A 288358-nucleotide genomic window follows, 5' to 3' on the forward strand; every position below is an offset into this window, starting at 1 on the left:
GATCTTAAAAACATTTTTAAAATAATGCTAATCTGAACTGCTTTGGGGGGTGTGAACAGAGCCCCTCAGGACTCCGCTTCCAGTGCATAATTAACACCCCCCTTCCTGCCTCACTTTCGATATGCCAATCGCTCCATCCAGTCCATCTTCTGTTGCCGACGTCACTCTAGTCAGTTCCTGCAACTGGGCAGTCCACCCGGCACTTTTATCAGTCTGGAACCTTCCATATTCAAAGGACATTGTAGAAGAAGCTGTGCAAGTTGACTGTGCAAACGGAGTGGGGGGGGGGGGGGGGCATATATGAAGTGTGGGGGAACGCATTGATTATTCCCTTGAACCAGAGCCGTAGCATATTTTAAAAAAAAATCCCTACTATCAGGGGCAAGAATAATAAAGATATGGCTGGCTTAGTGCGTAGGAAATGTTTTTCTATTCTTTTAGAGTGGCAAGCGGCTTCTTTAGGGGCAGGGAGTGTGTCACATGGGCCATAAGGAGTGCTGCAGTGGTGAACCAATCTGCTTAACGTGTGGCATCTGTGCAATCCAATCCATTTAAACCCACCAATGTTATCACTAAGTGCCTTTCATTGTCTTTTCTGGCTCACTAGCTTGTCTGGCTTTCTAGCTTACTACTTTTGATTACTTATACATTGGCCTGTCCCTTGTGCATTATCTGTCTTGCCTACTGTGTTGTTTGTCCTTGTTTCGTGTTTGTCTTCATCACTTTGCTTAGCAATAATATCTAGTATAGGGACCACCGCCCTATACTAGACGGGAAGGACAGATGTTTTAAAAAATTTTAGGACTCACAACCTTGTTTTGATTGCATGTACATGTTTTTTTATAATAATGACTTGAAGGCCATGGCAAATGTATTCATACATGTATTGAGTTCCTCCCCATGCCCCATACTCAGAATGTCATAGAACCAACCTATAAGGGTATAAGTATATTCATCATACTAAATATCAATAGATCCTGAACCCTGACCGGGTATGTGGACTCACAAGGACTTTGCTGTTTGAACCTTCATTGCAAAACTGGGCCAAACTAAGCCCAATAAGAGATATGAGGCCCTTTCCTATGTCTCTCCAACTTCGTCCTTCAGCCTAATGTTTGTGTGGTTGACCCTATTTAAAATTTTATTTAAAATTTCAATAAATACAATTAAAGAAAGTTATCACTTAGAGAACCTCAGTCCAAGATTATCAAGACATAATTACCTGTATCCAACAGAATTCCAAACTTCTGCTGTGTGTAGCCTTTAAGGGAAATCTACTGTCAAAATCAAGTATGGGCACTTCCTCATAGATCCAAGCACTATCACTGTGGTCATTTTTCACGGGTGTCCCCGCGACCCACATCTCGGTTCGGGTACACCTGTGCCTCGCTCTGGTCCCCGGCTCCTCCGCAGGATAACAACAAGGCCATGGATAACAAATATAATAAGATTACCACAGTCACTGGGCCTGTATCTATAATTAAGTGTCCCTGGATTATAATGCCTGATTTTGATGGCAGACTTTCTTTAACCTCTGATGCCCTTTTCCATTTTGGGGTTTTCATTATTTACTTCCCACCTACAAAAAGCTATAACTGTATTATTTTTCTATTTACAGAGCCACACCTGGACTTGTTTTCTGTGGAGTTACATTTTTCGAGAAGGGAATATTTTTAGCTTAGGAGGTGTATGAAATTTTCAGTTATACAAATCAGTGACTCATGAGTGTATATGGTGTTAATAGATGGATATTTATGCCAGAAAATCATTACTGCGCGCTTCCTGTGCTTAAATAGCCAGTTTAAGCAATTCTAGTAATCTTGCATCATGTATGAAATAAGGGATGTCCAGCCTTTTTACACTACTTCAGAAATTTCGATCTTAGATCAGACAATAACCATTGCCACAACCCCCCAGATCTGACTACGACTGGCACTCACGGGCGTAACTAGGAGAGGCTGGGCCACATAGATTTCTGCAAGGGACCCCCTCTTCTCTAAAAAAAAATATATATATTTGTAAAATCACTCATTTATATACTTATATACACACATAAAGTTCTACACACGCACATTAATACACTCTTACACATACATACGTACATACATACATGTAAAATCGCATACGCACACATTTATGTACTCATGTATATATTTATACACACATACATACATACATTATTTACAAACACAGTGAGGCTTATTTACTAAGGGTCCCGCGGCCGCATTTTCCTGACTTTTCGTGGATCGTGCTGGGGATTGTGCCGCACAAGATCAGATTTTGGCGAATCGGCGTCGGCTTTCACGCGACAGAAATCATGGTCGGGCCGTCAGAGGATCCGACGGAATCGGACTAAGCACGGGATTTAACAATTACATTTTTGTCACAAGCCAAGCACTTAGATGCACCAGGAAGAAGAAGGTGAACTCCGGCGGACCTGTTCGGGGAAGTGACATAAGCAGGAAATTGTACTATTGTGAAGGAGCAGTTTGCACAGCATAAGCAGGAAATTGGGCGCAGGATCTTCTTGAATCGCGGCAGATGTGCATTCCGGCAGACATTCCGGATCGCACAGGACGGGTAAGTAAATGTGCCCCAGTGTATATACACAGTGACCCAGATTTATAAAACTGGCTGCAAAAATAAAGACAGAGGCTCCTCAGGCCTCAGGGTGCGTTCACACGTTGCAGTTAAAACTGCAATGCAATTATCTTTGAGGTGGTTTTAGGTGCAGTTTTGTCAATTGAACAGGTGAAAGACATTAACTGAACGAGTGAATTTGATTTTGAAGGGGAAACCTGCTCCACAAATGTCATTCACTCGTTCAGTTCAGATCTTTCACCTGTTCAATTGACAAAACTGCACCTAAAACCACCTCAAAGCTGATTGCATTGCAACCTCTTTTAGCAGATCTGTTTGCACAGGAAAGGGGTGACTGGTTTGGCAGGGGGTCAGTGATGGTGTGGGATGGCATTTCTTTGGAGGGCCACACAGCTGTTAATGTGCTTGCCAGAGGTAGCCCGACTACCATTAGTTACCGCGATGAAATACTCAGACCCCTTGTGAAACCACATGCTGATGTAGTTGGCCCTGGGTTCCTACTAATGCAGGACAATGCTAGACTTCATGTGGCTGGAGTGTGTCTGCAGTTCCTGCAAGATGAAGGCATTGAAGCTATGGATTGGCCTGCTCGTTCCCCAGACCTGAATCAGATTGAGCACATCTGGGACATCATGTCTCGCTCCATCCCCTAATGTCACATTGCACCACAGACTGTCCAGGAGTTGGTGAATGCTTTAATCCAGGGTCAACATCTGCAAAAAGTTTGTATGTTCTCCCTGTGTTTACATGGGTTTCCAACAGGTCCTCCAGTTTCCTCCCACACTCCAAAACATACTGGTAGGTTGATTAGATTGTGAGCTCCATTAAGGCAGGGACTGATTTGGCAAACTGTGTGCATCGCTGCGAATCTGTGTGCGAAATATAAAGGAATTATTATTATTATTATAATCCAGGTCTGGTAGGAGATCCCTTGGTAGACGCAACTTCATCAGGAGCTTCTCCAGACTCACGTCTTTCACATCTTCATGGAGTTGGTTTCTAACCATCTATGCAGATACATGCACATTTGTGGCCTGCTGGAGGTCAAATAGCAGGGCACTGGCAATGCACCTTGCACAAAGGCATAGTTAGCGGTCCTGCTGTTGAGTTGTTACCCAAGCTTACAAAAGAATTTCTGTAGCACTTAGAGTTCCTAAGAGCACTGTGGCCCCCATAATCCTTAAATGGAAAAGGTTTGGGACAACCACAACTTTTCCTGAACCTGGCTGTCCAGCAAAACTAAGCAATCATGGGAGAAGAGCCTTGGTGAGAGAGGGCCTGGAGCCCTGCCAGTATGGGTGCTGGGGACCACTGGGTCTTGGTCCCTGCTGGTGCTGTGCTGCAGCGGCGGTAGATGCCATGTGATGCCGCATGCAATAGTGTAGGGGTCCACTACAACAAGGTCACCGCGAAGTGGTTAGTGGGCTTATACAATTTGATCGAAGTGTAAGTAAGAACCTCAAGTTTGTTTTGAAAATGTAGCCTAGTGGCAATATATCATTGTATGATGTGTGGATGTGTGGCCAGTTCTTTTTTCTCTCCCCATCTTGGTTTAGTATATGCTATCCCTTCATTTATTTAGTTTTTTGTCTGGTACTAGCACTCCGTCCCATTTGACCCAGGTGCTCTTAAATTAGCAGAAGACTGCATATAGTGGCCGCCTACTTCTACTCCGCTAGTGTCTGAGACCACATGGAACAGTGAGTATTCAAGACCGGTTCACACATGGTGAGCATTTAAGTCCAGTTGTAACACAGAGCCATAGCAATGCACAAAAAATGGCCAACATCAATTGTAACACAAAGCCAAAGCAATGCACAAAAAAGTCCAATTCACGTGGTACGGTACTGGTGGGGACCCTGGACCCAGAGCCAAGGTGGCTAAGCCTGCCAGATTTGTTGCAGGGGGGGGGGAGCAACTGGTGCTGCATTTCTGTTTTTTTCTGTAAAGATGGGGTGCATAGTGTACATTAATAAGCAAAAAAAAAAAACTATTTTGCAGAGTTAGATAGTCAGCCTTATTCATAGATTGTAAGTTATTGTGGACAGTACCGTTGTTTCATATGTCTATGTTTTTACACTGAAATCTCTTATTTTGTTTGTATATGTACCCCATGATTTGTAAAGGGCTGTGGATCCTTTATGCTGGATAATGATTCCGACTTAGTATAAGAAGGAACCGGGATTCATAGCACAGGGGACATGCTGAGGTCATGGGTAATATAAACACTTACTTCTGATACACACATGACATCATTAATTGGAAAATTTCCCTTTCATTTTTTTCTTCTACCTGGCAGCCATGTCAGCTTCTTCCAGCCATAACTCAGCTCTGCAGAACCTAATACTGTTCTCTTGCTCCCCTGAAGATTATTATTATACCACCACAGTAGTCAATACAATATCAGTACCCACATAGTTGGCAAAAATCACAGGAACCCCACAGTAGCTAATATAATGACAGTGCCTGCCACACAGAAGCCAAAATAGTAACAGTTTCCCCACAATAGCCAAGATAGTCACAGGGTCCCCCAATAGGCCATATTCACAGTGCCCTACAGTAGGCAAAATAGTATCAGTGCCCCCACATAGGTCAATATAGTCATGGTGTGCCCCCCAGTAGCCCATAGTCACAGGGCCTTACAGAAACCGATAGTCTCTGTAGAATTTAATTTATGTTATTACCAAACATTTACATAAAAGGCAGGCACGACCAATTTCCAAAAGTGGGCAAATGGTCATTCCAAAGTTTAGTTATATCTACATATTCACCCTGTGACCAATGCTGGCCTTGGCATCATGCAGATGCAATAACATTATTAGGCCTGCTACTTGAAGCCACAGTGTGCATAGATGGGAGAAGACATGCTGCACCCGGAAACTGGCTAGGTGGGGATTTTTTTTAATTAAATGTATGCGTTCTGTGTGGAGGCCACTAAGGGAACACTATACTATGTGAAGAAAGAAAGACACTATTACTTATTTATTGTCAACCTTACAAGAACTCAGTTTAAATGAGTGTTTCTAACGATATAGGAGAACACATATAAGAGATGTCATGTATGAACTATTCCTCACATGACCTCTTTGCACTTCAGACCCATTCAAATGAATGAGAATGAGTAACAATATCAAGCACTATGGTCTATTGTATGTTTCTGTACTTGGTGCAGTGTTAATGCTCCGGTCACATAAGACTGCTTATCCGTAGAGAGTGTTGGAAGTTAGACCCTTGTTGATCAAATATTGATCACCTTTTTAAGGATAAATGATCCAAAAAAATCCTGGAAATCCCTTTAACACATCATATACTGCTAAGTCTGTTACTTTTAAGAAATAAAAAAAATTGCAACCCCTTTGAAGATGCTGCATTGATCATTTACTTTAACCAAACCATTTATGATCCAAAGAAATGGTATTATCTATGGTAAGACTCTGCGATTTTCAAATGTTTTTATTGCAAATGTTTTTAAAACCACAAGCTGCGGCTTTGCTCTTTTCCACGTCTAATAGAAACATTAAAGTGGGATAGAGATAAAGGGGCCTTGTAGAACTGACTATCCATGGTAAGTCCGAATGAGTTTCCTTCAAAGGTTTTTCACATATGACATCCTAGATCAACAATGTGGACAAGCTCACTGTTGAACGGGTAGCTGCAGGAGGATTGTCCTGCTAGGTCAAGGATGCCACAGTGTGAAGAAAGTGGTAGGAAAGTAACAAAGGAGGGTGTAAAAAGGTTTATGTATGTGAGGAAACAGACCAAAATCACCTCAATAATCCAGAAGAGCCAGATCAAACAAAAAAAGGCTGTTCCTGGAAACTGATGCTATGGTAAAAGGCATTCAGCCAGTCCATGCACAGTAAGAAGACCATGTTTTCCAAAGATGAGAAGCAGATAAGTCTCTTGTAGTACTGGGGAAGTGGCATTGAGTATCCTAGTCTACATGGAGAAGAAAGTGTTAAACTGGCATTTTCTTATCAGGTTCTGTCAGGGTAACAAGGAGTGTTGGGTAACCCCAAGTGTTGTCACTGTTCTCTTCCCCGGGAGATGTTAAGTAAAACAATCTTACCATAGGATTTTTTTGAATGGCTGTGAGAGTATAGTTAGAAGAGCTAAATAGAAAATCCCAAAGAATGTGACTGCTAATAGCAATATTGTGAAGTCTTATATCCATGAACTTATATACAGAAAAGATATGCAATGCAATCCAAGGCCTTACAGAAAATGTATTCATGTTCATCTTTGGGACATAAATGTAAAGATAACATTTGGAAGAGTGAGAGAAGCCTTGAGATCAAAGGGATCTGACCTGCCTAGGATGGAAAGGGCAAATGGCTGCCTAAAGTGTATAGCACAAAAAACCATTACATATACATTATAAGTGCCATTTACAAAGCTAAAATTTTCACTTGCAACTATTTAGCATATGTGTAGTTATTTACATCCTTGTCATGAAACTGTACTGTTTATTGTTCTCTTTTTGTTGATCTGTAATTTTTATTCTTTTTTATAATATTTAGTAATAACAATTAATAATAATAATTCCTTTATTTATATAGCGCACGCAGATAACACAGAACTAATTAATAATAAGATGCAAGCATGTCTCCATCTGAATATGATCCCAGATCTCTTCTGCACATTCCCAATGTTGGTACATAATACAGTTTTTTTTCTCCCCACAAGTGTTCGTAGGGGTTAATGCAGCAACTCTACTACATTTTAATTGAACCATTTTTTTTGCCACTCCCCAAGTATCTTCCAGCTTGGTGTCCTTCTGGAACATTATGTTGTTCTTTTAATACCCATAGTATTTTAGTGTATGAACTAACTCATCTTGTAAGATACGTACATATACACTCACCGGCCACTTTATTAGGTACACCATGCTAGTAACGGGTTGGACCCCCTTTTGCCTTCAGAACTGCCTCAATTCTTTGTGGCATAGATACAACAAGGTGCTGGAAGCATTCCTCAGAGATTTTGGTCCATATTGACATGATGGCATCACACAGTTGCCGCAGATTTGTCGGCTGCACATCCATGATGCGAATCTCCCATTCCACCACATCCCAAAGATGCTCTATTGGATTGAGATCTGGTGACTGTGGAGGCCATTTGAGTACAGTGAACTCATTGTCATGTTCAAGAAACCAGTCTGAGAGGATTCCAGCTTTATGACATGGCGCATTATCCTGCTGAAAGTAGCCATCAAATGTTGGGTACATTGTGGTCATAAAGGGATGGACATGGTCAGCAACAATACTCAGGTAGGCCGTGGCATTGCAACGATGCTCAATTGGTACCAAGGGGCCCAAAGAGTGCCAAGAAAATATTCCCCACACCATGACACCACCACCACCAGCCTGAACCGTTGATACAAGGCAGGATGGATCCATGCTTTCATGTTGTTGACGCCAAATTCTGACCCTACCATCCGAATGTCGCAGCAGAAATTGAGACTCATCAGACCAGGCAACGTTTTTCCAATCTTCTACTGTCCAATTTCGATAAGCTTGTGCAAATTGTAGCCTCAGTTTCCTGTTCTTAGCTGAAAGGAGTGGCACCCGGTGTGGTCTTCTGCTGCTGTAGCCCATCTGCCTCAAAGTTCGACGTACTGTGCGTTCAGAGATGCTCTTCTGCCTACCTTGGTTGTAACGGGTGGAGATTTGAGTCACTGTTGCCTTTCTATCAGCTCAAACCAGTCTGCCCATTCTCCTCTGACCTCTGGCATCAACAAGGCATTTCCGCCCACAGAACTGCCGCTCACTGGATGTTTTTTCTTTTTTGGACCATTCTCTGTAAACCCTAGAGATGGTTGTGCATGAAAATCCCAGTAGTTCAGCAGTTTCTGAAAAACTCAGACCAGCCCTTCTGGCACCAACAACCATGCCACGTTCAAAGGCACTCAAATCACCTTTCTTCCCCATACTGATGCTCGGTTTGAACTGCAGGAGATTGTCTTGACCATGTCTACATGCCTAAATGCACTGAGTTGCCACCATGTGATTGGCTGATTAGAAATGAAGTGTTAACGAGCAGTTGGACAGGTGTACCTAATAAAGTGGCCGGTGAGTGTAGCTCTCAATACTGGTCCATTAATTTCCACCCTTTTCCTTGATTCTTCCAGTCCCATTTGCATCCATCAGATTAGAAATCCCATTGAAGGCCTTGCAAAGAGTGGAAGCTTTTTTTACCTATCAAAGGTGGATCAACCCACCATTTAATAATGTTAATGGATTTAGAATGTAATTATATGCAATAATGAAAGCATCACAAAAACATTTGTCTATATAGTTTATACTTGGACTTCAGATCATTTGTAACAGTAGTTGGTATATACTAATATATAACAAAACTGTTTTATATTAGTATAAAGACACAAATGTGTAAATCTGAATATGCAGTAGCCTGATGTAGCCACAAGATGGCAACATAGAATCACTGAATCCAATTATTGCTTCATGTCAAGCTACAGCCATTTTACATTTCTAAGCAAGAAAAGGAAATGAGAATACTGCGATATTTCATAGAATTGTCTAAATAATTCATTACTCTGACAATTTTTAGTCTCATAGTCACATTGTCTTGTTTTATATAAGACAAAGTAAACTTGATTGATATATAAAGATTGTTGCATTGAACATTGTACTTATTCCCTTTTCCTCCACGGATGCAGTTGATTTAGTTATTAAGAGGCATGCGCATCTCATATTCCAGAATGGAAAAATCAGTAAGTTAGGGACTAGCATGGTTTTAGCTATAACCCCCTCAGTTATAGAAAGTCTGTTGGCCTGAGGCATCCCCGGCAGGGGTGAACCTAAACTCTCTACTGCCTGAAGTGAGCTATAGAATGGCGCCCCATTTGTCCCATCCAGTAGTGATATATGAGGTATAGTTAAAGTTAGTTATATATCTCACACTGATGCTGACATAAGGTATGAAGAGACACTATTTTTACATGGCAGGTCCTGCTATGTAGCTGATACCTGTGTCCCTGATGCTCCCCTATCTTGCTGCAGGTGGTGCTGCCTGAGGCAAGAGGCTCAACCCACTTCATGGCTTAGCCCGCTCTACCTTGATCATGACCAAAAGTTCCCAGCAGGGTCAAAAATTACCTAATTGTGATTTTCTATCACTGTCCTTTCTTGCTAGGAAGGAATAATGCATTTTAGCACTCTCTGTCATTTTAGGATTGCCATTTCCCAACATCTCACCATGTTCTTCCATTTTACCTTCAGGTCATATAGGCTAGAGATTCTTAATGTTTGCCTCCAGTACTGACAGATATCTTATTCTAACTTTTTTGAACTTTATTAAAATGGTTTCTCCCAGAATTAATTCATTCATATCATAGGCTCCACTACTCAGACCAGTGCTGTATTTGTCATTAGGCACTCAAAGGCCTGTGCCTAGGGTGCCACGATACAGAGGGGTGTCTTCTGGAGCAAGCTTCTTTCCCATTTTTCTTTATATTCATCCTTTACTTTAGAAGAGGTGGTCCACCGATGCAGAGAGTCCACTTATACAGGCGTTAAGGAATTGGGTTAATAATATATAGGTGTGTAGAGGGGTATCATGATGTATAGGGTTGGGGGTGAAAGTATAAAATAGTGTGACACAAGGTACGTAAGTCTACAGAAGTTGGGGCATAGAAGCATAAAAAGGGTTAAAGTCTACAGGAATGGGGGCTAATCTTTTATTATCTGCATAATTTTGTATATACATACTCCTCTGTGCTCCCCAGGACCCCTGCTTGCTCACTCACTCACCTCACCTTGATCCAGTGCTGGCTCCGGTAGCCCAGCACACGCTTCCACGGCCTCTAGGGTGCGCGTCCACGGCGGCATCCAGAGATTTAAAGGGCCGCCGCGCTGGCTTGCTGCCCGCCTTTTCTGTTTAAATTTCAGCCCCTTCCTGTGTCACTTGATGGATCTTCGTGCCTTGTATCCTAGAGAAAGCTTTGTTCCTATGCCTTGTGCAGTTATTGTTATTTTTTTGTTGTGACCCCTGTTCTGTTGACCTTGGCTGCCCCCACTACAAGTCCAACCCACTTTTCGTCGGGCTCTGGGGAAAAATGGGTGCCACTTAGACCCGCTCCCAGGTGTCAGCTTATGTCATCGTCCACGGTGGTCCAGTGGGTCCACCCTGACAATACAGCATAATATCATAATATTTAGTAAATAATTAGCAAATCATGATAGTTGTGGCATAGAAAAGGGCCTTAAATGGGGTTTGTTCAGGTGTGTGCCTAGGGCAATGTGAGCTGTCAATACAGCCATGACACTGAGCTATCACTAGAATAGGGGTCTCCACCAAATCCCTTATAGACCTTGTAGACATAAGTAGGTTTCCCAGAAATCAGCTAACCTCATGATTAAGGAACAAACCCTTTATTTATTGTATCCACAAGACAAGTGGTCTGTAATACTTTACTTATTACCATGTATCTCTGGGATCAGTCATTCAACATCCCGGGTGATCAAATCACGGTGAAACAGTCACTTATTGGTGCGGTATGTATTGGTGTAAGTATAACCCTCTAGCAAACTACCAAGGTCTTCTTACAAAATGTTATGCTTTTTGATGTATTAATTCACTATGGAGCAAGTTCTAGATTGTATTTATGTGTTCTAGATGTTTTCTAGCATCTTTCCAGTAGATTTCCTTATAGGACCTATAAAATCCCAGAGAAAAATAAATGTGTTAAAGTACAAAACAACACCAAAATGCTTGTATAAAAACTGCATTAAAATGCTTGAAATACATGATGTTGCAGCTGAAACCATGTGTACATGAAGAAAGCCAGACAGTGTTAAGGATCGCGTAATTTCAGACACTGTTTAACAGCAAAGCCCTGGCATTCTTCCAGGAATCTAGACACTCAAGCTCCTTACCTCATAGGGAGGAGTGGATTTAAGTAATATTTGCATATTGAAACCAGTTCCTCTTCCTGGTTCTAAACTCACGTCTGATATACGCAACATATTTCTTCAGATATCTATATATATCAAAGGTAAGGGAATTGGTTATATACAGTACGATAATGTATTATCTGTGTTTATATATTATATGTGTCCACTAAGAATCACTTAGCAAAGTGAAAGTGATTCAGTTGTGTATTTAGGGACAGCCAAGCAGGGGTTACACACGAGCCAAGGGACAGTACTCTAAATGCTTGTAAATGCTAAGTCATTTAATGACATTCGGTCTTATGTACCAATTGTTGTAAGTACGGTCCTAAAAGGGGATTATGTAGTGAGACCATGAAGATCTTGAGCTTATACATTCACAGCCATGACAGTGCTCAATGATCTACTGCTGTCACCACTGTCACTAAAAGTTTGCTAGTTCTGTGAAAACAGGAAAGAGTAGCCAATTCTGCCTCCACAGCAATATATGCATCCTCAGTCATAATTACATTTACATTTAAATTTACATTTTCATTTTTGGTCAAGAAAAGTGGGTTTGGTGTATTTTGGACATAAACTAATTTAGTACATTAAAAAGAGAAATAAAAAGCTATAAAATTACTAGCTGCAACATGGCAAAAGTTTGGGAAATTGATAACAATTATATTCCACTTTGGTGAAAAGCGAATAGAGTAAAGATAGTGATACATTAACTGACAACAAAGATTTTCTTTTTTCTTCCCAAACCAGGAAAACTTATTTTGTGTTTTCTTTACACCCCCAAAGGCAGCTTCACAACACTGAAAAACGGAGCACACACGACCACTCTAAGTGCAAATTAACCATTAAAAACTACTTTAGACAGCAGTCTTAGCTACTTTTCTCTCTTTTTATCCACATTTATAAGTATTTATGCCAACTGTACATGACAGTTGTCAATTTGACCATGAAAAATAGACATTAACATCCGTCTTCAGTGCGTTTAAAAAAAGCACCAAGAATGGAGCAACGCACCGTGTGTTAGCAGCCTCAAAATTATGGACATGTGCCTGAAACCATTAAAAAATATTGCATTTAATCCAGCCATGTGCCATCAGTTACAAAATTTAAGGTACGCATCTGTTTTTTACTGTTGTGCAATTTTAAGTTTTCTTTAGTATACCTGTCTGATATAAATATGAATTATACATACATTAAGTCATTAAAAAGAGGTCCTGAATTCCCAGAAAGGGGGCATAGATGTTATAATATTGTTTTGGCGAGTCCAAAGTAGCACACAAATTATCATCCAGCATCTGCCACTCTGATAAGTCTAGCCTAATTTTAGATGCGAAAATCTGCTCTAATGTATTTGATCCAGGCATTTAGGATCCACTACATTGATTGTCAAGCTTCCATCATGATCCCCAAAACATGACACATGAATTAGACAATGTTGATCATTTTCTAAATCACCTGCAAATCTCCATAGAAGAGAGAGAAAGGAAGAGGTCTTTTATGGTAACTGTAAGTGAACTGTAAGTGAAGCATTTAACGGTTAGAAAACAATAATTTGGAAGTCAGTTGTGTTGCTGTAGTTTACGCTGATGCTTTTGATGCTTTCAAAAATGACAACTAAATAAAGCATAATGTTTTATTCATACATCCAGTGCAAAGATGATCAGAAGTATACCAGAAGAGAATGATGAACCATTGGATCCACAAGAGGTTCACCAATTACACCCGGGAGGAATATCAGAGGCCAGCTTGGGAAGTATAGCTAGCGGGCACAGTCTGTATCCCAGTAACTCAGCTCAAGCATGGCAGTCACAATTCAGCAAGGACTATAACTGTAGCAACAGTATATCACATTTACTTGGAGCAGATGGTCTGGAAAGACCTCATACTCTTGTATCATATGGCAATCCTGGAGATCACAGGCATGCAGCATACAGGGAAATGGATCATGGTGAGTAGGAATATTCTTATTAGACAACCAATTGACAAGAACATTCAGTTACTTTTCTGTTTATCAATTGTCCCACACTGGGTTTGTCACTTGCTATTAGAATCAATGGAAAGTTCAAAACTAACACACATGCAGATATTTGGGATACTGTACCCGTGATTTCACACTGAAAACTAGCCAATGACTCCTATAAATTGGATTTGGCTCTAGATCAGTGGTTCTCAACCTTTCTAATGCTGTGGCCCCGCAATACAGTTCCTCATGTTGCGGTGACCCCAAACCATGTACAAGAATATTGTATTCGTGCCAAAAAATGCAATAAAATCGTGGCTCCCATGGCTTTAGGCGACCCCTGTGTTTTGGTCGTTCGACCCCCGCCGGGGTCACGACCCACAGGTTGGGAACCACTGCTCTAGATGAACTCTAGAGAGCGTTTATTTACAGTAAATGTACTTTTCTAACCACGCCATGATCTTCCTCTCCTTATCCTTAATGACCAAGACATTTTACAGACTTTCAAAACCTGACTTGGCATGGTTGACACATTTTTGCAAATTAACAAACTGAAAAGTATGCCATTCATGTATCCAGGTTGTCAATACTTTGCACAAGCACCTTTAAATGCAATAAAATAAGCAAGTTTGTTGGGATATGTCTCTACCAGCTTTGCCCATCTAGAGGCTTTGTTGATTCTTTTTGGCAAAATACTGGACTGGACTTTTTCTTAAATAATTATGTATTGATTTAAGACATTTTATTGTATCTTTGGCTGCATGTTTAGGGTCCTGTCCTGATGCATCTGAACCTACACCCCACTCTCAAGTCTTTCACAGCCTCTGACTGGTCTAGGATTGCCCTGTATTTAGATCCTCCTATATTCCCATCAAAGCATCTCCACAGCATGATACTAAAACCACCACATGGTGTGGATGCTGTGTTCAGGGTGACACGCACCATAGGTTTTTCTCCACAAACCGTAATGCATTTAGGCCCAACACTTCAATTTTTATCTTATCTGGCCACAGCACCTTCTTCCATATGCTTTCTATGTCCACTGCATAGCTGTAGATGTCCTGTGGACAGATTCCCCCACCCAAGCTGTGAATCTTTGCTGCTCCTCTAGAGAGACCAGGCTTTTACTCTAATAAGCATTCTCCTGTCAGTTTAGGTAGATGGGCAGATCTTGATAAGAACAACAAAAAAAACATTTTTAATGCACTTTTCTTGAGTTGACTCAAAAACAGTAGGTAGGTTGGTGAGATACTAGTAGTATTATAATCATTTAATAAATATAATTAAAATATAACCCTGCAATATGTTTTGACACAACTTTAATCCTGCACTTGTTTTTCCATATTTACTATTTATTTAATTCACTATCCACTTTCCTGAGTATTCTATTTCAATAAAACAAAATCCTTTATTGTAAAAAATAAGAATATAATTCCAATTACTATGATTATAGATAGAAGATCTTTTCTGTATTGTCATCCCCCTGCGCCACCAATGCATCAGGTTCCTCGTCTGTGCCAACCAGTTATGCAACCAAATTATCGGTAGGTAAAAAAAACGTTCTTAATGGTATATTCACATGTGCTAGTTTTGTTGCATGCTTGAAAAACAAGAAATGTATACCATGAAGCATTTTTTAAACTCCTTTACATGAAGAAAAAATATGGAGGAATCCCGCATCTTTACTTCAAGCTTTATTAATCCAAAGTAGGTTCCTTTATAAAATATTCACATGGCCAATACAAAGGGTAAAAAACACACTTAATGATAAATGTCCCACTGTCGAGTCTATGAGCCCTTAGGACAGTGGTGGCGAACCTATGGCACAGGTGCCAGAGGTGGCACTCAGAGCCCTTTCTGTGGGCACTCAGGCCATTGATCCCAAGACAGAGCTCACCAAACAGGACCAAATTCACCAAATCTTCCTGCAGACCCAGGCAATTTAATAGATTCTACAATCAGCGCTATTTTAGAACGACACTTCATTGGCTGTTGGGAACTGCGGTAAAAGTGAGAAAGTGTTGATAGAACTGCAGTATCTTTGTAGGTCATCCTACTGGACCCTTCATTCTTACTGTACAGAGAGACCCTGGTGAGAAGCTACAATGATAGTCTGAATGTGCCCTCCTTCTTTCAACTGTATTAGTGGCCTTAAGGGGCCGATACGATTGATAGATGTTGAAGAGCAGGTAGCAATAAGTTACTGCTTAAAATTCAATGTTGGCACTTTGTGGTAAATAAGTAGATTTTGGTTGTAGTTTGGGCACTCGGTCTCTAAAAGGTTCGCCATCACTGCCTTAGGAGAACAGGGGATTGAATAGCTTGCACTGAATAAGAAGCCTTGCAGAAAGTACTGTAGGCAAGTAAAAGGTTAAATGAAGCCGCGTTGGAGAAATATTTTGACCAAAATGAACATGAGACAATCATTTAAAAATATGCCAATGATAGGCCAGTAATTTTAGGGACCCTGACCCAGTCAGTTAATAGATTGTTTTATAGACTATATTGACCATATTGCACCACTGGAACGTATCTCCCAATCACTGGAATGAGGAATGAGCAGCAATAGTGAAACTGGACGACTGCAGAGTTTCGGATACCTCAACAGCAGATCCCGTTTTAGTCTGAAGGAGGGCAATTGTGGTGCCTATGACCAAATTAACTAGAGGATCAATATTTGAGCATAATAAGGTGTGATCACAATTGGTAGGGAATGTCTATAAATCCAGTTTATTAGACTACATGGTATTTGTTAGGATACCTCCTTGTTTAGTTTTGTATTGGAGTAACACTAATGTTGAAAAAGTTTATCTATGTTTTTGTGTATATAATAATTATAATAAAACAAGCATTAGCTTCTATGTACACTATAGATTGTTTCTATGCCTTGAATGGCCATAATACAAAGTTTGTGTAATATTTCTGCCTTGTAGTGAACCACAGAATGATTTTGCGGTACATACAAATGCATCCCCATACAATATGCCGCAGCCAGATATATATTCCTATCGTCAGCAGCCTCAAATTAGAAATAGCCCTGTACGGTTTCCACCTCAAGAAGAGCCTGGTACAGGTCTGAAGATGAGCAACTTGCCATCAGAGCAAAGTAAGTGCAACCTGCTATTTGACAAGTAATGTATTTTTTAAAAAATGTGCCCAATCTTTCATATGATTCTGGTAATCTTTGAGCAGCTGATTCTAAAAATACCATCCATTTCTTTCTAGCAGCTCTAGTAGATGAGATGGTGCTGCTATGAGTACCTTATTATTTTGACCATGGCCCTTAGGGCTCTTATGGTGCGAGTGTCCAAGAACACCTCATCATAAGAAATCACGGAAACAAAGGTTTTCGCGATCTGATGGAAAATCTCTAGTTCACAGCCACAAAATATGACAGTTTCAAAATTTCTTTAGCACAATATTGAGTGAAGACTAGATTTAGCAGTAATATAACATTATTAATTAGTTGACAATTATTTACCGCATCTCTTAGGTACATTATTGAGTGACCATTAGTTTCAGCATCCTATGTATTAGTTTCAGCATCTTTGTAAGGTGGTGATGCCAGATCTCCAAAAGTATTGTTGATCTGGGAAAAAGGGTGTCATTTTTACATAATCAGGGCCCAAAACATACTTATCACCAATTTTTCTTAAAACCAAATAAACATTTTTTTCCAATTTTTTTTAAAAACCTGTTAACTTGCCATTTTGCACCTTTCAAATCTGACATATGACACTTTTTGTGGTTATAACCTTGGAACCCTTAAATATATAGTGAAACCCCATAAATTACCTCAGTATAGAAACCAAAGTATGTAAAACTATGTTTAAGTAATTTGTTAACCCTTTATGTGTTTCACATGGGTTAAAACAGAAAGGAGGTGTGATATTGAAATTGTCATTTTTTTGCCTACATTAATGTATTTTTTATAAAATGTATACATTCACAGAGAATAAAATGCCAAAATGCCCCATAACATTTAATACCCAATTTCTCCTGGGCATGCCGATACCCATATGTGGTGTTAACCTACTATGTGGGCACAGGCCAGGACATTGAAGGGAAGGAACACCATTGATAGCCGATTTTCTTTGTCACATTGTACATGCTGTAACATGTTTATTTTTTAGGTAGTGTGGACATATTAGGGTTTATTTTTTGTGGGATGAGATGCACTTTACAGATCTTTCACTTTGTGGTGTTTATATTTTATTGATCAGATTTGTATTACGGTAACTCTTTCTGAGTATAGGAAAAGAAAATCATTGATTCTTGTTTTTGATAGTTTTTTGGGCTTTTCACCATACCATGAAAAATAATTGTTCTTTACAGTTGTGTCATTTTGGGCCACATGACTTTCACTTATTGGAACATTTTTTGTGAAGGAATTTGATGTAAAATCACCTTTTTTGGCAAGTGTTTATTTTTTTTTTTACAGCGTTCACCATGTGGGTCCACTTATGTTTCATATTTGTTATACAGATTGTTAAGGAATGCTGCAATACTAAATGTGGGGCTTTATGTGTTATTTTTATACTTTATTATGTATTTCTATGAAAGGGAGGTGTTTCAGGGCCTCTCACTTTATTATAAAAATGTTCCCTTGGCAGGGATTCCAGGAGAAGGGAGGATGGGATCCCCCAGTAAGTCACTTGAGGATCCGATCCAGAGGGTTTGTGTCTGCATTCCCCTTGCATTCCAGTTATCTCCAATCAAGGGTGTTACAGGAGGGTTTCAGATTCAGAAGCATAGCATAATAACATAATGCACAGGTTGGAATGTCACCTTAACACATGCAGTGCTATTAAGTCTTGCATTGCAAAGGAGTTAATGGGGCTCATTTACTAAAGGTCACGCTGCTCACTTTCGTCGGACTGTGCACCTTTATCGGGGCTAACACGGCTTGCACAGGTATTTAAGAAGTGTCTGTGCTGGCATTTTGGCGCACACAATCCTTTTGTGGCGCAGCTGCTCTGGCTTTCCATGCGGCACAAATTAGGGGAAATGCCGTCGTACTGTCCGACTGATTCGGACTGAGTGCAGGGTTTAACTTTTAAATTGTGTCGCAATTACAGTAGCCTCATGGCCTTAGACAAAAATTGCCTGGAGTTGGTTCAGTTATGTTTATGTTGATTAAATCGCGTTGTGGTCTATGTCGAGCACATTTGTTTGCAAACTAAATATGTGGAGAAAAAAGGCATCCAAACTAATTATCTCCTTATCTATTGACCTCCATTGGTCAAATGTAGTGCAAATTAGAAACTTCTTTTATGTCTCTATACTGAATTTTTGAAGGGCAAAATAGAAAAGTCTATTGCGTTTTCTTAATAAGTGTCACGTCAGAGTTTGATCTGTGTCTCAGTTTTTCACACGCATTTTCAATGCAATTTCAATGTGTTTGTCACGCACAGATAACGTGCATGAAAAGGACCCAGGGCTGAGGTCTATCTTTTCTATGGCAATTGATGTGTGCCAAATGCGTTTTTGATGGATCTCCATAGACTTGTGTGGTGCTTTTTTCACACGCGTGACTTGCAAAATTAGAGCATGCCGATATTTAAACATGCGTTTAAAAAAAAACGCTTGTGTGCGTGAAAAAAATGTCTGAAAAAAACATTATAATGGTGCAATGCAAGTTCTGCACGTCAAAAGAACGCAAGTGTGGAAGGGGCCTAATACTTTGCAATTAAGATTTTTTCTGGACAACTCATTTAGGGTATGATTTATATACTGATGCCTAAGCTTGATGGCTGGCTGGTTGTTGTAGCTGATATTCTAGTCGAAAGCAGTACAGAATTAACACAGTGAATTCACGCTATGCATCTGCTGTGTCTTGCAGGAAGAGTCTTCATAACGTATTCCTTAGATGCTGCAAACTCTGTTATACAACTGGGAAATCTTTTGTGCTCCAATGGATTCAAGACCACAGTAAGTCATGTTACAATTAGTCCTCAACAGGTAACGACATGGACTGAAGCTCAGAAGCACCATATTATGTACGTATCAGGTGGTTTTTATACCAAGTCTTGTTTTTAATAGAGGAGGAGAAGTTAAAATATCTGCCTTTATCTTATACTTTATGAAGTCACATTATATAACCCACATTGGCAGATTTTTATATTTGTAGTGTATAGAATTAGTCATAGAATGGTACTCTTATACCAGAAATATGTTCACCTCTTCCTCAAACACAGACATACCTTCCTATTTCTTTTTTACTCTGTTGTGTTTTTCTACTTTTCAGCTTTTTAGTGATTTACCTGATCCAACATGTACTGAAACATTGTGACTTAGATTGACATTCACATGAATGAAAGTCATGGTTGTTGACCCTCCAGAATCACTGTGCGACCATATTCAGACACTAGATGTGAAGTAACAGATTAAGGGTCCCAGCGGTGTGGAGCACCTCATTTAGTTACCAAAATGTGTGCTGAAAACCCTAACTCAGCTAATACTCGAGTCTATAAAAAAAAATTAAAAATCACCTTTCCGACGTGCCCCCCCCCCCCCCCATAGGTCCTCTTCTTGCTTCCGGTGCTCCAGTGCCTCTTCGGGTTCTTCCGTCCCTCGTGATGCCGGCAGCTCACAAACAATGACATTGTGTGTGTCTGTCGAGCGCAATGACCCAAAGAGGATCCAAGAAGAGAACCTACAGGGGGCGTCGGAAGGGTGAGTACAGTGTTAATTTTTTTTTACTATATGGGGGCACGCTTGCTATATACTATGGGGCTGGCCGGCTATATACTACAGGGGGCTGGCAGGCTATATACTAGGGGGGTGGCAGGCTATATACTACAGGAGCTGGCAGGCTATATGCTACAGGAGCTGTCAGGCTATATGCTAAAGGGGCTGGCAGGCTATATACTACAGGGGCTTGCTATATACTACAGGGACTGGCAGGCTATAGACTACAGGGGCTGGCAGCCTATATACTGGAGGGACTGTGACCAATGCATTACCCTCGGCTTATACTCGAGTCAATAGTTTTCCCCAGTTTTTTGGTGGTAAAATTAGGTACCTCGGCTTATACTCAGGTCAGCTTATACTCGAGTATATATGGTATCCATTAACATTACAATTGCATAGAGGCAAGATAGATTTGTACCGATCCTGGGTGTTAGCAGTGGGTCTTTGCTGCATATGCAGCAAAACCAATGTCTGTATGACAAGAGCTCACTCTGTGAGTCCTCTTCATACATGCTTGACAGCTCCATGCCGTAAGCGTACAGCGTAGAGCGTTGACAGGTTAATATACTGAGCCACATCATGTATTATATATACTGGGCCCCAATTAATTTTATATACTGACCCCCCTTAATTATTTAATATATCGAGCTCCAAATAATTTAGAGCCTGGTCACACATGTGATTGTTCTTTGGAAACGCAAATGCATTTGGGCCAGGTTACGACCCCCTCCGCTAGCGCAGTGCTTGAAAACGCATGTGACCATACCCTAAATATACTGGATCCCCCTCAATTAATTATTTAATATACTGCCCCACCATGAACTATTTTATATATTGGCCCTCAATAAATTATTAAATATACTGGGCCCCTCTCAATTAATTATTTCATATATTGTACCACTAATTAATTATTTATTATACTGCCCCCTCACAATTAATTATTCAATATGCTGCCCCCCCCCAATTGATTAATATGCTGCCCCCACCACAAGTAATCATTTATTATGCTTCCCCCCACAATTAATTATTTAACATACTGCCCCCACAATTAATTAATATGCTGCCCCCACAATAAATTATTTAATATGCTGCCCCCCCCCCAGTTAATTATTTTATATATTTTGCCCCAACCATCTTTTTACTTCTGTTACATTTTTAAAAATCATGTACTGTTTTTACCTCACGCTTCCACTGCTAATGAACCTGAGGTGCTCTGGGGGATGTTTCCCCCTGCCCCTGCTCTCTCCCTCCTCCCTCTGTCTGTGTAATCTAGCAAAAGCAGAGACCTTCTCTGCTCATTGTAACAGCGAGTGAAAAGACATCACTAAGGGGTTCTGGAAAAAAACTGAGTCCCTTGGGTTCATTAGCATAATTTTAAATTTTGATTTTAGAAGGATAACACATATAAATAGAATACTACAGTCACAGTGCCTGGCTCTATGAGTAAGTGTCCCTGGTTTATTCCTCATGCTTGAGTTTGATGGTAGATTTTCTTTAAATAGGATTTCCATGACCACTACATCTCATCACTGTGCTGCTAATATGCTGCTGTCACAGGGGAACATTCAGGCAGCCAGTTAATTTTCTTCTTATTTTGTCATATTTTCGCTTAGATTGACCTGTTTGAGGGATCAATTCGAGGAATGGACATCATCAGATGGATGGAGAGATATCTCAGTGATGTAAGTATGGAAATTTACTTAAAGAGAACCCGTCAGGCAAAATAACCCCCCTAAACTAAATATATTTTCATAAACTGTCATTAGAGAGCATTGCCTCTATCCCTTCATTGTCCCATTACATGCTCCAGGCAGCCATGTTATAGCAGAACATGTCAGATACTTGTGTAGCTGATGTCTATGTTTCTGTGAATTCTGTCAAGTCAGCAGATAAAGCACAGACACTAGCAATGCTTTACTATACATTACACATATACATGAGCAGGGAGAGGAGAGGGGAGGGGTAACAGGGGTGACATCACTGCCTCTGACCATGTGACCAGCCTCATTTACATGATAAAAAATAGATGATTTTACAATGAATAATGTATGAATTGACTAGATAAAGGCTGGGACAGAATCCTTGTGAGCTGCTCCAACAGGTAGTAGTGGCAGGACTAGTGACAGAGACCTGATGACAGGGGTCCTTTGATAAAGGGAACCTCTGACATTGCCCTTTCCCCACTATTCCCCAAGTAGTATTTTATCTGCTGTTTAATGGTGTCCAATGTAAAATATTTTCATTGTAAAAATCCACTTTTATTCCTTATATCTCAACAATGGAAACATAAAGTCAAGGAGGCAGGGAACTCAACTATGCAGTGCTGCAGGTGCGGCTATCCTACACTGAAAACCCCAGCCCTTCAATTTGACATAATTTAACCTGGCTTTGGAATATTCATGCATGTGTGATGCTCCTTTCAGTATTTGCCCATGCACCACCTCATAGTGCAGAAGTTAGAGTATCTGCTAGTAGGCCATGCTCAAACGTACTTGCTCATCATTCAGGAACATTGGACTGGCTAGCAGAAGACCGCACCCGCGCTGGGCATTGTAGTGGTGTATACACATTGCGCTGTGAAGCCGGCTGCTTACAAGTGTCGGGAATTAAATCAGAGCATAGCATGTCTGAGTATTCAAAAGCCAGGGTGAATGCTGTTACACTGAAGGTTGGTACTTTCAGTGCAGAGCGGCAGCATGGAGGCTGAGGAAGCTTGACCATTTGTATATTTTTTATCCGTTAAGGTGTTTACCCTATAGGATAACTATTGTTATAAGGCAAACACAACTGTGAACTTAGATGAACTTTGTTTTGTTTTGTCTGTGTATTAAAATCAAGTCTCACGAAATACAAATCTTCCTTTTTTGTTATTGAATAGACAAGTGTGATGATCATCATAGCAATCAGCCCCCAGTACAAAAAGGACGTTGAAATGGACTTGATTCATGTTAGTGATGATCATGGCCTACACACACGATACATCCATAGAATGGTAAGTAATAGCCAACCAGTCATATGTATTCATTTATAAGTACTGTATATACTTGAGTATTAGCCGACCCATATATAAGCCGAGGCCCCTATTATTACCACAAATAACTGGAAAAACATATTGACTCAAGTATAAGACTAGGGTAGGAAATGCATTGGCCAAAGCCACCCCTATTGATGAAATGTCCCCTATAGCTCTCCCCCAGTAAAGAAATGCTCCAGTCTCCCACCCTATAATGAAATGCCCTGCAGCATCCCCCCAAGTAATGAAGTGTCTTGCAGCAACCCCCCTAAGGGTGAAATGCCCTACAGCAGCCCCCTAGTGAAATGCTCTGCAGCCCCCCGGTGTAAAAAACAATAAACTTATAGTGGGAGCGGGAGGGGGGGCAGTGTAGCTACAGGGGAGCGGGGCAGTGTAGCAGGAGGGGGAGATGGGGCAGTGTAGCTACAGAGGAGGAGGGGCAGTGTAGCTGGAGGGGGAGGGGGCAGTGTAGCTACATGGGAGGGGGCAGTGTGGCTACAGGGGGAGGGTGATGGGGAGGGGTCCAGTGTGGCTATAGGGGGAGGGGGCAGTGTGGCTACAGGGGGAGGGTGATGGGGAGGGGTCCAGTGTGGCTACAGGGGGAGGGGGCAGTGTGGCTACAGGGGGAGGGAAGGCAGTGTGGCTACAGGGGGAGGGAGGGCAGTGTGGCTACAGGGGGAGGAGGGCAGTGTGGCAACAGGGGGAGGGCAGTGTGGCTACAGGGGGAGGGGGGCAGTGTGGCAACAGGGGGAAGGGAGACAGTGTAGCTGGAGGGGGAGGGGTAGCTACAGGGAAGAGGGGCAGTGTGGCTACAGTGGGAGGGGGATGGGGAGGGGGCAGTGTGGCTACAGGGGGGAATGGGGGCAGTGTGGCTACAGGGGAGAATGGGGGCAGTGTAGCTACAGGGGAGGGGGGCAGTGTGGCTACAGGGGGAAGGGGGCAGTGTAGCTACAGGGGAGGGGGCAGTGTGGCTACAGGGGGAGGGGGAAGTGTGGCTACATGGGGGGGCAGTGTAGCTGGAGGGGGACAGTGTGGCTACAGGGGGTGGGGGGCAATGTGGCTACAGGAGGATGGGGAGCGGGCAATGTGGCTACAGGGGGAAGGGGATGGGGAGGGAGGTCAGTGTGGCTACAGGGGGAGGGGGCTGGGGAGGGGTCAGTGTGGCTACAGGGGGAGGGGGATGTGGAGGGGGGGCAGTGTGGCTATTGGGGGAGGGAGATGGTGAGGGGAGGCAGTGTGGCTACAGGGGGAGGGGGATGTGGAGGGGGGCAGTGTGGCTATAGGAGGAGGGAGATGGAGAGGGGGGCAGTGTGGCTACAGGGGGAAGGGGATGGAGAGGGGGGCAGTGTGGCTACAGGGGGAAGGGGATGGGGAGGGGGGCAGTGTTGCTACAGGGGGAGGGGGATGGGGGGCAGTTTGGCTACAGGGGGAGGCAGCAGTGTGGCTACATTGGGAGGGTGGCAGTGTGGCTACATTGGGAGGGGGCAGTGTGGCTACGCTGGGTAGGACATTGTGGCTATGTAGGGTGGTCCCACTAAGGTTCTGTCACCCAGGGGTTTACTAAAACCTGGAGCCGGCCCTGGTGCCAGGTTAACTTCACTTGTGAATATTACAACTATATATCACTATGAACCGCTGGTGGTGGTTGGATCTGGTCCTTGACAGGTTTGGGTTTTAGGGCTCGTTTCGCACTTTAGTCAATGCCCTATATACTGATCCTAGGGCGGAGATCCTAATGTCTGGCTTTAAGTCTAGGGTTATACATCTGCATAGTGGAACGAGGCAGGGGTGCCCTTTATCACCCCTGCTGTTTGACCTAGCCCTTGAACCGTTAGCGTTGGCATTACGCTTCCCTGCCATTAACAAAGGGAATAGAGTGGGAGACAGCGGGGTAAAAACCGCTTTCTTTGCGGATGATATTTTGCTGTTTGTATCAGACCCATTGTGCGCATTGCCTCGGATCTTGACACATATCGCAGAATTTATGCAACTGTCGGGTTTCAAGATGAACCTGAGTAAAAGTGACCTTCTTCCTCTGGACCCCTCCTCTTTGGGGAGAAAAGAGCAATAAAATCAATGGGAGTGGGACTTGCCACTAAAAGCATAAAATACTTGGGATTGCAAATAGGCAACACATCCTCATTGCTATATAGCAGGGGTCTCAAACTCGCGGCCCGCGGGCCAACTGCGGCCCGCGGGACAACATTTTGCGGCCCCCACCTGGATGGAGAGGGCTCACGGGCTGAGCCCTCTCCATAGCCGGTAAGTCTTTGCTGCATATTGCAGCAAAGGCTTACTGGTAACACCCGCGATCGGTGCTAGCACCGATCGCGGGTGTTTTTACAGCGTGGGCTGCCGGCAAAGCTGCCGGCAGCCTCAAACAGATAGCGGCGCATGGGCGCCGCCATCTTACCTGGGATCGCCGCTCCCCGTGACGTCATCGGGGGGCGGCGATCCGTCTCCATGGTAGCCTCGGGTCTTCCCGAGGCTATTTCGTTTTAACCCCTTCATTACAATGTGCTGATAGCACATTGTAATGAATGAGGAGGAAAATCCCCTTATACTGCCATACTGTAGTATGGCAGTATATGGTAGGATCGATCAGACAACCTAGGGTTAAAGAACCCTAGGGAGTCTGAAAAATAGTATAAATAAAAATAAAAAAAAGTTTTTTAAAAAAAAATTAGAATAAAAAAAAATTAAATTTCAAATCACCCCCCTTTCCCTAGAACTGACATAAATATAAATAAACAGTAAAAATCATAAACACATTAGGTATCGACGCGTCCGAAAATGCCCGATCTATCAAAATATAATAACGTTTTTTACAATGCGTTTTACCCCGTTACGGAAAATAGCGCCCAAAGTCGAAAATGGCCATTTTGAAAAATATAAAAAAATCTATAAAAAGTGATCAAAAGGTCGTACAGTCCTAAAAATGATATCATTGAACATATTATCAAATTTCGCACTGAGCCCCTGACTGGGCTCAGTGCGGTAGGAGCTTGGGACCCCTCGGTGCACAGGACGCGTTCATAGAGAAAACACGTCTCCCAGCTCGGGGCTTTCCTTGCGCTGGGAGACGCCATGACATTTGAATCTGAATAATGATATTTTGTAAGCGCATTTTGTGTGGAAAACTTGATGCGGCCCAGCCTTACCCAGAATCTACCTCCAGCGGCCCCCAGGTAAATTGAGTTTGAGACCCCTGCTATATAGGCTCAACTACCCGCCGGTATTTCAGAAAATTAAAGCAGATGGGAACCCCTACCATTAAATATTTTAGGTAGAATACACTTATTCAAAATGATTCGTTTTGTATGGCTGTTATATCCCCTACAGACGCTACCCCTGTTGTTGAAAACTATGGACATCAGAGACCTGAACAAGGCTTTTACTAGGTTCATATGGCAGGGAAAGAGGCATAGGATCTCCCTAAATTGTCTGACACACACCAAACTTTCAGGGGGGGATGAACTTTCCTCACATTAGAAAGTACAATCATGCAGCATTATTGAAAAACATCATCGACTGGATACATGCAACAAATTGCTTTTCCAATGTCAGAGTAGAACAGAAATGCGGACTGGTAGCAGCCAAGCCAACCAAGGATAGCAAAGCAGTCGGTACTCTTAAAAGACACTATAGCAACATGGAAGAGGCTTCGGAAACAATTTGGGCTGTCATTCCAGCTCTCTAAACACCTCACCTTATGGGACAACCCAGACTTTGAAGCAGGCAGAAAAAGTAGGCTGTTTATACCGTGGAAGCTTGGATCACTCAGATGCAACATTTAATACATCAAACTGAGCCAAGGCTTAAGTCGCTGAGAGAACTCTTGGAAGAGTATTCTTTACCAGATATACAAGAATTCTCCTATGTGGGCCTAGAGGGAGGACGGTCAATAGCGATACTGTATGTCATACTAGGCAGGAAGGGGGAGTCTGTAGAACAACTGCTTAATTTTCCGTATTGGGAAAAAACGGCTAAACGCGACTCAGGTATCATCTCGCATGTTACATAGTTGGGTTGGGGTGCGCAGACATATTTTGAGTGCACGCTGGCGAGAGACCTTCTACAAACTGATGCACACAGCAATATATGCCTTCAACCTTCCAGTGTCCGAGTCCTGCCCTAACAGGATAACTAAGTGCCCGAAATGTGAGGCACCACTGGTAGACCTCTATCATGCTATCTAGACCTGTCCTAACCTACAGCCATACTGATCAAATAGACAGGGCATACTCAACTATGCTCCCACTTAATGCATTAGGTATCTTATTTCATTCTGTGATCACGGAAGGGTAGAAAGGGGACAGGGGAGACCCGCTACCACCAATTATACACATAACACTTTTGGTAGCCAAAAGATGCTTACTGAACCACTGGCTGGAGAGCTCCATACCTGACTAGGCGGAGGTGCTGGCCCAAATGAAAATTTACTTAGAGGTGGACAGAATAGAAACAGAGCACTTAGGGAATAAACGCACCAAATCATTTTTCCGCAAGTGGCGGACATTCAATGTATCATATCTTACATCTGACGAAATTAAGCATCTAATGGCAAAGCTATGCCGAACTGAATGGTATCATACAGAAAACCTTAAAGGGACCGGGGGGCATCTGCAAATGACACTTAATACTCATTGAAATGCATGTGACATAACCAACTGCACCTACTGCAATCACTTCCAGACATATAGCGCATACAGTACATACAAAAGATCTCATTGTCTTCTGATGTTAAATGTTTAAGTGTTTTATGATATTTTTGTTCTAAATAAATCATACTTTGGCCTGATTAGGTGCCGCTGTAAACATTCTACTAAATGTACTAGTACATGGTTGTAAAAATTGTACACAGTTCGCGAATTGTATGTAAAACCTGTTACCACATTTTGACCCAATAAAGCTTTTTTTTTTAAAAAATTTAAATTTGCTTTGGAATGAGGCTTGTCAACATTTAAAGCTTTATCAGAAAACTCCAAATGGGATGGGAAAAAATGAAAAACAGCATGTGGAAAATCTGCTTGAAAACATTTCCACAACATTTGCAGATAGCCTAACACACAGGCATTTGTTTTACCTATGTTTTAAAACAAAAAAAGTGTGTTTTTTTGGTCATCTATGCCTCTTCTGTAAACAAGTAATCTTGAAACTTTTTTAAGACAATTTAAAAAAGTCGCATATTATAAATTAGGAAAAACATCTGTATTCCTAAGTTAAATAAGGCATACTTGGCTAAAATTCATGCACCGTTTACATTTGAAAAGTCTCTAAAATGTCTGAAAAAAAAGTTGCAAATATGGAATGAACACATAGATACTGTATATAGATAGTTATATGGAAAGATAGATAGATAGATAGATAGATAGATAGATAGATAGATAGATAGATAGATGCTCCGTGAAAAATGGGATTGTGTTTTTAGAATAAACTCTACCCCATTTTTCACCATTTTGGATTTGAAGTCCTGCTCCATTTTGGAATTGGATATTTATAGGAGTTCCTTACCTGGACTCTGGAGCTTCTTGTACCCTCCACCATTAGGGGTTGTCAATGACATTTTACTGCTGTGGATTTTCTGATTGTAGATAAATAGATTGACAGACATACAGATAGCTAGACATACAGATAGATGGATAGACATGTACAGATATAGATATATAGACAGATAGACATACAGATAGATAGACATACAGACAGATAGATATACAGATAAATAGATAGAGATACAGGCAGATAGATAGACATACTGATAGATAGAAATAGAGAAATACATATACATAGAAAGATAGATAGAAATAAATACAGATATATTGATAAAAAGATAGAAATAAATAGATATGGATAGTTTAAAGGACAATGCCTCCACTGATTTGTATAAGAATTGGCTAGTGATAGCCACGGGGTGTTAAGCTTTTATTCTCATACAGACACAACTCTAGAGAAAATAAAAGGTTACCACTCCCTTGGTTATAATGAGTTAAGTCACATATAAACTTCAGGGGACCATATCATATGATTCGGCGGATGTGATAGACTATGCAGTTGCTCTTGCTGTATTTATATGCATGTCATAGATCCTCTTACAGTATCACTCAACCACTGTTCACTCAGATATATAAGAGCATGTTATAAACACTACCTTTTTATTTCAGCTTTAATATGATTTTTACTTTTGTCTTGTAGATGCAGATGGAGTTCATAAATCAAGGAAGCATTAACTTCAGATTCATTCCAGTACTTTTTCCAAACGCAACAGAGGTCAGTAACAAATACAGATGATGGGGAAACGGCAAATGTTTGAAAGTATTAGCACGTTATTCTGAATACACAATCTTAAAACTTATGAGGCTCGTAGTTATAGATTTGCATTAGCTACAAAGCATAGTGCAACTTTTACTTTACTATAGGAGTGATTCTATGCCATAAATCTTTAACTCTAGTATTATATAGTAATACACCTGAATATCTGTTAAAGTACAACAAACCTTTTTTTTGGAAGGCCACAGAGGTAAAGTCTGGAATATAGCTTACGAGATGGTTCTAACTTCACCCATGATAGTGATCGGGTTCTGCCGTCTGGCCAAGACAATCTGTGTTTAGCTGCCAATCTGGCAAATTGACATGCCTAGCAACTAGCTGTGGCTATGACTGCCCACGGGGAGTAACTACATTTATTTAGTTAATCGGAAAGTTGTATGAGAATGATTAACATCCAGTAGTTGTTTTCAAAACACACATTTCTGCTAAAGAACAATGTGCATTGTCTTAATAGAAGTGGATCCTCTAAGATCAGTTTGGTTCTGGCTTAATGAGGGTGTAGAGTGTAAGTAATCTCCCTAATGTTCATTGTCTTAATAGAAGTGGATCCTCTAAGGTCAGTTTGGTTCTGGCTTAATGAGGGTGTAGAGTGTAAGTAATCTCCCTAATGTTCATTGGTCTTGCGAAAGACAAAGTATGGAGTCAATCAAGGGTCATTAACATACCATCTAAAATAGGGTCTATAATAACATAGTTTGCCAATGTAATTAATTAGCCATGAGATCCTCCATGGGAGCAGGGAACAGCAGGGGTGTAACTAGGAGCACCTGACCACCATAGCTGAATTCTGAATGGAGTCCCCCTTCCTCTTTGAAAAATATAAATATTTGTACATGCACAAGTTTATACAATAAGGCGACATTCACACTGCCGTTGCCCGCCGTACCATAGCACGCCGCTCACCCCCCGTCCCTCTCCATCGGAATATATGGCGCTTGGCTCCGTATTCCAGAGAAAGATAGGACGTGTCCTATCTTTCTAAGGGGTACGGATCGGTACGGTGCCAAACGTGTGCGGCACCGTACCGCTCCCGTTGGGCGCTGCGCCCCCATTGCCGTGTATGGGGGATGTATAAAGGCTGTATATATATGTCGGCCGTATATACGTCCCCCATACAGCAGAGTGAATGTAGCCTAACACAAATTTATACACTTACATATGCACACATTTACATACTTACACACATATAGTTGTACATAGGATGCATCCATCCAGGCACACATGCACTCATATATACATTTAAACTGTTATACATAGGGGGAGATTTATTACTGTTTCTACACCAGTATTCTGGTGTAGAATCAGTACAATGATTGTAAATTCTTGCGCAGTGCAAGAATTTTCACTTAAAATAGCAAATACGCCACCTGTATGCCAGCGGGGTGTATTAGGGCATGTGCCTGTGTTCTTTTGTAACCAGCATGCAAAATAGTTTTGCTCACCGGCCGTGCCACCCGTTAGGTACAGCAAGGGACCTATGCCTCTTGATGTATCCAGCGGGACAAAGGGGGGTTTGGCAGCTATCAAATCTCCCTCATAGAGAATGTACACATCGTATAGACACACACAGTATGTACACATGTATAAACACATCATATACACACATAACCATACACAGAGATACAGCATACACACACAAACAGTCTATACACATGATACACCATCTACATACAAAATATACATTTACAGCATATAATGGTGCACTCCATTGTTTAGTGTAGCAGGTTGGACGCCCAGGCCACCCGACACTGTGGCTGCTACCCTGGTAGTTTTCCCCTGGTAAGGTAACTACGATTTTATATGCATAGTTATATCACCTCATGTTTATTCTGTGTTTAACAAATGCACCAGGTTTCACTGAATGTTCTTATTGGGTCATATCCATGAAACCTATTATATTGTTTTTTCAATATGCTTGGTTCTTCAGGAGCATGTGCCTAACTGGCTGAAAAACACCCACATTTATCGATGGCCGTACGACACAAGGAGACTGTTCCTGCGCCTACTACGAGAAGAGGAATACATAATTCCCCCAGTTGGACAACTACCAGTACTTGAAGTTCGAACTATATAAATAGGCAATCTCTATTAGATGCTAGTGCAGTATTCTATAGGTTTGCAGAATGATGAATAATTACATTTTGAAAAGGGGTTTTCAGTAGAGATGAGCGAACATGCTCGTCCGAGCTTGATGCTCGTTCGAGCATTAAGGTACTCGAGACGGCTCGTTGCTCGGACGAGTATTTCCCCTGCTCGAGATCGAGCATTTAATTAAAAAAACACAGTGAAGAACAATGAAGAATAGAATAAAAACAGTGAACACAGTGAACACAGGATCATTTAAGTGAAAAACACAGTGAAGAACACAGTGAAGAATAGATTACAGATGTTCGGCACATCTGCTTACTTGTCGGGAGATACGCGCGGAACGGCGCGAACAAAATAGTATGTGAAGAACAATATATATGTGTGAAGAAGACATTGCAGAACACGGTGAGCAGGACGGAGACACCGGGGAGCAGCACAGAGACACCGGGGAGCAGCACAGAGACATCGGGCAGCGGCACGGAGACATCGGGGAGCGGCACGGAGACATCGGGGCACGGAGACATCGGGGCACGGAGACATATGGGCACGGAGACATATGGGCACGGAGACATATGGGCACGGAGACATCGGGGCACGGAGACATCGGGGCACGGAGACATCGGGGCACGGAGACATCGGGGCACGGAGACATATGGGCACGGAGACATCGGGGCACGGAGACATATGGGCACGGAGACATAGGGGCACGGAGACATATGGGCACGGAGACATCGGGGCACGGAGACATATGGGCACGGAGACATCGGGGCACGGAGACATATGGGCACGGAGACATATGGGCACGGAGACATCGGGGCACGGAGACATCGGGGCACGGAGACATATGGGCACGGAGACATCGGGGCACGGAGACATCGGGGCACGGAGACATATGGGCACGGAGACATCGGGGCACGGAGACATATGGGCACGGAGACATATGGGCACGGAGACATATGGGCACGGAGACATCGGGGCACGGAGACATATGGGCACGGAGACATAGGGGCACGGAGACATATGGGCACGGAGACATCGGGGCACGGAGACATCGGGGCACGGAGACATCGGGGCACGGAGACATATGGGCACGGAGACATATGGGCACGGAGACATCGGGGCACGGAGACATCGGGGCACGGAGACATATGGGCACGGAGACATCGGGGCACGGAGACATCGGGGCACGGAGACATCGGGGCACGGAGACATATGGGCACGGAGACATCGGGGCACGGAGACATATGGGCACGGAGACATCGGGGCACGGAGACATATGGGCACGGAGACATCGGGGCACGGAGACATATGGGCACGGAGACATCGGGGCACGGAGACATATGGGCACGGAGACATCGGGGCACGGAGACATATGGGCACGGAGACATATGGGCACGGAGACATCGGGGCACGGAGACATATGGGCACGGAGACATATGGGCACGGAGACATATGGGCACGGAGACATAGGGGCACGGAGACATCGGGGCACGGAGACATCGGGGAGACTTCAGTGGAAGAAGAGCAGCGGATCCCGGGACAGCGTATCTCCCGACAAGTAAGCAGATGTGCAGAACATCTGCAATCTATTCTTCACTGTGTTTTTCACTTAAATGATCATGTGGTCACTGTTTTTATTCTATTCTTCACTGTTCTTCACATCTGCTAACTTGTCGGGAGATAATATACGCGCGGAACAGTGAAGAATAGATTGCAGATGTTTGCATACATCTGATAACTTATCAGAAGACATTCTTTTTCAATTAATTAACACATTTTATTCCCGAACCATGGTCCCTTTGAAAAATGCTCGAGTCTCCCATTGACTTCAATGGGGCTCGTTATTCGAGACGAGCACTCGAGCATCTGGAAAAGTTCGTCTCGAATAACGAGCACTCGAGCATTTTAGTGCTCGCTCATCTCTAGTTTTCAGGGTATGGTAAATTTCATTAAATAATTAAAAATGAAGTACTAGTAAACACCATTTCAATACTGCTGCTCCATTAACCATCTCCATTTATGTCCATTTAAAGAGAACATTTCAGGACAATTAGGGACAGTAAACTAACTACAGGTCCTCGAGGAGCTTTGGTTTAGTAAACCCTGTAAGCCCTGTAACTTTTTGTCCATGGTCGCTATAAAAAAAAAAAAAAGACCTGACAAAATAAATGAAAAAATTCAGGGTTGATTTGTGCAAAAAAAACCTGGCAAATATGCTTTGCCTCAAGTTTTTTTTTTTGCATATCACTCAAATAAGGGTAAAGGTTGAAAGAAAACTACCATCATACCGTAATTAAGAACGATAAACCAGGGGACACTTACTCATAGATCTAGACACTATGACTGTGGAAATCATCTTATATTTGTTATCCAAGGCCTCCTTTCTTCTAAAATAAACTTGTAAAATTATGCTAATTAACCAGGAGAGCTCTGGAGGTGTTAGCAGAGTCCTTCCATTCTCTGACTTCATAGGCTGTTATGTTACACTGTGTAGTGAACACTTCCCACTGTGTGCTACTACCGTGAGATTGCAGCAGGCAGAGAGAGGAAGCTGAGGAAGCAGGGTGACACAGTGTAGCAGCCTGTGAAGCTACAACACAGAGGGTTTCTGGTAATTCCCTTATCATAATTTTGAAAGTTGACATACTGTATAAGAAGATTACTAAAGTGACAGTGCCTGGATCTATAATTAAGTGCACCTGATTTATCATGCTTGATTTTAACAGTAGATTTCCTTAAAATGATAAAGGAGCTATGCTTAAACTTCACAAAATTTGGCCAATTAGGCCCCTTTCATACACATGTATGCTACACCCGGGGCGGGACCCAAGCGTGGCAATACGTTTGACTGGAGAGGTGGAAGCCATGCAGTCGGGTCCTGCATACCGCAATAGATAGAGCAATACAGAATGCACTTTGTGGCCGTATGCTAGCTGCCGTTCATACGACTAGCATATGGCCTCCTTATACAGTAGTGTGAAAGGCGCCATAGGTGCTTTTCACACGAATGTATGCTTTTTTTAGTCATATATTTCTGTGCTGTATTTGGCCCTATTTACGTGATGTTTTTAAACTAAACCGTATGTGCACATAGCTCACCATATCCATTCCGTATCTATAAAACATGGATGTGAGCAAATACCAGCAATAGCTTGTTCAGCCCCAAAATCCTTGGATACTACACATATATACAGCAATACAAAGTTCACAACACATATATTAAACATTCCCATATGTTGTTATGCACAGTCATTTACCTTTGTATTAGTGAAACCAGGCTTATAGACATGGTTTTAGAAAATGTATATGTTATCCCAATACTATGCTCCCTCGCTTTATGTCCTCCAATATAGATTGTGAGCCCTTACGGACAGGATCCTACTTTCACTGTTCTAGTTTAATGTGTTTTTCTATCCTTTGTATAGCACTTCCATTTGTTTTTGTTTTCTGTTATGTATGTGAATATAAATATAAAAAAATAAGATTTTTTTAGGCAGAATAAAATGTATTTATCAGGTCAATGAATGTATTGCATTCTGCTCCTATTGTGATGCTTCTCCATCCCCTGTCAGTCTGTTTCTCTCAGGAATTGACAACTCAGATAAACCAGAAGTTGAAATTGCCAAAGGATATGGAAGCACTAAAATAGAAGTGTCATGTAATCTGTGGACGATTATTGCTTTTTTTACTCACAATGTATAGTTGGAATGTCCCCAGTAGAGGGCACAACCTGTCAACTTTTACAGCAATTTGATCGAATTTATAGTGAGAATATTTCCATGGTGATCTGTAGCTCTAAATTATCCTGTGTGGAATGCGTTTGATCCAACTATTGCTCTATAATTGGCTCTCTGTTTGATTACAGATTTTATAATCCATGCTACATAGAGATGATAACCAATAGCCTTAATATTGAAGCCATATATTTGAAATATAATAAAAATTGCTGAAAATAATCCATTGTGGAATAAGTAATTATGTTGTCAAGGTCACATTCTTATAAGATGGAATGAAGTGGTGTTGAACAAAGCAGAAATGTAGTGCGTAATAGTTTGTTATCTCTATTTTGTGTGTAACATATTTCCTTAAAAGGCTCTTTCGCTTTATACACAAGCTATTGAGGCAGCCGGCACGCAGCACCACATTTGGTGTTGACAGTCCCACTAGCACATCTGGAAGACACTGCACACGTGACTACATAACAGTGTTTTGGGGCCCAGCCAGAACCACTATTGAGCAGTAGAGGAATCCCAAACCCAGCTGTTCCACACATAAAAGGCATTTTAAGGAGACAGGAAGTAAAACCTCCCTGACAATCTATCAGCACAATCTTTCTGTAGAATGTATTATCCAGCAAAAGTGTTCAGGGCTGACATCAGGTGTTTCAGAGACTCAAACAGGTAAATTTCACCCTAAAATAATAATAATAATAATAATATATAAACGTTGACACCCCATTTAATTTATATAAAGCGTCCCTACTGAATTATAAAAAGTGTTCCACCTAATTCATTTACCGTATATTCCGGCGTATAAGACGACTTTTGAAGACAGAAAAAATCTTCTGTCTTCTCTGGGGTTGTCTTATACGCCGGTAATCCCGACCGCCCGCCGTGTATTCACGGCGGCGGTCGGGTCCCGGTGCATGGAGAGGGCTCTCGGGCTGAGCCCTCTCCATAGCCGGTAAGTCTATGCTGCATATTGCAGCAAAGGCTTACCGGTAACACCCGCAATCGGTGCTAGCACCGATCGCGGGTGTTTTCACAGCGATGGCTGCCGGCAGCCTCAAAAAGCTACCGGCAGCCTCAAAAAGACATCGGGGCGCATACTCAACCTCCGTTGACCCCGATGTCTGCGCGGCTCGTCTTCAGTCTTCCGCGCCGTCTTCTTTCTTCTGCTGGGCACCGCCATGTTTTTCCCAGCAGCGGCGCGTCATACTAGGCGCCTGCCGGGGAAGACCAATGGCGGCGCCCAGCAGAAGAAAGAAGACGGCGCGGAACACTGAAGACGAGCCGCGCGGACATCGGGGGAGCAGCGCAGCACATCGGGGCCACCGGAGGGTGAGTATATAAGTTTTTTTTTTTTTAATGCTGGGCTGGGCTGTGCTGTATACTACTGGGGGCTGTGCTGTATACTACTGGGGGCAGTGCTGTATACTACTGGGGGGCTGTGCTGTATACTACTGGGGGCAGTGCTGTATACTACTGGGGGCTGTGCTGTATACTACTGGGGGCTGTGCTGTAATGGTAATGTTGTTGTTGTATGCCTTATGTTTATGAGCGACAGTTTTCCTGCTATATACCTGCATGTCATAAGAATTTAAATTAAAAAAAGGACCATGTTAAATTCAAATCAGTTTTTTAAAAAATTTTTACCGGTGTTTTGTATGCGTTGGAAAAGGGGTAGTCTTATACGGCGAATATATCTTAAACTCTATATTTTAAACAGGAAAGTAGGGGGGTCATCTTATACACCAGGTCGTCTTATACGGTACATACCTTATTTTTATACACCTTTATTTATATACAGGGGCCCTAAAATATTACTCTATAAATGGCACTTCCTATTAATTTATAAACACTGCCCATTAACTTTCACATGGGTGTGGTCACATGTTCCATTTGTATTGCATTTTGAAGTGCAATGCACCCAGAACAGGGAAGGGCTTGTGCAAATCTCATAATCGTTCCCACTGAATCGCATGCAATTGGTAGTGCAACACCCGTGCCAATGCATAGGCAGGCTGGTAGTTGTGAATAGTGCCCTCTCCAAATCAGGAGCTGTTAGGGGGGGAGTCATGAACCCTCTGGGAAGTTTCTAGAACGGAGTATTGTGTAATTGCAGCTGTAGATACTGCATGGAAATGCAACAGTTAATTGGTGTATGTAATTATCCAATGATCTGTCTGTTATGAAAGCTGAACTCTGATTGGAGAAGCGCTACCACCTAACCAGGTGGAGTATAAACACCCCTGCTGGGTGGAAGCACATGGTCCACCACTTGGATGTAGTTCCACCTGAAAAAGCCCAGCCTGCATCTACTATCAGGCGGCATGTACCTTTCCTGCAGACCAACTCTCCATAACCACACCAGCATTGTAAAGAAACTGCTTTCATTGTGTTTGGCCATTGCCTGCTGTTCAATAAAGAACTGTAAGAGCCGTCTGATCCCTGGACACGGCTGCTTACCACCACAGGCTTTCCCATCCATGACCCAGGGACTCATCCTACAGACAATCAGGGGTTGACCCAGGGAGAGACCAGTACATCAGCCTCTCCCTCCATATTTCTTCACCACTGCTGCAGACCTGCCAGGCTGTAGGTCACCCCTCTGGTCCCCATACCAAGTGTCACACACCCGTGCCCCTCTCCGTGGCATGGCCCCCCCTGGCCCTCACTTACCTGTCCACAATCCTGCTCCCATCCAGGCTAGGCCGTGCCTGCTCCCTAGGGCGCATACTCGCCGGCACTCGGAAATTCGAATCATTCCCTGCCGGATCTTTAAGCTACCTAGCCATAGAGAAAGCTTCCCTGCATTGTTCCTGTGACCTTCCTGTTTGACCTTCTGTGTCTACCTACTGTTGTGACCTCGGACCTTACCTCTGCATCTCTGCCACCTGCCCTGACTGCCAGCCTGCTCCTGACCACAAGCCTTGACAACGATTCTGTACCGCTACCTTGGCTGCCAACGCGGGCTAGTCACACCTGTGGAAAGACCTAGTGGCAACCTGCCACAGCAAGACCATCCCGCTGTGAGGCAGGCTCTGTTGAAGACCAGGTGCCACTTAGATTCTGGTCCCAGGTGTCGGCTAGTACCATTTCCCGTGGTGGTCCAGTGGGTCCACTGACCCCGAACCCTGACACCAAGCATGGTGACCACGACGTGCCCAAGGCCGCACTAGCCAGCCAATCCGGTATTTTGGGCCCCGGGTCCCTTTAGGCCATCAGGAAAAGGCTAGGCCCCGGTGGGATATGTTGCAGTAACAAGCAACACATGTTTGCATTGTTTACAGTTTTGTGTTGCAAAACAAAGGTCACAATGGATAATTACAGAGCTGTGTCCAGCGTGACACAATGCTTTCCCTCTATAGGGGCGTTCCGCTGCCAATTGCATTTTGGGTGTGACAGATTATGGATGACCGTGCACCAGTTTTCAATAATTTGGCACACTCTGCACATTAGTGAGGCAAGTGCAGTTTGCGTCACTTTTGTTAAATGTGGCCCATGGTGTTAGTTACAGACCAAGTGCATTTCAGCGACAATGCAGATGCTGTCGACAGAAGTCCCTTCTCGTTCTAAATTATTTTATTCAAATACAGCACAAGCAGCAGCCCCCTAATTTATTTAAATAGGGGCTTAATTTATTTCTAATGCCACCTAGTATATAATCAGCCCATGCCCCATAGTATGTAGCCTGCCACACCCAGGCCGACTAGTATGTAGCCAGCCCATGCCCCTTAGTATATAGCAAGTAGCCCCTACCCCCAGTATATTGCAAACCAGCCTATGCCCCCTAGTATAGAGCCATCATCCCCTGCCCCCAGTATATAGCCAGCCCAGGCCCCTAATATATAGCGAGCTGCCCCTGCCCTGAGTATGCCCAGCCTATTTAAAAAAAAAACTCAGCTTTCTGGCGCCCCCCACAGGTCCCCTTCTTTATACCAATACTCCGTCTGTTGGCGCACACATCATGACTTCAGGAAGCGCCTGACGTTATAAATTGCATATGTCGGCAGCACGCAGGGACCCGGGGACAGAGACAGAGCACCAGAAGAAAGAAGAGGACCGATGGGGGCATCAGAACAGAGTTTAATTTTTTTATGGACCTGAGTATAATACAAGTTTTTTTTGTGCTGAACTTTTTTTCCACTCATGGTTAGTTGTCAGATGAAGCCATTTATCACCAAACTATTGTGTTTTGGCTTTTTAAATTCTAATTAAAACAATAACAGCCAAATGACCCTTATTAAAAGTTCAAATTCACCAGTTATTAACACTGTGTATTGCCCCCTCAAACACCAGTGATAGCTTGAAGTTTTTTTGTGGTAGTTATGGATGAGGCTCTTTAAATTTCTCAGATGGTAAAGCTGACCATTCTTCTTGACACAAAGCCTCCAGTTCCTGTAAATTCCTGAGCTGTCTTGCATGAACTCCATACTTGAGAAATCCCCAGAGTGGCTCAATGAGACTGAGATGGCCTTCAGTTTGTATTGCTGTAGCCAATGACAGGTCGACTTGGCCTTGTGTTTTGGGTCCAAGCAGCTTCTTGGCTGATAAGTGCAAATTTGCCTCCAGTATTTGCTGATAATGAGTGTTGCATTCATCTTTCAACTTTGACCAAGTTTCCTGTGACTTTGTTGTTCACACATCCCCACATCTTCAGCGATTCACCTCCATTCTTTACAGTAAGCAGGACCACAATTGCCATGAGGCGGGATGAAATTCCCGCCTCAGGCGGCAGATCCTTCCTTTAAATTTAATCACATTGGCACCTCTAAGGAATTGACAGGGAGAGCGATGGAGCACAGCTCCGCCTGTGTGCACTGCTCTGCAGGAAACAGGCCGGCGTGTTTAATGACATCATCATGCACGCTGGCCTGTGTCCCTTTCCAGACTATGCGGCAGCTGGGAGAAAAGGATGAGAGGGAGTGGCGGGAGAGCACTGGGGCTGAAGCCCAAAAGTAAGTATTATGTTTTTGTTTTTTTTTCTTGGGGGTGTAATGGCTGTAAACAATGTCTACATAGGATATGTGTATAATGCTACTGGGAGGGCTGTGTATAATGCTACTAGGGAAACTGTTTATAATTTAAACAGTTGGGCAACATATTGCCCAATTCTATATAAGCCTGCCTCTTCCTGCAAGCCCTGCCAGATCTTTGTGCCTTACAGCCTAAGAGAAAGCTTTACTGCGATTAGCCTCCGTTCCCGTGTCTCCTGCGTTCCTGTGTCTCCTGCGTTCCTGTGTCTCCTGCGTTCCTGTGTCCCTCAGTGTTCCTGTGTTACCTGAGCTCCTCTGTGTTTCCGTGTACCAGTGATCCTCCGTGCTGCTGTCCTGTGTGCTGTGTTCCCGTACCCCTCTGCTTGGGGGATTAAACCCTGACGTTGCATCTCTGCCGCCTGCCCTGACCCTGTGCCTGGACTTCGACGAGATTGTCTGCTGTCTCTGTACTTCTACCTTGGCCGCCACTGCAGACAAGTCACGCCTGAGGAACGACCTGGGGGTACCACGCCGCAGCTTGTCTAACCCACTTTGAGGCGGGCTCTGGTGAAAACCGGGTACCACTTAGACTCCAGTCCCAGTCATGAGTCATCGTCTGCAGTGGTCCAGTGGATCCACAACCCGCAAGCCTGACAGTGCTGTAGTACAGGGGGTGTGGAATAGAATTGTGGGTGCTGTACGTGCCATAATTGATTTGTGGGACCAGGGGCGTTGCTAGGGTGGTAAAAGATCAGGGGAACGGGCCCTAATGCATGTGTATCACACTTTCAGTAATGCCCACTCCTGTACATAGCCCCTTCCCATTTGGTTGTGCCAATAACAACTTTACTGAGGGTATATACAGCTACAGAAACCACAGGAGAAATCCCTTGTTACAGCCAGTGACTGCAGGTGATGTGTCCACTTCACTATGAGGGCGCGTTCACATGATGCGTTGCATCATGTTTTTAACCCAATCGAAAGGCTTCAGCCTTGATCACATGCTGCGGTTAAATTGCTTTTTAGCAGATGCAGTGGAAATGCAATGTAACCTTAGCATGTGATCAAGGCTGAAGCCTTAGAAATGGGTCAAAAACACATCAAAAACGCATTGTGTGAACATGCCCTTAGGCCCGCCATCACCACTTTTTGAGGTGGTTTTAGGTGCAGTTTTGTTATTTTAACAAGTGAACAACATTTGTGGAACAGATTTCCCCTTCAAATTCACCTGTTCAGTTCATGACTTTCACTTGTTAAATTAACAAAACTGCACCTAAAACCACCTCAAAACTGCAGTTGTAAATGCAATGAGGCCTGTCCTACTACCACATGAGAACACACCCCAAGAAATGTCCCCACAGCCCCCCTGTAATGTCCCCCACAAATACCCCCAGTAATGTCCCCCACACAGCCCCCAGTAATGTCCCCCACAAAGCCGCCTGTAATTTCCCCCAAGTTTTTCCCCCCCACACAGCCCCCCTGTAATGTCCCTCTGCAGTTCCTCCACTTGATCCCTGCCTGCCGGCAGCGCCAGTTCACAGACTAGCGGTACACAGATTAGGACGTTGGTAAGCGGCTGACATCATAGTGTGTGTGCTGCCAGCATGCATGGACCTCTCACAGTCATCAGTACTGGATCAAGAAGAGGACCTGCAGGGGGGCGTCGGAAAGGTGAGTACAGAGTTTATTATTTTATATGTGCTGGGCAGGGAGCTGGCTGGCTATATACTAGGGCTGGCTATATACTTGGACTGGCAATATACTGGGGGCTTGCTATATAATGGGGTTGCCTGGCTAGCTATATACTGGGGCTTGCTGGTTATAAATTGGTGGCTCACAAATGTTATACTTGGGGGTGGCAGGCTATATACTGGAGGCTGGGGGTGGTTGGCTATATACTGGGGGCAGAGGTCTGACTAGCTATTTACTGCTGGGAAGGGAGCTGTCAAGCTATATACCCGGGGGAGGCTGTAACCAATGTATTTCCCACCCTAGGTTTATACTGGAGTGTATAGATTTTCCCAGTTTTTTGTGGAAAAATTAGAGGCCTCAGGTTATATTCGGGTCGGCTTATACTCAAGTATATTCGGTAAGCAATACAAATCAGAATGAGGCCAAATTGAGGAAAATTGAAATACAGTTAAAGACAGATATGAATGCATAAATAAATTGGATTCTGATGGGCCCAAGTGTTTATAATGGATACTCCAGGTTTACAGCATCATATGGGACTTTGTGCGGAAATCTGTAATCCAGGATTCTAATTGAAATTCCAATGAAGATGTTAATGCATCCTTATGATAAATAATGCTTTTGAATATAAAAAGATATTTCGATGGCTGTCTTGGGGAAAAGTTTGGATCAGATCGTACCTTATTTTGTGGGCATCAAAATCCTTGTGTCTTTAACACATTATCGCATGAAAGCGGAGCATGTGATGCTAACTATTTGCAAACCAGGGCAGACCACCTACGTAACTTCTTCAGATGTATAGGGGCCCACTTTCACTCAAAGGCAGCTTCCTACTATCTTTAAGATTGTTCTTGTAGAGGGCCTCTCTCTTCTCTGTGTTCACCACTTTGGCAAACTGTATGGGGAAAAATAATCCTACCCACAAATATTCACGACCATACAGTACGATGCACTATTCACATTTGACATGCAAAAATCGTTCTATGGCTGCTACAGGCAGGAAGAGCGAATACAAAGGCACTTTCAGTTAAATTTGTAGAACTTGCCACATTTTTTTCTTTTTAATTCTGAGTGTACAAATTCTGCCTCCTTTCTCTGTACAACCCCTTATATAGCACAGCTAGCATATTTCCTTCTATTGCCCTTGATGAAATAGCATGACCCTTGCATTGTCAATATTTCTATTACCGTACCATCACTGAAGCTTGACGGCTTATGAATTCTTGTTCGTTCACCAATGCATTTTCAGAACAGACATTTCTGCTGTCATTTACAGCCATTATGCAAGGACACGGAGAGAACCGCAGTTAATTACAAACAGGTTGCTCCAATAGGATTGCCTTGTGCACGCAGACATTTCAGGTGGGAATCACATGAAAAGCCTGATCTGCATGAAAATTCAGCAATACAAAATAATCTCTGTTCTATGCGTCTCACAGGAGAATTCACCTATCACAAGAGGCAAGCTCCTGCTGCCTAGCTGTTCATACAAAGGCATGTGACCACCCACCTAGTCTTCTAAAGTCCCTTTCACTTTTTTACCTATGATCATGCATCTGTCAATAACTAAATCTATATTTATTTTATTGTCTATTCAGTAAGAAATAAAATAGCTCATTGCACTGAAGCCATACTGTTTTATCTGACCAATACTGTATCTGAATGTTATGTGTTTTAAATTAAATTCTACAATTACGGTATCTTCCACACATAGTGAAATCATTATGGAATGGCTGCAGGGAATCTGAATGTTGACTGAACCGGGATCTTATTTCTGCAGCTGTTTTCAGCCATGATTTGCCTCTGGGCAGGATTCAACTTACCGTATGTATTGCAGACTGGAGCCATACTTCCCAAAATCACCATCCGTTAATAGCATCAAAATCATCTTGGGATACCAATGTGGTACGGTAGCTGTATAGTGGATTGGATCTGTTTAAATTCAGTACACTGCTGCTAATATTTTATATGCAGTAAAATAATATCCTGGTTAACAATAATTGCTGTGAATTCTGGCACAGCTTTCATCCTTTGTTACATGGCAGCCTTTTCCATGGCTGTTGTTAATCTGGTGCACTAGAGTAGGATTCTGTTTTGTACCTTGGACCCGAATAGGAGAATATATCAATATACCTGAAAGGCCATATATACAGGAGAGGTTGTTTCCACCTCATTCCATATACTTGACTGTATATATATATATGACTGTAATACAGGGTTTATCCCTAATTCAGGACCTCATTTCATTGCAAGAATTAGGTTCCTGTACAGATTTCCATTTCCTCTCATACAGGCTGATTTTATTGGATTCTGTCCAATTCTTATTTTGGCAGAGTGATGATATATCTCCAATAGTTTTCCTGGGGCAATTCCATTTCATTAAACACTTTGCTTGTGACTGTATCATCCCATATACCTACATGATTATCATTAGTTTGCTCCTCTGAGGAAAACAACCCAAATTTGACCATGTGCTCTCCGGTGAGTGAACATATAACACATGGACAAATGCTTTGCTATGGGATCAAACACAGCTTCGGGCCCGAGTTTCACATTTTAGAGCAGGTCCTATTCCAGTCCAAGTTTGTGCCTTGAGCAATCTTTAATACTGCCATGAGCATGTGTGCAGATCTGACACGCCAATAACACAAGGGTTGGAAACAGTGAACCATGGTTTAGTTGCTTACGGCCTGAGAATGCTCAGGTAGGCTTGAACAGACGGACATGTTACACGCAGCCAGGAACAGTGTCCAGGAAGCTTTTAATTTAATCTGATTTAACACTTTCAAAGGAAATCTAAGCCAGAAGGGCTACTGGGGGTATTATAGTGTTCAGGAGCATGTCCCACTCCCAATGTGTCAGATTACAGCAGGGGAAGGTGAGGGGTCAGGGTAGGAGGAGACCGTGTAACAGCTTGTAGAGCTACAGGAGGAGCTCTGCCATGATGATAAAAGTTGATTTTAGATGGAAGGCGGCCATGGATAACAAATAAAAGAGAATAACCACAGTCACAGTGCCTGCATTTATGAGCAATTGCCCCTGGTTAATCTCGCTTCATTTTGATGTTAGATTTCCTTTAAAGGAAACTTAACATCAGGAATCTACCTAGTAAGGTACATCCAATGGTAGGTTCTTACTTCCGTCCTTGTATATTAGCAAACAATATACACTTTATCTTACTAATATGCTAATTATTGGCAAAAGCTTCTGGGGTGTGGAGTAGTCTGGGAGCAAAGGCTACTCCAAACCCCAGGAGCCTCTGCTGTCCAGACTACCTGCTTATCCTAGTTGCACTCATTACTTTGCTTGCACACAAGCTGTAAACAAACAGGGGCACGGCTCTGACGGACCGCAGCATGGAACACCGAGAGCTTTCCCCAGCTCACCTGCTAGATTTTTCTTATATTCGGATAACCCCCTTTAACTTTTATATTTCTGGTAGCAGGATTCCTTTAAGAAGAAAGAACATAGGCAGAGGGAGGTTGATGTGCTGATGGAGCAGGAGGAGGGGAGACAGTGCAAAGTTGTAAGGCTACAGCATGGAGGAGCTACGGTAACACCCCCTAGAGCCCTTAAGAAGAAGGATCATAATTTTGATTTGCGCTTACCATTTTAGAACACAAAGGGTCCATATTTTTATTTGAGGTGCTCATCTGTGAACACTTCTTGCATTACCAGAATGCATATACTGAAAATATTTTATTGTGCTATGATTCCTTGAATAATGTTATAATGTTAGCTTCTGCAGAAGTGTTAGCATCTCTTATATTAAACGGTTACCCATTTTAAGGAATTTGTGTTCCAAGTTCTTGTAAATGGCAGAGAAACAGTAAAGAATACTTAGCATATTCTGATCAATCTAGAATATACATAATTTGCAGACACAGGGTACAGTACTGTGATAAATGGAGGAGGAGGTAGAGTAAAAGCTGCACAGCCTTCATGTGTAATGAATTTGCCATGGCAACAGACAGAAATTAGAGCGATTGATGCTGCAAGTCCTCACTGCTGATCTGATGTTCATTGGCTGGAGGAAGCAAGGCTGTACATTATCTAACTAAATAAACACACTGTCATTACTCTGTCCCAGTCATGTCACAGTACACTAGGTAAATGATTTACAGACATTTGTGTTATACTCAAGTCACATAGAATATTTTTGCAAACATGGAGAGTATAAGAACCATTACATAAGAACATTTTCGGGGGACAAAAAAGCAGCTTGGATAGAACAGCAAATCCTGCATGTGTAACAACATGTGTAATCATGCTATCCCATATGTTAACAACATGTGTAATCATGCTATCCCATATGTTACCTGTAACCCGTGCACCAAGTAATAGTGATATGTACACCAGAGCTTTTTTGGGGAATACAGTATAAAAATATATTATTGAATAAAACATTTCTTGAGCATTTCCTAGAACAGTTTCGTACCACCGCCTACATGATGGAAGAAAATAAAAAAAATCAAGTTGTGGTTGTATTAACTACTTCCACTACTTCCAGCATTAGAAAGTGCTGCATTACTTCTCATCTCTGTTTTTTGAGAGTAAGCTAGTGACTGTGTGCTGCTCGCTAGGAGATGAGTGGGCAGGCCGATTTACAGGTTACAGAGTGATGGTCAGCATGAATTTCCTTACAGAAGACAACTTTAGAAGACACTACTGAATGTTTTACGATGTATGTAAGACACCCCTGGATGATCATAGAGCAACAGATCTGGTATGGCCCTCAGTACATATGGACACCAAATACAACCCATCTTTAAAGCTTCCTGAATGTAGCAAGGGGGACGGGTCATATGATAGGTTTCCATGTACTTCCTACAGAGAACAGCATCTTCCCTCCCAGTTTCAACTTATTGAAATCCATAGGGAGTCTGGCTTCAAGGGCTGAATTTTCACACCTTGGCAGATCATTTGAAACAAAAGAATCTCTGGGACATAACACCATAAGGAAGCTCCAAAGTTATTGTGTGTCCTAGCCAGATAAAAGATACTTTTCCAGGATCTGGGAAGCACAACATACATTTTCCTCATTGTGTTCTGGAGCCCTCGGATGAGGAAATAAGTAGAATTTGTCAGTGAAATCGTAGAAGATGGGAAAGACTGTAAGCTTGTCATCAGGGCCCTCATTTCTATTGTTTTATCTGATTATGGTAATACTCTGTAATGTCTTGTAATGTCTTGTTTGTATATTTGTATATGTACTCCATCTGTACAGCATTGACGGTGCTATATAAATAAAGCTTTATTATTGTTATATTTGGTATTAAAACAAACTGGAGGCTCAGTTGGATCTAATGTTACTGTTACTCTATGATCTTCCATTGAGGAGTTCTGGCACCCTCCTAGGTGCGGGTGTGCAAAGCCTGACATAGCAATTAAAAGACCTTAAGCCTTTTGTGTGTTGTTGTCTTCTAGGGGAGAACTTATGCCAAACATGGCAAGCAGAGTAGGAACCTATAAGTTGTCCTGCCGATGACTCTCCTAGTGGGGCAGCACAAGGCAACTAGCTTTCCTTTGTTCACTGATATCTTGCACTCTGTCCATTGTACATATATATTGCTAATGCATATTGGGAGTCATTTACTAAGGGCCCGAATTGCTATGTTTCGTCGGGTTTCCCGAAAATTACCGATTTGCGCCGAATTGCCATGGGTTTTTGGCACACGCGATCGGATTGTGGTGCATCGGCGCCGGCATGCATGCGAAGAAAATCGCCGGACGGAAACCAACGGATTAGGAAAAACCGCGGAATTTTTTTAAAAAAATGTGTCGCTTGACACGCACTTACCTGCACCCAAGATACTCGTGAACTCCAGCGAACTCCGACGGACTTCAGCACAGCAGCGACACCTGGTGGACATCGGGCGCACTAGCTTAGTGAATCGCCGGACGACCCGAATCCTCGACCGCTGGAGCGCGACAGGACCAGGTAAGTAAATCTGCCCCATTGTGTTTTTTTCTCGTGTGACCATATGGCAATTAGAATATCTAAATTTAACCCGAGTTCTTCTTACATCTTGATCTAACTCATCCATTTCTCAGTCTAAAATATATACGCTACCAGGGCTGGTTTCTGGTCCAATAAAATGAGAGACTGGTGTCAGGTTTACCAACTGTAGGAGTGAAAAAGGGTTTCTTAGTCTTTGAGGGTTGTGAGTGAGTGTGGTCCTGTCATGTGACCAGCCTCTCTCATTTCCTGTGCCTCCTGGAACCCATGTGTCTGTGAAAACTAAAGCTAATTGTACCCCAAGAGGGTGCGAAAAATCACACTTCCATTGAGAGTTCAACATATATTATCATATAAAGGTTTTAGAAAGAACTGAGGCTTAGGAAGGCGATTTTCCTACCATAATGTACCCATTATCTGGCTAGGATGTACCTAAACTTCATAATCCCCTTATGAATTATATCCGAGAGATTTCCTTTAAAGCTTTGGCCATTTGTGTCCTAAAAATGTTTGCAGACCAACATCCTGGGTAGCCAGCTTGAATATAATACAAAAATAGGGGAAGGGGGGGGGGGTTGTCCTCTATGTGATGCACATGAAAAACTTTACATGTGACCATTTATACTCCAGAATGACATTTAGTGTGCTTAATAAGTATTTAATGCACTGCAGATTTTGCAAGTTTTCCCATCTACAAACAATGGAGAGGTCTGTAATTTTATTTGTAGGGACACTTTTACTAGAGAAAATCTAAAAAAATCCATAAATTCCAAGTGCATGATTTTCGAATAATTAACTTGCATCGTATTGTATGAAATAAGCATTTGCTACAAAATAATAAATTAACTTAATGGTATAGAAAACTTTGTGTGCAATTACAGAAATAAACATAATAAGCACTAAATACTGGAGAGTATTAGGGCAGACGGCAAATACTGGTTACCTCCAGATCAAACACATACTGGAGAATCCTAAATCAGACATATTCTGGAGACCCCCAGATCAGACACATGCTGGAAGATAATCCAATGGTCCAGGCAAACTCCAAAATAACTTCAAGTTTATTGGGTCATATCTTCATAATCCACAGTGCACTCCCACAGAAACCAACGCGTTTCAAATGGCTAAACCGTTCTTAATCATGGTCTACATTGCTACACCCATGCATGGAAATTTATTACACCATAAATCATGCCCCCACTATGGAGGAGGAGCGATAAATTCCAGGTGTATAAATAGCATGCATGGGTGTATAGACGTAGATCAAGAATGGTTTAGCTGTTTGAAACATGTTGGTTTGCGTGGGATTGCACTGTGGATTATGAAGATATGACCCAATAAACTTGAAGTTATTTTGGAGTTTGGCTGGACCATTGGATTATTTTTGTGCTACAAGTCTGCCTTCACAGCAAGGTTGGTGCCGGTACATATCCATTTCTCAATGTGGCGGAAGGTGAGCTGGATTCTAGCTTTCCTACAGGGCAGGCTCCAGGTTTCAGTGGGCCCCTGGGCGAAAGAGCCTCAGTGGGCCCCTTAACAGTGAAATCTATTGCCTCTATCAATTATTAGGCCCAGGCTGCAGCCTTTATTAATTATAAGGCCCAGGCTGCAGCCTCTATTAATTATAAGGCCCAGGCAGGCTGCAGCCTCTATTAATTATTATGCCCTCCAGGCTCCATTGCCCAGCCCCACCCAGGACAGGTATCATTATGCAGTTGGGCAGCCCCCGTGGATTAATGTAGAACCTCCTCGGTCCTTGGCCAGTAAAAAAAATAAACTGTAAACTTACCACGAGAACGCAGGTCCAGCGATGATCAATCCACCAGCTCCAGTCTTCTGCCACAATCTTCTCTGACTTCAGCGTCCCGCTGAGCGCTAAGGCTCAGCAATGCGCTGCCGCTGAGGATATTTCTTCCACGATGATCTCCCCTGGCGCCGCCCCCTGTCAAGCCCTGTCGGACCCACATGCAGACACAGTAAGATCGCGGCAGTGTATCTTTCAATTACATCAGCGACAAGGATGCCGTTGCTGATGTAATTAAATTCTTTTGTCCATGGTCGTGTTGGGCCCCTGTGGAGCTCTGGGGCCCCGGCACTTGCCCGGGGCAGTCGGGTGCTGACACCGGCTCTGCTTTCCTACATACTAAAAGATACCCAGATCAGACACAAAGTAGGAAAGCTCAAATCATTCTTCTGCACTTCCGGGCTCTGCACTCTGGCAATATGAGCTGGAGAGGACCCAGGAGCAGTACAGTACAGCTGAAAAGTGCTTAGCACTGCCAAGTCCTCTACTCCTCCAGTGCTGCTTTGTTCTGGGCCCTGATGCCAACAGCAAGAAAGAGCAGAGCAGCAGGAGAGTACCACAGAAATTGAGAGTACTTGTCAGTTGCACTAACCGCCATCCTAGCTCCTGCACTCATGATTGATCAGTACTGGAAGTGCTCACTGGTTTGCTGGGCAGCAGGGGTGCGGACCAAGGATTGAGGCTCTGTGGCCCGCAGGTTGTGTACCCCTGACTAACCAGTAATTCAGTTTCCATAATTCCACCAGGATGGCTCCCCGAACCAGGAAGGATGGCAGGAAAAACTTGTTTTATTCACACACAACAATCCAATAGAAAAAGTAATAGAAAGGGTTGGAATATCTGGCCATAATGGTGGAGATACAGAAACAAAATTACCAGTCTAATTTTTTATTTCCATTTTGTTCCCCATAGTGGACCCCTGGAAATATAACCAATATATATAAGCAATTTTAGGGAGGGGCCACAGCCTGGAGGAGCTTTCTGCCAAAGTCCAGATTCCCAAAAGAAATGTCCAGTCTGTAATAGTTGGCCTTTAAATGTTAGACTGCTGGACCAGATAGCGTCACTGCAAATCTGATCAAACAATGCCCCACCTCTTTCTGCCACTCTGGTAGAGTGTGCTTTTAGATTTTATTGTTAATCTACATTTTCTTGAATGTAACTCTCCTTGATAGCAGTAATAATACATCTGATGATGGTGGCTTTGGAGGCTTTGTCCTTTGTTTTTTTCCCTGTGAATTGAAGAAAAGGGTTAGAATCTATCCTCAGGACTATTCTTCTTAAAAAATAGATTTCAATCTTTTTACTTTGGATTTTCAAGGAAGGAAAATAAAACTATCTCCTGATACAATTTTCAGAAAAAGTTTGGAATAAGTCTCCATGTTAACCAATCATCTGAAACCTTTAAGTAGGGAGCCATGGTAGATATTTACCCAATCTTTTGGCAGATATGATAGCCACCAGGAAGGTAACTCAAAGGATTAATTTGTAAGAGTGTTAAGCTGGTTAAAACTACTGTCTTGCAGTGCTGGGGTCCTGGGTTCAAGTTCATCCAGTGAATAGTGTCCAAAAGCAAAACTGACCACACAAGTTTTCTGAATAAAATCTTTCTTTTACTTCATAATTTCTCGTAAAACATTCACATTTTTTGATATATTGACCATATATTCACTATGATAAAGTTCAAAGAGCTTGCATTCTCAGACCATGAAGTAACGTGAGTACGTTAACATATTTGTAAACTTATTTGTAAACTCAGACAGGAAGGGGGCGTGACCCCCGAAACGTCACAGAGCAGGAAGGGGGCGTGACCCCCGAAACGTCACAGCACAGTGCTCACAGCACTTTCGTGAGGCGTCTGCTTGAGTTAGGGTCTCCGTCCATGCACCAGGATACGCGAGTTGTTTTAAAGGACATTCAAAGGATGGACTGTGTTTATGCTTATGCAAGCTTACAAATAAGTTTACAAATGTGTTAACATACTCACGCTACCTTGTGGTCTGAAAATGCAAGCTCTTTGAACTTTATCATAGTGAATATATGGTCAGCACAAGGATACGTGAGTTGTTTTAAAGGACATTCAAAGGATGGACTGTGATTATGCTAATGCAGGTTTACAAATAAGTTTATTGTTTTACGAGAGATTATGAAGTAAAAGGAAGATTTTATTCAGAAAACTTGTGTGGTCAGTTTTGCTTTTGGACACTATTCATTTGATGCGTTTGGGGAATGAAGGAGAGCTCCTAGTCCTAGACCACATCACAGATTAATATTAGCTCCACTGTTTACGTATTTGTTATGTGATTCAAGTCCATCCAGGTCAACATCTACAGGGAGTTTGTATGTTCTCTCTGTTTCCGTGGGTTTCCTCCGTGTCCTCCAGTTTCCTCCCACACTCCAAAACATACTGGTCGTAGTGAGCATTTTAAAAATCATTATGCGGGTTCTCGGCAATACCCCATTTGTGGAAATAATCTATAGGCTGGGCACATGGCAGGGCTCAGTACGGAAAAAACTGGCATTTGAGGCAAAGACATTTTGCTTTTTTTTTTTTTTTCGACAGCATGAAGCATTTGTGGAAACTCCTGAGAACTGACCCTATTTTGGAAACTAGACCAATCAATGAATTAATCTACTGTTACAGGAAGTATTTTTACAGCACAAGTGGTGACCCAAAGATAATGCATAATGGATAGAGCATAGTAAATATTAGCATTTTCTTCCTAAATACTGCATTTTACTAACAAATATCTTTTGCCCAGCTCATGCCATTGGAGACACCCCAAAAATCATTATGCAAGTTCTCCCCCGTATGGAAATACCCCATATGTAACAATAATCTACAGTCTATGTACATAGCAGGTCTCAAAAGGGAAGATGTGGCATGCATTATGTATAAGCTGTGCAAAATCAAAATATCATGGGAAGTGTGATAAATACTAAAACATTCCTTGAGATTCCTTACATAGGTAAATTATGTCTTTCCTAATGCCCCTTTATTACACACCTTTTTTCAGTCTATATCACAGGTCGCAGGCTCACCTGTGCCCCTCATGCCATGCCAGCGCAGCGCTCGCACCACTCACCTGTCCCCGCTCCTGTTAAAAGTCAATAGATTAAAGGTGGCATCTCCCAGCATTCCCTTCTGGATCTTTGTGCTCTATGGCGTCGAGAAAGCTAGTGTCCCTGCCTTGCACCTGTGTACTGACTTCCTGTTGTCACCCCGGTTCTGTACATTATACTTTGATCCTGTTCCGCCTGCCCTGACCTGTTGCTTTGTCTCCGACTCTGATCCCAAGCTGCCCATCCTGACCTCCTGTCTGTCCCTGACTATGATCCTGCTTAACCACTGTGTACCATGCCATTGAACCTAGGCTGAGACTCTCCATGCCTTCAAAGTATGATGGGGACCCCAAGTTGTGCAGGGGCTTTATCACCCAGTGCTCCCTGAACATTGATCTTATGCAGACTCAATTCATCACAGAATGCTCTAAGGTGACATTCATATTCAGCCTCCCCTCCAGGAAGGCCCTGGCATGGGCTACTCCTCTCTGGGACAGAAAAGACCTGGTTACAGCTGACATCACCTCCTTATTCGCTGGGTTCCAGTCTGTCTGAGGAAACAGCATGGGCATCTTCAGCTTAGACTGCACTGTTGAACCTGCATCAAGGGGACTCATCTGTTGGTTCAATTCCGTACCCTGGCCTCTGAGCTAACTTAGAATGATGCGTAAATCCTCTTCTCCAGCTGGTGCAGGCTTCTTCTTTGTGACCAAAAAGGATCGACTACCGTGGTCTTAACAAGGTCACCGTTAAGAACCACTATCCTTTGCCATTGATCACTGAGCTGTTTTACCGCCTACATGGAGCCAAGGTCTTCCCCAAACTGGACCTTCATGGGGCTTACAACCGCATCCATATCGCAAGGGTGACGAGTGGAAGACCGCCTTTAAGATTTGTTAACGTTCGGACTTTGTAACGTTCAAGCCATCTTTCTCCTGCATTCCTGGAACCCGTGGAACGACCTGGTGGTACCCTGCTGCAGCAAGTCCAACCAGCATTGAGGAGGGCTCCGGTAAAGACCAGGTGCCACTTAGACTCCGGTCCCAGGTGTTGGCTAGTACCACCTCCCTCTTTTGTCCAGTGGATCCACGCATCCCGAACTCTGACACAGGAGTTTGTCAATGAGATCTTCAGGACTTGCTATACAACTGTGTTGTGGTTTATGAAGATGATATACTGGTGTTTTATGCGGACCTTGAATCCCTTCGGTCCCAGGCGAGTCAAGTCCTCAGTCGTCTAAGAGACGATCACCTCTATGGCAAACTTGAAAAGTGCCAGTTCCATCAGAAGAATCTACCCTTCCTTCGCTACATTATCTCTGACATGGGTCTACAGATGGATCCTGCTAAGTTGTCTGTGGTTCTTCAATGGCCACGCCCAGTAGGACTACATGCAATACAGAGATCCCTGGGCTTTGCAAACTATTACTGGCAGTTTATCCCGCACTTCTCTCTTATTTCTCCTATTGTGGCGCTCAACAAGAAGGTCGCCAACCCCCATCTCTGGCCTCTGGCAGCTTAAGAAGCCTTCTCAAGTTTAAAATCTGCCTTTACCTCAGTCCCAGTTCTCAATTGGCCGGTTACAGAGAAACCTTTTCATCTGGAGGTTGATGCCTCCGCAGTAGGAGCTGGGGTGGTGGCCAAAGGCCGAACTCTCACTTGCGGGTTTTTCTCTAAGACTTTTTCCTCCGCAGAGAGGAATTACTCCACAGAGATAGAGAACTACTGTCATCAAACTTGCTCTGGAAGAATGGCATTTTCTTCCGGCTCACCATCCGGTCTAGGTGTATACAGATCATAAGAATCCCCTTTGTCTCCAGGCTGCTCAACGCCTCAACCCATGGCAAGCTCACTGGTCTCTCTTAACTTTTCACGTTTTAACCTCTTGATTCACTTCTGTCCTGCTGAGAAGAATGTCAAGGCTGATGCCCTCCCTTGTGCCTCTGATGTCATTGGGGAACAACCGGCTCCTCAGCATATTATTTCTCCTGAGTAACTAGTTATTGCTGCTCCAGTGGATCTTTAGCAGCTTCCTCCTGGCAAGACTTTTGTCCGACCTGCAGTTTGAAAGAGAATATTGACTTGGGAACATAGCTCTCATGTGGCTGGGCACCCTGGAGTGCAACGCTCTGTAGCCCTCATTTCCCGGTTCTATTGGTGGCCTGATCTGGCCAAAGGTGTACAGGATTTTGTGGGTTCCTGCACTTCCTGTGCTTGTTACCAATACCCAGCCTTTGTCTCCATCTTCCTCTGGGAATACTGGCATCTGGGTGTTAACCAACCGATTCTCCAAGGTGTTCCGTTTTGTGCCTCTGCCTGATCTGCTGTCTACCCCTCAACTTGCTTGCCAGTTCTTCACCCACATCTTCCGGCTACATGAACTTCCTGAGCACATCGTCTATGACCTGGGGTCCAGTTGGTTTCCCGCTTCTGGCTTTCTCTCCGCAGTTAACTTTATAAAGCTGGATTTCTCCACTGCTTACCACTGTCAGTCCAATGGACAAGTAGAGAGCGTTAACCAGACTGTGGCTTGCTATCTCTGTCATTTTGTTTCTGCCCGTCAGGACGACTGGTCCACCCTGGGCGGAGTTTTCTTATAACTCTCTGGATTCAGCATCTGCCGGCTCTGCTCCATTTTTTAACAACTATGGATTGCCTGTGTCCTCAGACGTCCCTGCTGTTAAGGAGTTGATACAGGATCTGAAGTCTATTTGGGAACAGACTTGCCTTTCCGTGTTACAGGCTTCTGCCCGGACCATGCTCAGGATGACAAGAAACGTAGGCCTCCTAGCTTCTCTCCAGGTGACAAAGTCTGGTTGTCCGCCAGGTATGTCTGGCTAAAGATCACTGGCTACAAACTTGGTCCGCAACTCCTGGGTCCTTTCGAGGTTCTCTGCCGCATCAATCCTGTGGCCTATAAGCTGTGCCTTCCTCCCACCATTGTATCCCAAACTCCTTCCACGTATCTCTACTCAAGCCGGTCATCCTGAACCGTTTCTCTAGGCATGTTTCTCCTCCTGCTCCTGACTCCGCTGATGTCTTCAAGGTAAAGGAAATCCTAGACATCAAGGTGGTGAAATGTAAGTGGTTCTTCTTGGTAGACTGGAAGGGGTTCGGACCTGAGGAGAGATCTTCCGAGCCCAAGGAAAATATTCTGGGCCATGATCTCTTGCAGAGATTTCTCCGGCCCAAGAAAAGGGGGAGGCGGGGTACTGTCACAGATCCTCCCGCGACTCATATCGTGGGTTGTGAGCTCACCCGTGCCCCTCATGCCCGCCCGCCAGCGCAGCACCATTCACCTGTCCCCGTTCCTGTTCCAGCTCTCGCGGCTGTGTGTGCGCTTCCCCGACTCCTTGGGCGTGCACATGCCGGCTCGCAAATATTTAAAGCGCCAGTACACAGCTGATTGGTGCTGGCCATTCTAGGAAATAGTTAAAAGCCGGCCTCTCCCAGCATTCCCATCCAGATCTTTGTGCTCTATGCCATTTAAAAAGCTAGTGTCCCTGCCTTGCACTTGTGTATTGACTTCCCGTTGTGATCCCGGTTCTTGACTTTGATCCTGTTCCACCTGCCCTGACCTGTTGCTTAATCTCCGCCACAGCAAGGCCAACCCGCTTTGTGGCGGGATCTTAGATTCTGGTCCCGATGTCGGCTTATGTCATTGTGAGTGGTGGTCCAGTAGGTCCATTGCCCCTGGAGCCTGACATTGCCCTTGCTACCAGTTTGGGGAACCTCTCCTGAAAAGTGTTGCCCTAGTACAATATGTCTGCAGGTTCCGTGCAGACAGCGCATCTTTGATACGACTAGCCAATCCTTTCTTAAAGGTGGCGACCAAGGCCACTTCCTTTTAAGAGAGCTTGGAGGCAATAGTGCAAAATTGAACCGCGTAGTCGCCAACTGACAAGACCCCTTGACATAAATTCATCAGGGCGGTCTCAGCAGAAGACGCCCGAGCTGGTTCCTTCAAGACAGACCAAAATTCTCCAAGGAACGCGATGATGTTGGCAGTGACCGGGAAATTCCTGTCCCAGAGAGGGCTAGCTCATGCAAGGGCTTTCCCGGAGAGTAGGCTGACCACGAATGCCGAGTGCATATTGCAGCAAAGGCTTACTGGTAACACCTGCGATTGGTGCCAGCACTGATCGCGGGTGTTTCCCCGCTGCTCGCCGCCATCTTTCCGAGGATCGTTGCTCCCCGTGACGTCATCGGGGAGTGGCGATCCGTCACCATGGCAGCCTCGGGTCTTACGAAGACCCAAGGCTGACTCGGGTTAACCTATTCATTACAATGTGCTATCAGCATATTGTAATGAATGAGGAGTAAAACCTGTAGTATTGCAGTATATGATAGGATCGTACAGAAAACCTAGGGTTAAAGTACGCTAGGGAGTCTGAAAAATAGTAAAAATAAAAAAAAGTTAAATTATAATTAAAGAACATAAAAATTCAAATCACCCCCCCCCCCTTTTCCCTAGAACTGATATAAACAGTAAAAATCATAAACAAATTAGATATCGCCGCTTCCAAAAATGCCCGATCTATCAAAATATAATAACGTTTTTTCACTGCATTTAACCCCATAATGGAAAGTCGCGCCCAAAGTTGAAAATGGCACTCTTTTGTCATTTAAAAAAAAAATTAAAAATTTCTATAAAAAGTGATCAAAAGGTTGTACATGTCACAGTCTATGGCAGTGATGGCGAACCTTTTAGAGACCGAGTGCCCAAACTGCAATCCAAACCCACTTATTTATTGCAAAGTGCCAACACAGCAATTAAGACAGTAACTTATTGCAATCTTTTTGCTCCATGCTATACCACAGCTTTCAACGTTACTAAGGAAACCAATATTGTTGACAGAAAGAGGGAAAATTCGGATCGCCTTTGGAGCTTCCCTTGACAACCAAGAGCAGGAGCTTCAACGATAATCTGACCCGTCTATACCTTCTCTCCCTGCAGTCTCAGGTAAACCCCTTCACTTTAAAATAATGCTCAGCGTGTCACTTCCTGGGCTACCTGGGCCTGCAGGAGTATCCCTTAATATCCTATCTGGTGAATTCTGTCCTGGGGCAACAGTCTGAGTGCCCACTGAGAGGGCTCAGAGTGCCACCTTTGGCACCCGTGCCATAGGTTCGCCACCACTGGTCTATGGGAATAGTTCCTTGGGACTAAAGTCAGTGGACTCCCTGGACCACCGCGGGGGATAACGATGCCAGCCGCAACCCGGGAGCGGAGTCTAAGTGGACTCCTGGTCTTCGCCAGAGTCTGCCGCAAAGCGGGATGGTCTTGCTGCGGTGGGGAGCCACCAGGTCGCTCCACGGGTGCGACTAGGCCCGCGGTGGCAGGGCAGGCAGGACCACGGGAAGGCGGGACCTTGGGAAGGCAGGACCTTGGGATGGCAGGACCTCGGCTGGACGGCTGGTAGGACCTCTGATGGACGGCTGGCAGGACCTCCGAAGACCACTAGGATACCGGACCGCCACAGGATAACTGGACTGCCACAGGATTACAGGACCGCCACAGGATTACAGGACCGCCACAGGATTACAGGACTGCCACAGGATAGGAACACGGGGACACCACAGGAACACCATAGGAACACGGGAATACCACAGGAACACAGGAATACCACAGGAACACGGAGGCGTCTGGAAACGCTCAGGAATCACGGAGGCGTCTGGAAACGCTCAGGGAAGCTTTCTCTTCGGTAGAATGACCTGAAGATCTGGCAGGGGATGCTGGGAGTCGCCAGGCTATATAGCAGAGCCAGGATGCCAGCGCTATAAAAAGGAAGGTGCTGGCCCTTTAAATTCTTGAAGAGTCAGCATCCGGAGAGGCCTCGGCAGGAAGCAGGAGCGTGGCCTTGTAGGAAGTCGGCGTGGGACCAGGACAGGATCACCGTGGAGTCCGGAGCCAGGTGAGGTGAGTATGGACCTGGGGGAGTGGGGACCGCGGCAGCAGGTACAGTAGAGTCCTAAAAATGATAACATTGTAAACATCATCAAAAGCCACAAAAAAACTACACCTCCCAGAGCTACATACAAAACCTATACGAATTTGGTATCCTCGTAATTGTACCGACCCAAAGAATAAAGTAGACATGTAATTTGGGGAATACAGTGAAATCCGTAAAAATCCAAGCCCACAAGAATATGGCACATTTTTTTACCAATTTCACTGCATTTGGAATTTTTTTCCCACTTCTCAGTACATGGCATGGAATATTAAATACCACCATTTGAAGTGTAATTTGTTACGCAGAAAATAAGCCATAACACAGCTCTGTATATGGGAAAATAAAAAAAGTTATAGATATTGGAAGGTGGGGAGTGAAAAATGAAAACGCAAAAACGAAAAAGGTCTGCGGCATTAAGGGGTTAATCTGTGCTGGACAATATATACAATGTATAAAATGAGCTTAAAATACTGATATTTTACACTTTAGGGTGTATTCACATAGGACTGCACGATAACCTATTTAGGAGATTGTGTGTTGATCCCTAATTTTGATCTCCAGTGTATAAACCCATATATAATACAGTGTGCTATTCTGAAGATGGCCACCTATGGGTGATCATAGGAGATTATACTACAGATGTTTTCTGTAAATGACACAATGGGTAAAATGGCAGCTAATAGTCCCTGTGTGGAGAGGTATTGGCAAGCCAGCCAAGGTAACACCTATTCTCTTTCCCGCCTGTTCCGTACTACACAAGCTGCACACAAGGCTCGTCTAGCCGGATCAAACTCCGCCGGCTCTCACACCACTGCGCCTGCGCGAACTCCTCATTGATCTCTTCTGACAGCCGGAGACCCACCATGGTACCGTCCTGATGTATGACTAGGTGTGGCTGCACTACGTGTATGTGAAATCCAGCCCCGGTCATTGGTGAGGCAAAGCCCCAGGCCGCGCTACTTCCGCTGACTGTCTCCCATTGTGTACATCTCTCGGTACCCAAAGGGTTACTACTACTACAACAACGAGCGTACGGCAGGAGGCGTGACCGACGCTTCCACTCCTCCCACACAGCGTACGGTGGTCACGCCCACGATCACCCCCTCCACCTTGTCACTCTCCCTCCCCGTGACGTCACCATCATGGCAACAACAGCTGCGGCGGCCGCAGCGAGAGCCGTGATCGGAAGACTGGTGAGCCCGGCTCGGCGGGAGAGTGCTCTGCGGCTGGAGGAGCGGTGCAGGGGCGAGCTCACAGCATGAGGCTCCCGTGCCCTGCACGTGACACTGAGCGCTGCTGAGGCACGTCTAGCGGGAGAGGAGGGCCCGGCGGAATACGGATCTGTCCTGTACTGTATACGTGACATGGCTAGCTGTGACCGGTGTGGACCGTGCCCATAGGCTGGCGCTCTCTATTGGGACAGTGAGAACAGCTAGAGGGCTCTGCTGCCTGGCACAGCAAGATGTTCTCCCTGCGCCTGGTGACTGCGGATTACTATTTGGCTGCCCCTGTGGCTGGATTGGATGTAACCAGATCCCACTTCAGAGACTGCCCTGTGCGAAGAGTGCCAGTGGTCAGAGTGTTCGGGGCCACCCCTGCAGGTAAGGAGGGCACTGCTGTGTGGGGTGATCAGGGGCAGGCAGGTGACATTGCAGGGCACTATATAAGGACATGTGTGGGCATTGCGGTGGTCCTCCTTGTAGAGATTGGGACCAGTCTTCCGGGATGGAGGCAGACACAATGATATGCTAATCTCCCAGACATGCAGCATGTGACTTGTCAGACCCACCGCAGGAGGCTCGTCCCCTCCATCACACAGTCTGTGTAGTCATGAAGATGACTGTAACTTGTGGCAGAGGATGTCCTGCTCATTGTTAGACATGGTGTCAGCCACATCCTGTCTGTGATGGTGACTGGGAATCCTCCATTATGACGGCGCACAACAGGAAGAAAGCATCTTTTGTATAGTTTGGTCAGGACAGAATGGGCTGGGGGGAACCTCACATGACCTGCTGGGGAATGAGACAGGAGCGCTTGCATAGACGTGTTACCCAAAGGACAAGCAGTGTTGCGCCTCCCACACAGTCATCACGCTGCTAATGATGGTGGTGTATGCCTGCGCTCACCTGCAAGCGCTGCTGTCTTCCCTCAATGCCTGTATTGTGTGCCATGGGATTGAGCTGTGGGGGCTGTCTTTTTCAGCATTTACACATTGTTTTTCTATCAAAACCCATTGAAAAAAAAATGGCAGAAATACCATCGTCCCCGTATTCTCTCCATTATATGATCGACGCTTCACAGATGTGTAAATGTACCCTTTGGAGGTCTGAACCTCAAAATGATCCATGCCATAATGATATGCTACAGATATAAATGACATCTATATTAAAATTGGACTGGAAACGCACCATAAAACGACACCCTCCTGCACACATTGCGGCCTGTCATCTGCTTCTGCCTGGCCGTCCTGACAATGCTAGTCACATGCATCAGTTGCTTTCTGCTTGATAAGCATTGGGCCACTCATTTTTTGGCTCACTGCCGAGCAAAATTTGTGAGAGAAATTCTCCTTTGGGCCAATGCGTGTAGTGCACAGACCACAACCGATCGATCCACGGTCCATTGTTTGCGGGCTGTATGTCATCATTGTGTGAAGTTTCACTGGCTTATGACAGCAAAAAATGCCGTCCAAGCCGCAAACAGGACAGCAATATCACCTACTTTGTGCTTTGCGTCTTTAGCAGTGGACTCGTACATGTGTCTATGAAAACAGCAACCTTGTGTACGAGGGCATAGAAATCTAAGATGGCACAGAGATAATAAGAACATTTATGTGCAGGGAGCCCCAGTGGTAAAGCTGCACCCACAGAGGTTTATCCCATGGACCTGAAGGCGTTCCATGTGCGGTTCCCATTGAGGCACCACTTTTCCTTCTATAGGACGGTACCTCTAGAATACAGAATGCCTTAGAAAATAATGTGATTAATATCAAAGTAGTATTTTAATAATCAGCTTCCAATTTCCAGTATATCTTTTAATTACAGGAAATACACCTTTCTATTTTATTAGTTGTCCTTCCAGTTTTTTTCTACAAACATTACTGTATAACAAAGCCTCTATAGCACAAGCATGATGGAAGGAATCCTTTTGTGATTGAGGATAGTAGTGCTCGGTCTGCATGGCTGCAAACTTGATGTTCGTCAGGCTAGGGTGGTACAGTATATACAAAAAGTATGTTGGTGCTGTGTGTAGTGCAATATTACACTCATGGGAATGCCCATAATTTGTAATTGATGGTAAACATGAGGGTTCCATTAGTCTTGTGTTAACCTTATTCTATTCTCTTCCCTAATAGAAGAACTTAGTATTTGATGTCAGCTTGGGTGACATTCCTCATATTTATATGTCCAGTATTAAGCTGCAGTGGGCACACAATGTGGCATCACTACTTCAAGCATCTAGGCACTTTTGTTGTTTTGTAGCCCATCCTGGTAAGGCTCAGTTCACATCTGCACTGGGGGCTCCATTGTAGATCTCATTTAAAACACTGGGTAAAAAAGTTCTGCACTCAAGATTTTTACATTGGCCAAACTGTCAGGCATCCTTATAGTAGCCCTATAGTTAATTGGAAGCTTTGGGCTCCATTACACATCTTCTAACATAGAAGAATAAAGAAATGAACTCCCAGAAAAGTGAACTGAGGCTACCTGCACACAAACATGTGCTTTTCATTGGCTGCAAAAACTGACCCATGGTCCATTGTTTGCAGCCAATGTCTTTTTGATGAAGTCCATTCACATGCCAATGATGGCAATAAAGACCGTCCAAGTCGCATACTCCAGCAGAAATATAACTTCACTGAGTTTTGTAACTCCGGCAGTTGGCTCACACACAGGGCTCTGGAAACCATAGCAATACATATGGACAGATGCTAAAGGCCTGATTCCTGATAATTTGGATTATGCATTGGATTTAGTGTTGAAGTGACACTTGTATACTGGATACTGTTGAAAGTAAATTCTTGTGGTTCAATATTACAATGCCTCACCAAGACATAACATGATCAGTGAAGGTCCAACCTCCAGTACGCCCATTGCACCTTCAATTGATTCCAGGGTTGTGATGTATAGCATAGTACCTTCTAACAATAGTGCCTGCATTACAACCAGGAGAACTTTGCCGCCTGTATACTCGGCATGGTATGTGCATTGATTCACATGAGCTGACTCTATTCTACCCTTGCGGATTAGGAAATTTCATTGTTGTTTGTTGTCCATCCGTTCCACCATTCATGTGCCTGTAAGAAAAATATCATGGCATGCTTTTAGGATAGAATATGGTGCCTCATAGTGAAACTTTATGCAAACCATACAGATCAGCGGGATGTCCCAGCTGTCAAGCCCTTAAGTTGTGATCCTGCAGAGGAACAACCCATTTAAGGGTGCTAATTCTGTGCAGAATTGACCACTGGGTAAATTCTGCAGTCATTCTGCTATGTGTGCAGATCAGGGACTCGCAAACAATTTCTACTGCCTATGTGTTTTTCTATTTTTATGATTTCAGCTTCAGACATGTCAGGTGATCTCCATAAACATTAAATGGGGCTCATCTGTTATTTATTTATTTATTCTTTTCTGTGCAGAATTAACAGAGGGGGCGCTGCCTCTTCCCAGGACCGCCCCACATGCTCCATAAGCTGGCGATTACTGCCACGTGTCATGGGGCAGTCACCGCCCCTAAACCTGCCCACAATCCCGCCGCTCATGAATACACCGGACCGCTTTGAGAGTGGTCCGGGGTTTACATCGCACTCCGCCGCAGTGTTAGATAGCACTATCGGAGGTTTCAGATAACACTATCATTCTAACACTGCAGCGTTTGTTTTAGCACTTTAGTAAGCAGCTCCTAGTGCCAGATTTCTGGTTGACAGGTATACCTAGTGCTGGCGTCTGCCCTGGTGTGCCAAGGTCCACATTCAGCCAGGCTACATCCATTACAGTCCTACTTGAGCCTCTAGAAGATATCCATAAAGTGTTAATCTAGAAGTCTGGCAGAATCTTCCACACTTCACATATTTTCCAGTGAGGAACACAAGCTTAAACTTGAATAAAAGTAAATTGGGCCTTTCATTTGTATTTTCTATTGAAATATCTTGTTATACTGTAAATCTAAAATCACAGCAGGGCCCTGGTGGAGCTGTTCCATCAGATTTCCTTTTTTTCTAGTGTTCTGTGGAAAATGAAAACTGCTTGGTGGTTGGAAGAATCAGGCGACTTATACCAAAAAATAAAAAATAAAAAAAAGCTCAAGGCTCCTCATAGGGCTGTTTCACTTATAATAAAGAAAAATACTGAATGGTGGTGTACGGTAAGTCTGAAACCTCCAGAAAAAGATTCCAAGTGATATATATTCATAGAAAGTACACTGCCAATTTTCTTTGCTGTAAGTCCATGCAGAAAATGTGCCGCTTATTACTACCAGCAAAGTCTATCGTCACACCGTGGTCCCAGTTTGATACCTGCAGCATGTCAATTTTAGGCTGGGTTCACACCTTGTTTAGTGCCTCCATTGTAGAGATACTTTGGGGGGATTACCTTACATATGCAGCGGATCTGAAACATGTCATCTATCTGCTGCAGATTAGGGTGTAGAACTCAATCTTTGCAAAGATGCTGCAGCAAATTGGCTAAACCAAATCGCACCAGAATCCAGCCAGTATCAGCAAGCGCCTGATTCTTGCTGGACTGCTGCAGAATTACCATTCAGTTCTTTATACCATTATACTCAAAATTCTGTTTATTGAGGAAGATTTATTATGCATGCCAATGCATGCCAGATTTTCCGACATGCCCACCACTTTAGGCGTGTCTGGAGCGGGTCGCGAAATCAGTGGAGACTATTGCAGAAATCTCTTCGATGTCATACCTGTTCTAAACAAGTGTGACATTGCTGGAGATCACATCCACATCTACTGAGCGGATGGTGCCTCTTTCACCCATTGTGTTGAATTCATATATATATTTTTTACTTTTTTTGTACCCTTGTACCATTACATGTGTGACATTTACAAGAACAGTTGGGAAAGTGGCCAACACACCTACCTGGTAACTATGGTGGCATTCGATTGTGAAAATATACCTCATGGGCGAGGCTCCCACCTCATGAGTGATGCACCCGACATGGTATGGCATACTGAGGTCACATGACCCTGTTTTCCTGATAAGTAAACGTCTTGTGGCCATGTCTTAAAATTGCCGCTGGAAATACCAGTTTACAGTGGTGTTGTGTCATTTCTTCAGTATTGGGCATTGTGTTCTGCAGTACTGTACCGCTACTGATGAAAGAGAATGGAAATTACTTCTCTATTGTTTGTTTCCTAGTAAATTATTTTTCTCAGCTGGACATTGTCATGTGTATTTGGTACTTAGATTGCATGTACCTTTTTAAAATATAGATCAAAAACTCTTTTTAACTACTGCTTTTAATATTGCCATGGTAACCTTCCTGGGAAGATCTTGGTTACGTACACCTTAAGAATGGTTACGAAACCTTAAGATTTTATTGGATCACAAAGAAAACGGCAATACAGCAAAAGAAATATTATAAGTCCTGCATGTTTTACCTGAATACTCCATGAACCTTCACCTGAGAAATAGCCATCCACTCTGTAGGAAGTTGATTATTTTGTTTTTGTAGGTGAAATCTCTTCCAGTTGCTTCCTTTGTTTAGACCCTTTTTTTTTTTGCTCAGTTTTTGGATCTTCCAAGGTAAAAATTGTGCATCACTAAAGCTCCCACTGTTTAGACCTCATCTGCAGATCAGTAGTGTCCATTCATGGTCATGTCCTTGGGATCAGGTTTAGAAAGTCTACAACCATTCTGCAAGCAGCGGTAACTAGCTGAGGTCGGTTGGTTTCTGATGTGTTTGATGCCACAATTTTGCCATAGACCAGGGATGGAGCTCAACCCTTGCGTTTCAAAGGTTGATTTCTGTCAAATGATCTTCAGCAATTAGTTGCATATTTTTCCGTAATGAGTATATGTGATTTTCATCAATCCCTTATAATAGAAATATACCGCAGCGCTTTACAAACCATATCCCATACTCTACAATGCTACTGTATTAGGCCTCTTTCACAAGAAGTATATGATGAGTGTATGCTAGCCATACAAACATCAGGTAGCGCATGATCGCCATATAAGTGCATGGCATGGTATGGTGAGCACACACGTGTCACCATACCCTGCCTTCGCTGGGTGTAAAATGCCATGCATACAGCCCGTCACCACACCTCAATATAGAGTGAGAAGTGCTCACCTCATCCAGCCAAATGTATTCTACACCCAGGTCCCAGCCTACGCTTGTGTGAAAAAAGCCTTAGGCTATATTCACACTGCAGCTTGGGGGACATATAAACGGCCGACATGCCAATATACGTCCCCCATAGATAGCAATGGGCGCACGGAGCCCTACGGGAGCGGTACTGTGCAGCACACATGCAGCACCGTACCACTCCGCACCCCGTGAAAAGATAGGACATGTCCTATCTTTTCACGGCATACGGTGCCGTGAGCCATATGTTTTCATGGAGAGCGGCGGGGGTGAGCAGCGCTCACCTCCTCCTTCTCTCCCCGCGAGCTGCAGTGTGCCCACCGTGCTACGGTACGGCGCGAAACGGCAGTGTGAATCTAGCCTTATACTGTGGATTGTTTGCACGGAAAAGGCAAATGGTAAATTTGAACATATGCTTGCAGGAAAACACTTCCCTCTCTCTGAAACGACTGCAGAACCTTTTCACTCCCTAAGGGTCCGGTCACACATGCACGTAGTGCAAGGGGCCGTGCCTCATTAGCATTTCCAGTGAAAAAATCGCATGCATTTTACTGCAAATACAAATGCATTTGGGCCAAGGCACCCCCCCCATTGTGCTACCACTGTGCTTGTAAGCGCAGCGCTAGCGGTACTTATGGCCGTATCCTAAGTAGTCGCAGAAGGATCAGAACTTACTTTTTTTGTCCCATGATCAAGGGTTTTGCAGGACCCAGCACATGCTTATGATGGTAGGAAGCCTGATGTCAGCTTTTGCCTCTTAAATTTCTGCTTGCCTAGATCAACGCAGAACTGTCACTTTGTGCATGTTGAATAGTCTTTTAGTTTTTGGGTTACTTATGTCCATCAAAACTACAAATGTTTACAACATATATGGTAAACTATCAACAGATGATGTGGCTTTTATATTACCATTAAATGCTATTTTTGGATATGTCCATAGCTGCAAAATCTTCCTGATGGCTGCAAAATCATTTGTTTTGGTGAAGTGCATTTTGAAACCCACCAGATGTTTTTGAACTACAACTACCAACATGCTCTAATTTCCAATGGTTGCATGTTGGACAAATTGGGAGTTAAGTTTCCCAATAGTTGAAAGCTAGTGAATTAATACTGCATTTCACTTACATGCAAAAAAGTAGTAGTAAGTAATCTGCTTTATGTTTGAAAACTTTTTTTTTTTTTTTACATATCTCTTGATTTGCTATCACTCTTATAGACACCCAGTAATTTTAGACAGAAATCAAGATAGGTGTCAATAAATGAGAGCCCCTTCCTCTGGGCTCTGCTCTTACATGTAGGAATGTGCATATAGCTAGCATGTACTGGTGATAGATGTGTAATGGCATGTGGCTATTACCCTTGGGTAGAACACATGAAGCTCATGCTATTCCTGTGCTAACACTGAAGTCAATCCCTTATAAATCTTCTTCAAAACAAACGACTTTGTCTATTTGATCATTGTAATGCTCTGTAGTGCCTATAATTGTGAATTTCCCACTGTGGGGATTATCTTATCTTAATGCTTTAATTTTTGTCTGCTCTGGAGGGTCTCCAGTCTTTGTCATCTACTCTGGGGTCTTCCCACTATATCTGCTTTGTAGTTGCCAATTTTTTTTGTCTTCTCTGGGGTCTCCACTATTATTGCCTATGCTGAATGCAGTATTTGTTTGTTGGGGTCGTATTCATTGCTGCACTGTAGTCTTTATAATTTCTGGGGTACTGGTTACTATTGCAGCCCCTTGTGCGGTGTGACAATGCAGTTGTTGAAGGAATAAAGGTTGTTCACCCCTGGCCAAAATCCTTAGATCAGGAATAGAACCGACATTTAAAGGACATTTCCGAATTTTCACAAATTCCTTTAAAAAATGAATTGGCTATACTGCATTGATCAAATTGTACCAGTTCTCAGAACTACCATGTATCTACTCTCTCATGTACATAGTTCATTTGAGTAATGTATACATTAGTTCTGAAACCAAAATCTTAATGATGCTGCAAGTTCAATTCAGACAAGAGTTTTTGAGCCAGGTTCACCAGACCAAATATGACCATCTGAATGGGCCCTAAAAGGGTCTTTGGTGCATTAGACGGACACCTGTCATCAGGTCTCTGTAACTAATGCTGTTACCACTAGTTGTAAGAGCAGCTCACAGGGATTCTATCACATAGAGGAGCAAGCACCAGGAGTGTCACATCATTATACAGGCTGTCGGTAATGTGTATTGGAGTATCTATATCACACAAAGGCTGCAGGGGGCGCCAGCACCAGGAGTATCACAACATTATACAGGTTGACAGACAAGCACTGGGGGCTGTGGCTGTACCTCCCACTCAAAAGTAAGCTGGACAGCTAAATATGAAAATGGCTCATTGGACCAATCTCAGTCCATTTGCATAAAGCTTTAGGATCAAAGCTTTTTTGATTAAGTTTATAGTCATGTAGAGGGACAATGTAGATATTGGTACAATTCTTTCTAGTGGCAATTTATGAAAATATGTTTAGTTTTGGGGGTTAATTTGCCTATCATTGTGTAATGGCTAAACTGTGCCATTGACGCTTGGCTCCCATTTAAATCAATACAAGCTAATCTGCAGTAACCTGTCCCAACCACTACACCGAGATCAAAGCTTTCTGCTTACTGTTATATCCTAAAATGTATAGGCTCCTGACTTGAGACTCACACAACTGAGATTATGAACTTATTCTATAGATAATTTTTCCTTTTCATTATCTTGCCTCATTTACTTGTAAACAATTTTCACTGAAATATCTGCTGAATTCCATCTTGCTAGCAAGAATGACAGAAGAAGATAGTGTCATTACATGCAAACTCTATACATATAAATACTATAACAAAAAAAGGGGGGAAAGAGGCAAAACAAGAGGACGGCACCTCGTGTATTATCGTAGGATAAATGGGAAAACTAAATTTAAAATAAAATGAAAATATCCGAGGGATATGTATGGAAAGGGAGGGTATAGGCAATACACCCCCTGAAATGTTATGTTATGTACCTTGGTGCTCCAGCACAGAATGGATCCAGCGCACAACGGCTACCTTTTTCCATTTGTACTTGAAGAAGGGCGTTCCGCCCGAAACGCGTTTACAGTTTTTGGAATAAACAATTAAAACTTACCAGAGGACCCTCTCCATAATAGCGCCGTGCCAGCTTTCTTCTTCGTTTTCTAACCCCATTTTATGCTTTAAACTCTATACATAATATATACAATGTATATAATATGTATACAGTGAAGACTAGAAGTCACCTAGTGACCAGAAATGGTTACACTTACACATAATGGACTAATTATTTCTTTAAAGTTTGTTAAAAGATTAGTTACATTTTGAATTTTTATTATTTTCTTGAGACCATTATCACCCTCCTATATATTGTCTATTAAATGTCTATTTGTGATGACTATTAATGATTCAATAGAATTATTTTTTAAAAAAAAAAAAAAAAAAAGGGAAAAAGCACACAATTGAACAAAAAAAAGAACACGAAGCCCACATGATGGGTCAGGTGTTTGGGTCACAGCCCCATCATGAAGTATGGATGGAAAATAAAACTCAATCAAGCATCCAGCTCAAGTGAAGAACAGAACAAAGAACTATAAACAGAGAGCAAAATAAACAAAATACGGGGGACAAAACTGGACAGGGGGACGAAAGGGGAGAGAAAGAAGGAGAGAGTAAGTTGTTCCTCACCATAGCAAAGGGAAGTTAACCAAGACCATAGTTAATGAGCAAGGCTCAAGTGACACAGCCGGGGATTAAGGAGCCGCTTGCAGCCAGTTGGAGAAGAAAGGTTCCTAAACATAGTCCATTTGGGCCATGTGTTATCGTATGTATCCAACAGATGACTGTCTAAAACCCTGAGTTTCTACATGCAGCGTTAACTCTGTAGGTGGAGACGTAGATTTCCAAATCCTGGGGATCACCAGTCTCATAGCCACCAGGAAATGTTGAAGCAGACCTTTCTTGATGTCTCGAAGATGAACAATAATACAATGGCTGAAGACAAGTTCCCAATTGCTCCGCAAATCTCTCTCTAGAGATTCCAGATAGATAGTCCAAATAGAGGCAGCCACCTTGCAGTCCCACCAAACAGTAAGCATAGAACCCTGGGCCAGCAGCCATCTCCAACAAATGGGGGAAGCAGTGGGAAATATATGATGGAGCCAGAAGGGTCCTATAGTTTCTTGGATCTTACTGGCATTTTAAGGGTTAAGATAAGGGTTTTCTCCCAGAGCTCTTTTGTAAAATTCTCTCCTAATTCCTACTCCAATTCCTTCCTATATGGTAATGATAGACTCTCCCCATCATACTCCAAGAGCATTCTATAAAGAAGAGACGCCATGAGGTGGAACCTGTCGCTGAAGACAGAGGGTCTCAAATTGGGTAGGTTTGGTGTGAATATACTCCCCTGCGGCTAGTGATGTCAGAAAGCTCCGCAATTGTAAATGGTGTAACCAGGAGCTTGGATAAACTCCCCTAGCAAATTGTTTTAGGGATGAATCCCTGAATCTGTAATACAGTCTCCAAACCTCCTGCATTGACTGTCATCAGTGTATATAAGGGGGCAGCTCTTTAGGTCCAGGGGAACTCCAGGGTAATCTTAGGTTGGAGAAAGTGGACCTTTTTGGTGAAAAGATGCTACTCCCATATGATAAACCCATACAAACTGTGTTCATAGTTGCTGCATGCTAGGGGGCACATTGTTGGCTTGACCACTTCAGAGGTTATTTGCATCCAGTCCTGGCATTCTAAGGCTACAGCCGGCATTGTGCACATTGCAGCCTGACAACCTGCCATCTATGCCATGTGGTTTACGTTCCAGACTCTACTGTCAAAATAACAGTTGGATTATTTAGGTAAACTGTGTGCTACTTTTAGTAGCTGTCCTGTTGTGCAGCAATCTGCAGACTTGTATTTGCATGATACCTTTCCATTTGTTCTTTGGAGAACATTTTGGTTATCGTTTGGCTGTGCCTGCTGCCAAATCCTCTGTTTGAATTAAAATATGTGTGAATGAGCTTTCTTTTCAGATTATAGAATCATACTCTAAGATTAAACTACATTTTGTAACCATCAGCTTGGTACAGGCAGTCACCTGTTCTTGTTCTTAAGTTCAATTTGTATGTAACTCTGAACTGTATATTTTAGAATTGTAACCGGTTTTGGTCTCTGTGACAATTGGATTTTTAAAATGTTGGGTTGTCATAAGGATTAACAGTAAAGCTTAAAGGGGTATTCCCAGTTCGACAAATTAATGTTATTGTTACTTTCTGTATCAATTCCTCACAGTTTTCTAGATCTGTTTGCTGTCATTCTGTAGAAATCTTCAATGTTTATTTCCAGTTGACATAAATCTGACCAGTCACACAGCTTGTTAGTATCATAGAGAGTAATCAGATGTGTGTGATATAAGTGTTGTTGTGGCTGCACATCAGAAGATGATTGCTGGACCTATCATCCTGCTTAAGCTTATGCTCCCTCTGTCGCCCATTGACATCCAGCAGCAGTGATTGTGGGGTGCCAATGGTGTCATATGGCAGCCCGTTGTCCAATAAAGGACCGTTTATGATATTAATCCTGTACGACAAAAAACTTGAAGACCATAAATAAACTATGCCAAAATGGAAATTTAGCAGACAAAAATTGTATAAATCACAATTTAAAAAATCTAATGAACTCTGTGTGTAGAAATCTACAGGTCTTCAACAAAACCCTCACACAGGCACCTTGACAAAACGAAATTTAATGGAAATCTGCCATCAAAATCCATCATGAGCAACCAGGGGCATTTACTCAGATTCAGGCAGTGTGACTGTGGTAATCTTCTTATATTTGTTATTCATGACATTCTTCCTACTAATCTAGCAGCAACTGTAAGGGTGCGGTCATACGGTGTGTTTTTTATTGCGTTTTCATTGCTTTTTGAGACGCATTACAACAGCTGAGGAAAGGGGATTTGCCTAATTGCGTTTACGCAATGCAAACGCAATGTTAACGCACACGTTACCAATGTTTACTTTTGTTTTGTTAACACATTATCATCTTTACACTGGTTACGTTAACAAATGTTAATAGTAATGTAATTGGGCAAATCACCTCTCCATTGTAATGGTATCACCATGATACCACACCCTAAGTGTAGGAGGAGAGTACACCTGTGCTACACGTTGTAACAACCTGTGAGAAGACACTGAGGGACTCTGGAAATGCCCACCAGAGCCCTCAGTATAATTAGCATAATTGTATACATTTATTTTAAAAGAAAAGAGTACATGAATAACAAATATAAGAAGATTACCACAGTCAGGGCCCCTATATTTTTGAGTAACTGGTCCTGGCTTATGATGCATATTGATGGTAGATTTGCTTTAAGAAAGTTATGGTGCTTGGAAATTATGTTGTTTAGGTTCGACGACAAAGGCAGAAAATATTGTAAAAACTTCAGTTTTCTTTATGTAATCTACTGCACAGAAAAGGTTCACCAGTAGGATTCATGAGACCCAAAATTATGCTGTTAAAAACTGCATTTAATCCCCCTCCCCACCCCCCCCCCACCCCCCACCCCCAGGAAAGAAAAAACCCCGAGCCCCCATACAAGTATACAATTGCTCTAGCAGACACTAGGTAGCAGTGCAGGAAGCTGGGACACACATAGGCTAAGCTGATGGTAGATGACTATTACTCGCCTCACCATCCCGTCCCTGTGTTCTCCATGACACATTTCTCATAACTTTCTATGGCCGCATTTTGGAGAAAAATTATTTTCTATCATGTGCAAATTAGCCTGTGGTGCTCTGAAGAACCCCACCGGACTCCGCTGACATATTTTTTTTTTTTTTACGCCTTGGGGCGTCTGGTACAGTCCGGTGACGTCACAGGCTCTTTTTAAACCTTATGCTTGGCTCAGCGCAAAATTTTAAAAGAAACATAACCACCTCACGGAGCACACTCGGGGCTGTACTACCCGCCCCGGAAAAGGAATAAATTATATCTTGTGGGGCAGTGCACACCATTTGCATATGGTATAAAATAATTGGTTTAAAATAATTCTGCTTATACTCGAGTATATATACGGTAGATAGAAAAAGAGATAATGGATAGATTATAGATAAATGTGAGGTAAAGAAAGATAGGTATGCAAATAGAAATAAGAGATCAGTAGGTAGATGAGGGGTGGATGGATAGACAGATATAGAAGCTATAGATCAATGTATTTAAAGTAAAAAAAATTTAATTGAAACAGTTATTCTTCAAAATAAATGAATACTAACTAACACTAACTGAAAGACAAGTGTCCATTTTTTTGACAAGGAAACGTTGATGTCAGTTTATTTAACTGATACCCTATGTCATCAGTTACTGTCAGTTTATCTACCTTTTATTTTTCAACCTTTTTTTTTTTTTTTTTTTTTTAATGGAGATAAAGAACGGATATATGCTGAACTTAGCCTTACATCAGAGGCTACTTAGGTGTGGAGTAGACCGGCCGAACACTGGGGTCTACACCTATGAGTCTTCGTGCGTGGCCCCGCAGTGCTCTACGGCTACTCCAAGTTAATCTGCATAAAAGATATGATTTTAGTTAGGTATGGTTAAACGTTTAGGAAAAGGCAGTGTAGGGTTTAGTGGATAGAAAGGTACCGAACATCCTTATAGTAGGTTTCCTTTAGTGTCTATAGCCATGCTTTAAAGGAAACCTACCACTTGTAGTGGCAGGTTTCCGATGGCAATACCGGGCACCAGCTCAGGGTGAGCTGGTGCCGGAGCTTATTTTAGCTAGTGTTTTAAACCGCGGTATCGCGGTTTAAAACACTTTTTAAACTTCATAGCCGGCGCAGGCAGGTACGCGCTCGGCGCTTACCGTGCACGCGGCTACATAGGAAGTGAATGAGAGCCGCGTGCACGGTAAGCGCCGAGCGCGTACCTGCCTGCGCCGGCTATAACGTTTAAAAAGTGTTTTAACCCGCGATACCGCGGTTTAAAACACTAACTAAAATAAGCTCCGGCACCAGCTCACCCTGAGCTGGTGCCCGGTATTTCCATCGGAAACCTGCCACTACAAGTGGTAGGTTTCCTTTAAATCATAAATGCCTAATGGACATTGGAGCCCCTAAGTGGCCCTTAGCCAGAACTGAATGGGAAAGGGTTCACTTGTACAGTATATTGTTCTTGTTCCCTGAGCACACTGAATGGCCACAGGCTCAGCTGAGCTACATCTAATGTGGCTGTCCTTGACTAAGCTCAATGTACCATACATCTGCTGGTCATCTGCTCATATTAAAAAATTGCTTATCGTGTCTTTACATTTCTAATACGTGTACAACATATGCCCTAGTACTGCTCCTAGAACCATAGGCCCCATTATACTGGTGAAATCTGTAAGGGGTTATACAGGCGGTCCCCTACTTAAGAACACTTGACTTACAGACGACCCCTAGTTGCAAACGGACCTCTGGATATTGGTAATTTATTGTACTTCAGTCCTAGGCTACAATGATCAGCGGTAACAGTTATCACAAGTGTCTGTAATGAAGCTTTAGTGTTAATTCTGATTCTTATGATAATCCAACATTTTTAAAGGAAACCTACCACTTAGTATGGCAGGGGTAAGCTGTAAGTACCGAGCACCAGCTCAGGGTGAGCTGGTGCCGGTACTTACTTTCGTTAGTGTTAAAACCGCGGTATCGCGGTTTTAACACTTTTTAAACTTTAGGGCAGAAGGGGCTTCGGCGCTGCGCGCGACCGTGCGCGCGCAACATCTCCACTATTTCCTATGGAGGCGCGCGCACGATCGTGCGCACGCAGCGCCGAAGTGTCTTCTGCCCTAAAGTTTAAAAAGTGTTAAAACCGCGATACCGCGGTTTTAACACTAACGAAAGTAAGTACCGGCACCAGCTCACCCTGAGCTGGTGCTCGGTACTTACAGCTTACCCCTGCCATACTAAGTGGTAGGTTTCCTTTAAAAATCCAATTGTCACAGAGACCAAAAAAGTTTTGGCTTACATACTGGATTACAATGATAAAATAAAAAGTTCCGACTTACATACAAATTCAACTTAAGAACAAACCTACAGACCCTATCTTGTATGTAACCCGGGGACTGCCTGTATTTTTGTAACTGTAGACTGAGGATATGTTAAATTTCCTTATTCAGTGTTCGCACCATTGTTAGCAATGACAACAAGGATTAATTGTTTATGGTTTTTTTTAATAATTTTTTTTTTAAACTTGCGGTAAACGTTATTTCAGATTTTCTGTCAATATCTCCATATGTAAATTTGGACATTTGTATCTACTGAAAATCCGCTAAGGACCTACAAGTGCGTCTACAAGATACAGTCACATATCAGAACAAAGGATTTTTCTGCTGCACTCTGCAGGAAAATACAGCACTTGAAAAACCTATTGGAAAGCAAGTCTCATCCAATATGCTAAATGGCTGTGGAGAGAATATGGTTTACCGCCTCACTGCCTAGAGAAGAGAGAGCTATCAATCTCTGCCGTCACAAATAATATCAAATTATAGCAGGCAACAGAATGTACAGTAGGTCACAATGCTGAAATCCATGTTCCCCTCTGTTAATAGGAGCCTGCCACTTCTCACCTGCAGCAGCAATGTCTATTTCTCACTGCTGGAATGCCGCTTCTCTTTGGAATTTTTTTAATTTTAGGTACATTTCCTTTGTCTAGTTCATTTGTGTGTGTTTATATGAATATCTCACACTGCATTTTGTGTACTTCTTAGACTGCAGTAGTCATTCATGAATTACTATTAGAGACTTCTTATTCTCGGGTGCAGCTGGAGTGTGGTGATAAAGAATAACATTTTCATCAGGGAATATTAGAGCTTCGTCTTTGGTGATAGATTTAGTGATTTTTAGTACCCTCCAGGTCCCACACAGCATAGTACATACACTGCCAAAGAGTTTTTTTTGTATAAAAATAGTTTTTACAGAAAAAAGCTATGTTATATAGTACCTTTCAATGCCATGTGCTCTGTGACTTGGCATTGGAAAACCACTCCTCCCTGTGTCCTTTTCAAATATATGAATAACTATATGTCAGGAGTAGCTATCGAGGGGGCGTTGCTAAGCTGGGGGGTGGGTGTTTTCTAATATTTGAAAAGGACACATGGAGGAGCAGTTTTCCAAGGGTTAGGAAACCCTCCTCTATAGCCACTCCCAGAGGACAAGTGCTCATTCCCAGAGCACATGGCATTAAAAGGTACAATATAACATATCTTTTTTTCTGTAAAATCTATTTTTTTATACAAAAACTCTTTGGCAGAGTATGTACTATGCAATGTGGGGACTGGGGGAGTGCTACCATATATGCATCAGATCTGTGCCTGGGCAACGTTTTGTTAATTAATGTTCAATAGCTCTGCAGTTCCAATATTCCATGTAATATTCAGTATCATTATCTTCAAATAATTTAATTTACCCTACAATTTATCTTGTATTTATTCCTTCTGTTTTGTTTCTCTGCGTCATGATTTTTGAAGGCCTTTTTCAAAAAATCTGAATTACGGTTTTTGGCATACGCCACTGTAAATGTTCATGTTTCGGTGTATCACTAATTTTGCATAGTATTTGTATAGATTTTCTATTGATTTGTATCAGGTTTGATTATTATCTGCCACTGGATAGGGGATATCACACTGACTGTTGAGGGTATCACCACTAACAAGAAGGTGGGGGTCCCATTCTCAGTAATTGATAGAGGGGCAGGTGTGCATGCATTCCATTGCTCCAATCAATACTAAGGGATTGTCAGAAATTGGCAGGCCCTACGCTCTGATATCTTCTGTAGTCTCATTAAATTGAAAAGTCTCATGCTTGATCAAGAAACGAGTGACAACAGAACCCATATTTACATGATCTGTGGGGGGTCCTGATCAGACCTTTTTAATGTTAAAGGGGTTGTCTGGGCTTTAAACAAACTATATATAACTGTCCGGGGGGGGGGGGGGGGGGCTGTAAAAAATAAAAAACTGTTGTCCAGTCAGTGGCGTGCTTACTACTTCCACTTGCCTGGTACAGCGTAACTTTTTTTTTTAATTGAACTCCTCTCCCACCCCAATGCCCCCCCCCCCCATCACCTGTGCACTCTACTTATTAACATTTACCAATTAGAAGAAATGTCAGTAAATGTTACTGTTGTATTTTATTTTTTTATAATTGGAGTTGCACTCTTCCTTTCTGCAATGTCTCCAGGTAGTATACTGTATGTGGGATATTTATCACCATGTCGTCCAGCTTCTTGTACTACGTTCTCCATTTTGTCTCAGAGTAACACAAGAAAACAGACAACGTGGTGATAAATTCCCCCGTGTGTGTAGTGTTATAACCCTGCCTTATATTGGCAGTAAAATAGCACCATTCCTTTGTCCTGTAATGAAATGGCTCTGTTTCTCCAGACCCAGTGTACACAGCACAGAGTTCTGTGTGAAGTATGTGTCTACTGGTGCAGTACAATAGATAAACTAGACCCTAGTCAGCCATGATAAGTGGAAGGGGATCATTTAAAAGGAAAAGATCCAGATCTTATATTTTGGGTATATAAAGGGGTATATAAAATTATTGGTACATTTTGGTGATGGGTACAATCTGCTATTTTGAGGCAGTGTTTTGATTCTTTCTATACAATCTATCCATCTGTTCTGTGTTTGTTGATGAGTATTGGTTACTTTTTTTTTTGCTTATCATATGTTGTATGCTATAATATGTGTATACATATAAATGATTCTTGCATCAGAAATTTAAAAATGATTTACCAGAAGAGTATGACAATGCACCAGAATATGAAACAATGAGGGGAATTTAGCAAGACTGAGTTTCCAACCTTTGCGTTGGACATGATCATGGTGTGGTATAATGGCGAAGGACATAGTGAATTTGATGTGATGTTGGTATAGGGGAAAGAAAAAGCATCAAGTCCGAGCCTTGTAATGTACTTAATTTAATATACAATGCTTGACATTGTTCTGAGCTCTATTTTTCTACACAGCATGAAGCATATGCAAAAGTAAAATACGTTATAACCCGACCTGAATATAAGTCGAGGTACCACAAAAACTGGTATACCTATTGACTCTTGTGTAAGCCTAGGGTGGGAAATGCATTGGTCGCCCCCTAGTATATAGCCAGCCTGCCCACCCTTGCCCCCCAGTATATAGACTGCCAGCGCATTTAAAAAAAAAAAAATAACCTTGGTAATCCCCTTTCCGACGCCCCCTCCCTCCGGCAGGTCCTCTTCTTGATTCCTTTGCAGCTTGCTGACACTGTAGTCTGTTCACCGCCAGCACGTGGGGACCCATTGCTGCTGGGCGAACAGGAATCAAGAAGAGGACCTCTATGTGGGGGGAGAGGGGTGTCGGAAAGGTAAGTACGGAGTTTATTCTTTTTATATACCAGAGTGGGGGTTTTTAAGCATAAAAATTGTGCTGAAAAACTTGGATTATATGTTAATAATTTACAGCCAAAAAGTGAAAACAAAAAATCGCATGGCCATTTTATTTCTTACTATTAACTTAATTTTTTTTTTTTTTTTTTTTTGCAGCATGAGATCATTCTAGAGTACAAATGTATCTTTTATCAATTTTTATTGCATTATTTGCGGGATGAAATATGTGAAAATCATAATTTTTTTGGTGGTTTTTTTTCTTCTTCTTCGATGTTCAAGCGGGTTTAATAATGATGTTTCTTGGACCTCTGGGCTGCCATGACACCCCTCCCCGGAAGACGGCATGGGGAGGGTTGAGTGATCGTGGGTGAGAGACCCCTGGCAGCCAAGTTAGATGCCATGGTCAAGCTGACCGCAGCATTCAACAGGTTAAACACCCGCGATCAGAGCCCACTCCGACCACCGACGTTACGCTGAGGTGTCAGCTGACATCCTTTGTATTCTGATGCTGGCCCAGCTCCGATCTCAAGCTGATCCGGCATCAGCTCTGCGTCTAATATATCGGATGCTGAGTGCTAAAGGGCAAAAAAGAAACAATACAAATCTTCTCTGAATGCCGCACCTTCCTTTCAATGCCATGGTGTGTTCCAATATAGCAGATTGCCACCAAATATGAGGCATTGGCATACTTGGAAAAACTGTGTATCACACTTTGGAGTGTTTCGGTATATTATCCATTTAGAATGTGAAAAATACATTAATTTAGCCAAAAAAAAGTAAAAATTTCAAAATTGCAGCTGATTGATTTTGTGTTAACCTCTGTGAAACAATTAGAGGGTTAACAAATTTCAGAAAAGTTGTTTCACATATGTTGAGCGGTATAGTTTCTAAAATGGTGTAATTTATGGGGTTAAACGATAATAGGTTAGGCCTCTCAAAGTGACTTGAAAGCTGATGAGGTCCATCAAAAGTATGATTTTGCAGTTAGAAAATATTAAAAATCGCATCTAAACTTCTAAGTCTCATAACATTCTCCAAAAATGAGGACTTCTGTGTTGGAAAAGTAAAAAATTTTGAATTGGAGCATTTTACGTATATTACTTCATGGTTTCTAAGTAGCTTGTGATGTTTATTTTCTTTCTTCCTCCAAATGGATCAATTTCAGATGAATACTTTCTTTTATATAAACTTCTGAGACTTGGAGGAAAAAAATCTGCCTATTTGTGCATGACCAGAATCATTTAGTGAACTTAATTAGTTCCATCTCTGTTATGTGTTTTATTTCTAGGCGGGATTGAAAGGATCATATTTTCCATAATGGATTTTAATGTGATGCCATACATGGAGCTTTCAAATACATTTAAAAATTGGATAAGAGTAAACCAATTCAATAAGGACTAATGGTGTGTTGTGTAGAGACCAGCAATGCACCCTTCCCTTTTGATACTGACTCAACATTAATAATAATAATCTTTATTTATATAGCGCCATCATATTCCATAGCGCTTTACAACTCATAGGGAACATAAAAAATAAAAGACATTACAGAGTGCAAACATTCTCATGGAACAATAGGACTGAGGGCCCTTCTTGCAAAAGTTAAAGGGGTATTTCAGGAATAAGCACAATTCATATTCAAATGCATGAATAAAATATAAGCTAATATGTAATTAGTTGTTATTCACAATTTTGCTCCACTTGGCAGAAAAATGTTGTGGTCATACACTAAAATGAAGAATTAAAATACTAATTTCCCTATAATAAGACCTATGATTTATTCCCTGTGGAGAAGACACAGGACAGAAGATGGCCGCTGATCACATGTCCCCATCACCTGTCCTGCACTTGCCTGGGCAGGTCATGTGATAACCACTACGTTTGGCTGTAGTCATCTGAAAAACTTCATCTGAAAAAAAAACCCCGGAATGTGTAAACGCACCCTAAGGCTACATTCACACGACCGTGTGATTTCTCCAGTCCCGTATTTACGGGCCGTATGAGCCCGTATATACGTGACGTTTTTCATCCGTATGCAGCACGTATGTGACCCGTATTTTATATTCATAGACTTCTAGGGCATACGGAACTGAAATACGGGAGAAAATAGGACATGCTCTATATTTTTATACGGCAAGTATACGGTACGGTACGGTCCAGTGTAAAAAAAAAAGTCAATTTAAATGGTTGGACATATTGTCCATTGAAATGAATGTGTCTGTATGTAACCCGTAAAAAAAACGGTACGGATACGGACGTTTTCATACGTCCGTGTGAATGTAGCCTAAAGGTGATGCCACAGGTTGCGTTTTTGGACTGTTTTAAAGCATGTTTTCAGCCCGTTTAAAAACGCGTGCGTTTTTGAATGTTTACCATGCATTTGGCTGCTTTTATCCCGTTCATCTTCATTTCTAGAAGTGTAAGCAGCTTTGAAACAGATTAAAACCAGTCAAACACATGGTAAACATTCAAAAACGCTTGTGTATTAAAGGGGTTGTCCGAGAGTTATGAAAATTAACTAATGGTGTCTGGAGGGGGCTGCTTAAAAAAATAAAGAACTACTTACCTTCGGTGTCCTGCGCTGCTGTTGCTCCGGTCCGGACGACCATGTAAACAAACAGCAGAGCTGAACTCCGCTTCCGGCCCAACCAGACAACCTTCTGGCCCGCATTCACAATGCTGTGAATAGGGACGGACAGGCGTGCCCAGCCACAGCTGGCCAGAAGCTGAGTCCTGTGCTGCTCCGGCGGCCATGTTTGTTTACATGGCGCCCGGAGCGTCAGCAGCACGGGGCACCCACAGGGCGCCGGAAGGTAAGTAGTTCTTTATTTTTTTTAAGCAGCCCCCTCCGGCCACCTTTAGTTAATTTTCATAGCTCTCGGACAACCCCTTTAAAAACTGACTGAAAACGCATGCTTTAAAACTGTGGCATTGCCCTTTTTTGGAGGGGGGGGGGGGTGGAGGGAGGTATTGGTTACCTATCCTATGCATGTGTTTCTGTTGAAAATCTTATTACAAAAGCACTTTTTTTCCCTGCTTTCGACATCACATTCACATACATTCTACTGTATCAGAAAAATGTAATGAAGTTAATTTAACTTTAACATATTTTCAGTACATATTCTGTATTCTGCATGCTTACCTTCTTTGTGCCTCTTTCTTTTGTAGTCTTTGATTTGCGTTATTCTATTCTTTGCTCAATAAATGTTGCACCATCTCCCTCTCATTTGCTATTATCAATAGCCTCATGATGGAGGCATCCAGGGGTTTGGGGAGTTAGAGGGACACCCTTGGTACACCAGGGTGTTAATTTGAATACAAAAGTTGTTGTAGGTTAGCCAGCTTCTTGTTCACTAGAATAGAATCAACTCACAGCTGTGGTAAGGGACTGTACAGAAGCTCAATGTTCAAAGCTGTATTCACATATTACATTTAATAATAATAATTCTTTATTTATATAGCGCACACAGATTACACAGCGCTGCACAGAGTTTGCCAAATAGGTTCCTGTTGAAATGCAACAGGTAGGGGCTTGGGCCGATGGCATATGGGTTATTTTGATTACATGCAAAACATGTGGTGTTTGTTACTGTTAGGTTGCATTCACACACATGTATGGGGGACGTATATATGGCCGATATACGTCCCCCATACACTTCTATGGGCTTGCGGCATTGTAAGGGAGCAGTACAGTGCGGCACCGTACCGCTCCGTAGCCCGGGAAAATATAGGACATGTCCCATCTTTTCCCGTATTACGGCGCCGTGGCCCATATGTTCCTATGGAGATGGGCGGGGGTACGGTGCCACACATATATGCCACAGATCCGCGCCGCCCACTGCAAAAAGATAGAGCTTCCTCACCTCCAGCACACGGCGGTATGCCCGCACAAGCAGGCATACCACGTGTGAATGAACCCTAAACTAAATAACTAACAATTTGCTGTTTTGTATATTTTATAATACTCTATGTTTGTTACGTATAGTTAAATCATGAGGTAAAGTGCAATAGACGCAAAATGAAAGCAAAACCTGGAAGTAAAGAAAAAGTTTTGGCTCCCAAAAAAGAAATCTGCAATAGTGACTAAGAATAGGATTCTTCTTTTCAGTGAGATCAGCATAGAAATGCTGAGGACTGCCAGGAAGTTTTAGCCACACCTTATTCCCGAATTGAAATCTAATTCTTTTCCTCACGACAAGTATCCTTATTTCACCCTTCTCCATTATTTACCTCGTCAGTGAACCATTCTAGAACAGAAGCTGCATCGCATTCAAGTTCACTCAAAGATCGATCTACTTAATAATGGCATATACAGTGTAAATCAGTTTATGATATAACAAAGAATATACTCCAGCTCCTTTCCATTCTGTGCAGCATCAGCATTAATTTCCAAATGATATTGGGTACTCGTAGCAGGGGCAGAGAAGTCTATTAGAACATCTTAAAGCACTAACCTGTTTCTGTTGTAGATCTATTGTACTTTCACTCCTAGAGATATTCTTGTCCGCAGTTACCTGGTAGTGAACAGATGTGGTTTATACATTAGCAATGGAGCATGATAAAAAAAAAACATCTGAGCTTTATTGTGCTACTTCATTGTAAAGATGATCAGTAAGGTTTTTAGTTTTTTTTTTTTTTTTTTTTTTTTTTTTTAGTGCATGGCCACAAAATGATATAATCAAAGCTTCCAAATAGATTATTTTACTAATTTTCCATACACGCACATACATTAACTGTTTCACAGTCCATGATCAACCTGTGATCACAGACCAAACAGAGACCTATGTCACGGATTTGCAAAACTTGCCTTGTATTATATCAGTATATACCACATTGCTGGAATGTAATTCATTACAGTGCCCGTGCCACCATTTAACAGGGAAGCAGAGGGACTCTTTGCATCATTAATTGATATAATGCAAGGAGTCCCATACCCACCAAGGTATTAAGCCCTTGACACAGGATTCTACCCGGTCCGTCGTCATATATTGTGTCAAACGCCCAAACTGAGCTTTAGTTCCTTCCATAGTTTTTCTATTGGATTTATTACCACGTTGTCTGGTTTCTTGTACTACCTTTATAATTTTTGTCGCAGTTGAGAACGTAAGACACCATACAATGTGGTGATAAGTTGCCCCCCAAGTATGCAGTGCACCTTTTAAACATCCTGATATTTTCTGTCTTGGTGTCTGGAAGATTTTGTTGATAATTGAATACAATACATGTGGTTTCTGAAAAACATGTAATGGATTTTTAAAGCCTTCAAAAATTTGTATCTATACTTTATACAGTAAAGTGTGAACTTACAAATATGGATGTAATATACTTGCCTAAATACTGCCATGACATGTTACAGGTCGAAATCACTAATTTTGGACTGCAGATATTTGGTTTAAAGGTTTTGGCCTACAAATATTCATGCCAAATACTGACCCAAGTGGTCTATTAATAGATGGGTGTGAAGGCATATTTCTCTTACATACTCATGAAGAATTTATATGATGGCATGACTGTCCTGTATAGTGAACATCTCTGGAACCTTTCCCCTGTTCAGCCACAAACGCAGTTAGAACATGATCAGATGCGGATTTATCGTGGAGTTAAAATAAGCAGCATTTCATAGTATATGTAGATAGTTTTGAAGTGGAAAAAAGCTTTACCAAATTATTTCAGCATGTCCATGTTTGCAGCAGGTTTTACTCAGGATATTGAAAGGAATTCACATTTTTACATAGATTTAAGAACTCTACCTGACCTCCCTAAGCTGTCAAGACAGAAAGATACATGATATAACTGTAGAAATATAAACAAGATAGGGAAAGAAAAGACTTTAGAAAAAAAACAAAGGCTACATTCACACGACCTTTGGGGTACGTATATACTGCTACAAGCTTGTGGCCATATATACATCCCCCACTGGCCGGCAAAAGGCACACGGAGCGATACGATGCAGCCATCCATCGCTATGGAGAGTGGAGGGGTCACCCCTTCTCCTCTCCATCGCGGCGAACGTATACCCATATGGTTACGGCAGGCATACGTTCATGTGAATGCTGCCTGAGAGGACTTCAAAGATGTAAAAAAAATGCGTTTCAGGACAGTAGTAGTCGATATCTGGCTGCCTAATATTTCTATGCCAAAGATAGCTTGTATTTTAAGTGTTTTACCTCCTTCCTGAGGTTTGGAAATTCAGAAAAATGTAGCCATAAAGTTTTGACTACTGTATATGGATGTAATTAGATTTCCAGGGCACACACCAAGAGAACTTGGCAGTAATAGCCTGTGTGACAAAAGCATCTATTGCTTATTTATTAGGAAAAATGGAGTTGGACCTTCCTTTACACAATTAAAACACCTGTATGTCTTTTCTTCTGGCTCCGGCATTTCCTGTTGTGAGCCACGTGAGAGCTGGTGATGCCAGAGAAAGTGCCAGGAGAGGACAATATCCTTCCTGTTTTCTATTGATAAAAGGGGAGTGGGGGGAGGGGGGAATGGGCTCCAGAATCTAATTAAATGGGAAATGTTATGTAAACCTACGTGCTGAGCTTTCTTATTGAGTTAAAAAAAAAATAATTTCCAGAAATGTCATGTGGGAATTCACATTGCTTTCCAAGCAGGAAGAGCGTGAAGCAAGGCATGCCAGCGGTAGCATGCTCCAATTTTAAGTGACTCTGTAATGTGTTTTATTGTAATAGCATGGCTATGAGACGGACAAGTGGCCGTACTGCAGTGGTAGGAAATATATGATTGGGCTACTTTTGTGTGTTGTGTTTTTTTTGGTGGTTGGCACAATGATTTTATGTATTTTTCACATCATGAATGTGATGAGCGTGGTGGCTTTAGAGGACTTGGAGCAGGGTCAAGTCCTAGCAGAGTTTAAGACCAGTGCCTTCCCAAGTATATGGAAATATGAGAATGACACGCAGGCGGCATCCTATTTTTAGGCTGTGGTCACACGTTGCGTTTTGTTTTCATTTAACCCCTTAATGACCGCCCTATCGGGATTCTATGGCGGTCATTAGGTACTGGTTAGGTTGGAAATGCAATGTTGACAACAATGTATTTAGGCAAATCTCCTCTTCAGCTGTTTGTGAACGCATGTGTTAAAGACACAACAAAAAGCAACGTGTGTCTGCAGCCTTTGTGTGGTGTCACACGTGGCGTTTTGAACCCGTTCTTATTCCGTTTTTAAGCATGCGTTTTCAGTCCGTTAAAAACGCATGCTTTTTGGGTTTTTTGGACAAAAACAGAAGCCTGGTCTGAGTAGAGACACTGGTTTGCAGCAGTTGCAGCCATAGCTGGTAAATATATATGGCATAGATGTACATGCTTTATAGTGGGATACATCGCCTGGGGGCCCTCCTCCCCTTGAATGCAGAGAAAAGTGTAAATCGTCAGAAACGTGATCCCAGCAGACATCTACTAAGGCTGGGTTCACATCATGTTATTTGCCACACATTGTAAGGACACGTCTGGGGCAGTCCGATATGTCCTTACAACGTATGGCACAGATGTACATGCTTATACAGTTGGATACATCGCCCAGGGAGCCCTCTTCCCCCTGAATGAAGAGAGGAGTGTTTCCCCAGTGATGTCACTGTCCTTATGCAACGTAAGCGCTCAGCACACCTTGAGGTGGGGTGCAATATGCTGCATCTGCTCCTCATAGGCTTGTATTGCCTCCAATGAGCGCATATGTTGCTCAGCAGGAGTGAGCTGGATGAAAAGACCTAGTTTTCCAAGTCTGTCCATAATGCCTAGTGTGTAGTGGTCCGATGGAGGCACAAACAATGCCTCAGTCTGTTGCTATACGTCAGTGTATACACTCTGTGTATACGTCAGGAGCTTTCCCCACGTATACGCTGAGAGTACGCAAAAAAAAACATGTTAACCCTAATACAGGACCCCCTGAGCAGGTAACTACTAATACTGGAGACCCAATCTTCCCGCAGAGCAGACAACTAGTAATACTGGAGACCCGATGTCCACCAGAGCAGACAACTAGTAATACTGGAGACCCGATCTTCCCGCAGAGCAGACAACTAGTAATACTGGAGACCCGATCTTCCCGCAGAGCAGACAACTAGTAATACTGGAGACCAGATCTTCAAGCAGAGCAGACAACTAGTAATACTGGAGACCCGATGTCCACCAGAGCAGACAACTAGTAATACTGGAGACCAGATCTTCCACCAGAGCAGACAACTAGTATTACTGGAGACCAGATCTTCCCGCAGAGCAGACAACTAGTAATACTGGAGACCAGATCTTCAAGCAGAGCAGACAACTGGTAATACTGGAGACCCGATCTCTACCAGAGCAGGCAACTAGTAATACTGGAGACCCGATCTTCCCGCAGAGCAGACAACTAGTAATACTGGAGACCCAATCTCTACCAGAGCAGACAACTAGTAATACTGGAGACCCGATCTTCCCGCAGAGCAGACAACTAGTAATACTGGAGACCCGATCTTCCCGCAGAGCAGACAACTAGTAATACTGGAGACCCGATCTTCCCGCAGAGCAGACAACTAGTAATACTGGAGACCCGATCTTCCCGCAGAGCAGACAACTAGTAATACTGGAGACCCGATCTTCCCGCAGAGCAGACAACTAGTAATACTGGAGACCCGATGTCCACCAGAGCAGACAACTAGTAATACTGGAGACCCGATGTCCACCAGAGCAGACAACTAGTAATACTGGAGACCCGATGTCCACCAGAGCAGACAACTAGTAATACTGGAGACCCGATGTCCACCAGAGCAGACAACTAGTAATACTGGAGACCCGATGTCCACCAGAGCAGACAACTAGTAATACTGGAGACCCGATGTCCACCAGAGCAGACAACTAGTAATACTGGAGACCCGATGTCCACCAGAGCAGACAACTAGTAATACTGGAGACCCGATGTCCACCAGAGCAGACAACTAGTAATACTGGAGACCCGATGTCCACCAGAGCAGACAACTAGTAATACTGGAGACCCGATGTCCACCAGAGCAGACAACTAGTAATACTGGAGACCCGATGTCCACCAGAGCAGACAACTAGTAATACTGGAGACCCGATGTCCACCAGAGCAGACAACTAGTAATACTGGAGACCCGATGTCCACCAGAGCAGACAACTAGTAATACTGGAGACCCGATGTCCACCAGAGCAGACAACTAGTAATACTGGAGACCCGATGTCCACCAGAGCAGACAACTAGTAATACTGGAGACCCGATGTCCACCAGAGCAGACAACTAGTAATACTGGAGACCCGATGTCCACCAGAGCAGACAACTAGTAATACTGGAGACCCGATGTCCACCAGAGCAGACAACTAGTAATACTGGAGACCCGATGTCCACCAGAGCAGACAACTAGTAATACTGGAGACCCGATGTCCACCAGAGCAGACAACTAGTAATACTGGAGACCCGATGTCCACCAGAGCAGACAACTAGTAATACTGGAGACCCGATGTCCACCAGAGCAGACAACTAGTAATACTGGAGACCCGATGTCCACCAGAGCAGACAACTAGTAATACTGGAGACCCGATGTCCACCAGAGCAGACAACTAGTAATACTGGAGACCCGATGTCCACCAGAGCAGACAACTAGTAATACTGGAGACCCGATGTCCACCAGAGCAGACAACTAGTAATACTGGAGACCCGATCTTCCCGCAGAGCAGACAACTAGTAATACTGGAGACCCGATCTTCCCGCAGAGCAGACAACTAGTAATACTGGAGACCCGATGTCCACCAGAGCAGACAACTAGTAATACTGGAGACCCGATGTCCACCAGAGCAGACAACTAGTAATACTGGAGACCCGATGTCCACCAGAGCAGACAACTAGTAATACTGGAGACCCGATGTCCACCAGAGCAGACAACTAGTAATACTGGAGACCCGATGTCCACCAGAGCAGACAACTAGTAATACTGGAGACCCGATCTTCCCGCAGAGCAGACAACTAGTAATACTGGAGACCCGATCTTCCCGCAGAGCAGACAACTAGTAATACTGGAGACCCGATCTTCCCGCAGAGCAGACAACTAGTAATACTGGAGACCCGATGTCCACCAGAGCAGACAACTAGTAATACTGGAGACCCGATGTCCACCAGAGCAGACAACTAGTAATACTGGAGACCCGATGTCCACCAGAGCAGACAACTAGTAATACTGGAGACCCGATGTCCACCAGAGCAGACAACTAGTAATACTGGAGACCCGATGTCCACCAGAGCAGACAACTAGTAATACTGGAGACCCGATGTCCACCAGAGCAGACAACTAGTAATACTGGAGACCCGATGTCCACCAGAGCAGACAACTAGTAATACTGGAGACCCGATGTCCACCAGAGCAGACAACTAGTAATACTGGAGACCCGATGTCCACCAGAGCAGACAACTAGTAATACTGGAGACCCGATGTCCACCAGAGCAGACAACTAGTAATACTGGAGACCCGATGTCCACCAGAGCAGACAACTAGTAATACTGGAGACCCGATGTCCACCAGAGCAGACAACTAGTAATACTGGAGACCCGATGTCCACCAGAGCAGACAACTAGTAATACTGGAGACCCGATGTCCACCAGAGCAGACAACTAGTAATACTGGAGACCCGATGTCCACCAGAGCAGACAACTAGTAATACTGGAGACCCGATGTCCACCAGAGCAGACAACTAGTAATACTGGAGACCCGATGTCCACCAGAGCAGACAACTAGTAATACTGGAGACCCGATGTCCACCAGAGCAGACAACTAGTAATACTGGAGACCCGATGTCCACCAGAGCAGACAACTAGTAATACTGGAGAACAATGGGGCACATTAAAGAAGAGTAATGCAGACTGCACTAAATGCAGTTTTCCTGTGTATAATGCAGGGTGTGCCAAATTCATGATGTCTGGCGCCCGTTCTTCATGTATATGGTGATCCCTGATCTGCCCCAACAGAGTGTGCCACTCAATTTTGGTGCAGACACTTCTTAAATACCTGTGCAAGCAGTTTTTACCTAAAAAAAAAAAGTGCAAAATCTGATAGAAACTGGCGCAAAGCCCTTAGTAAATGTGTCCCAATATCTTTATAATTGGACACCCCTCCATTAAATGACTGCCTTAGTTAAAGTATAGTAACAATAGAATAGTAACATTCAATTCTAATTGTTATAATTGCCTGGTTCAGGAATTGTATTATTGTTATTTTTATTATCTAGGATTGGCATTTTTCCAAATGATTTGATCTGAGGTCCATATAAATATTCATTGTGGGAAATGTATCAGTTTGTCTGTGCTCCTGTAATACCGGGCACCAGATTAGACCATTTTTAGGTCATTTTCTGACCCTTCTGAAAAAGGGTCATGTCCTCGGTAAATGGAGGGTGTGACTGGACAGAAACTCACCTGTGCATCAGAAACATAGGTCAGTGCGCCAGGAAACCTGAAACCATTGGGTTTAGATGAGATGTATAATGTATTGGACCAGAAAATTTATATGGATTTCATTCTGTTTTGGGTGTCCACAGACATGGGTGACATGCTGGCAAACATTAAATATGATAAAGATTTGAATGAGCCTGGAATGCCATAGTTTCCCTTTTTGTACTCCTCTGTGTTAAGTGCTGCTTCTTCCCTTCATTCTGAAAGGACAGCCTTGTCATTGTTTGCTCTCTCCATTGATGCAGCGCCCTAGCTTTTTCTGTCCGACAATCCTCCAGCAAAGCGGTCTGCGGGATAAAATTTTATTTCATTCTGTAATTGTAACCATGTCAACAAAGCAATTATGCAAGTAGTTGTGAGCAGCTCTCTATTGCTGATTTCTCATTTGTGCCTTGCTATGGATAGAGGTGTATAGAATTACAAAGCAGATCCCCCTGCATGCTGCTTACATGTGATGTACATTCTACATAGTAGCCACTTCAGAAAAATATGTTATCGAAATGATTAAAAAATATTTTTGTGGGGCAATTAGATATATTAACCTTTTAACTGCCATAGCTGAAAGGATTTTTTTTTTAAACTGATGCTAATTTTATTTTTGGTATTCACTATTTCTATTCTAGATCATGACCTACATTACAAAGCAGGGCAATAGACATGGATAATTGTAACATCTATTCCAAGCACATGGGGGCATTGCAGTAATTTACTCTTATGAGTTTTTGCTATGGTACAGGAGGATATTTTGGTAATGGAAATAAAACTATTGGAGGCAATAAAATGAAGTGTAAAAATGTACATATAGAGAACCAATAGGGAAATGTCCTGCCTTTCTTTTTCAGGCCCTTAAAACTATTGTTTGATGCTCTAAAATTACTGATTTACCTAAATATTTGAGAAATTGGCATCTATCACTTCCATAGGGGTTGGTTAAGCCGAATATTGTGTGTCATAAATAGACTGCTGTAGATGATGCAGCTTGTGTGCTGATGTCTACATGTGGGTTCTGGAAACGTCTGAAATAGTTTCAATAGGGACCGAATTAAAATCATTCTGCACAAAAGCAAACAGCAGGAACTAATACAAGCTGGAAAAAATATAAAGGAATGCCAAGTACAGGAAAGGCCTTGTTATGTCACGCTCTTGATTAGAACATAGAACATGGAAGCCAGCTGCTTGGAATCTCTCATAGTGCTGTGCTCTTATTTCATAAGTCCTGCACATCAACCAGTAATGTGAAATTTTCCTGTTGAAAGGAAGGGTTCTTGTCAAAGTACTACTGTATCATATTTAATGGAGAAAACTGGAGTAATTGGCACCTGAAATGCCCTGCGCCAGATTTACTGAAGGTTCTAGACCATTTTTATTCTGTTTTCCAACTCCTCTTCAAAAAAGGGAGTGTGTCCTTGGTAACTAGCAGGCACCGAACAGAAACGAACCCATGCGCCAGAAAATTCAATATTGTGGTGCTGCATACTAGACCAACTAATAGGAGGTGCAAAGTAGGACTCACCAGTCTTATACTGCAACTGATTCATCATCCAGCATCCTGTCTACACTGGTCTAGGGACCGACCAACGTTAATACATCTCCCCATTGTGTGAACATGGCCTAAGACCGTCTAGTCAAACATCACACAACCTATTACTAAAACATCGGTTCAAGCGCATTGTGTGAACATGGCCTAAGGCTATGCGTACAAATATGTTCTCAACCGTGTTTTTGAGGCCGAGAATCGTCCCGTTTTATTTTTATTAAACCCTAAAAGTGGGCCTAGAAAAGCAGTGCATTAGACAATGATGTGAATGTTGCCAGGATTTAGAAATACATGCACGTAGATGACAGAATGTATAAAAAAGAATGTGTTTTGTCAAGACCTTGCTGCTCATCAGAACATCAGAATACGCAAAATACACCCCCTCCTCTCCTTCTGCAGTACCGTAATTACTCCGGTCAGAGCTTTGTCGCCCTGCAGTCCTGTTTCAGCATATTTCATTCAGGAGACACACACAGGGTTTGCTCTTTATACTTTTCATCTTGTCTGGGCCTCCTATGTACAAGTGACACTGTACTAGAATGAAGACACAGTGGTGACTGCTCTTATAGAAAGCTTGTAATAAACTTCTATGGAAATGGTTTTCTCTTCTACGCTGCAGAGGCAAGCTATTCCATTCCTCAGCATCCCGTCTCCATGTGTGTAAGCGTTTTGTGGCCACTCCCCTGCCCAGGAATGTTAGTCGGCTAGAGGCCCTGCCACATGTAAATCACTTCACTTCCTTTCTTTATAAGGTCATGACTCTTCTCTGCATTTCCCAAGGAGAAAAAATATTTCTAAAGAAATTCTTTGCTAGTAATTGGTTGTAAATACAAATTTAGTGTTTTACATGTAAAATCTTTTTCAGTGTTACGCAATGAAGATTGTTTTCTATTCCTTTCTGTTCTAATCTGCTGTTTCTTGGCACTGCAGATTACATAGTGGCCATATGCCCATTCTCCATCCAACCTCCTCCTGAAGAATGTTACTTAATGCACTATTCCTATTAGGAAATAGCAAATAAATGTGCTTTATTTTATCTACATGTACAGCTCTTCACCTTAAAGGAAACCTACCACTTGTAGTGGCAGGTTTCTGATGGAAATACCGGGCACCAGCTCAGGGTGAGCTGGTGCCGGAGCTTATTTTCGTTAGTGTTTTAAACCGCGGTATCGCGGTTTAAAACACTTTTTAAACTTTATAGCCGGCGCAGGCAGGTACGCGCTCGGCGCTTACCATGTGCGCGGCTCTCATTCACTTCCTATGTAGCCGTGTGCACGGTAAGCGCCGAGCGCGTACCTGCCTGCGCCGGCTATAAAGTTTAAAAAGTGTTTTAAACCGCGATACCGCGGTTTAAAACACTAACGAAAATAAGCTCCGGCACCAGCTCACCCTGAGCTGGTGCCCGGTATTTCCATCAGAAACCTGCCACTACAAGTGGTAGGTTTCCTTTAACCCCTAACTCCACTGCTCTTTTTCATTTTTGGGTTTCCATTTTTCCAAACTTTTTTATTTTATATTTCAGTGTACAGAACTGTATGAGGGCTTCTTTACTGCATAGCAAATTGTCGTTCCTTATGACTGTATTTAATATTCCATGCCGTGTACTGGGAAGCTGGGATAAAAATTCCAATTGCATCATGTTCTTCTTGTGGGCTATGTTTCTATGACTTTCACTGTGCTCCAAATCACACCTCCTCTTTTAATTTTTGGCTCTTTGCGTTAACGGAGATACTGAATATATATGCAGAGCCGGCGTTTGGGCAAGGCAAAGTGGGCAATTGCCAAGGGCCCCAGCCCCAGAGGGTCTTCCTGATACAGGAAATAGATTATATATTAGTTGTGACGTGTAGTGAGCAGGGTGCACCCATGCATCCACTGTCGTGTGCAGAGTCCCTGATCTAAGCGGCTGTCCTGTGTGTCTGAAGTGTCTGCTTTACAACCCCTTAGCTCCTCTTCACACACAGAGCTGTATGAACTTTCGGGTTGTGGGTGGTGGAGGGTGTATGATTACTATCTGCTTCACTTCATCCAGCACAACATAAAAAGGAAGTATGTAAAGTGTTTTATGTTACTGTTTATATGTATACCGTATATACTCGAGTATAAGCCGAGACCCCTAATTTTACCACCAAAAACTGGGAAAAACGATTGACTCGAGTATAAGCCGAGGGTGGGAAATGCATTTGTCACAGACCCCCCCCCCCCCCGAGTATATAGCCAGCCTGCCTCCAGTAGTATACAGCCCTGCCCAGCCTGCCTCCAGTAGTATACAGCCCTGCCCAGCCTGCCTCCAGTAGTATACAGCCCTGCCCAGCCTGCCACCAGTAGTATACAGCACAGACCAGCATTAAAAAAATAAATTAACTTATATACTCACCCTCTGGTGGCCTCGATGTGCAACGCTGCTCCCCCGATGCATGTTTTACTGGTTTACCATGCATTTTACTGTTTTGAATCCACTTTTCTTGCTTGTTTATTTTTATATCAGTTCTAGGAAGTTCTACAAACTTGCTTGATGTCACAAGTCGATACAGATCATCAGCATGCCGTTGCTGCATAAGAACGATCTATATAGTCTATAGGATTGCAAACGCCATCCGTAGCAGGAGACCTGCTGTTTCATACAGCCGGTCCCTGCTGCGTCTGCCCGGCATGGATAGGACTCCTTGCCGGACAGTCTCCTAACGCATTAACTGCTGTAATACTGTATGAACATGGCAGCTAAGGAGATAGACAGAGGGAACTTCCCCCCTCTCTCCCCCGGAATGGAACGCGAGGTGCCTGGGAGACAGAGGTCTAACAAAGACCACTGTGTCTGCCATGTATGGTGGCCAAGACTGGCTCTCATAGGCAAAATGTCAGTAAAGCACTGATAGATACAATACATTGCAGTGCAAGTCGCCCAGTGGGGCAGTAAAAAAAAAAAACAACCTTTTACTTCTATATAAATTAATTATTTTAAAAAGACAATTTAAAAATCGTCTGGATATGTTAAAGCGTTCCAAAGTTATAATCAATTATCGTGACACATTTCAAATTCTAAAAATCGAGTCTGGTCATTAAAGGGGTATTCCCACAAAGACCAGTTTCTTAAATGTACTCATGATAACAAAATAACACGTTCTCTTAGTAAATGTTATTAACAAAAATAGAGCATTTCACAGATATAAGTCCAACCTGTCTCTATCAAACCTGGTGTACACAATTTCAGTTGCCCCTGGATCTTCTGACTTCAGGGTTGGCAGCCATCTTGTCTCACGCTGTGGAGTTGAGCTGTTCTCTTCTCCCTGCAGCGGCCGCTCTCCCCTACATTCTTGGACAAGCTCACACTCATACACATACTCATACAGCAGCAGCGAGAGAAGAACTACAAGCTACAGGCAGTAGTGAAGGAAATTACAGCTCTTTTTTTTGTGAGCTGGATCATTAGGCTCTGCTAACTAAGAAGAGTCCTTATGAGTCCTGAACAGCTCATGTATAATTGGGAGCCAAAGTTCAGCCAGTCACCCCATTCCACAACCCCTTTTTTTTAAGGGTTAAAGGGAGCGTGGTAAGGCCGTTAGGGGCGCGGTTAAGTGAGTCATCGACTCTCTGCAGGGAGCCAAATCCCGTGTCTTACCTAAAAGTGCCGGCTCGTTCACAAGCTACATCTCACTGAGAGACGTCGAGTGTCGTTGTGTGTAAAATCCATCTCATGGATCTCATCTCTGATCTGTCTTATGTCTCTTATAATCTAACCACATTGTCAGCTCACAGCACTAGATGGATCATAATGTGTCTGCTTGGAGACTCCCCGCCCACACCCTGGAATTTTACACTGACATCACTGAGTGATGGGAGCTAAAACTAGGGGGTTGAAATTTTGAGAATTTTCTTTCAATTTTGAGCAATTTCCCTTTAATAACATCGATGTAGAACATAGTGGGAAGTGTGTACTAGGTTAACTGCTCAAGTGCCAATGATGGCACATGCATATGACGAGGTTTACAGAGAGCTCCCACAAGTGGTTCCCTGAAGCAGTGTTTCACCTTAGCACATTCTTAAGAAACAGACTTACACTCTTGTACAATTTATGCATTTCCTTCACCTCCCGCTCAGGGAACGCTGTAGTATTTTGGCAGTGTGAAGGCGGACAGGCAGATAAGGCCATAGTTGGAAATGTCCAGGCTTGATGCCAAGCAGGCAGTAGAGAGCTGTAAATAAAGCAGTAGATGGCCTTGGGAGATTTACTAATGAAAGCAAGCACATGCCCAGTGGGAACAAGAACAAACACGGGGCCCCCTGAGAGGTTTATTTGTGGTGGTTTAGTCCTTACACAAAGCTATCTTAACCCTGTAATATATGGGTCAAAGCACTATGGTCAGTGTGGGTTAGGATAGAGGGTCATGAGGAGGAGTAGATTTTAAGTACATCTAAATGCAGTTCTGCTATAACAAATAATTCTATGGCTTCTTATTAGATTCACTTTTTAAGTTTGTAACATATACTGCTAGTACCACTTGAGCCTTTAGTTCAGCTTTCAGTTCTTACCATATTTAGCTATGAATCTTGAAGTAAGTGCAGGTCTGTGTCTTTTCTGTCTGGCACCAGACACTTACTACTTGCTATCTAAGAACTTTAAAAAGAAACATTTCAAACTAAGGAGCTGTATAGTCCGTGTAAACATGGCAAAACTAAACTAGATTTTTATTTTAGACATTGTTTACTATTTTCATAACTACATTTCACCTCTATTAGTGCTATGGTAGCAGAGTAGAACAGACGTGGAAGGTTCACTCCAATGAATATTTTTGCCTGATGGAGACAGGGCTATTCCCGTCTCCTAATTTTGTGTAATAAATACCAATGTACTTGACGCTCCATAGCCTATTGCATGGAGTGGTGTAACTTGGTAATTCATGGAGCTGAACCGGCATCAGGAAACGCAGGGTGTCAGCTTTATCTTACAGCTGACATTCCCGAGTAACACCCAGGGTGGGATCGAGCTCCAATTGTGGTGGTTTACACTTTAATTGCCATGGTTAACGTGACTGCAGCATATAAATGCCTTAAGGGGAATTCCCCACCTGAAGTTTTTTCAATTAAAACTAATACCCCCAAAGCCCATATTCATATAAAATTTACACATAACATGATTATGAACATGAATATCGTATTGCGTATGAGTAGTGAGTATGGTATTGCCTCATCTGTAGTGAGCCGTACAAGCTAAATTATTATTGAACCAACTCGATGAACGGCATAAAAATTAATTGGAAAACCCACCAAAAATAATATTTACCTTTCTTGTCCTAGGTTGATTAAAAGAGCATCTATACGAAAATGGTACTGTTATAAAGTACTACTTGTCCCACAAAAAAAAACAAGCCCTTAACCAGCTAGACCAAAAATTAATTACCATATATACTTGAGTATAAGCCTAGTTTTTCATCACAAAAACATGTGCTTAAAACCCAAACTCGGCTTATACTCGAGTAAAAATATCAGAAGTCGCCTTTCCGGCTTGCCCCGCTTCTGGCTATATACTGGGGCAGGGGGCTGTCTATATACTGGGGGACAGGTGCTGGCTATATACTAGGTGGCAGGGTCCGACAGGCTATATACTGGGGAGGCTGTGTCCAATGCATTTCCCACCCTTGGCTTATACTCGAGTCAATAGGTTTTCACAGGTTTTTGTGGTAAAATTAGGGGTCTTGGCTTATACTTGGGTCGGCTTCTACTCGAGTATATATGGTATTATGCCACTTGGAAGATCTCCCCCCCCCCCCCCCCCAAAAAAAAAAAAAAAATACTAGGTTTTATCATTCAAAATTAGTAAAACATGAGCAAAAATATAGAAATCTGGTATTGACGTAAAGGTACTGACTCATAGAATAAGGAGAACATGTTACTTGAGATATACAGTAAACACCAGAAAAAAAATAAATCAAAACCGAATTGATGTGTACCAACAAAAGTTAATACATTTTCATCAACAGGGCATAGCCACTCCAAAATAGTATTCCTGAAAAATGTGTGTCAAGCTTAGCGAAGAACACCGCCGGGATCAAGACAAAGAAAAGCGTAGGTAAGTATGTGTAGGTGGTTTTTATTTTTTTTTAAATGGTAGATTTCCTTCAAGTCACAAAATGGCAGCGTTCTTAAAGTGTTAAAGGTGAAGTGATAACCTCCTGATGAAGGTATTGTTTTATCGGGTGGATGGAGTTAATCTGAGGTTAGTTGGTACAAGCTAATTCAATCAACTTCAAATTGATTGGAGACGCAGGGGCCATGTGTTATGGTATTCAGCATTGTGCACCTGGGTAAAGGTAGCTGTATGTCTTGCAGCAGATTGTACTAGTGCCTGTTGTTATCTCTGGTCTTTAGAGAAAATGACTAGACACCACAATTAACATGGCATCTCTTGTGGTACTATATCCGTTCCAGACAAATGAAGATGTATTTTTATACCAATGGCACAATAACAATTCTCTCCTGATCATTATGCATGTTTATTTTATTTCTATTTTAAAATATGGTATACCATATATATTTTTGAGTATAAGCCGAGCTTTTCAGCCAGCACCACTGGCTATATAGTGGTGCGCAGGTGGCTGAATATAAACTGGGGGAAGGCTGTGACCAATGCCATTCCCTCCCTAGGCTTATACTCAAGTCAATAGGATTTCCCACTTATTTGTGGTAAAATTAGGAGGCTCGGCTCATATTCGTGTTGACTTATACTCGAGTTTATATTGTAATTTGAGAAGACTTTGGGGCTTATTAATCAGGACCTCTGTGCCACATGTGAAAAGTCAGCGGCTGCGTTTATTTCTACACTAGACAGGGCCTGGCATAGAATAAAAGCTGCGTAGAAACCTGATACATCGAGAGGCTGAAGACTCTTGATGTATCACACGCTGTGAAATTCGGCGGCAGGCACGAGCGCCAGTGTATTATAAATATCCCCCTTTTGTGTGTATGTGAGTAATCAGTAGTACATTTATCTTTTTTTTATATTGGACATATAAAGTATTGTAGCCTTTACAACAGGGCTGTGGAGTTGGTAAGCCAAACTTCCAACTCTGAATCCAACACCACCAAAATGGTCACCGACTCTACAATCTTGATTTCCTGATAACTGCAGCAGTTCTAAGAAGGGTGCAGGAATTCCTTTCCAGTGCGTTTTCCCTCTTTTCTGTACCAAAGGACCTATTGAGAATGTTCATTAAGTGCAGCCACCCTGCTGACAGTGCAGTGTCCTGCGAGCACTTGCATAACTGCTTGAAGAAATCGTTTGTGCGGGAGGCAGGGTGGTGACGAGTGCAGCCTTTGAAGTCCTCACTGATCTAAGAACCTCTCCTGCCGCTATGCCTAGATCAGTACACATAGCAGAGAGGACCCAGGAGTGGTAAGTACTTAGCAGCTGTACTGTACTGAGAGGTGTCGTCTGTACTGGGGGCTCTCCGGTATTTGGTTGCCACTGGGGACTTTTTTTTTATTGCATCATCTTGAAATACAATTTGAAAAACACAAATGTATTAGCAACAGTAAATTACAAAAAATGCTATTTTTCTTTATTTGGTAGCCGAGTCTTTGACACAAGGAAAAAGTAGTAGCAACACAAAGCCTATATACTGCCATATTCAGCAATCATGAGAATTTTCCGATATACGTATCCACCATTTTTTATCCATCTGCTTGCTTGGCTCTTTGTCCAGGACCTGCCACAGTAATGACTTTTTTTTTTTTGGTCCTTTTTAAGTATATTTTATGAATTCATAAACACTTTACAATTATATAAAAGCAGATACAAAAATTTATACGTACCCCTTCCTTTTCATTCCCCTCTGGCCAGATCACAGTCCCCATGTGGCCTAGACCAGTTTCATCCAAACCACTAAGTTTACTCCTCTCATCCACAATTCTACCCAAGCGGGAGATTCTGAAATCCAGAAATGTAATATAAATTTTCTAGCACACAACAATAATTGAGTTATCACTCTCTTGTCTTTGTTACTCACGCCAATATTTTTAATATAATCTAAAATTCCTACCCATGGATCTAGTGTTGGTGAAATATCTTAATTCCATTTTTTATACTAAATACCTCTATCCAAAAGTTATGAATCTTAGGGCATCACAACTGAACCAGGAAGTGCCTCTGTCTGTAGTTTGTTGGCTGCCTCCATCCCCTCCCCCTTCTTCTGCAATGCAAGATAAGCTAGAGGGAATTGTCTGATCACAGTCAGAAGTTTATGGGCAGATCCAGGGAAAACCAAATTGCATACACCAGGACTGTTAGAGACAAGTTGGAATTATATCTGTAAAAAGCGGAATTTTTGTTAATAGTGAATTGGAGAGTGTTTTTAATATATTTTAATATATTTAAGACTCTTCGTGGGAATACCCCTTTTAAGCAGATATAGTATTCAGGATTCAAAGTTGTATATAATTGGATGTTATTAAGGTTATAGCAGGGTTATTAAGGTTATTCTGGGAGGCTTCTGTTTGAATACTACAGCAATTACTCAGAGGGGAGGGGCTTTGCTCTCTATTTGTTCAAAGTCTCTTAAAAGGTAAGTTACACTTGAAATTTCAACCACTATGCTAGCAGTGGCTTTCAGACAAACTTATAGATTAAGAATGTAGACCATTAATACACTGACTGAAATGACAAAGTTGTAATTAATGGCATGAGACAATGTATCAGTTGAGCGAAGACTTAACGATCAAGCACAATTTACCTTGAGATGTAAACTTTCCTTAAAGGGAACCTCTCACCAGTTTTACACCATTAAACAATTTGAATTGATGTGTTTCAAATGACTACAAATTGAGTTTTATCTTGTATTGTAGGTCAAAAGACATGTCTGCATCTTCATGGTATCTTTCCCTACCTGTATGTGCCATATGATGGTCATGGGCAGAAGGATCCAGATCGCTATCTCAGGCAGGTGGCATTCAGCATTGACCGGGCACTTAATGTGGCCTTGGGAAATCCGTCCGCCAACGTACAACATGTTTTCAAGATCACCGTGGTTTCTGGAGTGTAAGTATACATGCGCATGACAAGAAAGCATTTTCTCATTTTCAAGCCTGGATTTCCATCGGTATGTATAGCATAAGTATATAGCCAGGAATTTATCCCACTTCACCCCCATCCTTGCACCTTATTTTTTAGCTTCCGAAATACCCTAAGCAAGAGCCATTTTTTCATTGTTTCTTAGGAAGATTCGGTTAACATCAGTGCCTCAACAAAGCTGGTTTCAACAATGTCCCCATAACCCGAAACATTTTTAACCCCTTCATGACCGATGGTCATTGGTGTCTAAATATCCAGGTCAATTTTGACATTCTGTTATGTGCTTCTTTAAATGACGATATCTCTAGAAACGTTTTACATGTAACAATTTTATGTTCTTTTTTTCATGACATGTGAGACTTGAACTTGATAGGATAGTTTTAATAATTACATATTTTTTTTCTTTATAAACTTTGCCAATAATTGACTACAGGTGTGTAAAAATAAGCTTTTTCATTTTTCCAATTTAAGTATTTTGCAACTTTTACCAAACTTTTGGTAACTTTTACCAAAATAGGTTATAAATAGGTACAGCATTATTCGATTAGCCTTTCCCAGGTTCAGCTACAGTTGCAAAGTGAAAGTCTTCTGCAACTTCTTCTACGTTCCGCCTTCAACTGACAGGTTGGATGGGCGCACACTTCAAACGCCAATACCTCCTGAACCCTTGCATGTAGAAACACAACTCTAGTGTCATATTAAACAAGTCTCTGCTTTAATATGATATATGGATTGTTTTTAGTACAACTTTAAGGGTAATATCTCTGCTTCTGTTAAGCACCCTGATGTGGCAGGGAGATTATTCAGTTTAATATGACACAAATTGTAACACAAAAATTGTGTTTCTAGGTGTCCTGGTTCAGGAGATATAGCCGTTTTAATTTGGCCAGTGTCATGACATTTATAAACGTCATTTCTATACGGGGCAATGGACATATGAAGCCGTATGGCAGTTGTGAATGGGTTAAACAATGTGCCCATAACAAATGCCAGCCTTTATTAGTTCTCCAATAACTAGTACCAGCTCACAGCAATGAGTTCTGAAGTAAGTGAGCCTTGTTTGGCAGTGACCCACAACAAAAATAGCATGAAACATGTTCCATAAAAAGCCACATCCACAAAATATCCCCCATATAGGTGCTAGTTAGTGCAACATTTGTGCCCCATTTTGAGTTCTATTCTAAGTGTTTAAAAATCCTTGATAACTATGGTGCAAGACATTTTAGATAGTTGGTAGAGAAAGTTGAGACCGTAGTAAAGGGATCGATAAATTTGCCCTAGTGTCCCCAGAACATGAGTCTGCTTCAATAACAAGAGCAGGACTTGAGGTTTTACAAAAAATATTTGTCCACTTTGCTGTTTTACTGCAAAATCTAGTTTTAATGTGGAAAAAATATTATCATTTAGGTATATAAATTTGGTTAAGGATGACTATGTATTTTTTTTCTAGATGATTGACTTTTCTATGATTATTCTTTTCTAACATTGCACACTGTCTTTTCTATAAAGCCCCTTCTATGGATATCATGAAAAAGAAAGACAATTCATGAAGATCTATCTGTACAATCCATCTATGGTGAAAAGGTAAGAGTTTAATATCAGACACTTTTTAGGATTATAATAGTCCTGAAAATGAAGTGACTCCAGCATTGTTTACATTTTGTACATCATGCAATCCTCTTATCTTACATTCATTAAAGCGCAACTTTTTTTTCACAAATCAATAGCTCCAGGGATGTACAACAACTTTGTCTATTATCTTTATTACCTATGTGCCGCACTTTCTTTGCTATCATCTGCTGTAGCTGTGTCTTTTGGCTGTACTGATGTCTCTTGTGAGTCCGTAGAGTTGTTTAGATACGGTTTCACAGGTATCACTGCTCATTTTCGGAGGATAGGTCACGTGACTGTGCCCTCTGTGTTTCCCTGAGTGTGTTCAGGGAGTGAATATGGAGGTCCCCACCATCTTCTCCCTGAACACTTCCTGCATAGCAGGTAGCTGTTAACCCTTAGTGCTCACACAGTCAAAGCCATACATTTCTTGTAACCGTTTCATTATTAGTTTTACTAATTATTACATTCTCCATTCTGTCAGGCTAGTCACTATATAAATCATATGTCTACACTTTTGCAGTGTTCAGTGTATTTATTCTTAGGAATTCCAATGGATTTCTTGCTAAATTACTTCATGAGAGAAAATGAGGCATCATGGGAACTGTGGGCAGCCTAAATTTGACTGAGCTTTCAGGGTAGATACAGGAAAAGATTAGACTCCGCCCACTTCACTGTTGCTGCTAAAGATCTCTGACAAGTAGCTTCAGAACGGAAAATGCCATAAATCTGGAAAGAAAAGTGAGAGCTGCACAATATATGAATCACTCTGTTTTTTAAAGTGGGAAACACCTATGACAATTTGGTAAAAAATCATTATCATAGTTACATGTTCAGTCTTGTAAACAGATATCCTTTTCTAGGAGATGTGTTGCAGTGTTACTTCTAGTGTCCAATCCTAAGCTGGCACTTTTATCATAGGATTGTGATGCCATTCTCTCCAATGTTGGGTCGTGCTTACCCCATGGGACAGGTTTCCCTGTAGTAGTTCAGCTATCTATACCTGGAGGGGATAGGGAGAATTGCAATTGCTACACCTTCATTATATTTCTTTGTGATAGTGACAATAACCCTAACCAAAAATAGCAAACCTTATAGTTGGAACACAGTCAGGGTGCATAGGAATCCCCCCCCCCCAAAAAACATCCAACACTCTATACAGGGGAAAAATTGGATAATCATGCGCACCAAAATTAAATAGTGAGTATTTCAAAAAATGATTTCAAACAAAAACATTTAAAATGCATATATACAGACAGTCCCTGACTTACAGACAACCCCTAGTTACAGATGGCCCTTTTTGACCACTGGTGAATCTCTCTGGAGGTTTTACTTTAGTCCCAGGCTTGTGGTATTGCATATAGCAATGGAGGCACCGTTGGGTAGAAATGGCGGTCGCAGCCGCTCTGTGGAGCACCTCATTCCACAGAGCGGCTGCGGCCGTCATTTCTACCTGACGGTGCCTCCATTGCTATATGCAATACAACAAGCCCTATTACTCTCTACAAACGGAGTCTGATGAAGGTCTATTGTTTGACCGAAATGTCACGTTTGAAGTTTGTATAATAATAAAAAAAAAACTGAATTTGCAACTTGAACAGTGTGACTGGAGTTCAAATTTTCCTATACAATACGGGATTAGGACCCTCTCCAGAGTACCTGGATATTCTCACTTATCTAGTGTGCAGCAGAAATCCACTTTCATACACCATGGGAGCTTCACTAAATTTAACTGTATAATTTGCTCATGCTCAATTTAGTGCATAGAATTTTTGTACTTGTTGTGTTGTTAATTTGTAGTCTATTGTGCATAGCTGCGTACGGTTTTCTAGGTTGGTATGTGAGTCGTATCATAGACCTCTACCTAGTTCTTGTGTCTTACATATATATGTATTTTAAATGTCTGTTGCTTGTGGACCTATATTTAATACAATAACTCTAATCCATACATCTGACTTCATGATGGTTTTTTTTTTTTTTTTGCAGTAAACAAAATCATTGAACCTCTGTTACATTAATGAAACTGTATGAAATGGTTTATAAATGTGAACATTTTCCATTTAAAATGTTTTTTTTTTTAATTTGGGATTTAACTTGCCTCACAAGTTTGACTCTGCACCTTTTTCAATGCTTCTCTGTCATTTGCTACTTCTCTATTTCCCTTTTCCTCTCGACAAACTGAAAGGGGCTATTAATTTCTCTAGCACTCAAATATGCATATGTACAGTACTTGAGCAGTGCTTATGTAGCTTCTCTTTTTTAAAGTTGAAATATAGATACTTATAAGCCAGTGGCACAGGTAACACAGAATGGGAAACTGTACTAAGTGAGGGTCATGCAAGTTAATAAAACTGACTATGATCAATGGCAATTGTAGAAATTAAAGTTATTGCAATATAAATTGTGCCATCCAATATAAAACTTCAAATCTATAGCAGGTGTTGCAACCAATTAGATGTACAGTACCATAACCTGTTATCCTGTAGACGGCGGAGAATCGGCTGGTGGTAATTCCACACCCAAGCCTACACCAAATACACTGACCAAGATTCAAATCGTATCCGCTGCAAGCGATGAAAATCTGTAGAGAATAATGACCTTCAAATTAATGAAAGTTAAAATTGGTCAACATGAATGACGATGGGATAATCCACTTGCAGATCTGCGGGCACATCATTGGCAATGTTACAATTATCAGCTTTGGCTTTCCACTGGATTTTCTCATAAATACATGTTGGGTTTGCAGTAAGGAAATTCTACTTTGGAATTATATTACCGTGCTCTCCATCAGCACAATTTTACATTTTTGTCTTAAAAACACAATTTTTCCAAATGTGTTTTTGTATAGATTTTAATAATGTATTTAATGTGCAACACTGAACCTTTGAAATCTACTAGGATTCACCTTGGAAAATAGTTTTCAATGTTTTTTTTTTTGCTTTTTATTTTACCAGAGTGGGTGAACTGCTGCAAGGTGGAGCTGTGATGAATAAGTGCTATCAAGCCCATGAGGCCCATGTCCCCTATCTCCTACAGCTCTTCATTGACTACAACTTGTATGGCATGAACCTGATCAATCTTGCTGCTGTAAAATTCCGAAGAGCACGGAGGAAAGGTAAGTCATCACGAACTCTGAATGCAACCATACTTAAAGAGAACATATCACCAAACCCCAAATCGTACCTTATTTCGTATATTAATAGTGACCAGTTGATGTTCTACTTAAACTGGGGAGATCAGTCATGCAGTCAAGCTACCTCTGCCTCCATTTCCTTATACTCCCCTTCAGTACCAACGTCATGCTCTCTTGGGCGCATAGTCTTGGGCATGCACGATGTGGCTGTGATTTTGGCTGACACCAGCTGGAGCCTCACAGGGATAGCATGATAATCTCAGTTGCACCATGCATGTGCAGGACTTTACATAAAACCATGGTACATGGTACCAGCTCCAAACTCTGTTAACAAAGAAAAATAAATGTTTTGTCTTTTAAAAGATGCAAAATCAATTTTCTCCTAATATATATTATTTGATTTTTTTATTTTTTTTTTAAAAGGTACAACCCTCTTCAGTGAAAATAAATATATAGCATCAGACCAGATTTATAGCCCTGTTTAGCAGCATCATAACTGTAACAATAAATGATAACCTGCAAATAAAATTAAAATAAAAGGACTAATACATTTTGGCATGTATGTAAAATGTTGTCCAAAAGTATAATAGACAGCAAAAAAAATTAAAGCTTATACAGCTAGATCAAATGAAAGATAATGTAATGACTGCTGAAATGCAATCGAGTAAGAACAAAGCAAAATGTGTTGACTTGTAGAGGCAAAAAAGCTCTAGTCTTTCAGGGTTTAAGTATACAACCTACAAAAGGACTACATCACAGATCTTGTGCACGCGCTCTGGGAAGTCGTGATCCTTTAATAAGAGGTCATGTAGCAGCTGCTGCCTGTCAGTTCATGCATCTGGAAGTGATTTAGCGCTGGTCCTGGTCATACAGTACTGAGTCATGCTAAGCTGCTTTCAATCCTTGTTTCCATGGAGCTATTTGTAGAACTTACAGTCGGCAAAGGATTGTCTGAAGGACAATGATCCAGAAACCTTTTTCCTCATAACGTGTACCCACCGCTTTGTCTGATATCACTACTACCTAGTCTCCTTCCCATTGACAATTTTTTAGTCTATGGAGTTGAATTTGATTTTCCTCCCAAATTTGGAAAATGGATTTCATTAATTGTTCAATAGAACATTTTAAATGTATTGTAATATGAATGTAATTAAAGCTCAATCAAATATCCATGGCTTGGTATTGTTATTATTGTAGCAGCTGCATTTCTAAATACATGCCTGAGCTGCTGCAGAACCTCACCCTCTATTTGGAGCAGTGGCAATGGTTAGGCCGGGTGAGCACAAGTGTATTCTTCACATTTCAATCCCACGGATTCCATTATGTTGAGCAGTGGGGGTGGCTTTACATGAATATGCTCGGACCATTGCGACTCTACAGACTAAAAAGATTTCACACATTGAGTCCTTGCGTCTGTGACAGTTTCTACCTTGGTGGCGCTGCAGTTTGGATGGCAGACAGGGAGTCCTTACATCATATTGCTGTATGATGTAAAGACTTCTGTACTGTGAAATTTATTGAGTTCTTGCGATCGGATCTGCATACGTGTCCATTTGCACAGTCTGCACACATTGATGTGTAGACAGCCTTAGGAAGTGTTTAATATATTATTATGTTCAAACCGCTGTCTTCATTGATATCTATATGCATTGGGAATAATGTTTAGCTTTCTCCTCTTTCCCATTTTTAGTAGATGGCTCTCAAGATTTGAAAGTGCTGAAAGGTACCCTCCCAGGAAGCTCCTTTAGTGCCACCTTTGTGCAATGGGAGGAAGAAGAAATCCCAAGGTTTGTAAACAAGAATATTTCACTTTCCTAGTTCTATAATTTCTCAATGTAATTGTGGGTTTTGTTAGTGCACATGTCTAGCGGATAATAATAACCCTGCTACTTCGTATTTTGGAATTTGTTTTCCCTTGACAGAAAACCGCTTAAAGTAACTGATGTAATATTCAGCTAGTGTCACTGAAGCGGTGAATAGACTTTAGTAAAACTCTAAAACGTATCCTTTCATCTATTTATTTCACTTCATCTGAATAGTGGTCAATGCTCTTTACCTTTTGAAATATCAATTCCTACGTTCGGCAGATATTTAGTTTGCTGACAAGTTTACAAGTGATATCCTATTAGTTTATGAAATCCAAGGTCCATCGTTTTGTGAGTGAAACATCACATATTATGTTTCATTGGTGCATAGCTGTTGGAAATGGTTCTGGGAGCACCAGGTCTACTTTACAAACATGTGACATAGGTACTGTGGCTAATACATTGGATGCAATTTGTAGCCTAGTCTTCAAGTAAATGGGTTTCTGCTGCAATACTAAGCCCAGCAGCTGTATAATGTGAGGGACTGCATCACTGACTCATCTCAGGTACGAGGGCGGGTCAATAAGTACCCATGTTAGGAATGAAGACACCATTTTTTCCCAAATTTTTTTTTCTTTTTCAACATAGTCCCCTTTTAGAAAGATACATTTCTCCCAACGTTCCTGCCATTTTTTTAACCCCTCCAAAAAATAGGATTTATCGAACTCTCCAAAATACGCCTCCATCTCAGCGATGACTTCCTCTAAAAAATGTTCCCGCAAGCCATTTCTTCATGTTGGGGAACAAGAAAAAGTTGCAGGGATCGGATAAATACGGGTGGTGCGGCAGCAATTCATAAGGCAATTCATGCAGTCTGGCGGCGACAACTCTGAATGAATGTTCTGGTGCGTTATCGTGTTGAAACAGCAAGTGATCCAATAACTCACTGTAGTATTGTCCAGTGATCCTTCTTCCTTTTTCTAAAAAATCCATGAGGATGACGCCGTTCGCATCCCAGAAAATCGTTGCCATGACCTTTCCGGCTGGTCTTCGCCTTCTTTGGAACAGATTCAGCGGGAGATATCCTTTGTTTTGATTGTTGCTTAGTTTCTGGTGTTTAATGATGAATCCAGGTTTCATCAACGGTGAGAACTCGACGCAAAAACTCCTTCGGATCTTGCTTAAGCTGCTCCAAACACTGCTCCGAAGTTAACAGCCGCATCCGCTTGTTGTCCAGCATGAGCATTTGCGGCTCCCATCGGGCCGACAATTTTTTCATTGCCAACTTATCATGTAAAATATTAATTGCCATTCCGGTCCACACACCTACGGCCTCTGCTACTTTGCGCACTTTTGTTTGTCGATCAGCGACTATCATGTCCTGGACTTTTTGAATGATTTCTTCGGTAACCACGTCTGCCGGGCGTCATGGTCTCTCTCTTCATCAAAAACGGATCTTCGCTTATGTTTAAATTAATTGAACCAATATCTAACTGTGGTCATAGATGGCGAAGTGTCTCCATAAACAGCATCCACCTTTGCTTTTATCTCCTCACATTTTTTCCCATCCTAAAACAAAAAGCAAATTACCGTACGATGCTGCTCTTTTTCCATCTTAGCGAAAATCACAAAACACGTCTTTCTCAAATGGCTGCCAAATCCAAACTAACCTATCAATCACTCTGCAATTTGCTTTGCCGTCATTTGATAGATGGCAGCACACGTTGATAACACCAACTTCCCACAGGAACGAACGACCTCTGTCGTCAAACACAGGTACTTATTGAACCACCCTCCTAAAAGGCAAGATTTCACATACAAGAGGGAATTCTAAAAAGGACATAACATACCCTTCCTCAGGGCTCTGATAGTTTAATGGGATAAAATGGTGACAATATCCCTTTAAAATTTCCTGTGCTTATTGAAATGAATCAGTTTGGGAAAAGTAGCTTGCCAGGATTTGGTGCTATATAATAGAAGTCAGGGCATCTATGCTTTAATCTCATGAAATAAAAAACAAATTGCCGTTAAGCTTTGAATGTCCAAAACTTTCTCTCAAAAAAAACAAACAAATGTGGTTAGAATAATTAATCAATGATTAATTGACCTAGGCTTTAGTTCCGGTTGTCACCACTAAAATACATGCTTATATCATGAAAATGCAGTATAATCAGAGTAGTATATATAATTGTATGACTAACAATTCGGTACTCATCATTTATTCATTTATATTTTTGTTCTATGCTGATAAGTCACCTGGCAGTCATATACACTCACCGGCCACTTTATTAGGTACAGCATGCTAGTAACGGGTTGGACCCCCTTTTGCCTTCAGAACTGCCTCAATTCTTCGTGGCATAGATTCAACAAGGTGCTGGAAGCATTCCTCAGAGATTTTGGTCCATATTGACATGATGGCATCACACAGTTGCCGCAGATTTGTCGGCTGCACATCCATGAAGCAAATCTCCCGTTCCACCACATCCCAAAGATGCTCTATTGGATTGAGATCTGGTGACTGTGGAGGCCATTTGAGTACAGTGAACTCATTGTCATGTTCAAGAAACCAGTGAGATGATTCCAGCTTTATGACATGGCGCATTATCCTGCTGAAAGTAGCCATCAGATGTTGGGTACATTGTGGTCATAAAGGGATGGATATGGTGAGCAACAATACTCAGGTAGGCTGTGGAAACGATGCTCAGTTGGTACCAAGGGGCCCAAATGGTGCCAAGAAAATATTCCCCACACCATGACACCAGCACCACCAGCCTGAACCGTTGATACAAGGCAGGATGGATCCATGCTTTCATGTTGTTGCCGCCAAATTCTGACCCTACCATCCGAATGTCGCAGCAGAAATTGAGACTCATCAGACCAGGCAACGTTTTTCCAATCTTCTACTGTCCAATTTCGATGAGCTTGTAGCCTCAGTTTCCTCTTCTTAGCTGAAAGGAGTGGCACCCGGCGTGGTCTTCTGCTGCTGTAGCCCATCTGCCTCAAAGTTCGACGTACTGTGCGTTCAGAGATGCTCTTCTGCCTACCTTGGTTGTAACGGGTGGCGATTTGAGTCACTGTTGCCTTTCAGCTCGAACCAGTCTGCCCATTCTCTTCTGACCTCTGGCATCAACAAGGCATTTCCGCCCACAGACTGCCGCTCACTGGATGTTTTTTCTTTTTCGGACCATTCTCTGTAAACCCTAGAGATGCTTGTGCGTGAAAGTCCCAGTAGATCAACAGTTTCTGAAATACTCAGACCAGCCCTTCTGGCACCAACAACCATGCCACGTTCAAAGGCACTCAAATCACCTTTCTTCCCCATACTGATGCTCGGTTTGAACTGCAGGAGATTGTCTTGACCATGTCTACATGCCTAAATGCACTGAGTTGCCGCCATGTGATTGGCTGATTAGAAATTAAGTGTTAACGAGCAGTTGGACAGGTGTACCTAATAAAGTGGCCGGTGAGTGTAGGTGTTTACCACAGTCTATATTCATACATGGAAGGTGCCTTTGTTTTAAGATTTCCAAAGTTCTGGATCATATGAATGTGTTCTGTGTTACAGTATGACTTTCTGCTGATTGTGTACTGTGATAATGACAATGCTGCTTGCCCTTACCTACTGCGTGAATCCTGAAAACCTTTGTGGAGTGAAGTTCTGTAAAGTGATTTAACGGTGGAGTTAACAGGACCACTTACAAAATGTCTTGGGAGTAGTCCAAATGCAAACCTGTTTGGTGACTGTCAATTCACAACAATTCTGCATGTTACATCAGAATTGTCTCATGTGGTTTTTTGCTACCGTATATACTCGTGTATAAGCCGAGTTTTTCATCACAAGAAAATAAAAAAATAAAATTAAATACTCACCCTCTGATGTCAGCGCGCCTTACCGATGTCCCCGATGTCAGCGCGTCCCGTCTTCTTTGTTCTCCGCGGCTCCTCTTCACTCTTCTTTCTTCTATCATCGACGTGGCCATGTTTTCTTCATGGCCGCGCATACTATGACGTCAGCAGCGGCCGCGTCATAGTATGTGCCTGCTAGAAGAAAACATGGGCGCGGGAAGAGTGAAGAGGAGCCGCGGAGAAGAAAGAAGACTGGACGCGCTGGCATCGGGGACATCGGTAAGTCGCGCTGACATCGGGGAGCCGCGCTGACATCGGAGGGTGAGTATTTAAGTTTATTTTTTTAAGGGCCATGGGGGCAGGCTGTATACTACTAGGGGCAGGCTGTATACTACTAGGGGCAGGCTGTATACTACTAGGGGCAGGCTGTATACTACTAGGGGCAGGCTGTATACTACTAGGGGCAGGCTGTATACTACTAGGGGCAGGCTGTATACTACTAGGGGCAGGCTGTATACTACTAGGGGCAGGCTGTATACTACTAGGGGCAGGCTGTATACTACTAGGGGCAGGCTGTATACTACTAGGGGCAGGCTGTATACTACTAGGGGCAGGCTGTATACTACTAGGGGCAGGCTGTATACTACTTGGGGCAGGCTGTATAATACTTGGGGCAGGCTGTATACTACTAGGGGCAGGCTGTATACTACTAGGGGCAGGCTGTATACTACTAGGGGCAGGCTGTATACTACAGGGGGGCTGCTGTATTCTTCTGGGGGCTGGCAGGCTGTATACTACTGGGGGCTGGAAGGCTGTATACTACTGGGGGGGTTTGACCAATGCATTTCCCACCCTCGGCTTATACTCGAGTCGGTAGTTTTTCCCAGTTTTTGGTGGTAAAATTAGGGGTCTCGGCTTATACTCGGGTCGGCTTATACTCGAGTATATACGATAAATGTTTTTTAATCAGAGAACCCTGTATTCTGCTGTTTTATCTATCAATTGTTACTGTATTGCTGATATTTTGATATTTTCCTTTGTTTTGCAAGTAACTATATTCTGTCTCTTAAAGCTCTTTGTTGTTGGAAGGAGTAGAACCACAAAGTACGTGCGAGTTAGAAGTGGATGCTGTAGCTGCGGATATTTTAAACCGGCAAGAAATTGAGGGTATGCATTTTTTCTTTGTCTGGTCTTGATCAGTTTTTACCCCTTTAAAGTTAGTAGAAGCTGAATTGCAGATACAAGGCTGGGCCATTACACAGTATACAGAACTCTTCTGACTCTTTACACTATGTTTAGAATAGGGCAATGAAATAAAGTTCCTGGAGAATTCCTTTAATTTGTACCCATTCACTGCTATGCTATGAAACTATTATATAGTCATCCAAGTAACTTCATTGAGAAATTAGATATCCATGCATCATATGCATGCATAAAATTGGCTAATGGTTGAAGGTTTCTCCTCCTCAGTAGAATTTGGACTTCCCACGTTTGAATATGTTGACTACATCTTAACTTGTGCACAGAAACATGTCAAAGGAGTACCAGAAAAATGTCACCCACTAACAATTCAATATAAGAAGTCAACAGTAAAAGGAAATGTTCTTTGTTTTATTGTGTAAATGAGCTAGCCTAGATTCTTACACCTATCAAATTAAAAAGAAAACATCTTCCAACACTGGTGAAAGATTTGAGTTTTGTTTCTACAGCTCAAATAGGAAAGAATCCTGGTCTGCAAGCAATATGGGAAGATGAGAAACAGCGTTGTAGAGAGAAGCATCAGTCTTCCCAAATTGCTCCACCCGATTCACAAGGTAAGCCAAGTGGTTAAAAGTGGTCTCTTCCAAATGGTACTATTCCCAAGGATTTAACTAGTATATACTAGTATAACAGCCCTTCTATAAAAAAAATATCTAATAGTAAAACCGTTCCAGTTAGAGCTCTGGGTTGTTACCTGCCATGTTTTGGCTGTATTACTCAGCAGAGACTTGGCAGTAGGACCTTCCTCAGATGCATTGATCAGATGAGACAAATGTATTGAAGTATATTGTAGATGTACTGCTTCTATATTAGTCTCAGACAGACTGTAATATAGAAATACTAATGACCTCAATGGGAGAGGCCATGGCAGTTAACCTGTTAGGTGCCAGCACCGACCTGCATGTTTCCGAAAATTGTCAGCTGTCTAGTGTTTTGACTCCCAGATTTTGCGGCCAATATTATTCAGCTGTGAATTGATTTCTGGAAAGTAAGTCTTCCAAAAGTACAACAGTTTAGTGTCTAATTTGTGTCCAGAAAGTCGCATGCTCTAAAGTGTTTAGCAGGGATAACACACAGTTTTTAGAGTGCACAAAACAAGCCCATGGTGGCATCATAGTGGGCATCATGTACCATCTGCTGTGCTTTAGAAGTTTCCCTTTCATCAACACAACCCCTTCACCCATTGGGAAATTGCTTAGGCGCTAATTGTCCACATGTGGGACATTTTGGTACTGTGGATAAATGTTGGGGTGCATTTTCTTTTTCCCATTTTTAAAGCCCCAGTGTTAACAAATTCTGTGAAAAGCTTGTATAATTCCTGTTACATGATAAACGGTTAACCTGCTTCCATATTACTGTAAAGAATCGTTTCAGGGTGCAGTTTAAAAAAAAAATGTTTTTCTAAGCCCTGATACAAATAAATTTGTCTTTAAATTAACAGATAACTCACATGTCTTCTTTGTTAAATGGGGTTTGGAAAAAAATGGGAAATTGTCCTCACTTTCTGGGGAGCCTGGAATATGTGTTTACCGTATTTTTCGGACTATAAGGCACACAAAAAATCCTTTAGATTTTCTTACAGTCCAGTGCGCCTTATATATGAACCATAATTAGAGACAACACATACTGTATAACGTTTAAGAGTGTTTAAGAGCTTTATGCCAGCAATATCCTGCACCAGCCCACACAGTACACCAGGCACAATACCCCACACTGACAGGGGCAGCAGTACCACCAGCGCCATAGTGCCGACCACGCAGCAATCCTCATCGACCGCCTGAGTAAGCAATTTTATACCTGCCAGCCCTGTAACAGGGGAAAGAGAGGGAGCCGCAAGGAACCCCACAGGACTAACACCCTGCCTGAGGAGGGAAAGAGAAGGGGCAGAGGGAGACGGCTTAACCCCTACAGCATCACCCTTGCAATATTAACTCCTTACAGCCCATACCGAGCTCTGTGCACTGGAGACACGATTGCCTGGAACTGCAGCTGCCTTGAGCCGTGCACAGGTCTGCCACCTGCTGGTCATTCATCCTTATAATCAGGTGCGCCTTATAATCCGGTGAGCCTTATATATGAACCTAGACAGTTTAGCAGGCATTTATTGATGGTGCGCCTTATAGTCTGAAAAATACGATAACCTCTTGAGGACATTGCTATTATAGCCAAAATGGATGGTGATGATAGACCTCCAGCAACCACCAATGATAAAAAACAGATACATACTGTATCCTGTAGATCAGCGTTAATGTCATTTTTCTAAGCTGGTGCCATGTTTGATTACCTTTTTTGGTGTTGCATATAATTTCCCGCACTTTTTATCTTAAGATCGTGGATTTATAGCTGTAACAGAAAGTGAAAAAATCTTTCAGAAAAGGCTAAAGGAAATTCTGAAGCAAAATGACTTTTCAGTGTAAGTACTAAACATATTTCTCTCTTTGAACACATGGACATTAAAAAAAACCCAGATAAAATGGTCTGAGCGATTTTCACATGAAGGTAAATATAAAATATTGCCACCATAGGCCTGTGATGGTTGGCCACTACCCTAATAAGACATATTGTACTTAACCAGGTATTTGTCTGTAGTTTGCAGTAGCGGTAGATCATGTGACACATCGGCAGTGTCCCTCCAATCGCTAATATGCGAGCTGTGACTTGCCAATCCAGACTACAGGCAAACTTTACCTGTGTGTGTTTGTGTATCTAGGCTATTTTGACTTATTTGTTAGGTGTTGTTGAGGGCAGTGGTCATGCACGTATGGCTAACGGGCAATAGTGGATCATAGTATAGGCGGTTTGGGTGGTAGCCCCGGGCCCATGGCACCCCAACCACCGATCAAATTTTTATACTGGGAAGGACCTTCACCCAACAAATCCGCATAAATCTGTTTCTGCTCTCAAAACAGATATCCACAACCATTTCGGGGCCTTTGAAGCTGAAACTGCAAGCTTTATTATAGTACCATAAGTAGAAAGTGGATTCCAGACTTGTAAAAGCAATAATATTCAAACAGCCCAGGGCCCATGGCAGTATCAATCTGCCCCTGCTAACAGACTCCAGACTGCCCAGACAGACCACCGCTAGGGAAAATCTGTAGATTCGCCAACAACCACAAGCATCTGCAACAGTTTTTATGTCTAAATAGAGATGGCACCTTCATTCCACGTATCCTTGACCAGACCATTTCCAAGTGCTTAGTACAAGGACATTTATTTATCTTTTGTATTTTCTCTATTATAAATTTTTTAATGTTTATTTTCTTATGATTTCATACAAACAGGACTCTGTCACACTCGATGGACTCCAGCAGCATGTCAGAAGATTTTGCCCCGGAGCTAACATTGCATTCACAGTTGGACTTATCCATTCCTTCCACACCCTCTAACTTAGTAGAGGTGCACAGAGATCTGCAGGAAAGTAAGACCTTCTACTACTTAATATTTTTGATGATTTCAAACGAAAGCACATCATTTTTAATACTCCTCCTATTAAAAACTTCACACGTAAAATTGATATAACATGCTTTCCTTCATCAGAAATGGAGCCATGCACAGATAAAGATTGTACAGATGCTGTGATTGATGAAGAAGCCATTTTAAACATCATGGAAACAAGTCAATGCTTCCAACCTATGCCTCAAAGGTTGAGTCAATCTCCTATCTTCTGTAAGTATTCATGTGTTGTCCATCCTTGTAGGTGCACTATTACAGTGCTTTGTCTTTGAGGGTATATGGATAGGTCTTATGGACTAAGCTTCTGCTACATTATGCTATTTTAACAAGGAAAAACGTGTTGCTACATCCTGAATGCAAGTGTTTAGGTGTAAATGCAAATATTCGTTACATGAATGTTGTCTCACTCTAAACCATTTTGGTTACTATGGGGGTCCGAGTGGTGGCAACAGCTCATTGATCAGGTTCTATCACCTTTGATATTTGCTCATAAAGGAGTTTGCCCACGAAAGAAAATTCTCAATTTTCAACCCCCTAGTGATGTTTACACAATAAAGATCATTTTAACCCCCTACTTTACATTTTTATTTACCGTTTTATTGGTCAGTGTAAGATTTCAAAGTGTGGGCTCTCTAAGCAGACAAATTATGATCCCTGTAGTTCTGTGTGGTAACAATGTGGTTAGATTATCACAGTACAAGGGTTATATACACTTTGATTTACCTTCTGAACATTTCACTAGTATCTGACACTTAGAAAGAGAAATGAGACAGATCAGAGGTGAAAGATGTAGAGATCCATGAGATGCATATTACACATGACTTTCACCCCTCTGCTATCACAGCCATTACATACTGTCAGCTGTACTATATACCTCCCCCATCTGCCCTGCATAAAGAACTTATCTTCCTGTAGCTTGTAGCTCTCCTCATGATGTGTACATGCTAGCAGGAAGTCAGTGTCTGACCTCCTCCTGGAATGTGGGGGAGGGGCAATTACAGGGAGCAGAGGAAGATAAAAGCTCATAAAGCGTCAGGCAGAATGGCTGTCAACCCTAAAGTCAGAAGATCTAGCGTCGGAAACTAGGGGCAATTGAAATTGTGAAATTGTATACACCAAGACTGATAGAGACAGGTTGGAATTAACTGAATAATAATTATTGAATTAGAGAATGTGTTATTTTGTTATGCTGAGTACATTTAAGAATCTTGTCTTTGTGGGAATGCCCCTTTAAGTGACATTTTTTGGCACCTTAAAAACGGCTTTTTAGGGGTACGATTGCAAGTAAGGGACTGATGTAATGTTTTCCATGTTTCGCAAATTTTGATGGATTGTAAGTGCCTAAGAAGTTGGTGTATGAGTTAGAGTATAAATGCCACCTATATTGTTCTGGTACCAGGGTCATCTGCTTTCTTTCTTTTGAATATTAACCTATTTTCATCTGCTTCCCATTTTATCTATACTTGTGAGCAGAGGGTGTATTAGACTTTTCTTCAGGTAGAGTGAAAATACCCCTTATAGTGTTCTTGGAGTGTTTTAGCTGGGGAGAAATACAAAATATGCAGTGATGCATCTTAGGCTACATTCAGAAGAACGTATGGGGGACGTATATACGGCCCCGTAGAAAGATAGGCCATGTCATATCTTTCGACGGAATACAGCGCCAAGCGCAATATATTCCCATGGAGAGAGGCAGGGGTGAGCGGTGCTCACCTCCTCCTCCTCTCCCCGTGCGCCCCCATGTGCCAGCTGTGCTACGGTATCTCGGGCAACGGCTGTCTGAATGTAGCCCTACTGATATTGAGATCGATAGGGTACAGTACATCAGTATTCCCCACACAACATATGATATCAGTCCAATCTGTGATAACAAGACTCTAGATGACCAAATAATTTTCCTTCTCATTGGGTGGGTGTGCGGCTAAGTTCCGCTTTATATCCCTCGTGTCCTCCCAGAGCACCTTCTATAAACACTCAGTGCACACACCTTTGGTAACCATGGAGTACTCCAGTATATATTTATTGATCACATAGCCATAGGTAATATAAGCCATAGAAGAGAAATAAGCCATAAGGATTGTCAGCAGAGTATGTAGCTGGACACTGTGTCAAATAATGGTCTTATCATTTATGGACCCCAGAAACGGCCTTATCAGTCCCCGCTATTTCAGCCCTTCACTCCCAGAGACTTGGCCAAATAGATGCATTTCCACTGAAACATTTGAGACCAGGAACAAGAAGAAGCCTCTCCCTGTAACCTTTCAATGACTTTTCAAGGCTCAAGTCAAATGCTGCATGTGAACGCAGAGTCACACGCTGTGTACCATTCACACAGTACAAGGAATGTTACTAGATGTTTCAGATCTGCACCAGTATAATTGCTCTGCAATCCTTGCGCAGCCTCTGCATGTGCAGGGGCAAGTCTCGCACATATTAATACGCATTAGCCATTTTTCAAAGTAAAATTGTATGTAATGTTTGGATAGGCATTATTGCAAACTCTGCTTGCCTCTGAAAAAAAAGTAAAAGGTGGGGTTTATGTTTGGTTTGTATGGATTTGTATGAAAATCAAATGGAATGACTGTATCTCATTTGTAGGTAAGATTCAATCGCTACACATAAGGGTGCTGTTAACATTCCAGTATTGATGCCTTGGTTACATTTTAACACATGCTGTAATTTTTTATGTCATTTTTTTTAATGTAAAATATTGTTGCCAGTTGGGATTATATGGTAAGGATTTGCACTAAATGTACACAAGATTAATGAATCCGTTTGGGAATGCAGTATCCTAAAATCCCATAAATTGATTTCCAGTGCTCTTTGAAGTTTGCTAGATATGCCGACCACCCAGGAGATTGCTATATTTGAGCTCAACCAAGCTAAATTGTATCAAACCCTTAGCAGTAGGACAGTCGAATGAAGAATTATTTATGTTTTAAAGAGCTTTATTTCCTTTTTTTTTTTCGCTTGCCGGGGTCTAAAAAGCCAGAGAGCGATAAGCTATGGAAGCTGCAGACACCAGATCAAGGAGCTACAGTTACATGATTGATTATTACTGATTTCACAGCATCCGTTCTGTCTGCCATTGAGTAAGCAGTGCAACATTAGTGTCTTCAATAAAAGCCTCTCTTAATGACATTTTCCTCAAAATGTTTCAAAACAAGATTTTACAAACATCCACCATATAATTCATTAATGTTTCTTAAAGGCGCTGACCCTGATGGGTCTCTTATCTCATGCTGTGAAATGTCCGTCTGCAGTGCCTAGCCATTAGTATTCAGCTTACACATGTCAACATTATGCCTTCTGCAAGTCTCTCTGTTCTAAATTTGCATTCAAAGAAGCCTGCGTGGGTCCTGCAGGTAGATTTTTACTCATGCATGCAGCCAGTTGACTATCACAGAAAGTGTTAGATGGTTAAGGAAACAAGTAGTTAGTTCTAATAATTTAAATCAATTAGAATGTACTTGAATGATCAAAAGTTGACACCTATATCATACAGAACGTCATCAATTTTGTATCAAGCCTGAACTTTAAATAATGACTCACTTCGACAAACTTTAATGTGTATTCCCATGAAGACAAGTTTCTTATATGTACTCAGGATAACAAAATAACACATTCTCTAATTCACTGTTATTAACAAAAATACACCAGTTCACAGATACAAGTCCAACCTGTCTCTATCAGTCCTGGTCTTTGGTGGTAAAATGAGGTGCGTTCGGTTATATTAGAGAATGTACGGAAATACCCTATAAAATACAAGCTATGCAGTTTGCAAGTGCATGTCATACGTTTCAGTTCAGATTTACAGAAATGTCATAATATACCACGTGACTCCACATAATAACAATAAGCCCTTACTGGGTTTTTTTTTTCTTAATATGCCAATATTTTTTAATGTTTATTACTATTTTGTACAGTAGTTGTGCTGTTTGCTTTGTATACTTGAAGATCAATGAAAAGTTTTCTTTTCATCTTCACAGTGGACAGCAGTCAAGATCAAGCCATGATAAAATTGCTAGCTGGTCTAGAAGATGATGGGTATCAAGGAGATCTTTCCAGGCGGATATCACAGCATAGTTTGTCTGCAAGGTGTAATGCCATGCAGAATAGTGATGATGAGGAGAATGAACCACAGGTGGAGAAAGAGGAGATGGAACTTAGCATATTAATGTCCCAGAGATGGGACTGCAACCTGGAAGAGCATGATGGTAAAAGAAAGTATGTATTCAAGAGAAATCCTCTGTTCTTCCTTGGCCTCGGCCTGAATGTATCTGTAAATTAAACCACATTCTGAAAAGCTATCATACAGTAAAAACTATTTAATATTTTCAAAATGTTACCCTGTCTCAAAGGAAATCTATCACTATCACAAAATGCTCTCCCCCACCAAACTAAGATTACATTCTTTCAGATCTATCTCTTTAACAATCTTACCATACCTATTTTATTGATATATCACAATGTGTAAAAAAAAGTTTTAAAATTATAAATATATATGCAAATAAATCTGAAAAGCTTTGGGTAGCTTCAACATGCTTCAGGGCATAATTAACGCCCCCTCTGCAATTCATTCATCCTGTCTGGTATTGGCGACATCAATGCTCTTCTCCTCAACTCCCACGCCTGTGCAGCACAACTTTCACTCCCGTGTCTTCAGAGTTGCATTGCCTTTGTCAAAGGTGGGTTGTGCAGGAGTGACGTCGGCAAGAGCAGGCAGTGTGAGGAACCAATGTGCTGAAGTGTGGCGAAGGGCAATGATTATTCCCTGGAGCTGAAGCCTGGAGGGGCTCTGTTAATAGACCCCCAAAGCACTTCATATTGATATACATGTTTTAAAATTAGTTTTTTCAGTGGCGTGCTGAACAGGGAAATTGATAAAGTAGGCATTGTTTGATTTCTTGCAGGACATCTCTTTACTTATCCAAGTAATCTTTGTTTTGGGTGTTGATTTTGAGTGATAGATTTCCATTAAGCTGCCCCTTAAATAGGATTCTTCGGTGGGATTTTTTTTTTCCTTGGTCCAACAATTTTTTTTTCTTTCCAATTTTGCCTAAAAGAATTAAAGCATAGTGGGGAAAAAAGTAGAATTTTTTTTTTTTTTGTACCGATGACAGAAACTATCTATTACAGCATGTCCAGAGGAAATTAGTATACAGAGCTCTTCTTGAAGTACTGTAAGAAGCACATCACCACAGAGGTAGGATGGAGAGAGAGGGCTCGAGGATAGCAGAGAGTACTCTGCTGTGTCAACGTCATTCTTGCTATAGAGCGAAGGAGACAACGACATGTATCAAAAAGACACTACGGGCATGCCTGTGATTAGTTAGAGGTAAATACTGTCTTGAGAACATTTTTAGATATTTTTGGACAACAACTTAGTTAAATGGATAACCCTTTCCTTTTTATTTCTCTAAATGTCATCTGTAGATGGGGAAATATACCCACAGAATGCAACTACTGTACCTCGAAAAGCTGTCTCTTATTATTATAGAGCTATGTAATATTGTGGATTTTGTATTTATATTTTGTGGTATACAGGCAGTCCCCAGGTTACGTACAAGATAGGTTCTGTAGGTTTGTTCTTAAGTTGAGTTTGTAAGTCGGAACTGTATATTTTATCATTGTAATCCCAGCCAGAATTTTTTTGGTCTCTGTGACAATTGGATTTTAAAATGTTGGATTGTCATAAAACCAGGATTAACAATAAAGCTTAATTGCAGACACCATTGATAACTGTTTCAGCTGCTCCTTGCAGGTTGGGGCTAAAGTACAGTAAATGACCAATATGCAGAGGTCCATTTGTAACTAGGGGTCGCCTGTAAGTCGGGTGTCCTTAAGTAGGGGACCTACATCTTTTTCTGAAGTCCATTTGCTGAAAAAAAGTAGTCAACTATGTAGTCAATGCGTTACCTTAAAAAACAACACACACAACATCTGCTTTATAAGGAGAGGGCTTAGCCCTTGAATACTCTCCAAACAAGTTAAGTAACCAAAAGTTGCTTAGAATTACAGACGGCCCCCGACTTAAGGGCACTCTACTTACAGATGACTTCTAGGTACAGACAGACCTCTATGCCCACTATGACCTCTGGGGATGCTCTTTGGATGCTCTACATTAGTCCTAAGCTGCATTGATTATCTTTAAGGTGTAATTAAGATATTACATACTTTCAGGTACAAGATACATTCTGACTAGTATATTTCTCATAATAGTTTAAATCTGTTGTAAATTATATCTGTAATGTTTGTGCCATTGAATTGAAAATAACTTTTTTGTTTCAGCCTTGGCAAGAACAGTAATGAGAGCACTTCAGAAGAGGAGGACTCCACGGACAATGAAATGGAATGGAGTAGTAATAAAATGTATCTGGCAGACCTTTCTATACCTCAGTTAGATGGCACAGCTGATGAAAACAGTGGTAAATAGAACATTTTTCTTTTTGTATTATGTTAATATCCATCTCAAAACATACAATATATAGTTTTTCACAGCAAAGGTTTAGCTGTATTGATAAAATATTGTTGAAAACCAAGCTTGCCACAGCACAAATTCAAAACCCAAAACCAGGTAGTAATCAGTAGTTGTAATTCCTACAATTCCTATAATTCCTACCTACAACAATTAAACTTTATTGGAAGCGTTTAATACATTTTTAAATGAAAGTTAAATGATATTCTTTTCCTTTTCAGATAATGCCATGAATAATGAAAGCACCCTTACCCACTCTTCGGTCATTGCAAAGAGCAAGTTGTCGATAAAAACCTCCATCTTTCACAAAGATGTTGCTTCACTGGAGCCACAATCTTCTGCCAAAACTGCTTTCCAGTGTCAGCACACAAGTGCCCTTTCATCTCCCCGTGTGTTAAATAAAGAGGGGTTTATAGAAGAACTCTCCCAGTCAGCTGTGGAAAAGGGAACTGAACTCACCGTCCACACTTTCACAAATGATAGCACTTACAGTATAAATTATCCAGTACCTTTTAACAATTCTGCTCATTCGGAGATCCTACAAAAAGAAGTAGGGATGAATGACATTGTCTCTATACCATCAAATGACAAGACTGTTTATGAGGACGGGATTTCCTCAGTAAATAGACATCTGCAGTGCAGAAAATTCACCAGCATTAGGAAAGAAAAGGATGCTGCTTCCTTTTTACATGTGAACAGACACTGCACCGAAGGTACATTAGATAGGACTCACCGAAATTTCACAGAACTGAGTAACAACAAAGCTAAAAGAACTGCCGACACAAGCGATAAATGTAATATTCCGCCAAACAGCTTTGCTAATGCAGCCTTAACTGAAAATTGTGACCGGACTGTTGATGTTGATAACGAAGGTAGCCTTATTAAAATGATGGGGCGATATGAAGAATTTCCAGAACATAAGGGGGAGGTGACCAGTGTTAACCAGCCGACTACCCATTACAAATTTTTTCCAAGTGTTGTTCTTTCAAACTGTCTGAATCGGCCACAAAAGGCCACAGCAATGGCTTGCAAAAATCAACAGCCTAAGAAACCGTCAAGGTTAAAGCTTGCTAAAAAGATAAAATGCTCTGTAAGTAAAGAGCAGGTAAATGTTTCTGCAGAAGTCACCCTTCAGGAAGATAAAATACATGATGCAAATAGTGGGACCAGCAAGCATTCAGAGAAACTAGATAATATAGACTCGTCAGATGCCCAGGATTCTGTCAATTTAAATGAAATGGAACCGGTAAAAGACAGCAGCTATGCCCCAGGAAATGCATGTAGCAAAAGTCCTCCAGATGTTGACAGGGTACCATCCTGTGACATTGCTGTCATGATAGAAGATGGGGCATTTCAAAGGAATACATGTGAAGTAAATAACTTTGAATGTCAATTTGAAGAAGGTAATGCAGATTCTGACCCTTCATCAGCACTTTATGGAAATAAGTATACTTTAAGGGCAAAAAGGAAAGTCAATTTTGAAGGTGAAGATGGGGAGGCAAATGTGGGAGCAGGCAATTCAAACGTTGATCTACCTCAGTCTGTTGAAGCCAATGAATATGCAGGTAATCCTCAAAAGTCGCGCAAACGTAGAAAGGTTTCTAACAAGTTACCCCCAGTAATTATAAAATATATAATTATTAACAGGTTTAAAGGCAGAAAAAATATGCAGGTAAAACTAGAAAAGTTAGATCCTAGTGAAGATCATGTGATCTTAACAGATGAGAATCTTAAGATTTATAATAAAATGGCACCTTTAAAAGATTTCTGGCCCAAAGTGCCAGACTCCCCTGCAACCAAATACCCACTATACCCTGCAGTACCAAAGAAGAACAATAAAAGAAAAACTAAACCGAAATCTGCTAAGAAAAAGCCTGGAAAGGTCCCAAAGATAGAGAGCGAGTTCCTTTATAGACCCCTACCTCCTCGGAGAAGAAGGACTGCTACATTTCTTACACCTCCAATGCCGTCATATAATATTGAAACAGAAGACTGTGACACAGATTACAAGGATGTTATGTCCAAATTAGGCTTTCTTACTGAAAGAAGTCCAAGCCCAATACATATGTCTCCTCCGCGTTGCTGGTCACCAACAGATCCACAAGCTGAGGAGCTGAAGAAAAGTCCTGTTGAAGAAACTCCTCTATTTAAAGCGTATTCCTTAACTGTAGGAAACGCAGAGGGTGAAGTGTGTACAAAAAAAAGACAACGAAAAGCCCAAGCAAACAAAACCAGAAAAAAGACTCCTGTAAATTCTCCTTTAGTAACCAAGCAAGGAAGCAAAATTAATCAAGTTGCAATAGTCAAAGATAGTAAAAGACAAAGGGGGAAACCCAGACAGAAAAAAAGTGAAAAGGCACCAAGAAAACATACAAAAATAAAAGACAGGAAAACAATAAATATTGATACTGTGGTATCAGAACCATCAGTCCAAGATCAGTCTGGTATCCAAGTAGATGAAACGACAAAACCAATATCCGATTCTCAGTTATCAGACTTTACTTTGTCTGGATTCTCTACAGGACATCTTCACTCTACACAGCCTCCATCTTCCAGCAACAATGAAGATTTCATGAATCCTTCTGGTAACTCTCAGAACACCACTCTTGGTCAGAATGAGGCTAATGTTTCATCATCTGTGTCATTAAGTCCAGGCACAGAGTCATTTAAGATAAATAGTGCAAAAGCACCTGTCCCAAATGTGTTCCAAACAAAGGAATCAAATGCAACTCAAAGTATCATCCCAGGTTCTATAAGTCGCCCTTCTCAGGTAATACAGAATGCACAATTTACCTTAAAATGTTCTCCTTTTACCCAAGAGGAGGATCCAACAGAGGTGCAGAAGAGGCTTTTGGCATCTGTTGTAAAATTACGAGACTCCCAAACTGTACCTGATACCATGTTATTTGAGAAGCTGCAATCTAAACTTTTGCCTTGCACAATGAACAGCCAGCAACTGTTAACAGGTAACCAAGAGCAGAGTAAGCAAAGTGATTTAAAGTCCTCTTCAGAGAGCCCGTTGCCTCGAAGTTCTTTAGTAACTTCTTTAAAAAGTCCTATCAAAATGGCAACTTGGCAACAAAAAGGAGAATTGTTTGACGGAACACAGTTCACTCCTCATAAGTTTAGCCAAAATTGTTTGCCTGAGATCTTTTCTTGCTCGAAAACCATTCAGAACACTATAAAAACCAGCACTACACAAGGAATTCTGGATGCACATTGTGGAATTGCTGTTCTGAAGGAATTGCTTCACAAAAAGCAAGAAAAAGAAAAGGCAACAGTTTCAGAAGAGCCCACTCCTAAGCTCAAAGGGAGTGCTTTGTCTCAGACTGAACCGAAGTGTACAAATAAAAAAACTCAATGTGCAGTATCCAACAAAAAGCCAAGGGCCCCTCGCAACACAAGGCCAAAAGTGGCAAAGAATATGAAGTCTGTTCCAGTTAAAAATCAAGCTGATCACCATATCAAAAGTCCGACGTCTGACGGAAGTCCTGCAATTTTTGTTGACCCTGATTTTGAAGGCTGTTATTCCTTAGAAGATAGTTTGTCTCCTGAGCATAACTATAATTTTGATATCAATGCTGTTGGGCAAACAGGCCTTTGTAGTTTATATACAGGAAGCCAGTTTATTGGTGCTGATCAAAATTTGCCCCAGAAATTTCTGAGCGATCCTTTCCCTTCTACCATTTTTGAAAATGATCGTATAAAGCAGGAGAACCAACAAACTGAACACACAACTGTCTGCAGTGCTTCAGACCACAAACTTTTGTTGAGACCGAGCTCCCTCAGCCCTGACATGTTTGCAAAATCTTGCATTAACAGTAAACGGAACCCACTTGTAAACCAATATAAAAATGGGTTACTTGCTCCAAGTTTTCACTATCCACCCTTGGGAACGCTTTCAGATTTGGAGAATAACAAATGTAAACTGGGTAGCCAAGAACTTTTTAGAAATGCCTCCTTCAATTCAGCACAGTCTGAATGGATACATACAGATACAAGTAACGAGACAAAGGACAAAGCCCACGGTTCTTGCAACCAGTCAATTTCCAGTTCATCTTTTAATGGACTTGCTTCCTCTCCAGAAGTTGACTTTATAGATGGTGACTTGGAACTCTACATATCTAGACATAATGGTGGGTTGACACCTACTCCTGATAGCTCTCCAAGATCCATGAGTTCTCCATCTCAGTCTAAGAATGGCAGTGCCACTCCTCGACCGGTACATATTTTGAAGCCTTTAATGTCCCCACCAAGCCGGGAAGAAATTATGGCAACTCTTATGGATCATGACCTAATGGAAACTTTTTATCAGGAACCATTCTTCAGCAATCCTTCTGATGCTCCTGAAAAACCAAGGTATGCTTTTTCTAAAATAAATGAATGAATTCTTTATGTGCCATGCATGTTTTAGAACATGTTTCTATACAGGATTCTGATGGTATTTGTATGTATTTTATGTCTTTTTTTTTACCTTTCAACTAAAACCAATAAAAGTGGTAAAATAATCAAAAGATCCCATAGATGAAAACCGGACTCAAAATGTAAAATCGACAAACTTCTACTTGCAGGGCTAGAAGAGTGAATTCATACAGGAAAACATAGGCTACACTACTCTAGAATATGGCTCTAATATTGGGGTTCGTTCGCATCTCTGTTTTTTTACCGTTATTGTGAGCCAAAACCAGAGTGGTTGAAAACAAAGAACCGATCATATTGTTCCATTATACCTTATCTATGTGTAGTCTCCACATCGGCTATTTGCTGACAATAGCTGGGATGTAAATGGTGATCCAGAGAGAATATCCTTTTGGCTGCAGCTTGGCCACTTTGTGTTGGTATATATTTTTTTGCTGTATAGAATATGCTTTGCTACACTCTACAGAGGTATCCAATTAAAAAAAAAACTTTCTTCAAATATATGAGCCTGAAAGACAGTAGTGCATTAAATCCATGGTAATCAAATTGTCGCAGTTCTGTTCTGCTCTTCTTTGGAGCCACTTCACATATCATAACAATTTTTTTTACTTAGTTTTTTTCATAATGTGAACGTTAACTTGATAGAGTAAGTTTGTTAATAATTGTGTATACCTTTACCAAAAAGTGTTATAAATATATCGATGTATCAGTCCATCACAATTTTCCAGATTTAGAGACGTAGGTAGAGGGTGCATGTGCTTTTGCATTCAGTCTTCAGCTGACCAGCTGGAGGGTGGCTCAGTTTAAATTGTCATCTCCTGAACCATGGCACCTAGAGGCACAATTGGATTTTAACCCCTTACCTACATGTGACGTAATAGTGCGTCACATGCCGGGTCCCGTTGCATGGAGAGGGCTCGCAGGCTGAGCCCTCTCCTTTGCCGGTAAGTCTTTGCTGCATATTGCAGCAAAGGCTTACCGGTAACACCCGCGATCGGTTTTCCCTGCTGATCGCCGCCGGCAAAGCTGCATCAAAGCGGCTTCAAAAAGATGGCGGCGCATGGGCGTGACGTCATCGGGGAGCGGTGATCCGTCGCCATGGTAGCCTCGGGTCTCACGAAGACCCGAAGCTACTTCGGGTTAACCCATTCATTACAATGTGCTATCTACACATAGCTACACATTGTAGCTACACATTGTAATGTATGAGTAGTCAAATCCACATGTACTGCCCTACTGTACCATTTTGAAGTGTAATTTGTTATGCAGAAAATAAGCCGTCAAACAGCTATGTACATGGAAAAATAAAAAAGTTACAGATTTTGGAATGTGGGGAGTGAAAAATGAAAACGCAAAAACGAAAAAGGGCTGCGGCGGGAAGGGGTTAATATTGCATCAGGATTGTGTTTCTAGGTGTAACAGAATTGGCCACTGTTATAGTTTTAGAACTGTTTTAAAAAATATATATATTACATTTCGGTTTCTAGTTTCGGTGTCACCTAGAAACATATTCCTGATGCTATATTAAAAGGAGATTCTCCTTTTTAGGACATTGCACAGTGTATTCTACAGTTCCTTAAAGGGGTATTCTCGTCTGGGCATTCACATCCACATTCATTAATCTGCCATATATAAACATTTCTTCAATTAGATGTCATTAATAAAAATGTTCCCGTGAGAAGATAATTTCTCGTAAATGTAGTGATATGGTCCCTTAGAAACAAGACTGTGTCCCTGGATACGACCACCTCTGCTGGAGGGATTGCTCACAGAAACAAAAAATTTTTGTATATGAAATGTCTGGGAGTTACAGTACTGTATATACTACAGCCGTCCTGTGGTAATGATTGCTGAATCCAGGTGGTCAGGCAGGACTCAACAGCGCATGTCCGGCCACCGCTGCCAAAATGTGAGGTGGTCGTATCCGAGGAAGCTATCTGGTTTCTAAGGGACAACATGACTCCATTTATGAGAAATTATCTTCACACAGGAAGATTTTTTTTTATAACATCCAATTGAAGAAATGTTTACATATGGCAAATTAATTCAATTAAATTTAAATGCCCAGATGGGAATACCCCTTTAATCTGACAGGACGGAGGGGGGCTGACTTCCACCTGTTATATCTCCAGAATGAGAAAAAAAACAATGTTAACATTTTCAATCGAAAATTAAGAAGTGTATATAAGAAACTCATTTTTTAGTGCAACTTTAACTGTGGATATTGGTTCTTAGGCGTCTGAAAACAAAAATCAGAATTGTGTTTCTGGGTTCCCTTGGTTCATGAGATATAATCGTTTGATTTGGGTGCTATCTTCAAAGGGTATGTGTTGATTTTAACTGCTTACTTTACCTATGATTTTTCTCCATTTGTTCCTTCGCAGAGAGGTAGGAGGCCGTATACTCACTGTTGAGACAAAACTACCAAATACTCTTCCAGAGTTTGAGGGAGATTTTTCACTGGAGGGCCTAAGGCTATGGAAGACTGCCTTTTCTGCAATGACGCAAAACCCTAGGCCCGTGTCACCCACTCGAATGAACAGATTGCTCATGGAGCAAGAGAAGCATAAATTGAATCCTGATGATGATAAAAAGCTGGTGATCATGCCCTGTAAAAGTGCTCCTGCTCCCGAGAGGGTCCAGCAGTGGCTTCAGGCTAAAGAACTCTATGAATCCTCCAAAACATCAAGTAATGTTCCTTTTATTGAAGAGACAAATGATAAGGCAAATATCAAGACTGATCCAGTACCCACTGGATTTAATAGTTTACCTCCTCAAGAGGTGCAGATATTATTGGCACAGCCAGCAAGTTCAGAGGATCACCCAGTTGATGGGAGAAAACTGAAAATCATCACAGCAAGCCCTCCACCTTCCCTTCCAGTTTCAGACTGTGGTTTACCAGATTCACCACATGTTGAAGTAGATATTGAATCAAGCGAAAGGAATATTGAAAATGAAATGTCTGATTCTATATCACCTGCATCCCCAATGTTGACACCTTGGCAAAACCTGGAATGTCTAGATCACAAACCTTCTCCTGAAGATTGCAAGAACTGGGTCGAGGAGAATATGATTTCATCCTCACATAATGAGAACATAGCAGATGACTTTAAAGAGACTGTGAAGAGTATGAAAATCGAAGTAAGAGCATCAACTCCATCCCCTCCTCCACTGAAGCAAAAAAGGCACAAATCCAAACATGTTTGCCTACATAGTACACCGGTCATAGAAAGAAGCATTGCATCCACATCTCCTGACTTGATCTCTCTAACTCCAGTGACATCTGGTAGGTATTTTTTTTTAATAATGCATTTAAAGGAGTTGGCCACGTGACTGTTCTCTGTAATGTGTAGGTGACAGGATATTAGGTTCTGCTTTCTTGCTATGTGAAGTGAAGCCTCCTGTCTTTTACCTCATCAGCCAACCCTTACCATAAAATGGCTGCAGATGGAGCCAACTAACTGTCCATGAACAATCGTCCTGCCAAGACCTTTATAATAGTGTTTCTTGAATATAATATTAATCCCTTCCTGCCGATGCCCCTTTTTTTGTGTTTCCATTTTTTGCCCTTCTTTAAAAATCCATAATTTTATCATAAAGTCAGTCTTGGCATGAAAGCAGCTGCTGGACTGTTTAAAAAAAAAAAAGTATGGGTGACTTGTGGGTATAGCCATTAATAACATAATTTATTTATGGTGATGGGTTCCCTTTAAGACAAAGAAAGCCCTATATACATTTTGTATCTTGATGATCCTACTGACCCCATGAATAAAGGGGTTTAAATTGGAGCATACAGTGAATGGTCTAAAAAGTTTGTAAAAAAAATGGCACATCTGCATTTTTTTCATTTGTCTGTTTTGACTTTTGGGTCTGAAATTGAAAAAAAAAAAGGCCTGACCCTTAAGGGAGTTTATAGTCAATAGAAGGCAGTATATTACACCTTATTTGCTTGTTTGCATTAGTTGTATTGGTGTATTTTGCATTTTTGTAGATCGTCGAGGGGCTGATAATATCAAAGCATAAACTCCATAGAAGTGTGTTCACTTAAGTGGATGATTTACTTAAAATCATCTCCCATTTTTTTAACCCACAAAATATGCCATGTTAAAATGCCATAAAATGGGAACAACCCGTTTTTTTCTATATTATATGCATTATAAATATTAATTGTTACTTATTTCTGGGGCATCTGTTAAGATCCTACAAAATGTAGAACACTACTGATGCAGCCAATTTCCATTGCCCTATTTTTCGGACAATAAGGTGCACCATCAATAAATGCTTGCTAAAACGTCTAGGTTCATATATAAGGCACGCCAGATTATAAGGATGAATGACCAGCAGGTGGCAGACCTGTGCACAGTTCAGGGCAGCTGTTGTCTGGAAGTACGGTTCATATATAAGGCGCACTGGACTATAAGGCGCACATTTGATTTCTAAGAAAATCAAAGGATTTTTTGTGCGCCTTATAGTCCGAAAGATACGGTAAATTTCTTAATGTTTTTTATAGTATGTGAGTTTTTATGTGCAGGTTTTGATATATTCATGTTCTATTTGTCTTCTAGAAGCAAGATATCAAACTATGAGTCAGAGAAGAGGGGCGAACCCTGATAAACTGCGACGAGTTCTATTAACATCTCAGTTGAAGGTAAGTGTTATACAGTACAAGTATAAATTACATGTAACCTGGAAAAATACTAAAATGTTTTGTTGCAGTGTGTGTTAATGCTTTTCTTTCTGTTTTTTATTCATAGAATCAGTTTGCTGCTATGGCTGATGTTAAAAAAGAATCTTCTCAGATTGAAGGTCCCTCTCTAAATAACTCTTATGGCTTCAAAGTCAGTGCACAGAATTTACAAGATGCAAAGGCCTTGCATGAGGTGAGATCTTAAGCTATAGTGGATAAACGCTGAGCAGAGCGGAAGATAGCAACAAAGAAAATTGTGATCTAATTCTATATTTTCCTCATTTATTTCCTGGCTCCTCACCTCCTTTTGTGTACTGGATATGGATTTGATTAGTAGCAGCAAGGCAATGACTCTACAAAAAGTTTGTGCAATAATATTGGCATCATGAAGTTCTTAAGGGTGTATTGCACTAACGTATCCCTGCCCAGTGTACTGGATGGGGGGGGGGGGGGTGAGAACTGGTAACCCTCCCCTCTCCATAGAAAATAAAGCTGCATGGCTGTTACTGCCGAAGATAAAGTATGCTCTATTTTTTTTGCAGCCTTGGCACAGTATGGTGAGCACACATGCTCACCGTACCGAGCCCGGGCGCCATAGCCTCCTATGGGGGATTTATATCCGGCCTGCCAGATATACGCCCCCCTTATGTTCGTGTAAATACACCCTTACATTGTAAAAGACTTAACCCTTTAACTTGGGCAAGTCCTATCCCATTGCACGATGACCCAGTATGGTCAGTGGGTATTTCAAGCTCGAGGATTACAACATGCTCTTCTTTTGCAAGATTATTTAAATCTATGGTTCATTGAAAAATATCCATTGCACTTTTACACCAGTGCATTTATAGTTTTAACATTGGGGGACACCGCACTATGGGTATAGACCCTGCTATTAGGAGATTGTCACCAGGGAGAAAAGAAAGGTGTTGGCTCTGCCTCAGTGGGCTATACCCTCACCACAGGCCTTATGCTGATCAGTTTTTTTTTTAATATTTATTTTTATTAGATTTTTTTACACAAAACAAAATACACAACGATGCTGATCAGTTTTTAGCTCAGTATCTGTAGGAGGCAGACATGACTTGGAAACAGGTCTGCTGCTTTTCCTTTTGTTAATTTCTCTTTTCTCCTTTTGAGGTGCAAAAGATTAGCTTTTGCACCAGGGCAGATTGTAGCAAGGCAGACATCTGCATGGTTAAAAACACTGCCACTTCTCCCTGCTGGTGCCTTATTTGCTGGTCACCCAGTGCCCCACTATGGTGCAAGGTCACTGAGGGGGGTAACCCACAGCAACAAAAGACATGGAGAAGTAAGTGCCATTCATCCAAGTCCCTTTCTGGGTTTGATGGGGTCCCTTGGGCCCACTTGAGCATTTCTTAATCTTCTCTTTTTTTTTTCTTCCTCGCTCTCTTCTCCCTTTCCTTACCTAATGGTGTCTTCTGCTGCAGAGGAGGGGGGCTCTTTTTTATTGGTCCCTTTCCTCCCCTCACCATCATATCTTCTTCTTTGGAAGACACCAACAGGACCCAGGATCCATCTAGGGTGGCAAAGCATTTTATTTGCAGCTGCTGCAACAAAAGGCTACCATATGGTCAGCCTGACCTCATCTGTGCTCAGTGATATTATGTGGTTCTCACTGTCTGGCTGGTGTCCCTGACCTGTGCAGTGGAAGACCTTGCAACACTGTCACAATCTATGGTGTGCCCAAACCCATATTCTTCTTCAAGAGGTAGACACAAACGTTGTGTGACTCTGCATTCTGTATACAACTGAAAAGGATCGAGCTCTGACCCCCTGGATCCCTTATCCTAAGAAGCCCAGAGGCTACCAGCTCTGTGCAAGATACTCCCTGTTTATAAAATTAAAGCTAGGCTCTAGGTTGTGCACAACGGCGTCATTTTCCCCTCTATTACGAATGTCTCTAGGATGTCCCTTGGTGATGTGTTCCCCAATGTTAGAATTTTGTACTCTGCATAAAATCTTTTTCTCTTTGCTACATTGGGGGACATAGATCTCAGCTTTTGCTTCATGTTGTGTCCATTTCCTGGGCACCTGCTGTGTTTTTTCCTGATTCAGGACATGTTGGTACCATTTTTTTATTTTCATATGATGTGGGTATAGCCCACTGAGGCAAAGCCAACACCTTTTTTTCTACCTGTAAGCCCCCCCGCAGCTGGACCTACACCCATAGGGCCAGTATCCCCCAATGTAGCAACGAGAAATGGATTATATGGCAAGTACAAAAATCCCAATTTATCTCTTTTGCATTGATATAGAAAATTTCAAAGACTTCATTCATAATTTTTTTTTTTCTATGTGAGTTAATACAGGTGAATGTCTGGTGCAAAACTTGCTTGAAAAAAGTAAAACACTGAACAAAATCTAATATAAAATCATCCTTTTTTTTTTTATCTTGATAATTTTTTTTTTTCACACTTTGTGTCAAAGAACCTTGAAGATGTGGAGTAATAATTTGTGTCCATGCTTGTTGCAGGTTCAGCACCTGACACTAATGTGCATGGAGTTACATGCAAGAACTCGACGAGACTTGGAGCCAGATCCTGAATTTGACCCCATATGTGCCCTTTTTTACTGTCTGTCATCAGACTATCCACTTTCAGGCTCTGACAAGAAAGAATTGACTGGTGCCATTGTAATTGCAAAAGAAACATCTGCTGATAAAGGTACATACATATCTTATACTGCTCCACCACTTGTATACAAACATTTAATAATATCATAACCCGTGGGCTGTCAGAGATTATATAGGTTATAGAGTTTTTTAACTCCTTTACGACCGTCCTCCATCTGCAGTTTCTGCACTTTTTCCTGCTCCTGCACAAACTGCCATAATTTGCTATTTCTGGCAAAAACTGCTGAAGTTGTGGGCAACTTATGAATGATGTAGTCAGATTGCTCTGATGCAAGTTTATTCTATTCCAGAATATGTGGTGTCTGTAGGAGATCACCTGGAAAGTAGTAGCGCATATGATTTGAGCACAGATTGTTGTGGTTTTCATATTTATTATTAATGATCTCATGATTTTGTGGGTAAAACGGCTATTTAGTCCTGTGGCCATTAACAATCAGTTTTTAAAACCCACAAACCTTTGCTGTTTTGGCCACATTTCAACTGCTTCCTATCTGCCTATTACAAAACTTTTCAAGGACTGAAATGTGCATCCGGGGCAGTACGTAGTATGTAACATCGATCGGAAGAGGACCTAACAGGGCTTATTTACTAAGGGTTCCGCAGCCGCGTTTCCGTCGGGTGTTCCGGCGTTTTCGGTGATCGCACCACTCGGACAGGTATTTAGATCGTGTTGCACACTATCGGATTTTGGCGCTTTGGCTCCCCCTTTCATGCATCAGAAATCGGGGGGGGGGGGGCATCGGACGATCCGACGGATTCAGACAGAGCGTGCGATTTTACTTAAAAATTGTGTCGCAAGCCAATGCACTTACATACACCAGGAAAAAGATGGTGAACTCCGGCGTACCTGAGAGGGGAAGCGACACAGGATATCGGGCATACGATCTTCTTGAGTAGTCGTCGTCAGACTTTCGGGATCTCCTCCGGAGCGGGTAAGTAAATGTGCCCCATTATTTGTATGGCAGGTGCGGTGCAGGTATGGCGGTGCAGGTACTTTATTACTAAGATAGGCTTGGATTTCCTATTGTACCACTCGCTTCCCTTGGGAACACATCTCTAAATGCTGGTTCCCTTATATGGACTTTAACAATCATTTGTTTAAAGTCTTGTGTAAGGAATACGATCTGTGTTGATTATGTTGTGTGGGGATTAAATTCTTCTTTTACATTGTATTCATAACAATTTTATTATTGCATTACCCTTTAGTAGTCAATGTTGTGCATCAACATTTATCATGAGTTTCAGAAAGGAGTGTCTTAGATTGTTGGTTATTACACAACTGGAAGGCAGTCACTTACAGAAAATAATATATATGTTCATGCACATTGTTTTTTTTTTGTTTTTTTGCTGTGTGCTAGCCTTGTCTAAATGGATAGAAATTATTTTAATTTCTACTGTCATCAGCATTTTAGCAGATATCACATGCCAATCTTTCCATATAAACCCTAAACTAATTTTCTAATGTGTATTTTCCCTGTATTCATTTTCCTTAGATTTCAGAAGCCCCTTGCTGAACAGATCTGGACTTACAGGTTTTCAAACAACATATGCCACAGATGAGAAGGACCTTTTTGAACATGTAATCGGCTTAGTCAGAAGGTATACCCTGTTCTCATCCTAGGAGAAACAAATATCTGTTTATGGGAAATTCACTTCTATAAAGCTGGTCCCATCTGTAGGAAATGGACATTTCTTAAGGTAGAATTCACATAACCATCAGTGGCGTCTTGGCAGTTGCCTATGATTATAAAGAAAGTATATTATTCCCCCTACTGTTACACCCATGGGGTCCAATACCCTTGAGACATGGAGTGGTGATACTTATCTGGCACTGCCATTATAATTCATGTTTTAGCAGAAACAATAATGGTTTGTGAACAGTTCTTCCACTAGCTCATGGGTGTGGCATTGGGCAATATATGTCAACCTATACCTGGGCTGGTGAGAGTATTGGTATATTCAGCGCGTTGTGCTCAGGTGAAGGAATGTACACACTGTGCAGTAATAAATTCCCCCCAATATATTTTTGGAAACCTACTGCTCCAAATAATTTGCTATATATGTATAGTTGGCAACCCAAAACCTTATAGCACAGCTAAGGGATAATGCCTGACATGCTGTATTGGATCTTAAAGATGTAGGGCTATCTAATTCTTTAAACAAGTCAGAATGCAGTGGCATTGGAAAGAGACGACTTGCTCAAACTGAGAATTTGAGTCATGACTCATTGCATCTCGTTACAGAAATTTTGTTGCATACATTAAAATCTGATTCTAATATTGGCATCCTCCTGGATATATTAAACATATCCATTCCCTGTTTCTCTATTGCCAAGATCTGGGTATTGTGTCCACAGCAGATAAGCTGGAGTCTTAAGCATGAGGTGCAACTAATATATGTTTAACATAGTTCAGTGTGGTGTGTGTATAGTCTGTAGATTTAGCCCAGGATCTGTGGATTAAAGTGTGCTGTTTTTTGGCAACCTTTTTGTCAAATGTTGTAGAAATGTCTCAATCCACTGCAAAATATCGCAAAGAAGTCTCCAGAATGAAAGGGCAAGGAAAATTAAAACGAGTGAGATAGATATGACAAACAAATCCATGACAATGTTAAACAGTCCAGACTCAATACACAAACCCTGACAGAATGCCTAGGCCAGCCAAGGAAATTTAAATAAGAAATGTTATGATACAAGAGATTCAGCCAGTAGCACTGCCTAAGGACCCTGAATCTATACAGTCAAGCATAGAGTCATCAGTGCCCAAGTACTGTAAATAGTCCTTCAGGAAAGGCCAAAAACGTGCTCATGGTGTGGCGCGGGTTTTGGTAGAAATCGGCCATGTTTTTCAACCTCAGGAAAACCCCTTTAACTGCCTGCCTTTTACCTTGTCATTCCCTTTTCACACAGGTATGATCCTGATATTTTGTTAGGATATGAAGTCCAAATGCACTCCTGGGGTTATCTTTTACAGAGGGCATCCACACTTAATGTAGATCTCTGCCAGCAAATGTCCAGAATACCAGGTGAGTTTAGATGTTGATATGTTTATATCCAGGATATGATACATTGTACATGACTTACGAGTTGCCTTTAAGTTTTTGGCTTATTTTAACCTATATGGTAGTTCATTTAGCCAGTCCTCTATCGCTGAGGCTCAGCTTAACTGTATTAATTGTTTTACAGCTGTTTTCAGACTATAATTGTTGTTTATAATACATTATGTTTATATACATTATAATACAATGTTTATTGACTCTAAAAAGTATGAACAGTTTGACATGTTTAATGAGCGCAATTTCGTATTTTACTGTAATGTGTAGCTACAGATTTGTTATACATGGTTTTCATGTACTGTAGGGTGCATAATACAGGGAAAAGTCTTCCATAATATGGCAACAGAGTAGTGACTTAATCCTGTAAAGTCTACTGCCATCAGCGGTTCTAACGTACGATGGTTGGGGACCCATGTTCTGCATTATGTTCCCTTTATAAATGAGACATAAATAAAAGAAATGTGCACACTACAAGATCCATGGATTGACCTAACTACTTTACTAATCTAGTGAGCCAGTTAACGTCAAATATCAATAATAATAGTGCCTGAAATGTATGAAAAAAAAAAAATAAATATATATATATATATATATATATATATATATATATATATATATATATATATATATATATATATATAATTTTGCCCTATAAAAAGATCTGGTGACCACTTTGCGATGTGTAGTAAGTTTCTATTGATCAGTAGTAAGTGACAGTACTTTCTGGCTAATATAGAACGTTTTTAAAATAAATGAAATGTTAATTTTTAAGATCTGTTTCTCTCTCTTAGGCTACATTCACACAAACCTATGCCCATACGTTCAACGCCATGGAGAAGAGGAGTGGTGACCCCTCCCCTCTCCATAGCATTGCCGGCCTATGGTGGTGTAAATTCAGCCTTAAAGGAAACCTACCATTTAGAATGGCAGGGGTAAGCTGTTAGTACCGAGCACCAGCTCAGGGTGAGCTGGTGCCGGTACTTACTTTCGTTAGTCTTATAAACCGCGGTATTGCGGTTTTAACACTTTTTAAACTCTAGACCAGAACAGGCTTCGGCGCTGCGTGCGCCTACATAGGAAATAGCGCCGAAGCCTCTCCTGCTCTAGAGTTTAAAAAGTGTTAATACCGCGGTTTATAACACTAACGAAAGTAAGTATCGGCACCAGCTCACCCTGAGCTGGTGCTCGGTACTTACAGCTTACCCCTGCCATTCTAAATGGTAGGTTTCCTTTAACCTTTCACAAAAATGTACTAGTTGTTGCAAGGTCGCAGTGCAAGGCTTTTAGTGCCCCCCAGTGGCTCTTGCCGGCACAGAGGTTATTAAAATGGTTACCTAACTCAAACACACTGTTGCTTGGAAGCGTTAGGCAAGTGAAGGATTTTTACAGATTCTCCGGCAACAACTGCAGTAGCTTCCCTGGCTCTGTAGTCTTTGGGACAGATCAATGCCTGACCAACCTCCATGCTCAGCAGTGACCTCTACACTAAGGGCACATTACTGACTGAAATTGTCATTTTGAAATGTTTGCGATTTGTGTAATAATTGCATATTTTATTTTTATTCCACATCTCAGAGGATACAAATGAGAACCGATTTTCTGCAGACAAAGATGAATATGGTGCCGAAACTATGAGCGAAATAAATATAGTTGGTCGGATTGTATTAAATGTTTGGAGGATGATGAGGCCTGAGGTAATGCATACTTTCTATGGGGAACCTGTAATGTATAAAACGTCCTTCAGGGAGCCGTACTACTAACCAAAACCCTAGATGCATCAAAAACCACAGTGCAGCACAATTGCCCCCCAGAAACCACTACTCCATAACACCGTATTTGAACAAAAAGTAACATAAACCCCAGAGCAGACTACAATACAGTACACAAACAAAGCAATAGTAATGAAGATGGAAATTGCTTAAACCCATACAGCAGGTAATAATTGTGAAATACTGGCTCTACGTGGGGGCTCTGGTAGACTCCCATTACTGAGCCCTGCATGCAGCCAGCCCGTTATTCTAACTTATTATCTGCTGCACAGGGCTGATTCTTGCCTTTTGCTGCCTGAGGTGTAAACTGAAGTGTCACCCTTACTATTATGCTGTCCCCTAGGTACAAGAATATAACTACTTTAACACTTCCCCCTATGTAAAGAATATAACTACTATAATATTGCCCCTATATACAAGAATATAACTACTATAATACTGCCCCCTATGTACAAGAATACAACTACTATAATACTGCCCCCTATGTACAAGAATACAACTGCTATAATAGTGTCCCCCTATGTACAAGAATACAACTGCTGTAATACTGACCCTCTATGTACAAGAATACAACTGCTGTACAAGAATACAACTGCTATAATACTGCCCCCCTATGTACAAGAATTCAACTGCTGTAATACTGCCCCCTATGTACAAGAATTCAACTGCTGTAATACTGACCCCCTATGTACAAGAATTCAACTGCTGTAATACTGACCCCCTATGTACAAGAATTCAACTGCTGTAATACTGACCCCCTATGTACAAGAATACAAGTGCTGTAATACTGACCCCCTATGTACAAGAATACAAGTGCTGTAATACTGACCCCCTATGTACAAGAATACAAGTGCTGTAATACTGACCCCCCTATGTACAAGAATACAAGTGCTGTAATACTGACCCCCTATGTACAAGAATACAAGTGCTGTAATACTGACCCCCTATGTACAAGAATACAAGTGCTGTAATACTGACCCCCCCTATGTACAAGAATACAAGTGCTGTAATACTGACCCCCTATGTACAAGAATACAAGTGCTGTAATACTGACCCCCTATGTACAAGAGTACAAGTGCTGTAATACTGACCCCCTATGTACAAGAATACAAGTGCTGTAATACTGACCCCCTATGTACAAGAATACAAGTGCTGTAATACTGACCCCCTATGTACAAGAATACAAGTGCTGTAATACTGACCCCCTATGTACAAGAATACAAGTGCTGTAATACTGACCCCCCTATGTACAAGAATACAAGTGCTGTAATACTGACCCCCTATGTACAAGAATACAAGTGCTGTAATACTGACCCCCTATGTACAAGAATACAAGTGCTGTAATACTGACCCGCTATGTACAAGAATACAAGTGCTGTAATACTGACCCGCTATGTACAAGAATACAAGTGCTGTAATACTGTCCCCCTATGTACAAGAATACAAGTGCTGTAATACTGTCCCCCTATGTACAAGAATACAAGTGCTGTAATACTGACCCGCTATGTACAAGAATACAAGTGCTGTAATACTGACCCCCTATGTACAACAGTACAAGTGCTGTAATACTGACCCCCTATGTACAAGAATACAAGTGCTGTAATACTGACCCCCTATGTACAAGAGTACAAGTGCTGTAATACTGACCCCCTATGTACAAGAGTACAAGTGCTGTAATACTGACCCCCTATGTACAAGAATACAAGTGCTGTAATACTGACCCCCTATGTACAAGAGTACAAGTGCTGTAATACTGACCCCCTATGTACAAGAGTACAAGTGCTGTAATACTGACCCCCTATGTACAAGAATACAAGTGCTGTAATACTGACCCCCTATGTACAAGAATACAAGTGCTGTAATACTGACCCGCTATGTACAAGAATACAAGTGCTGTAATACTGACCCGCTATGTACAAGAATACAAGTGCTGTAATACTGACCCCCTATGTACAAGAATACAAGTGCTGTAATACTGACCCCCTATGTACAAGAATACAAGTGCTGTAATACTGACCCCCTATGTACAAGAATACAAGTGCTGTAATACTGACCCCCCTATGTACAAGAATACAAGTGCTGTAATACTGACCCCCTATGTACAAGAATACAAGTGCTGTAATACTGACCCCCCTATGTACAAGAATACAAGTGCTGTAATACTGACCCCCTATGTACAAGAATACAAGTGCTGTAATACTGACCCCCTATGTACAAGAATACAAGTGCTGTAATACTGACCCGCTATGTACAAGAATACAAGTGCTGTAATACTGTCCCCCTATGTACAAGAATACAAGTGCTGTAATACTGACCCGCTATGTACAAGAATACAAGTGCTGTAATACTGACCCGCTATGTACAAGAATACAAGTGCTGTAATACTGACCCGCTATGTACAAGAATACAAGTGCTGTAATACTGACCCCCTATGTACAAGAATACAAGTGCTGTAATACTGACCCGCTATGTACAAGAATACAAGTGCTGTAATACTGACCCCCTATACACAAGAATACAAGTGCTGTAATACTGACCCCCCTATGTACAAGAATACAAGTGCTGTAATACTGACCCCCTATGTACAACAGTACAAGTGCTGTAATACTGACCCCCTATGTACAAGAATACAAGTGCTGTAATACTGACCCCCTATGTACAAGAGTACAAGTGCTGTAATACTGACCCCCTATGTACAAGAATACAAGTGCTGTAATACTGTCCCCCTATGTACAAGAATTCAACTGCTGTAATACTGACCCCCTATGTACAAGAATACAAGTGCTGTAATACTGACCCCCTATGTACAAGAATACAAGTGCTGTAATACTGACCCCCTATGTACAAGAATACAAGTGCTGTAATACTGTCCCCCTATGCACAAGAATACAAGTGCTGTAATTCTGACCCGCTATGTACAAGAATACAAGTGCTGTAATACTGTCCCCCTATGTACAAGAATACAAGTGCTGTAATACTGACCCCCTATGTACAAGAATACAAGTGCTGTAATACTGACCCCCTATGTACAAGAATACAAGTGCTGTAATACTGACCCCCTATGTACAAGAATACAAGTGCTGTAATTCTGACCCGCTATGTACAAGAATACAAGTGCTGTAATACTGACCCCCTATGTACAAGAGTACAAGTGCTGTAATACTGACCCCCTATGTACAAGAGTACAAGTGCTGTAATACTGACCCGCTATGTACAAGAATACAAGTGCTGTAATACTGACCCCCCTATGTACAAGAGTACAAGTGCTGTAATACTGACCCCCTATGTACAAGACTACAAGTGCTGTAATACTGACCCGCTATGTACAAGAATACAAGTGCTGTAATACTGACCCGCTATGTACAAGAATACAAGTGCTGTAATACTGACCCGCTATGTACAAGAATACAACTGCTGTAATACCGCCCCCATGTACAAGAATACAAGTGCTGTAATACCGACCCCCTATGTACAAGAATACAAGTGCTGTAATACCGACCCCCTATGTACAAGAATACAAGTGCTGTAATACTGACCCCCTATGTACAAGAGTACAAGTGCTGTAATACTGACCCGCTATGTACAAGAATACAAGTGCTGTAATACTGACCCCCCTATGTACAAGAATACAAGTGCTGTAATACCGACCCCCTATGTACAAGAATACAAGTGCTGTAATACTGACCCCCTATGTACAAGAATACAAGTGCTGTAATACCGACCCCCTATGTACAAGAATACAAGTGCTGTAATACCGACCCCCTATGTACAAGAATACAAGTGCTGTAATACCGACCCCCTATGTACAAGAATACAAGTGCTGTAATACCGACCCCCTATGTACAAGAGTACAACTGCTGTAATACCGCCCCCATGTACTTGGTGGGGTAAGGCCCGTTCCACACTTGCGAGTGTGATGCGATGAACTCGCATCACACTCGCAACGCATGCTGCCGGGAACGCACAGCCCGAACGCTGCACACCGGGAGTGAACTGACATGCTGAGTTCACTCCCGCAGTGCAGCGTTCGGGCCGTGCGTTCCCGGCAGCATGCGTTGCGAGTGTGATGCGAGTTCATCGCATCACACTCGCAAGTGTGGAACGGGCCTAACAGTGAAAGTCACAGAATTGGTGAATTTATTATTTTTCTTTATGCCATTTTGAATACAGTAACTTTGTTTTTGATCTTTTTTAGGTTGCTCTAACAAACTATGCATTTGAAAATGTGGCCTTCCATGTTCTTCACCAGAGGTTTCCACTTTTTACTTTTCGAACCTTATCAGATTGGTTTGATCATAAAACTGATATTTACAGGTAATATTCTATTACTTTAACCTTGTTATAAGGTAAAAGGAGTTCTGGAAAAAGCCCTGAGGGCTTTATGTAAAGTTATGTAACTTGGGCACCACTACTTTCATATTACATCTCTCTATTGACAGCATTTAGAAACTGTTGGTTCCTTTTCATAACCAATAGATATAAGAGGTGTCTATAGTTTATGGCCTTATAGGTTCAGAAATAAACTTCTAAGCTAATATAGTTTTTTTGTGTGCATTTCTTTACAGGTGGAGGATGATTGACCACTACATGAGCAGGGTGCATGGAACACTCCAGTTACTCGAACACTTAGATCTGATTGGGAGAACTAGTGAACTAGCCAGACTTTTTGGGATTCAGTTTTTGCATGTCTTAACTAGAGGATCACAGGTAAAATAACAATAATGGGAGTTAGCATACTTTAAAAAGCAGCTTTTGTGCATTTGCTGTGACATGATAGTATCTGTTCTTTTAAATGACCAAGCACATAGTTATTAAAATATGTGATAAAAGGTGCACAGCAAACAGGGCCATTAAAGGGCTATTAAACACAGTCAAGTTATCTGTCGGCTGAATTTACTGGCCCACACCTAGAACAGGTGAACTGGATGCAGCCATTCAGTTCAGTTGTACTAGGCTCAGAATTCATTTGTTTGCCATGATTCCATATCTGGTGGATGTAACAGCTGTGGTAGTATTTTTTTTTTTTTGGAAATCAGATTCTTAACTACACAAAGTAAACTGGTAGCAAGTCAGTACAAAGCAACCTTTGCCATAGAAAGGGATGAAGCCTAATAAGTGATATGATGACATTTGAAAACACTTAACGCTTGAAAATTAATTTTTTTATTTTTTTTTTTGCACAGTACCGAGTTGAATCAATGATGCTACGCATTGCTAAACCTATGAATTATATCCCAGTAACTCCAAGTCCCCAACAACGAGCTCAGATGAGAGCACCACAATGCATACCCCTTGTGATGGAGCCTGAGTCCAAATTCTACAGCAATTCTATACTGGTGCTAGACTTTCAGTCCTTGTACCCCTCCATAGTGATTGCATATAACTACTGCTACTCGACTTGCTTGGGAAACATTGAGAACCTGGGAAAGTAAGTGGTTGGGTGTATTCATGTAGTATAAATCAGATGTCTTCACTGTTTTGGGCAATCAGATATCTATATACAAATATATTCTAAAACTGTAGTAAAAACAATTTGCCAAAAATTAGATTTTCCATAGATGATCTGACATTTACATTGCTTCTAAATGGCGGTTTCTGGAAACCTTTTTTAAGTGGTGTTTATTTTCATCACAATCATGTTTGGCATAAGAGGAGGATATCCCTTGTTTACAGAGGCAGGTGCTCCCGTCTAACTTCTTAACTCACCTGATACACATTGAAAGTGATGCGGTACTGGGCTCCTGTATTTTACTTTTAAAATATATATCTTTATGTAATTTAAAGAGAAACCTTTCAGGCATATTAACCCCCAACAGTAAATATATTTTCATAAACTGCCATTAGAAAGCATTGCCTCTATCCCTACATTGCCCCTATACATGTCTGTAAATTTAAACAATTGGGTACAAAAGCTGTAGGCAAATGACCTGTGAGAGTTCCAATGAATCATTATCACATTCAGCAGTCCAGCTTATTCATGAGTGTCGGGCACAGCCACTCCCCCAGTGCTTGACTGACAGTCTGTATAATTATGTGACGCTCCTGGTGCTGGCTCCTCCATGTGCATCCTGGCCGGGCTCCCCCCTGCAGCCTGTGTGTGAGATATACTCCTATACATATTACTGACAGCCTGTATAATGATGTGACACTCCTGGTGCTGGCGGCCACACCCCCTGCAGCCTGTGTGTGTATGAGATACTCCTATACACATGACTGACAGCCCTTATAGTGATGTGACATTCCTGGTGCTGGCGCACCTTGCAGCCTGTGTGTGTGTGAGAGACTCAACTGCTCCAGGATGTGGTCGTGTGTATAGCAGAACATGTCAGGTTCGTGTGCAGCTGATGTCTGTGTCTCACACATGTGTATAGCAGAACATGTCAGGTACTTGTGCAGCTGATGTCTGTGTCTCACACAGGTGTATAGCAGAACATGTTAGGTACTTGTGCAGCTGATGTCTGTGTCTCACACATGTGTATAGCAGAACATGTCGGGTACTTGTGTAGCTGATGTCTGTGTCTCTCACATGTGTATAGCAGAACATGTCGGGTACTTGTGTAGCAGATGTCTGTGTCTCTCACATGTGTACAGCAGAACATGTCAGGTACTTGTGGAGCTGATGTCTGTGTCTCACATGTGTATAGCAGAACATGTCAGGTACTTGTGTAGCTGATGTCTGTGTCTCTCACATGTTATAGCAGAACATGTCAGGTACTTGTGTAGCAGATGTCGGTGTCTCTCACATGTTGTTATAGCAGAACATGTCAGGTACTTGTGTAGCTGATGTCTGTGTCTCACACATGTGTATAGCAGAACATCAGAACACAGCATGTTGGCAGATAAAGCACAGACAATGGGGGTCATTTACTAAGGGCCCGAATCGCGTTTTCCCGACGTGTTACCCGAATATTTCCGATTTGCGCCGATTGTACCTGAATTGCCCCGGGATTGTGTCGCACGCGATCGGATTGTGTCGCATCGGCGCCGGCATGCGCGCGACGGAAATCGGGGGGCGTGGCCGAACGAAAACCCGACGTATTCGGAAAAACCGCCGCATTTAAAACCCGAAAAAGTGTCGCTTGGTGACCGCTTACCTTCACCTGGTCCGAGGTGGTGCATTCCGGCGCGTGGAGATGATTTTCAGCGCAGCAGCGCCACCTGGTGGACGGCGGAGGAACTCCCTTCATGAATCCCGGCCGGACCCGAATCCAGAGCAGAGAACGCGCCGCTGGATCGCGAATGGGCCGGGTAAGTAAATTTGCCCCAATATCTTCATATACCTATCTTCGTATGCTCACTGTGCTGCCACAATAATTTTGACCCACAGTGGGAGGTGGAGAGCAGGAGAGAAGGGCCCTGGGAGTGTGTAAGAGCCAGAGCCTTTGTAGATCTAATGGACTCTGGTGACAAGCCCTTGCGCTTAATTTACATAAAAAATAAAAATTCTGGGTTTTTTAAAAGATAAAATACAGGACCACAGGAACTCTTCTCTCCTCTACCCCTATCCCACCCCTTCAAGCTCTTCGTTTGATGTTTTGCGGCAAAATTGGGGTCATAAATTCCAGGTACAACAAAAATTTTTCATCTCTCTGATATAATGATGCTGTAAGCTCCTCTAGTATTCTGGCGTACCCAGTCCCAAATGGACGTAGGTTATGATTTCTTCCATGCTGCTGGTATACTTAAGCCACGTTCACTAAATGGGTTCATCAATAAACCCTTATCTGATGACAAAGAGATAAGATAGAGTTGGAATTACATGCATAAGGGGTTATAAGCTAGAGGGGCATCTATCAAAGGATGGACAATCCGTTGCACATCACAGTTTTAATAACATGTTGCTATTTGGTTTCTAGGTGTGAAGAGTTCAATTTTGGATGCACATCTTTGCATGTTCCTCCAGATCTCCTGTACCAACTAAGGCATGATATTACAGTATCATCTAATGGAGTTGCTTTTGTTAAGGTAAAATAGTTACCCTTAAGTCCCTTACATACAGTGAGTGTAATGTGTCCAACTCGCATCATAGTTGCACCAAGTACTGGCTGGAACAATCCGGCTCGAATGCTGAGTAACCGGAGCTGAACTCTGGTTGTTAGTGTTCAGACCGGATGTTCCACTCCCTAGTGTGCAAGGGGTCTTACTTGTGTGTCTAGCCAGTTTGACTATTTCTTACTTAGTTTAAAACTTACTTTAGTTTTAAGGAAAGTGTAACAACAGCAGAAATGAATAGTTTGTATAAAAATGGCAGACATTGTAAAATACTTCAATAAGAGTGCCTTTTTTCTCCTGCAGTGAGCAGTATATAAGACATCCTGTTCACATCAATGAGTAAAGAAAAAAATGCTAATGATTAAAGGGATATTCCCATTTGAGCAAATAATTATTAGTGTTTGTATAATGAAAAGTTCTACAGTTTTCTAATATACTTTCTGTATCAATTCCTTAGGGTTTTCCATACTTGCTTGTTGTCATTCTGTAGAAAACGTCATTGTTTTCGTCCAGTGGATAGAAATCTTTCCAAGGTCACACAGGTGCACGGCTCATTATATCAGTGATTTTCAAATATTTTTGAGCCGCGGCACACTTTTTATACTTAGAAAATCCTGGGGCACACCACCAACCAAATAGCACAAAATGACACTAAAACAGTCATATTATACATATAGTTAACAATATAGATTCTAAATTTATTTTACTCACTCAGTAAATGAGTGTGAAACCTCTTCCTCAACAGTTCTCAGTTTCTCCCTGTTTTTAGTATATGGTGCTGATTATTATGTGGCTCATATACTGCAAAATAAAGGGGTACAATGAGAAGTACTATGGCCATGAGGCCAGAGTACAAGTGCCAGCTCGTATACTCAGCATATGAGCTGGTACTTGTAGTACTCCAGCCTCATGACTATAGTATTTCTCATTTTACATTTCTCATTGTTATATGCAGTATACTGCTGGAGTACTAAAAGTACCAGCTCATATGCTGAGTATTCTGCCAACAGTTCATATACTCAGGCAAAAGCTCATATAGTCAGCATTATTGGTGGGCATTACCTTTGCGGTGGGCAAATGCGAGAGTCTCTCCGCTCTCAGGATGATGCGCCGGCCTCAGTGACGTCATTTTGTCGCGCGGGGTTCAAAGCTTGCGCATGTGTTATTGTACACGTCTCCTACATTGTAAGAAGCCGTGACTGCGCATCGTGAATCAAAACACAGGGGGCACCATAGTTTGGGGAACTTTCCCCGCGGCACACCAGACCATGTGTCGCGGCACACTAGTTGAAAATCACTGCATTATATCACACAGCTCTGTTTACGCTGTGTGATGTAACGAGCCGTATATATACAAAATTAGCATTTCTGCAAACAAGAGGTCCTTTGGCCAAAGGCAAAAAAACTTTTTTTTTTTTAAATTTAACTTTTATTTTTATCGGTTCTTAAAAATAGGATATGGGTCCTATTTCTACTACATATATGAAAACAAGAAATTTTAAATTGGAGTGGTGGGATAAGAGCTCTAATTTATTCAGTTACATTTGAGAGGGAATACTCCAGAGATGGTATGTGTTCACATCTGGTTATTTCAACCACTGGCTCAACAGAGCTATTTAATGTAACTCTATTCCTCAACCCTAATAAAGCTCTTTGACAATTTTTTGATCACTAGTTGAAGGGTGACAGTCTCTAAGAGGTCAGTCACTTTCTGTTGACGATTTTGTAATCATTATGCACATTCTCACTCGTCATGCACATTTTCATTCATTCATGGAAGGCTGCCTCTAGAGTAATTCACTGTCATTCTGAACCCCATCTCGCTAGTGCTGCTTATATCAGAGGCTGAACAGCCCCGTTACCCCCTGAAGACGCCATATTATGGCGAAACATGTTGGGGGGGCAGTTTTGAGTGTGTGAATTTTAATATGAGTGGTGTTATGGATGAGAAATGGGGATCAATGCTGAACTGCAGCGGCATTTAACCCCTTAACGACTTGGCCTTCTAGTTTTTTTCACTTCCATTTTTCACTCACCAACTTCAAAAATCTATAACTTTTTTATTTTTCCACATAAAGAGCTGTGTGTTGGCTTATTTTCTGCGTAACAAATTGCACTTCATTGTGACAGTATTTAATATTCCACGGCGTGTACTGGGAAGCGCGAAAAAAATCCCAAATGCAGTGAAAATGGTGAAAAACCACATTTGCGACGTTTTCTTGTGGGCTTGGATTTTACAGCTTTCACTCTGCGTCCCAAATGACATGTCTCCTTTATTCTTTGGGTCGGTATGATCACGTGGATACCAAATTTGTATAGGTTTTATAATGTTTTCATACATTTAAAAAAAATTAAAACCTCCTGTACAAAATTTTTTTTTTTTATTTTGCCATCTTCTGGCGCCAATAACTTTTTCATAATTTGGTGTACAGAGTTGTGGGTAATGTAATTTTTTGCGAATTTTGATGCCGTTTTCATTGCTATGATTTTGTGACTGTGCGACCTTTTCATCACTTTTTATTAATTTTTATATATTTTTCAAAATGGCAAAAAAATTCCATTTTCGACTTTGGAAGCCTTTGGACTTTGGACCCCGTTACGGGGTTAAACGCAGTGAAAGACAGTTATTATATTTTGATAGATCAGACATTTTCGGACGCTGTCATGTCCCAGGACTTGTTTCTATTCATTGACATGTATATGTGTTATACTGCTTTGCCTTTTGACCCTCCTGTCTTCCTGTCCTCTAGCTTCAGTATTGTAACTCCTCCCCTCTCCCTCATGTATGCAGCCATCTTTGTCAGGAAAAGTGCATATCTGAATGTCTCTGCTACCCTGGCAAATTATATCCTTTTCACACCGTTGTAACCAGCATTTCTTCAAGATTTCTGCACTAAATAAAGCTGGAATCTTCCCACATGCTTCTTTCGATGGAGTTGACACTATCTGACAAAAAGTGATTTCGGTGTAAGTACTGGTTAAAACAAAGATATAAGACTATCTATAAACACCTGCTTACAGCCAGGTTATTGAGTCAGAATAGTGAAAAGGATCATAGACTGCCAGTCCCAGCCGTGGGGACAGAGACTCAGCTACAGCTACAGTCATAGCAGCCATCCCTCCTCAGAGTAATCCATCCTGTGTGTATTCCATCATCATGGCTGAGGGACACTCAGTACAGGGAGGCATGGATCCCAGTCTGCAGTCCAGTGATAAGGACAAACGCTCTGTTAAGCCTACATGGAAGGTTAGAGAGAACCTTGAAAGCCTCCAGCATGAACTTTCATCAGACATTATGAATCTGTGGAAAAATTTACAGGCACATGTCTTTACCATTTCCTTGCCTGAACATAATGTATTGCCTCTAGAGGGAGCCCTAGAGACACTGTCCACTAAGCATGAGCATTACATGCTGAAGTGTCAAGAATATGAAAGCATTCTGAAAAGAATCAATACACAAGATAGTCTAGAAGAACTGCAAAACTTCCAGCATCTTAATGCTGAACGAGACGGTTTAATATACGAAACTTTGTCAAAAACAAGGGCAAGAATTGTGCAACTTCAAGAAACAACATCTTGTACTTCTGAGTCCACAAGACGTTCTAAACGCACGTCTAGGTCGCGATCCTCAAAATATTCAACACTCAGTGAGCAGCTTATAAAGGCGCGTGCAGAAGCCGAGGCGACTAAGGTTCAAGCCGCCTTTGCGCAGAGGAAGGCTGAAATGGAAGCAGAGGCAGCGCAGAGGAAGGCTGAAATGGAAGCAGAGGCAGCGCAAAAGAAAGCTGAAATGGAAGCAGAGGCAGCAGCCAGAGAAGCAGATGCAGCTAGAAGAAAGGCAGAAATAGAAGCTCTTCAGAAACAATGTGAGCATGCTGTAGCCATCGCAAAGGTGAAGGTCCTGGAAGAAGCAGCCAGTGGGAGTGAAAGAGACAGTGTTGCCTTGAGCGGAATGGATGCAGAGGATCCTCTTAAACGTACCAGAGACTATGTGTTTAGCCAAATCAGTGAACCCCAGATTGCTATTACCGTCCCTGACAAAGCAGATATGTCTTCACAGCGACAACACATAATTCCTTCTGCAATATCCCAAAATCAAGGTCAGTACAACACTCTGCCTGTTCATCATCCTGATCCTTCACTCTACATGAATCACCACGGCCCTACACCCCAGGACGCTCAACAAGCTAAAACGCCAAACCCTAACAATGGCCTTGCATCATACCAAGCCACAGCTAATCCTATGGACAGTAAGCCACCTCCTGGGCTAAACGCCTATGCAGCCTCATTTACACCAGTGTTTCTTAGCCAGAACGCCGAGAACAATGTGACCAACGTTACCCAGCCAGCATTTCCTTGTCCAAGCTCAGAGCGAACAGACATGTCAGAGTTTGCAAGATACATGTTACGCCGTGAACTTACTAAGACCGGACTCACAAGGTTTGATGACCAGCCTGAGAACTACAGAGGCTGGAAATGTGCCTTCAGAACCGCAATTAGTGACCTCGGCATCACTGCTGCAGAAGAGCTAGATCTGTTGATCCGATGGCTAGGCCCACAGTCCACAGAACGTATTAAGAGACTCAGGTCTGTTCACATTGGTAATCCTGCAGCAGGTCTTACAGCTGCCTGGGAGAGACTAGAGCGAACCTATGGCAGTCCTGAAGCAATTGAGAGTGCTCTCTTCAAACGGTTGCAAAGTTTCCCAAGGCTATCTGGCAAGGACAACCAAAAATTTCAAGAGCTTAGTGACCTACTTTCAGAGCTCCAACTAGCCAAGACAGACCCTCACCTACCTGGTCTCAGCTACCTGGATACTTCTCGTGGGGTAAACCAAATAGTTGCCAAACTGCCACCTAACCTCCAAGAAAAATGGGCTACAGTTGGGTCAAGATACAAAAGAGAGAATGAAGTCTGTTTTCCTCCATTTGACTACTTCTGTCAGTTTGTCAGCAACATTGCAGAGTCCAAGAATGACCCAAGCTTTTCCTACGGTGAGTCCAGCGGCCTCAGTTCACCACCTTTTAAATATGACAGCTCACACTCCGAGTACAGAAAACACAGAGGTCCAGTGTCAGTAAAAAAGACTGATGTTCTTCCCACTACCTCATCAGCTTCTGAGGAGCTCAGCTGTAAGATCAACCAAGGTGAAAAGATTGAGAACCCCAATCGCCTATGCCCTATTCATAAGAAGCCGCATCCTCTCAAGAAGTGTATTGGCTTCAGAAAGAAGCCACTTCAAGAACGCAAGGAGCTGCTAAAGAAGTTTGGAATATGTTTCCGATGTTGTGCTTCCACTGAACATGTTGCTAAGGACTGTAAATCCACTATAAAGTGCATAGAATGTGACAGTGAGAACCACGTACAAGCTCTTCACCCCTCTCAGTCCAGCCCTACACCATCTACAGATCTCCCTCCTCCAGCAAAGCATGGCGGGGAGAACACAGATCAAGCAGCAAGGCCCATCACAGTATCCTCTTCATGTACAGAAGTCTGCGGAGAAGATCTTTGTGACAAGTCCTGCGCAAGGATATGCCTGATCAAGGTGTACCCAAATGGTCAGCCAGAAAAGACTTTAAAGGTGTATGCCATCCTGGACGACCAGAGCAACCGATCACTTGCAAGGTCAGAACTTTTTGATCTCTTTAACCTAAAGGGGGATGCTTACCCATATACCTTGGGCACTTGTAGTGGTATTACAGAGGTTTCAGGGAGAAGAGCCAGTGGACTTGTAGTAGCTTCTCTAATGGGAAATCTAGAGGTACCTTTGCCCACACTTGTTGAATGCAACCAGATACCATCAAACAGACAGGAGATCCCTACACCAGAAGCCGCTCTCCATCATCCTCATCTAAGGACCATAGCCAGTGAAATACCAGCTCTGGACAAAAATGCAGAGATCCTGCTTTTACTGGGAAGGGACATTCTCAGAGTGCACAAAATACGTCAGCAAATCAATGGTCCACATGATGCACCATTTGCCCAGCGCCTTGACCTAGGCTGGGTTATTATAGGCAACGTCTGCATTGACCGAATGAAAAGGCCTACCAAGATATCCTCATTTAAGACTCATATATTGCCAAATGGTCGCAGCACTTATTTTCAGCCATGCCCATGTCATTACCAGGTGAAAGAAAAGATGAGTAACTGTAAGGGGCAGCATGACCAGCAAGATGACATGAACATTTGCCTTCCATGGGATGATAGCCTTGGATCTACAGTGTTCAACACCACAAGTGATGACAACAAGTTGGCACCTGCTAGAGAAGATAAAGAATTTCTCAAAGTAATGGATAAGGAATTTACTCAAAATGATTCCAACAGCTGGGTAGCACCTTTACCTTTCCGTACTCCAAGAACAAAACTACCAAACAATCTGCAGCAAGCAGCCTCAAGATTTTCATCTTTAAAGCGTACCTTAAAGAGAAAGCCAGAGATGGAAAAACACTTTGTAGACTTTATGCAGAAGGTGTTTGATAGAGACCATGCAGAACCTGCACCGCCACTAAAGGAAGGAGAAGAATGTTGGTACCTGCCATCATTTGGTGTGTATCACCCTCGGAAACCAGACCAAATCAGAGTGGTGTTTGATTCTAGCGCACAGTTTGAGGGAGTGTCTCTCAACAATATGCTCCTCACTGGTCCTAACCTCAACAACAGTCTTCTAGGGGTCCTAATGCGCTTCAGACAAGAACCTGTTGCAATAATGGCTGACATTCAACAGATGTTCCATTGCTTCATTGTTAAAGAAGACAACAGAAACTATCTTCGGTTTCTTTGGCACAAGGACAACGACGTCAACAAGGAAGTCATAGATTATCGAATGAAGGTGCATGTCTTCGGCAACAGCCCATCTCCTGCTGTAGCCATCTATGGACTGAGAAGGACAGCCCAACAAGGTGAGAAGGAGTATGGTTCTGATGCTCGTCAGTTTGTTGAGAGGAATTTCTATGTTGATGATGGTCTTAAGTCTTTACCCACAAGTGAAGAGGCAGTTGATCTTCTTACCAGAACACAAGAGATGCTGTCTGCAGCAAATCTCAGACTTCACAAGATCATCTCCACTAACCATGAGGTAATGAAAGCCTTTCCCTCAGAAGATCATGCCATCAACTTGAAGAGTCTTGATCTTGGTTCTGACACTCCTCCTGTGCGCAGCCTAGGGTTTCTCTGGAACATTGAACAAGATACTTTTACTTTCCAAGTGTCTGCTTGTGATAAACCGTTCACCAAGCGAGGAGTTTTATCTGTTGTGAACAGTATTTACGATCCTCTTGGGTTCATTGCGCCCATCACCATCCAAGGCAAGATACTGCTAAGACAGCTTACCACTGAAAATACGGATTGGGACTCTCCGCTACCTATTGAGAAACAACTAAGGTGGGAAAAATGGAAAAGGTCTCTGGAAGTGTTAGAGCAACTCCAAGTTCCACGTTGTTATTCAACCAGCTCCCTTTCAACAGCCATCAGGAGGGAAGTCCACATCTTCTCTGATGCATCAGTGGAAGCCATAGCTGCAGTAGCCTATCTGAAGACCACAGGAGCCAGCAATGAGACACATTGCGGATTTGTCTTAGGTAAGGCAAAACTTACTCCAAAACCCGCACACTCTGTACCGAGACTTGAGCTTTGCGCAGCCGTACTAGCAGTTGAAATTGCTGAAGTAATACGAGACGAAATAGATATTTCAATTGATTCGTTTACATTTTACACTGACAGCAAAGTTGTGCTCGGTTATATACATAACCAGACTAAACAGTTTTACATGTATGTCAGCAACCGAGTAGAACGCATCAGGAGCTTTTCTATGCCTGAACAGTGGCAGTATATCTCCACGGAACTTAACCCTGCTGATCGAGGAACAAGACCTGCACCAATTGCACGTCTTTTGGATCACATGTGGTTATCTCCTCCAAGGTTTCTGTGTGAGGAACCTTGTCTGACTCCATCCAATGATGTCTTTGAGCTAATTGATCCTGAGTCTGATAAGGAAATCAGGCCCACAGCCTCCACGTTGTACACTTCTGTAACTTCAAAGGTCAAGCTGAAGTCACATCGCTTCGAGCGTTTCTCAACTTGGTCATCCATTGTGCGGGCTATTGCCAGATTGGTTCACATCTCTCGCTGCTTTGCTAAGGACACACCATCACAGTGTCATGGGTGGCATACGTGTAAGGAACACCCTACTGCTTCAGACCTTGAACATGCTGAACAAGTCATCATCTGTTGTGTTCAACAAGAAGTGTATCATCAGGAGATAAATTTTATCTCAAAAAACATCAGTTTGTCCAAGAGTAGTGCACTCTACAAACTCAATCCAGTGCTCGATCACCACCAGTTACTGAGAGTGGGCGGCCGGATAGAGAGATCTGACCTGTGTAACAAGGAACAAAATCCTATCATAATACCAGGTGGACATTACATTGCTACATTGCTGATCAGACACCATCATGAGCTAGTACAGCACCAAGGCAGGCAGTTTACTGAAGGTGTCATCAGGTCAGCTGGTTTCTGGATTGTGGGCATGAAGAGATGTATTTCCTCTGTACTCCACAAATGTGTTAAGTGTCACAAGTTAAGAGGAAGACAGCAACAGCAGCAAATGGCAAACCTACCAGCAGACCGTCTAAGTGCTGATCCACCATTTACTTATGTTGGGGTCGATGTCTTTGGTCCATGGCCAGTAGTTACTCGTAGAACCCGTGGTGGAGCTGCAAATAGCAAGCGATGGGCAGTACTGTTTACTTGTCTCAGCATTCGAGCAGTACACATTGAAGTAATTGAATGCATGGATGCCTCTTGCTTCATCAATGCCCTTAGAAGATTCTTCGCCATTCGTGGACCTGTCAAACAGTTGAGGTCCGACTGCGGTTCCAACTTTGTGGGAGCTTGCAAGGAACTACAATTGGAAAACTTCTTGACCAACAATAGATGTACTTGGGTGTTTAACCCTCCACATTCATCGCATATGGGAGGATCCTGGGAACGCATGATTGGAATTGCACGCAGGATACTTGAATCAATGCTAATGGACAACAAGTCTTCCTTGCTTACTCATGAGACATTGGTCACTTTCCTTGCTGAAGTATCTGCCATAATCAATGCAAGGCCTTTAGTTCCAGTTTCCTCAGACCCTGATTCTCCAATCATTCTTACTCCTGCAACACTTCTTACTCAGAAGATCGGAACTGCTGATATTCCTCCAGGCACCTTTGACCACAGTGACATCTACAGACGCCAGTGGAAACAGGTCCAACATCTGTCTAATGTGTTTTGGCATAGGTGGAAGAGAGAGTATCTCCATATGCTTCAAAGTCGTCAAAAGTGGCAGACTTCAAAACCTAACCTCCAGGAAGGCGATCTTGTTCTTTTAAAGGATAAAGAAGTCCATCGTAATGAGTGGCCCATGGGTCTCATCACTAAAGTTCTGCCTAGCGACGATGGAAAGATTCGCAAAGTGGAAGTCAAGGTAACAAAGGGAGGTTCCGCAAAGGTTTTCTTCCGTCCCATCCATGAGCTAGTGCTTCTGCTACCAAAAGAAGAAGCTACATGAGTGACTTGGATACCCACTTAGTTTATGGCGGGGAGCATACCGTCTTCCCCAATCCGAAGATGGGTTTACTTGAACTTCTTCACAGTTTCGCATCAGGATTTCAAATCTTCAACCTCAAGATTTGGACTTATTGTTATTGTTTGCATGTTGTTTTTTCTCTTGTTTACAGGTTTTAAGAACAACCTATGGACTCATACGACATTCTTTCAATTTTGGTATATTATGAAATCTTAAGATTTCAGACGGGGAGTGTCATGTCCCAGGACTTGTTTCTATTCATTGACATGTATATGTGTTATACTGCTTTGCCTTTTGACCCTCCTGTCTTCCTGTCCTCTAGCTTCAGTATTGTAACTCCTCCCCTCTCCCTCATGTATGCAGCCATCTTTGTCAGGAAAAGTGCATATCTGAATGTCTCTGCTACCCTGGCAAATTATATCCTTTTCACACCGTTGTAACCAGCATTTCTTCAAGATTTCTGCACTAAATAAAGCTGGAATCTTCCCACATGCTTCTTTCGATGGAGTTGACACTATCTGACAAAAAGTGATTTCGGTGTAAGTACTGGTTAAAACAAAGATATAAGACTATCTATAAACACCTGCTTACAGCCAGGTTATTGAGTCAGAATAGACGCGGCGATACCTAATGTGTTTATGATTTTTACTGTTCATTTATATTTATATCAGTTCTAGGAAAAGGGGGGTGATTTGAATTTTTAGGTTTTTTTAATTAGAATTTTTTTTTTTTTTAACTTTTTTTTTAATTTTTACTTTTACTATTTTTCAGACTCAATAGGGTACTCTAACCCTAGGTAGTCTGATTCATCCAATCATATACTGCCATACTACTGTATGTGGATTTTACTCCCGATTGATTACAATGTGCAATTAGCACATTGTAATGCATGGGTTAAAACTAAGTAGCCTTGGGTATTCAGAACACCCGAGGCTACCAAGGCGACGGATCGTGCAATATGCAGCAGAGACTTTCCGGGTATGTATCAGCCCCTGAGGCTACCAATACAATTGAAAGAAGGAGAGCAAATTCAGACTATCATTGGTAGGTCCAGCAGGAAGACCTCCAAAGATATTGCAGTTCTGTCAACACCACCTCACTTTTCCCGCAGTTCCAAACAGACAATGAGGTGTCGCTTTAAAATAGCGCTGAGAGCAGCATCTCTTAAGTTCCCTGGGACTTGGTAGATTTGGTCCTGTTTGGTGAACTCTGTCCTGGGGTGATGGTAGGGGGTGCTCACAGAAATGGCTCCGAGTGCCACCTCTAGCACCCGTGCCATAGGTTCGCCACCACTGCTCTTGAGGCAGCCTTCCATGAATGAATGAAAATGTGCATGACGAGTGAGAATGTGCATAATGATTACAAAATCGTCAACAGAAAGTGACTGACCTCTTAGAGACTGTCACCCTTCAACTAGTGATCAAAAAATTGTCAAAGAGCTTTATTAGGGTTGAGGAATAGAGTTACATTAAATAGCTCTGTTGAGCCAGTGGTTGAAATAACCAGATGTTAACACATACATTTCATTTGGGACCATTCCCCCCCCCCACCCCACCCTTGGGGAACAGCTTCTCCATGTGACCTTTTCAAATATATGAAAACACCCATCACTTGGCTTAGCGACGCCCCCTGCTCCTCTACAGCCAGTCCCGAGTGTGGAGAGTTATTCATATATTTGAAAAGGTCACATGTTTCCCAAGGGTGGGGGGAAACTGCTCCTTTCCAGCCCCTCCCATTTGGCAACTGCCTAGTCACACAGCAGATGCTAATGAAAGGTACAATATAACATATCTTTTTTTCTGTAAAACCAATTTTTTATACAAAAACACTTTGGCAGTGCATGTACTATACTCTGTGGGGACTGGGGGAGTGCTAAAAATGGGTCTCCTGGTGACAGGTTCCCTTTAAATAGACAATCTAAGAACAAAAGACTTCCTGAGTGACTGAGAGGAAAACTGTTCTAGCTGTTCATGGCAACCAGTCAGATCAGATCAAATTTTCAAACTACAGTTTTATAAAATATAGGTTGCCTGTAGGTTACTTGTTTTGAATCTCCCCCAAAGATTTGGACAAATTTTGAAAATCTGCCACTAGTTATTCCTAATGATCTAATAGTTAGACCATGTAAACCTGGAGTAGACGGTGATAGATTGTGCTTGGTAAATTTGGTCATCAAGTTCATACCACCTATTTGGCCATTTTTTGCATATTGAAACTGTATTCTGTCATCCCTACAATGGTATATAATATACAACATATATAATAATGTATCCGGCACTATACTGTTTAAACCTATAAATATATGAATATATCTGTATTTCATAGTTTATACGGTTGAAAAAAGACGCTTGTCCATCAAGTTCAACCAGGGAAGGGATTGGATGAGGAAGGGATTTAGGGGAAACAATTCTATCTAACATAACAGTCAATGTTATTTAGGTGTAAAAAGGCATCTAGACCCTTCTTGAAGCTCTCTGCTGTCCCCGCTGTGACCAGCGCCTGAGGCAGGCTATTCCACAGATTGACAGTTCTCATAGTAAAAAAGCCCTGTCTCCTCCGGTGATTAAACCTTGATTTCTCCCTCGTCTTTTGATTTGATTTAATCTGGAACAACTTACCACCATATTGTTTGTATGGACCATTCATATATTTATATAAATTAATCATGTCCCCTCGTAGTCGTCTCTTTTCCAGACTAAATAAATCTAGTTGTTTTATTCTTTCCTCATAACTAAGACCCTCCATACCCCTTATCATTTTTGTGGCTCTACGTTGAACCCTCTCCAGCTCCAGGGCATCCTTTTTATGGACCGGTGCCCAGAACTGGACAGCATGTTCCAGGTGTGGCCGAACCAATGCCTTGTACAGTGGTAATATTACATCCCTATCACGAGAGTCCATTCCACTTTTGAAACATGACAAGATCCTACTAGCTTTAGAGGCAGCTGATTGACATTGCATGCTGTTATTCAACTTATGATCTACTTGTACCCCCAGGTCCTTCTCCACAAGGGACTGTATTATTCTGCTTATGTAAATAGTTCTTACCCATTTATCTAAATGTGCTTGTTTTCTTCTTAACTTAGGCTTCTGTCAGAAAAGGGGTGCTTCCAAGAATGCTAGAAGAGATCTTAAATACCCGAATAATGGTGAAACAGTCCATGAAACAATATAAAGAAGACCGAAGCCTTACACGCCTGCTTGATGCCCGACAATTGGGGTTGAAATTAATTGCCAATGTCACGTTTGGCTACACTGCTGCTAACTTCTCTGGGAGAATGCCCTGTGTAGAGGTATGAGGACATTCATGCCACAGTGACGGAAAAGCATTGGAACATATGCCTTTGTATCCGCAATAGAAACTTTAAATACAGGCAGTTACATACAAAATCGGTTCTTTAGGTTTCTACTTTAGTTGAATTTGTATGTAAGTCAGTACAGGTATATAGGTTAGAACTCCATTCTTTTTGTCCTCATAACAATTGGATTTTCTACATGTTTTGCTGTCAAGGGAACAAGGATTATCAATAAAACTTTATTAGACACATTACAGCTGATCATTGCAGCCTGAGACTAAAGTAAATCATCCAGAGAACTTCACCCGAGGTCACATCGGACAGAGAGGTCCGTCTGTAACTAGGGGTCATCTGGTGTCCCGAAGTTTTGGGATCGTTTGTATATTTTTTCTCTCTCTCACACTCACTCACTCTCACAAATGCCAAATCTACTTGTGTTTTGAAAATTCTGTAGTCTTGTATCATATATAGTACATTACAGGCAGTCCCCAGGTTACATACAAGATAGGATCTGAAGGTTTGTTCTTAAGTTGAATTTGTATGTAAGTCGGAACCGTATACTTTATCATTGTAATCCCAGCCAAAATTTTTTTGGTCTCTGTGACAATTGGATTTTAAAAATGTTGGATTGTCATTAGAACCAGGATTAACAATAAACCTTCATTACAGACACCGGTGATAACTATTATAGCTGTTTATTGTAGCTTAGGACTAAAGTACAGTAATTGCCAACATCCAGAGGTCCGTTTGTAACTAGGGGTCGTATGTAAGTCAGGTGTTCTTAAGTAGGGGACCGCCTGTAGCCACAAACTAGTGGGATGCATGCTTTTATTTAACTATTGGAAACTACTATCACCACATAGATCTGTTCTGATTTTATTCTTTCAACTAAATAATATAGATATAAAATTACTAGTAATCATTGGTAATTTGTTATCAGTGAGTGCATTCACCAAGTAATATTGCAAAAAAAAATGTATCTATATATGTAACCGTTTGAAATTAGAAAATATTTTCCCCCATTTATGATTATCCTTATTGACTTCACATTACTAAGTTATTACCAGATTCTGGGCATATCAAACAATTGTGATGTTGGATTGTGTTTTATCTGTTGTAGATTGGGGACAGTATTATCCATAAAGCACGAGAGACCTTGGAGCGTGCTATAAAACTTGTAAATGACACAAAGAAGTGGGGAGCCAGAGTTGTGTATGGTGATACTGACAGGTAATGAAAGGCATCCTTTTGTACATTTCCAAACCTTATTTATGACCAAATCTCATATGTGTTTGTGCCAAATCAATCTGAGTGTGACCCATTTGTAAATTGATGTGTATAGATAGATAGAGAATAGAAAAATCCAGAGCAGCACAACTCACAGCGTAGATCCCTTGGCCAGGGTCACATGCCATAATCCTTAGGAAAGAGGCAGCATTCCATGTAACGTGAAGCGGGGTGAATCTTTATTCCATCAGTGCAACGTTTCGGTGTGAGCACACACATTTTTCATGCTTGAAAAAGGTGTGTGCTCACACCGAAACGTTGCACTGATGGAATAAAGATTCACCCCGCTTCATGTTATATGGAGTGCTGCCTCTTTCCTAAGGATTATATAGATAGATAGATATTGTAAATTGATGAGGTGTATAGATAAATAGATATTGTAAATTCATGAGGTGGATGGATAGATAGGTAGATAGATAGATAGGTAGATAGATATTTTTAAAAACAAAGTCCAGAGCAGCTCTGCAAAAATACTTAATCCTGGGTGTAAGCCAACAGAGTATCCGTGGCGATCCTCCATGTGAATAGGTACAAAGAATTCAGCAGCACTCCATAAAAAAAACAAGTGAATGTATCCTAAACACATTGGAATATGTTTAGAATAAATCCACTTGTTTTTGTTCAGTCCTGCTGCACTGTTCTTGACAGACTTCATTTAGTTCATGACCCACAAACTCTATGTATTTTTGCACTTTCTGTGAACTGCTATGATCTTTCACATATTGCTACATACATGTTGGAGAACCTTGATCAAACACTGATTATTGTCTTACGAATGAATTATGTCACTACAGTGGGTTGTTGTAAACTATTCCTCTCTGACTAAACAGAGGTTATAATGATCACCTGAGTGAAGTTGGCCCCCCCACCTTGTTCAAATCAAACAAAATTGGTGTCAAACGTTTGTACTACCATTTTGCTGGCTTGTGCAGCAGAAATTTTCGTCTGTGCCGCATTGTGCTAGCGGCACAATGAAAATTTTTGCTGCACAAATGTAGCACTAACGTTTGACCCCAGTTTTGTTTGATTCGGTTAGTGGGGGGGGGGGGGGCTGGGTGAACTTTTGACCTCCTAATTTTTTGTTCATATATTCAAAACAAAAGCAGCACAAACAAAAATCTGAGCAGCACAAACGTAGCAGAACTGGTTGACCTCTGATGACTTTTGGAAACTTTCATTAAAGGGGTTCTCAGGAGGTGGAAAAACATGGCTGCAGTCTTCCAAAAACAGCACCACACCTGACCATGGTTACTGCCAGTACTGCAGCTCAGCTGTATAGAAATGAATGGAGCTTAGTTGCAATACCACACACTACCCATGGTCAGGTGAGGCGCTGTTTTTGGAAGACTGCAGCCATGTTTTTCCACCTCCAGAGAACCCCTTTAATATCTTAAAAATGATAGCGGCACAAACGAAACGAAACGTTTGACACCAATTTTGTTTGATTTGAACAAGGTGGGGGGCCCAACTTCACTCAGGTATAATGATCAGATACTGGGACTGATCTCTCTCCAACTATGGGGGCTAGAAAGAAAGTTTGAGGTGCTCCTGAATCTGTGTAGCAGTCCCTACAGAATTGTATGCTAATCTCCACATGTTTGAGGTGGTGAAAGGTAATCTTTAATCCCTTCACGCTCCGCGCCGTACGTGAATGGTGCAGAGGTGCGGGGGGTGTATGAAGAGGGCTTGCGGGCTAAGCCCTCTTCATACACAGGAGGGGTTTGTTGCATATTGCAGCAAACCCCCACCACTAATACCCAAGGTCGGTGCCGCGGTCATCAGCAGTTTCGTTACAATGAGCCAGTGGCTCATTGTAATGAATACTGTGTAAAAATTCCATATACTGCAATACAGTAGTATTTTGCCCAATCAATAGAAAAACGGTTAAGCCGGCGTGAACCACATATTTACACCACATAAAAAATGGAATAAAAAGTTATCAAAATGTCGCACAGACCTGAAAATGGTAGCAATAAAACCTCGGCTCATTTTGCAAAAATTGACACCTAACACAGCGCCGTACACCGAAAAATGAAAAGGTTATTAGCGTCAGCTAATGGCGACTTTTTTTTTTTTTTTTGCACATTCGTTTCATTTAAAAAAATTTATTAAACCGCAATAAAACCTATATAAATTTTGTATCACCGTGATCATACTGAACCAAAGAATTAAATCCATAACTATTTGGACCGAACAGTGAAAGTCGTAAAAACTGAGCCCACAATTTTTCCACATTTGGAAGTTTTTTCCAGCTTCCCAGTACACTGCATGGAATAATAAATAACGGCACAAAGAAGTAAAATTTGTTACGTACAAAATAAGCCCTGACACAATGAAAAAAGTTATTGATTTTTGAAGGTGGATAGCGAGAAATGAGCGAAAAAACCCTGCATCCTTAAGGGGTTAAAGAAGTGCAAAACGAACTGCAAAAATTGATTGGGCATTCAGGTACTAATGACCCATGGTCTTGAAGGGGTTGAAGGCCAAATACTTCACAGATGATTAGGAATAAATATAATTGCGCCAAACCAACATTTATTATGTCTTGATGCTTCAGATGGAACTGTCACAGTAGTCACTTTTAAGAATCATTCCCTTAGTGGTAGTGAAGACGTGATACATACTTTTACTTAGGAGTACATAGTATTTATAAGGAGAGCACCCTCATAGGCCATGCATCTCTGTGACTTGCACTATATGAAGTGTATTTATTCACTTGATATCAGTGATAAATTCTCTGCACAATCTTATTATAGCAGATTTTATTCGGACAAATGTTACCATCTGAAAACTTTTTATGTTTTGTAGTATGTTTGTGCTGCTTAAAGGGGCAACAAAAGAACAGTCTTTCAAAATAGGACAAGAAATCGCTGAAGCTGTTACTGCTACAAACCCAAAGCCAGTAAAGCTGAAGTTCGAGAAGGTAAAGCAATGTCTAAATCTTTTCTGACCTGATCGTTTCCACACTATAATTTTCAATTTACATATTCCATTAGTACATGAGGACTGTGTTAGTTTGAAGGGGACTCCTCTCTTTTCTGCTAACAGCATGTTACACTTCTACATGTTCACAGGTTTATCTTCCCTGTGTGTTACAAACCAAGAAGAGATATGTGGGTTATATGTATGAAACCCTTGATCAGAAGGATCCAGTTTTTGATGCAAAAGGCATTGAGACTGTGAGAAGAGATGCATGTCCAGCCGTTGGTAAGGTAAGGAGACATCCACAATTCTGTCTGTATACTAAGAATGATGAGCTATGGTGACCACTTGTTATGATTCTGTTTCTAATGGCTACCTTCCAATTTCAGAACTGCTTCCTTTATTGATGGGAATAAGCAAGAACTTATCTGTATGGAATTCATTTTCCTATCCACAGACCTGAAAATGCTTCACTACTCACTGAGATCCATGACAAATTTACAAACTAACCCTTGAGATACATCATATAAATTGCATATAAAATACAGCCACCTGTAAGAATATCAGAGTTATTTGATCTCCTCTGGTTCTCAGTTATGTTGTGTGTCCAGCAATGAGACCCACTAACCGGCTGTTAGTAAAGCGGAATAAATAATCCAACTTCCCATTAAACCAGAGGACTAGATGAGAAAATAAGTACACTGAATGAGTCATTGAATGGACCCATGTAGTCTTATACTTCACTAAATAAATTATGTTGGGTATTGTATCTGGAGTACAGAGAAGTACTAGTTTATCTCACAATTTTCTTCCGCGTGGATTAGGCCAAGCTTCTTTTCCCCGAGTCTACACCATTTTCGTACAATTCAGAAACAGCCCAAAAATGGTCTAAAACACTCAAAATATTTTGAATTTTCCCAATTACCTTCGCTACAATTTACGTAGTGTAAATTTTGGTCAGAGAATAGCATTTTTGTGGAAGTGTTACTTTAATAAACGGAATATTATCTCATACATGATGTCTCTTTTGGTCAATTGGTGACTTTTTCATGTGTAAATCTATCTTTTTATTTTATCCCTCTGTGTTTACAGATACTTGAACGTTCTATTAAACTGCTGTTTGAAACAAGAGATATAAGTCAAATAAAGCAGTATGTTCAGAGACAATGTATGAAGCTTTTGGAGGGAAAGGCCAGCATGCAGGATCTCATCTTTGCCAAGGAATACAGAGGAAGTTTTGCTTACCGACCAGGAGCCTGTGTGCCAGCATTGGAACTCACAAGGTAACATTGGATGGCAATATGATTGAAGGCAAAGGATTTGAGTTTTAAAAAGATTTTATAATTCTTTCATAACATACATCATTACATACAGTGGGAGGGGAGAAAGCACCAAGGAAGTGCTTTGGGGGGCGTGTAAGAACCAAAGACGACAGAGGCTCTGGTGACAGTCATAGAAGCTTGTGTGCTTCATTTAAATAAAGTTAGTTTTATAAGTAATGCATCTTATAAAAACTTCTAATAAACATAGTGGGTTCCTATATAAATCAGAAGAATGGAAATGCCTCAGAAGTGAACAAATCAAAGGTAATAGAAAGCAAAAATCTTACAATATTGGAAAAATCAGACAATATTGCAGAATAGCATGAAATGTATATTTAAGGCATGTGTTAGCCCTGTGTTTTAAATATGAGTACTTGGAGAATGGGTTTTTTGTCCTAGACTTTGGACCACCTGATCTTTACCACAGCTGTTCTTTATAGGAAAATGGTAGCATATGACCGTCGTTCAGAACCACGTGTCGGAGAAAGAGTGCCATATGTAATAGTGTATGGTTCGCCTGGCGTACCCCTTATTCAGCTTGTAAGACGACCTATTGATGTCCTCCAGGATCAGAATCTCAGAGTAAATGCAACCTACTACATCACTAAGCAAATCCTGCCTCCATTAAACCGACTCTTTTCTCTCATTGGAGTTGATGTAACCAATTGGTACGATGAGTTACCAAGGGTAAGTACACATTGTTAAAAGACATGCCTTGTTGGAAAAATTGGATTTCTAAGGGGGGAAGTACAAGGGAAATAGTGCATTCATCATAGTAGTGTGTCACATAAATGCTTCTTATTAAGGTAGTTGAAAATCATCCTAGGAGGGGAGGTCCCAAAAATATACCACCAGCTCAAACCACGCATTGCACAGAGAAATTGAAAATAAATTGTAGCATCTTGGGCTCTACAGGCCTCTGTTTGGTAAAAAAAAAAAATCAATGGAGTGTTTTATTGTTTCTTCCCCAATTTCCATATATGCCTAGCCCTAGTATGGTATGAGTCAGTAAGTCTTCCTATCTGAAACATTACATGAATTTTTGTATCCACCGGGATCTCTTTCTTCCTACTGATGAACTGTACCACACAGACTCTCCACAGAGGGGAGCACAAAACTTATCACAGGTGTTGATGAGAGACGTTCGGTCATACATTAATAAAGATGGAGAGTAAACTACCTACTATAGGTAGTATAGAAGACATAAATCCAACATGATGGAGTGAGATGAGAGCAGATAGGTAGGTTGCACTGCTGGCAAGGAAATGTTTCTCACACTTGGCACTTCTTATATGAAGATGAAAATTGGGGAATGGGTGCTGGAAGGGAACAAAATAGCTGTTCCTGTAGTGTTGTTTTAACTTGAACATATACAATTGGAAACAGAATGAACAAGTATGACTTTTGTGGAGTTACCAGGAGAAAGACTAGCTTAAAAAGTAGCATTTTGACATACCATCAGACTTGTAGGAACTTTTTAATGGACTCCACTTTGACCTCCCTTGCCAGCGCATTATGCACCAGCTTTTGATAATTTCCCCCTATGTGTCACATGGAATCTGCCTTTGGTATACTGATTGCTTGCATATTGGAGAGGTACTCACCATACATATATCTTTTTCCTTTGTCAGATCCAGAAGGCATTCTCTGCATACTCCACAGCGCGACATGAACTGGATACAAGGAAAGGCACAATCTCTCAGTATTTCACAACCCTGCATTGTCCCATATGTGATGAACTGACACAACATGGGATCTGCAGTAAATGTCGGAGCCAGCCACAGCATGTAGTAGTGATTCTCAATCAAGAGATTCGGGAGTTGGAGTGCAGGCAAGACCAGCTTGTCAAGGTAAATATATATTTGTAATAAAACTTATACTACTCCAGCCAAACAGTTGGCAGTCAGCTCATGCACAGGGAATTCACAGCCTTGTGTATGAGCCCATGGAAGTGAATGAGGACGTGTTCTAGCTGTACAAAATGTGGCTACCACACATCCTCATTTCCACGTCATGTCCTCGTGTCCACATCATAGCCTCAGGCTGAGCAGAAAATACTGATTTAGAATACTGCCATCTGAAACTGGCATCAGTTCCTAACCACAGATGGACACTCTGTCAGGCTTCAATAAGTGTTAAAAGAAGCAGTTACAGAGAAAAAAAAGTTAATGTTTTTATGAAAACTTTAACCCCTTGCAGCCATTTCCAGTGTTCACCTTCCTGATCAGGCCCTATTTTTAGAATCTGACGTGTCACGATAATTGCTTATAACTTTGGATTGCTTTACCATACCCAAGTGGTTTTGCGATGGTTTTCTTGTGACATATTGTACTACATGGTAGCTAAAACATTTTAGTAATAAAGTTTGGCGTTTTGTTCTTAAAAAAAAAAAAAAATTCTGAAAATGTCCCCATTTCAAAGTTTGAAATGCTCTGCTTTCCATGCAGATGGTCAGACCACCCAAATAGCTTGATAACTAACATTTCTTTTTTTCATGAAAATCGCCAAAACTCTGCTTTCAAGTGAGTTTGAGAGACCTTAGTAATAATAAAACCCATAAATTACCCCACCTCTCAACCTATAATGTAAAATAGCTTTTATGAAGTCTGTAAACAGATGGGTTAACAGGGTTTTTTGTGGGGTTTTTTATACTTTATTTGATTTTTGTGTGCAAATCCAGCTGGTGCCAGTTGCTGGACATGGTAGTACTCACGTTGCTGTGAGGTGCCGATGGGTGATAAAAGGAGCAGTGATAACACAGCCCAGCCCTGGTAGCAGCAGGACCCAATGTCCATCAATCTTCCTCTGATGTGGTGCTATAGAAAGGTGTTGCTTCAGAAGAAGTACCCTTACTGAGCAACTTAGAACCTGTAGAATTAAGAGTTTTTAGCAGCTTAAGGGAATGGCTGCTTCTCCCTGCTCTCACTCTGCAGAGAGGGAGGTCATGTGATGCTTTGTGTGTGTAGGTAGCTGAAGAGGATTGTGTCTGCTGCTGAGTAGCATTGCTCCCCTGATGCTTATTAGTCCATCCATCCCAGTCCGTGAATCGGCACTGCGAGTGGTGTCAAATACTCTTCATCCCTCCCCCAAGCATCCACTCTCTAGTTACTATACCTTTACAACAGCGAAACTGTCCTACCCCAGTGCACTTGAGAGATGATCTAGTGATGGGTTACTTCACGAGAGAGCATGCAAGAGCTTGTAATTGACTTGGCTCAGGGCAAAGGCAGGAAGAGGCTAGACTCCGCCCTCTTCCCTGCTGCTGAGGAAGATTTCAGACAAACCGTTTAGAACAGAAAATGCAATAACTCTGGGATGAAAAAGTCAAAGCAGCACAATATGGACAATTATTTTATTTATTATGGATGTTTATTTTGAAATCACATATGACAATTTGTTAAAATCAATATCGGAGTTACACTTTAAGAGAAATTATTTTAGTCTATAATAGCACATCCCCATTTCCTAATTGTGGTTGATTTATTACTGATTGAGATTGATGATGTGTGATTGGAAGTTATTTTAGTACTTGGTTGTCTATTACTATACTCAATAGGCGGTGTAATTGTGCAAAGTTACAGTATCAATCTTTCTATTCTAGTTATGCAAGAATTGCACAGGCTGCGGTGACCAACAGATCCAGTGTGTTTCTCTCAACTGTCCGGTACTTTTCAAGCTCTCTCGTGTGAGCCGGGAACTCTCCAAGGCTCCCTATCTACGTCAACTCCTTGACCAGTTTTAAATTGCGTTAAGAGGTGACTGGTGCTATATTATTCTGTGTTTATCACACTAAAAACTCTTGTGCATGGTGCTGTTTTGGATTGCATTGCTTTCATGATCTTTTATGATTTGTTTAATATTAATTATTCAGAGTGACACTCATCTCCATCAGTGCTGGGGGTTTACCTATGTATTGCTATCTTTCTACAATGTACAAAGTATTTTTCCTTTTATTTTAACTTTGTAACATACAGTTTTCTAATGCAGGTGTTTGAACAAGCTAAGAGGAATCATTGTGTAAATGCATTTCTTACAATAGGCTTTTGGTTACTTCCATGGTACGCTGCCTAGGAAGGAGCACTGAGATATTGATAGCAGAATGCACCTCTCTTGGTACATTAGTATAAGACCTCTGTTCAGTTTTCGAGCACCCATATTATTTCTAAGTTAAAGTGCAAAATATTTTGTAAATAGACCTTTTTTTACTTTTGAAACAACTGCGTAAAATAATGTGCAATGAGATTTTATAAAGTTGGTCAGTGTATGTCCTCCATGTTTGGCTCCACTCATATGACTTCTTTTGTTATTTTTGTTCAGAATGTGCAAATTGTATTTCCTGTGTAGCATTTCAGATTTGTCATTTTCTTATAAAAGAAGAAGAAAAAAGAAAAGGAAAAAAAAAATATTGCCGTCTTGCTTTATCTGTAATGGGGCATTGTGAGGAACTGTGCAAAGACCTTTTTTGTTATAAAACTGTGGGACTGTTGCAATACTTTAAATATAAGATTTATTCCATTTTGCTTGTTTTGTATAGACATTTCTATGGTTTCTAAATATGCTTATAATATTTTACTTTCCTTATGTACAGTTAAATCTTATTTGCCATCATCCTGAACATGACAGTGTATTTAGATTATTTGTATAACTGTATAAAATTTAAAAAAGAAATGATGTGGTCAGTGTATCGTTTTTTAAACTGGAAATCGTTTGAAAAGTTAAAATAAAAACAATATTAAAAAAGAAAAAATATATATATATTCTTGTACTGTCTTGATTTTCTGTGACAACAAGGAAAATGTTAAATATGTTGCTTATATATTACTCATCATTCATATTGGTTGAAGCCATTAACCCATAAAATTTCAACCACACACGAGGAGGAAAACGGGATTTTGTTTTATTTTTTATTTTTAACCCTAAAATAGAGCTAGACTAAACTATCTATGCTAAGGGAGATTTATCAAAACTGGAGAAAGGATCAATCTTGATAAAGCTCCCTTACTATAGCTATTTGAATCTATTGCTATTTATCTTTTCCACCAGGTAGAGTATGCTAGTTATAAGAGGTGCATGCTTGTTAATATAATTGGATGAGGTGCCGGAAGCTGAAATATATACCAGCAATGAGATATAATTTATTCCACCTTTTAGTAAGATTAGTAAATCTGATATGGGGCACCAATTATGAGAAAGTCTAAGGTTTAAGTGTATATTTGTGACTTGTAATTAACCTGTCACCAGCTTACACATCAGTATATTAACATCAGGTTGGGTATGAAATTTGTAAATCTGCAAAGTTTAACATAAAAAATAAAATACTCATTAATAAATCCAATCCACTTGCTGTGGAAAAAACCTGCACCATAAATTGAGTTATGTTGTAGGCTCTTATATCAGAATTCAACCGAAGCCAGACATATTTGGCATTTTTTTAAATTACATGCATTTCACAAGGGGCTTATGACATCATATTACCCACACCAGGTTTTGGTAACAACTTGTCCAATTCACATTTGTTAATTTATTGACCTGTATGGTTTAATTTATTATGTATAATAATGGAAAATAGACGGGCATTTTTCAAGTCTTTATGCTATTGTTGAAAATCCCAATAGTAGTGTTGCATTTATATCTTTTCAACACCCCACTCTGTGAATACCTACAATTTGCAGCAGTAAGTGTAACAGCACCTAGAAAAAAGGGATCTGTGGTAGTGTCTACATTCAGATCCCCATTGTTCTTATATTGATGGACTATCCTGTTAAATTCTGGTGAACGCTTCGGGGCAATCTTATTAAGTTTTGAATGGCAATCTTAATATAACCCCCCTTCCCCTTTCAGCACCTCTCCTGCCTCTTTATATATTTTAGTAAGCACTCTCCACCAGGTGTGACCAGAGATATCAGCTACAGTCTCTAGTAAATATGGCGGGCCAAGCGTTCACGTCCCTGCCTCGCTTTCCACCCTGTTACGCCAAAAGTGGCATGTGAGTGGAGTTGGGGCTATTTACATGCCGTCTCTGCCAGAAAACTGTTGGAGAAGGCATAGTAAATCTCCCCTATCTCTTGAAAGAATGTAGCGCAATGGGTTCTTTCTTTTTAAGTGAATTTGTATGAAATGTCATTTTTTTTCTTTTAAAATGTGAATTTTAAACAATACAAGAAGAAAATATAATGCACAGCAGGTATTTCCCAAAGTGCCTAGAAGATTAAAGCTGATGTAATCTTTCTTCCATAGCAGTATAGTTAATTTAGAATTCGCTACGCTTTGTTCTCAATCACCTGAGACTAGTAGAAGCCAAGCTTTTTTGTGGGATGTAGAGGGTCACACTAAGTATTTTGGATCAAACTTCTTTCGCTTGACGTCAGAGACGGCTTTCCCATTATTTTAGTACAGATTCTAATAGGACCTGGTTTACTTGTACAAAGAAACAAACATTAGATTTACATTCTTGCATTGTAAATGTTTAGGTCACCTTAATGCTCATTCTGTGTAAACCTTAATATGTTTAACCAATGTGGCTTTTATGCCAAACTTATACAGGAATTAGCTTAACCCTTCAGTGCGTGACTTGGGCAACATTTTGTACTGCTGTGCGAGGATAAATATATTTAGTAGTAAATACATGATGGGAGAGTCAACCCTATTTTGCAGACCAAATATATAAAAAATATATATATTTTGATCAGGTATATAATTATGGGAACATAGCAGTCAAATTGCATGTTTCACAAATATGTTCCAAATATGAATAAGATTTTCTTTATTCTTGACTTTCTTGTGTGTTTGTGTTTGATATACTGTATATTTTGGAGTGTGAAATGCAGAAAAAGTGTTTCTAAAAAGGGCCCGCGTTTTAAAGTCCGAAGATTTAGAGGATCCAGCACTGTCAGATCCTTCTGACCGCTTTCCTGGAGATCAGGTGAAGTGCTGACAAAACCTTTCACCAGTTCTCCTTGTCCCAACGTGAGAAATACCTGCAGGACCTTGGAGTGACTGATCACATGCTTCATCACTGTAAGGTTCTTGAACCCTTTGATCCCGGCTGTCACTAACCCACCCCAGCCCTGTGTTTCACTGGCCAGCAACAACCAACAACAAACGGGCTGTTGCTCATTGTATTCAGTAAAACAATGCCACTCCCAATGCACACAGGTGATCAGCGGAGGGTACATCACCAGAGGTCCTGAATAGACAGCCCACCTTTACAGCAGTCCTGGTGGCAGCCAGCCTCCCTCTTTGTTGGTTAATTGTGGGAAAATTGCAATATAGAATCAATTTGTATTCATATTTCCTTTTTGTCTTGTCTTGAAGACAAGATTTTTAAATATCCTGAGCATAACAAAATTCTCTAATTCAGTGTTAATAAAAACACAACATTTCACAGATCTAATTCTAACTTTTGTCTAAGTTCTGGTGTTTACAATTTTTCTTGTCTCTGGATATGACTGTAAATCTTCTGACTATAGTCTTCTTGATTCTTCTCATGAATAGCTTCTTTTGTGTGCATGGCTGTCTGCCTCCTGCCCCTCCCCCATGTATTACAAAACCAGCTCAGACACAGGCACTTCCTGCCAGCAAGCAGTGTGCAGAGACATACTCTACAAACTACAGACAGATAAGGTCTTTATAGCAGCGTTCACAGTGTTTTATTGATTTAGGTGAGGTAGCAGAGTTGAACGTGTCATTGTGTTTTATATCCATCTCATGGATTTCATCATCTTGTTAAGTAGTGTTATGTGTTTAATGAAAGCTGTGGGTGAAGATTGATAACAGTGTGATAACAGACTCCTGTGCAGTGAAAAAGAATGTGGGCTTTGGCTGATTTACGATACTTCCCACTACAAAGAGAACGTCTTTTGTTTCTGGGATGCCCATGTAATAGTTTACTAACCAATGAACTATAGACATTACTTCTTATCTTTAACTAACCAAGCCCAGGTCCTGCCCTCTAAAAGTTATGTATAATCCTTTGTGACGCAAATAGTTTCTCACATCTGCCTAGCCTTTCATGGCATCAGTACACAGAGATTGAGACATTATACCATATGTTGTCTTGGTCTGATTTCTTCCGAGCTCACCCTGTGAATTTTATTAGTCATTAGAGAACCTGAGGTTGTGTAAACAGGGGCAGAACTTGACGGCTGGTGCCGTGACACTCGAGAGTGCCCCCAGACCGGCAATCAAAGGGTGTTTTCTGGCCATTCACTGGATTGACCTAAGTTTGATCAACTCAACTGAACATGGTAAGTTCAAGGATTTTTTTTGTGAATCTTTGTCTTACCTGTGACATTGGTCCAGTGTTTGAGTTAGTTTCACTTCTAAGCCGACCCGAAGACCACGCCTAAGTGGCAGGTCTCGGGCTCTGCTGTGAAGTTTCAAGAATTTATACATTGTTATAGTGTCATTGCCAGGTTACTGTAAGCCTTCTCAAGACCGGTTAGGTTATTGCTGCAGCGGTGAAAATATTGAGTATTGAGTTCGGGTCTCATATAGAGCACCAAGACGGAGGGTGTAGCACAGCCAAAGTGTGTGCGAGCCAATGCTCTAGATACAATATCAAACCAAACAAGAGAAAAAGAATGCATCCAAAGGCTCATGGGATCATGCAAAAACATATATCAAATTTTATTAGTACATGACAGACCATTCATAACGCTGATTAAAAACATTTAAAACACATAATTTACAGACCAAAAAATCATACAGTGACCAGGTGTTGGTACACTAAATAAAAGCCAAGCTGTGTGCCACTGTTTAGATAGATACAAAAACATGAGTTTTATTGTTGAAATCAACAATAAAATTCATGTTTTTGTGTCTAACAGTGGCACACAGCTTGGCTTTTGTTTAATGGATTTGTTTTAGTGTGTCGTTTATAGTATTGGAGTATACCATTGCTGTGCAGGGTTCCACTTTCTTGATTTTGCAGGTGTTGGTACACTGTAACTGCCCACTGTCAATCACTAAATAGTGATGTCAAACCTCCCAATTTAGTCTCGGCCTAAACATGACAGTAAATGAAAAAGAGAACCAAGCATGCTAAATGCACAGAAAAAGGTCCAAAGATCTGTGTATACACAAGGCTGAAGAATTTGACTCCCTGCTTATATGACAGTTTTAGGCCTAAAGGTGCTAGTTATATGGTAAACGTGAGAAAGTATTAAGTAGAGAGTAAAAATGCAATCAAAGTGTTACCACCAATGAACCAGCATACAGTGGGAGGAGGTTGATCAAGACAGGGACGACGGGCTCCCCACGCTTTTCCTCAGGCATTCTTTTTCTCTTGTTTGGTCGGGTTTCATATAGCAGACTCTGACTGTTGTATTTTAATTTTGGGCAGATGGTGATGTAGGGGGAGATAGTGAGGAGTCCCAAGCCATGAAGAGTGAGTAGGGGCTTGGGGCTGGTACTGGTACTGGTACTTTGTACTGGTATTCAAGTGGTGGTGCCCATAGACCTGCTTGGTAGGGACGTTAGAGAGGGATCGAGTCGGCGCCTCATAAGTTGTTTTAAGACGCCATGAGGTTGTGATTTCACGACCGGAGGAACTAGGGGAGATTTGACTGCTGGAGAATGTGAAACTGTATTAATTCCGGAAACTAAAACTGACTGTACATTGAGCAGCTGCAATCAAATTCTTTGTAAGAGGACAGAAGGAGTTAAAGCATGTCTCTTTTAAAGTGTTTATAGTGTTTAACCCCTTCCCGACGCCCCTGTTTGCAGTTGAATAAGCACATAGTGTCCCTTCCCGCTTAGGTCCACGACCTGTGCTGGTGAAGTTGTTACATTATAAAGATTGAGATAAAATTCTGCGCCAAGCCAGAGAGCACCCAGCGACCAGCGACGTTGGATGCAGTTTCTGGATATAAAGAAGCACCTGAGGGCACCATAAGTGCCATATTCAATGCTATACATGGCGAAATTGCGAGTTGTGGCCCTGGGTACTACACTTTTTTTGATACGACTGGAGCAGTGCTGCACTGGATGGACATTAATGAGCAAATGAGCTGCGAAGGCCTGCAGGGAATCCCAGAGAAGCCTGAAAGCAGAAGTCTGCGTGGTTTGCGTCCAGTGACAAGAGACTACTGTGTTTCGATTAATATCATTTAGACAGAGTTTTTGTCATGGAAGCGGCCCTTCTATATTTTCTGTAATTGAGTGGGGTGGGGAGTGGAATACCACAGGAGTCTTGAGTGGTTGTTATACAGTTGTTATTGCTTTTGCCTAATCTTTCTTGCTGGGATGAGATACATGTCCCTGGGGGGACTCCTGAGATTAGCAGGGGTAACCCTAGAAGTAGGTGGAAGGAGGAGAATGTCGTGGGGGGGGTATAGGGTGGGCTGCAATCGGGTCTCTAATTTATTATATATTTGTCACGCATGTGTATTGTGGGGGATGCACCGTAGGGAGGAGTGGAGTGAGGATGAACATCATGGGTGAGGTTTTCTATTGTGCGTCCTGGAATGTCTGGAGCTTGGGAGTTCCAAATAAACAAAGGGCCATATTCAAGTATATGAAAGATCACTCAATCTCCATAATGGTGTTGCAGGAAACGCATCTAACGAAAGATACGGTGTCTACACTGCAACGGTCCTGGATTAGTCACAGGTATCATGCTTTCCATTCCACTTATTCCAGAGGAGTGAGTCTGTTGGTCAATCGATCAGTGCCTTTTCGATGCTATACCTCCTTTGCTGACCCGGAGGGTCGATTTGTGGGGGTACATTGTAGAATATATCATTGGGATTGTATTATAGTTGTGGTATATGCCCCGCCGCCCTTTTCTAGTGTAACTCTGAGGGCCATACTGGAACGTTTGTCCTCCTTACCGGAGGCACCACTTATTATTATGGGGGCTTTAATTCCGTACTGGATGAAAACATTGACAAGTTCCCTAGTGGGGGTGGAAGTGGACTCAGGGTTCCACATTATTTGCAAGATGGTGTGAGATACAAGACTTGTGGCGGGTACGCCACGTGGGAGCTCGTCAGTACTCTTGCGCTTCCGCCACCCATAGAACTATGTCACGCATTGTTATGATACTGGGTTCTGAGAGAGTGTTGCAGGTGGTGATGGATGTGGTGTACTTGCCTAGAACCCTTTTGGATCATTCCCCAATTGTGCTGCAAGTAAATGGAAATGGGGAGAGGGGGGTGGTGAGTAGGAATGGAGGGTAATGGCGCCTGAATGCATTTTGGTTAAAACTGTTTGAAGGGGTATGGATGAAGGAGCAGCTGAGAGAATATTTTGCCCTTAACGAAGTTTCTGTGCCTAGACGGGTCTTATGGGATTATTTAAAAATGTATCTTCGAGGTAGGTGTAAAAGTGAGATTAAACAGGTTAAGGAGACGGGAGGGTTGTTGGCAAGGATGGCCCAGGTGCAGAAAGAGAACACCTTTGTGCATAGTATGCAGAATGCGGAGGGTGAAGTGCTTTTACAGATTCAAGAGGTATTCTGGGGATCTTCAAAACTTTTTATGCCGGTTATATGCATCAAGGGTTAACTATACCCCACGGCTCTGGTAGAGGATTATTTGGGGGGATTGCAATGCCTAGGTTGGGACAGGAGGTGCAAGATATGTTGGAGGAACCTATAGCACTAGAAGAACTTGAGGAGGCAGCTATGGGTATGGCCAATGAGAAGCCCCCAGGCAAAGATGGCATACCGGCAGAGATGTTTAAATAGTATGGGGATATCTTGATACCTCAATGGTGGGAAACCCTAAGGCCTCTTGCACACTAGCGTTGCGTTTCACGTCAGGGTGCAATGCGTGAAAAACTGACGTTTTGGCTGCGTTTTTGTTCCATTTTTCCTTGGAGTAATTTGCGTTTTTGCGTTTTTCACGCGCGTGTTGTTAGCGTTGTTTTTGCGTTTTCGGCGCATTTTTGACGCGCGTTTCAATGGGAGACTCGAGCAGTTTTCAAAGGGACCATGGTTTGGGATTAAAATGTGTTATTTAATTGAAAAATAATGTCTTCTGATAATTTGCAAACATCTGCGATCTATTCTTCACTGTTCCGCGCGTATATTATCTCCCGACAATTTAGCAGATGTGAAGAACAGTGAACAATAGAATAAAATCATTGTACACAGTGAACACAGTGAACACAGGATCATTTAAGATAAAAACACAGTGCAAAACACAGTGCAGAATAGATTACAGATGTTCGGCACATCTGCTTACTTGTCGGGAGATACGCGCGGAACGCCGCGAACAAAATAGCATGTGAAGAACAATATATATGTGTGTGAAGAACACATTGCAGATGTTTAAATACATCTGCAATGTATTCTTCACACATATATATTGTTCTTCACATGCTATTTTGTTCGCGCCGTTCCGCGCGTATCTCCCGACAAGTAAGCAGATGTGCCGAACATCTGTAATCTATTCTGCACTGTGTTCTGCACTGTGTTTTTATCTTAAATGATCCTGTGGTCACTGTGTTCACTGTGTTCAATGTTTTTATTCTATTCTTCACTGTTCTTCATTGTGTTTTATTAATTAAATGATCGTTCGCGAGCAGGGGAAATAATGTTATTCTGGTCACCTAGCAACCCTTACGTTTAAAACGCATTGCACTCGCATTGCACTTGCAATGATTGCGAGTGCAATGCGTTCTTGATGCATCTCCATAGACTTGAATGGGGCGTGAAAATTGCGCGTGACTCGCAAAAATAGAGCATGCTGCGATTTTGACGCGCGTGCAAACGAACGCAAGCACGCGCGTTCAAAACCACGCTAATGGAGAAAGACCCATTGAATACAATGGGACAGAGTGCAATGCGAGTTCTGAGCGTCAAATGCACGCGCAGAACTCGCGCGTGAAAAACGCCAGTGGAGAAGGGGCCTTAAAGAATGTTTTGATGAAGGCTGCCTTCCTGCCTCGTGTTATGAGGCATTAATAGTGGTACTTCTTAAGGAGCGACGGGAGGCCCATCTACCTGAGTCCTATAGACTGGTTTCATTATTAACATCTGATGTTAAAGTTCTGGTTAAAGTAGTAGCCAACCGGCTGAGCAGGTTTATAGGGTCAGTAGTACATCATAACCAAACAGGTCATTTATTACATTCAAATCCACAGCTATTTATGTGTGTCGCTTGTATTTGAATTTACAAGCACATGAGGAGGCGGCGGTGGTATCTTTAGATGTCGCCAAAGCCTTTGGTAGCATTGAATGGGAGTACTAATGGGCGGTGTTAAGGAAACTGGGTTTTATGTGATGGGTTTAACTGTTATATAGGGCTCCTGTAGCCTGTGTTCGAGTAAATGGGATGGTGTCTGGGCGCCTTTGCTTCCAGCGGGGTACAAGACAAGGATGCCTGTTATCTCCGCTTTTGTTTGCACTGATTAGACAGCACCCGGATTTAATGGGGTTTAGATATGCTGGGGTGGAGGAACGGATGGCATTATATGCGGATGACTTGGTCCTTGATAATATGGACTGATGTCTACCCACAGTAATGGAACTTTTGTCACAGTTTGGGGACTTTTCAGGGTTACGCATCAATTGGACAAAGTCGGCACTGTTACCCTTACAGGCAGCTAGATCATGCAAAGGTGGGGGATATCGGTGGTGGAGGAATTTGAATACCTGCGCATACGGGTCGCAAGATCTTTGACGGATTACATTGATTTAAACTTGACTCCCCTGTTAGAATGCGGTCCCGGGTGTTGGTGTTGAATAAGTTGCCCTTGTCGGCGTTGGGTCGCTCCAACCTTATTAACATGGTTATAATGCCACAAATGCTCTATATATTGCATAACGCACCAGTTTGGCTCCTGTATTTCTGGTTCCGAAGAATACATAGTCTGTTTAGGGACTTGATTTAGAAGAAGGGGGTTCCCAGAATTAAGCTAGAGCTGTTACAGCTTCCTAAGAACCGCGGGGGGATAGCGATTCCAAATGCACCGGTGTACTACCTGGCAGCACAATGTCAGTACTTTGGGGGTCGGATGCGCTTGGCTTGGAGTCGTGGTGTCCGAGGGTCTTGCGGCATTTCTGTGGTTCAATGTCTCTGATGGTGGCCTTAGAGTCGGGAGTCTTTGGGAGAGTAGCTAGGGGACACCTGACTTTACTCTTGATACAAAAGATCTGGGGGACCTATAAGACAATAATGGTGGTAGGGCCATTACCAAATATACCCCTTTATGGGATAATCCATTCTTGGGCAAAATATTTATGCTGGAAGGCATGCAGGGGTGGAAACAGAAGGAAATAAAGGCTCTCGCACAGCTTTACGACCAGTCAGCGCTGAAATCATTTTAACAATTGGCTGATGAGTTTGAGCTTCCCCGCTTGATGTTTTTTCAGTACCTCCAGATTCAACATGCTGTACAGGCTCAATTTTGCCAAGAGGAGGTGACATTCTCTTCCATTAAAGTGATGTACGGGGTAGTGCCTGCTAAACATATGAGGGGGCTAATATCGCTTTTGTATAGGGTATTATTGGATGAGATGGTAAGGGACCCAATGGAGGGGGTCAGGAAAAAGTGGGAGGAGAGAGTTGGGCGTTTGGAAGACAAGGAGTGGGGAGAGGTACTGGCATCTCCAAGTACGCTTTCTTTAAATGTGGCACAAAGATGATCACAACTGTTCCTGCTCCATAGAGTGTATTGGGTGTTAAAAATTATGGGCTTAAGGGGGGATGCCTGCTGTCCGAAGTGTTCAGAGGATGATGCGAATGATTTTCATATGTTCTGGACATGCAGGGAATTGGATGCCCTGTGGAGCAGAGCACTGGAAATGATACACAGCTTTTGGAATGACTGTGCCGGGAACCCGAAAGTGTGCATGTTAGGGTTTGTGGGAGAGCTTGAGGTTACCAGAAAGCAACAGTTAGCAATTGCAAAGGTCTTATATCATGTGCGCAAATCTATTGCCATGCACGGGTTGGATGCTGCCGCGCCGAGAATGAGGGAAGTGAAGAGGTCATTGAATAACACCATATGGATGGAGCTGAAGGTGTATGTGAAAAGAGGTGCGGTGAACATGTTACCATCATCTGTTTCTGATGCAGTATCCAATTGTAATGCTATTTTGCTATGAAACTGTAATCTATTCTGTGGTATATGTGGCATCAATAAAGTGTTGCTTGATTTAAAAAAGAAAAAACAAAAAAACTATTTCCAGTAGAAATATACAGTAGAGGACTTGCCTCATAAACAGACAGTTTTGATGAACAGTTGAACTTTCAATATCAGGCTTTTCTCTGAAAAGAAAGTTCACTAAGCATTTTTCCTGATCACTCTAGCAGTTCTAAGAAAGTGCAGACATACCTTCCTTTTTGATTTGTAGGGGGGGAGCTTCAATACAATGCATGTACATATTGTGCAGTCACATTCATCTCAACTAATAGCATACAAAAATGAGCTCAGAGAAAAAGCAAAACAAAATGTAAAGCAGCATACAGACAGAATATACACTGGACAGTTGATCTATGCACCGTTTATTGAAACTTTAGATATGCTAAGTATTTACCTTAAAGGAGTTTTCCCATGAAAGAAAATTCTCAAATTTCAATCCTCTAGTGATGTTAACACAATAAAGATCATTTTAACCCTTTACTTCACAATTTTACTCAGTTTTATTGCTGTTTTAGCTTCTATCACTTAGTGATGGTCAGTGCAGAATTCCAGGGTGTGGGCAGGGTCTCTCTAAGCAGACACATTATGATCCATCTAGTTTTGTGAGGTGACAGTGTGCTTAGATTATCAGGGTACCGGTTTATATACACATTGGCTTCTGAACATTGTACTAGTATTTGACACATACAACGAGAGAAGAAACAGATCAGAGATGATAAGATCTGTGAGATGCCTATTGCACAAAATTACAGTCAGCTCTCCAGCATCTCTGCTTTTCCACAACACACTAGACCTGCTTTGCCTCCCCAGATAAAGAACGTATCTGTCTGTAGCTTTACACTCCTCGGGCTGCTTCCATCAGGAACCCAGAACCTGGACTGCAGGGGGGCAGGGCTAGAGTGCAGGGAGCAGAGAGAGAGAGAGAAACTCAGCTGCACAGCCATCACACAAAAATCCAAGATGGCTTCCCCGACACCAAGTCAGAAGTTACAGAGTCATGTCTAGGGGCAAATGAAATGGTGTACACCAGGACTGAGAAACATTGGTCTCATATCTGTGAAATGCTGTATTTTTGGTAGTAACAGTAAATTAGAGAATGTGTTAGAGAATGAGTACATTTAAGAAACTTGTCTTCGTAAGAATATCCCTTTAATCATAAATTGACTGGTCACTCTAGCATTGCTCATATGAGTGCAAGCATTTTCAGTGTCCGTTTACTGTATTCAGTAGGAGACGAGCTTTACTACTGAGCATGAGCAAAAAGTGCATCCACATTCATCTCAACTAAAAGCCTACTTCCTTAGGGGGAATTCACACAGCCGTTCAGGGGCCTGTGAACTGCATGCATAATTTGCGGCCAGTTCATGGCCCCATAGACTTCTATGTCTCCGGGTCACGATGCAGTGAGCACACTGCTCAATTTTTCTATGAAGGGAGGAGGGGTGAAGAGTTCTCACATGGGATCTGGTCCAGCCAGGCACACAGGTGTGTGAATGCAGCCTTAGATCAGAAATAGAACAGACACTTATGACATAATGTAATATAATTTCCCAAAATTCTAATGAAAAAATTATTCAGACGATACTACAGTGAACGGATTGTAACAATTTATTATATATTCTTTGGATTCCGAGTCAGTCCATTTTATTCTGACTTACTCCACAGCCCTGGTCAAAACCAAGAGTTAATTGAACGAAAAAAAGGATAAATGCAAAATACTAACCAGAATTAGTGCATAAGGTGGGGTATGTTTTTCTTGACATTTTTGAAAAATTTTTTAACATCTTTCACTAGTTTAGGGTGACTGGTTTGCAATTTAATGCTGTATTTGTTTAAAAACTTTATTTAAAAGATCGATACAAAGAGAAGACAGTATGGGTTAACAGTTAAAGAAATCTTGGCTCAAAAATTAAAAAACTTGCAAACCTGAAAGAGGTTATCAGAGTAATTTTTTTTAATTCATCCGCCAAACTCTGGCCAATAACAACATGTAATAACCTTTTTTCCCCTGTAATCCAGGGCTGAGAGTCCAGCTTTTAGTCTCCATTGTGCCTCAGCAAATCAGAGGGTTAGTGTTCAGGTATCATCTACAGGCCAGGCTGCATACATTCAGTATTTCACTACTCAATCCTGATTGACTGCAGCGGTCATGTGCTGGTCACAAAACAACAGAATCAGGAACCACGTGAGCACATGCAGTACTAGATCAATAAGGAATAAGAGGCAAGTACACTATTTTATGTTAGTGGCCATTGTTAGGGAACTAAATTAACTTAGACAACTCCTTAAAGGTTATATTTATATATATATATTCACATAAATATCACACCTAAAAAAAAACATTACAATATATTTGAATTTATCATATGTAATAGAACTTTAACACAATAAAATAACACAAAAATAGAAACCACAATTAAGAATGCTGCCTATGCAGGATAAAAATAAGTCGGGGTTTGCTCACATCCACTATACAATTGCAGGGGACCACTTTGTCAGGCAGTCAATACGATTGGAAGAAGAGCACCGACTGCCCCTTAAAGAGATTTTCTTATATTAGATATTTATGAAATATCCCCTGCAGCAGCAATAGATATCTGAAAGATGCAGGATCTGCACCTCCATCTCTCCGACCAGCCAGGCTTTGGAACAGGGTTGGGAAAACCCCATTCAAGCATTGTGGCTTGCATTTGTAAGATTCTAGTGACTTATGCTGTGGATTTCCCAAAAATAGCCCAGAAGAGAAATGACCTTTTCTAACCAGTGCATAAACATCTGCAAAATAAAAAAAAAAAAAAACAAATCTACAAATGAACATTGCATTGAGAGGCAGCATGCAGGTGTATTTTACCCAGGAGTATTTTTTGTTGTCCAGACAATCCAGTTATAAAAAATGTAAATGTAAAATATGGCAGTATTAGCCCGGAACATAAGTGCCTTAATCAGTGCCGGATAGTTTTTGCATAATCCCCCGTGGTTTATATTGATAGCAAAGTGGGATGGGATTTATACAAATTTTATCCACATGCTGTGTAAAAACCACAAAGGTCTAAAATGAATTACGCTGCTAATTCTACATGCAGATTTCAGCCTTGCAAGGGACCCCTGGGTGCAGAGAAATCACAGATGCAGTACAAACTGGTGTATGGCAGGTTTCTGCTATGGTGATAATTCTTGCAGCTATTTCATGTCCTATGTTACTGACCTAAAAGAGGATTTAAATGTGACAGATATTTTCTGCCACAGACGTTGCCAAAAATTTGAGGCATAAACCTGCATGTTACTTCAATGTTTTGTTGTGAGTACCTGGTGTTGCACACGCTTAAATATGATGTAGATGTGCTGCAGATTTGGGGTGAATACAGTTTTGGAAATTATGTGAATATGTCATAAAAAAAACAAACAAACAATGGGTTACAAATTCAGAAGTGAAACACTTCCACTGAACTTAACAATTCACCATAACTACTAGTTTTCTAAGTACTTCCATTTTTTTAGATTTTTTGCAGTATTCTCTATTGTAAGTGTTCTTTTCTTAATATATTTTTACAAAAATATGAAGATGGAGAACCTCTTTAGAGCTGGGTTCACATAAGGCAGTCTGGTGCAGCATAGTAAGCAGCAATAACCAATATCAGGACTTATAGAACCTAAACAATCTTTGATTTTGTGAAAATAACCTTAGAAATAAGTACAGTTTATTAGGAAAGACTTCATTAATTAAGTTAATGACCAGCTCCTAATTAAATCATAATGATATTATTTTAAATTAAAATAACTTTAAACAGCTTTGATTCCTAAGTGTAAAAAGTGAACAGCCACATAATATTTTTGGTCATGAAAATTAATTAAATCAACATTACAACATGAAAGATTTCCTGACACCACAGGAAACACTAGGAGAGACCTATTCAGCCAATCACTGGTTTAAAAGGAAAGAAAAGTTAGGCCCTATCCCTACAGATCACAAAAATAAGGGGTCCGATGGGGTCCCACGTACCACCATCGGTCCCCTCGTTGCTCCGTCAGACTAATGGAGCAGATGGCCGTGCATGACCGTTCTGCTCCATTAATCTCTATGGAGCTGACAGAAATTGCCAAGCGCTGCACTGAGACCCCCCACTGATCAGCAAGTTAGGCCCTATTCGTGGGGAAAACCCCTTTAAGGAGCGAACGTCCTCAGCAAAGGCCTGCTTAGCCAATGTTTGCTATGGTTTCAGGAGACACCTAAGACTTGATTGCCCCAGGGCCTGGAAGTAGTACATGTGTTAATATCCAGGTGGCCTCATGTAGAACCTGTTTCACCAGACAAACTTTTTAATTAGGTTTGGACTCCAAGGTTCATTTACCCACCAAGAAATATTTTATTGGTTTACAAATTATATTTTTGTCATTTTTTTGATCATTTTAGCTGCCACCCGAATCCCTGTAAGGAACATATAACTGTTGTAAGGGAAAGGTTTTTTTTAAGAAAACTTATCATCAGAAATTGACCTAATATGTTCTCAAGCATGTTCACATCTTCCAGATCACATTTCATGGCTTTTCATGGTGGAATCATCCAATTGAGATGCAAGTTGGTTTTATAAAGTCATGGAGACAGAGAGCTCAGCACTGAAGCCAAGCTCTCCTCACTCCCAAATATCCACTCTGTTGTGACTGACATTATGCACTAGACTACTGGAGACCCGGTTACTAATGTCCCTGTATTCACAGCCAATTATTAAATTGGCAGAAGAGTTTGACTTTAATACTTAAATCTGCCACTATGCAATTCCATAAAAGGAGCATGGTCTGAAAGGTGTGAAGCTACCGCATGCTGATGGTTTACTGGGTCAATTTCTGCTAACAGGTTCCATTTGAAGGTGCAAGTAACCTCCATGAGTCAAAGCTGAATAGCATGTCATTAAAAGTTGCATCATTTTTTTTTTTTTTTTACAGCATTTGTCCTGGGACTGCATTCAATGTCAATACAAGTTTAACAATTAAACATGAGAAGCTTTTACAGCAGTTTAGACAGTACAAACAGCTGCTCATAGTGCAATAGATCTTCTATAACATGTTACAAGTGCCTTCATATCCTCTGAACTGTGTGCAATACATACAATTCTTCTCTAATATTTTGGTATTTTTTGGTAATTTGGATAATAGATTATTGTCAGCTCTCTATTACAGGCCCGACAAACAAATATAATACAGATTGTAAATGCACTCATATGAAACAATTCTTATGTATGAGGGATGATTGTAAAATTTCCAGTGTATCCTTTGGTAACGCAGCTTTATGCTGCCTCCTACTACTCATAAATGCAGTCTAAGCTGCACTATATAGTCAAATCTTCTATAGCGCTTCTTTAATTTTTCTACAAAGGACAATCTATAAAGGACAATGTTAGAATGCACTTGAGAATATGGCTAGCACTCGACTCCATTCAGGGTGCGTTCACACGTTACATGCTAATCAGTTTTGTGGTGGTTTTAGGTGCAGTTTCTTATTTTTACAGTTGAATGACATGAACCAAACATGTGAATCACATTTATTGAGCAGGTTTCCCTTCAAATTCTGTTTTGTGTCTTTCACCTGTTATATTAACATTGCTGCACCTAAAACAACATCAAAACTGATTGTGATGCATTTTAACTGCAACGTGTGAATGCACCATTAACTAGATGTCTAAAGTGGTATATACACTGAAGATTCTCACTTGCATTTATCCCCACATATCCATCTACCTGAAAACCAAGAAAAATATCCAGTCTCTATGATTCAACTGTTTCAAAAACAGCGCCCTTTTACCACTTCTGCTTTGTGAGATGACTAGACTATAACTGGACAGCTTGTTAATTTTTATGTATACGTCCGCTGCATCAAATCCTTCCAGCCAATAATTATAGACAATTTTGGCAAGATATCTGTCTGCTGGACATGGTAGCTGGCTTTATCAAGCAACATTTCTAGTCATTTTTTTCTCTGTCTGCATTCAGTTTGAATGAGGGAGATCTATTAGCAATCGGTTCACTTGCTGCCCCATTTTTTGTTACCAATTGGTTGCTGGCTTCGGATGTTGAAGTAACTTCTGACGTGCTTGCTTGCATCACAGTGTTGCAGCAGTTTTTACTTTGGTCATTCATTTCAATAGCTTCAAAATCTGCATCATTCCAGAGCTGGGCATCCTCTTCCTCCTCTTCTATACCAGGGCCTGAAAGTAAAGCCTGTCTGTCCTCGGTTTCAACTCCATCCCATCGAGTTTTGTTTCTTGGATATGTGGCCAGTTTATACATAACTGGGAACAGAATGGCAGTCAACACAGAAGAGGCCAAGATTGCATACATAAGTACTGGATAAGTGGGAAACATTCCCTGAAGGTAACCTACAGAAGCAGGAATAGCCATTTCGCCTAATGCAGCCCCAACAACAAATAAAGAGGCAGCCTTTCCTCCTATTGTTGTATACTGCTGTGCCCAAGAAAACCCACTAGGAAACGTGGTAGCCATGGAGGCACCATAAAGGGCACTGCCAACCCACAGCACAATGGGGTGGGTATGAAATAAAAGTAAGAACAGTGATGCCACAGCACAGCCAATCATACTAAGCAGCAGCATAGTGCCAGGATATAAACATGTTGCAACACAGATGGCCAAGCCTCGAACTGCAGCAAACAGTCCCCAAAATATTGAATTAAGTCCAGCTGCTTTATCATGGTCCATTCCAACAGTAGTGATGGAATAGGTAAAAATATAAGAACCATAAGCAACTTCTGCACCAACATAGCAGAAAAAAAACAAAAAAAGAAGAAATATAATAGCATTGTGATGTTTGGCTGTCCGTAATTTATCTTCTGAACTCTTGATGGATGATTGGTTTGATTGTGTTTTGCTGTACAAAATAAATAAAAATAAGGAAACCAGCAAAAGATATGTGGAAATAACAATATAAGATAACATGGGTTTTTTAATTCCCAGAGGCAAATCCAGTAGTTTCTGGGATGTTCTGTTGTCAGCCGGTACCACCTGGCTTCCTATAATGTGAATTTTTTCGAGCGGCAAAATTTCTGGGATTAGTTTTGCCAAAATTGGAGCTAAGAAAGCCCCTAAAGCAAAACTGAAGTGGAGTGCTTGCACGTGTGGTCCAGATTCATCTCCCCAGGTGTTCAGAATGACAACATTTCCACCTGACGTAGAAAAAATTTAATAAAAAAATATCATCATGAGAACACCAAAATACACACTAACAATAGCACGGAACATAAGACCCAATAAATGTAAAAGTACATGTATCAGAATATAATTTAAAAAGTATGTAGTTCTTAGAAAGCCTTACCTGACATGAAGACAAGATGAACATACAACAGAAAAACATCAATGGGAAGTGACTAATAGGCTCATATAAGTGAGTGGTGCCAGCCCTTGCTTGGACTTGTTCCATACAAAACATATTCCATTATTTACAAAAAAATGAAGCCAAAATACCTTTTAAAATCATATGAAAAGTCGCTTTAACATATTTTCCTGCGACTTTTACATGACTCTGGTAGTGCTGAGCTTTTAGCACATTTTTGAACAATTTTAAAAATGCATAATTGATTAATCTATCAAGGAAAAGGCCATTTCCATTTTTGTAGATAAAGAGCCTATTGACAAATGTCCATAAATGCACAATACAATTGATAAATTCTCCCCTAGTAACTACACAGTGCCCTTGTCCTGCTCTCCCAGGACTGTGCTTGATGGTTGTTATAAGGCCTTTGTGCATATTTGCCGTTTTCTCCAAATAAGACACCCACTGTTCATAATAGAAACATCTCCATTTTTAATTCAACACAGTCCAGTTTTAGAGGAAGACCTGAGAGCAGGTGTGAAATATTAACTCTGAGGGTGCGGTCACACGTTGCGTTTACCGCATGCGTTAAAAAACGCATTGGAATAGCTGGAGAGTGATTTGCCTAATTAAACACCTCTTAACACTTGTGTTTACAAAACGCATGCGTTAACCGCGATGTTAACGCATGCGTTAACGGTTGCGTTTTGTAAACACAGGTGTTAGCAGCTGTTTAATTAGGCAAATCACTCTCCAGCTATTGCAATGCGTTTTTAAACGCATGCGGTAAACGCGACGTGTGACAGCACCCTGACACCATTACCTCAGCTTTCCCTTTATGTACTCCACCCATAAGGTGTAATTTCTGATTATATTACCTACTGAAATCAGGTAATGGAAATAAACATAGTATATGCATTTATTAAATACATTTATGCCTTATTTACACAGCAGATCCCAAGCACAGTGCCATATGGAAGCGCCAGCTGTCCTAATGGTTGTATATTACAGCCACAATTTGTTTTTCTCACATTTAGTAAGAAAACAACTTAAAGAAGGGTGCATTATGGCTTTATACAACTCAATGGTTGTATGCATTGTATTCAAAAAGCTTTTTCATTATCAGTAGTGTATTATATTGTTTATTATCATTAAACATATATAAAAAACATTATACTTACCAGTGTCTAGGAATCCCATGGAAGTTCCAACAACAGACATAACTCCAATAAGAAATATGGCCTTCTTACACCATGGCAACATCAAAAGTCCACCACAAGTTGCCAGCATTGACAATCCTTACCAACAAGAAAATATAAGAAATCAAACAAAAGGAAAGGGTTCTCGTTGTTTTTTTTAAATATCAGTAAAAGCATGAATATGTTTAAACACCTCATTTCATAAATCTCTACAGTATTTTCCTAGTGCGCACAGGCTTGTTTTTACTTGTCCTCAAGTAAAAACATAGGAGAGATTTATTAGTGCTCGTACGCCATTTTATGATGTAGAAGCACGGAAATAATTGAAAATTCTTGCTCACTACTAGAATTCGTGATTATTATTGCGATGACGTCACCTCCATGCTATGTGGGCTTGCATGGGGTCACCTGCACTCTTTTTAAAAACCTATGAACTTTCGTTTCCAGGTTTTTTTCGCAAAGCTATGCCAGGTCTGATGGATACATCATGAGACCTAATCCTCTCGATGTATCCGCCAGGACACGTGACTGTATCCTTTATCGTATGCCGGAGCATGAGCACCGGCATGTGATATATTCCTCCCATAATGTATGTGTAATTGCTGCAAGCAATCACTGGCCTCTTTATTCTACAGGAAGTAGCTGTAGCCGTCACAAGTCTATATCCATGCTGCATAAAAGGCCACTGGATCCTTGTGCCAAGTTGTAATTTTTTAAATACATTCTCGGCTTTTGGTGCAAGTTTTCCTAAAATCCTGAAGTCCATTAAAGTTAGAAAGTTCTCACCTATCCACAGGATATGGAATAAAAAGCTGATCGGTAAGGGTCAGACTGCTGGGACCCCAGCAATTGTCTCCGGTCACAGCCAGTTACTGTAAGTATACAGAGGCGCAGCGGTGACGTCACAACCATGCATACACCCATACCCAGCATTACACAGATAGACTTCGTATACATACAAAGACTGGCTGTGACAGGAGAAACAACTGAACCGCAGAAATGGAGGAATGTAAGTAAAGCTTCATTCTTGTTTTTACACCCCTACACACCAGTCTATAAAATTTGAAGACTGGAAAACTCAACTTCACCTGTAACGGTTAATGTGCATTTAAGTTCATCCCGAATTTCACCCACAAGCTAAATATCACTAACTTTTTGGTGAGTGGTGCATACATACCTAGGAGGAGGTGCTGGTTTATGCGGTCAAATAGGACACCTCCTAAGACAGAACCACAGAGATATCCTAATGACCTTCCCACAAAAACGTAGGAAATGTTTCCAACAGTGCTTCCCACATTTTCAGCTAGTTCAGGGAACGTTGGACCCAAAACCGATATAGCCATGCCCTAAAAATAGAAAACATTTGAATTCATTTACCAGCGGATCAGTCAATTAATGGGCCAGTTAATCATATCAGACACTCAGGGGTACCCATAATTCCACTTTTGATAAACTACGGGGTCCACCAACTGTTAAAGTCTTAAAGTTTTACAGGCTGTTACAGTGTACAAGGAGCACTTCCTCATCCCACTGTGTGCTGAAAGATTACATCAGGCTGGGGGAGTGTTGAGCAGGTACAGAAAAGGAAGGTTGAGACAGGATGTCTGGGAAGCAGCCGAGTTGCCTTTCAGACTCATTAGCATAATTGTGAAACATCATTATAGAAGGAGGGGGGCCACGGATAACAAATATAAGAAGATTACCACATTCATGGTATCTGGAGCTAGGAGTAAGTGTCCCTGGTTTATCATGATGGACTTTGATGGTAGATTTCCTTTGAACAACTTATCTTTGTGACATAATCACATCCTGTTTCTACTGGCAGTATTGTGACATTTTATTTCCATGTTGACATATCAGCTCTGATATTATTTGTGTAGTTATGCTCTTATCTGTTACTCTCACGATTATACTTATGTGACTATATCTTTTTGTGTATACATCTGTTACCCCATTAGGTGTACCGCACCTGATCCCTTGATTTTCAATGTGTTAATTTAACATTTGCAATCTAGATTTACTATTTGAGAGTAATAAATTCGTAGAGGTTTAGCTTCTTTATAGGAATCGGTTATCCATCATGTCTCTTGTGTTATGTGACATTTGGGGATTACATACATATTTCTGTGTATGGTTTTCGACATTGATGTTTGGGAGCAGTCACCTGTTGTACTGTGATACATTGGTGTTAGTCTGGGATAGTGGGGCCTGTGGGTAACCATTCACGTTCTGTGTAAGAAGGTTGGAGATAAGCCAGAATGCACACGCTGCGGCTTGTATCCCCCACAGGTGATGGAGCCCGGTACAACCTGTACACCAGCGCACAGCAGAGGAGTGACTGACAGGCTCTTACCAGCCCCAGGAAGGCGGCGCACATGACGGCGGTCACACAGCACCTCAGTCCCCCGCACTGCTGCCCGTCTCTGCCCCTCAGGCCTCCCGGAACCAAGCGCACTTCATCCTCCACTCTCCGCCGACGGCTCCCGCCTTCCTCATTCCCCCGTCCGCCTCTCACACTCGCTGAGCGCTTCTCAAACAACGTGTCCTCTTCCTCCTCGTCTCCGGCCTCGTCCTCCTCGGCTCGGGCGAAGCGCACCTGCTTCTTCTTCTTCCCGTTCCCCGTTGCCATGTCCCCTGTTCCGTTGCCACTTACAGTCCCGGCCTCATGTCTCCCCACAGGATCCGGCTTCGGCTTTCTCTCTCCGGGAACAACCCGGATGTTGCTTCCCAAGTGTAGCAGTGACAGGCCGGGTGTACCTGGGTGGGAGGAGCGGGAAGCGCCGGCCCCTTCTCCGGCTACAAGCCGGGGCTGAGTGTGGACCTGAGGAGCCTAGTCCTCCGCCAAAACTCTGAGCTTATTTCACATGGACGTTTGTTGATGAATGGTGGGAACTGTGCACAATGGAGCAAAGGTGCAGAAAGTACCAAGATTTAGTCAATATTTGTCCCACCTGACGCACCTTAGGCTATCCGTATCTGAACTGTTGTGCTGCTCTCGGGCCACCAGCAACTGATCTGTGGGCCTTTTTTGCTTCTTAGTAGCTGTGTGTAATGTGTTTTTCAATCACATTGCAGTTGTGGTGTCATTAGTTTTTGCTGATCTGATTGTTTTAAATAGCAACTGATCTGCAGATACGGACCATGTGCAATTGGCAGCTGTGTGTCATCCGTGTTTTTCATGTTCCCATAGATTTCTATGGGAAGGCATGGACTACAAGAAATAGGACCTGCTCTGAGTTTCCTACAGCCTTGATCAATAAAAAAACATGTGCATGGCTCCATTAACCCCTTAAAGGGGTATTCCAGGAATCAGCATAATTCATATACAAATGGGTACTCAAAATATAAGCTAATGTGTAATTAGTTGTTATTTAAAATTGTGCTCCCCTTAGCAGAAAAATGCTGCTGACATAGACTGTAATGAAGAATTAAAATGCTACTGGCCCTTTAATCAGTCCGTTAATTTCCTCCACGCGGTCCGTCGCAGAAAAGAAGATGGCCGCTGGTCACATGTCCACATCACATGTCCTGCACCTGCCTGGGCAGGTCATGTGATCACCACTATGTTTGGCTGTAGCCGGTTGGTTGCAGTGCATCCAGTATGGCCAGTGTTGTGGTGATGGCAGTTACACATCATTGCTATGGTAACAGAGCAAGAAAGTCTGTTACATCATCACCGGGAGCAGAGCATAAGAGGGAGGAGGAGTTACTGAGAACTAAAGGATCATGGGACTTGTATTTTCCAGTGACGGCCATCTTGGTGATAACTCCACCTACTTTAGAGAGGACATAAAATGTTGTTAATCAGAAAATCAAATTATTTAAGCTCCGTTTTGTGACTAATGACATTGAGTATTGTTGTATTCATTTATTTATATCATCATGGGTTTTTGTGTCAAACATTCATATTCCCGGAATACCCCTTTAAGGACGCAGGGTTTTTTCACTCATTTCTCACTCTCCACCTTCAAAAATCCATAACTTTTTCATTTTTCCGTGAAAAAGGGTTTTTTTTCTGTGTAACAAATTTTACTTCTCCGTCACATTTTTTATTATTCCATGCCGTGTATTGAGAAGCTGGGAAAAAAATCCAAATGTGGAAAAATTGGAAAAAAATCACGTTCACGTCACGTTCTTGTGGGCTCAGTTTTTACGTCTTTCACTGTGTGCTCCTAATAACACCTCTACTTTATTCTTTGGTTCGGTACGATTGTGGTGATACCAAACTTACCGTTTATAGCAGTGATGGCAAACCTTTTAGGGCGCGTTCACACGTTGCGTTTTGGTTGTGTTTTCATTGCGTTTGAAACGCATGTACAACAGCTGATGTGAGGTAATTTGCCTAAATACATTACCGTTTATGTTTGTAAACGCAATGTTAACGCATGCGTTAACAAAACGCATGCGTTAACACTTTGTTAACGCATGCGTTAACGTCGCGTTTACGATGCGTTTTGTTAACGTATGTGTTAACAGTGATGAAATTAGGCAAATCACCTCTCCTCAGCTGTTGTATATGCGTTTCAAACGCAATGAAAACGCAGGTCAAAACGCAACGTGTGAACGCGCCCTAAGAGACCAAGTGCCCAAACTACAACCAAGACCCACTTATTTATCGCAAAGTGCCAACACAGAAATTTAATTTTTGATTTATACTCCCTTCTCTGTCACAGTTTTCATTGATACCAGCCCCTGAGGACACCAATAAAGCAGAAAATAGTCCCAGGTAGAGCTGTCACTTTAAAATAGCTCTGTGCACAGCAAGTCCTGGGCTGTCTGGGACTGCAGGAAGAAACCTGGAGTCCTCTCTGATGATGGCCTGAGTGCCCACAGAAAGGGCTCTGAGTGCCACCTGTGGCACCAGTGCCATAGGTTAGCCATCACTGGTATATAGGTTTTATTGTTTTTTAATACATTTTAAAAAATTAAACAAATGTGTCCAAAAGAGAAAAAAAAATTCGCCATCTTCTGACACTAATAACTTTTTCATACTTTGGTGTACGGAGTGTGATAAGTCATTTTTTGCAAAATGAACCAAAGTTTTCATTTCTATCATTTTTTATGTGAAGTAAAATAGTTTAAAAGTCACATTTCGGACATTTGGGCGCCAATTTCCGTTATGGGGGTCACCGTCAGCAATAACCGTTTTTATATTTTGATAGATTGGGCATTTTGGGATACCAATTGTACAGGCGGTCCCCTACTTAAGGACACCCGACTTACAGACAACCCATAGTTACAGACAGACCCCTCTGGTTTTCTGAATGCTTTACTATAGTCCCCGATTGCAATGATCAGCTGTAAATTGTCTGTAATGAAGCTTTATTGATAATCCTTGGTCCCATTACAGCAAAAAATGTTTAAACTCCAATTGTCACTGGGGCCAAATTTTTTTTTGTCTGGATCTACAATTATAAAATATACAGTTTCGACTTACATACAAATTCAACTTAAGAACAAACCTTCGGACCCTATCTTGTACGTAACCCGGGGACTGCCTATATCCTATTTTGCAGCGATACCTATTGTATCTGTGACTTTCACTGTTTATTACATTTTATGTCAGTTCTAGGGAAAAGGGGTTATTTGAACTTTTAGGTTTTTAACATTTTTTTTGTATTTTTAAAACTTTTTAAACTTTTTTTTTGCAGTTTTTTAGACCCTCTAGGGTACATTAACCGTAGATGGTCTGGTCATTCCTACTATATACTGCAATACTACTATATTGCAGTATATGGCATTTCTGCACAGTATACGTTACAATGAGCTAGTGGCTCATTGTAATGAAACTGCAGAAACTATGCAGCCTCGGATCCATGATGGCGGCGCCCTCCGTTTGCGGTTATTAGCGGTGGGGGTTTGCTGCAATATGCAACAATCCCCACCTGTGTATGAAGAGTACTCAGCCCGTGAGCCCTCTTCATACACCCTGTGTGCCGTAGAGCTACGGTGCAGAGCGTTAAGGGGTTAATGTCTTGGTGTTCTGTCTGCAAAAATATGGCCCTGTGAAGGAGGAACTGCTTATGCAAAAAGATATACTGAACATTAACACTTTGTCATCAGAGCAAAATCATCTTTAGGTTCATTGCATTTAACCCCTTAAGGACCCAGCTATTTTTCACCTTAAAGGGATATTCCCACTAAGATAAGTTTCTTAAACTCAGGATAACAATTCAAACCTGTCTCTATCAGTCCTGGTGTATACAATTTCAATTGCCCCTGGTTGCCGACGTTGTATCTTCTGACTTTAGGGTCAGCAGCCATTTTGCTTTTTTGTCTGACTCCATGGCCCCTCCCCCCTGCATTGAAGGACAGAGATCACACTTCACTCCTGCCAGCAAACATCAGCAGCAGCGAGAGGAGAGCTACAAGCTAGGAGAGTGTCATTATGTGTAATAGGCATCTCATCTCTGATCTGTCTCATCTCTTTCTATGTGTCAGATACTAGTACAATGTTAAGAAGGTAAATGAAAGTGTATATAAACCCTGTACCCTGATAATCTAACCACATTGTCATCAAACAGCACTAAATGGGTCATGATGTGTCTGCTTAGAGAGTCCCCGCCCACACTCACATCAATGAGTGATAGGAGCTAAAACAGCAATAAAACTGAGTAAAATGTAAATTAAAGAGTTAAAAATGATGTATATTACGTTAACGTCACTAGGGGATTGAGAATTTGTGTCACTTTATGATATTATAACCTTAGAACACTTTAACTTGCCAAGGTAATTTTCGAAATCGTTTTTTTCGTGATATGTTGTACTTCACCTCAGTAGTATATATTGGTTGAAATGTTCACAAAAATGTAAGATTCAATTATTTTAGATACCGATTCGTATTTATAGGGGTTTTAACGTGTCTATTTATTAAAAACGATCTACAAAGTACCACATTTCTAAATTTTGCCCCTAAAATTATTCAAAACAGATCATTAACCCTTTAAGCATCAAACATGAAATAAAACAAAATGGAGATTCTGTACAGAATTTTCAAATTTTGACAAAATGTTTACTTAGTCCTGAAATTTACATGTTCACACAGGATAAAATGAGAAAACATCAGATTTGGTAGTGCAGTTTCTCTCAAGTCTGGCAATACCTCACATGTGGATTTACAGTAAACCAATTTATGGCCCCATAACAGAAGCGAAGGAGCGCCATCACACTTTTGGAAGGCAAATTCTGCTGAAACAAATTTCAGGGGCTGTGTAGCATTTGCTGAGCCTATAACATACCAGATAACAGAGAAACCTCTAAAAAGTGACCCCATTTGAATCCTACATCCCTAAAGGAGTATAGTAACACTATTTTGCGGTGTCTATAGCCCATGGATTACATTTTAATTATTTTGGCAGAGATGCTAAAAATCTATTCTGATACTGATCTTTTATTTTTTGTTTTATACACTGTACAGAAAAGATAACATGTTATTTATGTTCTATGGGTCACTACGATTACGGCAAATTCCCATTTATATAGCTTTTTTATGTATGAATAATTTTGCTGAATAAAAATGCATTTGGAGAGAAAAATCACTTGTTTTTGCATCATCATCTTCTAAGAGGTGTAATATTTAGATTTTTTAGTTTGAGCTGTATTAGGGCTTATTTTTTTGTGTGATGAGCTGTACTTTTATTGGTATCATTGTGGCGTAAATGGAACTTTTGGATCACTTTTTATAGGTTTTTTTTGTTTGTTTGGATGAGCAAAAATAGTAATTTTTGGCGTGTTATTCAATGATTTTTTTTACTGTGTTCACTATACAGGTTTCGTTATGAATTTATTTTATTGTACGGGTTGTTACAGACGCGTTGATATATTATATGTGCTGTTTGATTGTCATTTTAAATGTAGTAGTTTAGTCATTTATGGGGCTTTTAGGGGACCGTCCGGTCTCTAGAGCTGCTGTAGAGATGATCAGCACCCACCAAGAATGGAGCAGTGGGACATAACTAGATGCCCTATAGGGTTAAACAGCTTGGATCGCAGCGATAGCGGTCTCTTGGGAGTCCTGCCTGATGTGTACAGCTGAGCTCCCCGCAATGCTGTCGACATTGACCGTTGTCACGATGATGTTAGTGCAGGACCTAAATACATGCCCAGGAATGGGAAATACCCCTGAACAAGTTCCCTTGTTCCTTCCTGTTATAAGAAGCCATCTCGGAAACCAGTTTTGTAAAAAACTCTTGGGGCTACTGCTACCCCAAATGGCAAGGCCTAGAACTGGAGATGTACTAGAATTCCTTTCATCCAAATGGCTACCCTCAGATACACCTGAGATTCTGTGTGGTGCAATGTGGATAAAGCAGGTTTATAGTAGTCCTTAGCGATTCCATCTTGGATTTCTCTATCTTGAGAAATTTGCTTAGTGGCTTTAAATTTATTATAGTTCTTAGGGAAGCATCTGGCTTTTTTTCATGAAACAGAGTCGAGTAAAATTCGCTGTCTTCCTGTATAGGAACTCCCTTCAAAACGTAGCTTCCTAAGCTATGTTCCCAAGAGCCGTAGTAATTTTGAATTGTGGTGTGGGAATAGATTTGAAAATCAATTTGAGGCCTTCTATGATGATGTTTAGGGCCCACTTGCTTCCTGAGATCTTCTCCCATTTCCCCACCGGGCCTCTGGCGTCATTTCTGTTCTGACTTATTTTCTGGTTGAGAGAAGCGCCCAAACATGAAACCCTTGGTTCTTTTACCGTTTCTCCAGTCAGACTCCTTTTTTCTGATGGTCTATGAGTTGGATTGAACCTACAGGAGGGACGAAAAAAACCTCTCTTGAGAGCTGGTACTTGGAAATCCGTTTTTGTGGTCTGCGGCCTTTACAAGGATCTTGTCCAAGATTGTACCGAACATGAATTTACCTTCACAAGGGATGTTACAGAGGTGATTTTTTTTAGGCTAAATCACCACTCCAACCTTTAAGCCATAGTGCCCTTCTAGCTCAGTTGGAGAGAGCTGATGGCCTGGCCGACAATCTGAGCGCATCCACCGAAGCGTCTGCCAGAAACGCTTAAGCTTTCTAAACTGTAGTGAATTTAATTATGAGTTGATATTTCAAAACCCCACTTTTCACCTTTTCTTCTAACTGGGTTAGCCACATTAGCATGGACCTAGAAACACAAGTGACTGCAATGTTTGTATTGAAAGCTGTGAAGAAAGCTTTGCAGGCCTTACGAAGGAACCTGTCTGCTCTTTTATCCATTGGGTCCTTTAGAACTCCAGCATTCCACATCTTTATCAGCAAAGGAATATATTCTTTTAACTGCTCAGGGTACATATATATTGTCTTTTCCACTCTTATGAGGGACAAGAGATTTTCGTGTACAGGGAACACTTTCCTCCTTCTCTCCCCTAATCCCTGGAACATGATATCCAGAACTAATCTTTATTGTTTTTCCTCTTCTAGTTCCATGGTGGCCCCTACAATTTTTATTAGGTGTTCCACATCTACCCTGACTGATCCTCTTCTTGTGGGTTCGGAAATAATACTCTGACTCAGTTTCTGATAAATTTGACTTTCTAGAGGTAGTCGGGGACCTTGTCTCTTTTTTTTAGAGGTTTTTTTTTTTTTTTAGAGGTCCTAACTGATATTCGCACGTCCTACTCTATGAAGGTGCGCATAAATTCTAATAGGGTTACATGGTCTTGAACCATCACAGTCACAGTAACCTAACCTGGATCCCAGCATCCATCTTGTGTAGCATCTGGAGGGGCGCTGCATGGCACACAAATTGCTCAGCTTCCTTCCTGTCTCATGGGCAGCTTGGGAGGTTTCGGCTACCTTGAGGGGGTTCGCCGCTAGCGCCCAATCTACAGACCGGGGAAGCACATAGGATGTACTTCTCTTCTTCAAACCCCCCACTTTTGGGTTTGACTGGACGCATATCTTTTTAGCGGCCAACTGCATTCCACAGTGTAGCACGTCAGACTGAAAGTGCGCTGTCCAGGTCTCAGTTAAGAAGCCATCTCACACCCACAAGACTTCCCGAGAGGGGGAGAGGAGTGCATAATTAGGAATGCATAATTACGAACTGAAGGAGTGCAAGGAGCTAATTAGCTTATTTTACAAAGTCGTTTTTTTTATATTTACATAGGTATTTTAGGCCTACAGTAAGTGTATTTAATTCAAATCATGTCTAGTGGTAGATTTCCCTTAAGATAAAGGCGATCAGGAGGATTTATCTGGATAACCACTGTGTCCCAAGGAAGAAATGAAATTTCTAATTTAGAACCACAATTTATTGGAAGGCTCAGTGGAACAGTTTTGTGAGAGTAATGGTCAGAACTAGTATGATGTGTGTATACTCATATATACATGATAAGGATGCATATACACAAACTAAGCTAAACATCCATATTGTCTGCTAAATAAGTGTGTTATCATCTTTACCTCATTTTTAGATCTAACATGAGAACTAAATAATACAAGATATTTTCAATATGGTATCAAGTGTAATTATGTAATTGGTCACGTATAATTTTATAAAGTTGTACCACTCAATAACACCCATAACTCCTCCTTGTATCCACCTCAGAAACTCCCATCATATGGATGTGTATTAATAAAGATTTTTGGGTGAGGTCTTTGGAAATCTTCCTTAAGATGTATCAAATGATGTATGCGTCTTTATTGTCAGCCGTTACATAATTTCATCTACTTGTTGAAAATTACTCTTAACAGTCATCACCATGGCTCCTAGATCTCATAAGCCATGGGTATCGTCCACAGGTTGCAACTTTACCTCCAGCAGACAAATTTTGTGTATTCCAGCTGCCCACAGAAGAACAAGTAATTTTGGAGGAAGAAATTTCAACACTTCTAATCAAGAATGTTTTGTCCCCAGTCCCCAAAGAGCAAGATAAGACAGAGTTCTATTCTCAGGAGGAATCCAAATAGGCCCTCCAAATTGACCTCCATGTTGCTAATGTATCCTTGAGCAGAATGCCGCTTTTCAATGACTGTTGGATGTCTGCCAAGGAAAGGTGCAAAGATAATTGGGAGCACAAAATGCAGATTCTAGGAACCTGTCTGAATGATGACTAGTACCTCTGAGCCAATCTGCAAAGTGTTGAAAAATACAAGCCAGATTAAACACTCATGGGTTTTGCAAGTCAAACCACCCTTTCCCTAGGTGGCATAAGATTATGCATCCCAAACTTATGCATGTGTGTTTTTCCACAGAAAGTTGGAGAACGCTTAATTGAGGGAGGTAACATCCTGATATTTCAGTAGGAAGGGGAAAGTCTGATACAGGTTTTCTTTTTATTAATGTGCAAATAACGTATCCCGGTTCTGGTCAGTGGTATAGCACATATTGAGGGGGCCTGTGGGGCACTACACTTAGGCTACATTCACACGAACGTATGGGGGACGTATATACGGCCGACGTATATACGGCCGATATACGTCCCCCATACACTCCTATGAGCGCACGGCACCCTACGGGAGCGGTACGGTGCAGCACACGTGCGGCACCGTACCGTTCCGTACCCGGGAAAAAGATAGGACATGTCCTATCTTTTCCCGTAATACGGGGCCGTGCGCTATAGGTTGCTATGGAGAGGGGCGGGGGTGAGCTGCGCTCACCTCCTCCTCCTCTCCCCGTACACTGCCGTTGCCCGCTACGGTACGGTACGGGCGGGCAACGGCAGTGTGAATGTAGCCTTAGGTGGTCCCAGGAAGGGGATTTTGCATTCAGAGCTATTCACCCAATATCCTGAAAAGGTGCCAAAATCCCAGTAGGCCTCTCTGGGTTGCCCATAAAAAGGGCTAAGTCATATGCAAAAACAGCGTGCCTAAGTTCAGATCCCCCTACTGGTATTCCCTAATATATCCCTGGGGTCATTAATCGCCTGGACAGAGGTTCGAGTGGCAAGTTGAATAGCAAGGGGGAGAGGTTGCCTTCTGCAAACGGAAAGATTGTGATAAGAAAGAAAACTAGTTTGTTTACTCTTGCAGCGGTTGGCATACCACCATACAACCACCCCTTTAACAGCTCTACAAATTTTTCATCTTTTGTGAGAATGACCTTAGGGGACATGTCCACTAGAACCATCAGAATTGGGGAATGATTGAATATTTCAATGTCTTCTATTGCAATCTTACTCAGTTGCGACAGAGGAAAAAAGAAAATAATATAATATGTAAACTTCCTTCCCTGAGTATAGGATAATTGCCTCTAAAGAGAAAGCTTGGGTCAAATCGGTAAGCAAAGCTTTGTGGGAGATGCTCTCTTGGCCAGTTGCCCTCCTCTTTTCCTGTCTTCTGATGGATTCATGCCCAAATTAAAATCACTTTGAGGAATTCCCGTTTCTCTTGTACTATTTTCCACATGGTATGTTTTTCCACAGGATCTTTTAGAATATTTTTGAAAATGACCCATTTTTTGGGATGCTTTTGAAATTGAGAACAGTGCCAGTTTTGCCATTAGTTGCTGAAAATTTGCCTTGAAGTTTAGAGTGTTTGTTTCCCCTCTACTAACCATCTGTGAAGGATAATTCAAAATCAATAATATTGTGGTCACTATTACCCAGGTGTACCCTTACCTATAATTTTGATGCTTCTGGACTAGGTGTGACAGGTGATTGTCTTTTGTTATTGACAAAACCTGCTGCCTTTAACCCCTTAGTGACCAAGCTCATTTGCTTGCGCCTTAATGACCAAGACCTTATCTCAGCTTTGTGTTGGCATCATTTTGGAAGTGTCCTTTTTTTTTTTTTTTATTACGACCCTAGAAAGATCACAAATCGAACAGCATTCTAAGAAAATGTTAAAATCAATTATTTTAGAGACAATTTCTATAGGGGTTTTGTAACTTCTGTTAATAGAAACCCTTCCACATATCATCCTGTTCTATTAACCCCTAGGGGACTCAGCATCTTTTGGCCTTAAGGACGCGGCCCCATTTTTCAAATCTGGCCTGTGTCACTATAAGTGGTTATAGCGTGGGAACACTATGAGATATCCAGGGGATTTTGAGATTGTTTTCTCGTGACACATTGTACTTCAAATTAGTTTAAAAATTTGGATGAAATCTTTTGCGTTTAGTTATGAAAAAAAACAAAATTTGGCAAAAATTTTGAAAAATTCTTTATTTTCAACGTTCTAAATTCTCTACTTTTGATGCAGATAGTCAAAGCACCCAAATAAATTCATAACTTACATTTCCCAAATGTCTTCTTTATGTTGGCATGGTTTTTTAAGATTCCACATATTTTACTAGAATGTTATGAGGCTCAGAATTTGGGTGCCATTTTTCACATTTTTTGTAAAATCGCCAAAACCTGTATTTAGATGGACCTGCTCAATTTCTAATTGAGACTGAGAGGCCTAAATAATAGCGAGACTCATAAATTACCCCATTGTGGAAACTACACCCCTCAACGTATGAAAAACCACTTTTAAGAAGTTTGTTAACCCTTTACGTGTTTTATAGGGGTTAAAACAAAACGGAGGTGGAGTCTGCAAATTGTAATATTTTTTCACAATACACTCATTTTGGGTGGAAAATTAAACATTTAAAATGGATTAAATTAAAAAAGGCTCCACAAAGTTTGATACCCAATTTCTCCCGAGTACACGGATACCCCATATGTGCTGGTAACCTGCTGTATGGGCGCACGGCCGGGCATAGAAGGGAAGGAGGCGCCATCCAAATCAGATTTGCTATGTCACATTGTACAGGCTATAAATTTTTTTCTTTTTTTTATTGAGGACCTATAGGGGCTTATTTCTTTTGCCACATGAGATGCACTTTTCGCATACATAATTTTGGGGCATCTATAGCTAATTGGTGAGATTTAATTAACTCTTTGTTGGTGGAGGAAATGAAAATAATCAATTTTTAGGATAATTTTTATGTTTTTTTTTTTTTTGCCCGTTAACCATACCATGAAAATAGTATATTATTTTTATTCTATGGGTCGCCACGTTTATGAAAATACTTCATTTATATATATTTTTTATTTTTTCCCATTTTTACTGAATAAAAAGTAATTTGGCAAAATTGTTGTTAATTTTAGCATCACCGTCTTTCATATGCATAACTTTTTTATTTTTCACCTCACAAATCTGTTTAAGGGCTTATTTTTTGCAAGAATGATAGCTCTTTTTAGTGGTCTTATTTTAGATTGCGTAACTTTTTAAAATAACTTTTTTAGAGCATTTTTAAAGGGCATTAATAAAAAATCATCTTTATCAGAGAGAGTTTTTTTAGGTTGTTTTTTACAGGGTTCACTTTGTGGATCTAATAACGATTCTGTTTTATTATACAGATTGTTACGGACGCAGGGATACCAAATATGAGGGGGTTGTGTGTATTTTATTCAATTGTACTGAATAAAAACTAATTTGGAGAAAATCTTATTCATTTTAGCATCACCATCTTTTAATATGCATAACTTTTTTATTTTTTGGCTGACAAATCTTGTTAGGGGCTTATTTTTTGCGAGAACAGTTGTTCTTTTTAGTGGGCTTATTTTAGAGTGCATAACATTTTTTAAATCACTTTTTAGAGCATTTTTTATAGGGTATTAATTAAAAATTATCTTTTTTCGGAACGTTTTTTGCGTTTTTTTCCTCCGGCGTTTACCGTGCGGGTCCAGTAACAATTCTGTTTTATTATGCAGATTGTTTTTATGTTTTTTTATACTTTATTAAGTTTTTTTATGGGAAAGTGACATTTTAGGGGCTTATATTTTATGTATTTATTTTTTATTTATTATAATGTGTAGTGTGAACTGTTTTTGCATATTTTTACTTATACATACTTGAACTTAAACCAGTGATGCTCTGATCACTGGTTTAAGTTCAATACACTGCTCTACAATACTATTTTATTGTAGAGCAGTGTAAACTGTCTGAGCAAGCTTGCGCATGCTCAGACAGTTTACAGTCAGACCCGGAAGGGGTCTGGCTGCCATGGAGACCGGGCAGCTCCGGGGCACATGCCAGTCCTCGGAGCTGCCCAGAAGAGGATCGGATCCCCAGGTAAGCAGCACGGGGGATCCGATCCACAGCAGGAACACCCTTACACGCCGCGGTCATGCTTGACCGCGGCGTGTAAGGGGTTAACACCCGCGATCGGAGTCGGCTCCGATCGCGGGTGTTACAGCGCGGTGTCAGCTGTAATAGACAGCTGACAGCCACTGCTTCTGGTACCGGCTCCGTTCGTGAGCCGGTCCCAGAAGCTGGACGTTATACTACGTCCCGGTGCGCTAAGCATCTAGCCCCGGGGACGTAGTATAACGTCATGGTGCGCCTAGGGGTTAACTTCACTCCTCAAACTATTCAAAACAGCAGGTAGGATGCTTGTTAACCCTTTATACATTTTACAGAAAGTCAAACAAAATGAAGGTTTGATATTGAATTCATTAATACATTCACTTAGCTGCAAAATGTACCCACATTAACCGAATAAAAGTAGAAAATGCACCCAGGAATATATTGGGTCGTTTTTTCCGAGTAAGAGGACACCCCAAATGTGGATGTAACCCACTGTCAGGGCACATGGCGAAGCGTGAAAGGGAAGGAGCACCATTGAGCTTTTGTTGGGCAGGATAGTTTTCAGGTGCCATGACGTGTTTGTAGGACCCCTGAGGCCATGTTCACACGCAATCCAAAAGCTCTACCTCCGATCACACGTTGAGGTAAGATTGCTTTTCCTTCGCGTTCAGTTAACTTGTTGGAAACACAATGGGGCACATTTACATACCCGGCCGTTGGAGTTCATCCAAACATTGAATAGAAAGTTAAATCCCGCACATAGTCCAAATCCGTCGGATCATCCGACGACCGGCTTGCTGTCGCATGAAAGCCAGCGCAGCTGCGCCGCAATCCGATCGCGTGTGACACAATCCCAGCGCAAAACCCTGTTAAATACCCGTCAAAGCTGCGCAATTTCCCAAGACAATGAACAGTCCAACGAAAGTGAACTATCCGCAACCCTTAGTAAATAAGCCCCAATGTTACCAAAATATGTGATCACTAGAGGAGCCTTTGGATTGTGTTTCCAAATGCAACCAAAATGGCACATGTGAGGCCTCGGGTAACAACTCATCTTTCTCCCAGAGAATTGTAAACTTTTTATCATGTGGTATCGGGGATAATTTTAACACCTTGCCCCGATGGGCTTTTTCCATTTTACTTTTTGTTTATCGCTCCCTACTTTTAAAAATCAATAACTTTTTTATTTTTCTGTGTACAGATCTGTGTGAGGGCTTGTTTTATGTGTAATAAATTGTACTTCCTAGTAATAGTATTTTATATTCCATCCCTTCTACTGGGGAGTGGAAATACAATTCAAAATGCGGTAAAATTTACAAGAAACCGCATTTTTGCTGTTTTCTTGGGGGCTCTGTTACACCTTTCACTTTACACTGTACACTAGCATCTCTAATATATTCTTAGGTTCGGTACTATCACAAGGATACCAAATATATATAGGTTTTATTAGGTGTTAATAGATTTTACCAAAAATTAAAACTTTTTATACTCCCAAAAAATTATTACTACAGGTGGTCCCCTACTTAAGAGCACTCGACTTACAGATGACCCCTAGTTACAAACGGACCTCTGGATGTTGGTAATCTACTGTACTTTAGTCTGTCACACTCCAATGTGTGGGAAGTTCCTTTGGGAATAGTCTGTGAACCCTCTGGACCACCGCAGGGTTTGGTATGAGACCCGCGGTGGCAACCAAGCTAACAAATACACAAAACAGTCAGAGCCTGGGATGACAGCAGTAACACAGAGGAACACTGGTAACGCTGGTACGGACTGAAGACACTGCTGGTAGGTTGTGTTTTTTTTTTACTTCCATTTTTTTATTATTTATTGTTTTATATGTGATACGGACTGTTAGAGCAGGGTCCCAGCTGTAATAGCTTGCTCATTTAGAATCTGGGCTTCCATATGAGCATTATTCACACATCCCACACAGCAGTATTCCTCCTCAAATGGTTGCTCAAGGAAAGCATACATGGCACAGGAAGTACACTGTGTAGCATTGCCATTCGTGAAGTCCATTGTACTAATGGGTAGTACCAGAGAAAATACCAATCCAGGATTATCAGGGCTGGCGCCAGCACCTGGCATTCCCGGGCAAGGGTCGGGGCCTAAAGCGCTCTGTTTGCTGCAGGACACTGGTATGCTTTCCTGCACTGCACGGCTGGCGGCAGAAGGGCTAAAGACAGGAGAACGGGAGTTCTGGTTGCACCTGAGGTGAGTATTACTGTTTGTTTTTTTACTGGCCACTTCAAGTCGATGGGGTTGAGGGGATCCCAGCTACCTATAGTGAATCAATTAAGGTGAGGGGGGATGAAGAGGGCCCAGGGTACATATAGTTAAAAGGAACCTGTCACCAGAAACCTCATTTTCACTAAAGACAGATTGTAAAAGCCCATGACACCTGCAGTGCACATCTGCCTCTCTGTCTTTTCTAAGCATTTGCATTACAATATAAATTGTGTGTGTTATAATTTACCTTGGATCCTAACAGAATCCTGGGGTAGTCACAGGACTGGGCTTTGGTTTGGATGCATTTCAAAAAACAACATGTGACTTGTCTGAGCTGCAGGCTGCCTCCATCTTTGTGTTTCTGTACAGCTCTGTCCCTCCCCCACTGATGTCATCTCACCAGGCTGTGACCTCTGAGAAGGAGCAGGAGGAGAAGCTAGACAGGAGCACAAAGGTGGGGGCCAAGCTCTGAGGAGTGAGTAACACAGACAAGGCACATGTTTTTTTTGCAATGCATCAAAACCAAAGCCCATCCCATGTGACTACCCCAGGAATTTGTCAGGGCGCAAGGTAAGTTATAACACACAATTTTATTGTTATGCAAATGATTATAAAAGGCAGATTTGCAATGCAAGTGTATTGGGCTTCTGCAACCTATCTTTAGTGAAAATTAGGTCCCTGGTGATATAATCCCTGCATATAATTAATCCATGGGGGTGGAGGGGAGTGTATACAATCCATAGTGGGAGGGGCATATAATTAATCTGTGGGGAAGGGGGGTTGCTAATAATAAATCCATGGGGGGAGTGTAGCTGCATATAATCCATGGGGGTGAGAGGGCTACATATAATTAATCCATTGGGGCTGTATATAATCCATAGGGGGTGAGGTTGGTTGCATATAATTAATCCACGGGGGCTGCATATAATTAATCAATGGAGGTGAGGTGGCTGTATATAATGAATTTATAGAGGGTGAGGGGGGGCTACATATAATGAATCCATGCCGCTACGTGAGTTTACTGCAAAGAGGCCCACTGAGGCTTTGTCACTCAAGGGCCTACTGAAACCCGGAGACGGTCCTGAACAGGATGGACCAAACCCAAAGTTGTATGAATATTTTTGCAACCCAATGTGTACAATAGATTCTTTCCCTAAAAGTTTTTCCATTTTCTTTACCCACTACTGTTTAAAGTTAGTCTGCATATAAAGAAAAACAAACACGTGTGTACATACAAGTAAGGTGTTCAATGTTTATTAGGTACTCATTTACCAACAGTTATTATAGAGTTCCTGCCTTCTTTTCACATTCATTGCATATTTACATTTCAAAATTAGCCTTATTACTAATAAAAAAAATAGCAAGAGAAAATACTGTTTTTCTTTTATTTCATTACCAAAAGTTTAAACGTATTCAAGAAGATGTACACAAACTTTATTTACTAAGATTTTCTTCATTTTTAGGATATTTTTATACTACACATTGATATAGTTAAAAGAATACTTGTGAGCACCTTAGCAAGGTTAGTATAAGGCTTAAGGTTAGAAAATTAGAACAGCTACTTCACATCTGTGCCTGTCCTTTCATGATAAAAGATTGCAACAAAATTGAAACACAGAAAGTCTATTCACCATAAGATTCCATATAGTGATGGGTAGCTCCCATCACTTATAGAAGGAAAAGTTATGCAGGCTACAATGCTGTTTTTACTTTTTGGGGCATAGCAGAAGCTACCAAACACAAGTAAGAACGGAGCCTTAGTCATATTGAGTGCAACAGATAAATATGGCTATTACAATCTTTGGCTATTTGTTTCCCTAATTATATAAAGAAGCAAAAATAGCAACTACTTCAACATTGTATAAAATATGTAAATAATGTAGAGTAAAGTAATTCTGCAAATACAAAATGTATAATAGCCCAGAGCTGTATTTATGATGCTGCTGGTTTCTAATAAAGCTGTTAAACTGTATGGGTACGAAAGGGATCAACAATCAGTCTATACAAAGACATAGACTGCACTATACAGGCAGTCCCCGAGTTACGTACAACTTGTTGAATTTGTATGTAAGTTGGTACTGTATATTTTATAATTGTAGCTCCACACAATTTTTTTTTGTCCCGGTGACAGTTGGATTTTCCAAATTTTTTGCTGCCATGGGAACAAGGATTATCAATAAAACTTCATTACAGACACATTACAGCTGATAATTACAGCCTGGGACTAAGGTAAAGCATGTACAGCTGTCACACAAACTAAGAGAGGTTATAAAGTGCTGGAGGAAAACTGAAAGTATGTTATATACTGGTAATAATCAACATTGTACCCTATGTATAGAGTGTGCTACAAATTTATGCAGAATGTATTGAAAGGTTGGGTAAACTTCAACCCCTTGGCGCCAAAGCCACTTTTCAACTTCCTGACACGGCCCACCTTCCTGCCCTGTGTCACTATAAGTGGTTGTAACTTTGGAACGCTTCAACATATCTTAGTGATTTTGAAATGGTTTCCTCGGGACACTGTGGTGTAAATTTGGAAACATTCTCGATTTTCGAAATTCAAAATGTTCTACTTTTTCAACACAAGGTCACAACAGAAAAAAGACTTGATAACTAATGCTTACCAAATGTCTGCTTTATGTTGACATGGTTTTTTACGCATCCTTTCATTTTTATAGAAGATTATGAGGCTTTAACTTTTAGGTGTGATTTTTCACATTTTAATTAAAAAATCGCAAAATAATGCTGTTAAGGGACCTTCTCAGATTTTAACCCTCCCAAAGTTTGATACCCAACTTCTCCTGAGTATAACAATACCCCATATGTGGTGGTAACCTGCTGTATGGGCACACGCCAGGGCATGGAAGTGAAGCTGCGCCATTCAGAACAGATTATGCATTGTCACTTTTAATGGTTATACAATCTTTATTTTTTTGGAAATTTGGACATATAAGGGCTTATTTTCTGCGAGATCAGATGCACTGTACAAATACTTCATTTTAGTAGGTCATTAGCTGAATATTTTATTAACTCTTGATGTATGGAGAAAAAGAAAATCAACAATTTCCTTTCTTTTTGTATTTTTTTGGGACAGCACAACCTACCATAAAAAAGATCACTACGATTAGGGTGATACCTCATTTATATAGTTTTTATATATTTTTCTAATTTTTCTGAAGAAAAACCAATATAGAGAAAATTTTAGTATCGCCATATTTTCGGAGACATAACTATAATAGTTTTTGGTTGACAGACCTGGTTTAGGGCTTATTTTTTTACGTGTTGAGTTGTCCGTTTCAGTGGTACTATTTTGGGGCACATAACTTTTTGATCATTTTTGTATCATTTTTGAAAAGGGATCTTATGAAAAAAGTACATTTGGCAAGTTTTTTGGGTTGTGTTTTTACTGCGTTCTCCAGCGGGTCCAATAATGTTACTGATTTATTGTACAGATTGTTACGGATTCGGCGATACCAAATAAGTGGGGTATCCGGCTCCCAGAGAGGATTGCGCAGTCCCCCGGCACTGGCAGACCCCAGGGCTGCCATCGGAGCACAGGCCCCCCTCAGTAAGCGCTGTGGCGGTCCAATACAACCCACATGCCCCTTACATGTCACAGTCTTGCGTGATTGGAGTAATGTACAGCCGACACCCACAGCTTCTGGGCCCGGCTCCTTTCGGCAGCCGTTGCCAGAAGCAGAACGTGGTACTACGTCACGTGAGGCAACTCCCTGCCGCCCATGACGTACTACTACGGTCAATGTCAGAAAGGGGTTAAATTCAGTTTATTATGCAGGTGTGTTATAGAGCAGGAATTGCTTAATGGATTGATTTATAGGTTTGTGGGGACAGATCTTCTATAACCTACATTTATGCATTTAAATCTCTGCTCTCTTTATCTTGAGAAGTCACAGGGGTAGCTATCGCTGTATGCTTACCAATACATGGAGAACTGTCACTCAATGACTTTTCACGATGGATATAGTATATATTTAAAGAACTACCCATAGACTGTTGTAGCTTTTGAATTACTTCCCAACTCTCAAGGTGAAAAGGTCTTAAAGGGAACCTGTCACCAGAGACCTCATTTTCACTAAAGACATTACACCATTGCAAGGTAAGTTATAACACACAATTATTTTGTAATGCAAATGTTTAGAAAAGGCAGAGAGGCATATTTGTTAAGGAATTTTAGTCTGTCTTTAGTGAAAATGAGGTCCCTGGTGACAGGTTCCCTTTAAGAAAATTAAATCTAAATTTGATTGGTTTGAATTCTGCAGATCCCCAACTTTTTTTTTACATCTCCATAGATAAGCTCATTCTTCCAGCCAACTGTATTTAATTTTTTTTTCTCGTATTGCATTTGCTATACAAAAAATATCCATCAGCTTTTTATGGCTTTGACATCAAACCAATACTTTGTATCCTTATTATATTAGTAAGTGACTGACTGCTATTTCACTTATCCATGACAATGCATCTGGATACATTGCTATTTGTAAATTCCAAAGAATCGGAGTGAAGAATACATTTTTTCTTTGGTTTCCTGTTAAGTATGGACATCTTACAACTGCAAAAGTATTGAATACACACAGCTTAAACAATAAACCTGTTAGGCTGGCATTACACAACCTGAGAGTGAAAAATGGAACGAGCCCCGAGACAGATTTCATGGACCAACCACTATACAGTGGATGGGACTTTAAGCATGATAGTGATATGTGATGCAAGGAGACCCATCTTCCCCGCTGTATTAATGATTACAGTTCAGCAATGCAGGAAAGCACATAAATATATTTGGATACCTTTTCATTATTCCTATCTAACAAGAAATTAAGAACATTCTGAGAAATCTATAAAAATTTGCTGTTATGTAATCTGTCAAATTTAATTCCACATTCTATGAACAGTGAGTGTCCAATACAATGACCACACCAGCAGTTTCGCAGAATAAATTATTTTTACTTCAAAAAAATTTAGCTTTATGCATTCTTTGTTTAAAGCATTTGTCTGTCCCATAGTTTAATAGTTGCATGATAATTTGCACATATCCTGTTTAGCTTGCAAAAATATTAACACCTTGGATCATATGAGTCTATTTTCGTTCTAATGCTTCATTCAAAATTTTTCAATCCGGCAGGATATTTCTGGTTATAGCATAATTAACTAGGACTTACGTTTACTTGATCCTTAGGGCAGAGACTCAGACTCACTTAGACGCCAAGCCACGATCTAGCGAGCACCATGTTTGCTATGTTTGCGGTTCTCCTGCCGGATTGAAACATTTTTAATGAAGCATTAGAACGAAAATGGGGGAAGTTATAATGCTACATGCATATTAAAAGTTAGAAAAGTTTATGCCAAATGTTGTATTGATTAAAATTTAGGCCACACAATGTATCTTAGATGTATCTTTACGTCCAACACAAAGGTGTTCAGGTTTCTCTTATGAAACATTGAACATTTTCCTCCCTAGGCTTCAATAGTTGAAATGGTATTTTGGATGAGGCTGAGACCATTTGCCCAAGACCTAATAATGAAATAGTACAGATACTATAGTAGTAATCTGAAAAGGTGTTGAATGTCGTAGTTTTAATACTGCCAGAATGAATAGCATAAGTCCAAGTTATGAGAAAACCTGTGAGAAACAGGATGTGTGTGTGTAAAACTGACATCTGATATTTCCTCATAAGTTACTATGCTCACAAAGGAGGCCATGTTTGACTAAAACTGCTGTCTCATTCAATCAAGAGTCTTCAATAAAGAAGTGAAGCTTCCTGCAGGGATGGCATGAGGACAGAGGCTCATCATGATATGAGTGTTTCACTACCTCTTCTGTCTACATGAAGGCATTGAGTTACCTTGAATGCTGACAATTAGTTTTACTGACTTCACCCTTCTAAAAAACTGACTCATCAGAATAGGGAGAAGGCGACTTTGGTGTCATGACTTTCAAGTGGCCAATGCTGTGCTGTTTCAATTCTTACAGATTCTAGAATTTCTACTTGCAGGCAGTAAAAACTTCATTGTTTACTTCCAGAACTACAGGGCATGTTAAGATGGTGGTTTGATAAGTGTCATTTATAATCATATTGTTCAGACACTATCATCTTTGTGACAGAGATATTTTTAAACAAGAGATATCAAGTTTCTTGCAGATGCTCCAGATGTCTGTCTGATCAATTGGTCAGTCACATATTCCAATTTACCATACTGCTACTGTGATTGGACAGATTTGGTCAGATACCTGTAATGTTATAGCACAAATTAGACACTAGAGCAGTGATGGTGAACCTTTTAGAGATTGAGTGCCCAAAGTGAGTCTCAAAAACCACTAGCTTTTCCCAAAGTGCCAACACAGCAATTTAGGCAGTAACACACTTATTTCTACCAGAATCTTTGAGCTCCAATCCGACACCTTTTCACTCTTTGGACAGGAACAAGCAGCACAGGATGGGTCACTTTACAATAGCAGGGCACTACTTGGACTACCTGAGACTGCAGGAAGATGCCATGTCTGGCAAACTCTGTGCCTGGGAGACAGCCTGTGTGCCAACAGAGAGGCCTCAGAGTGCCATCTCTGGCACCAGTGCCATAGGTTCGCCACCACTGCACTAGGGCATACTAAGGAGTTTCATGGATAAGGATACTGTGTAGTGTAATGAGCTTAGGATAGATGTACATTGTACATGGCTGTACTAAATGCTCTTCCTCTACAGCCCATGGCCCTTATTTTCATGGATCAACCATAAACTATAGTTCATTAGAATATGTAAAAATGGTAGCCTTAGGATTAGTATTGCTTTTGGCCATATACTATTCCCAAAATTAAATATCTTACATTTGCCACCTCTATTCGTGATTACCTTTTGACTTGTAACCAGGTCATATTATTGAATTTTTCTGATTTTACTTTTGTGAACTAATCCAGGTTGATATAGTTACAGTACCCTTGATTACTACTGGTGACAGCCATGTGGTTGTGTTAAGTTATTAATTATTTTGGACTGTTTTCACAATGAGTAACATTTCTTTTCAGCAGCTACCACGTCCCTTTAACCCATTTTTTATTTACTAAGTTACATTGCCAAGAACAGCATGCTATTAAATAGGAGCCTGACAGTAAAAGTACAGATGATGCTGGTTGACATTTTAGGCGATATATATATTTATATACACACTATTTATATCTGACATTAATCCTGGGACTTGGCTGCAAACTGCAGATCTAGCATTGTGTTATGTGTTTAATAATTGTAAAGGTCTCACCTTACATATAACATTAATAGGCTGTTATGCATTTCATTAAAACCAAAGAAATGATTCTTAGTAATATGGAGATGTATTGGTTATGTCCAAATTCCATGTTCCTTCAGTATTATAATTATAACAAATACACAACAAAATTAATAAAACATTCATGAATGTAAATCATCAACAGAAAGAGATAGGGCAGAAATATTATGCTACATGCATACGAACCTGTGTATCTAAGGGCCCCAAATAACAGACCAATGTCCCAGCACGCGTATATCCTTGGCACATGAGGTCTGCTCAGGCGCAGATGTTGTATAAAAGAGCCCTTAGAAATACATGGGTACAAGCCATTCAAACAACGGACAGCACATGTCCTTGAATAACTATCATGTGCATGAGCCCTTACTCTGAGGCACGCATATTTTCCAGCATTAGTGACTTATTAACATATTACTTTTTTTTATATAAACAGTACAATAACGTCACACAAACTACAAAAAGTTCATTACTAAAGGTAATACTATAGTAGATTTAGCTCTTTCTAAAAAAAATCTTTGGCACATTTATTTTCTTTTGGTTTCCTTGAGAAGAACACTTGAGGCAAATACACACACTGGTATCCAAGGAACACCATTCAATGATTTCTTGTTCAGCTTTGTCCCCTCAAGCTCTGCACTAGGCATAGCATATAGGTTTTACTGCAAATATGTCTTTACTCTTGATAAACTGCACCTCCAGCTCTGCATTTCTGAAGTAAACACCCCTGGTTAAGCAACACTTAGGTATATCTTTCAAAGTAGATCATAAGGTCTATAAGGCACATATATTCATGGAGAAACCTACAACTAGAATGACACGAAATGCAAAGTCTTTGGATCTTTAAATACATTACTCATGGGTGGCTACCATATAAAAATTAAGTTATAAAGTGCATATACAGCAAACACTGAGTTGCACATTGGTAAATGAGGCATATATCACTAAACCTGGAAAGAAACTCAAAGGCCTGGGACACATGTAGAATATTTGTGTTATCCACATTATTGAGGGTGTACGTCAATGTGTCCATGATAAGTTGTTGTATAGCTGATCCTACCTTGCTGTCGTTAAAGTAGTTTAAGGTAATTGTAAAATTCTAAACTGAGACTGCAGTAACGTATAAAAATACTACAATCATTTGATTAAAAAAAACCTCTATCATAATATAGCTTCAGGAGCCTACAAAAAATAAGACATGAAAAATGTGCAGTCAACTAAGACTTGATAGCAGTAGAACAGATATCATAAAAACATTTGCCCTGCTGTAAAGCTAGTTGTGAATATGTATTATTATTGTGTGGCAATCATTACGCTGCTCCAAAGTCTTGGTATGATACCCATACGGTGGATCATAGATTCACTCAACAAGAAAAAGGCTTGAATAAAATGGGTATCCAAGGAATAAGCATAATTCATATTCAAATTGGTCATTAAAATATAAGCTAATTATGAAATTATTGTTATTTAAAGCAGAAAAATGTACACATTGACTATTAAGAAGAATTACAATGCTACTGGCCATTTAATCAGTCCATTGATTTTGTCCCTGTGGAAGAGACAAAGGACAGAAGGTGGCCGCTGGTCGCATGTTCACACCACATGTCCTGCAGTTGCCTGGGCAGGTCATGTGATCGTCACTATTTTCGTCTGTAGTCGGTTGCTTGCAGTGCAGGTAATGTGCAGTGATGGCAGTTACACATCATTACTATGGTAATAGAACAAAACAGGTTGTTAAGTCATCACTAGGAAAAGAGCATAAGAGGGAGGAGCTGTTACTGAATGGTCATGGGAGTTGTAGTATCTTGTGGTGGCCTCATTTGGAAAGCCCATCAAATTTTGTGAATCATTAAAGCAAACTACTTAAGCTCCATTTTGTGATTAATAATATTGAGTCTGTTGTATTAATTTGTTTATAGCATTATGGGTTTTTGTATCAGATGTTCAATTCCCCCTTTAAGGAATCTGATGTGGCAAGTTTTGTTATATATGGAAGAGTGATTATGTAGCTTTGGTTTTATAGCACCTGTTACAAAATTCAGTCACTGTTATACAAAAGTCATACAAAATTAGTTTTTGTAAATTAAATGATGGAGACATCTTCCTTTTTATAATCCTCTGCTGTGCCAACATGTGTCAATGCACTTGCAGTGTTATCCATAATTTTCTCTTCAACCTCTTTATCCAGTGCCTTTTCCTTCCTCTTTAAAGTCCTTTCATGCATCCAGGGGATAAGACAAAGGATAATTCCTCCAATGATGGGGGGTATACCCGCTAAATAAAAGGCTACATCGTAAGAACCAAGTTTGTCACGCAACAGCCCTGGAAGACATAGAAATTATTGAATGTGTTAGTCCATATCTTATGTATAATAATTCAGCACAGTTGCATTTTCAACATTGCGCAGTCATTCCTCTAAATAAAAATGTATACAGTTCATAGTGTTAAAAGAATATACTACCCCAGCAGTGTATCATATGCATGTGTAGCATGTGACCACTATGGAAAATCAGCAGCTGAGCAGACACTTATAACCCTTTGGTCACTAAAATGTAACCTTTATTGATTATTTGTTAAAACAATGTTTTCTACCATATTATTAGGATTAAAATCATCAGATCATGTTACTGACTTAAGCCTCTTTAATTTTTTTAGTGGTCACTGTGTGCTTAGACTAATGAGAGGCATATTAGTTAGAGATATTTCTCAGTACTCAATGTGCAGGCACCTATTAGGGATTAGCTCCTGACGCTCCCCCAGTTTGGAGGAGGCCAGGGAATCTCACACACACTTTGGGGGAGATTTATCAGAAGTGTCTGAGAGCAAAACTGTTCTAGTTGCCCAAGGCAACCAATCAGAGCTCAGCTTTCATTTTATAAACAGCTGTAGGAAAATGAAAGCTGAGCTCTGATTAGTTGTCATGAGCAACTAGAACAGTTCTGCTCTCAGACACTTCTGATAAATCTCCCCCTTTATGTTTAAAGCATTCCAAAACACATCCCATTCACACACTGACAGACACCAAGGTGTAGTAACATGCTGGGGTAGACAGTCACAACCTGGCAGGATTAAAACCTATAATAGGCCCCTTGGCATGTTTCGCCACCTAACGTGGTGTCCTGATGGCTGCGGGGGCTATACAGTACAGACACACCAGAAGAAACATGTTGGATGGGGCTATTATAGGGGGGGGCTGTACCGTAATGCACCCTAACTGATGCAAAAAAAAAAAAAAAAACAGATTTGAAGAGGCCTTAAGATTTGTAAATATCGATTTCTTTGGCAGACAATTGTTTCCACCCTTAAAGGACACCTGTCATCAGGTCAGTGTCACTAGTCCTGTCACTACTACCTGTTGGAGCAGCTCACAAGGATCCATCCCAGCCTTTATCTAGTTATTTCATACATTAATCATTGTAAAATCATCTATTCTTTATTATGTAAATGAGGCTGGTCACATGGTCAGAGGCAGTGATGTCACCCCTGTTACCCCTCCCCTCTCCTCCCCCTGCTCATGTCTGTGTGTAATGTATAGTAAAGTATTGCTGGTATCTGTGCTGCATCTGCTGACATGCTGCATCCTCCTAATATACAGGTGAGAGACACAGACATCAGCTACACATGAATCTGACATGTTCTGCTATAACATGGCTGCCTGGAGCTGCTGTATCTCTCCTATACACAAACACAGGCTGCAGGGGGCGTGGCCACCAGCAAGCACATCATTATACAGCCTCACATCATTATACAGGCTGTCAGTCAAGCACTGGGGGTGTGGCTGTGCCTCCCACTCATGAATAGAGTGGACAGCTTGAATATGCTAATGCTTCATTGGACATTTCACAGGTCATTTGCATACAGCTTTAGGACCTCATTGCTTAGGTTTACAGGCATGTAGAGGGACAATGAAGGGATAGAGGCAATGCTCTCTAATGGCAGTTTATGAAAATATATTTAGTTTAGGGGGGTTATTTTGCATGACGGGTTCTCTTTAAGGCTCTTTTTGTTTGTCATTCTTCTGAGAGCAATACCTTTACCATTGGTACTATTTAGTGCTAAATAGAGCAGTTCTTTTTGTACAGCAGTTCTGTCTTCATTATCTTATCATTATGCAGAAGTAGCATCTATAAAGTGAAACAGCCCTTATCAGAGTTCTTTCCGGTCAGGCCAGCTGCAGAGGCTAAACCTGGCTAAATATAACATCCGTCATAAGTCTATGACCTCAGTCATAAGTCTTTTTCACATGTGTTGTCTGCACGTAAAAAATACATTGATAACGCCAAAAAAAGAGACACTGAACAAACTCTGCTGAAATCTGATTGAACTCTGATGAAAAATGACAGGGGTTTATGGTAAAACTTTAGCTACATCCATACAGCAATGTGAATGTCCTCCAAAGTTCCTGAAACAGGAGATTGGAAACAGGCAAAATGGACTCAAAAGGTAGGCAGCAGATTAGACCACTAAAGTTACTAACCATTTTATTGTAATGTGTGTACTATTATCCAGAAAAATACATTTATATAATAGAGTGATAAGGGGTAAATGTACTAACATGATGCAACTATTAATGACAAAATATTTAGATTTACCTGCAACAGGAGGTCCAACAGTCATTGGAATTGACATAAATCCAAGCAAAAATCCAATGGCTTGAGATACATTCTCTGGCCCAACAAGCTCAAATGCAATGGGAGCCATAATACAAATGAAACAGCCATCAAACAGGCCCATGAAGAGACAGACAGCAATCAAACCACCAAAATTGTGGCACAATGGAATCATCATAGACATCAGTCCAATGAAGAAAAAAGATACCACCTGCAGGAAAAAAAAAAATCAAATAGTATAAGAATTCTACTAGTCTATTAATCATAAGGATAACATTGCAATATGTAAAATATGTTATTTTTTCTTAACCCCCTTCATGAACGATGGTCATTACCAGAAACCTATAAATAAATGGATAACTGCTAAAGACCACTGGAATAATAACACCCAGTTGTCCGTGTATGAGTTCTAAGAAATAGTGAACCAAAATTGCTATATTCTAAGGAATATAAGTATTTACTAAGACATATCAGGAAAGATGTTAGGTACTTAGCAATAGACAACCCCTGTAAATAAAGCTTGCATAAGCACAAGAACCACATGTATGTTTTAAGATAGAAACTTTTTAAGTTTTTAACATTAAACGGGTTGTCCAGGCTTTAAAAACTATACATCCGGCCTGGGCTGTAAAAAAACAAACTTATCCTTATCTCATTGGTCGCTCCTGTTGTCCTGTGCTGCTGTCCGTCAGTCATGTGCTCCTGTTTGTCTACAGAGTTTGGCACACACATCCGTCCACTGCCGGGTGCTGGATACAGCATTACATTCAATGCTGTATCAGGAGATCGGAAGTAGTCAAACAGGGTACAGCACTGACGGATGGTGGCATGCAACAACAGGAATGACGGAGGAGATAAGGATACGTTGTTTTGTTTCTACAGCCCTTGCAGGCCGGATATTTTTTTTTTTAAAGCCCGGACAACCCATTAAGTAGGACTGACCTGTAAATAGACTTTCTTGACACCTGGAATGTAATCTGCGACTCTGCCGAAAACAAGCCTCCCGACGCCAGATGTAACACCAATACACAGCAACAACACTTCTTCCTTGACCTCAGGTCCCAAAAGCTCCCTAACATGTTTCATCTGTGGAGTAAATATGGAAATAACAAATAAATGGTCAAACTCTGAATATGTTCAGATAATCTCATAATCACTTAATTGTTAGGATTCTTCATTGCATTCAATAGACAAATAGTATTTAGCTTTCAGATTATACCGCGCCCAACATTTACAACAAAAGGAACAATATAATAAGTGTCTATCAACAAGAAATATGTTTTTGCTCTTAAAGCTGTTTATGATCACCAATATGTTATTCACTACTAAGTTTATAAACAGCAACCAGGTAGAGTTAGAACAAATCATCAGGTGTTTTGCAGCTAAGTTTCCTGGGCACAAACCTGCTGTAAAGGCCATAACTTACCAAATGGACATATGGCACAAAATAGCCAAAAAGGGCTGCAGGGATCCCAAATGCCCAAATGCAATAAGTCTTGTATTTGAAGATGGAGAAGTTTAAGATCTTTTTACGCCTGTTGCTGCTCCTAGGCAATAGTGGCTTGTAGGTGAATCCAGCCAAAAAAAGTATAAACATGAAGATACATAATACACGAAGGGTATTATAAAGTCCTATTCCGTCAAGTAAAAAGCTGAGTAGAAAGGGTAGGGACACAGTAAACAGACTGCTGCCTGCCGTGACGATACCATTTACAAGACCCAAGCGTTTTTTAAAGTAGTGTCCCAAAATAACCAACGATGGTTGGTAAGCAAATGAGCAGCCACAGGCAAATAAAATCCCATAAGTAAAATAAAGAGGTTCCAGGCTCCTATAAAAAAAGAATGAGAAATTAAATACAGACAAAAATATAACATAATAAAGTTAGTCATATATTCACCTGGTTTGGTCTATTAAGAAGCCAAGCTACCATTAACAGCGATAGAAACAACTGCACAGAGGAAAATACACAGTAAATTTCCATAAGGTTTTAAAGGCTTATAACTCGACTTCTTAGCAGTATACATCTTAGAGAAAGGCATCATAATAGGTCATTACCTGGTGCTGGAACCTGAGTAGGGTAAAAAAAGACACCTAAAGGCTCCCCTTCAAAATTGTTTAGAATTGTTGGAGAGACTTAACCCCTTCAGGACTAAGCCATTTTAGAGCTTTAGGACCAAGCCTGATGCTTTGAATCTGCTCTGTGCCATTAGAGAGGTTATCACTTCCTCACACTTTAATGTATACAGGGGATATTTAGATTGTTTTCTTGTCACACATTGTATTTCAAAATAATAGTAATGTATTATAAAAAACAGAAATTTTATTTAAGTTTTTATTTTTATTTAAGTTTAACATTTTTTTGCTTGTCAGGCAGATAGAGATAGAACCCAAATAACCTCATAACTAACATTTCCCAAATGTCTGAATGTTAATGTGGCTTTTTATGCATCCTCTTTTGTGTAGGTTGTTAGGAGGTTCAGAATTTTGGGTGCAATTTTTCTCATTTTTATGAAAATCACCAAAACCCCTTTTCAGAGGCACCTCCTCAGCTTTAAGTGACTTTGAGAGGCCTAAATAACAGTAAAACCACAAAAAGTATGCCATTTTCGAAACTACACCCCTGAATGTATGAAATATCTACTTTAAGAAGTTTTTTAACCCTTTAGATGTTTCACAGGGGTTAAAACAAAATGGAGGAGTAATTCATAGCAGATTTGCTTTGTCACATTTTACAGGCTATACAATGTTTATTTTGTTGTAATTTGGACATAAAGGGGATTATTTTTTTTGTGGATGACATCCACTTTTCAGGTACATCATATAGGGGGGGGGAGGGTCAATAGCTAATAATGACATTTTATTAACTGTTTCTTGGTGGTGGTTAAAAAAAAGTCTTTATTCTATGGGTCACCATGATTACACCGATATCCCATTTTTATATAGCTTTTTTTATGCTCAACTTGTTTGGCGGAATATAGAACTCATTTTGTGAGAAATGTTCTCGGTTTTGCATCACCATGTATTAATGGGTATAACATTTTTATTTTTTGTTTACAAAGCTGTTTTAGGGTATGTTTTTCGCTGGATAAGCTGTAATTTTTCTTGGTTTCATGCGGGGGTTAATGTTACTTTTTAATCACTTTTTATGTGAATTTTTTCTTTTTCGGCATCCTCCAAACAGGTTCAGTGCCAATTTTATTTTGTAAGTGTTGTTGTAGATGTGGTGATGCTCAATATGTAGTGTTTTTAGGTGATCTTCACTTACCATATTTTTCGGACTATAAGGCGCACATAAAAGCCTAGGATTTCCTTAGAAATCCAAAGTGCGCCTTATAGTCCGGTGCGCCCTATGTATGGAGGAGGGCAGCGGACCCTACTTACATAGGTCCCCACTACCGGAGACAGCAGATCTCCAGCGGGAACTGCAGACCACGCGGCACGAACAACTTTTGCCGCATCGGTCTGCAGTTCCCGCTGGAGATCTGCTGTCTCTGGTAGTGGGGATCTATGTAAGTAGGGTCCGCTGCCCTCCTCCACCTGAACGGACCCCCTTCCCCGGAGACTGCTCACCTCTTGCCGCTCTCACCTCCGCTCCGTTTTCTGCCACGCCCCCGGACCTCCCCCACGCGCCTTATAGTCCGGTGCGCCTTATATATGGAATTTTTCCATATATAAGGCATTTTCTACTAATGCGCCTTATAGTCCGGTGCGCCTAATGGCCCAGAAAATACGGTACTTATGTTTTATTTGATTTTTATACGGGATAGTGCATCAGGGGACTTTTATCTTTTTTTAAAAATATTTTATTTCCACCTTTTTTTAAAGTTTTTTTTTTGACTGCTTTATTTTGTCCCAGGGTGGGATCACTTGTTCATTGTAATATACTGCAATACTAATGTATTGCATAGCCTGGCAGAAGCACTATTAGATTGTACATTTAGACTGCCATAGCAAAAATCGGCACCTCCGTGCCCTGCCTTGGTAATGCCCCATAAGCGCCACGGTCACCATGACTGCAGCGTCTATAGGTAGTTACAGTGGGATCCCAACTATCGCATACTGGTGGGATCCTGCAGCATCTGAACTACCTGCATCCTGTGATGTAGAGTTACATCAGGGTGTGAGAAGGGGTTAACTTAAAGGTCATCTATCACCAAATCAGGTATTGCAAATCAGCACACTTACATGCTTGTGTGTCCCCCCTCTGGCCCTTGTTTTAACAAAAAAAAAAAAAAAAAAAAAGCTTTTACAATTATGCAAATAAAGCTGGGGTGCTCCAGGCTCCATAGCTCTTAATTGAGCCTGGAGGCTCATTTGCATAATTAAACACTTTTTTTTGTGAAAACTAAGGCATAAAGAGTAAGAGGAAGAGTGGATCCTGCCAGAGTGGGTATGAACCTGCATGTAAGTGTGCTTGGTTTACTATCTTTGATCTTTTAGGTAGATTTCCTTTAACGTAAATATAACAATTTAAATGTAACAATATACAAAACCAAATTAAAAATCCTGACCCTTTTTTCCCGCACCAGCAACCAGGTTCCATTTGATGCAGTTTCTATTCTGCTGTGATTTCTTCAAGGGTAAGTCACAGCCCTCAACATTAACCTCTACACACATGACAACACAGACTGGTCTCACAGTTACAAGCTGCAAAAGTTGGCATGTGATTGGCTGCAGAGGTGACCTTCTCTTACATCACAGAAAAATAGAAGTGCAGGAACTGCAACATAAATTAAGCACTGGAATGGGAGGGTGTGCTCTGTTTTTTTTTAAATAACTTCAATACTTATTAAAATAGGTGTCTAGATCTTACCTGACAAAAGAACTTGAAAGAAGGCCGATGATACCCACTCCAGCACCAACAACTGCAGTTTTTCGACACCCAAACATGTCTGTAAATATGCTGACCACAGGGGAACAAAAGAATATCATTCCCATTGATAAGGAGCTCACCCATGCTGTGGAATAGAAACAAATTAAAAAAATGAACAAATTATATGGTAAGGGTGATACAGGGCAAGCTAGAAACTGTGTACAATTCTACTAACTTCTGCAATAAAAATGTCAATTAAAAAAGTAACATGTTTATTGATCACATGCAATTTTGTTTTCCGGTCATGCTGTTCTACTGGAATGTATGATTGTAGCCTAAAGGGTGCCCAATACACTTCCTGCTCTGGTGACTGAAATGAGTGCCAAGAGGTGAAAAGAATGCTGCCCTTGTGGTGATCACTACCAAAGTCCAAGAAGAATTGTGAATGAAAAAAAACAGACTTTTTCTTATCTGTAGCTTCAAGGAAAAGCAGTAAACATATGAATCTCCACATCAGTATCCTCTCACATTGAGCTGCCAGCAGCACTTAAAGGAAACCTACCACTTCTGATGGTAGGTAGGAGATGTAAACTCCGGGCACCAGCTCAGGGTGAGCTGGTGCCGGAGCTTACCTTAGCGAGTGTTTTAAACCGCTATATCGCGGTTTAAACACATTTTGATTTACCTCTCCGAGGTAGCTTCGGCGCTGCGCGCGGCCGCGCCTCCATACGGAGTGCCGGAGGCGTCACGCGCGCATGGCCGCGCGCAGCGCCGAAGCTACCTCGGAGAGGTAAATCAAAATGTGTTTAAACCGCGATATAGCGGTTTAAAACACTCGCTAAGGTAAGCTCCGGCACCAGCTCACCCTGAGCTGGTGCCCGGAGTTTACATCTCCTACCTACCATCAGAAGTGGTAGGTTTCCTTTAAAAGGGTATTCCCACGAAGACAAGATTCTTAAATATACTCATGATAACAAAATAACAAGCCGGAAGACGCGCCGAGAGCGTGAGGCAGTTGCTTGAATCATGCACTGTTTGCATCACTCCCTCTCCCCTGGTATGTAATGTTTTTTCATCAATAAAGGAATGTGTCTTTAGAATAACACAACTGTAATTGGGTGAGCACCCTTCCAACTTCTTTCCACTGCCTACGAATTGGAAGTTTTTTGGGGGGATTGAGCACCCCCTATGTTGTTTTGAACTGTACATTATGCTGTTCCTATATGGAGAGTCCAGGTCATGCAATGAATGGTTATGGTCATTGGTAACTTGGGGAATTGCCATCTTATTTTCTATAAAAAGGATTGTACCAAAATTACACACATTCTCTTACTCAATGTTATTAACAAATATATTTCTCAGTTATAATTTCCACCTGTCTCTATCAGACCTGGTGTGTACAAATTTCGGTTGCCCTGGGGTCTCACCATAAATCTTCAGATTTTTGTGGTTGGGCAGGACAGATTCTTCTCATGAATTGCTTCTCCTATCTGCTTGATGCAGTGTGATCTGCAGTGAGCCACTGCATTACAAGATGAGCTCACACAGAGACAATCACAGACACTTCCTGCCAGCAAGCAGCGTGCACAGTCTTACTCTGCAAGCTACAAGCAAGATCCGGGGGCCTGTAGTATGGCAGTATATGGTAGGATCAATCACACAACCTAAGGTTAAAGTCTGAAAATAAAAAAGTTTTTAAAAAAACCCCAACAAATTCTAACTTTTATTTTTTTCCCTAGATCTGATATAAAAATAAATAAACAGTAAATATCATAAACATTTTGAGACACATGATACCTAACAAGGTAACGCTATGTCCCAAAATGTCCGATCTATCAAAATATAATAATGGTTATAGCCTGTCACAAAACAATAACGCCCAAAGTCGAAAATGCCACTTCATTGCCATTTTGCAACATATACAAAATGCAAGTGATTAAAAGGCTGTACAATCTTGAAGGAGGGAGCCACAGCACCAGAGGTCAAAATTCAAAAGGGTTTATTTATAAGTGCATCCAAACATGATGAGCGCAACGTTTCGATTCACAATGAATCTTTAAGATTCATTGTGAATCGAAACGTCGCGCTCATCATGTTTGGATGCACTTATAAATAAACCCTTTTGAATTTTGACCTCTGGTGCTGTGGCTCCCTCCTTCAAGATTGTAAGATTGTTAACCCCTGGTTTCCGGCATCAGAAACTTGGGCCGCGGGCACCACCACAAATTTGATCCACTTCTCAAGAAAGATTGCTGTCCTACCTCTCCATTAAAAGGCTGTACAGTCCTCAAAATGGTAGCATTAAAAACATCATCTTATCTTGCAAAAAATAACACCATACCACAGCTTCGGTCACTGAAGTATTAAAAAGTTATTAGTGCCAGAAGATGGCAAAATGAAGAAAAATGAAATGAAAAATGTATGAAAACATTATAAAACCTATAAAAATTTAGTATGCCCTTGATTGAATCCAAAGAATATAATAGACATGTCATTTGGGGCGCACAATGAAAGCTGTAAAAACCATGCCCGCAAGAAAATGGCACAAATTTATTTTTCAATTAATTTCACTGCATTTGTATTTTTTTTCTGCTTTCCAGTACAGGGCATGTAACATTATAAACCGTTACTCTGAATTGCAGTAAGTTACTCAGGAAACAAGCCCTCACACAGCTCTTTACATGGAAAAATAAAAAAAAAGTTATAGATTTTTGAAGGTGGGGAGTGAAAAATGGAAATGCAAAAACAAAAAGGCCTGGTCGTTAAGACATTAAGATGGGCTATTTACCCATGATAATCCCTTGTCTTATATGAAGGCCAGGGAAACACTGCATTTTGCAAAGCATCTGACTAATTTTAAAGTGGTTGTACAGTTTAACTATAAAGATCCCAGATTGGTGTATTGGTCTTTATGGTGACTGTAACACGGACCTAAATGGGGTCAATCATTAATGTGCTGTGGATGTAGGGGTTACCACCGAGTCCAGTGATGGGCTGTAGCGGTGACCTGTCATAAATGGGGCATTATATGGGAAATCTGGAATAGGCGAATCTGCAGAGAAACATGAAGGATTCTCAAGAAAAACAATATAAGCGTGGAAAAAAAACCTGACTGTTACAAGATAGAAAATCTGGAAGGTTTTTTTTATATCTGGTCCACAATTTACAAAACCATGTACTCTCTATTCATCTCCTGACCAGAAGATGGCACACTAACTGCAGAGCTGTAAAAGAAACTCATGATTCAGCTATCAATGCCATAACAACACAAGACAACAAGTAACCTTTAATACCATCATTAGATGATAATACAAAAAACAATTCATATCCATATCACAAGCACCTGAAATAGTATGTTTCATGCAATCCTAACTTTGTGAAAATCAACCATTAATGGAGCATTAAAAAGTAATCTAAATATCCCTCGTGGGTTCACATTGATAACAATTGATATGACCCCCCAATCTACGACAGCAAGGTTTGACAGCTGTAAAAAAAAACAACTAAATGACTTCAATAATACAATCTATCAATTAAGTGAGGTCTGTTCCCCCTGTGAACCCCCTAGTGCAGTGATGGCGAACCTTTTGGAGACAGAGTGCCCAAACTACAAGCAAAATCCACTTTTTTGCCGTGACGTGCCAACTTGGCTTTTTAAGCAGTAACTTCTTACTACCTGTTCTTCCACATCTTTCAATCGTATTGTTCCTTTGAGGTCACCAATACAGTTGAAAGAAGGACAATTTCAGACTTTTTATAGATTCTCTCCAGGCTCTCTCTGTGGAGGATGAATGGTGGTTCCAGCAGGAAGACCTCCAAAGATATTGCAGTTCTGTCAACACCTTCTCACTTTTCCCGTAGTTCCTAACAGCCAATGAAGTGTCACTTTAAAATGGCGCTGAGAGCAGCATCTCTTAAGTTGCCTGGGACTGCAGTAAGATTTTGGTGGATTTGGTCGTACTTGGTGAATTTTGCCCTGAGGCAATGGTCTGAGTGCCCACAGAAATGGCTCTGAGTGCCACTTCTGGCACCCGTGCCATAGGTTCGCCACCACTGCCCTAGTGTTTTGTAATCCTAGAATATTTTATAAACTAGCAATACTTTATCTAATATGCAAATTATCGGCAGAGGCTACTGGGGCGTGGAGTAGCCTTTGCTCCTATTGCCTTGAGACGCTACTCCAAGCCCCAATAGCCTCTGCCGATAATTTGCATATTAGATATCTTAGTTTAGAAAGTATTTAAGGATTAGGTAAATATAGATTAGGGTTTAGCACATTACTAGCAACCTACCAACTAGATCTACCTTAATAGTTACCATAGTCTCATGGTAGGTTTCCTTTTAATACAGTATATAGAAACAGCCTAAGATGTGAAATTAATATTTAGTACGTTTTTGGGCAGATTTATCAAGAATGTATCAGACTTGATATAGTTAGACTAAATTAAAGTAGTTAATGTGTCTGCTGCTGGATGTTGAATTTTCCCCTTTTACCGTGCTAGTCGTAAAAATGTCTAAAAGATGATTGATTAATCGATTACCGTAATTAATAAATGTTGCATTCAAGCGTTTTCTGGCGTAAATTACAACAGTTTTCTTTCTTAAACAGATCAATCTGCCCATTTGTGTTTGCTTTATTCCAGCACTTCGGCTGTTTATAAATGTGTAGTGCAAGGTTAAAGCTTATTCGTGACAGTGTGGTAGCATATGCCGAAATCCTCTCCATCACATGACTGAGATGATGGGCAATGACTAGGACAGCATTGTGCTATTTCCACAGAATGTTGTACTTAGGGGTCAATGTTAGACTTTGATTAGGGTTATAGAAACGTAAAGCCATAAATACACTATTGTAAGGTTCTGTGTCTTGAATTGTGTGCTAGAATTCATGTAAATTGTATCTTTCATGTCTTTTCCCCCTAAGGCTAGTGACTTGATATTGGAATTTTACTTAGCTATGGGGTGTACTGCAAGTTCCTGACCCTCAAACAAATCAGAGTTCAAACATCTGAATGAAAACAGCCTATGAGATTTATGAGGGTGTGGAGACGATATAATATAGGTGTGTCCTGATACCCTGCTGCTTGATATTATGAGCCCAGTTTAGGACGCCAGGACACATACACCAAATGTATATTTATTTTGCGAAGGTCATTATCAATATTTCAAAAAATAACTTGTTAGTGCTCAGTGTCTAAAACCCAAATATATTTACAGATACTGGGCGGCATCATACGCTGGCGCTCGTGCTGGCCCCATCGCTGCATATTCGCAGCGGGATACATCAAGAGGCTTCTGCCTCTTGATGTATCGGGGACGGAGGCTGTGCAGCGCTTATTCTATGCCAGGCAGTGTGCCGGCGCGGGGACAGTAACGCCCTGCGCTGGCCCACTACCGGCCGCCCATGCCCCCCCCCCCTCACACCCCACTGGCCTGAAGGTGGCGGAGAGGGCAAAATAGTCGCAAGTGCTAGCATTAAGCAAGCATTTGCGATTATTTCAGGGCGACTGCCATTGCGCAGAGGTGTTTTAGACCATTTTTGACACTTGCAAGATGCTAATCATATCTCTAGATATGGAAACTGCAACTTTGTTCCATTATAACCCGGGTCAGATTTATTAGCAGCCTGTGCCAGTTTATTGGTGTAAAGTAAGCATGACTTGAGCAGGGTTAAGAGAAAGAAAGGGCATTTAATAGTTCTATCAATTGGCACCAAGTCTATCCCACAGTCTATCATACTTATTAGCAGTGATACATTTGGCACAATATACAGAGTTTAGAAAACTTGATTTTTTCCAGTGGTTAAGAGAAATTAACTGTTTACTCAGCGGAAACCCAGATAGCAGAACTACAGATATTAGAAACTAAGCAGAATTATAGATGCTAGCTAATGAAGAACACTAAACTCTACTTACCAATGACTGACTCTATCAAACAGAATTTGGGGCATTTATCAAACGCTATCACATTGTGCGTCAGCACTTGATGTTATCCCTGTCCCTAAATTTGCACCAGATATACAAAGAGGCTCTGGCGTTCCACATGCGGCTGGAAAATTCTATACCAGCAGCTGTTATTACGAGTCAAGGGCCTAATGCTGACTAAAGGCTGTCCTAAAGAAGTAATGCCACAGTTTCTGTATCCAACTAAAGAAAATGAAAGTAGCAAATGTGTTGGAGAACAGAAGCAAAAAAATTTAAGTATGTAAACTGAGTATTACATTATACATAAATAATGGCATTCCTTTTATATCTGAGCACTAGTGTTATTAGCAGAGTATGCTGGACAGCATATAATCTTGCATTTTGTAGAGAATTTCACAAGAACTACATTCCTGTATTCCAACAACAGCCTGTTTGCAGCCTGCTGAGCATTCGATGCCCAGATGTCTTTAAGGGTCTTGTTTCTCTGTTCCTTTTCTCCTGCTGTGCTCATAGCATTTCATGTGGTGAAAAGTCATTCCTGCCAGATGCAATCTCTCAAGGGCAGTTCAACAGCAACTATGTGAAGCTGATGTAAATACCAGTGATGGAGGAATTATTGCACAATAATGTGAGGATGACATTAATATATTTCTAATAGGGTTCAGCCAGGCCTAGGAAGTTCCTGCTACCTCTCAGTCCGATTCCTACTATGGCTCAAATATGTTATCACAGATGAAAACTTTTCTGGAATTGAGCAAATGTTTCATACAGACAAAAAGCAAGCACGCTGGAGAGGTTCTGCTCACCCCTCCCCTCTCCATAGGAATTAGTGCCTCACAGCCATTGTTACGGACAAAGAGAGAGGATGCTCTATCTTTTAGCGACCACAGCACAGTATGCTGAGCACTTGTTGTGCTCCCCTTCCCGCACATGGCGCCTATTGCCGTATATACGGCCCAACAACAGCAGTGTGCATGGGGCCTTAAGGTTGCAAAGTATTTTCATTTACTGTTGAGTTTCCACTTCAGTATTTCCACTGTGGCATTTCAGCAAATAAATATTTTTTATATTATAAATATTATATGACAATTATTGTAAGTTAAACAATTTTCCAATAAACTTTCTGTATCAATTCCTCATGGCTTTCTACATCTCTTCTTGCTGTCCTTCTATAGGACGCTTCTAGATAAAATATAAGTCTGTCCATGTTCATGTGATGTTACATGTGCGCCTTCACATGACCATGGATAGTTTTCTATCCACTAGAAGTGAACAGAAAAGCTTTTTTTTTTGCGCAAACATCGTTTCTGCGTGTTTTTTTTAGCAAGAAAAAACCGCAACTCTAAAGTCCCACGCTGGCGGAAAAAAAAAACACAGTGTGCAACACTTTGCAACACTACATTTATTAACTGAGAATTTCCGAAAGAACGCAAATTTAATTTTGCTAAATTTTGAAGTTTTTGCTCAATTTTATGTTTGAGGTATCTGAGAAATTTCTGTGCAAAAACATTGCAAAAAAGCAGAAATTGACTAGATGTTAAACATACGTGCGACTGGTTTAGTTTATTCCCACACAGCACACACAGCTGATACTCACATCAGAAGACATTTAACACTGCACATACACCGGACTATACAACCAACTGTTGGAAATCTGCCAGTCTAACGCATAAACAACTGCTCAAAATCCTGCCTAATGATAAATCTTTGTATAGCAGGACAGCAAGCAGAGATATAGAAAACCATGAGGAATTGATAAAGAAAGTATAATGAAAAATTGTTTACTTTTCATTACACAAACAATATCAATTATTTTCTGAAAGTGAACAACCTCTTTAAGCACATGACAAGGCTGTAAATATCTTTGGATGTTATATAATGGACCAAGTTGAGGGATTGCAACTTATTTAAAGGGGTATTCCCATGAAGACAAGATTCTTAAATGTACCCAGGATAACAAAATAACACATTCTCTAATTTACTGTTAATAACAAAAATACAGCATTTCACAGATATAATTCCAACTTCTCCCGATCAGTCCTGGAGTTTACAATTTGGGTTGCCCCTGGAACAGGCCATAAATCTTTTGACTGTGGTTGGATTCTTCTCATGAATAGCTTCTCTTGTCTGCACTCTGCAATTCTCTTTCACGTGCAAACCCATTTAATGGGAAATATAATGGGAACTGTAAAACCGAGCATATGTTTTGTTTACATTCACTTTACATGTTGCATTTATCACTTGGAACACATATTCACAAGACAATAGAAGTAAAGTAAGACAGGAAGAAAAGAAGAAAGGAATGGGAATTAAGAAGTAAGTGTGGGAGAAAAGTAGAAAAAGGATGGATAGAAGCAAATAATAAACATGTAATGAAATGGTGTGTCATTTAAAATGAAGGCATAATTCCACTGTTGCTTATATTATAGATAGATTTTACTTTAATAGGCAGTAGATGAACACATTGTACAAGATCCTAAAAACAACACTGTGACCAAAGGAGACACAGCAGAGACAGATGGAAGCATATGCCAAGCACATTAATCCATGTTTCCCTTAGATAATGGGTATGGCACAAACAGTATTGGCAACAAATGTAAGTCTTTTTGGCTTATTAGACCATGTAGTGTCTTAATTATTAACTTAGAAATATGCACAGAGTAGACAATTCTAGATCGACCTTTGGTAGTTAATAAGACCTGTAAACAGAGGACAGTGCAAGAGGACTCCTTGATAACCAACCCTAAACAGCCATCCATTCCATATACTGTACTTGAAGACTGTTGAAGTTTTTTATTAGTGAATAAAAGACATTCACATTGTACTTAGATCAGCACAACAGAACCCATAATGTTAATCAGATTTTATTTTGTCTATTAACAGATGTTATTCTAAAATTAGAAACAAATACCAGTAATGAAAAGAATCATGACTGTTCTACAACCTGAAGCTGGCCCTAGATGGGAAAAAAATGGTGGAATAATGGAATTTTGAGGCATTGGTCTGGCAGTGACATATTCATTACTCAACATGATAGCTGTCAAATAAGTGTTCAGTCACCAAATCACCTATGCATATGGTCAGCTTTAGAGTATAGTTCATTTTATTTTTACTTCATTTCTTTAAAAGCACCAAGAGCCAACAATGTCATAATTGCAGGTATACCACAATAGTATATTATAAAAGTAACATGTCAGAGGACAAGCATAATCTTAAAGGGAATCCGCCATCAAAATAAAGCATGAATGTCTCCTGGAGTGGATTCCACAACCCCTCTGTGATGCAGATTCAAAGGCTGTTACAGCATGCAGGAGCACTTTCCTCCTCCCACTGTGTGCTGAGATTTCCTGTGCTGCAGTGAGATTACATCAGACAGAGGGAGGAGGGAAATACTGATGGAGGGGGAGAGTGAGCCTGTAACAGCCTGTGAAGCTGCAGCACGGAGGGGCTCTGTGGCCACCCCAGTAGCGCTTTAGGCTACTCAGCATAATTTTAGAAGGAAGGGAATGCATAACAAATATAAGAAGATTAGCTCAGTCACAGTGTCTGGATCTAAGAGTGTCTCTGGTTTACCATGCTTGATTTTGATGGTAGATTTCCTTTAATGCTCTGCCAAAAAATAAAGCATACAGCTTCATACACTGTATAGTTACTAACTTGATTTACTGTAGCCTGGTTTCTGACCAACATGATTCAGTTTGATGACCTATCCTGAGGGTTGGTCATCAGTATCAAAATCCACACCTAAAAGAGACTCACCAGTCACATGCATGTGCCGTGACTGTGAACACTGGGAAATATGCAAATATGATTTCCAGAATAGAACAAGAAAAACAATGCATCTTTTTGCTACCTTGAAATATAAGTCTCCTCAAGCCTGCAAGGTGGCCATAATTGGCAGTCTCCATAAGGGGCTTTATGGGTACTACTGTTCTCATTAAACATACAAACAGTATGTTGTACATGCCGCACAAATCTCAAAAGTGTGTTTTGTCATTTAAAAACAAACCACAGTAACTTCATGTTGTAAAAAAAATATTGAACCCTTAAGAAAACTAACGTGCACAATATTGATACAGCTGATGCAAGTCCCCATCATGACATAAATACAAAAGTGCATCTATATGTGCTACTTCAGCGCAATGCTGTGAGAAGTGGAGAAGGGGTAATAAACCGCTTCTCCCTAGGGCAGTGTTGGCGAACCTTTTAGAGACCGAGTGCCCAAACTACAACCAAAACCCACTTATTTACCCTGATGTGCCAATGTGCCATTTTAAGCAGTAACTTATTGCTACCTGTTCTTCCACTTCTTTAATTGTATCGGCCACCTGATGCCATCAATACAGTTGAAAGAAGGAGGGCAAATTCAGACTATCATTATAGCTTCTCTCCAGGGTCTCTCTGTTTATGAAGAATGGTGGGTCCAGCAGGAAGACCTCCAAAGATAATGCCCTTCTTTTAAAGGGCACCTACCACCAGAAATCTACCTGTAAAGGTAGATCAGGTGGATCAATGGGACGGCTTCGGAGCAGTGACCGCGCAGGCGCGGGCCTGCTGTTCTGCGCATGCACAGACGGCAGGATCGTCGGATGAGGGCGCGCAGCTACGAGCAGCTGCGCACCGAAGATGGTGAGTAGGAGGGGTAAAGTGGCTACCGGGGCGTGGAGTAGCCGCCTCGTGTAACCTCAGATGCGGCTACTTCACGCCCCAGTAGCCGCATAATAAAATTACCATAAAAGTCAAATAAAAGTTACTAAAGAAGTGTGGGGACGTGAGGATTAGCCCTTAAAAGGGCTATCCTCACGTCCCTTTGATCCACCTACCACCCGATCTACCTTTATAGGTAGATTTGTGGTGGTAGGTTCCCTTTAACACCTTCTCACTTTTCAAGTAGTTCCAAACAGTCAATGAAGTGTCGCTGTAAAATAGTGCTGAGCGCAGCATCTCATGAGTTGCCTGGGGCTTCAGGAAGATTTATTGGATCTGGCCTGAGTGCCCACAGAAAGGGCTCTGAGTGCCACCTCTGGCACCAGTGCCATAGGTTCACCATCACTGCCCTAGGGTCTCCAGATGTCTCTGACCTGGTCCTGCTCCTGCACAGAAAACTGCAGCGATGTGTAAAGACTAAAGTAAGCAGTAAATAGATAATAGCACATATATATTTTATTACATATTACATATATATTGGGTTTGCGCCAGTTTTTTCTTGTCTAAGTTTGAACATGTTATGAAGCGTTTGCAACACCTTTGTATCACGCTTGCACTTTGTCCGACACACTGTGCATCTAAAGGGGCATGTATTGCTTAGCTGGAGTTTGCGACACATTACTGAGTTGCGCCAAAATTCTGTCAAAACAGCATGTAGCAAAGTGAAACAAAACAATAAGTGAGCACATCCTGAAAACAGAGCAGATTTACTAGGAGCCAGCGGCACTACTAGATTATCTGCTGCAAAGTGCACATTAGTGAGGCAAAACTGCACCAGTTTTCCTATATCTGGGCCTACGTAAGGGGAAGAGTAGGATCCTCAGCCTGTATTCTGGTTAGAATGAAGTTTTTAGTTGATGCCTGGGCTTTCATTTTCTGTGAACAACAATAGTATTTCAAGACTTAGTCCTAGCTCACTTTCTAAGAAATCGCTATACCATGTGAAAAGCTCTGTTTACATGCAAGATCATACTTTTCTCAGTAACCTGATATTGCAATGTGCTGATACATTTTTCAAACCTCCAAATAAAGAAAGTTAAGCTTTATGTAGATAAAGGCAAATACAGATTAAGATGTTGACCACTAGATCTGTTCCTAGACCAATATAATGCAGTTATTGTGCTGAACAGGAATTATAACCAGCCGTGTTTGTACTTTAATATTCGTTCAAAACAGCAACTGAGTCATGTTTATGTACAGATTATCTGAAGATTTCATTTATCTTTCCCAATCAATTTTCCAGTCAAGCATCTGTATCCTCTCGTAGACGTCAGTTTCCACTGATGTAAGGGAGATTCTTCCATTAATACAATCAGCATTTTTCTTGTTCTACTGTACTATTAACTATGTACTACAGAAACTGATCTTGCAGCCTTGAAGAGGCAGAAATAAAAGCTATCTACCCTGCTCTGGATCCCTGTTTCTGAGATGTCACTTTTGCTTCATCTGTTGACAATCCTGTCCGGGTTTTAAGTGTTATGCAACTACTACGGCCAAATATTGGCACAGAAGCAGCGGCTCCAGCTTCTGTGACCATTGTGGTCCAGCCATGCTCGTGAACAAATACACAGTGTCATGTTAACAGGAAGTCGGGTAGCTTTTAAAAGTAATTTTTATTTCCCTCCACACTGACCTGCCCTTATAGGTCTTTTCCCAGAAAATACCCATGTAATGTTATTGTGCAAACTTCCACTCTCAAGTGATGTCACAGGGTGCACCTACGCTAGTTGAGCCACAACTTTAGCACATAAACCCTGCCCACCTACACAAGATGGCGGCTTTAGAAACTTAGGTTCTTTAAGGCTAAAAGTGGAGACTTATTAAAAATGTAATATACCAAAGTACAGTGCACACATTAAAAAAAACATACAGTTTTAAGATAAAAAGATTATGAAACAATATACATATGATACATACACAGTAAAATAAAATAAAAGGGAATAAAATGAATAGCCCTTATTAAATGGTATTAAACCACCAAAAACATTGAGAGAAAACCAGTCTGAACAATATATGAAATCTTTATTAGAACTACAATGATTAAAAATTACTAAAATTGCACAAATAAAATGCTATATCCAAGTTGAGACAAAAAATAAAAGTGAAAATGCAGACTGCAAGGCCTCATGCACATAATCGTATGTGGGCCGGTGAACTGGCTGTAAATTCACAGCCTCCCATTGAGGTCTATGGCAACGGGTCACAGTACGGTCGCTCACCTTTTTATGGAGAATGGAAGGTTGGGGAGCACTTGTTCCCCCCTCCCATCTCCACCCGGCCGTGTGCTGCGCTTGGGATTCCAGGTGAGAACACAATCGTGTGCATGAGGCCTTAGAATGTGATCTTTATTGTTGAAGAATAATTACTGAATCTCCTTAACTTATGAGTAGTTGCAATAAAAGCTTTTTCAAGTGGTGTTTATTACTTTGAAGTTGTAAACAAAATCTTAATCATTTGTCCACTATCGGCATGAGGTTCAGGTACATTTTCTAACTTTATATAGATAAGTAATTGTGTTCTTAGTATGTCTATTAAAGTTTCTTGTGGTATTCCTTGCCATGCTAAACATATATTTATCACATGACATATAAGTTGTACAACTTTCGAGGTAATAAAAGTTGTTTAATGTGTTCGCATTGAACAGTGACTAAGGAAATGCATCTTTATGAGAAACTAATCAGTGCTTTTTTAGTGAATATGCCAAGTATCATCTCCCCTTCATGACAGATACACAAATATGAACCTACAATACAGATAGGTCCTTAATAAAAGGACTGGAAACCCTTTAAGTTTGGATATAATACATCTTATTACATTTTCTGGGATCTAAGAAGGAGTTGAAGAAAAGGTGAGCCACATGTTTCTCTGTAGTATTTCTGAAGGCACAGATACCTCAAAGAACAGCTGGACACCAGTTACCAATTATACCAGTCAGGAATATTTACAAGTTAGGCATTAGTGGCTACCCGCTGCCTATATCAAATATTAACCGCTTATTATGGGGACATGAAAGCAGGGTGCACCTGCTGAGTTAGGCATTTCTGGTGCTCTAGTAACTCACCCGTAAGCGTTTGAAGCCATAAATTACAACAGTAAATTAGGATGAACTAATACAATTACACAATGTAAATTCTACTAGGTCCATTGTCCTCAGTGAACTGAACTCCTTAAATAACCTTTGGCAAATTGTAGTTAAAAAGCTGCCACCATGTTTCTGTTACTTATTATTAATGTCATCATTAGCAAGAGAATTGTAGTATTATCATCAAGGTCAATGTACATAAGATAGGCAACATGGCATCACTCTTTGAAAGGCAATAGCATGGATCCCTAGGCACTCAACATCTGGCCTCATACGTAGTACCGCTGCACGTACCTTACACACGTCTAGAAGCAGATTTATCATTAGACAAGTATCTGACTCCAATATTAGGATTAGATTTACTATAGTGGGTTAGACAGCTTGAAGTACAGTATGCGATTCCATTTTGGCACATGGAAAAGACGCGACCTATTCCTTTGTTTTTCATGTGCAACTGGTGGACTGGAGTACATTTCAGCCAAAATTTGCAAGTTTCTGAAAAGTTCCACTTCATAATTCTGTCCATCACTGCTTATTCTGTTCACAAAAATGAGAATTCCAAAATGAAAACTATGAAGACAGTTATTGCAATTACCAGGGTGTAACTCAATGTAAGATGCGAAGGCAGAAAGGAGGATTCACTTTTAACATGAACCTGTCGCCTCTTCTGACCTATTTTTTCCACATGAAATAACAATTTTGTTGAGTGTTTTCTAATAAATATGAAATTTATTCACAGTGGAATTGAAAACTTTTCTGCAGGAAAATGCATTTTAATTCATTATCAAACTCCACATTTGGAGCCTTACGACACAGATACTGACTAACATGCCCTATACTTCCAGTGGCATTTGGGGTATATGGACATGTTGCTTCTTTTCTTTCTACGAAAAAAATCCCAACATCCTCCCATTTTGGTCCTTATTACTTCAAGTTTACTCTGGCACTGTTAAATCAGAGCTGCCTGACACTCATTCAGTCAAAATAAAATGTACTACATATACCAAACGGTTACATCCCAATCTACCAAATCAATGAACTACCAAACATCTTACTGGCTGAAAATAGTTGTTTAGCCATGAAACCAGTGTAAATACAGCCCTTGGCTAACCACAGACTATGGGACACATTTACTAAGGAACCTGCACCAGTTTTCAGTCAGCACTTTTCTTCACACGACGCAAATTTCTTCATTGAAATGGGCGCTCCAATGCTCCAATGTCGGACCGTGCGCAAAATTTATCATGCAAAGTCAGACAGAAGTGTGTCGCACTCCCCATGTCAAAGGTGCAGGGAGAGCCTCTGCACTATACACAGTGCGCCGATTGTTTACAGAGCTAAACAATAGGGAATATTTATCAGGACTTGTATGCAAGAATTGCAATTACTTGTAAACCGCCAAGGTGGGCGAGGCCAGAGCGTTCCTGCCCTGCACCTGTGCACTCTCTATAGTCTGTGAATGTTCACGTTGAACATTCACACTTTTTGCAAAAGGCTCCTGATGTACCCGTTGAATCCATCTAAGCCTCCTGATGTAATGGCCACGGAAAGCATTCCATATACCGGCACACAGAGCACCAGTTTATGATAAATTCCCCCAATTAGTTTATTACACTGCTTAACCCCTTTTACCACTACAATATGTTTATTTTATGATACACAAGAAAGCACAAACTGTATCTGGAAAATCCTTGAGTGATACTGTTTACCCACAGGCCTGCCAATGATACTTAAAAAGGAGCGCACTGGATGAATGGAAGGAAGTGCAAGTTCTATTGACATACTACAAGCAATACAGGTGCTCGGCACTGACTGCTGTTTGCTTTGAAACAGAACCAAGATTGTGTGGTTGAGGAGGCGCTGGCAGGCGAGATCACAGCTCTGTACCACCCTCCTCTCCACCAATCAACTTTCACACTGGGGGATGTTCTGTAGATAAACCATGTGTCAGAAAGAACTAAAAACAGATGAAAACACACGCCTGGAAGCTGGATGTAAAATCACTACCGCCTATGTATATACAATAAGCAGATCAAGGCACGTGAGGAGATGATTTGTTACATGCACACAGGTTTCTGGTGAAGATTATACTCACATCAAAGAGGGGAGGTGCTGTTATAAACACTTCTTTACAGGTACAACATATTTATCAAGCAATGCCACCTCAACCTTTATTTTTGAACATACCCATGTGTAGTTTATGACTGACAGCAAAAGAAAATTGAAAAATAAACATGTACCCAGGGTTCCCAGTCTCCGATTCTGATACCTGATAGGCCTGCAGCTATAAAATGCCTATTACCTGACAAGGACATTCAATTTATAACATTTTCAAAATCTACCTTAAAACAATATATACATTTCTGTAGCAGAAAAAAAAGACATTTCTACATTTCTATATTCTACAAACAGCAATAACAGACTATTTAGAAAATTGGGGAGGTAGGCCCCTTTCACACTTGCGTTTTTCACGCGTGTTTTCTGCGCGTGCTTTTGACGTGCAGAATTTGCATTGCACTCTGACCCATTGTAATCAATGGGCTTTTTCACACTTGCATTTTTTCTCACGCACACATGCACATTTTTTTAAACACGCGTTTAAATCTCAGCATGCTCTACTTTTGCAAGTCACGCGCATGAAAAACGCACCATACAAGTTTATGGAGATACATCAAAAACGCATTGCACTCTGGGACACATGCAAGTGCAATGTGTTTTTCACGCATCAATTGCCATAGAAAAGATAGAGCTCAGTCCTGAGTCCTTTTCACGCACGTTATCTGCGCATGAAAAACGCAATGAAATTGCATTGAAAATGTGCGTGAAAAACTGAGACACTGAAAAAACTCTGACTCAAAACTGATTGCACTCTGATGCAAAATGTCAGTTTTTCACTGACCAAATCCTTATCGCACCCTGATCAAACTCTGTCGTGATCTGCAACGCAAGTGTGGAAGGGGCCGTATACAAAATATAACGGGCAGGAGAAGGGATTTCACCCTTTTTTGTTTTTTCATTTTTATTTTTCACTCCCCACAATCAAAAATCTCTAACTTTTTTTTAACATGTAAAGAGCTCTGTGAGGGCTTGTTTTCTGCGTAGCAAATTGCATCTCATAGTGACAGTATTTATTATTCCATGGCGTGTACTGGGAAGCGGGAAGAAAATGTACGCATTTACGGCGTTTTCTTGTGGGCTTGGAATTTCCAGCTTTCACCGTGCGCCCCAAATGACATGTACTTTATTCTTTGGGTTGGTGCGATCACGGGGATACCAAATTTGTATAGGTTTTATAATGTTTTCACACATTTATAAGAATTAAAAGCTCGTGTAGAATTTTTTTTTTCATTTTGCCATCTTCTGGCGCTTACAACTTTTTTATACTTCAGTGTACGGAGCTGTGGGTGGTATATTTTTTGCGACTTGTGATGAAGTTTTGAATACTATCATCTTTAGCATCTTAGGACCACCTTGATCACTTTTTATTGATTTTTTAATATTTTTCAAAATGGCAAAAAAGTGCCATTTTCGACTTTGGGCGCTATTTTCTGTTACAGGGTTAAACACAGTAAAAAAAAAGTTTTTATATTTTGATAGATTGGGCATTTTCGGATGCGGCGATGCCTAATGTATTTGTGATTTTTACTGTTTATTTATATTTATATCAGTTCTAGGGAAAGGGGGGTGATTAGAATTTTTTGTTTTTTTATTATATATATATTTTTTTAACTTTTTTATTTTTACTATTTTTCAGACTCCTTAGGGTACTTTAATCCTAGGTTGTCTGATCCTATCATATACTGCCATACTACAGTATGGGGATTTTCATCCTCATACATTACAATGTGCAATTAGCACATAGTAATGAATGGATTAAATCCAGACAGGCCCGGGTCTTTGGAAGACCCATGCCTGTCATGGCAACCGATAGCAACTCCCCGATGATGTCACAGGCGACACGCGACAATCACCAACACATGCGCCGCCATCTTTTTTAAGCCGCCAGCGGCTTTGCTGGCGGCGATGTGCGGGTTAGTCTCTCAAAGTTGAGCTCCATCTATAATGTCAATTACAGGCCCCTCTCACCTTTTTAATGGAAGAAATTTCACAATTGGTGGCTGACTAAATCCTTTTTTTTCCTATTGTACATCCTTATTGTCATATTAACCAATAAACTTATTATAGTTCAATAAGATTTTATAGAGCTGTTCCCTATGCCTGGTGTGAATCCCAAAATCAAAGGAAATGGCGAGACAAACATAAATTATACATTTGTAGGTGTTTCTGAGTGAACAGAGAAAAAACTAAATAAATGAATTGAGCAAGCAACAAATGGCCGTGATGTAAACAGGTACATGACGGAAGAGTAGAAAAAAAGCCAGGAAAAATCGGGGTGGGAGAGAGAAGATGGAGAAAGAGAGGAAATGCTAATTCCAATGTGCCCACTGTGCCATACTTTCTGACTAACAACCTTCTGATCTTATTTCCATCCACATGTGTGTGCTTGTGTTTTGAACAATAGGAAATCTATTATCATTTTCCCAATAGTTATAATTAGATTCAGTGAATCCAGCCACATGATGGCTATTATTTGAGATATTATTTTTCAGACCTTGATAAAGACACGGTGTGTCCAAACACGTCAGTCTGTGACGCTTTGCTGTTTTATCCATGGTGTATTGTCTCCTTTTTATATGGAATAATAAAGAAGAATGACTTTTACTGCTGATCTATGACGTGCTGGATCGATATTTAAAAAGTGTCTGGCGTACGCAACACTTTGTGGTGCACGCTATGCTATATCCGATGTGACACAAATTTCTGCACTGAATGGGCTGTTCCAGTGCTCTGTCGGATATTACCCCATATTTATTATTCAAAGTCCGATGAAGAAATGTGTTGCACGCCCCATATTAAAGGAAACCTACCACTTGTAGTGGCAGGTTTCCGATGGCAATACCGAGCACCAGCTCAGGGTGAGCTGGTGCCGGAGCTTATTTTAGTTAGTGTTTTAAACCGCGGTATCGCGGTTTAAAACTTTTTAAACTGTATAGCCGGCGCAGGCAGGTACGCGTTCGGCGCTTACCGTGCGCGCGGCTACATAGGAAGTGAATGAGAGCCGCGCGCATGGTAAGAACCAAGAGCGTACCTGCCTGCGCCGGCTATAAAGTTTAAAAAGTGTTTTAAACCGCGATACCGCGGTTTAAAACACTAACTAAAATAAGCTCCGGCACCAGCTCACCCTGAGCTGGTGCTCGGTATTGCCATCGTAAACATGCCACTTCAAGTGGTAGGTTTCCTTTAAAGGTGCACCAGCAACAAAACGGTGCACTCTTCTGGAGCAGTAGAAGAAGGGAGGACAGATTCATGAAGAATGTGAACAGGGTCAGCTCCAGGTTTCAGTAGGCCCCTGGACGACAGAGCCTCAGTGGGCCCCTCTGCAGTGAACTAATGTGGGGGCATTACAAATTCAGAAACTATAACAGTCTCCTGTCTCCCTAGTTTATCATATCAAGCATGGTTATTTTATACAAGCCCCCCTAACATCCTATGGATTTATTAGATACAGCTCCCTTCATCCCAATGGATTCCTTAATGTGCCCTGAATGTGAGACACACATACACAGGAAAACTGTGCAGTTTGCACTTATCTTAGTAAACGTGCCCCATTGTTCTAGAAGTATTGTGGTTTGCTAAGGTACAATTTTTCAAAAATTGTGCTGCCATGTCCTACTTATAAAGCAAAAATCTTTCTCTTTAAAACCCTTAAAGATCTTGAATGTTTAAGATCTGTGAATCACTTTCCACATTGTAGAATGTTGAACTTTAAATAGTTTGAAATGGTCTTATAACACATTCCTGGATGCTTTAACACATGCCTGAATGCTTAAGACAAGCAAACTGGAAAAATTTATAATTTTATATAGGTGGCCACAACTGCTGAAGATCAATTAATCAAAAAGATTAGATGCCCTTCTTACAGTCTTTTAAGACCCACTAGCCAACTTGCATCGCACTTGCAGCGTGTTCTGGCTTTCCCAAATGGTGAGCAACCAGAACTGAACTCAGCATATCAGTTCAGTTCTGGTTGTCAAGTGTTTGGGCCTAATGTTCCAGGCAGCCCACGCTGCGAGTGTGATGCAAGTTGGACGCATCACACCCACTTGTGTGTAAAGGGCCCAAGGATCAGATGCTTTTTTTATTACGTCCCAATACATAAAACTATGGATATCAAAGAGGTTGTGCTTTCTTTACAGTTTCAAGGGCCTGTTGCATCAAGCCAAATGCTAATATTCATGTGTTTTTTGACAGTTCTGGCCATGATCTGTGAAAAAGTACTACTACTGCATCACAAATCGGACATTTGGGCCGAATTCATCTATTGAAGTGAATGGATCTGTGACAAAAACAACTAACACATGGCATGATTTTCAGAGAATCTGACATGATGGATTAATATACGGTAACCTTAGAAAACCAATTAAATAATCAATTAAGTTTTTCTGAAATAATAGAGGAGGATCCACTGTTTGTATACACCTTCCTCCAGGGAATTAGCTAGATAATTGCAACAGAACACTTTTTTCCCCATCGTTTTATTGTATTATTTGTTCTGCCATTATAATTTGCTGTTCTAAATGAAGCCAAAGAATATAACATCTTTAAAGCAAAAATGCATCAAGTATATTTTCCAGTCTTGTGATGCTGACACTGTAAGAAATGTAATCAGTCAGCTTTCTTGTCACAGGATTGTGACCAAAGAACATGAATTAGGATCTGTTACACAATGACAAAAAAGAAACAAAGTACAAGCAGAATCTTACCTCTGAAGTACATGGAAATCAGGGCAGTCACTGACCTGAGTGAAGTTGCCCCCGTACATTGCCCAAACCAAACCAAACTGGTGCCTAACAATTCCGCTACGTTTGTGCTGGTTTGTGCTGCTCAAATTTTTGTTTGTGCTGCTTTTGTTTTGAATAAATGAACAAAAAATGAAAGTTCAAAAGTTCAAGCAGCCCCCCCACATTAACCAAATCAAACAAAACTGGTGTCAAACGTTAGTTCTACGTGTGTGCTGGTTTGTGCAGCAAAAATTTTCGTTTGTGCCGCTATCATTTTTACGGTGTGTTCAGGTGTTTACATAGGTTAAAGGTGTTTAGGATGAACTGGTAAAAAACAAACCTAGTGACACTTCCCTGGTTTGATCACCAGGTGGAGCTAGCAAACATATTGTACTTTGGAAGAAATGAACTCTGATGACCTCTGGAAAAAAGTATGAATATATTAAAAATGATAGCAGCACAAACTAAAATTTTTGCTGCACAAACCAGTACAAACGTAGCACTAACGTTTGACACCAGTTTTGTTCGATTTGGTTAATGTGGGGGGCTGCTTGAACTTTTGACCTTTCATTTTTTGTTCGTATATTCAAAACAAAAGCAGCACAAACAAAAATTTGAGCAGCACAAACCAGCACAAACATAGCAGAATTGTTAGGCACCAGTTTTGTTTGGACAATGTGGGGGGGGCTGGTTGACCTCTGATGACCTCTGGAAACTCTCATTAATATCTTAAAAACGATAGCGCCACAAACGTAAATTTTTGCTGCACAAACCAGCACAAACGTAGCACAAATGTTTGACACCAATTTTGTTTGATTTGAACAAGGTGGGGGGGCCAACTTCACTCAGGTCAGTCACTGTGCAGAAAGTCATTTTTACAAAAATGAATGCAGTTGCTAAATAAAACAGCGGTCTGCAATACCAGTTAAATAAGACCTGTCACCTATAAAAAAGGCACTAGGAGCTTACTAAAGTAAGAAGCTCTTAGTGCTACAGCAGTTGTAGAAGTGTTAAACTGCTAGCGTTATCGGAAACCTCCGATAACGCTAGCAGACACAGCTGCGCTGTACAATAGGAACTCTGGACCGTGCTCAAAGCGGTCCATCGTGTTCATGAGGGGGCAGGACTAGGAGGTGCTGCATGAAGCTCGCCAGTTACCACCGGCCTATGGAGTGGGTGGGGCGGTCCGGGGGAGAAACAGCGCCTCAGACTTCCCCCTCATGAATATGCCCGACCACTTACAGCACGGTTCGTCGTTCCTATTGTACCCCGCAGCAGTGTCTGCTAGTGTTATCGGAGGTTTCCAATAAAGCTAGCAGTGAAACACTGCTACATCTGTTGTACCACTAGGAGCTGCTTACTTTAGTATGAAGCTCCTAGTGCCGTTTTTACAAGTGCCGTTTTTACAGGATTTAAATAACAGGAAAACAACGATTAGTGACCCACATGTCTGATACTAGCTATTGTGCAGGTGCATACAAACTTTTCTATTAACTTTTTACCAATACGATAGGTCCTACTTACTTCAAATATTACTGTACTTTTTTTTAGTGTTCAAAGTATTTTGTTAAGTATTTTATTGAGTAGCAGATTAATATGAAAAGCTGTACAATGGGTCACAGCTAAAGGTTCCCCATGCAGGTGGCTAGATTAATGAATGAATGTTATTATGAAAGCAAAAGATAAAACATCATACACTCTGAACAAGGTAGTGGACAAAGACAGGGGGAGGGGAACGAGACAAGGGGAAGAGTGGGGAAGGAAGGAAGGGTTGATTTGTGGACACATAAACATCCCCATAGATAACTATGGCAACCCAGAATTGTTTCCAATGGAGAGGGGAGGTGTGACTACGGCCAGACGAGCATACATTCGTGTAAAAGCGGTCTGTCGCTACTACCTGCTGGAGCAGCTCACAAGGATTCCATCCCAGCCTTTATCTAGTCAATTTATACACTAATCATTCTGAAATTCTATTTTCATTATTATGTAAATGAGGCAAAGTGATGACAGGAAGTGATGTCATCCCTGTTACCCCTCCCCTCTCCTCTCCCTGCTCATGTCTGTGTGTAATGTACAGTAAAGCATTGCTAGTGTCTGTGCTTTATCTGCTGGCCTGCTGTGTTCTGCTATACACATGTGTGAGACACAGACATCAGCTACACAAGTGTCTGACATGTTCTCCTATACACATGTGTGAGACACAGACATCATCTACACAAGTGCCTGACATGTTCTCCTATACACATGTGAGAGACACAGAGATCAGCTACACAAGTACCTGACATGTTCTGCTATACATATGTGTGAGACACAGACATCCGCTATACAAGTACCTGACATGTTCTGCTGTACACATGTGTGAGACACAGACATCAGCTACACAAGTACCTTACATGTTCTCCCATACACATGTGAGAGACACAGACATCCGCTACACAAGTAGCTGACATGATCTGTTATACACAGCTGAATATGATTCATTGGGGTGTGGTCACACGTCGCGTTTAACGCATGCGGTTAAAAACGTATTGCAAAAGCTGAAGAGAGATTTGCCTAATTAAACAGCTGTTAACACTTGCGTTTAAAAAAACTCAGGCGTTAACACATTGTTTAATAAGGCAAATCTCTCTTCAGCTGTTGCAATGCGGTTTTTAAATGCATACATTAAACGTGACGTGTGACCGCACCCTCAGTTCATTTGCCTACAGCTTTAATACCTGATTGTTTAACTTTGCAAGCGTGTAGAGGGACAATGTGGGATGCAGGCAATGCTTTTAATGGCAGTTTATGAAAATATATTTAGTTTTTGGGGTTAATTTACCTGACACGTTCTCTTTAAGGCAAGAGTCTAAGGGCTCTTTTCAGGATCTGAGATGCTGTGTAGGTAAGCCAGAACTGCCAGATATTATTTTAATGCTCCATTTTATCAGATATTGTCACTTCAATGTGTTCATATAACATAATTCGGAATCTGTGTGCACTATATAAATAAAAGAATTATTATTACTATTAATGAGATTGAGTCAGTTGATATGGCTATAATCAGCATGCTATAATCAACAACTGAGATATGAAGAGTAGGTTTTCGCCAGTTTGACAGCAATGTAAATTCTTGTTCCCATAGCAAGAAATTGAATGAAACGATGAGCCCTACTGCTAAGCGAAACTTTGTAGGTTTGATGAAGCAGTTTGAGAGATGTTTCTGTCAAAGGTTACTACCGCTAGATAATGTGTCACAACAGTTATGCCATCACGCCAATGATAGCGAATGACCCATTATTCCATGGCGCCCGCAAGGACAAAGTGGGACGGAGAAACATGGCTGGAAGCATGGCTGTGGACCGCCGCGCGAAAGACAGGCTGTCAGACATTGCGGCGCAACGGGAAGTCTTTGCCAGAGACGGTCCGGGGAAAAATACTAATCCTGCTGACTTGCTGGCTCAGGCCGAGGTACACGCCGAGGAGCTGCAGGAAGAGCTTGCATCGGCACAACAGGAGGCCAAGATGGTCACGGATCCTGAGGAGGAAGCGATGGCTGAGCCAGCATAGCTGGAGGAACGACCAGTGAAAGGGCTGGAAACTGCCAATCTGGAGGCAGATGCTGAAGAGGTGAGCAACTCTGGGGCTGAACCCACCCTTAGAGATGTGTTGGTTGCAGTCACAGTTTGTAAAAATGACCTGCCTAAGCAACTCGGCTGCCTCACAGAAGAAGCGGTGCTGATACGACATGATATGTACAAGATAAATGAAAGGGTGAAGGAGGTGGAAGATAGGGTCAGCAAGGTGGTAGATCAATTCCCTCCTGTATTGAGAGATATGCAGAGAGTTGTTACAGCCACACAAACGCTCATGTCTAAAACGGATGATCTATAAAAAAGACAAAGGGTAGGAATGTGGAAGACTTCTTTGAGACGAGGCTGAAGGAAATTTGCGGCCCTGACATACTATCACCATTCGTTGCTATTGAACGTACTCACAGAGTTCCAGCTTGACCTCTACCACCAGAGGCACCACCGAGACCCATCCTGACGAAACTCCTTACTCCTTTACTTTAAAGACAGGGACACTATTCTGCGTAGAGCCAGGGAACTAAAAGAAATAACTATAGATGGGAGGAAAGTCTCCATATATCCTGACTTCTCAATGGAGGTTCAGAAGAAGAGGGCACAGTTTATGGAGGTGAAACGCCGAGTGAGAGAAGTGAATGCTGCCTATTCCATGCTATACCCTGCGCGGCTGCGGGTGGTGGCTCTGGGAGAGACACATTTCTTTGATATGCCTAAGGATGTTATGGACTGGCTTGATGTGCATAGAAGACAAATTCAAGAGGAACGTCGCAATGCCCCGGAGAAAGGATTTCTACTACCGGAGGTTGCATATCAGTATGCAGTAAAGCAGTAAAGAAGACCAGAATGATCTCATCTGATATCTGAAATATTGCCTAAAGGGGTATGAGAAGGAGAGGGACGGGAAACGCTCAGACCCCACTATGGGTGGAAAATGTCGATGTTGTCAATGTCTGTTGTTTTGTTGTATTTTAAAGTTGCTATTTACTGGGTTTTTAGTTAGTTTGGGTGGGGTGGGGGGAGAGATGTAGACAGAGAGGCTGTGCAAAAAGTGGTGTAGCAATAGGTCCCAGGGACAGGTGGAGCACGCATCATAAACAGATCTTTAAGAATGGCTAAGGTGAATGTGCTGGCATGGAACATAAGAGGTACAGGGGATGCAAACAAAAAGGTATGCTATTTTTAGAACTCTCAGAAGTTTCCAACCCGCTATATTGTGCTTATCCGAGACACATTTGATTAAGGAACATACATCTCTCCACAACAGAGCATGGGTGGGGCAGCAGTTCCACTCTGTCTACTCCACCCATGCACGAGGTGTCAGCATACTGGTACACCGGGATATTCCATTTGTGTGTCACAGACAACTGGTCGATAATGAGGGTCAATTTGTCTGCCTGCAATGCTCCTTATATGATGTACAGTGTATTATTGCCGCAATTTATATTCCACCACCTTATAATAACGTGGTTCTCAAGAAAGTACTGGCCTTCATGGCTGGCTCTCCGGTGATGCCAGTGCTAATTGTTGGAGATTTTAGTAACTACCTCAACCCTTTCTGGGATGTTCCACACTGGCACCATTGCAGAGTGGGTATCCCTAACAATGCTAGCCCGCTTAGTTGAAGAGGTTGGACTATGTGATGTGTGGAGATATCGAAACGCCAGGATCAGGCAATATTCCTGCTACGCTGTTTCTCATAGATCCTCTTCCAGGATTAACCTAGTGCAGGCTTCAGATTCACTTTTGCCATATGTAAAGGAGGTAACATTTTTAGTCCAGAGTAGCTCAGACCACTCCCCACGACATGTTTCCTGGGCCTTGAAACCTGGGACTGGACCCTGTAAAGTTAACCCATATTGGTTACAAATAGTGGGAGGAGTTATCCCGGATTACAACAGTATTTTAGTACTAATGACGCCACAGTCTCAATCGTAGCTAACTGGGACTCCATGAAAGCTCATATTAGAAATTCTCTATATCAAGCTATAAACAGGCACAAATCCATATTTAGGGCCCTTACTAGTGCCTTGCTGTCTAGGGTGCAAGAGACGGAAGGTAGATATGTGGCAGACCCGACGGAAGGACAACACAAAGACTGGATAGAGGCACAATCTGACCACACAATTGTACACGCACAGAGGGGAAGGTCCCATATGCCCTACTTAATTAGGGAGGATGGAGCTACGGTGACTGAAGATGACGACATTCTACAAACTTTACATGAATATTATAGATGTCTCTACACTTCAACCATGTCTGACACTTAGGAAGATATGATGAGGTATGGGGAGACCCTCCCTGTAACGACTGAATGAAGAGGCAGATAGGGCTCTGGATTCCCCAATAACTTTGGAGTAATTGGAGACGGCCTTGGGTACAATGCATATTGAAAAGGCCCCAGGGATGGATGGGCTTCTGGCCGAACTCTACAAATCCCATAAGGATGTTCTTCTAACCAGATTGCTGACCACTTTAGAGAAAGCATATAACATGGGACAGCTGCCCAACTCCATGCTGGAAGCAGTAATTGTAGTAATACCCAAGCCGGGAAAGATCCCTCTGGATGTTAAAATATTTGCTTGGCCATGCGTCTGAATCAGGTGGTCTCAGAAATCATACACCAGGACCAGCCTGGATTTATGCCAGAAAGATCCACCTCCATCAATCTCCGGCGACTCTTTTTAAATCTCCAACTATGGGAGGAGGGGAGCAGAGCTAGGGCAATCCTCTCACTCGAAGCTGCCAAGGCATTTGACAGCATTGAGTGGAGATATTTATGGATGATACTGCATAAGATGGGCTTCGGACCCAGATTCACAGCATATGTTAAACTGTTGTATTCCTCCCCCAGGGCCTGAGTAAGAGCAAATGGTAGCATCTATAGCCACTGGCGAGTCTGATTAGGCAGGCTTCCAATATTGTTGGATTTCGCAAGGGGAAGGGGGGGGGTTGGAGGAGAGGGTGATCTGGGAGATGTGGAGACATCTTTAACTCCGGCTATGAATATAATAGAATCCTTCGGTCAGAAGTCAGTGCTAAAAATAAACTTGGACAAATCTGAACTGTTACCTGTTGATCCCCTGCCGGAATCAGTAAGATTGGAGGAGACGTGCATTCAGACTATTCATTCAAATACCTAGGAGTGATGGTGTCTAGGAGACCAAAGGACTATGTACTTCTTAACATTCATCCGCTTCTAGAGCGTACAGGGACCAAGGCCTCTGCATGGGGCAAATTACCTCTATCCTTAATAGGTGTAACTTAGTTACGATGTAACTTAATCAAAATGATCTTAATGCCCCAATGGCTGTATTTACTACATGGGGGGTATTTATGGTTTACACTGGCGCAAAGATGTAGATGGGTTAGACAAAAATCCTTAAATAAGCAAGAAAAGAAAAGGGAAGAAACCTTCGCTGGTAAGGACAGTGTGCCTCTCCACTGCTACAAACACTACTTAAGTAAAAACAAAGATACCTGCGCTGGCTATAAAGTTAGGACTACTAGGTTCGGATGAACGCTATACCACTAATGGATCTACAATGATTTAAACATCAGTGTGCACGATGCACTAACCTGTATGTGGCACCCCTCCTGTGTGGGAAGTTCGATTCTTTCCGTTTAGTGAGGTTTTGTCCCGTAGGTCTCGTAAATCTCATGAAGAGCAATAATCTTTTCGTGAGATGTATTTCTCTTCGGATAGCGTTTCCAAGCCAAGTGGTAATCCACAAGATGCAGATCAGCACGCGAGCCCCGGCCGGTGGCTTCGCTGAATCTGACTAACAAAGTTGAATTCAACCCTGAGGAAGAGAGCCTGAGCTCTCGACAACGCGCCGGTGGAAAATCCTTTTTGTCTCACCAGACGGACTGTACCTAGGGTGACGTCACCGGTACTTTGTTAGTCAGATCCAGCGAAGCCACCAGCCGGGGCTCGCGTGCTGATCTGCATCTTGTGGATTACCACTTGGCTTGGAAACGCTATCCGAAGTGAAATACATCTCACGAAAAGATTATTGCTCTACATGAGATTTACGAGACCTACGGTACAAAACTTCACTAAACGGAAAGAATCGTATTTACTACATAATGCGCCGGTGTGGATCCCTCTACTATACTTTAGGAAGTTAGACAGGGTATTCCGAACGCTACTATGGAAAAGAAAACATGCGAGAATCAGACTGGAAACATTGCAGAGAGGTAAAGATGAGGGTGGGTTGGCGCTCCCCAACGCCTGGATCTACTATCTGGCCTCACAGTTACAGCATATGAAGGGCTGGGATAAGGAGGAGGGACTAGGATCGGCGTGCAAACTAATAATAGAGAAATCGTCCTGGAAATTTCCGATGCATCTCTTGGAAATACTAAATGGCCACAAACAGTGGAAAGATGCTCAGACAGTCCAGCTACTATATAAGGTGTGGGACAGGGGGAAGACATGTGTAGGCTTCTCAGGATGAACTAAACATACCCCATTATGGCACAACGTCCATTTTCCAGAACACCAAAAACTTAGTGGAATTGACACCTGGTTGACAGCGGGGGAGGTGACAGTAGATAAAATACTACAGGACGGGAGACTTAAGCAGTTTGAGCAATTCCAAGAACGATACAACATTCCCCATTGCTCGTTTTCCCAACACCTGCAGCTCCATCACGCATGGTCTACACAATTTAGAGAAGATGTCAGAGAAGTGGGATCCTTTCCTGTGATAGGACTGCTGGGACAGGCAGAGAGCACAAGAGGGCTTATTTCAGCATTATAAAACCTACTGCTTAGCAAACACTTAGAGAAATTCCCCTTAACGGTGAAAAGTAAATGGGAGGTGGATGTGGGACCACTATCTGAGGAACAATAGAACACTATCCTTGAAAGGACCACACAGCTATCTCTCTCAGAGAGGCACAGGTACTCTCAACTCCTACTGGTTCATTGTGCATATAAATCTCCAGTTATCCTGGAAAAAATAGGATACATCAAACTGCCCTAAGTGTGGGGTGGAGGGTGCAGACTTAATACATGTTTTGGAGATGCGCTAAGATCGGACCATTCTGGAATGCAGTATTGGAACTAATAAAAAATGTATGCTCTGTAACCCTCCAGACCTCCACGATCACGTGCATTTTAGGATGGCTGGAGGATTCATGTGAAGGCAACTCACTGACTCTAAATGTTGCTGGATCCAGCCTACTGTCCCTACCATTACAGAATTCTGTACAGGAGTAAATAATTATATTAGATTGGAACGAGCTGTCTATAAAAAACGAGGAGTACTTAGGAAGGTCGAAGCTGTTTGGGGAAGCTGGATGTCTACTCCAGGTTTACCATCTGGAGCTTTGCTTAGAGAATCCATGATCCATATCTAATGACCGGGGGAATGATACCTACAATGTCCTAGGGACTTAGTGGTAATCCTAGAGCTCTCCTAGGGGCATATTAGCCCATATGTGGGAAAGATATATGACCTATAAGATAGTATCAGAAATGAGTGAAATCCCTGACTCTGTAATATCTGTTCTATGTTTGTGATTTTCTGTTATGAAAATGGAAAAAAAAGTTGGCTAATAAAAATTATCTGATCAAAAAAATTAAAGAAAAATCTCAGAAGTGGGGGTGAGAGGGTTATAAGAAGTTATCAAAAGTTTTTCACTCTAGTAAAAGGGGTTAGTTGGGCAACGCTCTAAAGTAGTATTGGAATTTAGGTAGAGAAAATCCTCCTACTTTCCTGTGATAGAAAATTTCTGGGCATTTGCTCATTCAAATAAATTTAGAAATTTTTGTGGCGGATTAAGACTACCATGGGCCCCAGAGAAATTTCAGGCCCTCGACTTGTCTGGAGTTTTTAAATACAAAGATGCAGCCTGATACCTCTAACACTACATAATTTCCACCAATTTTACCAGGCTATCCCTAAAAAGGACCACCACTCTAACCAAAACATACTGACAACTTATAACACCCTTGCACATCGCCCACAGCTTGTATTTGGAAAGAAGACTTTCACTGACACAACACATGATGATGGTTAGACTAGAAAGTCAGTCAGCAACTACTGTACAGTACAGTACAGGCAAAACTATGCAGCATCCTCTTATGCAGTTATTTATATGCAACACCCCTTATTTTCATAGCCAGCTCCGCCAGTATATATCTCCAGCCCCCTAGTTCCTTCAGTGAGGCAATAATAAAAAAAAAAAAACCCGGGAGAGGCGTTACAGTCTGTGACGTCACTGCGCGTCCTGTGCCAGGACGATAATATTTTGTACACTCTTCGGTCTATGGCAGAGCAGGGAGTGTATTACTCCCTTGCTCTGCTATGGACACCAGTGCCGTGTGTAAAGCACTGCAATGGCTACCACCCAATTCTCTGAATCGGACGGTTCAGAAGAACCTGGGACAACAGGTCAATTCTGTAAAGGTCCCAGATTATAATATGGGCAGTTCGAGATCTGGTGGTAGATTTTAGGAAGTAAGGGATCTTTTTTGGGTTTTGGGATGGGCTACATAAAATTCCTGGGGCATTTGCGCACCATTCAACATGGAGTTACAGTAGGCGAGAATATGGGGGAGGAATGTGGGGAGAAATTTCTTATAGTAGAGGGCTGAAAAACCATCAGGTGCGGGTGCTTGCCCTAGTTTGAGATTTTTATATGCAAAAATTCTCTTCAGTAATAGGATCATCTAAAAGACTTGCTGAGGTAGGAGAAAGAGAGGGTAAATGGATAGAATAATTGTCCATTTTACACTATTATGTTTTTGTTCTGAGAGAAGTAGACCATTTCATCTTTGAGGACTGATATCATAATGTGAAACTACTGTGCACACAATGTCAATTAGAACCTGGTAGAGAAGGAGATAAAAGGGCACATTTTTTCAGACATTTTGTAGATGCCATAGTCGCTTTTTACAGTGGCACCTAAGGGGTTGTACACCAGAGTTGTTTCTTATCTTGGGCACTGCAGCCGAGTGTCTTAAAGGAAATCTACCATCAAAATCAAGCATGATAAACCAGGGGCACTTACTCATAGATATAAGCACTGTGACTGAGGTAATATATCTGTTAACCATGGACTTCTTCCTTCTAAAACCAACTTTTAAAATTATGCTAAAGATCCTAAAGTGCCCTCTGTGGTCTAACTTTACACTGTGCAGGAGCACTTTCACTGTTTGAGATTATATTAGGTAGAGGGAAGAGAGAGTACTAAGTACGCAAGGGGGAGGGTGAGACAGTATAACAGCCTGTGAAGGTACAGCACAGAGTGGCTCTGGTAACAACTCCTCATTAGCATAACTTTACAAGTTGATTTTAGAAGGAATGAGATTATGGATAACAAATATAAGAAGATTACCACAGTCACAGTGCCTGGATCTAAGATTAAGTGCCACTGGTTTATCATGATTAAGTTTGATGGAAGATTTCCTATAATATACATCCTCAGCTTTGTATTCACATGCATATTACATATTTTATGAAAAACAAAATAACAATTCACAGTAAAATCAAACATTAAATGCTACACTGAAATTTAAAATCTAAAGATATATTGCCATAGCCTTCTTTCAAAAAATGGTTCAAAGGAAACTATTAAACAATAATGGAGTCAATACTGAAATCTATACAGCACATCTGGAAAGCATTTTCCATGTGCAGAAAATTACCTTCCTTCGAGCAGCTACTTATAAAATATAATAAGGAACTTCTATAAAAACTGTACATGTGGAAATAATCTTTGTTTCTCTCTTGTTTGGCAATGCCTCTGTGCTTTATGTGATTACCTCAACAATACAGCTCAATATGGGTATACAGGTTAAAAGAAGCTGTCATATGCACTACTCATGATTAGAGATAAAATTTGAAGCTCCTGGACCTAACGTAAAATATGCTACAGGTTCCCATACTTCCACTTGTCTCTTATTGCACTGGTTCCTTCTTATGTGGCATGTGTGAAGCCCCTGGTGTGTTGCAAACTCTGCACCCCATTTAGTTCTGTACCTCTCCAACACATTAAAGGACATATACTATCAGATTACCTCATGGTAGATGACAATTACTTACTTCCCTGCCCGTCCCTGTGTGTCCCAAGCTTAATCTCTTATATCTTTGCATGGCCACATTTCTGTAAAAAAATATGTTTATAAGATATGCAAGTTAGCCTGTGGTGTTCTGCAGAGCACCATCAGGCTCCTCTGTAATATAATCACTGACATCACTGGCTCTAATCAAATCTTACGCTGGGCAGGAAGCCGACAGCGCAGGGAATGGGAAAATCGCGTGCATGCGCAGGAATAACATTCTCTAAGCACCTTAGAGAATAACATACTTAGCACCTTAGTAAATGTGGGCCACTGAGACACGTGTTTGCACAGGAGTTGAAGACATAAAAAGAACGATATTATGAATACAAGTCCTAAAATTGTACTTTAAAACAGGGTGGACAATTAATTCTTTTTTAGAGGCAGTCTGTCACCTCATTTTTCACAAATATTCACATCCCTATAAAATCAACTTTGCAATCTTGCCTGTTATACAGCCAGATCAAACGGGAGTTAAGGGGGGTGTGACCTGCTTGGCTTGGTTAATGCCTTCTTCTCACCATTCAGCACTTCATGTCACGTGACCAGGCTGATGTCATCTAAGGTCCTTTACCCATTAACATTTACAAAACGTACCCCATGTTTATATCTGAAATCACAACATGCCTGAATGGACTTCAATCCCTCCCCATGCCACCATGCTGTGGCAACAGATTCGTTTTACATCAACAGATTATTTGGGCAACAGTGGAGTACAGAAATAGCATTGTGCTTTTTCTAATGAAACAGCAGAAATGTATCTGTATTTTAGTGAAATATGACAAATACCAAAGAAAACATAATATACACTTTACCAAGCTCTTGTAGAATTGCCAAGAGAATAAAGCTGTTTATATTGAAAAACTGCTATGGTAAATTAGAGAATTAACCTTTTCCCCAGTATGCCACAATATCTAGACCAGTGATGGCAAACCTTTTAGAGGCGGAGTGTCCAAACTACAACAAAGACCCACTTATTTATCACAAAGTGCCAACACAGAAATTTAATTTGTAATTTATACTCCCTTCTCTGTCACAGTTTTCATTGATACCATCACTCTGAGTACACCAATAAAGCAGAAAATAGTCCCAGGTAGCACTGTCACTTTAAAATAGCTCTGTGCACAGCAAGTCCTGGGCTGTCAGGGACTTGGAGTCCTCTCTGGTGATGGACTGAGTGCCCACAGAAAGGGCTCCGAGTGCCACCTCTGGCACCAGTGCCATAGGTTACCCACCACTGATCTAGAGATACTGGTTTACAAACTTGAATTACTATCATTGAACTCATTCAAATAATTCCATTGCATTAATATACAATGCCTTGACACTTTGGCATGTAACATCTAACTGTAATTGGATTTTTTGTTACCACTTGGAATATGCTGGGGTTGCTGTCACTTGCCAAAAATGGAAAGGATTCTATTCGAGACAAACAGAGCATGAGAATCCATGTGCACATGGTTAGACTGACAGACTCTAATGATATTTTCCCAATGCTCTCTTCATCTAAAAGTTGTACAAATGCTTACCCGTTCTTCTCATATCCCAACATATTGTGAGCATACATGAATGAGGCCCTTTTCTCATTTTCAATAAACATTGGGGCACATTTACCAAGGTCCTTGTGCCAGTTTTCTGGCGGACTGTGTACATTCTTTTATGTGCAAACTGCTTGGATGTGTATTTAAAAAGTGTCCGCGTCACAAACGTTTTTCATGTGACCATTTTGTGTTGCAGCTGCACTAATCTTCACGCGACACAAATTTCATCACTGAAAGGGGCGTGACTGTACACAGCCTGGTCGTGCGTGCGTGTCCGACAGAAATGTGTTGCATACCCTATGATAAAGGTGCACCAAAAAAAAGTGGTGCTTTCTCTCGGAGCAGTGCAGGGGGTGCCACAAATCATGAATCTGGCGCCCTCTGCACACTACACAAGGAGACAACGAAGTGGGGCCGCATTTTCGAAGGGTTTTCCCGACTTTTCAGGGATCGCACACAAACGTTTTGTGTCCCAATCGCGCCGGCTTTCACGTGACACAAATCAGGTAAGTTCATGTGCCCCATAGTGTACATAGTTTTTAGTAAATGTACCCCATTGTGTGGTCAATTATTTGATTTTTTTTTTAAACTGAGGGTTTAACCCCTTAACAACCTGGACCTTTTTTGTTTTTTCATTTTTCACTCCCCACCTTCAAAATTCTATAAGTTTTTTATTTTTACATGCTCTGTGGCGGCCTGTTTTCTGTCTGGCTGGAGCGCTGGAGAGGAGGAAAGGGGAGCACTACTCATGCTTCCTCTCTCCTTAGAAAATAGACAGAGCATGCTTTTTTTTACGCAGATGACACCATGCTGTTTAGTATAGTGCCTTTTATGGAGAATATTTTTAGACTAAGAGCTGACTTGGACACACTAAGGGGATCTGAAATATCCCCCTTATATGTTATCCATTTACTTATAAACAGGTTGAATTCTCACTAAAGAGGGAATTCTAGAAAGCATATTTCCTACCCTAATTGAGGGGCCTTGTAGTTTAATGGTGTAATTGCTGGGGTCCCCTCAAAGGATGCTACTGTAGAGCAGTGGTAATCAATGCATGTTAGCTCCATAAGATCATATGGTTTTGCATGATGCCTTCCTATGGAATATATCAGACTGTTATTCAATACGGCTGAAAAATGGTTTACAGTTGACTTTATACCCACCGAAATATGCAAATAAAAGACTCAACATTGGACATATGCACTGGGATTCATGCCGCATTTAGCAAACAGTTACTGCAAACACAGTGTGAAACCACCCCTTATTATGTAAACTTAATGTAAGGTACTTTCTGGCCGGTAAAAAAAATTGAGGACTGCATGTCAAGGTCACAGATCTGCTGCAAATATTTAACTCATGGAAACATTTTAATGTATTTTTAGCAGTGGTTAGACTCATCTTAAAAGAAACCCATCATCAAAATCAAGCATGGATAAATCAGGGACTATGTTAATCTTCTTATATTTCTTATCCATGGCCTCATTCCTTCTCAAATGAACTTTTAATGTTATGCTAATGTATCAGAAGTGCTACCTTAGCACCTCCATGCTGTGGCTTTACAGGCTGTTACAGTGTGCAAGGAGCACTTCCCCCACCCACTGTGTGCTGAAACTTTCTCTGCTCCATTGAGATTTCATCAGGCAGAGACAACAGTGGCACAATGTAATAAATGACATGGCACTCGCTGCAGATAAAAAATCCACACTGGTGAGGCGTTTTTGCTGCTAATTTTTTATTGCAATGTCTGTATGTAATGTCTGTCACTAATATGCTACAGTATTACGGTAAGGATTTGATGAACATTAAATCCACTCGCGCATACCTACCGACCATCCTGGATTAGGCGGGACAGTCCTGTTTTTGGGCGCTGTCCTGTCGTCCCTGGTGGTAGGGAGAATACCCCCTGCTGTCCCGTCTCCTGGTCTCTGTGCCGACAGACTAGCGGTGTAGAGATTAAACCAGGAGGCGGGACCAGCTCCTGCTGCCTCCTCTCTGTTTAGAGAAAAAAAAACCTTTATTTACCTTTCCATCCTCCCACGGTCCTCCTTCCTCTCTTCCCTGGGGCTCCAAGATGAGGAGGAATGGGGAAGGAGCGATAACCAACTAGCCCCCTCTGCCTTGTCATCTTGGAGCCCCAGGGAGGGGAGGAAGCAGGACTTCAGGGAACGATGGAAAGATAAGTAAAGGTTTTTTTGTTTAAAGGGAACCTGTCACCAGGTACTGTCAGACAGGTTGCAGAAGCCCATGACACCTGCAGTGCAAATATGCCTCTCTGCCTTCTCTAAGCATTTGCATTACAGTATAAGTGTATAACTTACCATAAAATCATGGGATAGTCACAGGGGTTGGGTTTTGTTTTGGATGCATTTCAAAAAACAACATGTGACTTGTGTGTTACTCACTCCTCAGATCTTAGCCCCCACCTTTGTGCTTCTGTACAGCTCCTCCCTCCTTCTCCTTCACAGAGCTCACAGCCTGGTGAGCTGACATCAGTGGGAGAGGGAGGAGCTGTACATGAGCACAAAGTTGGGGGCTAAGAGGAGTGAGTAACACACAAGCCACATGTTGTTTTTTGAAATGCATTCAAACCAAATCCCAACCCTTGGGACTACACAGAGGATTCTGGCAGGGTGCATGCTAATTTCTAACACACAATTATACTGTAATGCAAATGCTTAGAAGAAGCAGAGAGGCGGTTTTGACTGCAGGTGTGATGGGCTTCTGCAACCTGTCTTAAGTGAAAATGAGGTCTGTGGTGGCAGGCTCCCTTTAATAACCAGGAGGGAAGAGAGGCCACAATACAAGTGAGGATGGAGGACTGGGGCCACAATATTCAGAGGATCGAGGGGGAGCAGATAAGAGTCATAATTAGAGGGGGAGCAGAGTGGGGGGCTTAATAAGTAACAGAGACTGGTTCACAATAAGAGAGGGAGCAGAGAAAGGGACCACAATAGGAGGGGGAATGGGGCATTGTACATAATGAGAATTTACTGTGTAAGAGCCTTTATTCTAGGTATTATACTGTGTGGGTCTACTAGGAGAGGGGGGTTATTATGCAAAAATATTTGTGGCGTGCGTAGTTCCTCTATCCTTGACCCAGAGGTTGGGAGGCCTGCAAGCAATATGCAACGTACAAATATTTTAATTGATAAATATTTATTGTTACATTTTATTGTACTAATTAGAAGTTTTATTTAAAAAAAAGAAAAGATATATCTCTATATATCAATTAGAAAATAATGCTGCACAGCCCACCTTATGGCCGAAGATAGAGAATGCTCTATTTTTTTGCGGCCATGGTACGGTACAGTGAGCACTCAATGTGATCACCGTACCGAGTCCGGACGTACAGTGGACCTGTGAGTAGCTCAGAGTTAAACACCTAACAATGTTCGGTTGATGTAAGCCATGTTAATAATTTCTGACATACTTATTAATGGTGGTGGGTCCATATAGTGTGTAATGTAAATATGCAGACCAATAGAAAACAGTAACAAAACTTCAGTCTAAATAGTGACTTGTATTCAATCACACTCTGACTTAATTTGCTGACTTACCCATCCACTAATAGGCAGTGTTCTACTGATTCTGTTGCCCTTGTATCTATTCCTCTAGTTCAGATGCTACCAAGCAGTTATTGTTAATATTTTTAGCTCTTTACTGCCAGATACTGTAGGTGGCTTAAGGCTACCTTTTCAAGCTAAAGACCAGCCAACTATCAGTAGAGCCTAATTTGCATAGCCTCAAAGTAGTTTCAGTGCCTAATATGCCAATTAGCCTTTCTACTGTCAGATGGGTGTTCCTGAACCTGAGCCCGCAAGGTGGCTCCTCTAAATACAAAAATGCTACTGAAGGATGTAAAGTGTTGTAGTTGATGGAAACCGTGAAAGGTTTTGCATTTCTAATCAAGCCTATGTTTTAGATCTAGATAACAAAGTACCTTGATAACTTTTTAACTACGGTATATGTTGATTGAAACCTGTCTTTTATTGCCCGACTGGTTTATAAAACAAGATGTAGTATACACTTCATGTCACATGGGGTAAAGCAAGCAGCTCGTGGTGGCTGCATGTCACAAGTCTAATTAAAAAGTATAATTGAATTCATACAGACGTGGTCTGGAACCCTAAACAGTGTTCTGTTACCAGAGGTTCAAGAATTTTAGAATAAAAAAATATACAAAGTACCTTGTAACTCACTAAAGTGTAAACTAAAGGTCAATGTTCTCAGAGCTTCAGATAAGGATGGAATTCATCCCTTTTGCCTTTAACCTGTCATTAGTTTATATGTTTGGAGGTGGAATATATAAACATCCCTTATAACTTATAAATAGACTGAATAGACAGACTTTTTGAGAAATACATATTATATAACATTACTGTATTTACATTTCTACATACAGTAATTAAATCATTTGGCAACACAGAAAGTGCTAATTATTTACATTTTCGAGACTTAAACTTACATAAAGAAGTCATTTACTTCTGGGCTTTTCCCTTCCATGTATTTTTTCTTAGTGCTTTGGTAGTTGTGTGAATGGACACTAGTCATCTGTAATGTTTTAACTGCTTAACCTACTCCCATGGACAATCAGCAATGTGTATTACAGCCTGTTTGCAGTAGCTAAAGGGTGTCTCCTTGCATGCTGTCAGGAACAGTTGCCACATGATGCCCGTTTCCTAGGGATATGTTAGGACAGTGATGGTGAACCTTTTACAGGCAGAGTGCACAAACTACAACCAAAACCTACTGTTATGTCCCAAAGTGCCAACATCACAATTTAAGCAGTAACCTATTGATCTCTGCTGTATCACAAGTTTTAATCGTATTGGCGTCCTGAGGACACAAATAAAATAGAAATAGGATGTAGACATTTGGATTGTAGCTTCCCTCCAAGGTCCCCTGAAGACGAAGAATCAGGGGACCTGAAGCAGGAGCTCCAACGATAATCCATCTCTGTCCACACCTTCTCGCTCCTACTGTAGTACTGGCAGCCAAAGATATGTCTGGCAAATTCTGTGCTAGGGTGAAGGACTGGGTGCCCACATAAAGGGTTCTGACTGCCAACTGGTAGTTTCTCTGCTGTCTGATATCTTGAATAAACCGGTTCCTGCCTGGCCGGGCCTATGCCTATTGGGAATTAACCAGGATCCGATTATGAAACTATTTTTCTGAAGGAAACACTTTTTTGTGAGGCCATTGCTTTACGCTGCATGGCTGATCGCTCAACCTATTTTTTCTCAGTAGAAGAAATTGGTTAATTTGACTCTACCATATGGCTGCCCGGATAAGTTACGGAGAGTGTGGGGCTCCTGGTGCTCTTCCCCAGATAACCCTTTGTATGTCTGTAACCTCGTAGAGTCAGTCTCTTCAATGAGTGCTATATTAGCTGTGCTACGATTATTCTAACTTGACATAATATAATTGTAACTAAGTGACGGACACCCTCCCTGTACTCTCCTCTGTGCATTGTTGACCGAAGGGATTTCTCAATTTGCAGGGGAAAGACGGCTGAGTACCGTTTTGCCTAACCCTTGTTGCTACGGGTTATGGGGATAAAACATTTATTTAATTCTTAAAGGTTGGACTTGATGGACTTGCGTCTCCTTCCAGCCTTATATACTATGACTATGACTACTTATACTTTAACTGTATTGCTCTCCTGACACCACTCGACCAGGATGGTTAGTGTTATATGTATAAGTTGGGAAGGGGGTTTTAAAGTTGTTGCTTTTGTGCAAAATTTGTCACGAATGATTACATAATGATGTACGATGTTATTTCGGATGTACCTCAACTAATGCTCCTTGATTTATGATGCTGTACTGTTTCATTCATGTGTCAATAAAGCGATAAAAAAATATATATATGAAGCTATTCAAATAACAAATTATAAATGAATAATAAAACATAAATACCCATATCCTTTAACATTCCGGAATATAGGCCCTCATCAATACCCAGCATTTATACTGAAGAAAGGGTTGTCTAATGTGACATTTTTTCACTCTTCTTTTATATATGAAACATCCCACATACTACCATCTATGTGATGTATGCACAAGGCAAGATTCAAACCCTGTTTGGTCCTACATTTGTTTTAACATCATGGATGCAAAAGTTTACATTTGTGATTGACTCCAATTATGGAAAATGCATATTTAAATAGCATTAACTAACTACGGTACCCTATTAGTATTGTTAAAAACAAACCCAAATATACATCTGTCAAAATACAATACAATGACTTTTTCTGACTAATAAAACCTTATGGACACAGAACAGTAATTACTAACATTTAAGTATGTATCTATAAAAGCTATATGGCCATGTGTTGCATAGCTTAGCTAAAAAGACAGCACAGTGGAGATCATGGCTGGAATTGAGCAGTCACTACTCGTATTATTCAATGTTGTGATGGGGGGTCTTTGACTAGACGGAAGGAAACAGGCGACTGACAAGCTTTTCAGACATCTACATTCAGCAAGGTTTATTCAGGGATTTGTGTGCTTTTGGGTGCAATGACATGAAGCAAAAGATGGGGGCTTATTGTATTATCTCATAGACAATTAACTTCCCCACAATAAGCACTCCTTCTGACAGTTTGACAAATCTCAGTGAACTATACACTGTGCAAATTAATCTTCCATGGCAAATTCAAGCAATTACCTATAGATTAGCCCACAATGATCCCTTTATCCTCATCACTGAGCTGACATAATAGAGATTAGCTAGAGCCATTTTATTCCTGTGTTCACACTTCATGTCCGGCAGCCTTCAAAGACTATTACTGGAGCAATCACAAAGCAGGATTACATGTCATGTTCAATGTCACCATTAATATCATGATTGAAAATTTTACAATATTTCAAAGTAAATTATATATGGAAATAAATAAATAAATATATATGTACACATTAATTTAGTAGTAGCTGGAAACTTTGCACAATTAATTACAGGATAAAAATTTGCAATTCACCGCCTTATACAAGGAGATTTTCTAAGAAACTAACAACTTAAAGAATGTTGTGTGTTTCATTAATACATGTCCTACAACAAAAGTGATTTATACCCAGTTGATATTGGTAATTTTTATTAAAAAAAAAAGGAAAGCACAAACGGCACAAAGTTTTCCATAAACTGTACTGATTTTGCGATGTGTTTTTCAGCAGTTTGGCAAATACAAGCAAAGCAGATCTTTCTTATGTACCTCACACTTGATATGGTACTTTTGCACCTTATACACAGAATAACAATTAAATTACCATATATACACTCAAGTATGAACCCAGTATAAACCTAGGGTAGGAAATGCACCAACTACTCTTTTTCTGTGTGGGGCTTTTTCAGCACAATAATGGTGCTGAAAAACTTGGCTTATACTCAAGTATATATATGCAGACAAACAGTTCAATAATCTAGTTCTGCAAAAAGCAGTTTTTTTCTTTAATTACATTTTGAGATTTTGAATTTAAAAAAGGAAACGTAAAGACAAAGGAAAGCAGCTTCTTTTTGCCTTGTTTCTGCACTTCCTCCTACAGTGAGCAGTGTATATAAAAGCCTTCTGAGGTTCACGATAAGTAGGCCAAAGATTTGAATATTTAGAGAATATTTCCTTTAAAAGTACTTAGGGGATAGGGGATCACTAGCTGATTGGCAGGGATCCTACAGGTTGTATGGAACCCCCAGCTCACGTGAATGAGATTCTCTGGAGCTCTCCAGAGAACTGTAATGCCATTCTCACTGATGGGTGGTGCAGCAGGACAAGAATGCACCCTGCCACCAAATTTAATTGTATGGAAATTATGGAAATCTCTGGCCGCTCCACCCATCAGTCAGAACAGAATCTGGGGGCCCTATTCTCATGATCGGTGGGGGTCCCAGTAGTAGGACCCTTATCAATTAAATACTTTGGAGAACTGTTTTAATGATTCAGCTCTTGGAGTAGATTAGACTTTCCTAGACAGTCTGTAAAGAGTTAAAGAGGTTGTCCAACTTCTATAAAAAAAAATATATAGGTGGGCTGTAAAAAGAAATAAACAAGTACATACCTCCTCCGGCGCTCTTGGTCTCCTGCACTGTGGTCCATCACTGCCGTGCCCCTGTTTGTTTACAGGGGCACGGCACTTCAGCTCAGACAACTTTTGGCAGCTGATACAGCGCTGAGAAGAGGGCACAAGTAGGCGAGCCAGGTAGTGCTGGAGGAGCTATATACTCATTTATTTCTTTTCACAGCCCCCCAGCCCACCTATAGAATCTTTATGAAGGTCAGACAACCCCTTTAAGTCATTAAACACTTCGTCAGGTTTATTTAAATAAGGAAAAAAAGCAGAAGAAAAAAGAATGTATAGTATAGTGTATATTACAAAGTTTACTATTATAATCTGCACTATTCTTTTATGTTATATTTAGTTACACTTAAACTAAAAAGTAATAATATAATGTTGAATTAGCAATTATTATTGCTAATTCTAGGCAATAGCAGACACATTACCATAGTTCAATGCTGAGCAATATTTTCAAAATATAGGGCACAAGGCTATTGGGAAATACAATTCTTTGCATTGCTTTAAAGTTACAGATGGAAAAAATCAACGTCTCTGTGCACTTAACTCACATGAACTGTAACTTATTGTGCAACAGTAACATGTAAAAAGAAATATGTGGTTGAGAATATTTCCTACCGCCTGAGGCAATACTCTAACAACTTCCAGACTGTGAAGTCATCTCAAAACACAGCTAACGCCACACAACCAAGAAATACAAGTATAGAGTAGTATTCTACAATATATATTTCGCAATCCAAAAAATCAAATCCAGTTTATCAGATATCAATGCTATATATTTTACTCACTTTGTATATAACAAAAAAAAATTTCATCTTAATTTTTTTTCAATGCAAGTTGCAAAATGTAAGTAACCTTACAAGGTAAAGCAGAAAGGAATCTCCTAACCTTTAAGTATCTACTAGCGTTAAAGGAATTCTACCATTTGATTTCATGCATCATGAAGCAAACATACCTTGAGAATGCTGTAGCTACACTGATGCAGAAGCAGATCTTGTTTAATCCCTGAGCTGAGTGGTTTTGCTAAAAAAAAAAAATTATGATAATGAGGCTCTGTCGCTTCTGTGCTGGGGCTTGGCTTCTTCTCCTGTCACATTAAGTATGCACTGCTCCGGAGAATGATGTACCAGATATACACGAGTATAAGCCGACCCGAGTATAAGAGACAAAAAACTGGAAGGTGAGTACACGGTTTGTTTGTTTTTTTTCCAGCACATTTTTTGTGCTGAAAAACTCGGCTTATACTCGAGTATATACGGTAATCATACGGTAAAAATGTGTTGTGTCTGACAGGCAGAAGTAATCAATAGCTGCAGCATGCCCCAGCTGCTGTGTGTGAGTGATCCAGCTCAGATTGATTAGTCCTGTCTGGATAGTTCAGAAAGCTCTGCATGTAATGTGTTTATGTAGACACCCGGCTTTTCCAAGGTCCTGAATGTTATAATTGTTTTTTCCGCAAAACCACTCAGCTCAGGGATTAAACAAGATATTCTTCTGCATTAGTGTAGCTACAGCATTCTCAAGGTATGTTTGGTTCATAATGCATAAAATCAAATGGTAGGTTTCCTTTAAAGCTAGTTAAACATTAATGCAAATTTCTCTTCTCTTTCCTTGAAACATATAAAACACACATTTTTCTATAACTTTTCATTTAATTGCTTAAAGAGAACCCGTCATACAAAATAACCCCCCTAAACTAAATATATTTTCATAAACTGCCATTAGAGAGCATTGCCTTCATTGTGCCTCTATATGCCTGTAAACTTAAGCAATGAGGTCCTAAAGCTGTATGCAAATGACCGGTGAGATGTCCAATGAGTCATTAGCATATTCAAGCTGTCCAGCTTATTCATAAGTGGGAGGTACAGCCACACCCCCAGTGCTTGACTGACAGCTGCTCCATGTAATGGCTGCTCCATGTGCTTGCTGGTGGCCACGCTCCCTGCAGCCTGTGTGTGCATGTGCAGGGCCGGATCATAGGCGGGGCTCCCGGGGCTCGAGCCCCGGGGCCCCCACCATCTTGACCCCCCTAGGGGCCCCCACCAGATCGCGCCTCCCGTGCCCCCCCTCATAAGATGTACGCCGCCCCCAGGCAGAGGAGAGCGCCTCTACGCCCATCTGCCTGCACAACCGAGCCGCCTCCCAGCGCATCCACCCCCCTACATGGACTCCCCGCCCACCCATTCTGCTACATGGTGAGCCGCCCGCACTTCGGCACAGGCGAGTCCGCCTCCGCGCCCGCCAACCCCCGCCTCCGGCAAAGGTGACCCCTTCCCGGCCCGCCTATCCCGCCGCCATGCATGGCAGAGCCGGCCCGCCCAAACAAGCAACAACACGGCCGACCCCGCAAACCCCGCCCCCCGCTCGACATCACCCCCGCTCTCCGCCCCCCGTTCAAACCACCCCCTGCCCCCCACTTCCCGCTCGGACCGCAACTACCCACCCCCCCGCTCGGACCGCCCCCCCCCCTTCCTGGCCGAACAAACGACTGACCGACTCCGCGCCCCCCCCCCCCCCCCGCGAACAAGCACCGGCAAGACCCCCCACCCGCAGGCATCCGGTCACCCTAAAAGGTAAGTATATATATATATGTATTTTTCTGTGTGTATATATGTATATACTGCGTGTAGATGTGTATATATATACTGCGTGTAGATGTGTATATATATACTGCGTGTAGATGTGTATATATATACTGCGTGTAGATGTGTATATATATACTGCGTGTAGATGTGTATATATATACTGCGTGTAGATGTGTATATATATACTGCGTGTAGATGTGTATATATATACTGCGTGTAGATGTGTATATATATACTGCGTGTAGATGTGTATATATATACTGCGTGTAGATGTGTATATATATACTGCGTGTAGATGTGTATATATATACTGCGTGTAGATGTGTATATATATACTGCGTGTAGATGTGTATATATATATACTGCGTGTAGATGTGTATATATATACTGCGTGTAGATGTGTATATATATACTGCGTGTAGATGTGTATATATATACTGCGTGTAGATGTGTATATATATACTGCGTGTAGATGTGTATATATATATATACTGCGTGTAGATGTGTATATATATATATACTGCGTGTAGATGTGTATATATATATATACTGCGTGTAGATGTGTATATATATATATATATACTGCGTGTAGATGTGTATATATATATATATATACTGCGTGTAGATGTGTATATATATATATACTGCGTGTAGATGTGTATATATATATATACTGCGTGTAGATGTGTATATATATATATACTGCGTGTAGATGTGTATATATATATATACTGCGTGTAGATGTGTATATATATATATACTGCGTGTAGATGTGTATATATATATATATACTGCGTGTAGATGTGTATATATATATATACTGCGTGTAGATGTGTATATATATATATATACTGCGTGTAGATGTGTATATATATATATATACTGCGTGTAGATGTATATATATATATACTGCGTGTAGATGTATATATATATACTGCGTGTAGATGTATATATATATATATACTGCGTGTAGATGTATATATATATACTGCGTGTAGATGTATATATATATACTGCGTGTAGATGTATATATATACTGCGTGTAGATGTATATATATATACTGCGTGTAGATGTATATATATATACTGCGTGTAGATGTATATATATACTGCGTGTAGATGTATATATATACTGCGTGTAGATGTGTATATACTGTGTATAAATGTATATACTGTGTATATATGTATATAATGTGTATATATGCATCGACTGTGTATATATGCATCGACTGTGTATATGTGTATATATGCATCGACTGTGTATATATGCATCGACTGTGTATATATGGATCTACTGTGTATATGTGTATATATGCATCGACTGTGTATATATGCATCGACTGTGTATATGGGTATATATGCATCTACTGTGTATAGATGTATATACTGTGTATATATGCATCTACTGTGTATCTACTGTGTATAGATGTATATACTGTGTATATATGCATCTACTGTGTATCTACTGTGTATAGATGTATATACTGTGTATATATGCATCTACTGTGTATCTACTGTGTATAGATGTATATACTGTGTATATATGCATCTACTGTGTATCTACTGTGTATAGATGTATATACTGTGTATATATGCATCTACTGTGTATCTACTGTGTATAGATGTATATACTGTGTATATATGCATCTACTGTGTATCTACTGTGTATAGATGTATATACTGTGTATATATGCATCTACTGTGTATCTACTGTGTATAGATGTATATACTGTGTATATATGCATCTACTGTGTATCTACTGTGTATAGATGTATATACTGTGTATATATGCATCTACTGTGTATCTACTGTGTATAGATGTATCTACTGTGTATAGATGTATATACTGTGTATATATGCATCTACTGTGTATATGTGTATATACAGTGTATATACTGTGTATAGATGTATATACTGTATTTATACACGCATATATTTATATAAGCATATATGTGTGTACATTTATATATATGTGAATGATGTGGTTTGTGTATTTGGTATGTATGTATTTGCTGTATGTGTGTATATACTTTGAGTTTGTATATACTCTGTGTATTGGTGTTTAAATGTATATGAGTGCATAAATGTGTGTGTATAAGTGTATACTTGTATGTATATATGGGTGCAAGTATACAAGTGTACAACTTTATGTGTGTGTATATAAGTATATAAATGTGTGTAATTGTATAAGGGTACATTCACAAGAACATATGGGGGATGTATATATGGCCGCAAATTTGCTACCGGATATACTTCCCTCAAAGGCGTCTATAGCGCCTGGGCTCGGTACAGTGAGTACCACGAGTACTCACTGTTTCGTGCTGTGGCTGCAAAAGAGATAGAGCGTGCTCTATCTATGGCCGTAAGAACGACCATGCAGCTCTATTCTCTATGGAGAGGGGAGTGGTGAGCCTCGATCACCTCTCCTCTTCTCCAGCATGCCAGATGTGTGCCTGCCAGGCTATAGTCTGGCCACCACATGTTTATGCGAATGCAACCGACATATGTTTAAATTTTTTTAAGGGGAAAGGGGGCCCCATGCAGAAATCTGCTATGGGGCCCAATCTCTCCTAGTTACACCACTCCATGGGACTGCATGGCTGTGCTGGCTGAGGTGTATGTTACATGGGACTGCATGGCTAGTGTGGCTGAGGTGTATGTTACATGGGACTAGTATCTGGTAGGGGTGAAGGATGTAAAGATGTGTTACTGGGTATGAGGCGGCTGTATGTAGCTGTGTTACTGGGGATGAGGCGACTGTATGTAGCTGTGTTACTGGGGGGCGAGGGGGCTTTATGTAGCTGTGTTACTGGGGATGAGGCGGCTGTATGTAGCTGTGTTACTGGGGGCGAGGCGGCTGTATGTAGCTGTGTTACTGGGGGCGAGGCGGCTGTATGTAGCTGTGTTACTGGGGATGAGGTGGCTGCATGTAGCTGTGTTACTGCTGGGATAGTGAAAAGTAAGGAAGGAGGACGTGTGTGTACGCTACACTTAGTGGGGGCCTCCACCAGATTTTGCGCCCGGGGGCCCCCACCAACCTTAATCCGGCCCTGTGCATGTGTGTGTGTGTGTATGTGTATGGGAAAGATACAACAGCTCCAGGATGCAGCCATGTTATAGCAGAACATGTCAGGTACTTGTGTAGCTGATGTTTGTGTCTCTCACATGTCAGCAGATGCAGCACACACACTAGCAATGCTTTACTATACATTACACACAGATATGAGCAGGGGGAGGAGAGGGGAGTGGTAACGGGTGACATCACTGCCTCTGACCATGTGACCAGCCTCATTTACATAATAAAGAATAGATGATTTTATAATGATTAATGTATGAGACCTGATGACAGGGGTCCTTTAAAATTTAGCACTTAGTATGAAGCAGAAGGTTGTAATTTATAAGCATTGCAAACCACATAAACCCTCTGGATATTGCTGACTGGACCAGTTGGACTGCAAAAAGGAAGCTGTTAGTTCCAGCTTTTTGCTTTTTCTTTCCTTTTTCAGTAATGCACTATATGTATAAACTCATATGAAATCTACATAATGTATAGCTTTTTTTACATACTTAGACTAGGGAGTCTCCATTACAAGTATTTAGGTTTTCATATACAAGAATAAGTATTCATGTATCTGTTCACTTCTACCAAACACAATCTGGTACATAAACCATTTAAATGGCTATCCAAGCTTTTCATTTTTTTTTTAAAAAGACTATATATCCAGCCTGGAGAGCTGGCCCCATCCGTTGTTGCTGTGCCCCTTTTGTTTACGGTGGCCAATGCTCCAGCATTGAATTAAATTGTGTGTCAGGTGGACGGATGGGAATGCCTGCATCTGTAAACAAACAGGGGGACAGCAGTGACAGGTCACAGCGCAGGACAATGGGAGTACCAGAGGAGGTAAGGATAAGTTTTTCCTTTGTTTTTACAAACCCCCCCCCCCCCATGCTGAATATACAATTTTTTAAAGACCAGACAACCCCTTTAACATTATGAAATGAAAACATTACTGTACAACAATATAAAAGTGCATAAAAACAAACAGATAAAAAAATAAGCATCTCTCTAATACTACCGTACAAAAACAATTGAAGTAGTATGTACAGATCCATCATGTACAGGCAGTACAGGATTGTTCTTAAGCTGAATTTATATGTAAGTCGAAACTGTATATTCTATAATTGTAACTCCAGACAAATTTTTTTTTGGTCCAATTGCATTTTAAAAATGTTGGATTGTCATAAGAATCAGGATTAACAATAAAGCTTCATAGCTGTAGGGGTCGTCTGTAAGTTGGGTGTTCATAAGTAGGGGACCATCTGTATTCTACATTAACCAAAAGTTCAAGGTGCCAAATTGGCCTCCAAATCCCTCCGATCTCAAAGTGATCCAGCATAATATGTCTGATCCTTACCTCACAAACTAAAGCACATAAATGATCTGCTTCTAGTGGCTTGTTTCCATATACCATAGAATAAACTTAGAGGTCTGGAAGGGTTAAAGCTATTAGTGTAGTAGGAATATGACATCGCTTTATAATTAGAATACACCGACAAAGGACATGTTTTAATGGTAAAGACCTGGATAATACCAATGTTTTATATTGTTTGCAATCTATTACAATTACCTATTTATTACAATCTTACAATAACCATTTCTACACTGGTAGCCATATTTTTATGTCAAGTGTGTCCCTATGTTGGTCATTGTAATAACTGATTTATCAATCTACATCTTGCATGTACAATCAATGAAACTGCTGCTACCAAATTACAAAGGGTTGTCTCCATGAGTCATAAAGATTTATTAAGTGTTTAAAGGACAGCTACCACCAGGATGATGGATTGTAAACCAAGCACACTTACATACAAGTGTGTGCCACCTCTGCCAGGATCCGTGCTTCTTTATGCCCTGCTTCTTATGCAAATGAGCCTGAGGGGCTCCGAGCTCTAAAGGATTGATGGAGCCTGGAGCCCCTCCGGATCATTTGCATATTTTTAAAGCCTTTTATTCTTAAAAACAAGGGTTTAGGAAGCTTAAAGAAGAGTTGATTCTGCCATAGGGAACACACACCAGTATGTCTGTGTGCTTGGTTTATAATCCTTGATTCTGGTGGTAGATGTCCTTTAAAGTAGTCTATATATGATTCTTTTCTACAAACTTTTACACTGCCTCTTTAAAACCAACCAAAATCTATAGTCTCATCTGAACTACGTAAACTGAGAGACTACGTAAACTGCAAGATATATGATAAGAATATAAACTGACTTCTACTTTTGCAGCTGTTCACGTTATAGACAGAACTAAAGCAGCTGTTGGAAAACTTCCAATAAATAAGGATGCGTTTGTGTGCTGCACTTCTGTTGTGTTTTGCTTCCATTTTGTCTCCCTAGTAATTTCAGCACTAGTTTCCTGCACTGATACCAAAGGCAAATAGTGAAGGGATTTTTAAAAATTCCATTTAAAAAAGTGAGACTGTGGAAAAAGAGTGAAAATAAAAAAAAACTCCCTACTCTCTACCATAAGGGCCTAAGTATTGTCTGGTGATAATCAAAATAACTAATAAACAAAATAAATACTAGACATTTAAAAATTAAATATTACATTAGTTTAACCAAGATTACTGATTAGCTTATAACTGGTTACTTTTCCAGAGTAGGCATGGAAACCTCAAAAAGAGTCGAAGCTCAAATCCAAAAACATTATGGGGATCATTTACTAAGGGTCGCAGTGCGCACTTTCGTTGTACCATGTGCCGTTTTTGTGGATTTTGGACGGGTATTTACCAAGTGTCTGCGCTGGGATTTTGGCCCATGCGATCCATTTTTGGCACACTTCCATGCGACACAAATGGGGAGGTGGGGCGTTGGATGATCCCACTGATTCGGGCTGAGTGCGGGATTTAACATTCAAATTGTGTCGCAGGATCAAGCAGTTACATGCACCACTAATAGGAAGGTGAACTCTGTCGGACCTGAGCAGGGAAAGGACACATGCAGGATCTCGGACGCACAATCTAGTGAATCGCCGCCACAGTGCATCATAGTGGGACAATGCATTTTCTGTCAAATCCAGCGCACGGATAAGTAAATGTGCCCCTATGGCTTCAACTTTCACTTCTCCCTGAACTACTAGGTGGAAACTGTGGGCAAGTCGCAGCAATATTGCCTGTGTTGAACCAGCAGAGATTTAATATAGCAGCATAGTGGATGGGATTAATACAAATCCCCTCACATTATTTTGACCTGGTCTACTATGTTCTTCCCGATTTATATATTTCCTGATCCAGATACCATGAGGGTTTAGTGAGACTAGGCCCATATAATTAAGTCATTAGTTTTTCATAGCAGTAGTACAGTTATCAATAGGAGGGGTGGGCAGCAATGGGAGGGAAAGGTATATAACATAGTAAGGGAGTTGCTAAGTCGGCGCCAGCAGCATTATCAGCAAGAGAGTATGAGGAGGTGGGGGTATGTAGACAAGCTGAGTCACTACAGAGCAAGTTCAGCAAAGTAACACTGTATCTAGTAATCTAATGGTTCCAGAAACATGAGGGCTGTTGTGTCAACCTTTGGTAGCTACAGTCATTTACCTATGATTCCCTTTATTTATTTGCATGAGATTTCTTATAATAAATGTCAGCATTCCCCTAATCTGTCTACACCCATTTACAATACCATGTGTCCTTTTGAAAAGAAAACCTAGGAATAATAAACACATGAGTCACAATGCACTCTGATCTTCAATGTTACCCACTGTAAAGGCAGCATTTTTCTATGCTATGGTCAGGAGACACAGACATGTGTAGCGAATCCTTGTGCATGCAATAAGATTTGTGCTTTTCATTTCTAATAATGACATCAGATGGGAATGATGCCAACATCTACAATCCTGCAATCCCAGGATTCCACTGCAGAACCTCCTAACTTCTAATATCTCTAGCTAGAAAACCTGCCTTGTTCCAGTAATTAAAACATGCTGTTTTAGCTTTGCGCACAGTGTTACGTTCTTTATAAGAATTGTTCTGGAAAAGTACTAAACTCTGGACTCCAGTTTAGACTAGTAACGCCTGCACTATGTAAGCTCTTCAAATTCTGTGCATCAAGATGAAGGAAGTCCTTTTCCCACGGACCACACTATTTACAACTACTCTTTACTCTCTGATAGATTCTGAAAAACAACAGTCCAAAAGAGATAGAAGTATCTAAAGCATGTACACAGAAAACCTCAAGATCAATTACACATAGGAACAACCACTTTGGCTCCACCTATTGGTTAAATAAACTTGCACAAAGTGAAATCTACATTTGGCAGCACACAGCTTCACGTTTTGTTGATGCAGTTTTTGGGGCCAAAACCAGTAGTGGATCAAAAAGAAAAGCAGTATCAACTGGCCTTTAAATGTTCTCTGCCATTATAATGCCACCTAGTTTTAGCTTTAAAAAATGCATGCAAAAATATGAACATGTGCCCGCTGTACCGTAGCACATAAACAATTAAAAATAGAACAATTGCATAACTTCTGTGGCAACATGTACTTCATCTGTTGTAATACCCAACTGTGAGTAACAATACAACCGTTTTAAAGGGTTTTCAAGCTGAAATCTATGAATGAGCTGCCCACGGGATAGTGGCTGTACACTATGGACACCAATAGTGCCACATTGCAGGTGCAACTCTCATTCTTCTGCCATCAACCATAGGTTATAACACCTAATCACCAGGGTTGATGAGTGGGGTATGATTTACATTGAAAAGCCATTGTACATTATACTTTCTAAATACAATATGTCTTACAGAAATTGGAGCAGTAATCACAATTTTCTATTTATATGACTTATCCATGAAAATATCTGACAGTAGTGAGAACCCCTTGTGGGACCAAGAGAAAGGTCACTTAATCCCCATCTCTCTCCACCCGCTGTGTCTGTACTTTCCATAGAGGTGAAGAGATGCCACTTCTTCATTCATATAATATCCAAATGGATACAGCAACCAACAGCTGCCTCACCAGGGGAAATAGGAGATTGTGCCGGAGGCAGGGCCTACAGTTACTAATCAGTTATGCTATATATTGTGGATATTCCATTAATGTACAAGGTAGGAAAACCTATATAACACGATCATTCAGGACTTTTCTCAAATGTGTAGATATGATCAGGACATCAGAAGCATTAACCTCAAATGAACCCAGAATCCCCTACCAGACTTCCTAATAACTGCACACATCTACAACAAACAGTTGAATAAACTTGTTTAAAAATAATAACACGGTCAATTTAGACATATTTCCATAAATCTGTTCATAACTCAATAAGTAACCCTGCCACAGACTGGAGCATGTGGTTTGTTTTATGTCGAGGATGATGTAATAATCATATGGAACATTCTTCTGGGCATGGAATGAATGAGCTTTTTTTCATATTAAACACTATTGCTTGCAGGCAGATGATAATACAGGTAGTCCCTGGGTTACATATATGATAGGTCCTGTATATTTGTTCTTAAGTTAGATTTGTATGCAAGTCAGAACTGTATACTTTATAATTGTAACCACAGACTAAATTCTCGAATCGCACATTGTACTGTAATGAATTAGGAGAAATATCTCCATATACTACCATACTGTAGTATGGTAGTATAAGGTAGGATCAATCAGACAACCTAGGGTTAAAGTACCCCAAAAAAAGTTAAAACAATAAAAAAGTTTAAAAACAATAAAAAAGTTAAAACAAATGATGTAAAAAAAACCTAAAAAGTCAAATCATCCTCCTTTCCCTAGAAGTCAAATAAATATAGTTAAATAAACAGTAAAAACCACATTAGGTATCAGAGCATACCAAAATTCCCGATCTATTAAAATATAATAATGGTTTTTCACTGTGTTTAACCCAGTGACAGAAAATAGTGTCGAAAATGGTACTTTTTTGCCATTTTTTTTAAATTCAATAAAAAGTGATCAAAAAGGTCATAAAGTCCTAATAATAAAAGCATTGAAAAAGACGCAAAAAATGATACCACCCACAGCTCTGTACACCAAGTATGAAAAAGTTATTAGCACCAGAATGAGGTTTTAATTTTTGTATATGTATGTAAAAATTATAAAACCCATACAAATTTGTTATTCCTGTGATCTCACCGATCCAAAGAATAAAGTAGACATGTCATTTGGGGTGTCCAGTAAAAGCCATAAAATCCAAGCCCAAATGTGATTTTCCACCAATTTCACTTCATTTGGAATTTTTTTCCTGCTTCCCAGTACACGGCATGGAATATTAAAAACCGTGACTATGAAGTGCAATTTGTTGCCATCACACAGCTCTCTAAAAAATGTGCACCTAAAGGGACGTTGTGCTTATTCTGAGTTTGCACCACATTTATCACTGATGTGCACGATTATTCTGTCAGCGCCGCTATGCTGCAGTATGAACAAAGTGCACCAAAAAAAATGGTGCTCACTTCCATAACAGTGTAGGAGGTGCCATGTTAATGAAGAATGGGCACCACACTTCATGAATCTGGCGCACTCTGCAAACTCCACAAGCAAACTGCACATAGTACAGATGTTACTGGCAGTGATAAATGCAGGCCAATGTGTGCCTCTAAATCCTACTGCTGAAAAAAGAAGCAACTGTTGTAATTTGTCTATTTTAGTACATAATTGATTCATGTTTGAAGGAAATCTACCATCATAATCGAGCATAAATAAACCAGGGACAGCTAATTATAGATCCTGGCACTGTGATTGTGCTAATCTGCTTATATTTGTTTTCCACTGCCTCCTTCATTCTAAAATCAATTTTTAAAATGATACAAAAATGATGCCAAAGGGGCTCCGGGGGAGTTACCATAGCCCAGTGGTGGCGAACCTATGGCACGGGTGCCAGAGGTGGCACTCAGAGCCCTTTCTGTGGGCACCCAGGCCATCACCAGAGAGGGCTCCAGGTATCTTTCTGCAGCCCAGGACTTGCTGTGAACAGAGCTATTTTAAAGTGACAGCGCTACATGGGACTACTGGAGGAGTGGGAAGGTGTGGACAGATCTGCATTAGCATTGTAGCTCCTGCTCCGGCACTGACAATTCTTCCCGTTTATGGCACCCTGGAGGGAAGATACAATGATCCTCCAAATTTCTGCATCATTGGTGTCCTCAGGGTGCTGATATGAAATCTGTGAGAGGAGGGAGCATAAATCACAAATTAAATTTCTGTGTTGGCACTTTGCGATAAATAAGCGGGTCTTGGTTGTAGTTTGGGCACTCGGTCTCTAAAAGGTTCGCCATCACTGCCATAGCCCCTCTGTACTGCAGCTTCACAGTAGTTTCCTCCCCTCCCTTTGTGTGAGATTACAGTAGACAGAGGGAAGTACTAAGGTAGTGGGGGGTGGGCGCAGTGTAACAGTCTGTGAAGCCTCAGCACAGAGGGTCTCTAATAACTCTTGAGCTTAATTTAAATATAAGATGATCACAGTTAAATCACCTGGATGTATGAGTAAGTGCCTCTGGTTTATTATCTTTTATTTTGATGGTAGATTTCCTTTAGTAAAAGTTCTTGAGTATACTTTCCTATGACTCGGCATTGTGACATACTTCTGTTACTCCTAAATATAAAAATGGCCACATCTCAGACTCTATAGGCCTCAGTAACCATATTAAATGTTCAATTCAGGAGCGTACAAGTAGAAAACAACTAAACTACTATGGTCTGTTTGGAATGCTTGGAAGAAGAGACCTTTATTTCAGAAAAAAATATATAGCAGCACAAAAAGAAGTACTGGACTTGTGGACAGAAGAGAGCGAAGTGGAGATGTTTATAAGATAGTTCAACAGAAATGTACTCCAGAATTGTTATATTTTGGGGCACAAAATTATTTAATAAAATAGACATTTCAAAAGAGATAAATTATGGCAAAACCTAAAAAATAGATTTTCACTTTAAGTTTAAATGTTTCTTCTACCCAAACCTATTTAATATATTTGTTTCTCCGTTGTACTGACTGGTTTCTGTATGCAAGCTAGAAGTAACAGTTTATACAAAGGAATGACTTAAAGAAGACCTGTCTGGTGGATTTGGAACCCACAACCAACTACAGGCGGTCCCCTACTTAAGGACACCCGAGTTACAGACAACCCATAGTTACAGACGGACCCCTCTGCCCACTGTGACCTTTGGTGAAGCTCTCTGGATGCTTTACTATAGTCCCAGGGTGCAATTATCAGCTGTAAGGTGTCTGTAATGAAGCTTTATTGATAATCCTTGGTCCAATTACAGCAAAAATTGTGAAACTCCAATTGTCACTGGGACAAAAGAAAAATTTTTCGCTAGAACTCCAATTATAAAATATACAGTTTCGACTTACATACAAATTCAACTTAAGAACAAACCTCCGGACCCTATCTTGTACGTAACCCGGGGACTGCCTGTATAGGCCCTTATGGACCTGTGGTTTAGGGTCCCAAAACAACCTGTATGAGGGTCGTATTTGGGGAAAATAAAAAAAAATAAACTTTTTTACCTACTTAGATATGAGACACAACGGACTTATATCATCAGATCTGGCGCTAGCCCCTCCGCTCACAATGTGGGAAGTGAAGCTAGGACGGTATCCCAGCTTCACTGCGCATGTGCCGTACCGAAGGCATGCAGTAGCCTTAGTTCCCAGTGCCCGACCAGGCTAGTACACGCCCAGTAGCTTCTGCAGTTAATTTACATATTACTAAAATAACGTTTTTAACAAGGCAGGCAGGAGGAATCTGAGAAATAGGAGTGATGGTAGATTCCTAATGGTAGGTTTCCTTTAACAGTGCTTATAACTAATATAATTCCTCTATTTATATAGCGCTAACATATTCTACAGCGCTGCACATAGCGTGCCAATTCAGTCCACAAACATATTGAATCACGTTTCATGTGTATATCGGTCAAATAGTTATCAGAGCAGTAGTATATGCATAGCTTTTCTGTAATACTTCTCCATAGTTTATATTGCTCACAAAAAGAACAGAGGGCTACAGAAATTTCAGAGTTGCCTATTATAAGTTGGCTGAACACTTCTACTCCACATATTAGAAGTGCAATGTATGATCATAGAAAGCACATTACATAAGATTAATCCTCTATCATGTAAAAAGTTTTCAACCAGGCAGAGTCCCTTTACTTTACAACTGGAAGCAATCTGGCCTGTGCTATTTTGGCTTCCAGGCCATTTGTGCAGCAAGTATTTATGAGTGTGGAGCTGAACACATGCCTCAGAGGCCTGCGGAGAAGCAGGCAGATCAATACAGGAAGGCACTGCTGGCATTTCACAAAACAAAGGAGTCCTGCAGGAGCCAGCTATCAGCTCCTATCCCATAAGGGCTTCTCCGCATCTCCCTAACACTAAGTCTAAACATATGCTAAAAACTGCCCCACTGTTTGACTGTAAACAAGACCTAACTAAAAAAAGTAGGCGAAATAATACCTTCTACTAGTGCCTATACTTCAGGGAATGCAAAAAAGGTGAATAGGAATGCAATACAATTACAGAATGAAACACTGAGAGGGTGTATCATTGCAGTTTTGTCATCTTTTTGTCTAGTCTAATCTACTGGTTTGTGCCAAATCTGTTACTTTTTTGTGACGTTTTAAACCAAAAACTTGCAAAAGCCACTGCAGACATTAACACCTCATGTGCCACAGTTATCAAGCTGCCTCAGCCACTACAATAAGTCTGATCTAAGACACCCTAATAATAAATCTGCCCCGTCGAGAAGTAGTATATAGAAATGGACATATAGAGGGAATAGAAGTGAGATAAAGACAATAAGACAACATGAATGCTGAAATAAAACATAGATGTTTAGAGATGCATATTAGATGATCTGGATTAGGCATATAAATCTATATAAATGATCTATCGATGGATAGATGAAGGGATCATATAGCCTTGAGCTATAAGATAACATCATGACACTATAGATGTGACACTATCAGTGATCCACATGTTGCATCCTTGTGACTTTTCTCCTGTATGTTGGTGATATTGCTTCTATGGCTACAGTGGGTAGTTTATGTATAGAAGTGAAGCTAGGCTACAACCAGGAGAGCAGATGTGATGCAAATATTAGAACAAAGAGCAGGGAAACTTCTGCCCCACCACCCCTCGTGCCCTGCCCCCAGTGGCAGCTATGCCCCATTCACCTGTCTTAAACATGAGCTGGGGATCATCTGCGGAGCCAAACTCCTTTATCAGGACCACGAAGAGGACTCCACACGCGTTCTGGATGCCAAACACTGAGCCATTGCACCACATGGCAGAGAGCATGACAAGCCAGCCCCAGCCTCCCTCCGGGGGAGTAAAGTCGGGGCTCTGTCCTGTGCTGGTGGCCTCAGTGGCTTCCAGCTTGTGCTCTTCAGGAGCCGGGCCGGAGCTCCACTCCCCGTTCTCTTTCTTCTCGTCCATGTTGAGAGGTGCGCTCTCCTCCAGTGCTGGGACATTACTAGGCGACTCCTCAGTCCCCAGCGCTTCCTCCCCCGGCTCTCTGGGCTCTGTCATCCCTGCGCGGGCTTCACCTCACTCAATAGACTGGCCACCGGCCACAACAGGAAGAGGCTTCCTCTGCTGGCTGCTGTCATACACTGAGAGCCGGGGAGTGCTCCCAGCTACTTGCAGATCAGTCTCCCTCCGGAGATAAGAACTTGCTGTAATGATATATATATGACGCCCGTTCAGGGACACGCCCCTGCCAGTAGCCACGCCTCATCCAGAGGTTTATCTTAGTAAAAACATGGGCTGTGGACTGAGTAGTCTGTCAGTGTCCGAGGTGACAGGAGACAGGACGTGCCAGGGGGAGGCCCGTTATTATGCCCTCTCCAGGTGCACACGCCTGCTAATGTGCACAATGTCACCCGTTTTTCACAGGGGATTCCCGATTTCTACCACGTTTAAGTTAGCATGTTTGAGAAGACATGTAGAGAAATACATAGAAACATTACGGCCAGCCTGACCTCTTTATTAAAGCGTTTGCACCAGTTTTCTGTCTGACTTTGCACTAGAAAGAACATGCAAACTGCTTGTACATGTATTTATGAAGTGTCTGCGCCAGTTTTGTGTCGCGGTGGCACTGTGCCTGACAAGCACAAAAAAAAAAAAAAAATCAACTTATGGGTCTTGTTACTTCTTACTTGGACCGTGCGCTACATTAACCCCTTAAGGACGCAGCCATTTTGTAGCTTAAGGCTCAGTCCCATTTTTTGGATTCTGACCTGCGTCGCTTTATATGGTTATAACTTTTGAACACTGTTACTTATCTAAATGATTCTGAGACTGTTTTTCCCCACATGTTGTACTTCATTTTAGTGGTAAATGTTGGCTGATAAGTTTAGCGTTTATTTACAAAAAAAAAAAGAAAAAATTATGAATTTTTGGAAAAATTTGCCATTTTCGAAATTCTAAATCATCGCGTTTTCAGGCAGATAGATTTACCACCTAAATAAGTTGCTGAATAACATTTCCCATTTGTCTACTTTACATTTTCATCATTTTTGAAATGTCTGGATAATTTATTTTGATGTCACGCGGCTTACAAATCGAAAAGCGATTTTCCGGATTTTCAGAATTTTGGGGATAAATACATTTTTGAATGAAATTTTACATATTTAGCATCAAAACCCCCTATATAACCAACCATTTTCAAATCTGCACCCCTCAAGCTATCAGACACAGCTTTTACGAAGATTGTTAACCCCTTGAGATCTACATAGTAATTGAATCAAAGTGGAGGTGAAATTTAGAATGGTCAAATTGTGCCGGGTATATGTTCATTTACACATTTCCAAAAGATAAAAAGAGAAAACCCACCATACAATTTGTTCTATATTTTCTCCTGAGTACAGAGACCCCCTCATGTGGCCGTTACTTGTTTTATGGACGCACAGCGAGGTGTAGAAGGGAAGGAGCGCCCTGCAGATGCCAGGATTTTAGTTTCCTCATTGGCCCCTTTTGTAGGCTATAAAATTTTCGCTTTATTGTTATTATTTATTGTTATCGTTATTGGGGCCATGTGACAGCATTTTTTTTGCCGGATGAGATGCTTTTTCCAGTGTTACCATTTTGGGGTTGGTATCCCCTACTGTTGAAAATTTAGGAACTTTTTTTAAAGGCAGGAGTAGAAAAGCATCAATTATGTACTGGATTTTTTACTTTTTTTTTTTTGGTGTTCATCATATAGTCTAATAATCATGTTATCTTTATTTTACGGGTCGATACGATTACGGGGATACCAGACATGAATATTTTTTCTTACGTTTTACTAAATTTGTCAAATAAAACCCTAATGTGGGGAAAAATCTATCATTTTTGTATTGCCGTCTTCCAAGTGGCATAACATTGATACTTTTTTGGCAACGGAGCTCGTTGATGGCCTGTTTTTTGCGAGACATGTTGTACTTTGCACTAGTATCATTCTGGAGTACATATGTTTTTTGACCACCTTTTTATAGCATTTTTTGTGGGATTGAATAGGTAAAAATCATAATTTTTGGAGGGTTTATAACAGTTCTTTTTTACGGCGTTCATCATACGGGTTCAATAATGTTTTACTTTTATTCTACGGGTTGTTACAGACGCGGTGATACTATATATGTGGGGTTTGTGTTATGATTTAGATTTTTTTTTGAGTTATATGTCTCTTTATATGTTTTGGGGCTTTTGGGCATATTTATTGATTTATTACTTTATTTTTTATTGAAGAACTTTTTTTTTTACTTTTTCCAGCATGGGACATGAACAAGCAATCATCAGATTGCTTGTTCATGATAATACTCTGCAATACTCATGTAAAACGGTTCGGGGGGTTGGCGATTGTGGGGGAAAGACCCCCCAGAAGCATGTTAGATGCCGCGGTCGCGCTGACCGCGGCATTTAACGGGTTAAGCACCTGCGATCGGAGCCCACTCCAATCGCGGGTGTTACACTGGGGTGCCGGCTATATGTTACAGCCCCCCGTGTTTCACGGTGCCGGTTCGGCTCATATCTTGAGCTGAACCTGCATCTGCTCAGCGTCCGATATATGGGACGCTGAGCGTTAAGTCACCGTGCTCAGCGTCCGATATACCGCTGAGCGTCAACAAGTTAATTGCTGACGTGCGCCACAATTCTGCAGTATGAACAAAGTGCACGAATGGCGCCCACTTCCAGATCAGTGCGGGCGGCACCAGATTCATGAAGGCCGTGCGCCAGTTTTGATCAAGCTGGGGCATTCTGCGCACTATGCAGCCAAACTGTACACAATGCCATTGGCTGACATTTATTATTAGTGAGGCAAACTGCACATACTGCCACATTCATGAAGACCGGAGCATAAATGTGGTGGCCAGTGCAAATGTGCAGTGGATCGCCCCTTTCTGTGCGGAACAACCTTTTCCAAGTAGAATTTAGTTTTGCATTGGCTATAGTGCAGCCGCTACACAAATGTGTCACAGGCATTTAATGAATGCATGTGCAACCAGTTTGCACTGAAAAAACTGCTAAGCCAGACAGAAAACTGGTGCAGGGGCGTAAATTAAGGGGGTACAGAGGATGCAATCGCAACCGGGCCCAGGAGGCTTAGGGGCCCATAAGGTGTCACTTTCTCATATGAGAAGACTAGTACTATAAAACGTACATGGCACAGACTCTTCACTGGGGCCCTGCAGATTCAAGTTACGCCACTGTGCTTTCTAATAAACACAGTAGACTAGACTACAGATCAAGTTGTAAATTAAAATCATAAGATTATAATAATATTAATAGTATTGGTAGAAGTACAGGCTCCATTCAAATCAAATACTGAGACATTATTAGTCAGTAGGCTGACAAAACTTACAGCAGATCAGTATTATGAGAACAATAAAAGGTTAAGGAAGGAAGATAATGTAAGATGATGGGGGGAGTAGGTAGGGCTGGGAGGAGGGAAAAGAACTTAAGTAAAAGGTATGAAGAGATAAATGTATTGAATTGTTGTTACCTGATGGGAAATACTTACTGGCATGGTGGATGGTGAAGGACAGTGTATTGGGGGAATGGCTATATATATGTATGTATATGTGACCGGAAGGGGAAGGATTGAGATAATTTGGGGTAGTCATAGGGATGAAGGACGCTGAGCTGTATAGTGCTATATAGAGCTGGTGAGGAAACACTGTGAAGTAACAATGACATTGAGTTACAGGTCCAAGCAGTGTCCAGGGTTAAGGATAAGCATACCTTTTCACTGACCTCAAACAACGGACCCATGGTCCAATGGTTGCTGCCCCTAAGTAAGTTAGCTCTGCTCATGTGCCAATAAGAATAGCAATAGGACCTGCTCCATAATTTGTGGCCCAGGCAGTTGGCTCACATTAAGGGCTGCAGAAACTATGGCCATGTTTCGGAGCCACAAAAGACATGGGGGCATTGGAGGGGAGTTTAGCTTCTATGTGGCAGCACTAGCTCTACGTAAAGTCTGTTAGAAGAGGAAATGTCATATAAACCTTCACTCCAGCACAATGCCCAGCGTGTCGCATAATACAGCCGCTGATAATGCTAATCCTCGCTTCCTTCGGGGAAAAAGGATGTTTTCTTAACCTCTACCATCACTCCATGTTCACAGAAAGTGCAATGATTATGATTACTTTTAACCTCTTAAGGACACAGGCTTTTTTATTTTTTTTTCGCTCTCCACCTTCAAAAATCCATAACTTTTTCATTTTTCTGTGTATAGACCTGTGTAAACTTTTTTCTGCATAACAAATTGTACTTCTAAGTGACGTTATTTAGTATACCATGCCATGTACTGGGAAGTTAGAAAAAAATTCTAAATGTGGTTGAAAAAAACACATTTGTGTCACTTTCTTGTGAGCACAACTTTCACTGTGCGCTCCATAGAACACCTATGCTTTATTCTTTAGTTCGGTATGATCATGGTGATAAAAAAATTTATATAGGCTTTATTGTGTTTTAAACTCATCATGAAGACACATTGTACTGCATGATAGTTGTCAAAATTCAGTGATAAGTTTTGCGTTTCATTCTGAAAAAAATGAAAATTTGGTAAAATTTCGGAATAATTTTTCGTGTATGTTTTTTTACGTCGTTCACTGAGCTGGCTCAATATTGTTTTAGATTTATTGTACAGAGTGATACGGATGCAATGATGCCAAATATATACTTGTTTTTGTGTTTTATATACTTTATTTGGATTTTATAAGTAATTAGGCAGGCTTTTATTTTATTAAATTTTAAAATGATTTTTACTTTTTAAAAAAAATTGTTTACATTTTCCACACTTGGGCTTTAACAAACATTCATCCAATTGCTTGTTCAAGCCCTTACACTGCAATACACTCCCCCGACTGGTGAAAAGCTGCTGGGATAGTTGACTTTGTGGAACTTTCTCCCATTTCCCTATTGCATCTCCAGAGCTCAGTCACAGTGATGTTGGGATTCCTCTTTACCTCTCTCACCAAGGCTCTTCTCCCACAATTGTTTAATTTAGCTCGATGGCCAGGTCAAAGAAGAGTTGTGGTTGTCCCAAACTTCTTCCATTTAAGGACTATGGAGGCCACTGTGCTCTTAGGAACCTTAGGTGCTGCAGAAATTCTTTTATAACCTTGGGCAAATCTGTGCCTTGCCACAATTCTGTCTCTGAGCTCCTTAGGCAGCACTGTGAGGTCTTATATAGACAGGTGTGTGCCTTTCCTAATCAATTCCAATCAGTTGAATTAAACAAAGCTGGACTCCAATGAAGGAGTAGAATCATCTCAAGAAGGATCAGAAGGAAATGGACGACATGTGAGTTAATATGAGCAAAGGGTCTGAATACTTAGAGTGATGCCTCACATGGCGTTTTCGGCCTTTGATCACTTTTTATTACATCAGTTTAAAAGTTGCTAAATTGCAAAAAAGTAGCGATTCAGACTTTTGGGAGCTATTTTCCTTTAAGGGGTTCAACAACAGGAATGTTTTTTTAACTATTTTTATTTTTTATTTTACTATTTTTCAGACACCCTAGGCCCAGGGTACTTAAACAGTAGGTTGCCTGATTCATCTTAGTATATGGGGATTTTACATATCATCTATTGCAAGGTGCCACTGGCTTATTGTCATTGATGGTGTGCAAAAACCCCAGGCTGTCATGGTGACAGATTGTCGTGCCCTGATGACATCAAGGGGAGCAACGATCTTGGCCAAGATGGAGGGGCCTACACAATCAAAGGGTTTACACCCACGATCAGTGCTACCACCCGCTTTCACAAGTGTTACCGGTGGGTATTTCTTGCAATATGGCACTTCTATGGTGGTGGATGAGCCGTCATTCGTGGATAAGGGGTTAGGTGAGCTCTGATTGGTTGCTATGGACAACTAGTACAGTTCTGCTCTCAGACACTTTTCATAAATCTTCCCCAATGTGCTTTAGCTGTAAACAATACAAAACATGTTCATTGTTCCAGATCACAAGCGTGACGCTTGTGCAATCAGAAAATGTGGCCTCAATGTATTCAGGTAGTTTATATGTTCCTCATGAATCTGTGTTTGGTTGTTTTTTTCTGTTTGCACATGCTTAACCCCTTCACACCGCCACGGAGCTATGAAGGGTGTATGAAGAGGGCTTACGGGCTGAGCCCTCTTCATACAGAGATGGGCTTTGCTGCATATCACAGCAAAGACCCATCACCAACACCCACCGTCAGTGCTTGCACCGATTGTGGCTGTTAACCTGTTGTTTGCCGCCGGCAAAGTCATTTGACCCGAGGCTACATGGTTTCTGCATATTCATTACAATGAGCCTGTGGCTCAGTGTAATGTATAGTGTACAGAAATGCCATATACTGCAATACAGTTGACCATAGATGGTCTAAGAAATAGTGAAAGAAAAAAGAAAAAAAAATCTGAAAAATTAATAAAATATTAAAAGTTCAAATCACCCCCCTTTCCCTAGAACTGATATAAAATATAATAAACAGTAAAAATCACAGACACATTAGGTATCGCCGCGTCCCAAAATGCCCGATCTATCAATATATAAAAACAATTATTGATTATTGAAGCCCCTAGACATAATGAACAAAAATGAAACAAAATGATCTCACAAAGCTCGCCCACATATGAAATTGTACAGCTCTAAAATGTAGTTAATGTATTTTCTCTAACTCCTCAATTTCTGAAACAAATTTACTGTCCTGATATAGCTGTATTGTTTTCAGAGTTTTTTTTGGCCTGGTAGGATAGTTCATTGATAAGACTTGTTCTCCTGACATAAGTGTGGTTTGAGAGTATAACTTTGAGCCCTGAGGCTTGCATAATATTGCAGTGAACACAATCATTTCTCAATGAAGTATGTGCTATAGCTCAATCACAAGATCATTTTTCTCTGGTCACCTGATCAAACCTCAAAAAGACTATAACGTCAGCACATTGAAGAAATTTATAGCTATTCATTTGTGTGAAAAAGATTGCTAGAATATTTTTAGTCATTTAATTACGTTTTCTTTGTTTTCTCATCTGTTTAAAGAAGAATACTGTCATAGTTCATTTAGATCACATGGGATCCATCCAAGAGTGTCCATGTGATCTTCATCGTAGCATGCACACATGAGTTTCTACCAGTGTTCAATAGGATTAAAGTATTCTCAGTGAAGAGTCCTCAAATAGAATGTCTCTGTTGGGGAGGTATATTATTTCCAGGGTTAGTTCCCAACTGGAGCATTAGTACAAAGTCACCAATAAATATAAAGAATAGTTGCTCAACTCAAAATTTTTGGATAGTTCTCACCACAATGAAGGTGAAGAAGAAAAGGGTGTCTTCAAGATCGGAAATTGTCAACTGTATATTAGAATCCTGAACACTGTTCACGCAGGGCTGCATTTTCGAGTGAAGCCCAGTTTTGAAGGGTTTAGAGGAAACTAGGCAGAAAAACATGTACACATCGTGCATATCACTCAAGCAATTCAATTTATTTCATATGTTCAAAAAATAATTTTATAACCGCACATATTTAGAAATCTGTTCATTTGTTCTACTTCTTCAGGGCAATGTTAGCTAGCCCCAATCACAGTGTAAGGGCAGTTTTAGAAACCTGTGGCTAGTCTGTGAATCACGCCCATGCAGACCGACCACAAGATATATGATGCTCTGTACTGCTCTGGAAGTGTGCACCATTTTTTTTTTGGTGCACCTTTACTATACAGTGTGGAAAAAAATTGATGTATTAAATGTTGCAAAATATCACTAAGCACTAACACGCCCCTTTCGCATTTTTTCTGTCTTGTTG

The 288358-nt window shown here is 41.1% G+C and overlaps 4 protein-coding genes across 12 annotated transcripts; 2 read left to right on the top strand and 2 right to left on the bottom strand.

Moving 5' to 3' along the window:
• Nucleotides 1-11492: 11492 nt before the first annotated feature.
• TRAF3IP2 (TRAF3 interacting protein 2) lies at nt 11493-32216 on the top strand. 2 transcript variants are annotated; one of them, XM_072141769.1, is made up of 10 exons: nt 11545-11617; nt 12300-12624; nt 13163-13461; nt 14927-15017; nt 16407-16579; nt 19316-19404; nt 21780-21848; nt 23045-23158; nt 29372-29446; nt 31434-32216. In XM_072141769.1, the coding sequence occupies exons 2-10, from the start codon at nt 12551-12553 to the stop codon at nt 31578-31580; spliced, it is 1131 nt and encodes a 376-aa protein (XP_071997870.1). In that variant the 5' UTR covers nt 11545-11617; nt 12300-12550; the 3' UTR covers nt 31581-32216. The 2 variants fall into 2 exon arrangements, with proteins under 2 accessions (XP_071997871.1, XP_071997870.1); XM_072141770.1 differs by lacking the exon at nt 12300-12624 and having other exon boundaries at nt 11493-11617.
• Nucleotides 32217-59759: 27543 nt separating this feature from the next.
• Nucleotides 59760-169557, top strand: REV3L (REV3 like, DNA directed polymerase zeta catalytic subunit). Of its 4 annotated transcripts, none has more exons than XM_072141772.1 (32): nt 59767-60364; nt 100348-100540; nt 102083-102157; nt 105139-105299; nt 107011-107104; nt 112041-112135; nt 112678-112782; nt 114557-114641; nt 115513-115649; nt 115769-115897; nt 119674-119911; nt 121976-122112; nt 122384-126521; nt 128966-129867; nt 131147-131229; nt 131336-131461; nt 133763-133952; nt 135415-135520; nt 136830-136945; nt 138551-138669; nt 142940-143058; nt 143310-143451; nt 143928-144172; nt 146601-146709; nt 159394-159600; nt 160724-160833; nt 163699-163813; nt 163965-164102; nt 164905-165095; nt 165575-165821; nt 166766-166984; nt 168736-169557. In XM_072141772.1, the coding sequence occupies exons 1-32, from the start codon at nt 60226-60228 to the stop codon at nt 168874-168876; spliced, it is 9351 nt and encodes a 3116-aa protein (XP_071997873.1). In that variant the 5' UTR covers nt 59767-60225; the 3' UTR covers nt 168877-169557. The 4 variants fall into 4 exon arrangements, with proteins under 4 accessions (XP_071997874.1, XP_071997873.1, XP_071997872.1 ...); XM_072141771.1 differs by having other exon boundaries at nt 59768-60364; nt 107008-107104; XM_072141773.1 differs by lacking the exons at nt 166766-166984; nt 168736-169557 and having other exon boundaries at nt 59760-60364; nt 107008-107104; nt 165562-165685.
• Nucleotides 169558-184567: 15010 nt separating this feature from the next.
• On the bottom strand, nt 184568-191936 carry MFSD4B (major facilitator superfamily domain containing 4B). Of its 5 annotated transcripts, none has more exons than XM_072141780.1 (4): nt 191696-191936; nt 189922-190090; nt 188727-188843; nt 184568-187399 (listed from the first exon to the last, which is right to left on the bottom strand). In XM_072141780.1, the coding sequence occupies exons 2-4, from the start codon at nt 190085-190087 to the stop codon at nt 186183-186185; spliced, it is 1500 nt and encodes a 499-aa protein (XP_071997881.1). In that variant the 5' UTR covers nt 190088-190090; nt 191696-191936; the 3' UTR covers nt 184568-186182. The 5 variants fall into 5 exon arrangements, with proteins under 5 accessions (XP_071997881.1, XP_071997879.1, XP_071997880.1 ...); XM_072141778.1 differs by having other exon boundaries at nt 191705-191935; XM_072141779.1 differs by lacking the exon at nt 191696-191936 and adding an exon at nt 191398-191655.
• A 15292-nt stretch (nt 191937-207228) lies between these two features.
• SLC16A10 (solute carrier family 16 member 10) lies at nt 207229-280787 on the bottom strand. Its single transcript, XM_072141781.1, has 6 exons — nt 280268-280787; nt 222700-222844; nt 219312-219714; nt 218828-218971; nt 217868-218096; nt 207229-215597 (listed from the first exon to the last, which is right to left on the bottom strand). The coding sequence occupies exons 1-6, from the start codon at nt 280620-280622 to the stop codon at nt 215359-215361; spliced, it is 1515 nt and encodes a 504-aa protein (XP_071997882.1). The 5' UTR covers nt 280623-280787; the 3' UTR covers nt 207229-215358.
• Between the last annotated feature and the right edge of the window lie 7571 nt (nt 280788-288358).

Source organism: Engystomops pustulosus, chromosome 3, assembly GCF_040894005.1.
Source record: "Engystomops pustulosus chromosome 3, aEngPut4.maternal, whole genome shotgun sequence".
NCBI classification, from domain to species: Eukaryota; Metazoa; Chordata; class Amphibia; order Anura; family Leptodactylidae; genus Engystomops; species Engystomops pustulosus.

Excerpts from the sequence above, each read along its gene's own strand:
- TRAF3IP2 (XM_072141769.1), top strand. The coding sequence starts at position 12,551 with ATGGACATGTGCCTGAAACCATTAAAAAATATTGCATTTAATCCAGCC. Across the intron at positions 12,625-13,162 it reads CATCAGTTACAAAATTTAAG|TGCAAAGATGATCAGAAGTA; the intron begins GTACGCATCTGT and ends TCATACATCCAG. Across the intron at positions 15,018-16,406 it reads GTTATGCAACCAAATTATCG|TGAACCACAGAATGATTTTG; the intron begins GTAGGTAAAAAA and ends TCTGCCTTGTAG.
- REV3L (XM_072141771.1), top strand. The coding sequence starts at position 60,226 with ATGTTCTCCCTGCGCCTGGTGACTGCGGATTACTATTTGGCTGCCCCT. Across the intron at positions 112,783-114,556 it reads TGCTCCACCCGATTCACAAG|ATCGTGGATTTATAGCTGTA; the intron begins GTAAGCCAAGTG and ends TTTTATCTTAAG. Across the intron at positions 165,096-165,574 it reads CCAGCATTGGAACTCACAAG|GAAAATGGTAGCATATGACC; the intron begins GTAACATTGGAT and ends TGTTCTTTATAG.
- MFSD4B (XM_072141776.1), bottom strand. The coding sequence starts at position 191,373 with ATGGCAACGGGGAACGGGAAGAAGAAGAAGCAGGTGCGCTTCGCCCGA. Across the intron at positions 188,844-189,921 it reads AAACCAGCACCTCCTCCTAG|GATTGTCAATGCTGGCAACT; the intron begins GTATGTATGCAC and ends CTTGTTGGTAAG. Across the intron at positions 187,400-188,726 it reads CATGGGATTCCTAGACACTG|GTGGAAATGTTGTCATTCTG; the intron begins GTAAGTATAATG and ends TTTCTACGTCAG.
- SLC16A10 (XM_072141781.1), bottom strand. The coding sequence starts at position 280,622 with ATGACAGAGCCCAGAGAGCCGGGGGAGGAAGCGCTGGGGACTGAGGAG. Across the intron at positions 218,972-219,311 it reads TTGTGCCATATGTCCATTTG|ATGAAACATGTTAGGGAGCT; the intron begins GTAAGTTATGGC and ends TTTACTCCACAG. Across the intron at positions 218,097-218,827 it reads TCAAGAAAGTCTATTTACAG|GTGGTATCTTTTTTCTTCAT; the intron begins GTCAGTCCTACT and ends TTTTTCCTGCAG.